The sequence below is a fragment of the Rhamphochromis longiceps genome, linkage group LG22, assembly GCF_057381845.1.
Source record: "Rhamphochromis longiceps isolate RC_006_pf linkage group LG22, R_longiceps_female_GT1.1, whole genome shotgun sequence".
Lineage (NCBI taxonomy): Eukaryota > Metazoa > Chordata > Actinopteri > Cichliformes > Cichlidae > Rhamphochromis > Rhamphochromis longiceps.
This window is the reverse complement of record NC_140577.1, coordinates 2,513,973-2,797,265: the sequence shown is the minus strand read 5'-3', so window position 1 is coordinate 2,797,265 and position 283,293 is coordinate 2,513,973. Positions and strand designations below refer to the sequence as shown.

The window sequence follows — 283,293 nt, the reverse complement described above, 5'->3', positions numbered from 1 at the left end:
GGCAGTGGTAAAATCTAGCTTCTTTCAGCTCAGGCAGCTGCAAAAATAAAGCCAATTCCTTCACGGCAGCACTTTGAGACAGTGATCCACGCCTTTGTTAGCACTCGGCTGGATTACTGTAATGCACTTTATATAGGGGTCAGCCCATTATATATTACTCATCTACAGAGGGTGCAAAATGCCGCAGCTCGTCTTTTAACTCGCACTCGAAGGTTTGAGCACATTTCCCCTATTTTAGCTTCACTTCACTAGCTATCCATTTCTTTTAGGATTCATTTTAAAATTCTTTCATTTGCTGTTAAAGCTCTCCATGGCCTAGCTCCATCTTATCTCTCTGAACTGCTACAGCCTTATACACCCACCTGCTCTCTCAGGTCAGCTGATCAGCTGCTCCTGAATGTACCCAAGACCAGGCGTAAAATTAGAGGAGATCGTGCTTTTGCTGTAGCAGCTCCAAAACTGTGGAACAATCTGCCTTTAAAGATTAGACAGGCCATTTCACTACCTGTTTTTAAGACACTCCTGAAAACCCACCTCTTTACCCTGACCTTTGCCACCAAGTGAGATGTTGGTTTTTATTTTTAATTTTATTTTAGTTGTTTGTAGCTGATTCTATGCTGTTTCATCTTGTTTTCTTTTTTAATATAGGGCTGTTTTAATTTTTATGTATTATGTGTTTTATTTATTTATTTTTGCTGTTTTCTGTTATTCTATTGTTTTTAACTTATTTTCTGTACAGCACTTTGGTCCTGTGCCGGGTATTTTAAAGTGCTCTATAAATAAAATTGGATTGGATCTTTTAAACAAGGCTGTTATCAGAGCTGTTCATGCTGACAGCACTATCTATAAAATTTCTTTCAGTAGCTACATGATCACAGTCATTTATTTATAGAATGACAGTGGGGCAGACCAAGCATAAAAATGTTCACTAGATGCTGATGATGTATTTTTCTTTTCAATTACAAAATTACTGAATTTTTCAATATAGAATCAATAAAGTCATGTGGATGATCAAAGTAAAGTCAGTTTCTGATCCACTGCCTGTAAAACGAGCTGGAATCCCTGACGTTGAGTGTCGGCATTAAAAATGAGCATTTCAGAAGTTTCACCATTTTTCTGTTGGTGGCAGAACATATCATTATCTTAATCTACCCTATGATTGGTTTTACATCTATGGGGGATGGAGACCAAAAACGTATTTAGATGCAATAATACACACCATGTTTGGAGGTCAAAAAGCACTGCATGTCACCTGAGAAACATACCAAAAGTGACGTTTGGAGGGGATAAAATCCTGTTGTTGGCCTTTTCGGCATATGGCACATACACACTTTATTTAATTAAAGGAAGTATGAATGGAAAATGTACCGAGGTATTCCTCATAATAATCTGCTGTCATCGACCAGGATGATGAAGATGAAACAAGGGTGTGTTTTCAGCAAATCAGTGATCCCAAACACAGCCAAGGAAACTTTCAACTGGCTTTTGAGACAGAAAATGAAGCTGCCAGAGTCACCAAGCCAAACAGCTTATCTGAACCCAACTGAAAATCTATGGAGAGAACTAAAGGTCAGAGTTTATAGCAGGGGCCCAGAGAACTTTCAGGATTTGAAGACTGTGTCAAAGAATTGCCAAAATTTACATCTGAGCAATGCATGCGCTTAATTTCTCCAAACAGGAGGCATCATGAAGCCATTGGGATATTGCACATGAGATAAAGTGACAGGAGTGTGCAGCAGTACAAACTGAACAGTACAAAATTCTGAGTGGCAGTTAGTATAGTATTGCACAGAGTAAGTTTTTTTATTTGTTTTAAATCCTAATAAGAGTGAAGTGACCCGTGCATAGTGTACAATGTACTCGTGAAACTCTAGGACAGCTTCTGAGTGCATCCTGTGAAATGTGGTGTGTTTGTATTGTGGTTGAGGTGTCGTATGGCTTGATGGTAAAAACTGTTTTTAAGTCTTGTAGTCCGAGCAGACAGACTCCTGTGATGTCTTCCAGATGGTAACAAGGAGAACAGCTGATGTGCTGGGTGGCTGTGGTCCTTGATGATGCTGTGTGCTTTGCGGAGGCACCGTTGAAAATAAATGTCCTGAATGGCAGGAAGACTCAAGCCAGTGATGTGCTCTGCTGCCTTCACCACCCTCTGTAGTGATTTACGGCTGCTGGCAGAGCAGCTTCCGTACCAAACTTTAATGCAGCTCGTCAGCAAGCTCTTCATCGCACACCTGTAGAAATTTGAGGTGATCTTAGCATTCATGCCAAACTTCCTCAGCCTCCTCAGGAAGTAGAGTCGCTGGCGAGCTTTCCTGATAGCAGTGTCTGTGTGAAGGGTCCAGGAGAGATCCTCAGTGATGTTGACTCCAAGGAACTTGAAGTTGCTGACCCTTTCGACCTTGACACCGTTGATGTGGATGGGCTGGTGCTCCCTGACTGGTCGTTTCTGGTAGTCCACTATCATTTCTCTAGTTTTGCTGATGTTGAGTGTCAGGTTATTTTCCAGGCACCACTCGTACAGCACCATCACCTCCTCTCTATAGGCCGTCTCATCGTTGCTTGTGATGAGGCCTATGATGGTTGTGTCATCCACAAACTTGATCATGGTGTTGGACTTATGTTTAGCAACACAGTCGTGTGTGAACAGGGAATATAGGAGGGGGCTAAGCACACAACCCTGTGGCGTTCCTGTGTTTAGGATGAGTGATGAGGAGGTGTCTTACCAACTCTCACCACCTGGGGCCTGTTTGTGAGGAAGTTTAGAATCCATCTGCAGATCGGTGTCACCCAAGGTTGACGAGCTTCAAGGCAAGTTTGAGGGGATGATGGTGTTAAAGCTGAGCTGTAGTCGATGAAGAGCATTCTTGCATATGTATTCCCTTTTTCCAGATGAGTGAGGGCGGTGTGCATCGTCAGGGTGATGGCATCCTCTGTGACTCTGTTTCTCCAATTGGCAGACTGAAGAGGGTCCAGTGTGTCAAGGAGGGAGGAACAGATCTGACCTTTGAACAGCGGCTCAAGTCACTTCATGATGAGGGATGTCAGTGCAACAGGACGGTAGTCATTCAGACAGGAGACCAATGATTTCTTAGGAACAGCAATGATGGTGGATGTTTTGAGGGATGTGGGGACCACCGACTGCCTCAGAGAGAGGTTGAAGATGTTGGTGAACACCCCTGCCAGCTGGTCTGCACACACTCTGCTCCTGGACCTTTTTGAAAGGCCATCTCACAGCTTCTGTTTTGAGAGTTAGAGTTACAGCCTCCCTGTGCTCCTGAGGATACAGGATCTGCTCTCTGTTCTCTGCATCAAAACAAGCATAGATGTTGTTAAGCTCGTCTGCGAGAGATACGGTGGGCTGAACCCTGTCTTTGTTTTCCTTCTCGTAGTGATGCAGCGTAGTCCATTCCACAGTGGCCTGGTGTCAAAGCTGTGGTAGCTGGACTCCACTTTGTCCCTGTGGTCCTTTCTGGCCTTTTTTATGGACTTTCGCAGCCACCCCAGAGCTGATGGATATAAAGCACTGATTTCTTTGCATGTGTGGATTAGATGGGTTGTTACCAACATCTGGTGAGAATTTCATGTCACCATCACCTTTCGAAATATGTATACTCATAAAAAAAAGACATTTTCAGTACTTATTTTAACCACTGTATATTTTCTCTACTTGTTTCCTCTAAATACAGAATGTGATGTGATTATGGAGATGATTTTGTAATGTTAATGTTACTACATCTCATGTTTTTATTTAATGTCATTTGAACATTCTTCAGGTAAAAATGTGGGATGATTCTGACTGTGCTGATATGCATGACAGGTTTGTGTTTCTGTGTGTGTGTGTGTGTTTCCTTGTTGAAATGCGTCAGTTGAGTTTCAGTTCAGTCTCAGGGTTTTTGTATGACGGTTTTTCACTGTGTGAACACCCACTGACTGTTTACGCTGAAACCACCCTGACAGTAATAAACTGCTGCATCTTCAGCCTGGACTCCACTGATGGTCAGAGTGAAGTCAGAGTTTGATCCACTGCCTGTGAAACGACCCACAGTCCCAGGATCTCTTTTGCTTACATAATGAATAATACGTTTGGCCATTTCTCCATATCTCTGTTGGTACCAGGCTAAACGATGATCTGGACTGCTGTAATACACGTTTGGACTTGTCGTACAGCTGATGGTGACAGATCCTCCTACAGTAGAACTCACTGCTCCAGGCTGAGTAACAAGGACATGTCCTCTGGATTCTGAAATGAAGCCCACAAAACCATAAAGCTGCTTTATGTTTTTGTCTCTGTATCCTCAGAGGGACAGATGTTGATAGAGGAGAGCAGTTTGATTCTCTGGACTTTACCTGTGAAGCAGCAGCAGAGGAGAGTCCAGATGAGGACGCAGATCAAAGTCATGTTTTTGATGAGGAGGATTTCTGTGGCTTCTGTTGTGATGAAGGACAGCTGTCAGTCATCCAGTGTTCAACTCTCAGGACTATAAACTCTCCCAGAGCACTGGAGCATGGTGCTGCTGATGCAAAGTGCCTCTCTATGGAAATGATCTGACTGACTGATACAGGATTTCATCACAAGCAGTCATCACATTGTGAATTCACAGGTGTCATTTCGATCAGTCAACATGGTTTGAGAGTCATTTGTAAAATCATCTAAATGATATGATTCATATTTATTCAGAAAAGTATATTTTAACATCCCCTGGTCTAGTTTTGTTTTGGTTGCTGTGGCTCTAAGTCAGCACAGACTTGTATCAGTCAAATAATGCTGTTTAGTAATGGATCGATCAAATTAACATTTTACTGAAATTCAAAGTAAGTTCTCTAAATTTGGTCCTGTATTGGAGCAGATAACATGTGGACGTCTGTGCCACAAGGATACTCCTTTTTTTATTTATTTAATTTCAGAGGCTCAAAAATAACTGAGCAATTGTCTTCAAGCCATTTCATCAACAGATAAAGCCTGTCCTGTCATTTTTCTAAGACAAATTAAACAGATGAGTTGATTTCAAATTATCTGATTGCATTTATTGGTTGTTAATTAGATCCCTGCATATGAGGTCAAATGAACTATCAAAATCACCAACCCCCCCCCCCCCCTGTCCCCTTCCGGCTGCCTCTGCCTCAATTTTATCCCACAACTTAGACATTCACATTATTCACACTCTCATTACACATACATATAGGATCTTGGGGGTGGGCACAATCACGGAGTCCAAGTTACCATCAGGGTGTACACCTCACCCCTGGCGTCGTTGCCCACCTCTCAATTTTAAATACACTTAGACATTGAGGGCTATCAGGAGGGACTATGCGCTTACCTGCTTCTCTCTGGCAGGTAGCTCCATGCCCTCCTGGGTTTTAATTGCACCTTAGAACACACATGCATCAACACTACAATGAGCGGGTGGAGGGAGGTTTGGAGTCTTCTCCCACCCCCATTCTCTGCGGGCTGCTGGAGCGGGAGGGCTAGGAGGAGTTGGCCGTCCGACTGCGGTCTGGAGTGTGGGGCCTCCCTGCTGCTGCGGAGTCGGGGTGGTCTGCCTCCCCCCACCGCAGGGAAAAGGGTAACACCACCTGGGTCTGGGTGCAATTCCCCCCTCCAGGGGCAAGGGTACCTAGACCCGGTTTGTAGAGTACGTTTGGGGAGTGTGATCGTGTGTACAGCGTCTCTTTATGTCTGTCTCCACGTTGGTTGAGTGTGGAGTGAGTGCATATGAGAGCATGAGGGTGGGAATGGATGTTTGTGTCTGTGTGTGCCTGTATGTCTGTGTCTATATGTCAGGTTGGGTATCAGACACCACCTCTCTGGGGACACCTCAGGCCCTCCAAGGTTTGGAGGCCTATCTCCACCCACCACCACTTCCCCTGCCGGTGGCGGACTCCCTCAGGTGTCGGTGCGTTGGTGGTTCTTTGTGTCTGGGGGTGGGCGTCCAGGTACACACCGGCTCACTCCTTGGCGGCCGCTTATCGGGGCCTGGAGCCTGGGGCTCGCTCGGGCCACTTCGGAGGTGGGGTGCCCCCGGCCTCTCGGCCTGGGGCTCGGTCACTCAGGCACAGCTGGCTGCCGGCGGAGCTCACGGGCGCGTCACTGCAACTCCCCCTGGCTTCTGCTCCGCGGCTGCTGAGTGAACCCTCATCTGGGACTCTCCTCAGCTCTTGCTGGGACAGTGGCGCGACTGCCCCTCTGTTGGTTTTCCATGGTCTCTTGTGTTCTGGGGGCCTCTGGATGTCTGGAGTTTTGATCTCCTCCATACCTGCTTCATACCCTGGAGGACGGGGCTGTGGCCCCCCCACACTCCCTAGCAGATCGTTACATGGAGAAACCTTTGGAATACAAGCACGCTGATCCACACAGGTATGCACACGGGTGTTCACTGCTCGTAGACTTAAATTACACCTTTCTTGGCTGCTACTTCGAAGCACATCTGTCCTGCGTGCTGCACAACAACATTGAATATTTAGTATTTACTGCTGTTTACACTTAGCTAGATTAATGCGATGGTGTTGTGTTTAGTATGTTGCTTTGTTTTTTTTGTCTTCTATTCTTCTCTCAACAGGTGATCCAGGAGATTTTTATTTTTTTTCTCCCCCCCTTTCTCACTGTCCCTCTCCCCTTCTGTTTTTCCTTTCCTTCCTCTTTCTTTCTCCCTTTCCTATCCCTCACTCATGTCTGTCCCGTCTGTAACATCTGAAAATAAAATATAATAAATAATAAAAACAAAGATCGACCAAATGGACCAATACGGCAATGCCACGAAGATCCATTTGGCAAAGTAAATCCATTGGGTATCCTTGTTGGTCTTCAGACAACAATTCTGATGGCTAAAGAACCAAATGGGACAGGCAAAAAAAAAAAAAAAAAAAAACCCAAATCAACAACCTGGTTCATTTTTAAAAGGAATGATTGTATTGGCCAGCACAACAGTGTAAGGGATACAGTTAATTTAAGATTTAAGCTAGGTGTTAGAGTTCAGGATTCATTTTTAAGGTTAGGGTAAGAGGCTGGGGAAAGCATTATGTCAACTAGATGTCCTCACTAAGGTATAAAAAGCATTTATTTGTGTGTGTGTGTGTGTGTGTGTGTGTGTGTGTGTGTGTGTGTGTGTGTGTGTGTGTGTGTGTGTGTGTGTGTGTGTGTGTGTGTGTGTGTGTGTGTGTGTCCTCAGTGAACTGTATCAGTCTCTGCAGTATCTTCCAGCTGCAGCAGTCACTTCAGTTTCTGTTCAGTCTGACTGAGGGAGGTTTTTGTACGATTGTTTTTCACTGTGTGAACACATCCTGATTGTTAGGATAGTGAAAACTCTGACAGTAATAAACTGCTGCATCTTCAGCCTGGACTCCACTGATGATCAGACTGAAGTCAGAGTTTGATCCACTGCCTGTAAAACGATCTGGAATCCCTGATATTCGCTCATATGCACGCTTAATGAGCAGTTTGGGAACGTCTCCATCACCCTGTTGGTACCAGGCTAAAATATGGTTGTTGCTATGAACATAAACATCCTGACTGGTCGTACACTTGATGCTCACAGTTCCTCCCACAGCAGAGCTCACTGCTCCAGGCTGAGTCACTGTGATTTGTCCTCTAGACTCTGAGGACACAGAGACAAAAACATAAAGCAGCTTCATGGTTTTGTGGGCTTCATTTCAGAGGGACAGATGTTGATAGAGGAGAGGAGTTTGATTCTCTGGACTTTACCTGTGAAGCAGCAGCAGAGGAGAGTCCAGATGAGGACGCAGATCAAAGTCATGTTTTTGATGAGGAGGATTTCTGTGGCTTCTGTTGTGATGAAGGACAGCTGTCAGTCATCCAGTGTTCAACTCTCAGGACTATAAACTCTCCCAGAGCACTGGAGCATGGTGCTGCTGATGCAAAGTGCCTCTCTATGGAAATCATCTGACTGACTTCAACAGGATTTCATCACAAGCAGTCATCACAATGTGAATTCACAGGTGTCATTTCGATCAGTCAACATGGTTTGAGAGTCATTTGTAAAATCATCTAAATGATATGATTCATATTTATTCAGAAATGTATATTCAGAAATGTATAAATAGTGCGCATGCGCCAACCAGCGTGCAGCCTGTTACAGTCGCTCCTGCTTTTCTCTTAGTTTAGCTCTTTTTTCTTACGTATTCTTTTTTTTTCTGACTTGTATTTTCCTCCGTTTTCTATCTCTTACTCAATCATGTGGATTGAGAGAGTTTTTGTTCTTCTGGTGGCCGTGGAACTGTTACTTTTATCATGGAACGGGACCGCGGCACATCTCCTACACGCACGGACTGTTTACTCCAGAGATCAGCTGATCGCCCTGATGCCGGCCGGCTCACTGGCCAGGCCCGCAGAAGTGCCCGCAGAAGTACCAGCTGAAATTTGGAGGAAAACACATCGGGGATGCAGAGGTCAAGGACAGAAGAGAAGAAAAAAGGTGACGGTGAGACAGCGGAGGCTCGAAGCGAGGAGGAGGTTTAAACCGTGTCTGCCGTCTATCGTGATGGGAAATGTGCGATCGTTGGCAAGTAAAATCGACGAGCTCTCAGCACTGGTACGGAGTCAGAGGGAATACCGAGAGTGTAGCCTGATGTGTTTCACCGAATCATGGCTGCACCAGGTCATTCCCGATGAGAATGCTTCCGTGGAAGGCTTCCACACTGTTCGGGCGGACAGGGACAGCATCGCTAGCGGTAAGCGTAAAGGAGGTGGGCTTGCTGTTTTAGTTAACAACCGGTGGTGTAACCCTGCCAACATAACAATCAAAGAAAGGATTTGTTGCCCGGACACTGAACTGTGTGCTGTTGGACTCAGGCCGTATTATTTACCCAGGGAATTCTCTCACGTCATCTTGGTGGCTGTTTATGTTCCCCCCTCTGCTAACCCCACAGTTGCATGTGACACTATCCACTCTGCCATAGCTCGGCTACAGACTCAGCACCCGAGTGCCTTTATTGTGATCTCGGGTGACTTCAACCATGTATCACTGGACAATACACTACCAACATTCAAACAATATGTGGTGTTATGATATTTTGATACCACGGTTAGCATTTACAGAAGATTGTTTTATACAGGAAAACTGTTACTCAATAAGGTCCATCTACTAGTTGTTTTTCTCTTTCTCTGTGACCCAAGAATTAAGGTGTAAGACTCACAAGCTGGTACCTCAAGGTCGAAAACACCACAGAGATGAGACCACTTCCTTACTCCCATCCTCCCTTCCTTATCTCTTAGAAGGAGGCTCGTTAAAGGCCAGGTGGTTTGTTTCAGAATTCACTAATGAAAGAACTCTGTATTCTGTGTATTTTGCTGGGATGATCATAAATTGTAGCTGAACTGATAAACTACACACAGGATACTTCTTTGCTCACAAGGCAGGAAGACGTTTCCTTATTTGGTCTGTACCGGTTTGAACTGGGAAAGCTGACACACGAACCTTTTTTTCCTCTATATAAACTGCTGTGTATCAAATAAACCTTTGAGTCGATTGGGAAGGCAACCTAAAGCAGTTTCTGTTTTCTTGTTCTCCCAAGCTGCTCCCGAGCTCGTACTAACACGCTGAATGGCATACCTGAGTGTTACTTTAAATAATTAGGAATCTTAGAAGGAAAGGACAAAACTCTGCTTATCGCTCACGCCACGGAGGAAACCCGGGACGGCAATTTCCTTCAATTTTGGTGTCAGAAGTGGGATGACTGACAGAAGGTAAATATGCGTCTTTCATATTTATATAGAGACCTATTATACCTCTCTCAGTGATCGATCCATAAAAAAACGGGATATGCTGACGAAGTTTCACTTAGTGATCCAGAGAGATACACTGACTGACTTCCTCAGTCCCCGAATAAAGTAAATTAACCCTTGTGTGGTGTTGGTGGACACAGGAAGTTGCCTGTTGTCTTGAATATTTTAATTTTGTTTAAGTTGCTCACTCAGAAAGAGTGACACAGGAAGTTGCCTGTTGTCTTAAATACTTCTCGTTAAGTGAGAAGTTGCTCAGAAAGAGTGACACAGGAAGTTGCCTGTTGTCTTAAATACTTCTCGTTAAGTGAGAAGTTGCTCACCAAAGAGTGACACAGGGAGAAGTTGAACGGGTCTCACAGACCCGATTACCATACAAGGGTTAAAAGCAGTAAATTAAAAGCAGAAAGACACAGGAAGTTGCCTGTTGTTTTACGAGAAGTTGCTCGTTAAGCGAGAAGTTGCTCGCTAAGTGAGAGTTGCTCACACAAACAAAAAATTGCTAGCAATAAATTTAAAGTGACCTCAGCTGTGCCGCAGCGAAATACTAACATAAATCCTCCTAGCGTGTAAACCCCTCTGGAAATCACTGAACATGGGTCAGAATTATTCAAAGACCACAGACAGGTCCGATAAAAAATCTAAAGTACCTGTAAAACCAAAAAATTAATAAAATACAAAATAAAGTCTCAAATAACGGCTCAGTATAACTCCCATTTCCAGTTACGTGTAACCCACGTCCACGAATCGGCGAAGACTTCCATGATTACGTATCCAGAACATGCGGAAGTGCTTATGTGACTGACTTTGTTTACAACTTACGGACTGTGAGTACAATGCATTCTAATCTCTTTTCGGAGCCTTATCCCGAACGATTATCGCCAGAAACCAGGTCAGTAGAAATGTTGAATATCATTTGTGATAAGAAAAGTAGTCTGCTTAAAAAGTCCTGTAGAAAATATGATAGAATGCCGCGACGTGATGCATCAAATGTTACCGCTATGGACAAAAGGACCGGAACCAGGCGTAGATGCTTTAACATCAAATAAAACTAGTGCAGGCTCTAGCAAAGAACATAAACCTACCGCAGGAAAAGCTAGTCTTGCATGTTCAGCCATTCAGCCCACAGCCCCGCCGCCTTACGAAGATGAGACCGAATTAATAGTCGCTGTAGCAGCTGCACGTAAACAATGTCAGCATTCTGATCCAACCAGCTCAAAAGAAAGCGACGAAAAATCTGAATCACATGCAACGGATCTTAGCCATCTCTTTAAACAAGATCAGGAAAAACAATATATACGCCGCGAGGAAGAATTAGCAGAACATAAAAAAAAGAGAGAAAAACTTTTGAAAGAAGAATGTGAGGAACTTATGAAAAACAATTTAGACGACTATGAAGAAAAACTTTTGCATCAGGCAGTGTCCACAATAGACACCCACATGAAACGCCACGATATCGTAGCTAGAGGTTTAGAGGTAGCTAAAGAAATACCTGTTACCCGAACTTTAATAAAGACTTATCTAAAAGGAAACAAGGAAAAACAAAGCCGGAATGACAAAGGTCCTCACGCCAACACTCGCGGTAGTAAACAAACAGACCCAAAGCATGATAAAGCATCCACAACTGCAGAGTTTTTGTGGGTAAATAATGACAAAATCACCAATTTCTTTAAGAATCTAAAGAAATTCCTGCTAACAATGTCCAGAGACAAAATTGACTTAAATGCAGTAACTATGTGTAAACAGAAGCCTGATGAATCTATCCTAGTATTCATAAAACGCTTTATGCACTGTTGGACAAGCTAGAGGTGCAAATTTAGCTCAGTTTTCCAGCAGCCGCAGACACCCAAAGCAAAAATGAATTTGTGTATTTAATTTAACACAAAGGGTGAAATGTTTGCTGACACTGATAACAGCTTATGTTTTCTCTGCCCTATGTACCGACATGATGGAGAAGGAACATCCTCTGTGTCAGCTGGACCCTCAGCAGAGAATGAACTCAACATCCTTTTTGTCCGGTACTCTATGTCACACACTGTGCCAAAAAAACGTGTACAGACGCCACTAACAGGTAATCCCATGACTGGGAGCCACACTTTTGTTTCTCTCACACTTCTCAACAACATGATAACTGCTCACACAAGTGAAGGTCAAACAGTGATTTTGTCACATAACTCAGACATAGGTTATGACATAACTACACCATGTCGTCACATAGATCTAACCTAACCTATCCACTGTACTATTTCTGCAGTTACATTGCCAGCTGAATACCAGAATATGACATTGTGGTCAAAAAGTGAGAATGATATAGGATTTATTGACTGTACACTTTATCACGTACACCTATTAAAACACAACAAGCCAGTATATGTCAAGCAACATCCCATTTCTGCCGAAAAAGCCGCAGCCCTAGATGTCATGACAGGAGATTTAGAGACTACAGGAGCAATAAAGCCCACACTCCTGTCAATCCTGTGCCAAAGCCTAACAAACCTGGCGTATGGCGTTTCATACAAGACTTAAGGCAAATTAATGCAGTCAACATTCCTCTGCCACCTCTCGTTTCAGATGTTCACAGCATATTGACATGCTTTGCATACACACTTTACCGTGGTGGATTTATGCTCCGCTCCTTTTTCTCAGTAAGACACACAGCCGTTATTTGCATTCACACATAGAAATAAGCAGTACACTTGGACTCGTTTGCCCCAAGGCATGATAGACAGCTCTGCTGCTTTCTCAATGGTGCTTCACTCCTCCAGGGCTGCACCCTGATCCACATGTGGATGACCTCCTCCTCTGTGCTCCGAGTGAAAAACTATGTCAAACTGCTACACACATGCTTCTCCAGCACCTCCAAAAGACTGGCCACAAAGCATCAGCAAAGAAAATGCAGTACTGTCAGACTTCTGTTCAATATTTGGGATTCACACTGTCTCACGGAAAACGTTCCATGACTGCAGACAGGGTCAAAGCTGTGACCTCTGTCCCTCGTCCCACTACACAGAAGGAAATGTTGTCCTTCCTGGGCATGGTGAACTATTGCAGACAGTGGATACCAGACTGTTCTTTTCATGACCACATTCTGCGTGACTGTTGTAAAAAAAGACAAGCCTCCTCGAATACTGTGGTCCACAGAAATGACTGCCTCTTTCAATGCATTACAGGGAGTGCTGACCTCCGCCACTCAAAGGTGCTGCCTGAATTGTTCAGGAATGCCGGCCTGCCTGAGGGCAGTAGCAGCTTGCTCTATCATGATAAGGGACTGCGAGAAGCTCACACTCTCACATGACACTATTCTACACACCAATCACCAGGTCACGACCATTCTAGCAAACATAACTACACAACATATGCAAATCTCACTATAAAAGCGAGCAGCACACCCAATTCGCCAGCACATTTATTGATCCTATGCTGTGTTCTTCTGACCGACAGGATGGCTCAGACAGGCTTGACGATCATGACTGCATGACACGTATACAGGAATCGACAGCACCACGTCCAGATTTAGAGCAAACACCTATCCCAGACTCAGCCACGGTTTATGTGGACGGGTCCTGTTCAAGGCCGAGTGACAACTCATTTCTTTGTGGCTATTCAGTGGTGACATTGCCTGACATCATACTAGAGGCTCACTCATTACCATTTCACTCAGCACAAAAAGCAGAGCTCATGGCTTTAATACGCGCCTGTGAGCTCCATTTGGATAAGCATGTGACAATTTGCGCAGACAGCCGCTATGCATTTGGCGTTGTGCATGACTTTGGCACATTGTGGAGACAAAGAGGATTTAGATCTGCTGATGGAAAATAAATTGCTAAATTCTGATTTTGTTCAAAGACTTTTTCAGGCTATACAGCTACCATCGGCCGTTGCAGTTGTAAAAACGAAAGGACACAGTACAGCTGACACAGACGAAGCAACAGGTAATGCCTTAGCAGACGTGACAGCCAAGGCTGCAGCTGCATCACAGCTCCCACCTCCGCAGGAAGTATTATCTGTGCCCCTACAGCTGTCACTTGTTAAACTCCCAGACTATTTAGGAACAAATGTTGATTTAAAATTCATACAAGAGCAAGCCTCTGCATGTGATTACACCTATTGTGAGAATAATGACTGTACCTTAGATGACAGAGATGGCTTATACAAAATCTTAAGGGTTTGATTGCCCTCCCATATTCCCTGATGCCAGTCCTTGCCCGACATTTTCACTGTGTGAGTCATGTCGGACAAAGAGGGGTAATAGGGGCAATAAAATCAAGATTTGTAATTGAGAAAACATCACATGCAGTAAAAAGCATATTAGCAACCTGTCTAACATGTGCGCGAACTAATGTAGGAAAATCAAAAGCGAAACATCAGCATTTACCACAACCAGATTTTCCATTTCATACATTACAAATTGATTTTACACATATGCCAGCACAAGGAAGCATCAAGTACTTACTGGTAATAGTGGATCAATTTAGTAAATGAGTAGAAGCTTATCCAACCTCAAAAGAAACTGCAGAAGTAGTCTATCAAAAGTTGAGCAATGAAATAATACCCAGATTCGGAATACCTCACCAGATTAACAGTGATAGAGGATCTTCATTCACATTAGAAGTAATTCAAAAGTGTGCTAAAACTTTAATGACCTGGGTCAAATTACTTCCTCAAGTCCTCTGTGAGATTAGAATGACTCCATCTACAGTAACCAAATTATTTCCATTTGAAATAAGACTATTTCCAACACCATGGTCAGCTTCAAGAGGGGCACCGCTAGTAGAAGGTGATGTATATTGCATTGTCCACTGATGTTCACAACCTGGTAGAAAAACTGAATAATAACTATCAGAAAGTTTGTCTCTCTCAGCCTTTCCCCTCCACAGTTCCACCAGTGGAGACAAGGAGATGCATGTTGGAGAAGCCACTAAAACCAAGGACTCTCTGGGAGGCCGCGCGTGTTCCAGCCCCAGACTGTACTGGCAGTGACGAAGAACCAGCATCCTCACAGACGGACAACCTCAGTGGATTCATGCCAGCAGGGTTAAGACCAGCCCAATCGGACCATCTCAGGCGTCGGATCAAGCAGACGACATCTCCGGCGAGCCAGCGCCCGGAACTAGAGCAAATAAACACACACGGGTAGATGACATCTCAGGCGAGCCAGCGCCCGGATCCAAAAGTTACATACACACACACAATCACTGATTAACACACAACGCCTGAAAGAACAACAACAAGGTACTCAAACATCCAGCAGGAACAGAAAGCCAAAAGTACCACATGATGTCTAACCTGATAAAGCCAGACTCATTCCATCCTGATAATGGAGAAAATGAAATGCCCATTGTCATCATACGACGCTTATTCAATGTCTCTCGAACCTGGGACCAGGCCAGGAGACGACTGAAGAACTGTCTTTCTTATATATTTAGGTTATTTATCATATCTATCGCATTAACCTTAGGATTTCTCTTTGCTATTTTGTATTGTAAACTGCAACCATGTTCACATTTCTGCAGGTCATATTTTGCTGACTATACCTCATGCCCCATTTTGCAAGACACCTACTTAATGCACTCCTCACGTTCCCTAAAATCAGTAAATAGCAACATAGACGCCACTAATAAACCATTTTATGCACCCTCTAGAGCAGGAGCTAACGCCTGGTATGAAAATGCCAGAACAGCCGCTCGTGATTTAGGAAACAGTAACTGTTATGTCTGTTCAAAGGCTAATCCAGAACAGGTAATAGTAGGATACCCCATATCCGGTTTCCCCCTCACTGAGGGACTAGAGAAAATCAGCGGAAATAATGCTCTCTTTAAAGACACTTTACAGTTGACTCTGAGCCCTCTCGACTGCCTACTTAGACACACACACACACCAACTAACCCTGAGACTCCATTAGGCGAATTATTGAAGTTATCTAATGACACCGCAGGGACCTGCGCCCCAATGAAACGCCCTAAGAATAGGTTAAAACCCTCACTGCCATTAGGACAGATCCCTCTCCATTTTAATACTAGTATGATATGTCTGCGCAGACTAAAGTTAACTGGCCCAGACACACACATAGATTATACAAAGGATAACTACACATTCTTCTCTGACTCCCCAGGTGCACGCTGTAATGAGACATGGCTAGCTGTCTCTGTGGCTGAAGTTTTATCATATCTGGAGGAACACACACACAGTTCAAGTTCGAGCGGAGAATCGATCATTGTTCCCCCAGACGGTGTATTAAATGATACTGACTGGGGGGAGTTAGTTAAATCACACATGGTCACGCGCCTGACCAGACCAATCCCACATGCTTATTGGATGTGCAATAATACCCTTAGATTAGCTTTACCTGTTAATTGGACCGGTACCTGTGGTCTAGTGACCGTTGATGTATGCTGTACTTTCATTCCCAATAATACCGCCCCTAACGGTTCATTCACACAAGCTATGAATAAACTTGAAGCATTGCAGATAGAACTAATTGCCAATACAGGCCACGGTCAGTGGCTACATAAGTGGCTGCAGGACACGTTTGGGAGATGGAAGGAACTAATTGTAGCCTTTGTAACCATTGCAGCATGTTTTCGATGATTATTGTCTGTTGTGTGATACCATGTATACGCTCTCAGAATTTTTGATATTAAGCTTGCTCAAAGGACTAGTTACATTTATGATTTGTTTCACATTTATGATTTATCTTTATATTATGTTATTACATTCTGTCTTTATACTATGTTATCATTTCATGATAAAAGGGGAGAACTGTTATGATATTTTGATACCACGGTTAGCATTTACAGAAGATTGTTTTATACAGGAAAACTGTTACTCAATAAGGTCCATCTACTAGTTGTTTTTCTCTTTCTCTGTGACCCAAGAATTAAGGTGTAAGACTCACAAGCTGGTACCTCAAGGTCGAAAACACCACAGAGATGAGACCACTTCCTTACTCCCATCCTCCCTTCCTTATCTCTTAGAAGGAGGCTCGTTAAAGGCCAGGTGGTTTGTTTCAGAATTCACTAATGAAAGAACTCTGTATTCTGTGTATTTTGCTGGGATGATCATAAATTGTAGCTGAACTGATAAACTACACACAGGATACTTCTTTGCTCACAAGGCAGGAAGACGTTTCCTTATTTGGTCTGTACCGGTTTGAACTGAGAACTTGCTGACACACGAACCTTTTTTTCCTCTATATAAACTGCTGTGTATCAAATAAACCTTTGAGTCGATTGGGAAGGCAACCTAAAGCAGTTTCTGTTTTCTTGTTCTCCCAAGCTGCTCCCGAGCTCGTACTAACACGCTGAATGGCATACCTGAGTGTTACTTTAAATAATTAGGAATCTTAGAAGGAAAGGACAAAACTCTGCTTATCGCTCACGCCACGGAGGAAACCCGGGACGGCAATTTCCTTCATGTGGACTGTCCCACCAGGGGAGAGAAAACTTTAGACTTACTGTATGCTAACGTCAAGGATGCATACAGCTCCTCCTCCCTCCCCCCACTTGGTAGGTCAGATCATAACCTGATTCACCTCACCCCCCGCTATGTGCCAATTGTGAGGAGGGAACCTGTGACCACCAGGACTGTTAGGAGGTGGTCAGAGGAGGCAATAGCGGAACTACAGGGCTGTTTCGAGGTGACCGACTGGGAAGCACTCTGTGAGCCTCACGCCGAGGACATCAATGGGCTTACTGAGTGTATCACAGACTACATAACTTTCTGCACCGACTCCATTGTTCCAGCTCAGACTGTTCATTGTTACCCAAATAACAAGCCGTGGGTGACTAAGGACATCAAAGCCCTCCTCAACAACAAGAAGAGGGCTTTCAGAAGGGGCAACAAAGAGGAGGTGAGGAAGGTCCAGGTGTTACTAAAGGACAAGATCAGAGAGGCTAAGGACAATTACAGGAGGAAGCTGGAGTGGAAACTCCAGCAGAACAGCATGAGAGAGGTGTGGAGGGGCATGAAGACCATCACTGGATTCAGGCCAACCAACAGCAGGGGAGCTGAGGGAGGTGAGAATAGAGCCGACGAGTTGAATCTGTTTTTCAATAGATTCGACACCACAGTGTCTGCTCCCACCCCCACAACCTCACCTGCAGTCAGCCTGGAATCCAGAGCCACACCACTGTGCCAGCCTCTCTCTTCACATGGCGCTGTTGCCTCCTGTGAGATTCCTGACACCCCTCCCCCACCCATCACCTTCACTCAATACCAGGTTGAGATGCAAATGAGGAGACTTCACTCAGGCAAGTCTGCTGGACCAGACGGAGTGAGTCCCCTTGTCCTCAAGGCCTGTGCCCCCCAGCTGTGTGGAGTCTTTCATAAACTGTTTATGCTGAGTCTGAGTCTGCAGAGGGTCCCGGTGATGTGGAAGACATCATGCCTCGTCCCTGTACCAAAGACGCCTCGTCCCAGTGGCCCCCAGGATTACAGGCCCGTGGCACTGACCTCCCACATCATGAAGACCCTGGAAAGGCTCATCCTGGACCAGCTGCGACCCATAGTAAGACCACATCTGGATCCCCTTCAGTTCGCTTATCAGCCTCGTCTCGGAACAGAGGACGCCATCATCTACCTGCTCAATCGTGTCTACACCCATCTGGACCAGCCGGCGAGCACTGTGAGGGTCATGTTTTTTGACTTTTCCAGTGCTTTCAACACCATCAGGCCGACCCTCCTGGGTGATAAGTTAGCAGCGATGCAGGTGGATGCTTCTCTGGTGTCCTGGATTGTTGATTACCTGACAGGAAGACCACAATATGTACGTCTCCCACAGTGTGTGTCTGACAAGGTGATTAGCAACACAGGGGCACCACAGGGGACTGTCCTCTCCCCCTTCCTCTTCACCCTCTACACCACAGACTTCAGCCACTGCACAGAGACCTGCCATCTTCAGAAGTTTTCTGATGACTCTGCGGTGGTTGGATGCATCAGCAGGGATGATGAGACAGAGTACCGGGCTGTGGTCGACTCCTTTGTCACGTGGTGTGAGCAGAATCATCTGCAGCTCAACGTGGCAAAGACCAAGGAACTGATCGTGGACTTCAGGAAGACCAGGAAACACTTGACCCCTGTTTCAATCCAGGGGGTCAGTGTTGACATTGTGGAGGACTATAAATACCTTGGAGTACACATTGACAATAAACTGGACTGGGCTAAAAACACCACAGCACTTTACAGGAAGGGCCAGAGTCGTCTCTATTTTTTGAGGCGACTGAGGTCCTTCAACATCTGCCAGAAAATGCTGAGGATTTTCTATGAGTCTGTGGTGGCCAGTGCGATCCTCTATGCTGTTGCATGCTGGGGGAGCAGGCTGAGGGTCGCAGATGCCAACAGACTTAATAAACTGATCCGTAAGGCCAGCAATGTTGTGGGGATGGAGCTGGACTCCCTCAAGGTGGTGTCGGAGAGGCGGATGCTGTCCAAGATAAAGACAATGTTGGATAACACCTCCCACCCACTCCATGACATGCTGGTCAGTCACAGGAGCTCGTTCAGTGAGAGACTGAGATTACCGAAAAGCACCACTGAACGACACAGGAAATCATTCCTGCCTGTGGCCATCTCCCTGTACAACGCATCCACTTAACACACTGTTTGCTGCTACAACTACACATGTTTCTTTTCCAAATATTTATTTATAAGTGACTTATGTATGTATGTATGTATATATATGTATATATTGTACTATTCTTAGTTAGCATATTGTCTGTCTTGTCTTAATGTTGGTTTATAATGGAGCACTGTAACAAAAAATAATTTCCCCCAGGGATCAATAAAGTATTCTGATTCTGATTCTGATTCTGATTTTAATATCCCCTGGTCTAGTTTTGTTTTGGTTGCTGTGGCTCTAAGTCAGCACAGACTTGTATCAGTTAAATAATGCTGTTTAGTAATGGATCAATCAAATTAACATTTTACTGAAATTCAAAGTAAGTTCTCTAAATTTGGTCCTATATTGGAGCAGATAACATGTGGACGTCTTTGCCACAAGGATACTCCTTTTTTTACTTATTTTTTTCAGAGGCTCAAAAATAACTGAGCAATTGAGGACGAATGAGGACAGAATTCATAGTTTAAGGGGAAAAACTCTACCACAGCTTAATTTTGAGTACTTTACACGTCATATTCATTAGTCTAAAATACTCTCTAAAGGGGAAATGGACTGGTTTTTCTATAGTGCTTTTCTGCTCATTCACCCATAAAGAAATACAAGAACAATTTGTATGCTTTTCCTACTGGAATGCTTTCTATACAACATTCAAACACATTTAGACTGAGATGGATGCATTGGATGGATGCTTCTGAGCTACAGTAGCCCCAGGTGGCTGTATCATAGTCTAAGTCTACTACCAAGAGATCAAGAGTCATCTTCATGAAAGGAAACTCTTACCAGTTACAAACTGCTGGTTACACTCAAGAACTGGAAGACTGGATTAGACTTTGCCAGAAAAACACAGAAAAATCAGGAACAGTTCCAAGATGAAGTTTTATCAGCATAATTGGAAAAGAAAATGATGAAGAAGGAAAACTGATCTGAAGCATATCACATCATCTGTCAAAGATGTTGGAGCCAATGTTACTCATTGGAGTAGTTGGAAAGTCATTGGACAGCACTTCACAGTGCAAATAGATAATGACCCAAAGAACACTGACAACCCAAGACTTTCTCAGGTGAAGAAATGGTCAAGTCACCTTTTTTTGGTCTCCTATTATTAAATAGCCACAAGGCTCAAAATGTGGGTTTAGTGTCAGGGATACAGTTAATTTAAGATTTAAGCTAGGTGTTAGAGTTCAGGATTCATTTTTAAGGTTAGGGTAAGAGGCTGGGGAAAGCATTATGTCAACTAGATGTCCTCACTAAGGTATAAAAAGCATTTATTTGTGTGTGTGTGTGTGTGTGTGTGTGTGTGTGTGTGTGTGTGTGTGTGTGTGTGTGTGTGTGTGTGTGTGTGTGTGTGTGTGTGTGTGTCCTCAGTGAACTGTATCAGTCTCTGCAGTATCTTCCAGCTGCAGCAGTCACTTCAGTTTCTGTTCAGTCTGACTGAGGGAGGTTTTTGTACGACTGTTTTTCACTGTGTGAACACACGCTGACTGTTGATAAAGTGAGCACTTTGACAGTAATAAACTGCTGCATCTTCAGCCTGGACTCCACTGATGGTCAGAGTGAAGTCAGAGTTTGATCCACTGCCTGTAAAACGAGCTGGAATCCCTGATTCTCGAGTACTAGCATAGTAAATGAGACGTTTAGGAACTCCTCCATCTTTCTGTTGGTACCAGGCTAAATGGTTGTTGCCATGAACATTCTGACTGGTCGTACACTTGATGTTCACAGTTCCTCCCACAGCAGAGCTCACTGCTCCAGGCTGAGTCACTGTGATCTGTCCTCTGGACTCTGAGGACACAGAGACAAAAACATAAAGCAGCTTCATGGTTTTGTGGGCTTCATTTCAGAGGGACAGATGTTGATAGAGGAGAGGAGTTTGATTCTCTGGACTTTACCTGTGAAGCAGCAGCAGAGGAGAGTCCAGATGAGGACGCAGATCAAAGTCATGTTTTTGATGAGGAGGATTTCTGTGGCTTCTGTTGTGATGAAGGACAGCTGTCAGTCATCCAGTGTTCAACTCTCAGGACTATAAACTCTCCCAGAGCACTGGAGCATGGTGCTGCTGATGCAAAGTGCCTCTCTATGGAAATCATCTGACTGACAGAAACATGCAAGTTAGAATAGAATAGAAAGCCTTTTTTTGTCACTATAAAGTTGTACAAAGAGATACAGAGAAAATGAGACAAAGACACAAAGTTGCAGGGGGAAAAGTGCCAGAAACACATTATATTAGATTAATATTTCAAACATGACAAAATGCTGATCTTACAGCAGCAAAATGTTTGTATCTCTACAGTTTAAACATTTCTTATGCACAGAGTGGATAGTCAAAAAAATTGAATCATCACAAATACATTATTTTATATTTATTACTATTACTTACTTTTTAGTCTCATTTTATTCTCATTGTCACGGTTTCTGAGGCAAGCTGCATGGTGTTATGAATGAAGGACCCAAGATTCAGGCACAGGCTGTGATGCGAGTGAGCTTTTATTCCAACAGGTGAAAACACACAAAAAAAGTGAGGATGGCGAAGATAGAACTAAGGCTACGTTCACACTGCAGGCGAAAGCTCATCAAATCCGATTTTTTTGACCCTGTCTGCTGACAGATGGAGAGAATAGTCAGACTGTTCCCTGTTTGTGAAGGACTGCTAGGAAAGTTTAACATAACTAACTGTCTGTCCTGAATCAGTCTTATTAGGTAATGTTCAAATAATTTCATCATCCCAGTGTTTCCAGTGTGGGAGAAAGTACTCAGGCCTTCAAGTTACACACTGTGAAAGGCAGCAACAAGTTTAATGTTCAGAAACCTAAAGTATGTAAAAATAAATGTTTGTTTCAGTTCTATGAAGCTTTGAGTATTTTGGATCAGTAGCACTGCTGTGTTTGTTGCATCATATTGCTGTACTTGTTTATATGCTCTATATATTCTGAGCTAAGTTGATCTATAGTGTTACATCATATTCTATAAGGATGTTATGTGTTTGTTTACTTTCTGCCCAGTTTGACCCATTTAGCAGAAGTCAGCCTGTTTAAGGCTCTAATATCTATTCTGTGTGACTTAAAGCAGTTATGACATGGTCTGATTTTCTCACCCAATAAAGGAATATTTCATATATCAATCTACTCTTCATTCTATCAGACACAGTTATCACAGCTCGTACATTTTCTTGATGTGGAGGGTGAAGGTAACGGTGGTCCCCGTGGTAATTGGAGCACTAGGTGCGGTGACTCCCAAGCTAGGCGAGTGGCTCCAGCAGATCCCGGGAATAACATCGGAGATCTCTGTCCAGAAGAGCGCAGTCCTGGGAACAGCTAAGATACTGCGCAGGACCCTCAAGCTCCCAGGCCTCTGGTAGAGGACCCGAGCTTGAAGGATAAACCGCCCGCAGGGGCGTGCTGGGTGTTTTTTATATATATATATATATATATATATATATATATATATATATATATATTTCCAGTCCTCAGATACTCAACTAATCAAAGTGATGTCATGACAAAAATGAATGACCAACAAGACATTTTTTCTCCTTCATTTCTGTCACACAAAGCTGTATGAAATGTTTCTCGCGGTTAGTATCATGGTTGCTAGGCAACCTGAACAGCGCGACGCAGGCTAGACCGTCCCATTTCACAAGCCTCTCACTTCCGCACTTCTCGTACTCATAGTACGCACCGTAGTGCACGTACTTCAAGCGTGCAGACCCTGAATTGGGACACAGCCACGGGCTTTACACAGAGACCTGACTGAACTGGAACAGAGGGAGCATGGGAACCAAACCTAGGAACTAGAAATCATAGCAAAAGACATAACCAGAATAACCTAAAGCATAAGATAATAATAATTAACACAAAGCACTGGGTCACATGACCCAGGACCATGACACTTATAGCACTAGAATTAAATAATAAGGGAAGGATTCTGGATCAGCATCATGATGAAAACTTGTGGCCGTAGTATATACAGTATTCTGGAGAAGGTATAAAATGTCACCGTATGTGTGTGTGTGTGTTTTATGTGTATGGATTTTTTAAATTATTACGCATCATATATTACTGTCTATTAAACCTGATTTTTTCATCCCCATGATAGAACAGAGAAAACCCAACTCAGGAGTGGTCCAAACATTTATAATTCTTTATTCAATCATCTTCCAGAAGAGAGAGACCCCACACAGCCCAAAAGCCAGTTGCAAAATCTCTAGAAGCCAAAAATGTGTCTCATATAGGTGTTATTTTGGTCCTTTCCACGTCACACATAGTTTCGATAAAAACAACTCCTTCTGTGTTACTAGTTCCGCTTTTTCTGTCTGGTTTCCTGTATTTTATTAATATGCCTCTGCAGCTCTGCACTAAACTTCCTGTTTCGTAACTTCCCCTTACTGAAGCCTCGGTTGCTAAGGCGACCTGTCACCCTCTGACCTAATTCTCTCTCACAGCTGGCCTTGCTTTATAAAAGACTTTATTAAAAAGTACAAAAAACAATATAATCAGAAAATAAGCACTAATAACATATATTTATTCTGCAACATGTCCAAACATGTCTTGTAAGGACATGAGGAGGAAACAGTGACAAAGGGAGCTGTGTGAGGCTATGAAAGGCAATGGATCCCTCAGCAGCTGGATTAAAAAGAGCACAGGTGTCGCGGGGTCCTCTCCTAAACTTCTCCCGAACAAATGCAGGCGTAGTCAGGAAGCATTCAGTGTGGATAATTTATTCTGCCGGCCTCCCAGGTGCACAAAAGATTATTTACAAAGAAAATAGGAAACTAACTTAAGTCAACACAAAACAAACATCTATATACAAAACACAGTCTGCATGTTACCCTCTCTGTAACATCTCACTGAAAGAACCCAGGTAGGCCCTGACAGCCTTCTTTTATACCCCATGGCCCCTCCCACTAGGCATAATAGTCATCTCTTTATTATTTCTTTCACCAAACAATCTTTCCCCCTCAGCTTATTTCCAGCTGTATTCCTACAATACATATATGTATATACAGACATTTATGGCCAATTCCAGGCAGCCTACAGTGTTTCACAATAACAAAAAAAATAATGCAGTTCGCGTGACCTTTCAAGCGCGCGCGAACCCACTATTTGAACCCCGGAACACCATACCATCGGCTTGCATAACCCCCGTATAATCGGCGATCACAGCGAGTCTCCGCGACCGGCTTTATTAAAGGTAAGTGGGAAAATATGTTGGCCACCCTCTGCGCTGCTCAAAATATACCTCTCACCCCTTTTTGTTTATCTGCCCGGTCGACGAAAAGACGTGCAGTAATTGTAGAAACTAATGGTGGTGGTGCGTGTATTCGCCCAGATCAGCTGTCTGCGGCCCGGGATGGTGTAACTCCGTCACATCATCCCCTTCCACCCAGAGGTTGGCGTTGTGCGGCAACCTGGAGAGATAATCTGCCACTACACTGAGCTTGCCTGGTCTGTGACGGATGGTGAATCTGAAAGTCTGCAGTGAAAGGTACCAGCGTGTCAGTCGGCTGTTATGGTCCTTCATGGAATGGATCCAGGTGAGCGCTCGATGATCAGTTTCCAACTCAAACTCCCTTCCAAGTAAATAATACCTGAGTTTCTCCAGTGCCCACTTAATGGCCAAGGCCTCCTTCTCCACCGTTGAGTAGTTGGTCTCCCGTGGTAGCAGCTTGCGGCTTAGGTATAGGACCGGATGCTCTTCTCCAGGGTCCCCTTGGGCCAGCACTGCTCCCAGGCCACTTTTGGAGGCATCCACCTGGACCAGAAATCTCTTCCTGAAGTCTGGGCTCCTGAGAACTGGGGTCGTACACAGGCAGGTTTTCAGCCCTTTGAAGGCTTGTTCACATTCCGCTGTCCATGTGACAGGATTCCGTTGGTCCTTGCTGGTCAAAGCAGTAAGAGGGGCCGCAATAGTTGCAAACTGGGGCACAAATCTTCGGTACCAGCCAACCAGCCCCAGGAAAGACCGGACTTCCTTTTTGGTGCGAGGCCGAGGGCAGTTCTGGATAGCTTCCATTTTATCCATCTGCGGGCGCACCTCACCTCTGCCCACTTGGTAGCCAAGGTAGCGGGTCTCCTGCCGTGCCCACTCGAATTTAGAGGGGTTGAGGGTCAACCCTGCCTTATGGATTCTTCTCAGGACTTCGGACAGGTGCTGCAGATGCTCTTCCTAGGTGTTGCTGAAGATCATTACATCATCCAGGTAGGCGGCACTATAGGGGTCACACCCCTGTAGTAATTTGTCCATCAGCCTTTGGAAGGTGGCCGGTGCCCCATGTAGGCCAAATGGCATCACCGTGAACTGGAACAGGCCGGCAGGTGTCCTGAAGGCGGTGTACGGTCGAGAAGACTCCTCCAGTGGCACTTGCCAGTAACCTTTGCAAAGATCCAAGGTGGTGATGTACCTGGCCGCTCCGATCTTCTCCAGCAAATCCTCGGTTCGAGGCATGGGGTAGGCATCAAACTCTGAAATGGAATTAAGCTTCCGGAAATCAATGCAGATGCGTAGGGAGCCATCTTTGAAGATGATGACCACCGGGCTACACCACTCTGAGCAGGACGGCTCTATCACCCCAAGTGATAGCCAGCATCTTCTCCACCTCCTGTCGCAGTTTATCCACTAGGTGCTGTGGAACCCGGTATGGACGTTGGAGGATGGGATGTCCATCCTTTAGGCGTATCACATGTTCGACAAGGGTGGTCCTGCCGGGGTTAACTGAACACAGAGATGGAGTCTCCCAAAGGACTTGGAATAGCTCAGCAGCCTGCTGTGGGGTAAGATGAGTCAGCACCGGAGACATCGGATCGGCTCCCTGCTCGGGTTCTGTCTTCCCTTCTCTTGGCACTTCTCTTGCCATCAGAGCTTTCGCAGGGGCCTGGTGGGCACGCTCTTCCCATTCTTTCAGGAGATTCACATGGTAAGTCTGCTTCGGTTTCCTCTTTTCAGGATGATGAATCTCATAGGTCACTGGCCCCATTCTGCGAAGAACTGTGTATGGCCCTTGCCATTTCGCCAGAAGTTTACTGTTGGCTGACGGGAGAAGTAACAACACCTTTTGACCAGGTTGAAATTCACGTTGCCGGGCCTGTTGGTCATACCAGGTCTTCTGGCTTCGTTGAGCGTCTCGCAGGTTGACCTCTCCATGGTATCTCCCCAACCGATCTCTCATTTCCAGCACAAATTGCACCACTCCTTTATCATTTGGAGCAGAAGCAGGAGACTCCCAACCCTTCCGGAGGAGATCCAATGGCCCCTGCACATCCCAACCATAGAGTAGCTCGAATGGTGAGAAACCAGTGGAAGCCTGGGGAACTTCTCTGTACGCAAACAGCAGGAAGGGTAGCCACTGGTCGCAGTCTTTCCCAGTGTCTGACACAAACTTCTGCAGCATCCTCTTCAGAGTTTGGTTGAACCTCTCCACTAACCCATCTGTCTGTGTATGGTAGGGTGACGTCCTGATGGCAGAGATGCCTAGCTGGTTGTGGAAGAGCTGCATCAACCTAGAGGTAAAGTTAGTCCCTTGGTCGGTCAAAATCTCATCTGGTATCCCCACCCGGGAGAACAGCTGTACTAGTGCACGCAGAACATTGGGTGCCATGAACGCACGCAGGGGGAACGCTTCTGGGAAACGAGTCGCATAATCACACACCACCAAAATGTACTGATGACCCCGACTACTTTTTACCAGAGGACCCACAATGTCCATAGCTATCCTACGGAAGGGGGTGGAGATGACCGGAAGTGGCTGTGGCAGGGCCCTGTCTGACTTGCGAGCTGGACAAGTTTTCTGGCAGGTAGGGCATGTACGGCAATATTTTTGTATGTCTGTGTACATTGATGGCCAAAAGAAACGTGAGCTAACTCACATATAGGTTTTTTGGCGACCCAGATGACCTGCCCAGGGGAGGGTATGTGCTAATTGCATAATGAGGGGTCTACAACTAGAAGGTATCACAAGCCATTGGTGGTCACCGTCAACTGCATACAACACATTTTTGTCAACAATGAACTTCTCTTTCCCTCCCCATTTCCCAGTTCCCCCTTCAGTCACATTAGCAAAGAAAACTTTCAACGTTTCATCCTCCCTTTGCAACAAAGTGATATTTTCTGGTACATCCCATTTCATGCTCTTAGTGTCCGGCCCCTTTGACCATAGCTACTTCTCAATGCGGCGTTGGCGGCGGGATTTTCTTGTCCCATTAGTGCCACCCTCGCACAGAGTACTGTCAATGTCTGGCAAGGGTTGGAATCCAGCCTTCATTTGGGCTCTAGTGACCACTGGGCCAGACACGTTTAATTTAGTATTCCCCTTATCCCCCACATCAGTCTCTGTCCACTGTTCTTCTTTTTCTTGCAGCAAGTCCATGAGTACAGGCAAGTCCATCCCCAGAATAATAACAAAGAAAGTCCTTACCCGCTCCTCGTAAGTTTGATGCCTTGGGGTTTTCTGGTGGCTCTGGGTTGCTCTCCCTTTTCAGAAGACCCGATGATGGGAGTGGTGGTCGCTGTGGCGTCCCAGATGAGCATGCAGGTGGTGCTCCTTTACGCGCATTGAAGTACTGTGACACCAGCTTAGTAGCGGTCAGTCCATCTGCTGGCTCATGCTCCCTCACCCAGGTCCTCACCTCCCCTGGAAGTACCCGGATTAACTGCTCCAAGATGATAGCTTCTCCCATCTCTTCTTTAGTATGCTGCTCTGGTCGGATCCAGCGCCGATAGAGGCCCTTCAGGCGATAATAGGTCTCAGTGGGGCTCTCACCAGGTGGAACTGTATTGGACCGGAACGTCTGCCGATACGTCTCAGGGGAAATGTCAAATTTGGTTAGCAACGCCGCTTTTAAATCTTCATAACGATGGGCTCTTTCTTCATCCATTGCAGTGTAGGCCTCCAACACCTTCCCCGATAGCAGTGGAACCAGACGACAGGCCCATTCACTCTCTGGCCATCTCCAGGTTTTGGCAACTCGCTCAAAACGCAACAAATAGTTCTCAATGTCTTCCCCCATCTGATAGGGTGGAATTTTTGGCCCAGCAGATCGCATCCACTCTGAGACTGACTGGTCGAGGCTGTTGATCACTGCTTGTGACTGACGAGAGGGAACCTCCTCTGGGGGATCCCGGTATCCTCTTTGACGTGCAGGTGTAGGCAGTACCATTCTGGGGCTGCTTGCTGTTGCGGTGCTTGGCGTGGCCGTTGCTGCTGTGGTGCTTGCTCCGGCTGGTGCTTGGGCTGGACTTTGCTGACCAGCAAAATCTGAATGCAGCTGAGCGTTGGGAGGGGAAACAGTCCTCAGCCCCCTGAGTTCTGTCAAAAAAACCTCCTCTCTCCTTTGCTGTCCCGCCAGGAAGTCCCTCATCATCGCAATCAGCTCTCCATTTGGGTCACGTGTTGAGGTCGAAGCTGTAGGCAATTCTGGACCAATCCTGCCGGAAACCTCCTCCTCCTCCTCTGCTGAAGAAGATGACGCCGGCACTGTGTCCCATGCCAGCTCCTCTGCTGTCTTCTCCACTGGAAGCTCATGCTGCTGGGACCGCAGCCCTGTGCGCTTAACTGGGAGGCGCGTTTTCCTCTTCCGACTAGCAATCCCACTTCTGACACCATATGTCGCGGGGTCCTCTCCTAAACTTCTCCCGAACAAATGCAGGCGTAGTCAGGAAGCATTCAGTGTGGATAATTTATTCTGCCGGCCTCCCAGGTGCACAAAAGATTATTTACAAAGAAAATAGGAAACTAACTTAAGTCAACACAAAACAAATATCTATATACAAAACACAGTCTGCATGTTACCCTCTCTGTAACATCTCACTGAAAGAACCCAGGTAGGCCCTGACAGCCTTCTTTTATACCCCATGACCCCTCCCACTAGGCATAATAGTCATCTCTTTATTATTTCTTTCACCAAACAATCTTTCCCCCTCAGCTTATTTCCAGCTGTATTCCTACAATACATATATGTATATACAGACATTTATGGCCAATTCCAGGCAGCCTACAGTGTTTCACAATAACAAAAAAACAAACAAAAAAAATAATGCAGTTCGCGTGACCTTTCAAGCGCGCGCGAACCCACTATTTGAACCCGAGAACACCATACCATCAGCTTGCATAACCCCCGTATAATCGGCGATCACAGCTAGTCTCCGCGACCGGCTTTATTAAAGGTAAGTGGGAAAATATGTTGGCCACCCTCTGCACTGCTCAAAATATACCACTCAGCCCTTTTTGTTTATCTGCCCGGTCGACGAAAAGACGCGCAGCCACGGTAATTGTAGAAACTAATGGTGGTGGTGCGTGTATGCGCCCAGATCAGCTGTCTGCGGCCCGGGACGGTGTAACTCCGTCACAACAAGTAACAATAACGCCTGTACCAGTTGTTGTATAGCAGAGGTGCTCAAGTATAAAAACAATAATAAACACAATGCTTTGGTTCTATAACATTTTTCTATCATTACTTTATTTTGGATTAGGTGCATGAGCTTTTAAGTATGGATAATTAAATAATAGATTAATGAAACACCAGAGTGTGCCCTGTTCTGAGATGTACAGCAAGTGGAGAGTGACAGATGAGATGAGGAGATGGAAGAGTGACTCACAGGCAGAGCCGAGTTCATTTCCCACAGTTTTGTTGTTTAATGCTTCCGAGCGCTGTTGTAGCAGGTTGAAAAAGCTACATGTTTATTTTTGTAAGAAAACCAATTACCCCCTTATTTTTTTGTTTAATATTGTGACTTATTTTGACATTGTTATGTGTTGCCAGACCATGGTTATATTTCATTATGCCAGTAGATGGTGCTCTTGCACTGCTGTGGAACTACCAGAGAGACTCTAGCTATAGGCTCTGCGCATGCGCAGCTCAGAAATAAATGAGCTCCGGCCTGAGCAAGACGCTAACTTCGGTGTCCTCTCTATTAATCCACAGGTACTGACAAACAAACTTTTATGTTACCGAACTGGTTCTAAATGTCATGTAAGTTGAGTAACAACTGTTCGGCTATATTTTGAGATGAGAGTGATGATGTTGTTTTGTGGTATTTCGTTGAAATGAGTATTAGTGTATCATCGGCATAATGCTATAATGCTACGTAGCACTATAAGTATATGCTATGACAGTGGCAACCTGCGACTTCCGAAAATGTGTTGTAGTGGTTGTTTTAGTGTTAGCCAAGCAGTACTGAGTACATGTATTAAGGGGAAAGCTTTTTGTTGGTGAAACAACGTTTGCAGTCGTCTGCCGCCATGTTGTGTTGCGTTCAAGGGACGCCATGTTCAAAAGTAATAGCGTATATGGCGCGAATGTGGGGAAAGGTTGTGTGAATGTGAGATGGGTTATTTTGGTATGTTGTTATGCTTTAACTGTGAGTGTTTTGTTTAAGTTGTGAGTATGTAAAGTCATTTTGAATTAGTTTGTATTTATTTTGCTTTTGAGAGAATGCTTTTTGTAACTTTATTTTTGTTTATGAACTCTGTTATTTTATGGGAAGAATGCATGGTCTAGTGTGATTTGTATTGTGTATATGTGCAGAAATAAATGAGCTCCGGCCTGAGCAAGACGCTAACTTCGGTGTCCTCTCTATTAATCCACAGTTTGCTCATATTTGGCTACGCAGTGCTCTCTAGCCTGTGTGCCGCTTGCTGCCGGTCCAGATTCCCCTAGGTCTGGTGCCGGTAACAACTGGGGGCTCGTCCGGGATCGTCTAGTGGTGACGTGTGTGCCAAACGACCAGAACTGGTGTCCAAAGTCTCAGGGAAGGCTGCATTGAGTGCGTCATCCAGGGAGCCCAGGTCACAGTCAAAACGTCAAGATGGCCACTGTTACCCCACGGCGGTTGTTGATAGTAAAGATCCAGAAAAGACTTTGTGATTTGAGTGTGAGCCAGCTGCGCACTGTGGTTTCTTCAGTGGAGGATGGCAGTATGACTCGCAATCTTGATGGCTTAGATGAACCAGAACTGTATGACCTGATCGTTGAGTACATCAGAGGTGAAAAGTTGAGAGCATTGGAGGATGAAGGTATGGCCCAGCTCTTGCTCCTCGACGACATCGTGAGTGACCTGCTGTCAACGGACGTCGGAGGGGCTGGAGATCATCTGGCCGTGCCGCTTGAGATGGAAGACATTCCTAACCAGCAGCAGGAGTGCCCTACTTCACCCCACACTGACCCCACACATCCTGACAGACACCTGGCTATGCCAGCTGACCACATCCCCACTCTACCATCACACCCTAACAAAGACTCTCACACACAGCCCATTCTACCGCAGGACAGAGACATCTCTACCTTTCCCTCATCCGTGCTAAGAGACACTGATACGCCCACCAAGAACTTCAACATCCCAGCTTCAGTGTCACCGGCGCCTAGTGTCGCTGGGGTTTCCCCTGGCAGGGTGAGTCGTCCGTCCAGAGGATATGACCAAGTTTTGAGTCTCAGTGATGTGGCAGCTTTGTTTCCACGCAGAGAATTCAAGTTGCATGGTGGACAAATTTCAGATCTTGGCTCGGATATGTCCTACAGTAGTCTGTGCAAACAAATTGATGAGGGGTTACAAGAAGGGTTTACTGAGTGTGAAATAATCAGAACCGTGCTAAAGATAATGAAGCCTGGTACTCTCAAGGAAATGTTAACCAACAAAGATGATTTGACAGTTGATGGTTTGAAGAAACTTCTCCGCTCTCATATTCGAGACAAGAATAGTGCTGAACTCTTTCAAGAGCTAAGTAATGCTAAGCAGCAAGACAAAGAGAGTGCACAGCAGTTTTTGTACAGAATTATAGGGTTAAAACAGCGTGTACTATTTGAGTCACGACAGCCTGGTGCAGACTTTAGCTATGACAAAAAGCTTGTGCAGGGCACATTTCTTCATACACTTTATCAAGGGTTCAATGAAAAAAACAACTATGTGAGACAAGACCTCAAACCTTTTCTTAATGACTTGCAGGTTAGTGACGACTTTTTGCTTGAACAGATTACAAAGTCCACCAGTGAGGAAACTGAGAGACTGAGGCGACTGGGTACAGCATCTAAAATTAGACCTGTGACTATAAGTGCCGCTCAGCTTGCTAACACTGACTTGACTGAGCAAGCGAAGGTTGACACTGAGCTACAGGCTAACCGTGCAGCTATTAGAGAACTGACTGCCCAAGTGTCTTCATTGACCAGACAGCTAACTAAAGTGGTGAGCCAGACTGATAGTGTGACATCTGGAGACTCCTGCTCGCCCCTGAACCACCCTCCAACACCTCCAGCTGAGAACCGGGGCAGATGTGGTGATTGTGTACAGCAAGGCAAAGTGAGCTGCCCCCACTGTTTTGCGTGTGGCCAGCCAGGACACCGGGCTATTGGCTGCCTGCGGCGTAAGGTGTCGGGAAACGGGGTGAGGTCACTGGAGAGGGGCTGCCAGTGACCGAACAAGCCGAGGAGTCCCCAGCACACACCAGTTTTACTAAGACTTCAAGTGTGGTGAGATCAAATGCACCCAGTCCTGCACCACCAGTGAAACCCACTGCACAGCTTATTGGGAACAGATGTATGGTCTCATGTGCCATCAATGGAGTACCACTTAAGATGCTGCTTGATTCAGGGGCCCAAGTGACCATGGTATCAAGAGCATGGATAGAGAAAAACATCCCCCACATTAAGATCAAGCCACTTGAGTCCCTCCTTTCAGACCAGCCTCTGGAAATAGCGGCAGCTAATGGTACAGACGTTCCATTTGATGGTTGGGCAGACACGGAACTTCAAATTCAGAGTGTGAACTATGGGCATGTCGCCATACAAGTGCCAGTGCTTATCAGTCAGCACAACCTTAACTGTCCTATTTTAGGCAGCAACGTAATAGCTGAAATCCTAAAAACCAATAAAGAACAGAGAGGTGGGGCTGACCTGTCTGCGCTCCTCAAAGAAGCTTTAAGTGTCAGCAGCAGTGCAGTAGATGCTCTAGTTTCAGCACTTCAGATGCCCACCCCTGATGAAATAGATCCTGAGTGTAGTGTGAGAACAGGAAAAAAAGGTGTAATGATTCCTGCAGGACAGATTTGTGAAGTAAAGTGTAGAGTCAGAGAATGGCCAAGAGGTGGCCCACGACTCTTCCAACCAAATCTAGAGAACAGCTGCCCCGAGGGTTTGGAGTTGTTCCCAGCTTTGGTAGATGTCCCCAGTGGGTTGACAAAAATTGTTAAGATTCCCATTCAGAATCCTACCAAACATGACATTTTTCTCTCCAAAAGAATAGTCTTAGGTACATTGGAAGAGGTGATTGAAGTAAAACCTGTCAAGTATCTCTCCGCTGACGCAGGGTCATCAGCCCATACAAATGTAAAAGTGTGTTCAGTTCAGCTAGGTAACGAAAAGCACCAGACAGAAGTCAATGAAGGTCAGAGATGGCATCCACCTGTTGATTTGTCCTACCTGACAGAGGATGAACAAAAGGTAGTTAGAGATATGTTGTATGAACAGTCAGATGTTTTTGCCCAAAGTGACTCTGACATTGGTTGCATCCCAAGCTTGCAGTTGAAAATTAATCTGAAAGACGATACGCCTGTCCAGACATCCTACAATTCGGTCCCCAAACCTTTGTATAAAGAGGTAAAAGAATATGTTCAGAATTTGCTGGACAACGGCTGGATCAGAAAGTCCACATCACCCTACTCATCTCCGGTGGTGTGTGTCCGAAAGAAAGACAAAAGCTTACGCTTGTGTATTGACTTTCGGGGCCTTAACCGTAAAACCATTGCTGACCGCCACCCACTACCACGCATCCAAGACCTGCTGGATAATTTGGGGGGCTATTCATGGTTTTCAATACTCGACCAGGGTAGTGCGTACCACCAGGGCTTTGTTGATGAAAGCTCAAGACACCTGACAGCATTCAGCACGCCGTGGGGGTTGTACGAGTGGATCCGCCTCCCATTTGGCCTTACCAACGCCCCAGCAGCATTTCAGAGATGCATGGAGGGGGTCCTTGATGGTCTGAGGGATGAGTGCTGCTCACCATATTTAGATGATGTGCTTTGCTTTTCCAAGACTTTTCATGACCATGTTGATGATCTGAGGCATGTGCTTTGCCGCCTGCGAGAGCATGGTGTGAAGCTACGTCCCAAAAAATGTGAACTGTTTAAGCGTCAGGTCAGGTATGTTGGGCGCTTGGTGACCAGTGAAGGTGTCCAGATAGACCCAAAAGATCTCGAAGCAGTGGAACATTTGAGAGACCGAGAGCCAAAGAACGTGGGAGAGGTCAGAGCACTCCTAGGGTTTCTAGGTTATTACAGGACATTCATTCAGGACTTTTCTAGAATAGCGAGACCACTGTTTAAGCTTATTGAGAGTCCCAGTGATCCTAGCCTGCAATGTAGCTCAACTAGAGCCAAAATCAAGTTAAAGTGCACAAATGGTGGTCAGCTTCCTTCCAAAACACCAGTGCAATGGACAGCAGAACATTGTACTGTGGTGTCACGTCTGGTGGATATGTTAACCAGTCCACCTGTCCTGGCTTACCCAGATTTCAGTTTGCCCTTTGTGCTACACACAGATGCATCAAATGAAGGCCTGGGGGCTGTGCTTTATCAGCAACAGGGGGAAAAGCTCTGTGTCATTGCTTATGGTTCCAGGACACTCACGCCTGCTGAGAAAAATTACCATCTCCATTCTGGCAAGCTTGAATTCCTTGCCCTGAAGTGGGCAATTTGTGATAAATTTAGGGATTACCTCTACTATGCACCCACTTTCACAGTGTACACAGATAATAATCCCCTCACATACATCTTGAGCACAGCAAAGTTAAACGCTGTGGGACATTGGTGGGTGGGCGAATTAGCTGACTTCCATTTCACTGTAAAGTATAGACCAGGCAAGTCCAACACAGACGCTGACACGCTCTCCCGCTATCCATTGCCACTCCAGGAACACCTCATGGAGTATACTGAGACACTGTCCCCAGAAGTGGTTTCTGCAATCTGGCAAGGAGACAAAGCCATGAGAGACGGTGATGTACCATGGGTGGCTGCACTGCACTGTGTTGATGACACACCCCCTGAAGGTGCCCCTGTCATCACCCCAGAAAACATCAGGGCTGCGCAGAGGGAGGACCCCCCTATCTGTGAGGTGATAAATTTGAAAAGGAGTAGATGGAGTCCTAATAGTAAAGATAAGAGACAGCTAGGACAAGAGACACGTAGGCTAGTACATGAATGGAACAGACTTGTACTTGAGGAAGGAATACTGTACAGACAGACTGGACAAAGAAAACAGCTGATTCTACCCAGTAAGCTGAAGCAAACTGTACTGAAACACCTGCATGATGATATGGGACATGTTGGTGCTGACAAAGTCATTCAGTTAGCAAGGGAGAGGTTTTACTGGCCTTTTATGCAGCGTGACATTGAGGACTATGTCATTCGCCAGTGCCCTTGTATCAAACAGAAACGGCCAAATGTCCCAGAGAGAGCACCAATGGGCTCGATAACAACCAGTGCCCCCTTTGAACTCATTTCGGTTGACTATTTACATCTAGAACCAAGTAAAGGTGGCTTTGAGTACATTTTAGTCTTGGTAGATCACTTTACCCGTTTTGCCCAAGCTTACCCGACTAAGAATAAATCTGGCAAAACAGCAGCTGAGAAAATCTTTCTTGACTTTATCCCGCGTTTCGGGTACCCTGAAAAGCTGCATCATGACCAAGGCCGGGAGTTTGAGAACAACCTTTTCCAAAGACTCAAACAGCTGGCAGGAATAGGCCACTCTCGAACAACCCCCTACCACCCACAGGGAAATCCTGTTGAGCGTCTAAATAGAACACTTCTACAAATGCTACGGACTCTTCATGAGGAGAAAAAGGCAGAATGGAAGGATCATTTGCCCCATATAGTCCATGCATATAACTGCACAAGACATGAGGCAACGGGCTATTCACCTTTCTTCCTCCTTTATGGAAGAGCCCCACGCTTGCCTGTTGATCTGCTTTTTGATTTAAAACCTGAAAAAGAGTCACAGTCCAGACAGGAGTATGCACAAAAGTGGGCTGCACGCATGCAGGAAGCCTATAAAATTGCTTCAGAAAACAGTGCAAAGTCCTCTGCAAAGGGGAAAAAGCATTATGATCAGCACATCAAAGGCATCGCACTGCAACCAGGAGATCGAGTGCTTGTCAGAAATCTCTCCGAGCGAGGTGGTCCAGGCAAACTACGTGCCTACTGGGAAAAGAAAATTCACAGAGTTGTTGAGAAGATTGGAGATGGACCTGTATATAGGGTACAATCAGAAACAGGAGACAAAACCTTTCGTGTCCTGCATCGAAACCTCCTGCTGCTTGTGACTGATTTGCCGGTAGAGCAAGATCAGCAGGGACGTCAGAAAAGACAAACACAAAGACTGGGAGAGACAAACCCCAGTGAAACAGTGGAACATGAGTCTGATCATTCGGATGAAGAGGAAGGGTACACATACAGCCTGAGAACTATACCTGTGTATCAGTGGAGGAGAGTTAACCCCAAAAGGCCTCAGCCGAGACCACACAGTGAACTGAGAGCTGTAGCTCCTGAGTTTCAGCCAATAAGACACGAAATGGAATCAGTGGAAGTGCAGTCCCACCAGCTGTATCTACAGAACCAGCAGATTTCCCAATGCCTGTTGTTTCATCACCAACTGTGGAAACCCAGGAGGAACCTGCAACTGAGGATCTTATGGAGGACACAGGGTCGGAGAGCTGTGTGGATAACAGGGACCCTGCCCCAGAGACACCAGAATGGGATGTGCCACCAATACGGAGGTCGACCAGAGCTGTGAAACCGAGAGAGGTTTTTACATATAGCCAAATGGGACAGCCTTCATATCAGCTCTGGAGACCTGGAGCAAACATGATGCTTGCATATGTTCCCTGCCACATGCCACTTTACCCAGCTGTTCCTGACTGTTATTACCCCACACCAGTATGGACATGTTAGACTGGTGACCAAAAGACCTTTTGACATTACTCCTGGAACTGTAATAGTTTTGACTATTAGACTTTAAAGACTTTGGGCAAACGCCATGAAGTGTGTTAGTTTGGTTCCAGATGTCCGGAGCCATCTCTTAAAGCAGGGGAGAGTGTAGCAGGTTGAAAAAGCTACATGTTTATTTTTGTAAGAAAACCAATTACCCCCTTATTTTTTTGTTTAATATTGTGACTTATTTTGACATTGTTATGTGTTGCCAGACCATGGTTATATTTCATTATGCCAGTAGATGGTGCTCTTGCACTGCTGTGGAACTACCAGAGAGACTCTAGCTATAGGCTCTGCGCATGCGCAGCTCAGAAATAAATGAGCTCCGGCCTGAGCAAGACGCTAACTTCGGTGTCCTCTCTATTAATCCACAGGTACTGACAAACAAACTTTTATGTTACCGAACTGGTTCTAAATGTCATGTAAGTTGAGTAACAACTGTTCGGCTATATTTTGAGATGAGAGTGATGATGTTGTTTTGTGGTATTTCGTTGAAATGAGTATTAGTGTATCATCGGCATAATGCTATAATGCTACGTAGCACTATAAGTATATGCTATGACAGTGGCAACCTGCGACTTCCGAAAATGTGTTGTAGTGGTTGTTTTAGTGTTAGCCAAGCAGTACTGAGTACATGTATTAAGGGGAAAGCTTTTTGTTGGTGAAACAACGTTTGCAGTCGTCTGCCGCCATGTTGTGTTGCGTTCAAGGGACGCCATGTTCAAAAATAATAGCGTATATGGCGCGAATGTGGGGAAAGGTTGTGTGAATGTGAGATGGGTTATTTTGGTATGTTGTTATGCTTTAACTGTGAGTGTTTTGTTTAAGTTGTGAGTATGTAAAGTCATTTTGAATTAGTTTGTATTTATTTTGCTTTTGAGAGAATGCTTTTTGTAACTTTATTTTTGTTTATGAACTCTGTTATTTTATGGGAAGAATGCATGGTCTAGTGTGATTTGTATTGTGTATATGTGCAGAAATAAATGAGCTCCGGCCTGAGCAAGACGCTAACTTCGGTGTCCTCTCTATTAATCCACAGTTTGCTCATATTTGGCTACGCAGTGCTCTCTAGCCTGTGTGCCGCTTGCTGCCGGTCCAGATTCCCCTAGGTCTGGTGCCGGTAACACTGTCACCAATCTTTGCATTTTATTATCATCTCATAACACTTCTTTAATCAGCTACCATCTCTGCTGTGGACTTTTTACTGTCTACAGTCTCAAAGCAACACAGACCTCCATCGCTATCTGCAGCAGGAGCAGCAGCAACCCCTCAACAGCAACAGTGTTGTTGTTATTCAGCCTGGTTCCATGTGCCCCTTTTGAACTTTGAGCACCCGTCCCTTCCAGCATCTCTGCACGGCCCTGCTCAGAATCATTCATCTGTTTTAGGTTGACATTTTATATGTTTTGTAGAATAACAGGACAAACTGTGAGACTGGAAAGACCTGAGTTTCGTGCTCTGTTTTGTGACGTAGTGTGTAATGCTCAGCAGTATTATCATTTTAACTGGTTCTGTGCGCGATCTGAAGACACTAAGTGTTTGTGAGAGAACATAAAACTGTTTTGATGCATTTGTGAGGTTTTACCTGATGAGTTTTAAGTTTTGTGATTGTAGCTTGAAAATTAAATTTAATGTTTAGAGTTATGAGAAAGAAGGTGGAAGCATTAAAGTGATGTATCTTAACAGTTGTAAAATGTAAATGACCAAATTGGATTATTGGAATATAGTTTTATTGTGTTTCGTTGTTTTTTATGTAAAAATTATAATATTAATATGTTATGAAATTATGATTTAAAGAATTCATATTGTTGAGTTTGTTTGTTTCAGAGTCAGAGAGCCGTGTCTCTCTACAGTCAGAGGTTTTTGTACGGCGCCTCAATGAGTTTGTATCACTGTGGTACACGTTCGGTGGAGGAACCAGACTGCAAGTTGGAAGTAAGTCAAACTTAAACCTCATTTACTTTAGCAAATTTCTTTCTTGTGGTTATCTTAACTTTTCTGTTCAGTGTGCCAGAAAAAACCTCAGGAAAATAGTTTTTAGATAAATTTTCATGAAGAAACAAAGTTAGCTTCAGAATAAATGTTAAAATCAATATTAAACACAATATAAAACATCAGAGTGGACTTGAGGATATTTTACATATAAATATATCTGGTTAAGTCTCGAGAGCTTTTAGTTTTAATCCAGTCTGACAGAGTCAGAGAGCCGTGTCTCTCTACAGTCAGAGGTTTTTGTACAGCGCCTCAATGAGTTTGTATCACTGTGGTGGACTTTTGGTGGAGGAACCAGACTGGATGTTGGAAGTAAGTCAGCCTTAGAGCTTTTTCTTTTTTTTAATGTAATTTTCTTTTCTTTAATTTCATTTAATATGAAAGGCTTGGAAACTTTTTATGTAACTGATTAATTATTTTATTCATAAATTTTGTCCTAAGAAACAAAGTCAGCTTTGGAAATGAATATTCAGACACTCAGGACAATTTCCACTGAAAAAAGTTAAACCGCACAGAGTGAAGATAAAGATCTCTGGTGTTCTTATTGTATCATATCATTTACAACAATGTAAGCAATAAAAAAAAACACATTAGGTAAGTAGTGGTATTGAGTTTCTTATCCAGAACAAGCTGTTTATTATGAAGAACTGATGATGTTGAAGCTTAACATCTTTTAAAATTGTTGACACATCTTTGTTTTGTTTTTTGTTTTTTTATTTCCAGTGTAGTTTGAACATATTTCAGGTCAAACTGTGTGATGATTCTCTCTGTGCTGATATGCATGAGAGGTTTCTGAAAGGGAAGTGAAACAATGTGTGAGTGAATGACTGGTGGAGCAGAAAAAACACCTGACAGAAACTTCTTAACGGAGAAAATCAAATTGTGGTTCCTGTCCTCTAAGCTGATTGGTGTTTCCTAGGTGATGCCCGCCCCGCCCTGAAGGTGCTGGGTCCCTCCAGTGAGGAACTGAAACAGGGGGAGGCTACAGTCATGTGTGTGGCCAACAAGGGCTTCCCCTCAGACTGGAGTCTGTCCTGGAAGGTGGATGGCAGTGGCAGCATCAGCTGGGAGGAGAGCAGGAGCCCCGTGGTGCAGGAGAACGACGGCCTCTACAGCTGGAGCAGCACCCTGAGGCTCCCTGCAGACCACTGGATGAAGGTGGGCTCTGTGACCTGTGAGGCCACGAGGGGCTCCCACACTCTGGTCTCAGAGCCACTGATGAGAGACCAGTGTCCCCAGTCCTGACCTGACTAACTGTGACTTTCATGCTGGTCTTACTTTCAGTCTGCATTCTGTAGCTTTAAAAAAGAAAATCGAATTTCTTCTCTCATTTCTCATTGCTTTGTTTAAAGTTGGTTTTAAAAGTTTTAAAGAATAAAAAAATATCTATATTAAATAAGGACCGAGTCTTTGTCTTACTTTTGTGGTGATGTGAATTTTAAACTATAAATAATGATTTCCAGGGTTCTAATTGGAAGCCAGTGTGCTATCTGTAGTCAATATGAGTCAGTAGAATTAAGCCACTTTCAATACATGAAGTAAAGCAACGTTTATGTTAAAGAGTAAGTGCGAAGGGGAATTGAGAGACACTGCCATTACTAAGCAGGATATTAAAGACATTACATATATGCAAATTCATTGCATGCTGTGTAATGAAATGTTTCAGCATGTTGCAGTTTGTTGTATAAAACACTGCGCAGGTGGAGCAGAAAAGCGCTGTACAAGAATGAGTCTATTCTCGTGATCAGTGTTGGGGCAGGTATTTTAGAAGTAATTTAATATACAGAGTTTTTTTGTTAAAAGTATTCAGTACGTTATTTTGTTTTGTTTTTTTTTCTGTAAAATCACCTGAAACACAACATGTCATAACTGTCATTGAACAATATGAACTTGTAGGCTACAGTCTCTCACACCAACATAAATCCCTATCCTAATGACGACACACATATTTTCTTTCTCTTGGCATTTAGGTATATGAATACCTGTCAAGGGTCCTTGACATACAGGTCTCCGACTCGGAGGACAAAAATTAATGTCCTGTGTCTTAGGAGGGCAGGATTGCTTTGCTTTTTCATTATACGATGCTTCGCAGTATTAGTTTTGCCTAACAACCTGTTTTTGACTCCTAAATTGTCATTAATGCAACCGCTCTACATAACAGTCAGTGTAACTGATTATAAATCTTTTATTCATGAACCTACACATTACGCTTTATTTACTAGGTGTATGTATTTTAACAGAGCAAGAGGTGGACCACACGTTTGAAGAGCTGCTGGTCTTTATAACTGGGGCTGACTTACTTCCACCACTGGGGTCCTGCAACATAGACTTTTATGATCAGGAGTCGGGGATACGCATCGATGTGCAGCTTATCCCTGTATCTTCCGAGACGTGTTGCATACGAGGATCAATTTAAAGATCTTATGAACACTGCATTAAAAGCATTCCTGGGATTTGGAAAGCTGTAGCTGCATTTACATGAACTGATGCTGGAAAGCTGTGGTTGAAACCTGTGGCCTTTTGGGATGAAGTTGTGTTATTCTAAGTGTTCTGAAATGGGATAGCTCCTGGGCTTCTTCAAAATTGTACATTTTAAAAGTGTTTAGTATAAAAGTTGTTTGTTTTTACAAATGTGACTGTATATAGTTGTATTTATAGTCCCGTTAAGACAGGTGGGGTATGCATGCAACAAGCCATGCACCAAAAAGTGATGCTCAGAAAATGCTTCAAGTATTGGAAGGAAAATAACAATTCATCTAGAAATGTTCTTTTGAAAGGTTGTTGTGCAGTCATGTTTAAGTATTCGGTTATAATATACTGCATAGTTTCTTGTTGCTGCGTTGTGTTTGTGTTGTTGTTTTAAATGTACAATAGCTGCCTAACAAACTTTGAACTGAAAGACGCTGACTTTTGTAAAATAAAAGTATTGTAATGTCAGTTCTCATGGTGTCTCTTTACCAATTAAAGTTGAGGCTCACCTGTTACTGTCAAATACTGGTGTTGGGATCCACTGACGAGGGCTGTTCAGTACACAGGTAAGTGCTTAAGTCGAGGTAAACGGTTCAATAAATTCACCTTCATCTGTTCTCAAACTGAGAGCTCAAGATTCCATCTCAACTCAATTTGTTCAACTGCTTTCAGGAACAAAGCAGTTTTAACTCCTAAGTTTAAAGTCAGAGTTGGTTAACTCTGAGATTGGCAGCTGACCTTTGACTATAACCTGTTTAAATATTAATAACTCAATTTGAGGAATGTGAACATGTGTCAGTGCTATTATTAGAACACATACTAATATACACAGAGGGTAACGAGGGAATACACCACAGAAGGCAGACACAGCTGAACCTCATCAGACATGACGAATACACTCACACAGAACGCAGAATCCAAATAAAACAGGGAACCAGAGAATAGCTCTGAGACACGGGTTGACAGAACATAAGGAACAGAGGGACGAAGAGATGCGACTGGAAAACAGAAAATAAATGAAACGAATCATATTAATAATCAAAAACATGAATAGGAAGTCAACAGGTCTTTGGACCATGGCAGTGTTGAACAGCAAAAAAGAGAAAATCTAAAAACCTGAGAAAGTAAAGATGGAAATTTGATCATTTGACTGATTTGGACTTAAAGTTTCTATTTGAAGTATTTGCTAAATTGTGCAGATAATTATGACTCACTGACTTTTGGTGAGTTCATTTAGTGTCAGATTTTTTTTCTTACAGAAATATGATTTTTGATAATGATCGATATTTAGAAATTGAGATTTATTTGAGCTGGTATGAAGCAGAAGTCAAAGGTCACAAATGATTTGTTAAAAAAAATGATATATTTCCAACTTTCTTTTCCTTTAGCAACAATGACATTTTCACTCTGTGTGTGTGTGTGAGTGTGTGTGTGTGTGTGTGTGTGTCCTCAGTGAACTGTATCAGTCTCTGCAGTATCTTCCAGCTGCAGCAGTCACTTCAGTTTCTGTTCAGTCTGACTGAGGGAGGTTTTTGTATGACTGTTTTTCACTGTGTGAACACATACTGACTGTTAGGATAGTGAAAACTCTGACAGTAATAAACTGCTGCATCTTCAGCCTGGACTCCACTGATGGTCAGAGTGAAGTCAGAGTTTGATCCACTGCCTGTAAAACGAGCTGGAATCCCTGAATATCGACTGCTAGTGTAGTAAATGAGCAGTTTAGGAACTCCTCCATCTTTCTGTTGGTACCAGGATAAATAATTACTATAAACATCCTGACTGGTCGTACACTTGATGCTCACAGTTGCTCCCACAGCAGAGCTCACTGCTCCAGGCTGAGTCACTGTGATCTGTCCTCTGGACTCTGAGGACACAGAGACAAAAACATAAAGCAGCTTCATGGTTTTGTGGGCTTCATTTCAGAGGGACAGATGTTGATAGAGGAGAGGAGTTTGATTCTCTGGACTTTACCTGTGAAGCAGCAGCAGAGGAGAGTCCAGATGAGGACGCAGATCAAAGTCATGTTTTTGATGAGGAGGATTTCTGTGGCTTCTGTTGTGATGAAGGACAGCTGTCAGTCATCCAGTGTTCAACTCTCAGGACTATAAACTCTCCCAGAGCACTGGAGCATGGTGCTGCTGATGCAAAGTGCCTCTCTATGGAAATGAACTGACTGACTTGGATCAGTCTGACGATGCTGTTTATCAGGAATGATTCAATCCATCGTAGTATTGAGCAGATATATCAGTTTGTTCTTCAGAATATTCTTATTCCAAAATATTTTCTATTATTTAAATGTTTTGTTTTATGGTTCATTGATGGATTCACATGTTTATCATAATATTTAGTAAGAATATATCTCGATTAATTAAAAATATGAATTAACGAGGTCACAGGTTCATGCTGTAGAGTAGCTGAGCTTAGTCTCAGAGAGTGAGGAGCTCAGACATGTGGAGGTACAGTCACTGCTCTTTGCTTCAAAGGACTTCTTATAAAACACAAACAGACACAATCAGTATCTTTTAAACGAGGCTGTTATCTCTGACAGCACTACCTATAACACCTCTTTCTGTAGCTATATGATCACAACCATGTGACATGTAACAGCGGGGCAGATCAAGCATCGTTGTTCACTGCTGTTGATGTTTTTTTAATCACGAATTACAAACAATTACACAACTGAATTCCAGCTTTATTCAAATGAATAAAATTAAGTAATAAAACCCATCATGATAGAATCTCTGTTATCATCACGGACACTTTAAGTTCAAGAACATGTACCTGGATAAAAGCTGCTGTTGGAGGTAAAATCCTCAGACTGAACTTGGGACCTTCACATTTCTAATTCTTACAGAATTTAATGAGCAGAAACAAACAACTGATTGTTTAGAATTTATGATTGTTCAGCACTTTTCTGCACCTTACTGAGTGCTTACATTTGAGTCTTTCATGCTACTCTATATACAAATCTGTACATCTGTGTCCATAACAGAGAGAGCCAAAATGGATATGTTTGATTTGCCTTCTGTGGCGGAGGTGTGGTCCTTGGCTCATCTGCAGGGGAGGAGTGGTACAGTGAGCTCAAGGGGGCGGTGCCGGGAGGCAGGTGAGCCACAGGTGGTGGCGACTGACTGATGACGCTGTCTCTTTCTGTTTCTCTATATAGTGAAGACAGAGTCGAGCGGGGACGGGGAGAGCTGGACTGGAACAGACTGTGTTCCTTGAGTTCATAACTGTCAGTAAAACGCAATAATAGTGAGCACAATCATCGTGTGTGTTGTGTACTTTTACACCTTTCTAACAATCCTATTTATGTGAAGTTGGGATAAGGTTCCAAGAAACTTAAAACCTCTGTGAAGTGTGAGTGAGGTCAAAGGTCATGAAGCTCAAGTGTCAGCATTATAAGTTAGCTTTTTAGGAGTTTCACCATTTTTCTGTTGGTAACAGAACACGTCATTACCTTCATCTACCCCATGATTGGTTGTAAATCTGAGGGTGATGGAGACCAATAAACTTCTTTTGATGAAATAATACACACTATGTTTGTTGACTCCAGAAACACCAACAGGGACATCTGGAGGAGGTTCCCCACATGTTTTGTTTTTTGTTTTTTTGATTTTTTTTGTAATGTGGGTTACACGTGTGGCATGCCACTATACTGTGGAGAACAACAGTCACTTATGGGGAAAAACGCTCGTCCCAAACGAGTTTAAAGGCATTTGAGTCTCAAAAAGTGGTTTTAGTGTCAGGGTTACAGTTAGGTTATAGTTAGGCATTCACTTTTGATGGTTAAGGTTATAGTAAGCAGTTAGGAAAAGCATTATGTCAATTAGATATCCTCACTAAGATATGAAACCCAGTGTATTTCTTTGAGTGTGTGTACTCAGTCAACTGTATCAGTCTCTGCACTTGAGAGAGGTTTTTGTATGATGGTTTTTCACTGTGTGAACACATACTGGCTGTTAATGTAGTGATCACTCTGACAGTAATAAACTGCTGCATCTTCAGCCTGGACTCCACTGATGGTCAGAGTGAAGTCAGAGTTTGATCCACTGCCTGTAAAATGAGCTGGAATCCCTGATTGTCGAGTGCTAGCAAAGTAAATGAGCAGTTTAGGAACTCCTCCATCTTTCTGTTGGTACCAGGCTAAAAGATGGTAGTTGCTCCAAACACGAACATCCTGACTGGTCGTACACTTGATGCTCACAGTTCCTCCCACAGCAGAGCTCACTGCTCCAGGCTGAGTCACTGTATATTGTCCTCTGGACTCTGAGGACACAGAGACAAAAACATAAAGCAGCTTCATGGTTTTGTGGGCTTCATTTCAGAGGGACAGATGTTGATAGAGGAGAGGAGTTTGATTCTCTGGACTTTACCTGTGAAGCAGCAGCAGAGGAGAGTCCAGATGAGGACGCAGATCAAAGTCATGTTTTTGATGAGGAGGATTTCTGTGGCTTCTGTTGTGATGAAGGACAGCTGTCAGTCATCCAGTGTTCAACTCTCAGGACTATAAACTCTCCCAGAGCACTGGAGCATGGTGCTGCTGATGCAAAGTGCCTCTCTATGGAAATCATGGAAATGCCCTTGTCCATTATAAAAGGTTTACTCTGTGTTCAAGAATCAGTGATTTGGTATTCCTGTCTGCTGTAATTTCATCTTTTTTTCCTCTTTCTCTTTTTAATTAATCCATTGAGTTATTCATAAAATCAGCAATTTGTGTTTTGTTGATTATTTTTAAAAGCATTTTTTTAAAGTTTTACATTGTGCATCTTATGCTGAGCAAGCTTTGGTTGTGAGGATTGGGCAGGCTATTCTGTGACGTACTTAAAATCTGGTAATACAGTTGGTAAATATTTGCACGAAGAAAAGTCATCATTTCTTCATCTTGCTCTGTACTACACTATAAAGATTACAGCTTAAAAACATAAGCAGCACATCGTCAGAACTTATACTGAATCTTTGCACCAGACCATGTGTGTTACTCATGGCCATTGATCAGTGTCTGTTGATTAATGGTCATGAGAATTTGCATATTAATGATCAAGGAACTGACCTCCCAGCCCATTGTTCCTTCAGTGGGCTGGTTTCAGTCATTATGCAAATGTGCTGTTTCTAAGGTTGGAGAAACCTGCAGTCAGCTGAGACTGAAGAAGTCACCTGGATGAGTGACGAAACGTTTCTCCCCCTGAAAACGCTGCGTCCAGATGAACAGAATCAACCTTGTGGGTTTTACTTACCTGGATGATTGAGCGTGCATCAAGACACCATGTGCGTTAGTGCCTAATTATGAATAATATTACTCAGATATTGATCAGTGACAAACACAAAAGGCTACAGTTTCAAATATTTTAGACTCTCTGACTGGTGAGAGTAAAATGCTGAACATTTGTCTCAATGCTAGATAGAAAGCACTCAGGCATAGGATTTAGTGTTTATACGAATGTCTGCGGATGAGGCATGTTTTATGAAGAGCTTTGTCTATGTTTATATGTCTGGTTGGGTGTTAGACTCCATCTCACCGCCCCCCCACACACACCCGTCTGGGGCTCTCCCCAGCTTGTTTCTAGGAGGGAGGCGGCTGTCCCTCCAGTGGTCCTGCTTGGGCTCTTGTGCTCTGGGGGGAATCTGGATGTCTGGGTCCTGGATATCCTCCATGCTTGCTCCATGTCCTGGGGGGCAGTGCTATGGTTCCCCACAATTACTATTAGATAGTTACATGGAGAAACCTTTTGGAAACAAGCGCACTCACGCACACAGGTGTGCACAGACACTCACCGTCTTCCTTGGATGCTGCCTCTAAGCATATCGTCTGCTGTCGGTCTTTTGTGCTGCTCAGTAGCATTCAGTCTTTATTATTTACTCTTACTTATGCTTATCTAGGTTGTTGCTGTGGTCTCCCTACTGTGTTGTTCTCTTTTTGCTTGTTTTCTTCTTTTTCTTCCAGCAGGTGATCTCATGGGTTTTCATTGTCTTTTCTCACTGTCCCTCTTCCCCTCTGTTTTTCTTTCCCTCTACTTTTCTTAAACTTCTCTTATCTGTCTTTCTCTTTACGATCCCCGGGTTATATCTGTTCCAATTCTAATCATTTAAAAAAAATAAAAAATAAAAAATAATGAAGATCAATCAAGTGGACCAGTATGGCACTGATTCACTTGAGAAAATAAATCTGTTGAGAATTTTTCTTGGCCTTCAGACAATGATTCTGATTGCTTCAGTGCCGAACGGGACAGGACAAAAAAATGTGATCGTCCAAAAGCTCATGGATTGAACTGTATTTAAACTAACATTGTATGATGGTATTTGAAGAAGTCACATCAGCTGAGTCGTGGCTGCTGTGCAAACAGTGAATGATTTTGTTGAGTTTGTTTGTTTCAGAGTCAGAGAGCCGTGTCTCTCTACAGTCAGAGGTTTTTGTACGGCGCCTCAATGAGTTTGTATCACTGTGGTGGACTTTTGGTGGAGGAACCAGACTGAATGTTGGACATAAGTCGCATTTAAACCTGTTTTTTTTTACTAGCTGTTTCCTCCTAATTTTGTTTTACTTGTCTGGGTGTGAAATTTTAATTTGTTAAATATAATTGTGAAGATTTACTGTAGTCACAGTGGAATACAGTGTGCTTTATAAATGTATATGAAACTTACATTTGAATCATTTAAAACATTACAATAATCCACAGGATGATTTTTCTTAATTAACAGTTTTAATGGCTAAATTTTGAGGTTTTGTAGGTTTAGTTCAGTCTGACAGTCAGAGAGCCGTGTCTCTCTACAGTCAGAGGTTTTTGTACGACGCCTCAATGAGTTTGTATCACTGTGGTGGACTTTTGGTGGAGGAACCAGACTGGATGTTGGACGTAAGTTTATTCTGGTTTACTATCAAATACTGTCTTTTTATTAAAGTGCATTTAACAATTTCTCTTCTGATTTTAAGAGAAAAGCACGTAGCTTTACAATAAGTTTTATGCTGGAGTTTTATATCATCCTCTTGTGTCGTGGAGGATAATTCAGATCTGCTCTGTCAAAATATTATGTCTACATTTCAGTCAAATTAAACTGAAAAAAAAATCTAACAATAATATAAAGAAGAAGAACTTTCAAGTATTGTTTGAAATTACTTTGAGTTTATGTGAATTTTAAAAATTGTTTTAGATATACATGAAGAGCCTTTCATTTCGCTGAATTAATTAATTTATTCTATTTATTTGTTTCCAGTTAATATTAATGTCAGTCATGTACAATATTGATGATTTTAAACTTGTTTTGTAAATGTTTCCACATCTGCTTCTTTTATTTCCAGTGTAGTTTGAACATATTTCAGCTCAAACTGTGTGATGATTCTCTCTGTGCTGATATGCATGAGAGGTTTCTGAAAGGGAAGTGAAACAATGTGTGAGTGAATGACTGGTGGAGCAGAAAAAACACCTGACAGAAACTTCTTAACGGAGAAAATCAGCTCTTACAGTAAAGGTGTCCCACTGTCTGTGGTTTGATTGACAGCTGTGTGCTCCCTGTGCTCTAAGCTGATTGGTGTCTCCTAGGTGATACCCGTCCCGTCCTGACAGTGTTGCCCCCCTCCAGTGAGGAGCTACAGCAGGGGACTGCAACAATCACATGTCTGGCCAACAAGGGCTTCCCCTCAGACTGGAGTCTGTCCTGGAAGGTGGATGGCAGTGGCAGCATCAGCTGGGAGGAGAGCAGGAGCCCCGTGGTGCTGCAGAACGACGGCCTCTACAGCTGGAGCAGCACCCTGAGGCTCCCTGCAGACCGCTGGATGAAGGTGGGCTCTGTGACCTGTGAGGCCACCCAGGGCTGCCAGGCTCTGGTCTCAGAGCCACTGAGGAGAGACCAGTGTTCCCAGTCCTGACCTGACTCAACCTGATACTGGTTTAATGCTCTCATTCTCAACTCTGTAACTGTCTCTCCATCTTTCTTTTTGAAGAACAAATAAAGACTAAAACTGTTATTTTCTTTCTCATAATGACAACATTCATGTTTTAGGTAATAAAGATGTTTTGCAAAGTGAATTTTGGTTGAATCAGACATTTAATTTTATTCAAATCTACAAACCTGCACTTGATGAATATATGTTTCATTTAGAAGAATTCAGACCAACTCTGCACTCCAACATGATGTCTTTATTTTACACTGGTAAAATAAAACACAGGCTGAAAGAACCACTAAGGAGATCTGCATTTTGGCAAAAGCTGAAAAAGGAGTTTTAAAGTTGTTCAGGTTATTTTTATGTTTATTTAAATGTGTGTGGTAGGTTGTTGGTGGTGTTGCTCACCTGTACCAGACAGACTGGTTCATGAAGCAATGCTGGGACCTGGTTACCACGGAAACAGTCTCACCAGACTACAAAGCAAGTCTAAAGAAGAAAGAGTCTTTAGTGTCTCTAATGAGCTGTTTGTTCTGAGGAGAACTCACAGACAGGAGAGTCAACGAATGCAAGGAGTGATTAGAAAGAATCTGAAGAACAAAGTTTTAATTTCATTGACGAACACGGAGAAGATTAAATGAATGATGACATGAACAAACTATGAAAAAACACCTTCAGTTCAATAACAGCTTTTTCACTCATGTTCATGTTTGATGATATGTTTACACTTAAATTCACATGTGTGTTGTTTTTATTTTGAGCCTCACTGATCAGGAACATTTTCAGCTTTTTGGATTCAGATTATTTTATCTTGATATAGATTCAGTGTTTGCTCTAAGGTCAAAGGTCATGAACAAGACTTATCCTGGTATCTGTTAATGGCCCACGTTTGTTCTTTAGTTAAATATATATTTGAAAGTTGAACACAACATACATGCGATGTAGGACACAAATTTGTGATGAATCACTTCATTTTGTGTGTGTGTGTGTGTGTGTGTGTGTGTGTGTGTGTGTGTGTGTGTGTGTGTGTGTGTGTGTGTGTGTGTGTGTGTGTGTGTGTGTCCTCAGTGAACTGTATCAGTCTCTGCAGTATCTTCCAGCTGCAGCAGTCACTTCAGTTTCTGTTCAGTCTGACTGAGGGAGGTTTTTGTACGACTGTTTTTCACTGTGTGAACACACGCTGACTGTTAATGTAGTGATCACTCTGACAGTAATAAACTGCTGCATCTTCAGCCTGGACTCCACTGATGGTTAGAGTGAAGTCAGAGTTTGATCCACTGCCTGTAAAACGAGCTGGAATCCCTGATACTCGAGTGCTAGCGTAGTAAATGAGCAGTTTAGGAACTCCTCCATCTTTCTGTTGGTACCAGAACATATAGTTGTTGTTATAAACATCCTGACTGGTCGTGCACTTGATGCTCACAGTTGCTCCCACAGCAGAGCTCACTGCTCCAGGCTGAGTCACTGTGATCTGTCCTCTGGACTCTGAGGACACAGTGACAAAAACATAAAGCAGCTTCATGGTTTTGTGGGCTTCATTTCAGAGGGACAGATGTTGATAGAGGAGAGGAGTTTGATTCTCTGGACTTTACCTGTGAAGCAGCAGCAGAGGAGAGTCCAGATGAGGACGCAGATCAAAGTCATGTTTTTGATGAGGAGGATTTCTGTGGCTTCTGTTGTGATGAAGGACAGCTGTCAGTCATCCAGTGTTCAACTCTCAGGACTATAAACTCTCCCAGAGCACTGGAGCATGGTGCTGCTGATGCAAAGTGCCTCTCTATGGAAATCATCTGACTGACTCCAGCAGGACTGCATAATTAGTCTTTGCAATGTGAATTCACAGGTTTTCAACATGTTTTGAGATGTAATTGGGTTGGTAGCTTTTTATTATTCTATTTATTACTTTATCCAGGACCTTTAAGCCTTCTCCTGATACACAATCTGGTAATGTGGATTAAAAGCAGAATTAAACATTCATTCAGCTACTGCTATAAAAGTGATCAATGACACCATTGAGGCAATGAACCTTTTGGTGTGACTTTTTTCCTAGACTGACTCCAACACAGACTTGGACCAGTCTCATAATGCTGTTTAATAATGGATCGATCAAATTAACATACCACTGAATAAAGGTCTCAAAGTCAGTTTTCTAAAATCTGGAATGTGTTTGAACAGACTGCCACAAGGATACGTCTTTGTTTTTTAAAGCCAGTTCATGGACAGATAAGACCTGTTAATTAAACAGATGATTGATTGATTTTAAGTAAAATAATTGCATGTATTGTTAATTAATTACTATCCATATGAGGTCCAAAGAGATCATCACCACAGGAAATAACAAAATAAACATAAGAGCAGAAACTTTAGGACCGTCCGAATCAACCACCTGGTTCATTCGTAAAAGGAATAAATGCATTGGACAGCACGATACTAAAAAGGCCTGAAAAACCACTGAGCTGCACTCAGCTCCCACTGAAGGTTTGGACTAAGAGGCTGTTGGCTCTGTGGCCCGTCCGAGCTGTGGCACTGTATGTTGCATGTACCCACTCGATTCGGACAACGGACCAGCTGTTAGTTTCATTCCATCCCAGGATTCTGGGAAGCCCCCAGTCCAAGTCATCAGCTGTGTCAGCCTGACTGTACTGAGAGTAATTAATAGTAATTAATACTGTTGGATTTGAAGGTAAAATCCACAGACTGAACTTGTGGCCTTCACGTTTCTACCCCTCTTATGATCGAAAATCATGTGGGTCATATGTGTGTGTGTTTATTTGGGTGACTCTGTCATGGTCCTGGGTCATGTGACCCAGTATTCTGAGTTTCTTGATGTTTTCTTATTCCTTTCAGTCTAGTTTCATTTCAGTTTATCGAGTTACATTCTGTCATGCCTGGGTTACAGTTTTAATTCATGATTTTTCAAGCTCCCCATTTGTCTCATCCCTGTGTGAAGTTTTCTGTGTTAAGTCTTCGTGTGTTTATCTGTCATGTTTCATGTCCAAGTTTTCTTTGTTTGTCTACTTCCAGTCATGTCTGGGTCTCGTTATGTTTCCCGTTTTATTTTGAAGGATCCTTGTGTTTTGTGTTTATTGTATTTAGCTTCACGTCCCCTGTCCTGTCATTATGTTAAGTGCTGTCAGCTGTTTTCCCATGTGATTCCGCTTCCCCTGATCATTCCTTATGTGTACTTAATCCGTGTGTTTCTGCTCAGTCGGTGTCAGATCGTCTGTTAACCTCACCACAGTATTCATGGGTTTACCTCATTGTTCCGCTGTGTGTCCTAGTTTACTCAGTGTTCATAGTTTTGTTGTAATTCTTTCACTGAGTGTCACAGCCTTCTGTTAACACAGTGTTCATCGTCTCCTTAGTTTCCCTAGTTTTATGTTTTTTCTTCTGCAATAAAGGCTCGCTTTATTTTTGAAACTACATTTTGTCTCCACCGTGTCTGCATCTGGGTCTACCTCATTCTTCACACCGGCGCACCCCGCCGTGACAGACTCTTCCCATCAGAGGATGTATGTGTGGGTGTTTCTCTCTCGTCCCTCACAGGTGCCTGCTGAGTGGTTGGGTTGACTGATTCCTGTTCCCAAACTGGAAAACTGGATGGACAGAGAGCTCTTATACCAGATGACTGACAGCCACATCACCCCTCTCTCCTGGGCCTCCCCCACTGAACAAACAGATCAGGGATGTTTAGAAATCTTTTGTTTCAATATTTTGGCACAGCTCACTGCCAAAGTTAATAAGTGGGTGTACTGCATTTACACTTGTTTTTGGTTTTGGCTTATTCTTGGGTGGAGTTGGAGTCGGGAGACAAATTCTTGTTACACCGAGGACGTAATACACTTTTACATAATTTAGTGAGCATCAAAAAACAACACTTACTATTGAAAAAGTACAATTATTCAGCACTTACTGCACCTTACTGAGTGCTGGCATTTGAATCTTTCTCACTACTCTGTGTACAGAAATCTGTACATTACAGAGAGTGCAAGCATGCACATTTTTTGTTTTCGTCAGCCAAAAAGTTTATTGATCCTTGAGAAAATTATTTAACTTTAATAACTATATGTTATAACTAGGGACCGAAAGTGCTTAAAATCTCAGAGAAGCGGTGTAGGTGAGGTAGAAAGTCATTAGGATTACATGTTACATATCACACATTGACTCACTTTGTCTTAGATAAGTGTGTGTGTGTGTGTGTGTGTGTGTGGGGGGGGGGGGGGGGGGGGGGGTCAAGATGTGACCCCATAAAGACTTCCCTAATCCTGCTGGTCTGGAAGTCCAGCAGTTCATCTAAACAAAAGGCACTTGAACTAAAACGGATATTGGTGTGTTTGATATACCATAAAACAATAAAGGAAGGTACGACCTCTCTCGTGCCCCCAGAATGTGAGTGTGCATGCCAGAACACTCTGGAAGGCACACAGAGTCTTTACAGACTGCTCAGCATCAAACCTCTATCAATATGCAATTGATTATAAAACTCTAAGCATATATGAGCAAATATTTCTACGCATAAATGACAATCCAATAATATAAACCTGACAGAACCATTTTGAAATTTTCTACAAAGTTTGAATAAAGTTAACTGTGTGTGTGTGTGTGTGTGTGTGTGTGTGTGTGTGTGTGTGTGTGTGTGTGTGTGTGTGTGTGTGTGTGTGTGTGTGTGTCCTCAGTGAACTGTATCAGTCTCTGCAGTATCTTCCAGCTGCAGCAGTCACTTCAGTTTCTGTTCAGTCTGACTGAGGGAGGTTTTTGTACGACTGTTTTTCACTGTGTGAACACATGCTGACTGTTGATAACATGATAACTCTGACAGTAATAAACTGCTGCATCTTCAGTCTGGACTCCACTGATGGTCAGAGTGAAGTCAGACTTTGATCCACTGCCTGTAAAACGAGCTGGAATCCCTGAATCACGATTGCTAGTGTAGTAAATGATACGTCTGGGAGGTTTTCCATCTTTCTGTTGGTACCAGGCTAAAGCTTGAGAGTTTTGAACATTCTGACTGGTCGTACACTTGATGCTCACAGTTGCTCCCACAGCAGAGCTCACTGCTCCAGGCTGAGTCACTGTGATCTGTCCTCTGGACTCTGAGGACACAGAGACAAAAACATAAAGCAGCTTCATGGTTTTGTGGGCTTCATTTCAGAGGGACAGATGTTGATAGAGGAGAGGAGTTTGATTCTCTGGACTTTACCTGTGAAGCAGCAGCAGAGGAGAGTCCAGATGAGGACGCAGATCAAAGTCATGTTTTTGATGAGGAGGATTTCTGTGGCTTCTGTTGTGATGAAGGACAGCTGTCAGTCATCCAGTGTTCAACTCTCAGGACTATAAACTCTCCCAGAGCACTGGAGCATGGTGCTGCTGATGCAAAGTGCCTCTCTATGGAAATGCCTTTTTTTGCACAGTAATCCATCCATATACAAAAATTTGCATGAAAAACGCAAAAATGTTAATACTTCACCAAGTGTAAATTTTTCAGATAGCAAGAAAATATCATTACTTATTAATTTTTCATTTCTGTAATTTAATAATTATAATTTGTGCACATTTGTCTATTTAAGAAAAAATTCTGCTATAATTGCTGATTATGCGTGGGGTAGAATAACACAATCTTTATATGTAAATATACTAATAGATTTGCTGCAGACTAAAAGTAAGTGAAGGTACAACCCACTGGACCATATTCAACAGAGACACACTTCACATAGGATTCATTACGTCTGGCTAAAATTAATGTAAAGGATCACACTTAATGACCGTGGACTTATACTTTAGTATTCATAAATCAATGTAAAATGTGTTATTAGTTATTTATCTTAGGAGTCTGGAAATAAAGCGACTGGACCTCTAAGTTCTTGAGGATGTTTCATCCGAGAAGTTTCTTTGGTTCTAAAAGGCAAATGGTGGAAAGTCCCAGATTTTCCCTTAAGAGGGACATTGATCCACCATTGATTATGTGCCCCATCACACGAGCCAACCAAAATATGTTGAAGATCACAATGAGTTAAATTTCCAGTTTTTCCTGTAATCCTAATTTCTCTAAATGTCTAAATGTCTAAACGTCTTTCTGTAAAGACTGTTAACATAGGACTGAGTAAGGAGGGACTCTGTGACTCATCTGCTGCTCTAGTTTCTAGTCAGACGTTGCCAGGACAGGACCCTTCATCCCTTAAAATGATGAAGCAAATCTGTCAGTTAAAACTCATTTTAAACTGAGCTAAGTCATAAATACAGTTATAGCATTTGTATAAAACTAAAATGCTTGAAAATCAGAAGAAAACTCAGCAACCTTTGATGATTTTAATTCAAATTAAGATAAATACCTCTGGCTGCGTAGACAATGCTCATGTTGCAGGAGTAATGTCCTTGGTTTGACTCTATGCTTTTTTCTTGAAGCTTCTTTATTGAGCTCGACTTCTGTGAAATGTGTCACATGTAAAGCACTTAATTTATTAATAAACTACAATAAACCTTTCAATTGATCAGCCGTGGACGTGTCTGTAAAGCTGTATAACAGTGCTGCTCTCTGGTGGCCTGTGTGTGGTATTACACACACGTGCTGATCAGCTGTTACTGAAGCACTCACTATAATCAGTTATTCATCATATGGCTATAATGTAAATGCGTGAGGAATAATCTTTATTATATAGTTTTTATAAATTGTATTTTTCTTTGAATCAGATAGAAAAACAACATGCATTGTATTTTTTGCTTGCAAATATCTTTATGTTTTTATGCGATTTACAGGGTTTTTTGCATTATATGAAACATTTCTTCTCACCCACTCTCTCTCGCTCATCTTCTTTCTGTGTTTCTTTCTCATTTCTGGCACAAAGATGACAAAGATTTAAAAAAAATAATACTAATAATAATCCTTTTTATTACTTGCATCTCACTGAGCGAGCTGTTAGCTTCCATTGGACGTTATCTGTCACAATAAAACTAAATCTGTACTTTTGTTCTGGGGGATTATAATGACAGCAGTGTAATGACCTCAATGAAAGTTCTGACTCTTCTGAAGCATCGAGAACTCTGTGTTAGGTCCAGTATATCAGTCTGGGAGGCAGGGACTTACAGACATAAAGATACTGTTCCTTGTTTACCCCTGAATAAGACAGCATTATTAACCTGAGTGACATGAGACCACTCTCTTTCCCTTTGTTCTTTTCTCTCCTCGTTGGTTATTCAGCTCAAACAAATGGAAAGCAGCCCCAACGTTGTTTTGTACAGAAAGGCTGATTGGATCTGGTAATATTTGGTGGTTACCGTGTTTTGAATCAAAATATCCAAAAACTTGGAAAACTGGGGTATTCAAATAATTTCATATTTCCTGCTCATGGACGTATTACATCATGCGGCACTCATGGATTAATAACCCTGTCATAATGTGGCAATGACAAAAACACATCTTGTATTTAGTCACAGGACTTGTTTGCAGTTGTGAATAAAACTTTTCTGTCTGCTCGTCTTCTCGCCATCCCTCCCTCTGTTCTCCCTCCTCACTGCTCCCTCTTCTCCTCCTGGGCTTCTTTGTTGATGACGTTTTTGAAGAGCGTGATCAGCGGCCTCTGGCTGCGCTCGTCCCAGCTCTTCATGAACCCGCCGTAACGCTTGCTTGCCGGCAGGCCGCCCCAGCGAAAGTGCTTCATCTTGTACATTTCATCTTTTTTCTCATGGCTGTCATCTGGCACCTCCTCCTGGCCCCCCTCTGCTAACTTCCCCTCGTTATCGTCCATCGTCATCATCTCACCAGCGAGCTCCCGCTTTTTCATCTCACCGGGGAAAAGCTCCGCCGACTCCTCCTCCAGACCATTGGTGGTATAGATTTTAATCGGGCGGCGTTTTCGCCCAACAGGCTTCCCCCAGCGGAAATGCTCCATGGAGTAGGAGCGTTTGGCCTGAGGAGAGGAGAAGAAGGGCGGAGGGAAAGGTAAAAGAGAAAGAGGGCCCGATGGGGGAGGAGGCTGCAGGTGGGCATCACCAGGGATGATGGGCTTCTCGTTGTTTTCATAGTGGCAAAGCTGAATACACTCCTGCAGGACAAAACGTGCAAACCATCAAAGGCTATCATCTGACCAAATTTTAGATGATAACGTTTTCCCATAATTCCCTTTGCTCCAATCTCAAATGATGGGAGTTCAGGCGTCCCAGGCTGAAAACCCACCCATGCTGAGTCTACCAGTGAAACCCAGTAAATGACTTCACAGTGACTCATCTCATATATACAGTCCATCATGATGCTGCATCAAATTAATGATTTGTTTGTGGCCTTGAATTTATGGTCTTCTGTCCCTCGTTTTCTGTCATTTCTATAACATTTTACATCAAGACGTCAGTTATCGATCAGAAACGCTGAATGGTGGAATCACCTCTGTAATTCTACTTCAGCAGCACTGACAAATCTGTCTGTATGCAACCTTGGGCCCTTAAAATCATCTGTGCACGGTAAACTTCTCACTTCTCACTATTTATCCTCAGCTCTTCTTGGCCTGCAGTTTCACAGCTTTGGTTCAGCCTCAGTGTGTGTGCGTTTACCATCATGCTCCTCTCTGAGTTGACCTCCTGACAGACGGGATGGTCCCAGCATTGACTTTCAGCTCCTCTGGCCACGTCCACTACTATTACAGACACCAATAGCAACACAGGACACATTCTCTGTGCATCTGCTGTTGAAATACACAGTACAAGACAACCACAGTTACAGTCAGGTTAAGTTCATCCTGGCTTTAAATCAGTGTCTTCTTCCAAAATGCACTCTGATAAGATAAGATAAGATAAGATAAGATAAGATAAGATAAGATAAGATAAGATAAGATAAGATAAGATAAGATAAGATAAGATCATTCTAATTAAACAATAGGTTAGGTTAAGAGGTCAAAAGGTAAGACATTTATAGTGCAAAAATCAAATCATTCTCAAATTTCTTTTGATACATTCACCAATCTTCTAGTTTCTAAACTCTACAGAGTTATATATATATATATATATATATATAGTCCCATATTTCCACAGGGAGACAGAATGAAAACACACATGAACAAAATTTCACATGACAGAAGTAAGAAGTAAATGTCAAACAATGGAATGAAAATGTGAATCAGGCATAAAATAATTTTTTAAATGACACATTTTGTTCATGTTGTCTTCTATCAAAAGCTTGCGACATGTCTCATTGCACTGCTGTATTTATGCATTCCTAAACATTACATTTATACCAATCAAACAGCAGAGAAACCACTTTTTCACTTTTTTATGTTAAGTTAATGCATTTTTTAAAATAAAATAAAAAATTAAGAAATTATGCAACAGAGTAACAAAGTACAATTCTCTCAAACATTCACATCACTGTAAAATGCTGAAATTTTTAATATAAAATTATCTTCATTACATATAAACAATCTGTTCTGTTGCTTTTGCTTTAGCTGTTATATCTTAGAATATTAAAATAAATAAAAGACTATAAAGTAAATAAATAACAACACATAATGAAGACACTCACCACCTGCCCTCTGACTCTCTGTCTGATGCAGTTTGTTGTTTAGCAGTGAAACAGATTTCTGCTGTTCTGTTCCTCTGATGCACTGACTGATTTTATAGTCTGTCACCAAAGCACAAACATACCAATGATGACGTTCTTACTTCCTCCCATCGCTCGACCCCTCCAAACAGGGACACTCATCGTTCTTTCGCTCAAGCTCGCAGGGCTAAACTTTCTTGGAAAAGCAGTCGGATATTATTTATATATTTTTTAAATGTCTGACAGGTCACATCTGTATGCTGTTAAAATCCCACAGAAATATCTCTGAATCTCTCACAACTAACAGGTTTGTCTGTGATTGCTGAAAAAAATATATGTTTATTTAAAAGCCTGATTTATGGACTTTTAAAAGACTTGGGGACTTTTGTGGACATTTTTGTTTTCTTCTTTAATGAAGCTGTAAAACGTCCTTTTGTTGGGTTGTGTGCATATTAAAATAACTAGTTTTTAATATTTTAATTGTAACATCTTGCATCCTCTGTAAGAACTTCATAGTCAGCGTTTGGCTTTGTGGGTCAGTCATGTTTGACAAAAACAACCATCAGATGTACTGAAGTCCTGTGTTGACACTCGTGATGTTCAGACCACGAAGCCTGTCCTGACTCTGCTTCAAAGTTACTTCCCCACAGTAAACACGTTGCCTTATTCACGCTTCATCCGCCTTCCACAATCTTTATATCCGTTCCTGCATGATGCAATATTGATCAGCATAGAGGTTAACTTAGTGGCGCACAGAACTGCACAGCAAAAACAGTCTACACCTCTCTCCCTCTGTGAAGCTGTGCACGAGGTGTCTCCAGTGTGATTGTGTGTTCATTTGCAAGTGTAGCTGCAGCTTGTGATGGATTGACCCAGAGCAGAGGATTCAGTCACACTGCTATTCCAACCAATCACACCGCCACCCCCCTGTAGGATTTGCAGTGAACTTGTTCGTTCTGAAGGAGTCTGAAGAGTGTGTCATGTTCCTGGTCTTTTGACCCAGCGTTTTGAGTTTTCGTTCATTTGGATGTTATGTTTTAGTTCTTTAGGGTAGCTAAGTTCATTTGTTTATTAGTTTCTCTTTGTGTTTTCTACCCCTGTATTTAAGTTTCCCTCTCCCTGTTTCATGCTGCTTATGTTGTCAAGTTTATATTGTCTTATCTGCGTCTCATGTTTCCTGTTTTATTCTGAAGGTCTGTGTTCTATGTCAGTGTAGTCAGCTTTGCTTCCTTTGTCTCGTTATGTCAGAATAGTGTCAGCTGTTTCCCCATGTGTTTCCACTTCCCCTAATCACCCTTGTGTGTATTTAGTCTGTGTGTTTCTGTTCATTCTTTGTCAGGTCGTCTGTTGTTCCACGTCATGTCTCCAGGATTTTCCATGTTTAGGTTTTTTGCACCGTTCAAGGTTTTGTTCTTTGCCTTTTGTGTTTATCATTTTGTTTTCCCAGTTTAGTTCTAGCTAAGTTGTTTCTTGTGTGCATCTGCCTTTTGTTTTTGTACTTTATCAGCCGTATTAAACGGCTCGCTTATTGTTAATACTCAAGCTTTGGTCCAAGTTCCTTCATGTCTGCACTTTGGGTCCACTCTTCACAATACATGCAGTCTGCCTCTGCCAGACTGTGACAGAGTGAGAAATGGTCTGATTGGCTAACGTTAGATGGAGGGACTCTTTCTTTTTTTTTTTCTCCTTGTTTTGTTTTGTTTTGTTTACTTGTTTCTTGGAGTAATGTGGTTATTATTTTTGACACTGATGTTTGTTTGTGGGTTTCCTCTTACTGCTGTATTATTATTTATTTGTTACATTTATTTATTATTAAGCTCATATATATTTTTATCTGGGATACTTGTTTTGCAAGCTAGTCATAAGTCATATGCAGTTAAGCAGATGTGCTGTTGGACGGTTATTGTTTAGGTATTGTTGTATAAATCTCTTTATCATCACACCAGCTGGTTATTTTAATTACTTACTATATAATGTTGATATTAATATTTGCATCCAAAGTAGAAAGTAACATAGTTAAATTTAGTACAAATACATTGGACCTGTGAGCATACTCATCGTAGTATTAAAATGTGTTTATAATGTGTTCATGTTATGACATCAGACCAGCAGAAAACTGATAATGAGCTGTTTCCATCTGTGCCTGTTTGTACGTTTTCAATGGCACTTCTCTAATTATCAGTTTGTAAGACTACACAAAAATTACCAGGAAAATTTTAATGAAATTTGCTGCAGGAATGGAGCATCTGCAAAAGAAGAATCCATTAAATGTCTTTCTTTATTTTAAAAAGCAACGAGCAATGGCCTCGGTAGACGATTCGCTCCCGAGTGGCCGTCTCCTTTTAGACTGTTATCGACAGATTTGTGTGCAGTGCCCATCAGACAAACAGACTTGATGTTCTCAGACTATAAAGTCAGAAAAATCAGTGAAGATAAATACACCGTGGCAAATCCCCACACTGCTGACGCTGATGTTGTTGTGTTGTAAATATCTGCAGCATATTAGCCGATTAGCACCGGACTGACATGTTCAAACAAAGAGGAAGAGGAGGGTCAAATGTGTGAGTAAGAGTTTGGACTTCTACACAAACATTCACATCTTTTTGTTGTCTGAGTCCACAATGTATGACTACAAAGGTAAAGTTTTGATTAAGTCTCAGGTGATTTAACTAATTCTATTGTAATGATGACCCTGATGGAGACGGGTGCTGGTAATACCATGGGAAAGGTGAAGGAACCATGGCTTTAACCTCCTTACCTTCCTCCGCTTCTCCCAAAAACTCTTTATGAATACTGAGCTCTGACATTTATCACCTTTACATTTTAACATCCTTCAAGTCACCAGAGACTCATTTAAAGTTAGGGTTTGGCTTGCACCCACACCTTACTTTAAGTATTTAGATACATAAAACATTTCACTACAACTCTAAATAAATATGAGGGAGTTCATTTGAAAGATAACATCTATTTTCTGAAAACTAGACTAGTTAACTTGCAGCTAAGAATTCAGTTAGACAACACTTTGTCTTTATCTTTGATTTGAGTTGGACTCACGTGGTCTTAAGTCCTGAGAGCAAGCTACCTGCAGGGGGAACCGTAGGGGTTCTGGTTTTGGATCCAGATGTTTCATTTTGTGCCTGTTTAACATCCCGGTCTTCTATTTGGTTCTTAGTTTTGTTATTGTTGAAACTTATTTAGTTACGTTTCTGCTGTTAGTATCCTGTTTAAGGCTTAATCTGTTTACCATCTGAGTCTTCTCCTTGTGTCACATTGTGTCAAATCTGTATGTTAGTCTGTCATATCAGTTTACTCACTTCCTGCTTTATTTTGATAGTCATCTGTCTTTGCTTTCATGTTTTACTTTTCTTCTGTTGCTTGTTATTCTGATTTAGTTCAGTTCTGTCCCCGAGGTGTCTCCTTTCTGCTCCAATCACCCTTCTGTATATATTAGCTGAGTGTCCCCTTGTGCTTTGTGCCTCTTATTTCCCAGGAGGGTCCTTGAACTTGCATTTATTGTCCTGCCCTGTTTGATTTTGATTTTTAATTTTCATTTGTTTGTTTGTTTTTTGTTTTATCAAGTGAGTTCAACATTAGTCCACATCCTGCATTCCACACAAACACCATTTGACCACAGACCGTGGCAGTCTGATTCCTGGCTTCAAAAGCAGGTTTGTAGTCTAAACGACAGAAACTGAAATCATTAATAAATGTTTGTGTAAACAGCCTCTAGCATTGTGAGTGATGGTATCACTAATTCCAGGAAATGTTGCATGTTTCATTACAGTTTTTCTGAATTGCTAAAACACATTTCCTAAAATCTCATCTCTTTGTCCCAAAACACTAAACACAAACTGTAAAATTCAAGCTACACACACAAAACCTTCAACTTGTCTTGCAAAACCAAACATTTGACCCAAAACTACTTTAACTTTTATCAAAATCAACCACTACTGTCAAAAGCCACACAAAACCAGCCAATGTGCAAACAGAAATAAATACAAAACGCTGTGGGATAGCTGGAAAATAATCATCATCTATTCATTCATTTATTCTTGCACTCACATTTTAACAAAAAAAACTGCAATAAAAAAGTTACATATACATAAAAATATATATATTTTTACAGCATATTCAGATAATTTAATCTGCCTCAGCATCTCTGTGCTGGGTCAGGCCACACGACTTCATCCACATCATATGTTATGGTCTCCCTTGCGATGCAACAAGGAAAGCATCCTTTAGCATGCCCAATCCAGCCCTGGCAAGATTCCCATCTCACCATGCTCCATTCATTGCTTGAAGTAGATTTTCCTTTGTGTGAGGGTTTCGTCGTATACAGTGGGGCAAAAAAGTATTTAGTCAGCCACCGACTGTGCAAGTTCCCCCACCTAAAATGATGACAGAGGTCAGTAATTTGCACCAGAGGTACACTTCAACTGTGAGAGACAGAATGTGAAAAAAAATCCATGAATCCACATGGTAGGATTTGTAAAGAATTTATTGGTAAATCAGGGTGGAAAATAAGTATTTGGTCAATAACAAAAATACAACTCAATACTTTGTAACATAACCTTTGTTGGCAATAACAGAGGTCAAACGTTTACTATAGGTCTTTACCAGGTTTGCACACACAGTAGCTGGTATTTTGGCCCATTCCTCCATGCAGATCTTCTCGAGAGCAGTGATGTTTTGGGGCTGTCGCCGAGCAACACGGACTTTCAACTCCCGCCACAGATTTTCTATGGGGTTGAGGTCTGGAGACTGGCTAGGCCACTCCAGGACTTTCAAATGCTTCTTACGGAGCCACTCCTTTATTGCCCGGGCGGTGTGTTTTGGATCATTGTCATGTTGGAAGACCCAGCCTCGTTTCATCTTCAAAGTTCTCACTGATGGAAGGAGGTTTTGGCTCAAAATCTCACGATACATGGCCCCATTCATTCTGTCCTTAACACGGATCAGTCGTCCTGTCCCCTTGGCAGAAAAACAGCCCCATAGCATGATGTTTCCACCCCCATGCTTCACAGTAGGTATGGTGTTCTTGGGATGCAACTCAGTATTCTTCTTCCTCCAAACACGACGAGTTGAGTTTATACCAAAAAGTTCTACTTTGGTTTCATCTGACCACATGACATTCTCCCAATCCTCTGCTGTATCATCCATGTGCTCTCTGGCAAACTTCAGACGGGCCTGGACATGCACTGGCTTCAGCAGCGGAACACGTCTGGCACTGCGGGATTTGATTCCCTGTCGTTTTAGTGTGTTACTGATGGTGACCTTTGTTACTTTGGTCCCAGCTCTCTGCAGGTCATTCACCAGGTCCCCCCGTGTGGTTCTGGGATCTTTGCTCACCGTTCTCATGATCATTTTGACCCCACGGGATGAGATCTTGCGTGGAGCCCCAGATCGAGGGAGATTATCAGTGGTCTTGTATGTCTTCCATTTTCTGATGATTGCTCCCACAGTTGATTTTTTCACACCAAGCTGCTTGCCTATTGTAGATTCACTCTTCCCAGTCTGGTGCAGGTCTACAATGCTTTTCCTGGTGTCCTTCAAAAGCTCTTTGGTCTTGGCCATGGCGGAGTTTGGAGTCTGACTGTTTGAGGCTGTGGACAGGTGTCTTTTATACAGATGATGAGTTCAAACAGGTGCCATTCATACAGGTAACGAGTGGGGGACAGAAAAGCTTCTTACAGAAGACGTTACAGGTCTGTGAGAGCCAGAGATTTTCCTTGTTCGAGGTGACCAAATACTTATTTTCCACCCTGATTTACGAATAAATTCTTTACAAATCCTACCATGTGAATTCATGGATTTTTTTTTCACATTCTGTCTCTCACAGTTGAAGTGTACCTCTGGTGCAAATTACTGACCTCTGTCATCATTTTAAGTGGGGGAACTTGCACAATCGGTGGCTGACTAAATACTGTTTTGCCCCACTGTACTTTCCATCTCCATGCTGAGAAAAACTCCTTGATAGGGTTCAAAAGGGAGAGTATGGTGGAAGAAACAGATTGATAAAAATGCTCATTGTGAAACCAGTTGCATATTCTTGGACCTCGGTGAAAGCTCACGTTGTCTCAAATGATATGGGAAGCTCTGCCTGCTCGCGATCTCTACTCGAGCAAAGCATCCCGTAGACCCTCCGGGGATGTTGCTATAAGTTCGGTGTTGTACGGCCCAACAGTAACAGACTGTGGAGAACCCCATAGCTGCTGATGGCACCACAGATAGGTACGTTTCCACCACGCTGACCAGGCAGTTCAATAATGGCACGCTGACCTATGACATTGCAACCTTTTCTTCTCCTTTTTGCTAGATTCAACATGTATGTTGTCTTCTGTAATCCACTGCTGTATTTCATGCAGTCGAACTGCATTATTCTGACGGACCATATCCACAATAAGTGTCTCCTGGTGTTGTGAGCGCGTGCGTGTTCTTCCACCCTCATGTGGCCGTCTTTCAGTTCTAAACAAAATACTATTTAGTTACAAGTATATTTGTATGCATAGCACATGTATACATCATATTATTCATTTACAGAACTAAAGTTAGTTTGTTGTGTACAGAGAATCTTTGAGCTTGACTCAATGGTTAGGCCTCATGAATACATCTCCGTGGATGAAGCTGTATTCAATCGAGCAAAAAGCAGAAGAGGTTGCAACATGTGTTTTCAATTTTGAGTGGTAGTGTGTTAATGATGAAAACAGTGTTAATTGTGTTTAACTTCTGTTGCCTGTGTGCACCATTCTGGGTACAAGTGCACCACACCGCTGAATGTGTTTTGTGTTTGAGAATGTGTTTAGAGTTTTGGTAAACGGGAGATTCAGATTTGCAAATGGTGTCCTCACCAGATGAATAGTGTTTAAGATTTTGGCAACTGTGAGGTTGATTTGACGAAAGAGTTTTCATAGTTGACAGATTAGTTTTTACAATGGGATTTAGTGTTTTAGCAATTCAGAAAAACTGTAAATCACACCACCCTCTAGTGGTTGCATGAATCATCCCAGAGGGAACGCCAGTCGTTTAGTGTGGGGAGGATGTCCAGGTGGATGAAGGGTAGAAAAAACCTCAACAAAAAAAAGAAAAAGAAAAGAAAAAACCTCAACACTAAACATCCAAAAGCAACTGTTGGTACTAATTAAATGTATACATTTTTTGTGTTTTTACTCACCATACTGCACTCTAACTCAGCACTTCAGCTGCTGTCATGACAGACGGAATAGCGTCACATTTATCAAAAATCATACAATATTTTGCTCATCTCTTCCTGTGCTAACCAAGTAGTTTCTGTATCTCTATGCAGCAATTAACAGTTAGTGAAAGCAAAGGAAGCACCACCCACACACCAACACCACCTGTTCTGAAGTGTTTGCTTATGGTTTGCTTAAGGCATCAACATCAAAGGAGCTTTTGTTCTCCCGTGATAACCCCTTACTCACAGTATTATCATAATACAACAGAGTTTTTAATCTTATCACTTGCAGCATGTCACATTATTTCAAATAACTTTTGTGTTGAAAGCAATTTAAGCATAAATCAAAGCTCTGAAAGTCAAACATAAATCTAAAGTCCGTTTTGAGAGCACCGTGACACCGGTGCTTTTTTCCAGTTCTTTCAGTTTCTCTAATGGAACAAACGGAGCAGCTTGTGGAGGTAAACGGTAAACAGAAACCCATTAAAGGCGGAAACAGCCTTGAACATTCAGTCCATTAAAAACTCTCAAGTATTCTTGGGGATAAAACGAAGAGCTAATGGTCTGATGGAAAAAGTAGTCAGTTGGACTCAAATTGAAGATAGTGACAGTATTAAAAAAGCCGGAAACTTCCAGTTGTTATATTCTGCGTGTGTGTGTGTGTGTGTGTGTGTGTGTGTGTGTGTGTGTGTGTGTGTGTGTGTGAGAGAGAGACGACACTCAACAAAGACAATAAATATACTGAAATTGGACAGTTTTAGAGATCTGGAATTAATATTCACAGTAACAGCATTAGCAGAAAGACAGTCTTATAAATTATCAGGTAGTTTTATCATAATGTTAACATTTAAAAATGAAGCACAGCTGAATCTGACAGCTGAGTGAGTTTTAGAGGTATTTCAGATTGCTGTTACAATTACATCCATCTGTAGCCTGTAGCAGCAACTCATTTGTGTCTCCATAGTGTGGTGATGTTTGCTTAACAACTGAAAGATCCCTTGTCCTGTCGCAGGAGGAAACACGAATCACTTTGAGGTGCCCAGAGTACAAAAAAATTCCAGTTGGTCAAAATCCCACAAGGTTTCAGATTTGTTTGATATTTAAACACATCAGTTCTTTAAATTATAAATTTTCTCAATAATATTTGTCACGTTTGCGTTATCGGTGGCTGAAAAAGCTTCACCTAAAATCAAAGATTTATACTGAATAGGGGACAAAATAAGTTCTGATCGGTAAAAGCACAAAAAAATTAATACACTTAAAGCAAAGAGTTAAAACACACAAAGTCCTCTTTAGTTTACTGTAATGCAATTACTGTAACTTGTTGTCACATTACTCTAATCCCATTATATGTAATCTATTACTTTCCAGGCCACTGGCTGCCAATCTCATTAGAGGATTATAAGGATACGATGTCATACCCGGTGCTGAACAAACAGACACACATGCTGCTTCCTGGCTGTCCTGACACTTTTCCATTCAGCTGAATTCAGCACTGCGACATGGCAGCAGGTAGGAGAGTAGTTTTCATCTTAAATATAAAATGATCTGTAGTCAGCTCAGCAGGTTTAATCGTTTGGTGTACTGCTGTTACACTTTTATTACACATTATCTCAAACTTATCAGGTTTTCTTAGGAGGATTAGTTTTACCTGATTTAAATCTAAGAAAATCACTGCAAAAACCTGTTGAGGACAGACACTCAGAGTCGGCACTCATTCAGTTTTATTGTCAAAGCTACAAGATTCATTGTTCAGCGCAGTATGTTAATGAGTTTTCATCAACTTTTACTCCTCCTTTACAGTTTGACCATCTTCGGCACTGCAGCACTAATACAAGTTTTTTGTCTCTGATCTTTATATTTCCTACTTTATAAATAAAGCTAAACTTGTTTCTTATGCTACATAATTCAGTTTAGTATTTCTCTCATCTAGCTGACAACAGCTAACAGAAGTACCTGGTTTAGGTAAAGGGTGGAGCCTGGGTGAAGCATACAGACTGCATACATGAGGCCCACTTGACCACTTGTGCATTATCTGCACTATTCCTATAGGAGGTCATTATATAGGTTATATTAAAAAAGTTTGCAGATTGAGGCTATTTAACGTCTGCTCTGTTTGTGTTGGGGAATAACAACAAAAGGTCAGATTGTAGTTGTTGTGTGGAAAAGGCAACACTCTCAACTTGCCCCAAGACGTGTGCTTACATATACCTGGTACATTAAATGATATATGAGAATGTTTTTAGGCCAAAGTCCACCCATGTTTTAGGTGTAAAGGCTGCAGGAAGAGGCCTGCTGAAGGTAAAACATTCAAAATTAAACAAGCATCGTCATCTAGATGGAAAAAGCCTTTTTAAATTCTGAATATCCACCAAGCCTTCTCTCCGTTGTCCCACACACCATCAAACCATTTAACTCCTCGCTGGAGGGGAGAGGGAGGGGACACGGGGGGGAAAGAGGGCGGGAACAACTGAGCTGTAGTGCCTTTTTCACTGTGCAATATTTATGAGATTTTAAAATATCCAACAGTGCAATAGACACACAATAGTTGAAATGTGTAATTCCCTTGTATTCTTATTCCTGTTTTCGTTTCAACTTTGTTTTATTAATTTCAACAATGACATACAAAGTTAGCAACAGCTAAGTCCATCTTGATTTCAGAACAGTGGTATGTCCATTATACCCTCCAACCCCCCAACCCAAATTCTCCCCCTACCAGGTCTACAATAGACAAAGCACTGCAGAAAACCAGTTTCTGCCCACACACACACACACACACACACACACACACACACACACACACACACACACACACACAAACCCCCCCCCCAAAAAAACAAAAAAAACAAAAAAAAAAACCAACACCTCAGGACCCATACACATAACAAGCATAACCCCCAAAAAACAACAACAACCACAACTCCCCCCCCCCTCCCCCCGCCCCGTAACCAAACAGACAAACAAAAACAAACAAAACAAAAACAGAGAAAACAAATAACAGAGAAAGGACCAAGCAAAACAAAAGGAAAAACAAATAGATAAGGTATAAATAAGATTAAAAAACAAAAACAAAAAAAAACATTATAATGTAGCTTCGCTCAGTTCACTGCAGACTCAGGAAGTAAAGTAATAGTGTCGACCAGCAAGAGAAATGATTTCCAGATTTTATTAAATTCCCTAATAGAACCTTTTAGAGAGAATCTAAGTTTTTCCAGCTTTAAGTTAAAGAGTACATCTCTCACCCAATGGTCATGAGTTGGGGGGTGGGGAAGCTTCCACTTCAACAGAATAAGCCTCCGGGCCAGTAAAGTGGTAAAGGCTAGGGCCTGTTTGAGGGGACCAGATAAGTTCAAGTCAGGAGGAATGCCAAAAATTGCAGAGAGTGGGTTAGGAAGGACAGTCTGGCCATATGCTTGGCTAAGTGTGTCGAATATATTCCTCCAAAATGCACTCAGTTTCGAACATGACCAAAACATGTGGACATGGTTGGCAGGCGATAGTCCACATCTGCTACAGGCATCACTGATGGTTGGATAGATTTTAGATAATTTTGCGTTTGTATAGTGTACTTTATAGACCACCTTACACTGAATCAAAGCATGACGAGCACAAATTGAAGACGAGTGAATCAATTTCAAAGCACGATCCCACTGCTGTTCTGGCAGGGTTGTCTGAAGCTCTTCCTCCCATCTCAACTTAATATGAGAAATGGATTTGGGGACCAAAACATCTAGTATTTTATACAAGGTTGATATCAGTCTGTTTTGATGAGGGTTCGTCTGCAGGATGATATCCAGATTTGTTTCTGGAGGCCGATTGGGAAAGTGAGGGAACTGCGTTTTTACAAAATTTCTAGCCTGAAGATAGCGAAAAAAGTTGGAGTTAGGCAGGTCGTATTTGGACGATAGGTCAGCAAAAGATAGAAAGGTGTCCTGACTATACAAGTCCTTAACAGTCCTAAGTCCGTTATCTTTCCAACTACTAAAGGCCGCATCAGTGTTTGAAGGTGCAAAATTAAAATTTTTTGATAAAGGTGTTAGCAAAGACGGTCCAAGTAGCCCGAAGTATTTTCTGAACTGTCGCCAAATAGTTACTGTTTCCTTAGCTATTAGATTATCCCCAACAAGGGTTGGAGAAAAAGGGAGTGATGAGCTGAGTATTGATGATAATGAGTAACAGCTAGATGCAGTTTCCATTTGTACCCAGGCTGTTACAGGGGGGTCGTTATGAACCCATTGTAAAAGTTTTTGTATGTTAGCTGCCCAATAGTAGTGTCTAAAATTGGGCAAACCAAGACCACCATCACTTTTAGAGGACTGAAGAATAGACTTGCAAATTCTAGCTTGTTTCCCTCCCCATATGAAATGTAACAGAATCTTTTCTAACTTGTCAAAAAATGCCTTGGTAAGAAAAATCGGGACATGTTGAAAAAGATACAAGAATTTTGGGAGGACACTCATCTTTATCAGGTTAACTCTCCCTGCCACTGACAATGGTAGAGAAGTCCAACGGTCACAATCTTTCCCAACATTTTCTAGTAGGGATAGAAAATTCTCCCTCATCATTTTATGTATAGAAGAGGAAATAAAAACCCCCAAATATCTAAATCCGGTTTCTGTCCACTTAAAAGGCACTATTGAGTGGGGAAGAGCTCTGGCCAGGGAATTAAGGGGTTGCAACTCACTTTTTTGATAATTGACCTTATATCCTGACAGTGTACCATATTGGTCCAGTATGTCAAAAAGCACCGGGAATGAGTTTAGAGGGTCAGAAATGTACAGGAGCAAGTCATCTGCATAAAGGGAGAGTTTGTGAGTCACACCGAACCTTGTAATGCCTTTAAATCTATCCTCTGAACGCAGCCATATTGCAAGAGGCTCGATAGCAATGGCGAATAGGAGGGGTGAGAGAGGGCACCCTTGCCTAGTGCCCCTCTCAAGTGGAAAAGGCAAAGACAAGTTGTTGTTAGTACGAATACAGGTGGATGGCGAGGAATATAGTAGCTTAACCCAGAGAATAAAATCAGCCCCCAAGCCAAACCTATCCATCACCTCATAGAGGAAGCTCCACTCGACGCGGTCGAAAGCTTTCTCCGCGTCAAGAGATACCACAACCTCTGGAATTGAGTTGCACGATGTATGGATAATATTCAAGAGGCGTCTTGAATTGTCATATGAGTGCCTGCCGGCCATAAACCCCGTCTGGTCAAAGGCGATAATTTGTGACAGAACACGTTGTAGCCTAAGTGCGAGGATTTTAGATAGTATTTTAAAATCAATATTTAAAAGAGAAATTGGTCTGTAACTACTGCACAACAAGGGATCCTTATCCTTTTTCAAGATTAAACAAATAGTAGCTTCGGACAAAGTCTTGGGTAATTGACATTTTGAAAAGGCTTCATTATACATATCTTTCAACAACGGTGCCATAAGATCAGAATTGACTTTATAGTATTCTGCAGAGTAACCGTCAGGGCCCGGCGATTTACCTGTGTTTAAGAATTTAATGGCTTCTTGTACCTCTACTACAGTGATAGGTCCCCCTAATCCTTTCGTCAGATCTCTATCTATTCTTGGAAAATGTATATTTTGGAGAGTTTCTTCTGATAGAGGGGGAGAACTTGAAGTGTACAGATTGGAATAGAAACTTACAAATACTTCATTAATTCCCTCTGGGTCCGATATTATGTCACCAGCAGCAGACTTGACCTTTGGGATTAGCTTAGAGGTTGCTTCGGCACGGGCTTGATAAGCCAGAAGTTTCCCTGCCTTGTCGCCAGATTCAAAAAAGCGTTGCTTAGTCTTAATTAATTGAACCATAGCTGTTGCGGTGGTGGTTAAATTAAGACTGGCTTGAACTTTCACACGTTCTGTATAGAGGTTGGGATCTGGGTTTGATGCATATCTGCCATCTAGATCTTTGATCTTATTCAATAAACTGGACGTGTAAGTTAACTCTTTCTTCTTTAAATTTGACACAAATCCTATAAGCTGGCCTCTCATGTAGGCTTTCGACGTTTCCCATAATACACCTCTTGACACTTCAGTAGAATCGTTCAACTCAAGGAAAAGTGAGAACTGTGATCTCAAAAAATGTGTGTAGTCATCCCTTATCAACAGGCTAGAGTTAAATCTCCAATGTTTAATGGGTCGAGACGGGGTCGCTAATACCACATCAAAAGAAACTGGTGAATGATCTGAAATGGCGATAGCATGATACTGACAATGGCTAATTTTACAGAGAAACCTAATATCAACAAGAAAAAAGTCTATACGTGTATATGTACGGTGGGGATGAGAGAAAAAGGAAAATGCCTTAGTAGTGGGATTCGCATGTCGCCATGGATCCACAATCCCCAGCTGAGTTTTGAAAAATTCTAGGGTTTTAGCAGATTTATTCAGGGAACAGGCCTTAGTTGACGATCTATCCAACAGAGTGTCCTGAACCAAGTTAAAATCACCTCCAATAATAAGATGATAGTTTTCCAGATTTGGAAGTGAAGAGAAAAGTTTAGCTATAAAAGAGTCGTCATCCCAGTTCGGCCCGTACACGCTAGCCAGTATCACAAGTGAGCCCTGCAAGTTTCCTGACACAAATGTGAAACGGCCATCTGGATCAGCAATAACTTTATGTTGCTCAAACAGAATATTATTACGAATAAGTATAGCTGTCCCTCTGGCCTTGGCGTTAAATTTGGAATGATATATATTGCCGATCCAGTTTCTCTTGAGTCGCCTCACTTCTCTGTTGCAGAGATGTGTCTCTTGAAGAAAAAACACATCTCCTTTAAGCTGCTGTAAATGCGCCATAACTTTGTTAACTTTGGTTGCATTCCCCACCCCTCTCACATTCCAGGAGACAATTCTAAGACCATTGATTGTGCTCGACATACCTTACTATATTCAGACAGGTCTTTGGTTTGACAAGTTGACCGTGGCCAGGGGAAAGCTGGTGTCTGTATTTGAGGTAGTAGACTGAACAGAACAGGGGGAAAAAAGAGAAAAAAAAAAAAAAAAACAGAAAAAAAAAAAGTAAATAAAATAAAATAAATAAGACACAACAACAACAACAACAACAGAAAAAACATAAAACAAGGCAATACATACATGCAGATCGAACAACATAAATTGGACCTGGATACCCCCGAAAACAAAACTTGCAACTGTCCATTGCACAGCAGGGTGTAAACATTCCCATGTGAAGACTTCGCCATCACAACTCTTATCAAATGGCTTGCTTCCCTGTGGCGGCAAGGTCTCACTATGAAAATATGCCTTGTCAATATTCTGCTAGAAAAAATTGAGGAACTAGGATGTATCTTACTATACAAAAACGGACAGAAGAAAAGCACAAAAAAGGCAGGCTGGGGTATTGTTGTCCCCCATTTGTACATGGCAGGAATCAAACTGTAGGAGAGGCAATAATAATGAAAAAATGTGTGTTTATATAAAGTAAAACAGTATATACATATATGTATACGTAGCAGACTAGCATGCCAACAGTGATATTAGAACAAAATATAAACAGGGGTATTATAAAGGAAAATGAGAGAAAAACAGAAAAAACAATGAGGTTAGAATTACTCAAACCATGCTGTCCTCTAGGTACCAAACATCAAACTAAAATGTCATGAGCCCTTCTATGGAAGTGGCAGGATCCAACCATGACCCTCAGATCAGGTTTCCAGAATGTTAGAACTCAGGGGACGGTGTAAGGCGATATAGCTCCGAGCGTCGCCTGGTGACGCCAGTCGCTTCCGATTCCCTTCGTCAGTCATAACGAACAGTTTAGCCGGGTAGCGAAGCTGAGGCTTGAGTCCAAGATCGTACAACTCCTTCATAACTCCGCGGTAAGCGGACCGTTGTTCCAGCACCTCAGGGCAATAGTCCTCGACAATATGGATGGGGGTGTCCTTATATTTCAGTTTACCCCGCATTTCCCGAGCTTTGCGCACAACGAGCTCACGGGTCTGGTAGCTATGGAAACAGACAACAACCGCTCGGGGTTTCGCGTTGGGGCCTGGTCTTGCCACCAGTGCCCGGTGGGCTCGATCCAACTCCGGGGCCGTTTTCAAAACGTCCACTCCAAATATGTCCACAAGCACCTGAGAAAAGAACACAGTCGGCCTGGGCCATTCAATATTTTCAGGAACCCCCAAGAGGCGAATATTGTTGCGGCGGCTCCTGCTTTCAACGTCGATTAGCCTAGCTCTCAGCTTCTCGTTATCCTCCGCCACCACCGCTAACTTAGCCACCACGTTCTGGAGCTCCGCGCTCGTAGTTGTGGCCATAGTTTCCAAGGCTGTAATCCGTTGGTCATGGTTGTTGAGAGTCGTTTGGATGCTGTCCAGCTTGTTTTCAAGTCGCTGAACGGATGTCTTGAATTCTGCCGAAAGCGAGGCTTTGTGCTCGTCCAGCGTGGTCTTTAGCATAGCCATGATGGCTTCATTAGCCGCAGCGAGCTCATCTCTTTTTTGCTCCTGGTTCCTGGTGTTTCTACTGGTCATCTTGGCAGATTATGACACCAGACACACAATACCACCAATACAACTCCACACTTTGTTGCGGGTAGTGAGAAATTATCAAGTAGTTGTGATAAAAGTAGAAGCCCTGCGAAGAGCGACTATTTCGACATGCCGTCTACCGGAAGTCCGGACATCTATCCGCTTCTGTGCATTCTCGACCTTCTTATTCCTGTTTATTCTATTTATCCCTATTATATACTCTGTATTTATATATATGTGTATATATGATTATTCCTGCTCACATTCTGCAACTTCTGTTGGTGCTGTGCTATTGGAAACTGAATTTCCTGGAGGAACCCACCCGAGGAATAAATAAAGTTTCATCTAATCTAAGATGCCTGTGAAATGTTATTTTGGCACAACAAAACAGAAATCTTAACAGACGAGCTGTAAGACTGATGTGAAGAAGTTCATTTGTTCCTGGATGGCTTTTGATTATGCACTGATTCAGTTCAAAACAGTGGCTCCACTCTAAACCACATTCATTGTTTTGGATCGGGTTCGCACATTCACAGAGACCTGGCTGGTGTGGCTCTGAGTTTAAAGGTCACAATACACCTTATTTTACTTTTTCTTTCAGATCTCCCACAGTTTTGGACCTAATGCCTACGTTTGGGTGAAATCTGGACCGCATCTTTCTGCGATGATGTCAGAGTCTGATCCTGACTCAGTAACTGAAACTGATTTTACCAGTAAACTGAATTTGTTTCGGATACAAGTGAACAGCCAGGAAGGAGGAGTCATTTGTTCAGAATGAAGCGGGTTGAAGTGTTAATATTTTATTTCTTACTGATTGTTTGGTGCGTCCGGCCTGTCGACAGTGACTTTCTGGTCTCAGATGTTACCCATGATGATGATGCCCACCCCAACACCCTCACAGAAACCGACGCCGATGCACCGGGCAGGAATATCCAAACAAACAGGGACATACGGGACACGAGCATGGAGACAAACTGGGACGAGCCAGATATGAGAAAGGACCACTATGAGGACGCTGACTGGCATCCTTTTACCTCCTTTACGGAAACGCTTACCGACCTGACCCCTGACGCCCCACTGGTGATACGCAATGACAACACTGGCGCTGAAGATAGCACCAACCAAACCTTCAACCAGACTATCAGCAATTCATCAGCGTCAGAGTGCGGTGAGTTCAGCAGTCAGCTGATGTCTAACGGACAATGCCGACTGACTGCAACACTTCCTCCTGTAGGAAATTCTCAAAAACGCTGCCCAGACATGTTCCGGTGTACAGACGACGTCTCCTATTGGCTCCATGAGAACGAAAACAGAAAGGAGCAGCTGGAAGAGCTGAAAGAGACGATGTCAGGGCTCCAGGAGGAGCTGAGGAACCACCGGCATCGAGTCAAGGCCCTGGAGATGCAGGTAGACTTCCTGCTGTCTACTCCACGTTCATGAGATGTCGTGTTGAACTTTGTAAAGAACAGATTTGTATTTTGAGACACGTGGGCTTAAAAAAAGAGTGTGATGTCATATCTCCAAAGCAAAGAAATAAATTCTGATTCAAGAAATTAGTTTGAGTGAAAAAAGTACAGTTAGTCTCTAGTAGTGTGATTACTTATAATTAGTGCTGAAGAAAAGAGAAAAATAAATCCTCCAAACACAGAGAAGAACAACATATGCACGATTAAAGTGAACAAAGTGAAACAGGAAACACATGTTTTAAACTTTGGAGTTTCAAAAATAAAATAAATTAAATAAAGTGAAATAAAAAAGATTTTTATCTAAATGGGTGGAGAACATTACTCATGCAGGGAAATACAACGCTCTCCTTTATCTCGCTATATCTCTCTGTCTTGACACTCACTAAGTCCTCATTAACCCTGAACGCTAACAGGATTAGCTGCAGGCCGGGGTCCTACATTATTCTCAGTCTGCCCAACCCACAATGGATCCTTACAGGCTTCTAAAACTAATAAATAATTAATTAGAACAAATAATATTATGTACCTATAAAACCAAGTTTCAACATTAAGTTCGGTCACAGAGGCATTTGGACATTACGTTTCTGCCAAACCTTCCTCCTCAGTCTAGAGCTCAGTAGCAGCTGAAGTGGTTAACTTTTTGTCTAAGGAAACATGTAGATATTAAACAGCAGTGGTCTGAGCACCGAGCCCTGTGGAACACCTGGTAGAATGAATTACTCTTTAAATTGTGTTACTGTTCATCTTAGAGATCAGCTGACCCCACTTTTATTAAGCAGAGGGCTATATTTAGTTACTGTTGTTCCCATTATAAAAACATTCACAATAAAATGATGGTACGTTGGCTTTTTATAACACACAAATGAAGCAAGCTGAAGTTGACTAAAAGGTAACTAGCTTCCTCCATCTCAGCTTCTTTTTACTTTCTATTTGCTTTTTTCAGGGATTTATTTGACTAACCTCACTATGACCACACAATAAGGTGAATCTTCTCTCATTGCACTGCTCAGGGTGAAGAAAGTGTTAACTTAAACTCAACCTTTCACCAGCGGTTGCGTTCTCTGGAGCGCCGTCACGCCGAGGCCGACACGCTGCTCCACGTGCACGCGGCGCTGCTGTACGAGCTGCAGGTGCAGCTCCGAAACCTGTCGGCAACCGCGCGCCACATGAGTCACAACACGGGCTGCAAGGTCAACGTGATCAGGACTGCGCCACCACTCGGCATGCGAGACACACTGCCGCCAGGTGCACCAGCAGCAAACACAGTGATGAATTGTGGGATATTTGATGTTTCACAGTACATTTTAACTTTGTCCGTCTCCCTTCAGATGTACAGCCCCTGTCTTTCTGTCCATCAGACTGTGCGTCTCTGTATCACAACGGTGTCCGTCGTTCTGGTGTTTACACCATTGTCCTGTCACCAGGCACCGCCCGGCCGGTCTACTGCGACATGGAGACCGAGGGTGAGACAGCTGGTGTGTTAGTTCCTGCAATACTAGTGCCAGTAATGGAAACACTCAGATACTACACACACTTTACACAATTCTATGTGTGTGTGTGCACTAGGTGGAGGCTGGACAGTGTTGCAGCGGCGCCGTGATGGGTCAGTGAGCTTCAACCGTGGATGGTCTGAGTACCGTGATGGCTTTGGCGAGCCGCGAGGTGAACACTGGCTGGGGAACCAGCACCTGCACCGGCTGTCTAACCAGGGCCACTACAGCCTCCGCATTGACCTGCAGGACTGGAGCCACGCCCACAAACATGCTCTGTACCACACTTTCAGGTAAACAGACACAATAGAAGAATGAAAGGTGGTAAATGCACAGGAACTGGACAGTTACTTACTCAGTAAGAGAGATGCTCTTAACGATGGTTAATGAAGACCTGTGGTGAAGTCTGTCTGATTTTCACTGTCTTGTTGTTTTTAAACAGGAAGTGATGAAAACTGAAGAACTGAGGGATGCTCCATGCTCAAATAATAGGGACTTGCTGATGTCACTGCAGGCTCGCCCTAAAGCAAACCTGCCTTATACTCCTTTTCGGCACTAACGAGGAGCATCACTTACAAAAAAAAGATCCTACTGTATTCAATAAGAGCGGTTTATGATTTATGGTTTGGAGTCAGCGGCACTAACAAATAGGCAGGAGGCCGAGCTGGACGTAGGAGATATGAAGATCTTAAGATTTTCACTGGGAGTGACTTGGATGGACGGGATTAGAAATAAGTTCATCAGAAGGACAGGTCATGCTGAAGGGTTGGAGAAAAAGGTTGGAGTGGTGAGACTGAGATGGTTTGAGCCTGTGCAGAGGAGGAATAGAGAATATACTGGATGTTGAATATGGAGCTGCCAGGCAGGAGGAAAGGGGAAGCGCACAGAGGAGATGCACGAGTGTAGTGTTGGAGGATACTGGGGACAGGGTGAGATGGAGGCAGGTAGTCCGCTGTGGTTACCCCTAAAGAGCAGCTGAAAGAAGATTAAACAATACATAAAACCTCAAACTGAAAGTGCATGGTAGATCTGTTCTGTTATAGATTTCTACACACCCAGACACCTTTGTGCTGCCAGAAGAGACTGCCCCCTGCTGGTTAAAGAATGAAGGTGTACGTCCGCACTGGCTTCTCTTTGCAGACCCAGAACTATATTCAGATTTACAGACTATATTCAGAGCTGCATTTAACGAAAACTGTCACATGCAATAAAAACTGAAAAGGCACTAACGTTTCCACCTTGTGGTTTTCATCTACCTTATTATAAACAGTAGTAGCTGTTTGGCACAGTACAACAGGAGTAAATCATCAGCCAACCTTGAATAGTTTTGATTTGATCATTTTCCTCTCGCTGCAGAATCGAGGATGAGGACAACCAGTACCGCCTGCATGTGTCCGGTTTCAGCGGGACAGCGGAGGATTCGTTCGGCTGGTATCATGACCTGCAGGGTTTCAGCACACCAGACACGGGCAACATCTGTGCTGAGATCAGCCACGCTGGCTGGTGGTTCCACCAGTGTTTCTATGCTAACCTCAACGGTGTCTACTACAAGGTAAGTTCTAGTCTTACAAAGTTGTTTTTCTGCCAGAAATTGTGAGAATAACAGTAAATTTGTATGAAATAAAAGAAACAATGGTTTGATGGTAAAATTAGACTGATGCTTCCACGTGTCTCCATCAGGGGGGGCACTACTCTCTGAAAGCTCAGAACTTGCTGGGGCCAGATGGCATTGTTTGGTTCTCCTGGAAGGATTCAGACTTCTACTCTCTGAAGGCGGTCACCATGATGGCACGACCACATAACTTCAGGCCACGCCTGTCACCATAGAAACACTCTCAATGACACTCAAGAATTCTGCAGCAGCAGATTTTTGAAAACATTTTTCTAGAAAGTGACTGGTGATTCTGCACAGGCTGTTTTAAAAGTCATTGGCCACTGAAATGTAAGCTAATTCAGATATTTCTTCCAAACTAACTTCACAAATAATTGCCCAATGAGCAGCACTTGAGCTGAGCAACTAAGAGCTTCCAGAAGTAACTGTACCAGAATCAATTACGTACTGGAAATATTCCCCCAAAAAATGCATCATTTCCTTCTGTATAACTTTTTGCTTTTTTTTTTTTTTAAACATAAATGATGAATAAAACTGATTATTTTTGAGCTGTTTGCAGGGATTTCTATTAATCATAAAATGCTTGCTTAAAGATTTTCTTAACCACACCAAGTGCCCTGAAATCACTTTAAATTCAAACTGACACACCACTGGACTTGAACCTGAGACGCACAGTCAACTCAGAAAGTAGTGAAAGTTCCACGTTGTTGGTTTGGGGGAATTTAAAGGATGAAGATTTCCTGAAACACGAGCAGCAGCTGGTACAGAAACCAACTGGTAACACTTGATTTCACAGCTAACATCAGTAACCCACAGGTCCACATGTTAATGAGCGTGTTCACAGGGTTCCTACAGCTTCGGGAATTTTTTCTCAAGGCCAGTTTAACAAGATCCAAGGACACGTGTGTGTGGCCATCAACGGTAACACCACAGATTTGTGGTCAGTGCGGTCACTCTCAGAGTTTGAGAACAGCTTAGGATTCAGTTTGGTTTTTTAAACATTAATGACATTTAAGGTCATACTCTCCCGATAATGACTAGAATGCCTTTCAACGCTTTAATGATCTACAAAAACTCTGCTTGTCTCAACATGTAAAAGCGAACTGTGAGCCTTTTCTATTTCGTTAAATTAAATGTTAAGCAACATTTATTTTAAGGCACTGCTCTGACTGTCACTTTGTTTACTCCTGAAACATGTAAAATGATCTGGTCGATCAGACCTTCAGGTACACCTAATAAACGTCTGACAAACAAACGTTTCAGCTGCAGTAAAACACACAGTCAGTTTTAATACACATTTATTAGAACAGGAATTAACTGGTACATCTACAGGACTTCTGAGTCACTCTGAATTCACAAAGGCTGTTTTTCTTAATTAATGCAACCTGCACCGGTGAACTCCTTTAGAAACGACTCTGTACAGACAGATGGTAATGACGGGTCAGCCTGTCTTCATGCTGTTGTTGTGAGATTTTCTTCAGGTTGCAGGAACGAGCAGGCCCACGTGAAAAAGATCCTTTATGTGGGGCGCTCCCTGGGACGGGTGACGAACTGCCACCACAGAGGGGGGAGGTCGCCCTCTTTGCGGGCAGGAGGGAGAGCTTCGGACTTCGGTCCAACAGCAGGGGTCTCAGCCTCTAGCTGGGCAACCTGGAAGTAAAAGGAAGGAAATGGTGACCTGAACTTTCCAGTCCAACAAAAGCACTCTGGTGCCACCTACTGGAGTTGGTCATCAACAGGGACCCTTACATTCAGTTCTAGCTCCATGTTCTCAGCATTGGGCTCTGCTTGTATAGCTTTGCATGACTTACAGTTCAAAATAATTCCTATTTATCTTATACAGGCCTTAGATCATCCTGTCTAAAACAAGCCATTTATCTCCAGCCATCAAGTTTCTTAACCATTTATCCAATCAGGTTTGCAGAGGGGCTGGAACTTATCCCAGATGTCATAGGGTGACAGACAAGCCTATCACAGGGCTAACACCGAGAGACAGACTCATATTCACACCTACAGCCAATTTAAAATCACCAATTAACCTAGTTAACCAATCAACTCAGCTCTCGTTAAGCTGTGACCAAGTCTAGGATTATCTGCTCTCAATGACGTCATACGAATCCAAGAGTAGAAAACCAAGAAGAGTCTAAAAGCTGAGCTATATGGAACAGTAAACAAGAAGTAGCACCTTTCTTGTCATTGGCAAAGGAGACCAGGTTAAACAAGGAGGTCAAAAGTAATGCTGGCATGTAAATGTTTGCTGCCCACCTCTTTCTCCCAGCTCTGATTCCTCAGTTTCTTCCACTGCTCTCTCTTGGAGAAATAATCAGGATACATGGCCTTCTCCGAGGGGTGCCAGTGGTCCAGCACCCACTCTGGGACCTACAGAGACAAAGCAGAGCTCACAGACACGTCTCTATCCAACATTAGGACAGCCAGCGTTTTCACTTCAAGTTTCTAACATCAAATGTTTTCCTGTACTTGTTCCCAGTTAGTTCAAACAGACCAGAAGTTAGGTCCAGAAAAAAGAAAGTTAGATACAGAACGAAATAATTTCATGGTTGCTCTGTTTTACCTTGTAGCACTCGTATCTCTCATATGAGGTCCCCCCAGGAGAGTCGGGGAAGATGTAGGGCTGAGGATGTTGGTTGGTCCAGAATTCCTCCTCTCCTGCCTTTAGCATCATGGTGGCCTTCACCATGTCCTTCTCAGTCTTGTTTTCATCAAAGCGAGCCCGCAGTAAGCAGGCATAGAAACGGTACTTGTCTCTATAATGACAAAACAACAGTCAGACCTCAAGAGAGACCACCAACATGTTTGAAGCAACTACATGACATCAAGAGAAAAAAAGTGTTAAAATATAAGCATGTGTATATTTTATACTAACAGAAACATTACATATGAATTTTATCTATAAAAATAGACAAGACTTTGCTTAAAACTTAATATCATCAGTGCAAAACATTTTAAAAACAAACTCTAAAGAAGGAAAATGAACAATTTTCTCTTTACTTTTTCTAAAATGAAAATATATATTATTGTTCTTGCAATCAACATAAATAACATCTCAACTTAAAGGAGCAGCCTTCAATCCTCATTAGAAAGACTATGCTGACGTGGGTAACATGGTGATTCACATTAAAACCCTGATACTGATTCTTCTGTCCATCTCTTTTCATAATGTGAAGCTCCTGCAGGCAGGTTATATTTCTAAACAAGCACAAAACTCTAATAATAATTTAAATACTGGCTGACTACTAGTGTAAAATTAGATCTGTAATGTGGAGCACGAGTTTGACCAATGGATTGGTGTGGCGTCAGCAGTAATGTGTGTGTTGTATGAGGCTGGGATGGTAAAGAGAGCGGAAAGGCCAACTTTTCAATTTACCAGTCTGAGCCCAGACCTCACCGATGGTAATGAAATCTGACAGACAAGGTATGCTCTCAAATGCATGAGGCTGAAACTAGTTTCCTCCATACGATGTCTGAGCTCAGCATAACAGATTTTGGAGCAGAGACGCTGCTCCCGTGTGGTAAAAGGAGATGGTCAAAGTCGCTCGGGCATCATGTTAGGATGCTTCCTGATAAACCAGAAAGAAACCCTGGGGTGGACTCAGAACTCGTTGGAGATCTCATGTGATCTAGGAACACCTCAGGAGGTACTGGAAAGTATGGGTGTGGGGAAGGATATCTGGAATACTTAGCCTGCTGACACCACAACCTAACTCCATATAAATAGAAGATGACGGATGGATGGATAAATGTCCAAAATCTTACTGACCTAACTGTATGTATTGATCTTTCACCAATGAAAGCCTTTCATTTATTCACATAGACCAGAACTGACACAAATAACGCTACATCCGAGTGACTGAATGAATACTAGTTATCCTAAATATTAAACATCATGGCAACCAACTTTGGAGTATTTTCCACATAAAGTTTAGACTAGTGCCTCTGATGATTAAGTAGAGTAATGTGTTTAATAACCTGTCTGCAGCTGAGCCAAGTGGGAGCTCAGCTAGAACTTTATTATTAGCTGCTTTTGACGCTAGCTGGCGCCATGTAAATACAAGTAACATATACTGACTCCTGCTCAAAAAGATTAAAATGAAACTATTGCAACTTCGCGATCTCTTACGCACATTCCCATCTGAATGACAAGTGGAGAAACAAAGATAACACTTTGGAGGTGTAACTGTCAGACTTGAGGAATGAGTGACCTGGTTTAGCAGCTGTTAGCTTAGCAGGACAGTGAACTTACTGCATGTAAAACACCGATAATCTATATTTTTCCACAGTCCCACACTAACTAAGAAGCCCTTCTTACCTAAATATGCACCACGACTCGAGGTGTCTCAAGGACTTCTTGTAAAGCCGCAGCACTTTCTGCTGGTGAGTGAGATAGGCAGAGGCCATGTTAGCCGTCCCCTGTCACCTTCTCGCCGAGCAGCGCGAAGGATTCTGGGATTTTGTGGCATCTGGAAGCTAAACCCGTAAATATTAAAAAAAGCAGCGCGAATATATTACATTTCTTTTTGGTCACGCATTAAGTGTAAGTTATACAAGTGTAAATTATCTTCACGCGTCGAAATGTTTTCGATATTGTCTAAAATGTTTGGATAAGATGAGAAGAGTAGCCGAAAATCTTTTTCAGTAACAGTGATCCGGTCTGTTACAGTTATTACGGTATTGCGGCATTATGGGATTGGTGAGAGCTGCATGTGTAGTTCTTTCTGGGAGAATTTCAACCATGGCACAAAACAAATTCATTGGTAAGTCGCCTCTGCTTTATCGCCTGTTAAACCCTACCAGAAAAGGTAGAAGAGAGCGAGTGTCACTGGCTGCTGCTGACGGTTATTAAACGGAGCAGCCTGCATGTTTTGTTAGCATCAGTGCTAATAAGTTAGCTTCTTGAAAATGACAACACAGCAGGAACAGACTGAGTGACAGGCTCACAGCTGTGCAGGAATACAGTATACCGGGCACTTTATTTCAGGTTTACAGTAGTTCAGCTGCCACGATGGCAGCTCACAGTAGACTGATCAGCTGATCAGCAGTTGGTGCTGTTGTGCTGGCAATGAAGAAGCTATAGCACAGCATGAGCTCTGTGCTGGTCCATATATTAGATTTAACCAAGTCAAACCCTTTACCTGTCCGTGAAGCTCCTCTGCATACAGCCTGTGGTTGCTCTTCATTAAGGACAGCTGTAAGCTGTGTAGGGTTGTAGTCCTAACTACACAAAGTTAAAATCAACTGAGATAAAATGATGCAAATCAGTACACCCAGCAGCTCATCTCTCATTTAAATATTAACGACTACAAAATGGAAATGTCTAAAAAGCAGAGCAGTTCTCAGTGTACTTAGATGTGTCCAAGCAATTTAGTAACTTAGCTGACAGAAAATTGTTAATTGGTAATATTTCTGAAAGAATCATCTAGTAATTTCTTAATGAAAACCTACCTGTGCTTCAAAGTATGTCAAAGAAGTATTTAAAGTATGCGGCACCTCGCAGTGAGTCACTATAAAGATTACCAATGGAGTGAAATAAACTCTTTAAAACTAATAATTGTTATTAAACTCAGTTCATGACTGTTGTAGAATTTAGGTGTTGATTATAGTTTTTTATGTTGTAGGCTAAAGACAGATAATCTGTAATCTGTAATTACTCGTTTTGTTATATGACTGTATTTCCAGTGTGTTTCTATTGTCTGTAAGTAAAGTATCCATTACTGCTAAATGTGTTCAGTGTTATTGTATAACGTGACCTCAGAGCGTCTCTCGCATGATGCTGGTACCAATACTGTGATGCTTTAATTCCAAAGATACAATCAGTAACACTCTGTGAGTCAGTACATGTAGATAAATCCTGACCTCTTGCTGTTCAGACATCGGGGTGAATCTGACAGATCCCATGTTCAGAGGACTCTACAGAGGGAAGCAGAAACATGACGGTGAGCTACTGCTTCACTCTTATTTTCACTGTGGAGCTGTTCACATGATGTCTTTCTGAGTCTCACGTTTTCCTGACAGATGACTTCAATGAGATCATTGACCGAGCTCTCAAAGTAGGAGTTGAAAAGGTATGCTGTGTCCATCACTTTGATGAAGCCTCATGTATTTTAATCATAGCCATGACTTCAGGGATCGCTGCAGTGTTGATTTGTTTTAAAAAGATCATCGTGAAATTCTGGGATGATAGAGATTTTTACAGCAACAGTTTGGCTAATAGCTGTTGGAGATGTTTATGAGTGTTAATATCCCGGACAAAACCCTCATTTATTTCACTCCCTGATATGGACTGGGCGATGAGGGAAAGAAGAGAAGAACAAGAACAAAAAAAAGCCTCACCTACATTTTAAGTACACTCAACATATAAGCTGGTATACTCTATCATGCTGAGCCTTATTATATATGCTAAAGAATTGTGGTGCAAGTAGTCAGGATGCCGATGCAGATATAAAACATAATATAAACTCATAGTTACTCTTTTTTGTGTTTGTTGGAAATGTGTAATTTGAAAGTTATTTGTTCTCAGTTTTAATGATTGCGTGTTTTATCTGTTGCTTCACTGCAGTTTATGATCACAGGGGGGAGCCTTGACGACAGCAGGGAAGCTCTTAAACTAGCTGAGACCAGAGGTAATAATGACAGCCAAACCTACCTAATGTTTCCCTCCGTGCTGGAGCGTCTCACCTTTAACAAGCCCCCTCCTTCATCACAGATGAGTTCTACTGCACGGTCGGCTGCCATCCCACCCGGTGCGGCGAGTTTGAGCAGAATGGAGAATCCCAGTATTTAACTGGGCTGAGGGAGCTGGCAGCAGCACACAGAGGAAAGGTGGTGGCCATCGGAGAGTGTGGACTGGGTGTGTGTACACGAGCACGTGTATGAATGTACATGACAGAAATAAGTCTTCATTTACACCTTATTTATTTTTCACTCTGTGGGTTACCCACTCTTAGCGTTCAACTATGAATATGTTTCTTTTCTCCTCGTTTCAGATTTTGACAGGCTGGAATTTTGCTCAAAAGAAACTCAGCTCAAGTAAGTTTGTGTGATTTTCACGAGTTTTGAAAAACGGCCTTCTAGAAGCAAAACTTGCCACTCGGCGGCCATTTTTTAAGGGCACATTGGGAATTTTAATAGTGACTGCATCCTTAAAGTTACCAGTGAAACCTGATAGATGTGCCAAAAAGTCTAAAAGCTTTTTTTCCCCTGAAGATTTCCTTCTAATTTCCTTCTAATAAACATTATGGTTCATCTATGACTCCACAGACTTGCAGATTGTTTCCGAGTCTGAAAAGTGAAAGTACCTTTAACCTGCTTTCTTTAGAAGTCTATAAGAAAATGGCCTTTAGCTTAAATGGCCCTCGTGGACTTTTGTTTCCTGTGCCTCAATTTGCTCCTGGTGTGTTGCAGATACTTTGAGAGGCAGTTTGACCTGGCGGAGGAGACCAAGCTGCCCATGTTCCTCCACTGCAGAAACTCCCATCAGGAGTTCATTGGTAGGTTTGTGAAGCAGACACCTGATCTGGTTCAGGAATTTGATTTTTATGCGAAACATTCAACTGTTTTTGTTTCCACAGACATCATGAAGAGAAATCGAGACCGATGTGTTGGAGGAGTGGTAAGGATGATATGATATCTAAATATCATAGACAGAGGAGGATATGCTTTCCAAATTCTGGGGATGCAAAAACAACCTGTGTAAAAGTGAATTATTTCTGTGACAGGTTACAATACTCGATGTAAACTGAACAGATTAAGGACCTAAAATGTAAAATTCTGTGAAGTTAATACTTTTGTTGGGATAAATTCACAAACAAACCTGATTTCATTCAATAAAACTAGTTTGCATATTTAAAAAGCCACTGAGTCACTTTATGAATGAATCTGATCAAAATTCTTCTGCGTCATTGCTCATTTGAATTTCAGGTCCACTCGTTTGATGGAACTGCAGAAGATGCTGCTGCTCTCATTGACCTGGACCTCTATATTGGAATAAATGGATGGTGGGATAATCTGAGAAATGTTGTTCGGTTTCCTTGAACGTGACCTGAATCACACTGAGTCTCACTTCCATATCTTTCAGTTCCTTGAAAACAGAGGCCAATATTGAAGCTATGAAGTCGATCCCCACAGAGAGGCTCATGATAGAAACAGGTGAGTCACACCGTCTGTTTATTTTAAAGCTTTTGGCAGAATGTGGCCTGAGTTTGATCACACAGGGAACCTTTAATATAAAGTTTTCTTAAAGCTCTGGAGTCATTGGTTTTATATTCTTGTTGAAGCTGTATCACCAATAAGAGGGAATATATTAGATTAAATAGGTTTGTGCTCACTTTATAGAAATGTTTTGCTGATGTTACAGTTCTTTAAATGCTACATTCATGTTATTTATGGATTTCCACCTTCCTGCTCATTTCCAGACGCCCCGTGGTGTGGTGTGAAGAACACTCATGCCGGGTCCAAATGTGTTAAAACGACATTTCCCACAAAGAAGAAGTGGGAGGCAGGACACTGCCTGAAGGACCGGAATGAGCCCTGTCATATCATGTGAGTCACTAAAGGGAAACGCTTTATAAATCAATGGATACAATCAGACGTCGCACTGAAGCATGAATATTGTTAAACACAATAGACCTTTAATTTTAAGATTTCACTATTTGTCTCTTGCAGACAAGTCCTGGAGGTGATGGCAGCAGCGAGGGAGGAGGATCCACTGGAGCTGGGCAACACAATCTACAACAACACTGTCAAAGTCTTCTTCAGCTCAAGCTGATAATAAATGACATCATCAGACTCACCGATGTGTCATTAATATTCTTTTATGAATCTGTTTGTGCGCCTCAGGACAAACCACTTATACTGTTATATTATTTGTGTTTACAGTCCTCTGTTAATGCACAATAAACATATTTTTTTCATAAGGAACACATCAGTTGTTGTGTTTAGAAAAACATAAATGTTAATGAGTTTATTCAAACCACACAAAAAGCTTTGATGTTTGTGATTGTTCAAGTACCCCTACAGTGCTTTTGCTTCAGATCATCAAACAAGTTTTAATATTATACAAAAGTAACCTAAGCAAATGCAGAGTTTTCAAATGTTAATTTATTAATATAAAAAGTTATACAAAACCTAATAAACTGGCTGTGCCAACATTTGCAACAAGAGCTAAAATCAGCCGTTTTCAGTACCTGGCGATGAGTCTTTGGCCAAATGTTCTTTGCAAAATGATTTTAATTCAGTCAGTTTGTTTTAGAGTCATGCTGAAGTCCATCAAAAGCATTCTCAGAGGTTTGTGTTTTTAAGCCATGCAGGGGTGGACTTGCTGGTGTGTCACTATCATTGTGCTGCTGCATAACTTGAGCGCTCTTGAGCTTGAAAGACTTTCTGGAAGACAACAGAATTTATGATTCTATCAGTTACGGGAGTCATCCAGGTCCAGAAGCAGCAAAGCAGCCCCCGACCATCACATTACCGCCACCGTGTTTGACTGTTTATATGAATTTTTATGAAAAGCTGCCTTAGTTTAATGCCAGATGTAACAGTATTTGTATTTGTACCTTTCAAAAAGTTCAAGTTTTTAACTTTTGTCTTCAGTTTTCTCCGTCCATAGAATATTTTCCCACAACTTTTGTCGAGATGTTCGGAAATCCCAAAGTCTTTGAAATGTGTTTGTTTTTAGCTCAATAAATCAAATACGATAAGACACAACAAATATCTCAATAAGGTATAAAAACTAATCTGAAATCTAAATATAGTAAACTGAAATATATTTAATATACTTCTATAATGGTCTATTATATTAAGTCTGTGTTATATTTTATTTATGGATGTCTGTACTAGCAAACCATCCTCTGAAAGCAAAATAACGTCTACATTAAAACATGTAGCAAACAGGACACAGAAAAAAATGACGCTGTGTAATTTTATAGTTTGTAGAAATGTTACGTCAGCTGCCACGCCCACTGACGCGATACGTCGTAACAGCCTAGCAACTTCTTTGGTTTTTTTTTTTTTTTAAAAAGAAGTCAAGTGGCACTTTCACAGCACTGACAAACTGACATTTAGAGATGCCTTCACTGGTTTTGTGACAGCGGACAGCGCCGGGTCTGATGGGGGCGTGAAGTTTACCGGCTGCCGGCTGTAACCCGGAGAAGCAACAGGAGGTTGAGGTGGACGAACATGGCGGACAGATGCAGGCTTCCAGCTGCCAAGTAAACGTTGGGCAAAGCGAAACTGAAGACGAAGGACTGCTGCCGGGTGACTCGTCACGTATTTCAGCGTTACATGGATAGCTGGGTCCCAACAGGACTGTAAAAAGCCCTCCGCTAAAGCCGTATGGCGTCCACCCAAGCCCGGATAGGCCAGCAGGCCTTGGTGGTGCTGGATGTGGCTCTGCGAGTTCCATGTATTTTTATTATCGACGCCATTTTTAACTCTTACTACGACCCTGGCTCGGGCTGGGCCGGGGCGATGGGGAAGGTGTTTGTCAGAGTCATGGGTAAGTATTTTTAACATGAAGGAGCGCTTAAGTTTCCCTCAACAGCAACGAGCTAGCAGCTTTAGTATGGCGTTATTTTTGTGCCACTATTCTGAGCGCACGTAAAGAAAAGTTTGCAGGTGCAAGTGTTGTATTTTGAGGAGAAATTTATTTTGAGCGAATTAAAGCTGAATTTGAGTGAACAAAATTCATTCCTGCGTGCAAAAAATGTATTTCGGTGTTTGCTATTATCCATACACACAACAGCAGCCCCTCTCGCTCAGTTTTTGCATTTGCGCTCGCTCTCAATGTGTTGCTCGCGCGCTTAACATTTCTGCCCGTGCGCGCTCAACTTCACCGTTATATTTGTGCCACAAAACCAGCCAATCACAGACTTGGATGCAAAAAAATCTGATTCGCTGTTCTGGTCTCCAATCAGCTCGAAATGACGAAATGCAATATCCCAGAATCCATTTCGTCCAAAACTCAAACGAGGCAGTGACGGAGGAACACAGAGTGGCGGAGTTTGAAATATTACTCTTTCTGAGTTACAAAATAAACTTTACACAGCACTAGTGATGGGCAGATGAAGCTTCATGAAGCACTGAAGCTTTTCATCCAATAGTTGGGTTGCGGTCACGTGGTTCTGATGACGTGCGGAGGCAGCGCGATTTTTGAGTGGAGGGCGGAAGTAAACATGGAGGACACTGTGGAGAGTCAGGAGAGCAGCTATTGTGCAACTTTAGACCCCGTTTCTCGGGAGAGATATAAACAGATAGTTAAAAAATATATCGGACGTGATCCGTATTCTTTGAAAATGTCCGAATACACCACAGAAGTAAAGGATTTGCCTACTATCGAGGCTGTGGATATCACCAACTACTTGGTCCTCCAGACTTCTTACTACACTAGGCAGCAAATGAAAGCTTTCAAGAGTCTGGAGGCGTACAATTTTTTTGTCAGCGGGTGGGTCCACAACCTTGGAACAAAACGTCTCCGTGATGGATACAGTTTGGTGTTTGCAAGGGTGAGTGTTTGTTCTTATATTGCTTTATCTTAAACACGCTAACAGTTAGCGGTAGCGGCTTTAACGTCAACAAACATGCCACATCCTTAGGACTTCGTTAGAGTGACAGTTGTTTGTTTCAAGGTAAACCATTCTCAGAGGTCTAACGAGACACCTCTGAAGACTTGGGTAATTGCAAAGGAGGATGGAGAAGTGATTGCAGCTCATTGCAATTGTATGGCAGGGTTAGTAGCCTAATTAAGTAGGATGTTATTGCAATGAGAACACACACACACACACACACACACACACACACACACATATACGCATAGGGCACTGCTAGCATTTTGCAGGTGTACTTCAGTAGTAGTGGGGAGAGAGTGTTTTCTTTTAGCTAAGAATTCATCAGCTAAGAATTTGTGTGATTGCCTTAGATCCCTCATGACACTCAGATGCATTTTTCAGATAGAGGGTAGAACTATTCAGTCATGTCATCACCTAGATAATGATTTCTCTATAGGCACTTGGGCAGCCTATAGTCCCAATCAAGTCAATATTAGACTACTAACTTAAAAGCACTAAGTAAACGAGAATTTAACGACAACCTAATGCTAATAAGTTCGTTTGCAAACATAACATTACCTCTGACGAAGTGGTCGCTGCAGACACGGGCATTGGCAGACTCTGCTCCTCCCGACTGTAAACGTAAATTTAAAATCCATTTTTTCCTACGTTTTTCGGTTAGAATTTTCCATTTTTCTCCTCTTCGTTGGGCTATTTTTGGTACCCTAAAATACCGTTTATCAGTTTCTCGGGTCGACCTACTGGAGCATCCGTAAACACAACAGGACATAGGCATTTTGCGTACTGTCTGTCTGTGATTTTGCGCTTATCTTTTTCACTTCCGACCGCCAGTCAAATTTCGCGCTTTACGTCGACGTCACGTCTACGTCAAATGAAACCTAGCTATTGGTTCACCCCAGCGCAAAGCTTCTTGAAGCTTCATTTGCTCTAGTAGGACACCTACTGGACGGAAAAATATTAGTTGGCATGAATTTGAAGAGTGTGGCCTTTTGCACACAGCCTGTAAATGTCAACAACAAAAGGAGTGTTTAAAACATCTATATTGTAGTGATGGCAGTATACTGTGTATATTTATACTGGCAGTATGGAAAATGATCATTTGGAAATGTTTAAAATGGAAATGATCATTTACTGTGAGGTGAGGTGTGGTTGGGGTGTGGACAGTAGTTGTGCTTTTGTAACGTTGAGGTATGGACAGCTACACACTGAGGCGTCAGTCCTGCCCATATTTTATTCAGTAAAAACTAAATTTTCACTGCTTTTATAACCTTTAGTGGGGAGAACATAGCTAGGATTTAATGATTTAACAAATCTTTTGAATCCTTTGTCCTCCACAATGCTAAATGGCTGGGAGTCCTCAATCACCATGCTAACCAGGTCTTCATCTATTGGAGATTGTTCTCCTGAGGAAAGACAATAAAGACAAAGCACAAATATAAATATCACACACGTAACTTATTACAGCTGTATAATATTGTTATATCATTTAGTAACATTACAGCATGCTATATTATCATGACATTTGATGGCTCACCTGGTCTTGCTCCACAATCGGTGTTCCCCTTATTCTCATGCAAAGCTCTGTAGTGCCTAAGCATGGATGAGGTGTTGTTGTTATATCCCAGCTCCCTGGCACATAGCAAACACTTCACCTTGTACAAAAGTCAAGACAGCTTAACATAAGTTTTATTGCACCATCAGTATTATGAAAATACATCTTCTGTAGAAATTTACATACCTTGTTGGGAGGAATAAAATCAAAATGTTCCCACACAGGCGAGGACATCCTCCTCTTCCTAGCTGGCTCCATTCTCTCCTGACTTTCTCTCCTCACTCTCATAAACCTCCAAACTCTCACTAACCGCAACTCTCCATCAAACACCTAGATTTTGAATGGAGTCTGAGGGGTTTATATCGCTGTCATATCTCGCGGCAAAGTTCGAACCGCTTCATGAACCAGTCACGTGGTACAGCCGGGCAGCGAGGCTTCGGACGTCATCATTTTCAGCTCCTCCCATAAATGAAGCAAGCCTTGATACGCGCATCGCGGAAACGCCCCCTCCATTACTCGACACAAGCTTCGAAGCCTCGATACAGAACGTCACATCACTACACAGCACCATTCTCGCATGAAAATATCTTTAAACTTCAAATACCTGCTCGATTCATCAAGACATCACATATTTGCATAAGTACTCTAACGTTTTCGGAGATACCTGTTACCCACCATAAGAAGATCATTTGTAACCTTCACTAAAGCTGTTTCTGTGCTGTGCTGAGCTCTGAAACCTGACTGAAACTCTTCAAATAAACCATTCCTCTGCAGATGATCTGTTAGCTGTTTGACAACTACTCTTTCAAGAATGTTTGATATAAAGGAAGGTTGGAGATTGGCCTATAATTAGCTAAGACTGCTGGGTCTAGAGAGGCTTTTTGAGTAAAGGTTTAACTACTGCCATTTGAAGGCCTGTGGTACATAGCTGGTTATTAGAGACAGGTTGATCATATTTAAGATTGAAGCATTAATTATTGGCAGGACTTCTTTGAGCAGTTTTGTAGGAATGGGGTCTAAAAGACATGTTGATGGTTTGGAGGAAGTAATTATTGAAGTTAACTCAGAAAGATCAATTAGAGAAAAAGAGTCTAACTTAACATCAATGGTACTAAGAGTAGCTGTAGATAATATTACATCTGTGGGATGATTATTGGTAATTTTTTTTTTCTCTAATGATTAAAATTTTAGTTGTGAAGAAGTTCATGGAGTCATTACTAGTTAACGTTAAAGGGATGGTTGGCTCAACAGAGCTCTGACTGTTTGTCAGCCTGGCTACAGTGCTGAAGAGAAACCTGGGGTTGTTCTTATTTTCTTCAATCAGTGATGAATAGTAAGATGTTCTGGCTTTGCGGAGAGCTTTCTTATAAAGTAACAAACTATTTCTCCAGGCTAAATGATGATCCTCTAAATTTGTGACACGTCATTTCCTCTCCAGATTACAAGTCATCTGCTTTAGGGTACGTGTTTGAGAATTATACCACGGAGTCAGGTACTTCTGATTAGAGACCTTAGTTTTCACAGGAGCTACAGTATCCAGAGTCGTACGTAGTGAGGAGGTAAAATTATTAACAAGATAATCGACCTCTGTTGGGGTAGCGTTCAGATAGCTGCTCTGCTCTGTGTTGGTACAGGGCATTGAAGATGATAACAGTGGGTGGATTATATTCTTAAACTTAGTTACAGCACTTTCAGAAAGACATCTACTGTGATAAAGTCTACTCTCCACCGCTGTGTAATCAATTATTGTAAATGTAAATGTTATCAGGAAATGATCAGACAGCAGAGGGTTTTCAGGAAACACTGTTAAATGTTCAGTTTCTATGCCATATGTTAAAACAAGATCTAGAGTGTGATTAAAGTGGTGGGTGGGTTCTTTTACATTTTGAGAGAAACCAATTGAGTCTAATAACAGATTAAATGCCATGTTGAGGCTGTCATTTTTAGCATCTACATGGATGTTAAAATCACCCACAATAATTATTTTATCTGAGCTCAGAACTAAATTAGATATAAAGTCTGAGAAATCAGACAGAAACTCTGTGTAAGGCCCAGGTGGACGATAGATGATAACAAGTACGACTGGTTTCTGAGTTTTACAGCTGGGGTGGACGAGGCTAAGCATCAGACTTTCAAATGAATTAAAAGTCTGTCTGGGTCTTTGGTTGATTAATAGGCTGGTGTGAAAAATTGCTGCCACACCGCCCCCTCGGCCTGTGCTTCCATGTTTCTGGTAGTTAGAATGACTCGGGGGTGTTGATTCATTTAAATTAACATAATCATCCTGCTGCAACCAGGTTTCTGTGAGGCAGAGTAAATCGATTTGTTGATCAATTATTAAGTCATGTACTAACAGAGACTTGGAGGAGAGAGACCTAATATTTAATAATCCACATTTCACTGTTTTACTCTTTGCATCAGATGTGGATACTGTATTGTTTTTTCTTTGTGATTTTTTTTGTGATGTTTAAGTTGTTTATCACTGGTTTTTAGTTTGTTTTTGTCTATTTGGGAACTGACACGGTCTAGCCTTCAGAATTACATGACAAGCTCTCTCGGTGGAGTGAAACTCTGGCATCTGCTCCTTCCTATCTAAAATATAACCGAACGCTGGCATAAATTTTCGACCATCTCACACTTCTATTTAATCAGTTTTCTTTTTGATGTTTATTCAGCTGTGTGAAAACCCCGCAGGAACCCTCCCGAGGGATTATTACGTTTTATTTAATCGAATCTAATAACTTTAATGTCAGCCAAACCGATTAACTCACGAAAAAAATAAAACACTGAAAAAGGCCAAACAAAAAGATGTTTAAGTTATTTAAGTGACTTATATATCATGTTTAACCTGAGAGGCAAAAGACTGCGGCGGTTTGAAAACGATGTGCCGGGAGTTCTCCCCGGCACAGATATTTGAAGTTTACACAGCTACATTCTCGCCTGAAAATATGTTAAAAGTTAATTTTGCGACCACGAAAGACTAATAAGAGTAATATTTAAACTAAGTAGCTCCAGTGGTAGTAGCCATTGTTGGAAATTGGAATTGGCTGGGCCAATCTGGGATATGGTTTTTCAATTTTGTTGTCCGGAAGGAAAATTGGGAGAAATTCGGGAGAATGGTGGCTCCGGGAGATTTTTGGGAGGGGCACTGAAATTCGGGATTCTCGCAGAAAAATCGGGAGGGTTGGCATGTATGCCTGTCAGACAGGCTAAAGCTGATTAAGTGACCAGCAATTACATTTACACAGGGCAGATCCGTCTGACACGCTGCTTAACTGCTTCACCTCAACCCTAATTTACGCTGCTTTGGCGCCATCAGCTCGCAAGCTAACTAGCTGGCTAACGTCAAGGTGTGTTGTCACAAGTGTGATTTGTGGTGTCACGGATGGCCTCAGAGGCACCTTGGACCCAGATGGATCATATTCAGGTCCTTCTTCCTGACAAAGCTCGCTTCTTCTCCTCTAACTGTACCCAGAGAGCTGCTCTCTGGTCTGAACTCTGTACCTGTGACTTTATATCAACGTGTGTTGACCTGGTGTCCCACTTTATGCACATCATTTGTATGTCTTGGCACGTGTCATATTTTCGGACAGGGGAATTGCATTCTGGACTAGTGTTGTGTAATAACCAGAGCTGCTACTAACAAAAATCTGTTTCACTTTTTATTTATTGATAGAATAAGTCTGTAGCCTGACTAAATTTGAGTTTCCTCTACACACCGTAATTCATAACAGCTCCTCGTTTTCATCACTGTGACAGAGTAAAGCTTCTCTGTGTTGAGTCAACAAACAGGTTATGTACCTCAGTTTTCCAGTTTGCAGACCTTTGAGCAGCTCGGGCCATCTGAAAGTGTTAGCCAAGAGCTCTGGGTTTGGATGGACAGGGAGTGAGAGTAGCTGTTGGGTTTGCTTCTGTAGCCGTGTTTCTTTATGTTTAGTACAGGAACAGAGACTCCATAGTGCCAGATGTTTGAACAACTTTATATTAAAGCAGTAAGGCTCAGGTTGGTTGAGGTCCTCTACAGTATGTACGATCAGTTTATCATAGTGTTATCAAATGCACACGTAGCATTACATGGACTGTGAAAGGCATTTCTTTGTTTGTTTTTGTTCTTATTTGTTTTTCTATTTTTGTTATATTATGTATGTTGCTTGTTCAGCCTTTTACTTATCAGGATTACTCAACTCTATGCTGATTATTTTGCTCCAAAATTCTTTAATGTGCTGCATCTGTTGTTTTCTCACAAAGATTGATCTAAATACTCACTATAATCAGACAAACTTGGAAGCTACAGTTAGCTGACATTTGACATTTGTTCAGTTTGCAGTGAGAAATATTTGCCTTTCCTGTCTTTCTGACTGCTTCTCCGGTGTGTTCCAGGTGTCCTCATCTCCACTGTGGTGCTGCTGCTTTCTCAGAAAGCCTTGTTTAAGTTCTACACTCTATTCTTTGCTGTCCTCCTTGGCATGGCAGCAGTCCTCATAAACTACTACGCCACCTCCCACATGGACTTCTACAACGCCTACTACAAAGCAGCGTTGGGCTTCAGGTTGCTGCCTAGAAACGGGCCGACGCTGTGGCTGGGCATGGCCGCGGTCCAGCTCGTCTTTGGGATTGGCTATGTGTTCTTGCTTAACCTCCAGTCGGTGTTTGCTGCGCTGGTGGTCCTGGACATCATGATTCCTCTGTGGGGGCTGATGATTGAACTTCCTGCAGATGTCAGGCATCTGGTGGCAATGTTCTCGGGCCTGGTGCTGGCTCTCAGCACAGCCGTTTGCCTCGCCACGAGGCTCAAATGGTTCTACTATTCATGCCGGTACGTCTACCTGCTCGTACGGCACATGTACAGGATCTACGGACTCCAGCTGCTGCTGGAAGACACGTGGAAGAGGATCAGGTTCCCTGATGTGCTTCGAGTGTTCTGGCTGACCCGGGTAACAGCCCAGGCACTGATACTGGTTTACGTGGTGCAGGCGGTGGGGAGAGAGAGCGGAGATGCCACAGGTGGACCTGCAGATGGGAGATCTGATGCACAGGTAAATGCTTTTTAGTAGAGCAGGGCGATATGGCCAAAAATATTTATCACGATATATATTTGAAAATTTGCGATAACGATATAACTGACGATATAATTGATGCAAGACAAAATACAACTCCACAACATTACTAGCACAAAAAGACAACCTTCCATTTATTTTCACTTCAACAAGAAACTGGTTTTTATGTACATTAAAGCTTTATAAAAATGTAACAGTGCAAATGCAAATTCCTTGCTGAAAGTTTAACCAAAAGGCATTTCCAGTAGAAATGGGCTGACATATCCTGAGCATAACCATGTATAATATCCACTGAAGTTAAAAAGAGGTGCTTTGCAACATTAAACTGCAGTGTGCAGTACGTATTTTTCGGACCATAAGGTGCACGGGATTATAAGGCACATTAAGCGAAACAAAGCAGTCAGATAAATCAAACTTTATTAAACTCATTCTTCTTGCTTCCTCCACTTCTGTACCATTGATTCATTAATGCTGAATTCTCTGGCAGCTGCTCTATTCCCATGTTGTTGCAGTATATGAATGACTAACCTCGTATTGTGGATGGATTATCTCAGTTGTTCTCCTGACTGAAGTTTGGTCCGTTTACAGCATCCTGCCATGCGATTGCATTTGTCTCTAACCATGAGGAACCTTCACATTAACTTTTATAAGTGGAAAAGTGTTAGTGTTCATCCTCCAGCTTCACTGTTTATGTTATGCTAACATAGCTGTGTCGCTAGCGATCACGTAGCACATCATTATATACCAGCTAGCCCAACTTCAGTAACCCTACAAACGTCACTGCTGTTTAGTTTCCTGTCTTCATTTATGTTGGAAGTGATAGCAGAGCTGTACGTTTGAATTTTTTCAGAAATCTCTCAGTCAGAACATGCTATATCATGCTTAGGTAACTAGCAAAACTAGCGAGCTAACTTCCGCTAGCTTCCTGCTAACTTCTAACTCCGTTAAATGTAATAAATTTTGTTTTCATGGATGCCTGGAGACTGGAAGTTAAACTTCATAGTTACACCTGGTAAAGCAGCAATGCTGATCGTTTTATTAAAGATGAAAGAATTTAGACAGTTTTTAACTCTCAGTGATGCTGCAGTGTTCGTTTGACCTGAAGTTACGGAGTTTAGGACCCAGATTATTCCCAGATTTAAGAGCATCTTAGTCCGACAAATACGACAATAACGACGGCCGTTTGCATGTTCTGCAAAAAAATGTGCTTTGTCGTGTATCTGACGGACAAACACAAAACCAGTTCCACATCACTGAAGTCGCACCATTTTTACAAACCAATTCTGGTTCATTTGTTTCACTCAACAACCGGCCACGTGCGTATGAAAACAAAGGCACTGCGCATGCGCGTTTTACTCATATTCTATCGCGATATTTCATTTTCCTATCGTTGCCTAACATTATACCGGTATTACCGTGAACGGTATAATATGGCCCAGCCCTACTTTTTAGATAAAAAAACTTCACTTCCAGGACATGTTTGCTATATGATGGTCACTTCATAAGCAAGGTAAGCTAACAACATGTTAGCCACAGTGAATTGATATTTGGTTAATGACCTTATTCAGAGTCTTTGACATATCATAATGTTTACAAAAGTCATATATTTGTTTGGGGAAAGAAGTTTTCCTTTTGCAGCCCCAGGCGCCCCTGTTGGATTTCTGTAATTATATCTAAAAATGAGCTCCTGTGTTTTTAAAAATATCTCTGAAAGCCTAAAATGTATGTAGGTGACCTCTACAGGTTTCCTGTGTACTGTAGCCAAGTAAAGTCCAGCTGGCACATTAGCTCTTTGCAGTGTTTTACAGATATATTAATGCACAAATCTCAATGTGAAATATTCTTTTAATAATTTATAAACAGTGTCTGATGTCTGAAGAGGAGTTAAAAATGATGCACACTACATAACAAGGTCATAATTCTTTAACAACCTCATTTCTACTGAAGCTGCTTCTTCGTGTTCTGTGTTGCTGTTAATAATAAAGTCTCACCTAAAAAGACTGCAGAGTCTGAACTGAAGCTAAAAGGGATTATGAGTAAAGGTGACGCGCGTACCTGTGTGACTGCACCGTTTTCAGGGTTACCTGCTGAGCTGGGATGTGTTCTGGGATCTCACGAGTAACCTGATCATCTCCGGCTGCGACTCCACGCTCACTGTGCTGGGGATGAGTGCTGTTATCTCCTCTGTTGCACATTACCTGGGTCTCAGCATCCTGGCTTTCATAGGTATGACTGAGATTGTTAGTTGGAGTGCTAGCAGGTGTAAAAGCCTTCCTGATTTGCCCTTCATGTAATTGTTTGGATGCTTCTGGAGTTGAGCGCTTTCTTAATTTGAACCTTCAGGTTCGACTGAGGAGGAGGACAAGCGGTTGGGCTTCAAGGCTTCTGTCCTGTTTTTCATCCTGGCTCTTCAGACTGGCCTCAGCACCCTGGATCCTGAGGAACGTCTGGTACGTTTCGGATTTGAGCTTCCAGTTTACACCATCAAAGCAGCCGGCAAACTGTTTTTCTCTCATTTTTCTGTTGTTTTAACCTCTGTGTGAATTGTTATGTTGCCCTCTAAACTAACAAAACATGTTTAATGATTTATACTGTAAATGACATTTGCACACAGTAGCAGAGTTCACTGTTCCTTTTGTAATCCTGTATTCCCGTGGTTATAACGTAATAACTTCGTACACGTAACTTAGTCTTCGTTTTGATCCACAGGTCCGCCTAAGCCGGTACATGTGCCTTCTGCTGACCGCCATCCTGCACTTCATTCACGGCATGACTGACCCCGTCCTCATGTCTCTCAGCGCTTCCCATGTCTCCTCTTTTCGGCGGCATTTCCCCGTCCTGCTGGTGTCCCTGGTGCTCTTTGTACTCCCCGTGGTGCTCAGCTACGCCCTCTGGCATCACTACGTCCTCAACACCTGGCTCTTTGCCGTCACCGCCTTCTGTGTTGAGCTCTGCCTCAAGGTGAGCGCAAACAATTTATCTTTGACTGGAATTGATGACGTCCAATGTCTCCCAAAGTTTTCACAGTCTGTGAGATTTTTGTGCGTTATATTAGTCATTCAGTTTCACGTATGTGAGGTTTTTTGGACTCAGCATGACTCAAACTAATGAAAAAAATTAATGAATTAACATCCTTGCGGCCCGGCCGGGCACAGCCCGAAAACGGGACATGGGCCTATCTTCCTGTAGGCCCACCACCCGCAGGAGGCACCTTAGGGGCCGGGTGCAGTGCGAGTCGGGCGGCGGCCAGGAGCGGAGGCCCTGGCGGACCCAATCCCCGGCTACCAAGACTGGCAATTGGGACATGGAATGTCACCTCTCTGGTGGGGAAGGAGCCTGAGCCAGTGCGTGAGGTTGAGAGGTACTGGCTAGATATAGTCAGGCTCACCTCAACTTATGGCCGGGGCTCTGGAACCAGTCTCCTCAGTCTGCTGGTGAGAGGCGTCAGGCTAGGGTGGGTATCTTTGTATCCCCTTGGCTTGCTGCTGGTATGTTGGGGTGTTTCCCATTGGACAAGAGGGTTTGTTCCCTTCGCCTTCGGGTCAGGGAACAGGTCCTGACTGTCGTCTGTGCTTATGCACCGAGCGGCAGTTCAGAGTACCCAGCTTTCTTGGAGTCCCTGAGTGGGGCACTGGAGGGTGCCCCTCCTGGGGACTCTGTTGTCCTACTGGGAGACTTCAATGCTCACATGGGCAACGGCAGTGAGACCTGGAAGGGCGTGATTGGGAGGAACAGCCTCCTGGATCTGAACCCGAGCGGTGTTTTGTTATTGGACTTCTGTGCAAACCACAGTTTGGCCATAACGAACACCATGTTCGAACATAAGAGTGTCCATAAGTGCACATGGCATCAGGACGCTCTAGGCCAAAGGTCGATGATCAATTTTGTAATCGTATCACCAGACCTGAGGCCATATGTTTTGGACACTCGGATAAAGAGAGGGGCTGAGCTGTCAACTGATCACCACCTGGTAGTGAGTTGAATCATGTGGCGAGGGAGGACGCTGGACAGACCTGGCGGACCCAAACGTGCAGTGAGGGTGTGCTGGGATGGTGGTCCCCATCTTTAAGAATGGGAACCGGAGGGTGTGTTCCAACTACAGGGGAATCACACTCCTCAGCCTCCCTGGGAAAGTATATGCCAGGGTGCTGGAGAGGAGAGTTCGTCTGTTAGTCGAACCTCGGATACAGGAGGAACAATGCGGTTTTCGTCCTGGTTGTGGAACACTGGACCAGCTGTTTATCCTCTCGAGGATACTTGAGGGTGCATGGGAGTTTGCCCAACCAGTCTATATGTGTTTTGCGGACTTGGAGAAGGCATTTGCCCGTGTCCCTCGGGGGGTTCTGTGGGGGGTGCTCCGGGAGTATGTGGTGTCTGGCCCATTGCTATGGGCCATTCAGTCCTTATACGACCGTTGCAAGAGCTTGGTCCGCATAGCCGGCAAGAAGTCAGACTCGTTCCTGGTAGGTGATGGGCTCCACCAGGGCTGCCCTTTGTCACAGATTCTGTTCATAATTTTTATGGACAGAATTTCTAGGCGTAGCCAAGTGGCGGAAGGCTTTCAATTCGGTGGTCTCAGAATCTCATCTCTGCTTTTCGCAGATGATGTGGTTCTGTTGGCTTCATCAGGTGAGGGCCTCCAGCTTGCCTTGAAACGGTTCGCAGCCGAGTGTGAAGCGGTGGGAATGAGTATCAGCACCTCCAAATCTGAGGCCATGGTCCTCAGCCGGAAAAGGGTGGAGTGCCCACTCCGGGTCAGGGATGAGACCCTGCCCCAAGTGGAGGAGTTTAAGTATCTCGGGGTCTTGTTCACGAGTGATGGGAGAAGGGAGCGGGAAATCGACAGACGGATTGGTGCAGCGGCTGGAGTGATGCGGACGCTGTACCGGTCCGTTATGGTGAAGAGAGAGCTGAGTGTAAAAGCAAAGCTCTCAATTTACCGGTCGATCTACGCCCCTACCCTCACCTGTGGCCACGAGCTGTGAGTAGTGACCGAAGGAACGAGATCACGAATAAAAGCGCCGGAAATGGGCTTACTCCGAAGGGTGGCTGGCCTCTCCCTTAGAGATAGGGTGAGAAGTTCGGCCATTCGAGAAGGGATCAGAGTAGAGCCGCTGCTCCTCCACATCGAAAGGAGCCAGCTGAGGTGGTTCAGGCATCTGACAAGGATGCCCCATGGGCGCCTCCTGGGTGAGGTTATCCGGGCATGTCCCACCGGGAGGAGGCCCCGGGGCAGACCCAGGACACGCTGTAGAGATTATATCTCTCAGCTGGCCTGGGAACGCCTTGGTGTTCCCCCAGATAAGCTGGAGGAGGTGGCTGGGGAGAGGGAGGTCTAGGCTTCTCTGCTTGGGCTGCTTGCCCCGCGACCCGGCCCTGGATAAGCGGAAGAAAATGGATGGATGGATGGATGGATGAAATTAACATCCTAAGGTCAAGAAGAGATCAAGAGATCCGGAATAGTAAAACTTGTTACTTAAATAATCAAATGTGTAACAATAATGACCGGATTGATGTGCATATAAGAGCATGATTTAGCCCTACAAAAACAAGAAATAATCAGGATTAAATGATTACTTGTCTGGATTCCTTTTCACAGTTATGCTCTCGCTTTATGTTTTGTGCTAAATCCAACGCACCACTTTTCCTTTGCAGCACGTCTCTAAAAACCCAAACTCACTCCTCGACAGGTGAGGGGAGAGCTGAGGTGAGGGCCAGGCTTTGTCAGCAACAACAGTAAAACTGAGTCAGAGAGGTGGACAAGGAACCACAGATACTGTTTGTAAATTCTTAAGTGTTGTGAGTTTGCATATAAAGTACTTGTAAGTTAGTGTTTCTACTGCTTAGAGACAAATGTAACTATAAGAACATGGAACCAGGCTCCTACATTCGATATTCTGGGCATGCTCACTTGACTAAAATTAGCCTGGGGACCCGCTGAGGAATGGCGAGTTTGTGGGTGTCGAATCCAAACTGTTCTGAAGGAGAGCGGCGACACATTTTTAGACTGTTTACTTCAAGCTTAGGGTCCAAAAACATTCCAGCTGTCACCAGAGGTCAGCTTCAGCTCCGTGTCACATATACAGAGGATGTATGGCTGTTGCATTTTTACGTTTGTGAATGTTCATTATTCAGGGAGTAAACTTTAAAGAACAACAATTTAAGTAGAGATGTACAAACTTCAACTAAAACATGAATTGTGAGTTCAGGCGATCAACAGCATGCAGGATGTTTCTTTCTCAAATTAACTTGGAGCATGCAGTGAAGCATGAACACACACACACACACACACACACACACACACACACACACACACACACACACACACAGAGCAGAATTTAAAGGAGAGTGTGGGTCAGAGTACCACTTGTCCATATTCTTAGTTAACATTCTTGTTTTGATTTAACCATATTTCATATGTATTCTGTAGTAGGCAAACATCTACTATCCCGGGTTTGTTTGTGTTTTGCACTTTTACAGATTATATAATATGACATCTTGGTTTAAATCAATTCCTACAAGTTTGTTAAGTTAACATGTTATTTATTTCAACTGTTAATTGGTTTAGTTAGAACTCACCTTACCTACCTGTCTTCCAGAAACAAAAGGAGGAAATGTAGTTTTACTTCTTGCTTTATAGCTTCTGGGTTCATCTGAGGTCACAGGAAGAGACCAAGTGCGGAAGGGGAAGAATTCTTGTAATTTAAGAAAGTTGATTTTAGAGTGTTTATAGAGAAATAGATTTATTGTTGTAATGTATGGATTACACCAGAGTTTATGTTGCTAGTAAAGAATTGCAGTAGAGGTCGATAATATTCATCTTACCTACTGAATGCAATAGTCCAGAGGAGAAATTGTTTGGTTAAGTGGACGATTTAAGCAGAAGAACTCAGGTGTTTGGGGAAAAAGGTCAGTGTAGCTGTGTGCAGTTATGTTTATTTGAACGGAGTTAACTATGGAGTTGAGTTTCTTATTTATTTTTTGTAAATATTGTTTGGGTCACAAATGGTGAATAAACCACTTGCTACACTGGACAGCATCAGCCTCCTGCACTTCTTTGGCCGCTTAAGTCAAGTCCTACCACAGAGAGTTTGTCAAACTTCCCGTTGGCGTGCTCGCTCCCTGTCAGGAGCTGAAACCGTTCACTCGTCTGCTTTGATCTCTGCTGATTAAATTCAGCTCTCGTTTCTGCTTCCTGCTCTCCAGGTGGTTGTGTCTTTGACCGTCTACGGCCTCTTCATGGCTGACGGATTCTCCAATGTCCTGTGGGAGAAGCTGGATGACTACGTCTACTACGTGCGCTCCACGGGCAACATCATCGAGTTCCTGTTCGGCGTCATCATGTTCGGAAATGGCGTCTACACCATGATGTTCGAGTCAGGCAGCAAGATCCGCGCCTGCACGATGTGCCTGCACGCTTACTTTAACATCTACCTGCAGGCCAAGAACGGCTGGAAAACGTTCATCAACCGCCGCACTGCCGTCAAGAAGATCAACTCCCTGCCGGAGGTGCGCGGTGACCAGCTGAGGAACATTGAGGACTTTGATTTCAACCATGGCACAAAACAAATTCATTGGTAAGTCGCCTCTGCTTTATCGCCTGTTAAACCCTACCAGAAAAGGTAGAAGAGAGCGAGTGTCACTGGCTGCTGCTGACGGTTATTAAACGGAGCAGCCTGCATGTTTTGTTAGCATCAGTGCTAATAAGTTAGCTTCTTGAAAATGACAACACAGCAGGAACAGACTGAGTGACAGGCTCACAGCTGTGCAGGAATACAGTATACCGGGCACTTTATTTCAGGTTTACAGTAGTTCAGCTGCCACGATGGCAGCTCACAGTAGACTGATCAGCTGATCAGCAGTTGGTGCTGTTGTGCTGGCAATGAAGAAGCTATAGCACAGCATGAGCTCTGTGCTGGTCCATATATTAGATTTAACCAAGTCAAACCCTTTACCTGTCCGTGAAGCTCCTCTGCATACAGCCTGTGGTTGCTCTTCATTAAGGACAGCTGTAAGCTGTGTAGGGTTGTAGTCCTAACTACACAAAGTTAAAATCAACTGAGATAAAATGATGCAAATCAGTACACCCAGCAGCTCATCTCTCATTTAAATATTAACGACTACAAAATGGAAATGTCTAAAAAGCAGAGCAGTTCTCAGTGTACTTAGATGTGTCCAAGCAATTTAGTAACTTAGCTGACAGAAAATTGTTAATTGGTAATATTTCTGAAAGAATCATCTAGTAATTTCTTAATGAAAACCTACCTGTGCTTCAAAGTATGTCAAAGAAGTATTTAAAGTATGCGGCACCTCGCAGTGAGTCACTATAAAGATTACCAATGGAGTGAAATAAACTCTTTAAAACTAATAATTGTTATTAAACTCAGTACATGATTGTTGTAGAATTTAGGTGTTTATTATAGTTTTTTATGTTGTAGGCTAAAGACAAATAATCTGTTTTGAAAATAATCAGCACGATAATGAAGCTGTTGTAATTACTCGTTTTGTTATATGACTGTATTTCCAGTGTGTTTCTATTGTCTGTAAGTAAAGTATCCATTACTGCTAAATGTGTTCAGTGTTATTGTATAACGTGACCTCAGAGCGTCTCTCGCATGATGCTGGTACCAATACTGTGATGCTTTAATTCCAAAGATACAATCAGTAACACTCTGTGAGTCAGTACATGTAGATAAATCCTGACCTCTTGCTGTTCAGACATCGGGGTGAATCTGACAGATCCCATGTTCAGAGGACTCTACAGAGGGAAGCAGAAACATGACGTCGAGCTACTGCTTCACTCTTATTTTCGATCCCCACAGAGAGGCTCATGATAGAAACAGGTGAGTCACACCGTCTGTTTATTTTAAAGCTTTTGGCAGAATGTGGCCTGAGTTTGATCACACAGGGAACCTTTAATATAAAGTTTTCTTAAAGCTCTGGAGTCATTGGTTTTATATTCTTGTTGAAGCTGTATCACCAATAAGAGGGAATATATTAGATTAAATAGGTTTGTGCTCACTTTATAGAAATGTTTTGCTGATGTTACAGTTCTTTAAATGCTACATTCATGTTATTTATGGATTTCCACCTTCCTGCTCATTTCCAGACGCCCCGTGGTGTGGTGTGAAGAACACTCATGCCGGGTCCAAATGTGTTAAAACGACATTTCCCACAAAGAAGAAGTGGGAGGCAGGACACTGCCTGAAGGACCGGAATGAGCCCTGTCATATCATGTGAGTCACTAAAGGGAAACGCTTTATAAATCAATGGATACAATCAGACGTCGCACTGAAGCATGAATATTGTTAAACACAATAGACCTTTAATTTTAAGATTTCACTATTTGTCTCTTGCAGACAAGTCCTGGAGGTGATGGCACCAGAGAGGGAGGAGGATCCACTGGAGCTGGGCAACACAATCTACAACAACACTGTCAAAGTCTTCTTCAGCTCAAGCTGATAATAAATGACATCATCAGACTCACCGATGTGTCATTAATATTCTTTTATGAATCTGTTTGTGCGCCTCAGGACAAACCACTTATACTGTTATATTATTTGTGTTTACAGTCCTCTGTTAATGCACAATAAACATATTTTTTTCATAAGGAACACATCAGTTGTTGTGTTTAGAAAAACATAAATGTTAATGAGTTTATTCAAACCACACAAAAAGCTTTGATGTTTGTGATTGTTCAAGTACCCCTACAGTGCTTTTGCTTCAGATCATCAAACAAGTTTTAATATTATACAAAAGTAACCCAAGCAAATGCAGAGTTTTCAAATGTTAATTTATTAATATAAAAAGTTATACAAAACCTAATAAACTGGCTGTGCCAACATTTGCAGCAAGAGCTAAAATCAGCCGTTTTCAGTACCTGGCGATGAGTCTTTGGCCAAATGTTCTTTGCAAAATGATTTTAATTCAGTCAGCTTGTTTTAGAGTCATGCTGAAGTCCATCAAAAGCATTCTCAGAGGTTTGTGTTTTTAAGCCATGCAGGGGTGGACTTGCTGGTGTGTCACTATCATTGTGCTGCTGCATAACTTGAGCGCTCTTGAGCTTGAAAAACTTTCTGGAAGACAACAGAATTTATGATTCTATCAGTTACGGGAGTCATCCAGGTCCAGAAGCAGCAAAGCAGCCCCCGACCATCACATTACCGCCACCGTGTTTGACTGTTTATATGAATTTTTATGAAAAGCTGCCTTAGTTTAATGCCAGATTTTTATGTAACCGGATTCGTACCTTTCAAGAAGTTCAACTTTTCTCGGTCCATAGAATATTTTCGACAATTTTTGGGGATCCTCGAGATGTTCGGAAATCCCAAAGTCTTTGAAATGTGTTTGTCTAAATCAAATACGATATGGCACAACAAATAATTTAATAAGGAATACAACGAATCTGAAATCGAAAATACATTAAACTGAAATATATTTAATATAATGGTCTTATTATTATATTAAGTCTGTGTTATATTTTATTTATGGATGTCTGTACTAGCAAACCATCCTCTGAAAGCAAAATAACGTCTACATTAAAACATGTAGCAAACAGGACACAGAAAAAAATGACGCTGTGTAATTTTATAGTTTGTAGAAATGTTACGTCAGCTGCCACGCCCACTGACGCGATACGTCGTAACAGCCTAGCAACTTCTTTGGTTTTTTTTTTTTTTTTAAAAAAGAAGTCAAGTGGCACTTTCACAGCACTGACAAACTGACATTTAGAGATGCCTTCACTGGTTTTGTGACAGCGGACAGCGCCGGGTCTGATGGGGGCGTGAAGTTTACCGGCTGCCGGCTGTAACCCGGAGAAGCAACAGGAGGTTGAGGTGGACGAACATGGCGGACAGATGCAGGCTTCCAGCTGCCAAGTAAACGTTGGGCAAAGCGAAACTGAAGACGAAGGACGGCTGCCGGGTGACTCGTCACGTATTTCAGCGTTACATGGATAGCTGGGTCCCAACAGGACTGTAAAAAGCCCTCCGCTAAAGCCGTATGGCGTCCACCCAAGCCCGGATAGGCCAGCAGGCCTTGGTGGTGCTGGATGTGGCTCTGCGAGTTCCATGTATTTTTATTATCGACGCCATTTTTAACTCTTACTACGACCCTGGCTCGGGCTGGGCCGGGGCGACGGGGAAGGTGTTTGTCAGAGTCATGGGTAAGTATTTTTAACATGAAGGAGCGCTTAAGTTTCCCTCAACAACAACGAGCTAGCCGCGTTAGCCGTGACATTAGTCGGCTGTGTGGAGCTGTGTCACCTGTCAGACAGGCTAAAGCCGATTAAGCGACCAGCAATAACATTTACACAGGGCAGATCCATCTGACACGCTGCTTAACTGCTTCACCTCGACCCTAATTTACTCTGCTTTGGCGCCATCAGCTCGCAAGCTAACTAGCTGGCTAACGTCAAGGTGTGTTGTCACAAGTGTGATTTGTGGTGTCACGGATGGCCTCAGAGGCACCTTGGACCCAGATGGATCATATTCAGGTCCTTCTTCCTGACAAAGCTCGCTTCTTCTCCTCTAACTGTACCCAGAGAGCTGCTCTCTGGTCTGAACTCTGTACCTGTGACTTTATATCAACGTGTGTTGACCTGGTGTCCCACTTTATGCACATCATTTGTATGTCTTGGCACGTGTCATATTTTCGGACAGGGGAATTACATTCTGGACTAGTGTTGTGTAATAACCAGAGCTGCTACTAACAAAAATCTGTTTCACTTTTTATTTATTGATAGAATAAGTCTGTAGCCTGACTAAATTTGAGTTTCCTCTACACACCGTAATTCATAACAGCTCCTCGTTTTCATCACTGTGACAGAGTAAAGCTTCTCTGTGTTGAGTCAACAAACAGGTTATGTACCTCAGTTTTCCAGTTTGCAGACCTTTGAGCAGCTCGGGCCATCTGAAAGTGTTAGCCAAGAGCTCTGGGTTTGGATGGACAGGGAGTGAGAGTAGCTGTTGGGTTTGCTTCTGTAGCCGTGTTTCTTTATGTTTAGTACAGGAACAGAGACTCCATAGTGCCAGATGTTTGAACAACTTTATATTAAAGCAGTAAGGCTCAGGTTGGTTGAGGTCCTCTACAGTATGTACGATCAGTTTATCATAGTGTTATCAAATGCGCACGTAGCATTACATGGACTGTGAAAGGCATTTCTTTGTTTGTTTTTGTTCTTATTTGTTTTTCTATTTTTGTTATATTATGTATGTTGCTTGTTCAGCCTTTTACTTATCAGGATTACTCAACTCTATGCTGATTATTTTGCTCCAAAATTCTTTAATGTGCTGCATCTGTTGTTTTCTCACAAAGATTGATCTAAATACTCACTATAATCAGACAAACTTGGAAGCTACAGTTAGCTGACATTTGACATTTGTTCAGTTTGCAGTGAGAAATATTTGCCTTTCCTGTCTTTCTGACTGCTTCTCCGGTGTGTTCCAGGTGTCCTCATCTCCACTGTGGTGCTGCTGCTTTCTCAGAAAGCCTTGTTTAAGTTCTACACTCTATTCTTTGCTGTCCTCCTTGGCATGGCAGCAGTCCTCATAAACTACTATGCCACCTCCCACATGGACTTCTACAACGCCTACTACAAAGCAGCGTTGGGCTTCAGGTTGCTGCCTAGAAACGGGCCGACGCTGTGGCTGGGCATGGCCGCCGTCCAGCTCGTCTTTGGGATTGGCTATGTGTTCTTGCTTAACCTCCAGTCGGTGTTTGCTGCGCTGGTGGTCCTGGACATCATGATTCCTCTGTGGGGGCTGATGATTGAACTTCCTGCAGATGTCAGGCATCTGGTGGCAATGTTCTCGGGCCTGGTGCTGGCTCTCAGCACAGCCGTTTGCCTCGCCACGAGGCTCAAATGGTTCTACTATTCATGCCGGTACGTCTACCTGCTCGTACGGCACATGTACAGGATCTATGGACTCCAGCTGCTGCTGGAAGACACGTGGAAGAGGATCAGGTTCCCTGATGTGCTTCGAGTGTTCTGGCTGACCCGGGTAACAGTCCAGGCACTGATACTGGTTTACGTGGTGCAGGTGGTGGGGAGAGAGAGCGGAGATGCCACAGGTGGAGCTGCAGATGGGAGCTCTGATGCACAGGTAATTGCTTTTTAGATAAAAAAAACTTCACTTCCAGGACATGTTTGCTATATGATGGTCACTTCATAAGCAAGGTAAGCTAACAAGCTGTTAGCCACAATGAATTGATATTTGGTTAATGACCTTATTCAGAGTCTTTGACATATCATAATGTTTACAAAAGTCATATATTTGTTTGGGGAAAGAAGTTTTCCTTTTGCAGCCCCAGGCGCCCCTGTTGGATTTCTGTAATTATATCTAAAAATGAGCTCCTGTGTTTTTAAAAATATCTCTGAAAGCCTAAAATGTATGTAGGTGACCTCTACAGGTTTCCTGTGTTCTGTAGCCAAGTAAAGTCCAGCCGGCTCATTAGCTCTTTGCAGTGTTTTACAGATATATTAATGCACAAATTTCAATGTGAAATATTCTTTTAATAATTTATAAACAGTGTCTGATGTCTGAGGAGCAGTTAAAAATGATGCACACTACATAACAAGTAGGGCTGCAACGATACACAAAAGTCACGGTTCGATATTTTTTCGATACAAAAATGTTCATGCTTTTTTAATTTGTCATTTATTAAAATTATAAATATATATTTTAACTCAAAAGTACAGTTTTTAAATTTAATGTTGCTGAAACAACAAAGTAATAAAAAAATTAATCTATCTGATGGAGAAATCACTCATCTTTGGAAAAGAGTTTATTACAGAGAAATGGCTCTTTCCAAAATAAAAGCTATACTAGACGCTTCTTCTGGGCTATATTCTCAGCAGCATATTAAACATATCAGGTCCCCATAAGGAGAATCCTGTGCTAACGGCTGTCTAAATGACTCGGGTAAAGTTTGTAGCATGCGTGCTTGTTGTTTTTGTCTGCTTCCACTTGTCTTTGCACGAGGATGATGTCGGCGTAAATGTGCAGTCATATTCGTTGTGTTCCCACTAGTGCTGTCAGCGTTAATCTGAAATGACGTTAACGCCACAACACGGCAAATCTCCGTTAACGAGCTACCGCGGATCGCCCCGTGCATGGGGCTGGACGACGTCAACACGTTCACGAGCAAACTGCGCTAACGCAGTAGTTCCCACCAATGTAATTGAGCATTGCGTGGGACATCCAACATACTGTTTTACTTTAGTCCATGACGCGCTTACCTTCAGAGTCATACTTCATATGAAGACCAAAATGGTTCCAAAGGCCAGATCTGAATGAGGGTGGGGGAGGTTCAATTTGCCATGTTGCAACGAGAGCTTAACTTCCGTCTTGCTAGCTTGTAGGGGTGGGCGATATAAACGATATACAATAGAAACAATATAAATTTGGCCAACGATAGAGATTTTGACTATATCCCTCTATTGCGATAGCGCATGTTGATGATGTCATCAAGCTGCTCCTGTTTTGGTCGAAAGCATCGCAGCGGCTAAAACCATTATCATCTGCAAATTATGACGGGCGACAGTCACAGCAAAGAGATGAAGCACTTTTCAAATAAGGGGAAAGCCAAAAACTGCGCTTCCTCCACTTCCGTAACATTGATTCATTAATGTTGAATTCTCCCGCAGCTGTTCTATTCCCATGTTGTTGCAGTATATTAATAACTAACCTTGTATTGTGGATGAATAATCTCAGTTGTTCCCCTGACTGATGTTTGGCCCGTGTATAGCATCCTGCTATGCAATTGCATTTGTCCCTGACCACCAGAATCCCTGAAGTTAACTTTTAATGAGTGGAAAACAGTTGGCGTTCATCCTCCAGCTTCACTGTGCTAATGTTATGCTAACATAGCTGTTTCGCTAGCAATCACGTAGCACAACATGTTTAGGTGGAATCTAGCGAGCTAACGAGCTAACTTCCTGTTAACTTCTAACTCCGTTAAATGTAATAAATTCTGTTTTCATGGATGTTAAACTTAATTGTTACACCTGGTAAAGCAACAACGCTGATGATTTAATTAAAGACGAAAGAATTTAGACAGTTTTTAACTCTCAGTATTCGTTTGACTTTGGGAGCTGAAGAGGCGGAGTTTTGGACCCAGATTACTCCGCGAAGCTCCTCACTACGGCAGCCGTAATGCTCTGAGAATCCATCAAGCAGTGCGGCTTACCAAAGTTGTACTAAAACATTTTTTAACAGATTTCTGCCCAAATCGGTTCGAGGTCAGTAAGCACAACCAGAATTCATACATAAGGCACACTCGATTTTTGAGAAAATTAAAGGATTTTAAGTGTGCCTTATAGTGTGGAAAATACGTTATACAGAAGAAAAGAATATATCGTGATATATATCGTTACCGCACATGCATCAAATTATATCGCGATATGAATTTTAGGCCATATCGCCCAGCCCTACTAGCTTGCCCTGCGCTCAGTGAATCTGCGTTCGACTATTCTGCCTAGGCTGCACTGTCGAGCGCAGATCCACTGAGCGCTCAACACAGACAGCATCGTCAGAAGAAAAGTTGATAAAATAAATTGAAAATTTTGTATTGTTCGATACATATGCGTACCGAACCAAAAGCACTGTATCGAACGGTTCAATATCGATACGAGTATCGTTGCACCCCTAATAACAAGGTCATAATTCTTTAACAACCTCATTTCTACTGAAGCTGCTTCTTCGTGTTCTGTGTTGCTGTTAATAATAAAGTCTCACCTAAAAAGACTGCAGAGTCTGAACTGAAGCTAAAAGGGATTATGAGTAAAGGTGACGCGCGTACCTGTGTGACTGCACCGTTTTCAGGGTTACCTGCTGAGCTGGGATGTGTTCTGGGATCTCACGAGTAACCTGATCATCTCCGGCTGCGACTCCACGCTCACTGTGCTGGGGATGAGTGCTGTTATCTCCTCTGTTGCACATTACCTGGGTCTCAGCATCCTGGCTTTCATAGGTATGACTGAGATTGTTAGTTGGAGTGCTAGCAGGTGTAAAAGCCTTCCTGATTTGCCCTTCATGTAATTGTTTGGATGCTTCTGGAGTTGAGCGCTTTCTTAATTTGAACCTTCAGGTTCGACTGAGGAGGAGGACAAGCGGTTGGGCTTTGTGGCTCCTGTCCTGTTTTTCATCCTGGCTCTTCAGACTGGCCTCAGCAGCCTGGAACCTGAGGAACGTCTGGTACGTTTCGGATTCGTGCTTCCAATTTACACCGTCAAAGCAGCCGGCAAACTGTTTTTCTCTCATTTTTTTTGGTGTTTTAGCCCGGGGGTGGGCAACTCCAGGCCTCGAGGGCCGGTGTCCTGCAGGTTTTAGATCTCACCCTGGGTCAACATACCTGAATCACATGATTTGTTCGTTACCAAGCCTCTGGAGAACTTCAGGACATGTTGAGGTCATTTAACCATTTGAATCAGCTGTGTCGGATCAAGGACGCATCTAAAACCTGCAGGATACCGGCCCCTGAGGCCTGGAGTTGCCCACCCCTGTTTTAGTCTCTTTGTGAATTGTTATGTTGCCCTCTAAACTACCAAAACATGTTTAATCATTTATACTATAAATGACATTTGCACACAGTAGCAGAGTTCACTGTTCTTCTTGTAATCCTGTATTCCCGTGGTTATAACAGAACAACTTCGTACACGTAACTTAGTCTTGGTTTTGATCCACAGGTCCGCCTAAGCCGGAACATGTGCCTTCTGCTGACCGCCATCCTGCACTTCATTCACGGCATGACTGACCCCGTCCTCATGTCTCTCAGCGCTTCCCATGTCTCCTCTTTTCGGCGGCATTTCCCCGTCCTGCTGGTGTCCCTGGCGCTCTTTGTACTCCCCGTGGTGCTCAGCTACGCCCTCTGGCATCACTACGTCCTCAACACCTGGCTCTTTGCCGTCACGGCCTTCTGTGTTGAGCTCTGCCTCAAGGTGAGCGCAAACAATTTATCTTTGACTGGAATTGATGACGTCCAATGTCTCCCACCGTTTTCAGTCTGAGATTTTTGTGTGTTGTGTTAGTCAAGAGATCAAGAGTAATCAAACTTGTGACTTAAATAATCAAATGTGTAACAATAATGACCTGATTGATGTGCATATAAGAGCATGATTTAGCCCTACAAAGGAGTCAGTAAGGATTCTGTTGTCTGTTTGTCAACGTGGGATTGAGTGGAGACTGATAGTATTCTGCTTATTGAGTTTATAGTCTGTGCCTACAGTTAATTAGTATTTATGTTCAATTACACTTATGGCTTCCAGCATTTATGAAAACAAGAAATAATCAGGATTAAATGATTACTTGTCTGGATTCCTTTTCACAGTTATGCTCTCGCTTTGTGTTTTGTGCTAAATCCAACGCACCACTTTTCCTTTGCAGCACGTCTCTAAAAACCCAAACTCACTCCTCGACAGGTGAGGGGAGAGCTGAGGTGAGGGCCAGGCTTTGTCAGCAACAACAGTAAAACTGAGTCAGAGAGGTGGACAAGGAACCACAGATACTGTTTGTAAATTCTTAAGTGTTGTGAGTTTGCATATAAAGTACTTGTAAGTTAGTGTTTCTACTGCTTAGAGACAAATGTAACTATAAGAACATGGAACCAGGCTCCTACATTCGATATTCTGGGCATGCTCACTTGACTAAAATTAGCCTGGGGACCCGCTGAGGAATGGCGAGTTTGTGGGTGTCGAATCCAAACTGTTCTGAAGGAGAGCGGCGACACATTTTTAGACTGTTTACTTCAAGCTTAGGGTCCAAAAACATTCCAGCTGTCACCAGAGGTCAGCTTCAGCTCCGTGTCACAGAGGATGTATGGCTGTTGCATTTTTACGTTTGTGAATGTTCATTATTCAGGGAGTAAACTTTAAAGAACAACAATTTAAGTAAAGATGTACAAACTTCAACTAAAACATGAATTGTGAGTTCAGGCGATCAACAGCATGCAGGATATTTTTGTTCTTTCTCAAATTAACTTGGAGCATGCAGTGAAGCATGAACACACACACACACAGAGAAGAATTTAAAGGAGAGTTTGTCAAACTTCCCGTTGGCGTGCTCACTCCCTGTCAGGAGCTGAAACCGTTCACTCGTCTGCTTTGATCTCTGCTGATTAAATTCAGCTCTCGTTTCTGCTTCCTGCTCTCCAGGTGGTTGTGTCTTTGACCGTCTACGGCCTCTTCATGGTTGACGGATTCTCCAATGTCCTGTGGGAGAAGCTGGATGACTACGTCTACTACGTGCGCTCCACGGGCAACATCATCGAGTTCCTGTTCGGCGTCATCATGTTCGGAAATGGCGCCTACACCATGATGTTCGAGACGGGCAGCAAGATCCGCGCCTGCATGATGTGCCTGCACGCTTACTTTAACATCTACCTGCAGGCCAAGAACGGCTGGAAAACGTTCATCAACCGCCGCACTGCCGTCAAGAAGATCAACTCCCTGCCGGAGGTGCGCGGTGACCAGCTGAGGAACATCGAGGACGTGTGCGCAATCTGTTATCAGGAGTTCGCCACCTCAGCCCGCCTCACGCCCTGCCACCACTACTTCCATGCACTGTGCCTGAGGAAGTGGCTCTACATCCAGGACACGTGCCCCATGTGCCACCAGAAAGTTTACGTTGAGGAGGAGAGTAGAGACAGAGCCGCCTTTTCCAATAACAACGGGGGCTACGCTCCGCAGCAGGATGCCGCCGCTGCGGGCCCACCGGCACCGGGGGATAATCAGCGAGGACAGCCGGCTGCAGAACTGCAGGCCAACGGAGTGGCAGTTGGCGCGCAGGCCGCAGGAGGAGCGGCGGCGCTGGACCACGATCTGCTGGAGGACAATGACAGCATAGAGTATGATGAAGACGAGTGGGGGACTCAGAACGGCAGCGCGCTGGTAGAAGAAGACTATATCAATGATGACACAGACTCCACAGAGGACTGACGACAGAAGAGCTATAGATAAATAAACATCTATCTTTATTATATTTAAGTTAAGAAATGATAAAAGACATCTTAAGCATCTTAATTTGCTCTTGAAAAATGTCAGGGATGTCTTTCTCTTGTTAGTTTCTTTACGTTTTTGAGTTTTACTCTACAAGGGCTCGTGGAAAGAGTAACTGCTGCTCTCGTTCTGTGTGTGTGTGTGTGTGTGTGTGTGTGTGTGTGTGTGTGTGTGTGTGTGTGTGTGTGTGTGTGTGTGTGTGTGTGTGTGTGTGTGTGTGTGTGTGTGTGTGTGTGTGTGTGTGTGTTGAAGCTGTATGACAGACCAAAAAACTCCCAACTACTCTTTTTATTCGACAGTATCTCCGGAGTATCGAGATCCTGATAGAAATCTTGCTATGTGGGCACAGCTGACTTTGCACAGTTTATTCCCTGATGCCAATCAGAACGTTTATAATACAAATAAACCTGAGACTATCTGCAGCAGCAGATTCTGCCTTGTTGGAGATGGTGGTAGAAGTGTTTTGTTCCAAATGGAGAAAAGAAACAAAGCTGCACGTTATTTTCTTTCTTTAGACTTTGTCACTTATGAGCATAAAAACTTATCTGGTTTGAAATTTAGCTGAGCTCCTCCTTCGGGATCCTTGTTTTGTGCACCTCTAGAAAGCTTTCAGATTGTCTGTTTTTTGTTTTTTTTTCATTGCTATCTGGTCTCTCCTGTTCTGACCACTCTGGGTTGCCTGTTGCATTTCCTCCAGTTTGTCAAAACCATGACTTAAATTTCATTTTAAGGAAGGGAGGGGAGAGCTGAGCTGGAGGCTTTTAGATTTACCAGTCCATGATGCTACAACCCTCACCCTGTGGCCATGACCAAAACAGGAAGGTCAAGAATACACGTGCCTCTCTTACATTTGTAGTGGGTAGGCTGGCTGGGCTTAGCCTTATGTGTGATTCATGTATTCTGTTGGCAGCAGAAGCCGTCACAGATAGGAGGAAATGGCAGTGCTGAGCAGCCAGTCCCTGTCATTGTGAGCTGCGTTGATGTATTTCTAGGGAGGTGCATGTCAGGTTATGGCACAGGGTCTCAAAACCTTTTGAGTTTCTTATCTTAAGTGAAGCGCATGCATCTGTATTTAATCTAAGTTGTAACTGCAGAGTAAAGCCGCTGCTCGTTCATCTCAGGCTGAGGCAGCTGAGGTGGTTCAGGCGTCTGGTCAGAATGCCTCCTGGACTCCTCCCTTCAGAGGTTTTTCAGACACGCCCAGGTACGAGGACCCATTACAGCAGACCTATAAACAGAATTGTAAAGTGTTTCTGGTGAGGAGGATGTCTGCTTAGCCGGCTCCTACCACAACCCTCCTTCAGATAACGGTTGGACTGATGTCATGGAAAAAGTTACAGGGAGGCTAATCTGGCTAGTAGGGTGGGCGGTGGATGATGACGTTTTAGTGAAGGTGGTTTGTGCCACGGACTCTCACGGCATTACAGGAGAGCTTTGCATAGACAGGCGGTTTGACCTTGGTGGACAAATCCACCACCAGCACCGATCAGTAGTCCAAAACAATGAGGCTACTGGATCTGATGTGCTGCTTCAGAGACCTCATCCACACTGATGGTTCATAGTGTGAAAGTTGTCCGTTTGAAAATGGAGTTTTCTCTCTGCACTAGTTAAAGGTTCGTGGTTAAAATAGAGAAACTGTAAAAGGTCTGAAAGTACAAACCATGCCGAGTGGATCAGAGGTGCACGGGGGGGCGTAAGTGGGGAGCCTGCTGAAATTTAAGTTATGGTGGGAGTCTCTGAACATAAATGCACTTAATATGCAGCCCTGATGTGTGTGTGTGTGTGTGTGTGTGTGTGTGTGTGTGTGTGTGTGTAAAGGTGAGCGTGGTCGTTTGTGTGCCTGCCGACTTGTAATGTGATAAGATGGTGTCTTAATAATTTGGTTCGTGTTCCCTCGTGGTGTGCTGCAGGGAAAGATGCTGGAGTGTTTATTAACGACACAACTGAGGAGCGATTTCAACAGATTTTGAGCTCTAGTCATTCTGCTGGATTTGAGTTTTTAGAAAAGCTGTGAGCACAAACGGTCACGACTGATTCAGCTGTTTTTATTTGAATAGACGATGGATCCCCATCAAAGTTGGCATCTTTCACCTCGGTGACGTTAAATGTGTTTGATTAGTTTCCTGTGTGTTAAAATCTCCGACTTGCAGACTGATCACAGCTCAGGTTTGTGGTGAACTCGCTCAGCTTTTGTTTTTGTCCTTAAATGCAAACCGAGGATTTGTGAATGAAGCAGGAGAGCGAAGCAGTTCCCCATCAGCTCTGCACCGACCAGAGAAAACTGAGAGGTGTCTCTTTTTTTTTTTCTTTTTTTTTTTGTAAAGGTGACATCCTACTGTAATCACTGATATACCTCTGTCATTACTTACTACTGGTCTCTTGTGTGACCTTGCTTAGATTTGTGTACGTTATTGTACATTTAATGAAACAAACATGTGCACACGTTTCCCCTTGACGCTACTTTCTACATCATTCTTTTAAGAAATCAGTGTTGACGTTGGCTAAAAGCTTGTTTCAGACCTGGGAGCGGTTAATAAGAGTGTGAAGGTGTGGTGGAAAGCACATCTGAAGAGCTAGAGTCCAAAAATGTATTTGGTGAAATGATTGCTATGTTCAGTAACGGTCATAAAAATATAGGTGGTGCCAGTTGTTTTGCATTTCTTAAGGGAAAAATTTAAACGAGTTGGATGGAATTTCTGTTCCCACACTGGTGGTTTTATCATTCACTAAATGCACATTTTCTTTCTAATCACTGGTACAGATCCTTGTTGTGTCCGAGCTACAAGGACGGCACTTTTTTAAAGGCTAAAACTGTGTTAGCAGCCACAGGCTGCAAGGCTGGAAGAAAGAAACTGGAAACGATCCAGACGTGCAACCTCTGAAGGCAGTGTGCGATCATGTTGTTAAAAATTTGTTTAAAATAAGAAAATGTTTTTATTTTCCTGAGGTTTATACCTGCTGATCTAAAAATTTAAACTACTGGTCCAAAACGAAGCCCCGGCTGACTCGGCTCCCTCAGCGACTACAGAGATCTTTAATGTGAAACTGTATTAAAACTGGCTTTCAAGCACAACTCCACGAGTATTATGATGTGTAGACTTCCACAGCCCAAACGTTTTGAAGGCTTTGACTACAAACTTGTGCTCTGTGCTGTTTTAAAAAAAAAAAAAAAAGCTGCAAGGAATCCATTGAATTCTTGCTCGATAAGAGGATATGACATATGAGGAAGTGTTGGGTCTAATTTGATTAGAAAGCTGTGCTTTTTGTTTCAGTAATGAAGGACTTTGATTATCAGTTTGATTGTTCTGAAAGCTTTTTAAAAGGTGGAAGCTGTTCATTTTGCCTTTCGTTTTAAAAAAGAGATTTATGTAAATAAAATCATCTTTGATATTGCATCTGGACTGATGATGCCTTTAAGTGACTTCTTCATAAACACAGTAGAGCATAATCTAATTTTTTTATTATTATTATATTTTTATTGAAAAAAAAATGACCTGTTACAATAAAGTGCACTGATATTATTTAGTCGGGAAAAAAAAAAGACTTTTTCTTAGTCCTTTTGTTTTACATTCAGGTAACAAAAAGTGATCTCGGTGCTTGACAGTGTTTACATAATCCAGCATGTTTAACTTATTTACATAAAGTATATTAGGTACAAATTATGAAGTTGAGGGTCAACCTGACATTGTACAGTACATGGGAGATACACCAATTCAGAGCTGGTCTTACCTAAATTCAGGGCGGATGGGGGAAACAAAGCTAATCCATTTATTCCATATTTTGTAGAATTTGTCTTTTGGAATTTTTAAAAAGAATGTCGACTTTTCCATTTTAAATATTTCAAAAACTACCTTAAACCAATCAAGTGTTGGTGGAGTTGGATTTGACACTTTCTGGTTATTAATTTTTTGCTGGCTGCTAATAGCTCTTGTAAGAGCTTTGTGTCCCCTCCCCGGACCGAGCCAGCAACCAGGCCCAAGTACAAATTTACAAATTTAATATCAAATTTTATCTTAAAAACCTCACACAGAGTCTCATGAATTCCCAGCCAGTAATTATTTAAGTTAGGGCAGTCCCAAAAGATATGGGAATGATGTGCCTCTTCTGATCCACATCTTCTCCAGCATTCTGCTGTCCCATTTTTATATTTAGTTTGATGAGGGCTTTAGAAAAATCTAATAATGATTTCAGATCTTGCTGCAGATTCTCGATTGGATTTAGACACCAGACAGAACCCGGAGTCTTGCCTACGTTGCCTAATAGAGCATAACTTCATTAAATGAAGGACTGTAGAAGTTTAGGTGCAGAGAAGTGTGCCCACATGCAGTTGAGTCATTGGACCACAAGGTGGTGCTGTTATACTATTTGTCCTGAAAACGTTTTTCTTGCACAAAACACGTGTGAGACCACGCAGGTTGGTGGGGTCACAATATGAACCACGAACGTTCCCACCAGTGGATAACGTTTTTGTTTCCACTCACTGAGCAGCCAACCCAAAAATTATTCTTGGCAGCGGTGGGATTCGAACCCACGCCCCCGAAGAGACTGGAGCCTTAATCCAGCGCCTTGGACCGCTCGGCCACGCTACCGATGTGCACACACAAACACGAGCCCCATCTGAACTGACAGGCCGATGAACCGAAGTATTTATAGATGACTTGGAGGTGAGAAGGTGAGGAACTGGTTTCGTTTTATTATTGTTTTATATGCAATATACTAAGAAATCTATTATATGACGCTGTATTATTTCTGATAAAGCTACGCGTCGTCATATAACTAAGTAAGATTCCCTCCAGCAGCAACATGGAAGTTATTCATGGATCAATAATTCTTCTACTTTCAGCTGCTTTAGGACATCATCTAGGTGGCCCTCCTCTTGTGGCCACCACCTCCAAACCCTGCATCATACACGTCTTACTGTCATCCTGTAAACATCCTCTCCAGGTCGTTTCCAAAGTCGTCTGCAAACATCTCAGACCGCAGAGACTCCTGCCTGAATAGTTTACATTGTTCGTCCGTAAAGACTACCTTCACCTGTCCGCTTCCTCGATATTTTCGCTGATAACCAACTTAGAAACACTCCTGGCTGCTGCACAAGTTTTAATATTACGACAGGGAAAAAAAGTTTTGACCGGATGCCATTATTTTATTTTGAAAGCCACCAGCGGAAGTGTAACTGCGGCTGTCTTGTTCGCCTTTTAGCTTGAACTTCATGTGCCAAACTCCTGACCACCGAGTCATAAAAGATCATGAGACGGCTGCCTCGGCAGACAGCGGGGAAAGAGGACATGTACGGCCGTTTGAAATTTGACCAAAGTTTTACAGAAACTGCTCTTAAAAGCACATTTTATCACCATTAAACACGAGCGAGCGAGAAGGACCGACGGACGGCCAACTTCTCCCCGAGAGACGTGAAAGCGAAGCGAAGAAGGACCCTTCAGAGAAGTACTTTGTGTCTTAAAGACTGGAGGAGTCGCTCTTTTCGGCACCATGTTAAGGATTTGCCTGCAGAGAGCTTTCCGCCCGGCTCTCCGTAAGTTACCGAAGGCGGCGGGGACTGCGCGACACGCTCCGAGCTGCTGGATGGGAACACACGGGAGAAACGAGCCCCTGGAGCCTCTGAACTCCCCCACCAGGGCCAAAGAGTTTATTTACCGCCTTCACCCCAAGGAGAGGACGTGTTTACTACAGGAGCTGCAGATCTTCGAGTCCAAAGCACTCGCACAAGGTAAAGCAACGAGCAGCGTGGGTTAAACGTGGCACATTGAATGAGAGGTCACAGGTTGTCGGTGCAGGCGAGCCCACATTTCCCTCCTGCAGTGTAGACCAGCAATGATATACTTCTGTACCTCCCCAGGGTCAAACCCAGGTGTAGAACACTGTTGGGTGTTCGGTCAGGGGCCGATTGAGTTCACGATGGGCGGGCTCTTCTATGTTTGAACGCTCCTGGTCATTGGGTGGAGTCTTTGACAGCTTACCCTTAAAGGCACACGCGGACTCACTGTTTCAATACAGTTGAATACACCAGGTGTTGCTAATTAGACGCCTAATTGACGTTTAAAGGCGTCATTAGGGAAAGAAAACAGCAGTAGTGACACCAGTTGGTCACTGTGGGAAGGGCAGCAGTGTGCCAGCATCCATAGCTACTGAACCCTGCTGGGATTTGATGGTTTAAAGGTGGTTAAGACTTGAAACCGTTACATGTACACGTTGCATGTCATTGTGGCAGTTTGAATCTGTGACTGACATCATCAGGGTGTGACGAGACCTGCCAGCTCTGTCCCAGTCTGGGTCAACTGTTTGAGGCAGATAAAAACTGTCATTTCAGGTCTTCAGCTCCAGCCACTCAGTCATTTCTGACTGAAATACTGTAAACAGCCTCATTACCAGCCCCCTCTGTGAGCTCTGCAGTCAGCCTCGCTCATACTCAGGATCTCAGCCAGGCTTTCTGCCTCTTCAGTACAAATGGCTTTACATATAAACAGTGCGAGCTGCTGGTTGTCTTCCCTGTTTGTTTTGGTACAAAGACATGTTCTGTCTTTCAGTGTGTTGTCTGGTGCATTGGCTCAGTCACACAGCATATTTTCTTTGTCGCCTGCCAGACTGCAGGTTGCTGGAAATCTCCTCACTGGCTGGTCTGTCCAGGCTTTGTAGCCACCTTAAGCTTGAAGACGAGCTGGTTTGGGTGCTCGAGCCAGATGTTGACTGTGTTGAGCCAGCACAGAAAGTGGGATTATATTCAAGTCTGAATTATAAGGAATAAAATCTTTTAAAGACTTTGTAGCCCTGATATTTAAATTTTACCAAAGCCCAATAACAGAGGTTTTTTGTGTGGTTTTATTTCTGTTTTCCGATGATATGAAAGTGTTTTCTATTTTCTATTCTCCAGATTAAAAAAAACGAACCACTGTAAAGCAATTTAAAGGCCCACATAAATGCTTAAATAATACCAATATTGATAATAATCCAGGGAAACTGGCAGAATCTTTAAAAGAAAAAAAGCTGAACATTTTTTATGATGTCGCTCTTCAGCTGTCGTGTGTTTTGGATGTTTTCCCACCAATGCTGTGTGCAGAAAATGACTCGCATCTTTACAAGGACTCAGAAACGTGAAGCGCAGAGAATCAGACTTACATTCGATGGAGGATGTTACTGATCTCATTACCACACTTGGAGTAATAAGTTTAAAGGAAACTATAACATGAATATAATGTCTGTCACATCCTGTCCGCCTGTATTTTCTCTTCCTGCTGGAGAGTTGATCCCCTGCAGCTCCCGACTGTATTAAGACTTAATGTACCTGAAGTCAAATTATTCCTCAGCAAACTGAGGACCGAAATAATAAAGTGAATTATGCTAACCTAAAACTCACTTTGATCCTTTGTATATAGCTCACACTCTTAACTTAAGCTCAAATTCCAAGCCAACTGCCTCAGAAGATCACAGCGGTGTTCAGAGTTCTCCTGTGGGTTTAACGAGACCTGTGATTGAAGGTTTGAGACATATGGGCAGGTTGTGCCATTAAATGCAAAATGCTTGCTAACTTTTACACAGTGTGTGCTGCAGTCATTGTGATGGTTTGTTTACATGAATGGTGGGATGACGTGTCGTATGGTTCTGTGTAAGAAGGAAGCAGCAAAGTGCCTTTGCTTTAGTGCAGCCATGCAGATGCTTTCTGTTGCTTCACTCAGTCGGAAACTTTCCGACTGATCCCAAATGCTGTTCCCTCAGCATTTGGGATTTTTGTGTACATTTGGTTTGTATTGAGGTGCTTGGTTTATGTGTCTGCACTTCACTGGTTTTTACTTTTGTGGGCGTGTCCTCCAGGGTTAAAGGCAGTTGCATTCACCTGGAGATGAGCGTGCAGGTGGGGTGAGGGTTAAACGCTGTCTCTTTCAGAGTTTTTGTTTGTGTGGTAGCCCAGAAGTGCATGTGATAGCGTTGTGCGTGTCATCAGTGTCTCCACGCTTCGCCCACTGTGCTTCCCCACTCATGAGTGAGGAGTGAGGACACGTTCAGGATTTGTCAGGTGATGCTGGGTAGTAGGGCTGGGCCATATTATACCGTTCACGGTAATACCGGTATAATGTTAGGAAACGATAGGAAAATGAAATATCGCGATAGAATATGAGTAAAACGCGCATGCGCAGTGCCTTTGTTTTCATACGCACATGATTGTTGAGTGAAACAGATGAACCAGAATTGGTTTGTAAAAATGGTGCAACTTCAGTGATGTGGAACTGGTTTGGTGTTTGTCCGTCAGATACACAACAAAGCACATTTTTTTGCAGAACATGCAAGCGGCCGTCGTTATTTGTCGGACTAAGATGCTCTTAAATCTGGGAGTAATCTGGGTCCTAAACTCCGTAACTTCAGGTCAAACAACACTGCAGCATCACTTAGAGTTAAAAACTGTCTAAATTCTTTCATCTTTAATAAAACGATCAGCATTGCTGCTTTACCAGGTGTAACTATAAAGTTTAACTTCCAGGCATCCATGAAAACAAAAGTTATTACATTTAACGGAGTTAGAAGTTAGCAGGAAGCTAGCGGAAGTTAGCTCGCTAGTTTCGCTAGTTACCTAAGCATGATATAGCATGTTCTGACGGAGAGATTTCTGAAAAAAATCAAACGTACAGCTCTGCTATCAATTCCAACATAAATGAAGACAGGAAACTAAACAGTAGTGACGTTTGTAGGGTTACTGAAGTTGGGCTAGCTGGTATATAATTATGTGCTACGTGATCGCTAGCGACACAGCTATGTTAGCATAACATAAACAGTGAAGCTGGAGGACGAACACTAACACTTTTCCACTTATAAAAGTTAACGTGAAGGTTCTTCATGGTTAGAGACAAATGCAATCGCATGGCAGGATGCTGTAAACGGACCAAACTTCAGTCAGGAGAACAACTGAGATAATCCATCCACAATACGAGGTTAGTCATTAATATACTGCAACAACATGGGAATAGAGCAGCTGCCAGAGAATTCAACATTAATGAATCAATGGTACAGAAGTGGAGGAAGCAAGAAGAATGAGTTTAATAAAGTTTGATTTATCTGACTGCTTTGTTTCGCTTAATGTGCCTTATAATCCCGTGCACCTTATGGTCCGAAAAATACGTACTGCACACTGCAGTTTAATGTTGCAAAGCACCTCTTTTTAACTTCAGTGGATATTATACATGGTTATGCTCAGGATATGTCAGCCCATTTCTACTGGAAATGCCTTTTGGTTAAACTTTCAGCAAGGAATTTGCATTTGCACTGTTACATTTTTATAAAGCTTTAATGTACATAAAAACCAGCTTCTTGTTTAAGTGAAAATAAATGGAAGGTTGTCTTTTTGCGCTAGTAATGTTGTGGAGTTGTATTTTGTTTCGCATCAATTATATCGTCGGTTATATCGTTATCGCAAATTTTCAAATATATATCGTGATAAATATTTTTGGCCATATCGCCCTGCTCTACTGGGTAGGACTGTTCATATAACGATAAATATCGGATGACGATATAAAAACGTCTATCGTTTCATTTTACGCTATCGTTTGTTTCGTGGTGTCGCAAAATAAACTGTTTACGGCAATATGTTTGTATCGTTTTGATGGTGACTGTAGTGGCTATATTAATTTCTTAAACTTCTCTCTTTCTCTTATATTTAATATAACCACACTACGGACGGACAAGCGCCTGTTTCTATGGGTTGTCTTAGCAACAACAACGGTAAAACCATCGCGTGTTTCTGTTCCACATACACCTTTCACAATAAAGCTCAAGATCCTGTTGAGACTTTTCAAAATAAACTGAATCACATGAAAGAGCAGATTATTTACGGATGAGAAGTAAAAAAGAGCCGCCAGGTGCTAAAAAATAAAGCTTAGACTCAAACGTTAGAACAGGCTTTTCCCCGCAGCACGCCGTGTGATAAATACTCACAAAGAAAACGGCGGCCGTTACAACTTATGTCTAAAAATGTATAGCTTCATGCATCGGTTAAAACACTCGACTCCAGCTACATGACTCGCAGCTGGAAACACTTCCTGCAAGTCGAGCTGCCCGAGATTCACAGAATTTACAGAAAATGTTAAATTTTTGTGATTTATATCGCTATCGGACGATAGATGTTTTATATCGGGATATGAGATTTTGGTCATATCGCACAGCCCTAACGCTGGGTTGTTCTATGAGGAACCATTTACACAATCAGCCTTTTACTGAATAGTTACTGGCAAGTGAACGCCTCACTCATAAGCTTAGTGTGTGTGTGTGTGTGTGTGTGTGTGTGTGTGTGTTGACGTGTCTTCCAGTGTCAGGTTGTACATTTGTTGGGTGTGGACAGCTGGGCGTGCGTGCACATGTGTGTTGTTCTGTGTTTGACTCGCAGGGTATTTACTGTTTGCTTGAAAGCAAATAAAGCGTCTCCACGTGAATGAAACCAAAACCACGGTGACTCATCGGAGCACCAAAATAGTCAAATCAGCTGCCCAGTCAGGAAATGTGAGTAATCCCCTCGAGTGTCTGGAAGCACTCTGTAGAAGCCACGGGAGATACAAATATGGCATCCACTGACCAATACGGCGGACCTGCAGCACCCAGGGTGTGCTCAGTGTGTGGTTAGTGCCTCAAATACCTCGTGGTGCGTTTACGGCCTTCCTCCATTCAACAGTACCTGTTCTCCCTCATTCTTATTCGTACAGTCAGATGGTGCTGAAATGGTGAAATCCCCACTGAGAAGTAAGGCTGGGTCATATCATACGGTTCACGGTAATACCAGCATAATGTTGGGAAACAATAAGAAAATGAAATATCGCGATCGAATATGGGTAAAACGCGCATGTGCAGTGCCTTTGTTTACATACGCACATGGCGGCGACAGAGAATGAGAAGGGCGAAAGCGGATCGTTGAATGAAACGATGAACCAGAACTGGTTTGTAAAAATGCTGCAACTTCAGTGGTGTGGAACTGGTTTAGCTTTCGTCCGTCAGATACACAACAAAGCACTATTTTTGGTAGCGCATGCTAGCGGGCCGTCGTTATGTAATAACGGTAAGACACTTAAAATCAATCCTTTGATTTTTCTGAAAGTCGACAGAGCCCCTTATAATCCCGTGTGCCTTATGTATGAACTCTGGTTGTGTTTACTGACCTCGAAACGATTTTATGTACACGGCGCTCGAAAATCTGTCAAATGTTTCAGTACGACTTTGCTACGAAGCCGCACCGCTTGATGGATTGTCGGAGCGTTACGGCTATCGTAGGCGGAGCCTCGCGGAGTGATACGTACTGTGCTTCAACATAATATTACCGTATTGTGTGTGTATAAGCTCTTTTTAAGTTTTGTGGATGTTATACATGGTTATGCTGAGGATGTGTCGGCCAGTTTCCACTGGAAATGCTTTTTGGTTAAACTGTCAGCAAGGAATTTGCATTTGCACTGTTACATTTTTATATAACTTTAATGCACATAAACAGCTGCTTGTTTAAGTGAAAATACATTGATGTTTTGTTTTTGCACTAATAAAGTTGAGGAGTTGTAAAGTATTTTGTCTAGTGTCAATTATATCGTCAGTTATATGTATATCGTGATAAATATTTTTGGTCATATCGCCCTGCTCTACTGAGAAGACATTAAAGGAAACGGCGACGGCTTCAGACCAGCTCCCCGTCACTTTGTTGTGCAGCACGTTGCTCGTTAGTCGTGTGCACCGAGGCTGCTGTGTGGGATGATGCGCTGATTTCCTTTTTCAGGAAACTGATTTCTTTTTCTGACTGTTAGTTTTTATTTGCCCACCACTGAACATGATTTTTTTCGATTTAGGAGAGAGAGACTGCTGTATCAGGTGTTTTATGCAGGCGTGTGTCTTCTTCCCGCGTTGCACGGGTGTGGAGAGCTTCGAAAAATTGCCAGACAATATTTGTTAGCTAAAAATCTCTCACTGATGTCAACAGGTTTCCTATTACAGAAACGCTGAACAGCAGCATGAGAAGTTAACAAATGTGTGGGCATTAATTTGAGGGTTTCTGCTGAGCAATTTTAAACTCCTCTTGCTCTTTGGGCTGCACCAGTCTGGATGTGATCTGGTCTGACTGCCAGTATCTAAAGCAGGGGCGGGGAACTCCAGGTCCAAGAGCCGGGGTCCTGCAGGTTTTAGATCTCACCCTGGGTCAACATACATGAATCAAATGATTAGTTCGTTACCAGGCCTCATGTTGAGGAGGTAAGTTAGCCATTTAAATCAGCTGTGTTGGATTAGGACACATCTAAGACCTGCAGGGCACCGGGCCTCGAGGCCTGGAGTTCCCCCACCCCTGATTTAAAGGTGGATGGGTGGATGGAGGTAACGCACACTGCACAGCTTCTCTCTTTCAGCAATGCTTTGGCTCCTCTCTCACTCTGACTCGTTCACTTTCACTCATCATCTTCAGTCAGAGAAACTTTAAACGGGGTAGAAGCTGCAAGGACGATGGTTCAGTTCAGGGAGGATTTTATTAAATTTAGAGGAACCTTACCTGTTACCATCAGCTTGGTTGATATTATTTATCTTAAGCTGTCTGCTCTCAGCTTCACTCCATGTTTGAGGGCATGTATCACAAAGGAGGAACTAGTGGGACTATAAATAACCACAGGATGCAGCAACCCAGTGACTCAGTAATGAAATGACAGGCTTAATAAATTAGGACCAATGAGGCCGTGACACAGTCTGTCTACAGCTGATGAGAATGATTCCTCCTCCAGTGTTGGTTCGATTTTAGTCAAACTTGCACACAGTGGACTTTAACCCTCTGCAGCCGACCAATGAGAAGAAAACTTCACACATTACAGTTTTATAACCTGTGAACTGTAATGGACTGTGAGGAGGGGTGGGTGATTTCAGCCTCAGAATTATATCAGTGTTTTAGGAACTTTACGATGAAGATTATTTATGATGATATAGGAAAAAAAATACAAAACTTGCTTACAGGCAGCAGCATTTTGAAGTGTTAGTGAATGAATGATGTGTTCCTGTTTTTAAAAATCAGCTGTTGTCACTGATGACACACTACCGAACTCCAAATGTGAATCTATTGAAACACAGTGCCAGCAGCAGCGTTGTAGTGCAGTATATCCAGTACATGCAAGTACAGCAGCAGCTGGGTGGGAAATGTAAGCAACAGTCTAAAATAACAGTCTAACAATAGGTAACTTAACCTTAAATATCTTTTAGATCAGTACAATATTCTCACGTGCTGTTTTTCCCACCACACGTCACTGATTTCCACCCTCTGTTTGCTTTTTCTGTCACACGGAGCCCAAATAGTGCAGTTTGGTTTTGTCACCAGCTGCTTGCACCTCCTCCTTCGTAGCCTCGTTGTGTTCACAGATGTGTTTTTGCCACTTTGTTGCTTCCACCTTCACAGTCTTCTGTGTTTGTTGAAGTAACATCAGAGGCTGATGCGCAGCTCTCGCTCTCAGACATGGTTGGCTTTGTTTCGTTGTTGTGCACCAGGAAACGTAAACAAGTGGAGTTACTATAGCAATGGCAGTGCGATATGACACTTTTATATTACGTAAAGATGCGCCACAGCCAGGACTGTGGGCTGGATGAGCTACTGCATTACTGATGTTTGGGTGTATTTAACCAGGAAGTTATTCCTCAGAATTACTGAAGTTTTCTTTTATGAGGATTTTTTTAACAGAATAGAAACAATCATAGGAGCCAACATTTCAGACAGGGTACACTAATATACTGACTGAACACTGATAAGTGGTCGCTTGCTTTAGGTTGAATAACAGGATCTGATTGGAGTCCATTTCTGTCCACTAACTGCAGATTATTGTAGGTTAGCTCATTCTAGCTCGAAATGTTTATTAAAAAACATAGAAAAAGAAGAAGAGAACAGCACCATGAACTCTGGTGAACAGGGTTGTGTGGTGAGTTCTCACTGAAATAGGCTGTAAAGGTGAAGCGAACGCTCTGGTGTGTCTCTGTCTTCCTGTCTCGCCATCTCGTCACCAACAGCTCAGCATTAATAGTAAATTACATTTAATCACCCCCCCTCGTGTTAGTTGTGAGTGATACATGCAGTTTATACAGAGCTGCTTGTTATGGGTAGTATATTAATATTAATGTTTATGAATTTATTTCAAAACCTGGTTTGCTGTGAAAGCAATGCCTGACTCCCCCGTCGTCTGTTCAGCTGCTGCTTAGGTTTTCATATCATTTCATGTTCAATAACGTATAAACCGGTACCATTATTTCTATACTGGACTGGTATTTACACACAAGTACTGGTCGGATTCGTGTAGGGGGAGTGGACGTGAGTTCTAATTCTTTAACTATTTTTTTTCTTTTTTTAAGCACCCAGAAAGTTTTAAAGGTCACTATTTAAATGTCTTTTTGTCCCATTAGATGAGTGAATGTCAGCCTCGCAGCAGAGCGCTTTGAGCGCCTCTTGGGAGAGTTTGACCCAAACAGTTAATCTCCTTTCAGAATTAGAAGGATCACCACAGTTCAGCTTCGTAGAAGCTCCTTTCTTCATAGACTTACTTGATGCTTAAACTGCTATTGAACTTCTTTTTAAGTGCGGTGCTTTCTTTTCAGTTGTAACATTAGAAGCAGGTAATCCTGTTATTGTTGCTCTTCCCACTGTTTCTACCAGAAAAGCCTTAAATATGAAAGTGTTCTGAGTTTCTTACAACAAATGGAAAAAGTTGCAGTAAAAGTAAGTTAGTAAAAGTATGTCAGGTTTCAGATGACTGGCTAATGTGTTTTTTCAGTGTGATGGTGTAGTCGGGCACCGAAGCAGCACCTCTTTCTTCTGCACCATCTTCCATATTAATTAGACGGCCGGTTTGGCCCCGAACGTCTTCTAATAAGCAACTGTCTGCAGCTCAGACCCCCACCCGTCCCCCCGCGCCCATTACTTTTCCAGCTAATGAGCTAAATGCCATCGAGGAACAGCGAGAAACTCTGAAAGATTTTCTCTGAGCTCGTCTCCAGGCTTGTTAACACATTACATCTTCTTGTAGGGAACCCTGTTAATGCAGGAGGCGCGCTGTGAGTGTAATCTGATGGTTTGCAGATTGTTGGCTTGTCACAAAGGTTTTGAGTTGTCATAAACCAGGGTAGATTCACATCTGTATTTCATGTTGTGCTGTTGGCATCATGGGCTCCTGCTGTTATCGTAAATCCTTGCACTTCATATCCATCAGTTAGTGCTAGTGTGTTTTCCCACATTGGGTGAAGTCCTTGTTTTTCCAAGCCAACAAAGACTCATATTCAGGTGCAACCAACCTGTGGTGTACACTGCAGCCCAACGACATAAGTCCCAGAGGCACGGACCACCATCCGAACTGGACGAGACCTGGTGCACTAACCCTCCGTCTGCAGGGCTACAAACCACGAGCTCGCTCTGCTGTTTCAGGAAGCTACAACACAGACAGGCCTCAAAGATGCAAAGTTGAAGCCATGTAAACACCGACTGCAGTTTAAACTGTAACAACTAGTGATGAGGAACCCACTCGAGAGGGGGGAAAAGGAACATTGAGTACCTAAACCTAAAATGATGATCTCAGTTATGTAAATGCCAAACTTGAATCTTCAGGATCCTTGGGTGCGTAAAGGTAACGTTACTGCTACATTACTACGGGTGTTTCCACACTGTCGGCCTGTTTAGTTTGTTTAGTGTTGACCTCTGGTTCATTAGGTGTGGTTGTAATGACTGACTGTGTAATCACAGTCTGCTTCGGACCAAAACAACCGCACGGAGACCGTCTCCTCCAAATCCATCGAAAAAGCAGACCAGCTGAACCAGAGGTCATTTTTCGACAGCCTTGGGTCCTGAAGCCTCGAGCTGAAAGCAGTGAGTTGTTGTGAGTTGTGGAATTGCATACATCCCACTGGGACTATTATTGTGTAGCAGACTCTCTGACCACTCGGTCGCTCCAAAACAAACAGTGACACGTGCAATAACGTCGGACTGGCAGCCAGTGGCAGTTCCCATCCAGGAGCCAAAGAAATAAATTGAAGTTATGCTGCAAACTCAATTTGCACCATTAAATATGTCGTCACACTTAATAAGGACATTTAGAGATTTTCAAGCAGCAACAGATTGTGACTAATGATGCTCTTGTAACTCAGTTTGTTTTTGGTGAACTAAATTAGATACTGATGCTTTCTGAGGACATCATGTGGTACCAGTCTGATAGAAATGTGGGCTTAGAGTGCTGTTATGTGACACAAGTCACATATAATGTGATACATGCAAAGACGTGTTTTCACACTTTTCATTACTTTAGTTTAACATAAAAACGAAGCTGTTAGGAAACCATGAATAATGAGGCATAAATTAGCAATGTGGATGTGCTGCTGCTGCTAAGCTGTAATTAAACTCTCCGTTACTGATGGAAATTATCACTCGCAGCAAGATTTCTTTTAAAGCCACATTTAAAAAGCCCACTTTGAACCCGACTGACTCGTGGTATTTTAAAATGAGGAAAATATTGAGCTGTTTTGTGCAGTACCGAGGATGAGACTAAGTCATTACATTTCACCTGCTCTTCAAAGCGTGGGAAGCAGCGTCACTCATAGATTTGTTTTCCCGTAATGGTGAGCGGCTGCTCAAAAGGAGGCATGCTGATCCAGACGGTATATGCTGTTCTTCTGCAAAGGGCCGTTAAATAACAGAGTGCTATGATCAGCTGCGTGGCCGATCATTCTCTGCTGCTGCTGGTTATTGTTCTGCTCTGCAGGACATGAAGCAGAACCTGCATCTGCTACAGGTGATGGTTGGAGAGCAACCCCAGCTCACGGCAGAGGAGGACAGCAGCGGTCCATCACAGTGGAGCAGCAGTGAGGCAAGAGACGCAACTAGACTGTGACTTCGACTTTGACAATGAAAGTCAGGTGTCCACTTGTATATTGACTGTGAATGACATCATGCTCTTCAAAATATGGGGGAAAAAGCTAAAATAACTTGCTTTGTATAATTCATTTCCTGGATGGATGCACTGATATTTCAGCTCTAATATGGTTATTGGTGGATTTTGGGCTTTGCATATGAGGAGCATTTGGCGTCCCGTGTATCACGTCCAGGGTTTTCCCTGGCTCAGTGTTGCCTCACAGTTACTGTCCAGGGTTCAAACCCTTCTGTCTGGAGGCTGAATCCTTTTCTGTTACTGGACAGTTTTTCTCCAGTTTGTCCCGACAGCTGAGAACCAAGTTCACCGTTTCTGTTTTGAGCCAAGCGACTGTAACGAGAGATTCTTAATCTGAGCAGTTTCACTTTCTGGTTAAATAAAGGTTTAAAAACAGGCCACATGTGTAACCATGATTGGTTTACATGTTAACACCAAACATAATTAAGCTCCACGTAAAGAAAACCGTTAAATATTTTATCACAGCGCTTGTGATTTTCATTTGAGTACAGAAAATTTTAATGTGCAGGAAAACTGTGACGTTAAAGTTTTGTGCTTGCTCATTGTTCAGATAGTTCAGCTGTTACTTTATTTTTCATAAAGATGATTCTTGGCTTACTGCCCATGAAAGGGCTTATCGACAACCACAACACCACAACAAAGTGCATAAACTGGTGTCTTATAGTTGGTATTGGTGTAGTTCTTTGGTTACATTGTTGCTACAGTGGACTAACACGAAGCACCACAATGATTCTATTTGAAGTGTTTCACAGTTCTAACATTAAAGGAACATCTGTATCTGCAGTATCTGTGTATAACTGTGTGCCACAGCTGGACTGGATGATCCACTGAGTCCAATTAAAATGCATTACAGTGTGACTCTGCTGCTCATGTGGGTTTGAAGTAGATGATGGTGGTTTTCACAGTGTGGCTGCTGTCCATTGAAACGATCCTCCCGTGTAGATGAAAACAGCAGTACGGATGTGGCTTCTTATCCTGCTGGCAGGAGCTTTTTTTTTTTTTTTTTTTAACTCCTCAGACTTTCCCTTGAGAACGATGCTGAGAGCAACTCTCTGTAAAGAAATGAGATGAAACCAATAAGGACGATTGACCGCATTACTTCTGGATGATGTCACGTTTCTTAAAGGATTTGCTGGGCGACAGAGGCAGCTGAAGTTTTTTTTAATATATTTTCTAAACTGTTTTGATGAGCAAAGACACAAAAACAAAGCTTTATTCACATGTTGGATTTCTGCTCGTACATTTTTGGCCGCAGAGATGGCGTGGGATTGTGGAACTTCCACTCACTCACACACTGTGAACATTAACTTCATTGCTGATTATTAATCTAAAAGACTGATCCATAACTGCATTTTAAAGGTGATAGTAGTCTAACAGTAGAGTTTTGTAGACAGTGATACTGGATGTTACTAAAATATTTATTTGTGTTATTAATGAGGTGATTGAACATCTTACCAGCTTCTTCAACATCACCATCCTCTTTAATGGCGGCTCACTGCTGTAGCTGTTTAAAATACTGGTGCAACTTTACTGGCAGTGACCGCAGATAAGTTCTCTGTTAGGAGCTCATTTTAGCACTGCGAGTCCTAAAGGTAGAGACGATGCATTCTTTTATTTTCTTCTAACTCACTCTGCTAGAAGCTACCGTTAGCTTTAAGCTTTTTTGTGAACTTTATAAAACAAGGTGAGGTAGCAGTCTGAGAGATCAGTGACTTATAACAGGCCATTTGTCATGATACCTGAAACCACCAGGAGTAAACATGAGGATTTAAAGGAGTAAAACGTGTCCTAAGGTCAGCACTCTGCGGCTCAGATGATGCAGATGTTTGTGCATCGGCAGTGGGAGGACAGATCAGTGTTGGACTGTTGTTGTGCATTGGCAGCAAGTGTCACTGTGATGTGCTTCTTCCCGAACAACACATTCTGCTGTTTGGGGATATTGATTTAAAGCCACAGCTTTGTGTGTGTGTACTGCACAGAGCCTGGAGGCTAGGGTGTTTAAAAGAATCCAAACCCAGGTTTAGCTTTAGGAATTAGCAAATATCCAAAGTTGCAAATCCTTTGAAGAGGAAACAAAGGTGTTGGCACGCTTAATTAAACTAATTGAATGCAAACAGAGGGGCTTCTCTGCCACCAGCAGCAGAGTTTTGAGCATTTATTGGAGAAGCTTTTGTATTGCATATAACAGTACTGTTACACATTATAGTACATAATAATACCATAGTCTATGTGCATCACAGAAATGTAAGTACATGCCACTGCTGCTGCTTTTCCTCACTTTCATAGCGCTGACAATGTTTAGACTTTTTGCAAAATGATAAAAATAAACACTGGGTGAGAGGCGAGAACAGTTATCTGCTGTACTCCTCGTGCTGGCTGTCAGAGCAAATAAATAAACTTGAGGCGAAGGATGCTTCACTGTGGCGTGAACGAACCACAAGTTAGTTCTGGAGACTTCTCTCTGTCCTGTGTTTCAGTCCAGAGTGAAAATCTCACTTTATATTGTGTTGTTCTCTACACCGGGAAACAACAAATGGCACTTATGTAGTCATCTTCAGTAACATTACTCATGACCTCGCACTTAACTAGGCGTTGTGGATAACCATCATCTCACAAAGAAAAACCACACCGTTGTTTCGTTCTGGTATTTTATTTCACATTGGATGCATGGCATGGATTTTATGAAAGAATGAATGAAAAACAAGACACAAAATCTCATGTGTAAGCTGACATATGTAAACATTTTTTTTACAATTAGAAAATTCTATGACCTATAAACATCAGGCTGTATTTCCTTATCATACAAAGTAAAGCAAAACTAAACATGCTAACGTTAGCTAACGTATAAACAGTCGCAAGTAACTCACGACAGTTGGCACCAAACACACGCTTGTAAAGATACAACATTACTGCCAACTTACAGACGGTTTTGGCTTAGGACACAGCATAGGCAGGCACAGGAGTAGATAATTATCCTTCTAACGTTAGACAGGAAGTAGTGAGATGCCCCGCTTCTGGTAGGATGTCAAAATAAAACAGTGTAAAAATGCCCCCCAAAACAAATACTGTATGAACCTATTTATCACCACATAATAGCTCGGGCGACCCTTGAGGAGCCAGAACATTACTTTTACTTCACCTGTTGGTCCTCTGCCCGCACACGAGCACGATCGGTCTGCATAAAGATTTTCTATTTAGCAAAAGTCAGAATTTTCCTGTTATTTTTCCCATTTCATAAACAAAAATATATTTAAAGTTTGACTAATTGAAACTTCGTTAGTAAAAAAAAAAAGAAGCCACCATCAGGTTTGTCTGAACAAAGACTGAAAGAATTCTGAGGGGAATGTTTCAGTATTTTGCATTTTCCTCATTCAGAGCGCACTCGGGGGTCAGACTGAAAAGTGTGACGGACGTTTCCTTGACATGAATGCAGAGCGCTCTGTTTATGGTGCTGCTCAGTGAACCTGCCTGATGGATTGACGTGACCTCCATACGCTTCAGTTTATAATTTGTCTCTGTGCACTGAGTTTGCGACACATACAGCGAACCAGCACGTAGACCAGGCAATGAATGGGTCACACTCGGGGTCTGCTGTGCATTTCGGTCTTTTTTATCAAATAATTTGGCCAGATGAACAAAATCATACAACACCAAACTGCTTTTAAGTAGCCGTGTGGTTTCTTCCTTAAGCAACCAGACAAACCCAGACGTGCATGAGAGCGAGAGCTACTTCAGGAACCTCTGTCTTAAATTTGCTCAACATATCATGACATAATTTTGAGCCTATATTGCCCACCCGTGTTGCTGATACAGATTTTGATGCAGCTTTTATATAAACATATATATTACCATACCAGCTGTGCTAAACTGCTAGTAAAATATCCCCTGATCTCAGAGAAGTCTTTTTAGAGGCTAATGCGTCTAAGGCTTTCTTTTCTCCAGGTTTGAGCACATTTCCCACCGGTGACACCTGCAGTGAATTCAAGAAGTGCAAATCTTCAGGGAGTTAATTAGTGGGATTAGGACACGTGGGGTGTCGCTGCAGCGAACATGGGGGGGGGGATTCTTGTTTGTTTGCCTACAAATTCTGCTTATTAATGCACAATATCAATGCTCCCTCACTTCAGACATCAGCTTAGTGCTGGATGGAGGCAGCTCTGATTACATATTGGCTTAAAAAAATGAAACTAGAAGAAGCTGTAGTCATAGACTGTATATGAAGGATGGACTGTGTGTAACCAAAAAGCAAACAGTTCTAAAAATGTTGCAAGTTTTTTACATATTTATGTATGTATCTGTATGTATCTGTTTATTACTATAAACAGACTATAAATAGTCTGTTTATAGGAGTTTATAGGAGGACTATAAATACCTTGGAGTACACATTGACAATAAACTGGACTGGGCTAAAAACACCACAGCACTTTACAGGAAGGGCCAGAGTCGTCTCTATTTTTTGAGGCGACTGAGGTCCTTCAACATCTGCCAGAAAATGCTGAGGATTTTCTATGAGTCTGTGGTGGCCAGTGCGATCCTCTATGCTGTTGCATGCTGGGGGAGCAGGCTGAGGGTCGTAGATGCCAACAGACTTAATAAACTGATCTGTAAGGCCAGCAATGTTGTGGGGATGGAGCTGGACTCCCTCAAGGTGGTGTCGGAGAGGCGGATGCTGTCCAAGATAAAGACAATGTTGGATAACACCTCCCACCCACTCCATGACATGTTGGTCAGTCACAGGAGCTCGTTCAGTGAGAGACTGAGATTACCGAAAAGCACCACTGAACGACACAGATAATCATTCCTGCCTGTGGCCATCTCCCTGTACAACTCATCCACTTAACACACTGTTTGCTGCTACAACTACACATGTTTCTTTTCCAACTATTTATTTATAAGTGACTTATGTATGTATGTATGTATATATATGTATATATTGTACTATTCTTAGTTAGCATATTGTCTGTCTTGTCTTAATGTTGGTTTAAAATGGAGCACTGTAACAAAAAATAATTTCCCCCAGGGATCAATAAAGTATTCTGATTCTGATTCTGATTATTATAGGGATGACATCAGTTCTAAATAGAAAAATGACAAATTTGTAACAATATCCTCAGAGTACAAGGTCACATTTAATTTGTAAAGGATCCGTTGTATGTAATAACTTTTATTAATCATTTAACTCAGCGGTCTCCAACCCCCAGGCCACGGAGCGGCACCGGGCCGCGAGAGTTGAGACTCAGGTGTGAAATCCATGGTTTTCAGGGTTTTTATCATTAACTCTGTTTCCCTGGGTCTTCTCCTGTGTGTTATGAATAAATCTTCTTTTTTTTGGTACCGATACTGGTTTTATTTTGTTGTATTTATCCGCGACACCTTAAAGGCTGGTCTGTGAAAATATTGTCGGACATAAACCGGTCCGTGGCGCAAAAAAGATTCAGGAGCGCTGATTTAACTAGACACTACATGTGTAGTATAGTCGACCTAAGGCCTCCTTTTCATAGTTTTTCATCTTTCTTTCTTCTCATATCTGTTCTCCATCATTTACAGTCTTTGAAAAATAGACAAACAAATCATCCAGACTAATACTGGATTACAGATTACATGGATGTAAGTGTATTTGTCAAATGGTTCATGGCAGAGAATGAGGCAGAGCTCATAGTAGTGCAGCCATCCCAGTCACAGCCACCAGGTCTAACAGATTTTAAGATTTTCTTCTTCTACTTATATTTATATATTATTCTCCATTCAACATACATAATGTATGATAACACCAAATCCTTACTGCTGGCAAAGGCCATCAACAAACATCCAGAATTTTATTATAGAACTTATAAACAAAGACATTTGATAGTGAAAATGAATAATTGATGATATTCTGATGGTTCATTTCTGTGTTGATGGTTTCTTTTGAGGAAATAAATGTTTTGACAGCACTAGTATGACAGACAGCGCTGTGTGCACATGTCCACGTGCTCATCCACTCGATCGCGCTCTGCAGGGTGCCAGCCCTCCTCGGGAACTTGTCAGCCTCTCTGTGGACGTGAGTGTGTAGCGTGTCATTTCCTCTGAGATTTGAGGCCGATGAACACTCTGTTGAAGAAGTGGTTTGAGGTGCTGTTGAGTGGCACATAAATTAGGCCCTCGCTTAAAAACTCGAGCTGCCTCCTTATATCAGCGCCCCCGCCTGCCAGGCCCACATCATATCGCTTTCAGCTGAGCCCAAAGTAGCCCGTCACGCAGGGAGATTGAGATGAATCGTCTCCTCTGACAAAGCTGACAATTACACAAACAGAGCGCGAGAGAAGAAGAACAGCAGGGTGGAGAAATGCAGAACGAAGGAAGGCTGAGAGCTGTGAAGAGACCCAGTCAGCTGCAAACAGAAAGCAGTAAATAAAGTAAAATAAAGATAAATTAAAAATCCTCAAGGACGGGCAGAGCTCCAGATTATGTGATTATTCTGTTTTATTATTAGAAAAACTGTGTGGCATCTTTGAAATGGAACAAAGAAAGAAAACTGATGACTCGTCACATAAATGAGATTAATGATAACAGTCTGCAGGAGAATCGCTGAGCTGAGTGAAATCATTAAACCACACGCACATCAGACTTCATTATCACTGGTCATTAAGCGTCTGGATACACATCAGCTTTTCATGTCACTTAATCAATGCTTATTTTGCTCTTTCATATTCTGTGATTGTAGTAATTATAGTGGACGGGGTGTTTGCAGGAGCCTAAAATACTAGTGGTGCAACGATACTCGTATCGATATTGAACCTGTCGATACAGTGCTTTCGGTTCGGTATGCATGTGTATCGAACAATACAACATTTTTAATTTATTTTATCAACTTTCCTTCTGACGATGCTGTCTGTGTTGAGCGCTCAGTGGATCTGCACTCGACAGTGCAGCCTAGGTGGAGTAGTCGAACGCAGATCCACTGAGCGCAGGGCAAGCTAGCGAGACGGAAGTTAAGCTGTTGTTGCAACATGGCAAATTGGACCTCCCCCACCCTCATTCAGATCTGGCGTTTGGAACTATTTTGGTTTTCATGTGACGTATGACCCTGAAGGTAAGCGCGTCATGGACTAAAGTAAAACAGTATGTTGGATGTGCCACGCAATGCTCAATTACATGGGTGGGAACTAGTGTGTTAGCGCAGTTAGCTCGTTAACATGTTGGCGCCGTCCAGCCCCACGCACGGGGCGATCCGCGGTAGCTCGTTAACCGTGTTGTGGCGTTAACGTCATTTTAACGAGATTAACGCTGACAGCACTAGTGGGAACACAACGAATATGACTGCACATTTACGCCGACATCATCCTAGTGCAAAGACAAGTGGAAGCAGACAAAAACAACAAGCACGCATGCTGCAAACTTTACCCGAGTCATTTAGACAGCCGTTAGCACATGATTCTCCTTATGGGGACCTGATATGTTTAATATGCTGCTGAGAATATAGAAGCGTCTAGTATAGCTTTTATTTTGAAAGAGCCATTTCTCTGTAATAAACTCTCTTTTCCAAAGATGAGTGATTCCTCAATCAGATTAATTTATTTTTATTACTTTGTTGTTTCAGCAACATTACATTTAAAAACTGTACTTTTGAGTTAAAATATATTTATAATTTTAATAAATGACAACTATTTAGACCCCAGGCTGAAAATGGGGATGAGGTTGCTTTAAAACGACTGATGCCAAACTGACACCACCAATTATTTTTCCTCTGCGTGAGCAGCAAAGTTTCTAATATAAAGAAACCTCTGAGTGATGGTTGATGAGCCGCCAGGTTGGCTGATGGAGGAGAAGCAGTTGGCCGGAGGTTGGTGTTAATCTCCCTTTCTGCTCCGTGTGTGTGTGAGAGAGAGACATAACAGCCCGCATCCTTGATAGGACGGTCTCTCTTCTCTCTTCAATTAAAAAGTTTTTGTGTGTGTGCGCTTCTTTTTGCTACATGCGCGCACACGGACTATGGTAAATGGTAAATGGCCTGTATTTGTATAGCGCTTTTCTAGTCCCTAAGGACCCCAAAGTGCTTTACACATCCACCCATTCACACACACATTCACACACTGGTGATGGCAGCTACATTGTAGCCACAGCCACCCTGGGGCGCACTGACAGAGGCGAGGCTGCCGGACACTGGCGCCACCGGGCCCTCTGACCACCACCAGTAGGCAACGGGTGTCTTGCCCAAGGACACTGTCCGAGCCGGGGCTCGAACCGGCAACCTTCCAATTACAAGACGAACTCCCAACTCTTGAGCCACAATCGCCCCGTATTTGACAAATAACGTGGAACAGATGAGAAAACCGAGCAGCAGATTTCTGTTTGCTGCTCCTCTTCAGCGTGTTGCACAGAGCTCCTGGTGGCTGTCCTTGTCCTGCACCCTCGGTGAGATCGGCGTAGCCTGACGTGAGCAGCTTCTCCACCTGCTGCACAAATGCGTGGTCCTGCAGCTTACAGCAGGTCACCAGAGCAGGAAAAAGACTCGGGGCCATCGGCTCTTTGCGTTTGTCCTTTTCCTTTCAGCATGACTGTGCTCTTGCACAAAGTCAAGGTTTTAGTTTTTTGTTGGCTTGTGCAGCGCTCTGACCTCCTGTGGGTGAACTCCAATGCTGCCAGTGTTCCCAGTATAAAAGTTTCTGGGAGAAAGAAAATGTTAGAAGAACAATCTGTTTGATTTTGGAGCCAATCCTGAGGATTTCATCTCACAGAGAATATGAGAGTAAGCATTTGTCTTATTTTCACTGAGCCAGTGGAAACATTTCACTGAAAGTGTTCAAGGTTGAAGTTTTCAAGGAGCACAAAAGATGCTCAAAAATGCAAATGCATGAGTAAATATCCTGATTTCCACTTTTGGGTGGATTTCGCTCTGTACCTTCAGAGCTGCACACTGTTGATATTATGCATGCACAAGTGTTAATAATGGAGCGTATTATCTGCCACAGGAATAGATTAATGTGGGTAAATGCACTTTGGTACATAAATCCCTCTCTGAGTCCAGCTGTGGCTGTGAAACGATGTCATCTGTGGTGATTATTTATATTTACTTGTGTCTGCGGCGTCGGCTGTGTGTTCGTCAGGCGTGTCGCAGGAAGCATTTCCACGCTGTTAATCAGCAGTGTGACAGCAGACAGATGATGCTGCATCTGCTGAAGTCTAATTATGTATACGCAGACAAACACACACAGTCAGCTTATGTTTGATTTAATCACACACTGACACATGAACTGTGTTCCACTCACACTGCTGTCAGTAGCAGCTTTATGAGATACCCTGCAGCAGAAACACTCGAGAGCTGAACTCTTCAGCGTTTACTCATCTGACTCCAAATCTGCAGCTATTGGCAGATTGTACAGTGATATTAATTTTTCGCTTGCATCAGGCAGACCTATTTCTGGACGTTTTCCCAGGAGTCGCAGTGTTTGTACTCACACTGCAGGCGCAAGGAAGTCAAAATGAAAAAGAGTGAAAATGAGTTGTTCGCTCTTTGTGGCCTAAAAAAGAAAGACACAAAGTCACCAGTACAGCGGCTGCACGAGGCTGCGGTCCTCCCCACACGCCAGGAGGCAAAATGATTTGAAGGCTGGGAAAATAGAGGTTAGTTCTTAGATGCTTGCTGCTGGGAGGTAAAGTTTGGTTCAAGAGGAGAACAGCAAAGGTTCCGTCAGCTCTAATGTAAAAGACCCTGAAGCTGTTTTCACACAGAGTATTTCAGGTCAGAGGAAACGTTTCATCTTTGGTTTGTTTCTGTTGTTTTAATCTTTAATATTTCTGCATTCAGAAACATTAATGATGAGTTCAGAGTCGTGCTGTTTTTTAGTTCCACAAATTCAAACCTGTGAGTTTCCAAGTGTCAGAGCAAACGCTTTGTTCCTGTATTGTTACTTTTATTGTGAAAAACGGTGCTTAATGTAAGTAACAGTCCATTTTATCTCTAACTTGGATTTTCCTTTGACACGTACACTCTGCATGAATGCAAAATCCCAACTAGTCTGCAGACTTACCTGCAGATTTATCGGCCACCTCAGCAATGCTCTGTCACGCTCTGCTTCTGATGTGGGGCTCTGGATCTAATCTCACCCGCTCGAGACTCGGCTCGAGTCGCTTTGGCTTACAATACCATCAACTTGCACTCAGAAGCTGCTCTCTGCTCCACGTCGTTTGAAATGGCTCCAGAGCAAAGCTGCACTCAGCTGAGGAAGAGGGCAGGAAGTCAGCAGCATTCTCAAACACTTCTGCTGATTTTTAGTCGAGTCGTCACAGACGTGTTCCCAGTGTGTTGCTGTGGTTAGCCTCTGTGGGCAGCTCAGCTGCCAGCTTTCAGTGTAGCCAGGGCATCTCCACACAGCAGATGGTGTTCTGTGTGCCCTCCATTGTTTATGAATGTAAACACATTACTGATGGTTTTCAGATTGCGTTTTAATAAATGCAGTATTTATTCTGTCCTTCTCGTGGTCTGTTTCTCTGCATCCAGTCCAAGCCTGCACAAACTCAGCAGTATTACCTGAACTGCAAACGGGAACCAAAGATGTTGTGATCCTACATATTTATGTCGCACATCTGTTGACAGAGATTAAACACAGTACACACATGTGTGGCCTTCACCCTCCCAGTTTGATGAAACTGGAGGTATCGCCACACTAAAACTGAACGCTGGCCTCTCTGATTAAAGAAGTGTTGAAAGCTGCTGAGATCAAAGTGTGTTTAATGAAGGCCCAGCCTTTCACAGCAGACTGTACCGCCGTGCTCCTCAGATTAATGTGTTATAGGTTCATTGATCAGCTCTAAGATTAAAGGTCTCACTGGCTGGACCTGCTCAAAGCTTTTATTTAGTTTTGGTTAACTTTACAGATCAATTAGTGCTTTATAATAATTAGGCTTAAGGTCAGGTTTGATCTTTTTTTTTAAAGTGTATCATCTGTCAGGGGAAATTATTGCTGCCAGAGCACAACATCTGCAATTCATAATGCTGCTGAAGTACACAGAGTTTATTATCATTTCTTTCTCTTTTCTCTTTGCATGGACTTCTTTAAAAGTAAAAGTGTAAATACTCACTCTATGAATTACTAATGAAGTGTGACACTCTCGATGAACACAATAAATTGTGAGACACAAGCTCCTGAGATGTTTGCATAATGAAAACTCCAGTGATTGTGTGAAGAGCGAGGCGGCCCTGCGTGCGAGTATAATCAGAACATCATCTGAATAAATCACATCGGATTGAACCTGCAGCTCCACCAGATCCTCTCATTGACATTCAGTGGATATCCCACGCACACAGACACGTCAGGTATTCATATCTTGTGGGGACAGCCCCTAACCCTAACCATGAAAAATGAATACCTAACATAACCATAGCTCTCAAAAATGCCTTCAGACTCGTGGGAACCAGGATTTTGGTCCCCATAAGTATAGTAAACTTCCAATTTGTGGTCCCCACAAATACATAAATACGCGCTCGCACTCTTCGCCTGACGTGCTGCCTTCAGGCCTGAAAGCTGTGAACTGAAAACGTCTCCGCTGCAGCCAGACGGGCCTCTCCAGAGATGTTCCTCCACAGGAAACTTGGGTCCAATTAAACCAGAAGTCGATGTTTGCTGTCTGCACCAGTTTGAGGTCTGAAGTGCACAGTGTAACTGGTCAGAATGGGACCCCGAATGAGTGATTCCAGCGATCCCAGTCTGTCTGCACGCGCAGAGAACATGCTCTCGATCGTGAGGTTGACTGAATTTAATCGGGTGAAGTTTGGGATTTTTGCAGACTTGTTCCCAGAACTACTCAACCTCAGTTATTTGTCACAAAGTACAAATGTAAATATTTCCAGAGGAAAAACCTGTAAGTGGAATAATTAATTTCTTTTCTGCACACCACAACAGAGTATAACAGAACTATACGGTTGCAGACCTCATGATCAAACATTCATTCTTGTTTTCTTTGAAGTCTGCCTAAAAGGCCAGTGTGTAGCTGGTGTATTGTAACTCATTTGTTTTTGTTTCAACGTCTAACACACAAAAAAGTCTATTTGACTAAAACTGAGCACTGACCTGAGCGGCAGTACTTCTTCCATGCTCGCGTCCACTCCTCTGTGCAGAAGGTGGTCACACGTCACCTCGACCGATTTGGCGATATTCCAGTTTATTCTGACCGAGCTGACATCAGTCTTTATATCAAAGTACTGCAGACCGGTGCTGGTGGTCGTAGCATTGTTGCATCTTTTTACGATGTTTTAGTGTTTCTAGCAAAGGCTGCAACATTAAAACATGTAGTTGTCCGGTCATGCACACCCTTAATCATAATGCCCTGCTGATGAGTCCATATGGTCAGACGAAACTTGGCAGGTACTCTGGCATCTACGCAGCGCCTCGAGCTCACCATCTGATGATATTCATGCCACTTGGACACAAGTACGTCCCAGCAAACTCACATATGCTGACAGCACAAAAAGCCGTTCAGTTGGTGGGAAACACTGCAGAATCCTCAAATATCTCAGAGTTCAGTTGGTTTTCTGGTCATTTGCTTGAATTTTAATGAGCATCAGTCAGTTTGCTTGACTGGCAGGATCACACATTCACGTCTCAGCCTCTCACCTGTCGTTCCTTTTTAATATTACGCCTCCAAAATAAAGCCAGCAGTGCTTTCCATGCCTGCGAGGGATCGACTGCTGCTGTTGTAGTGGAAGCTGTCAGTGCTGATGTGTGAGAGGCTCTCCTTACACTTCAGAGGCATCCTGTTGTGTTAAAGATGAGTGAAGAGTGACATTTTGTACCTGTTACATTCCTTCACACCCTTCAGCCGAGTTACTTCCTGGATGAATGTTGTTGCTAAGGCCTGGCCTCGCTGACTGGAACGGGATTTTGTTGCTTGGCAACTTTGGCTTATTGAGCTTTCAGTGAGGAAGCAGAAGGAAGCGTCGGATCCTTCGGAGAAGCTTTAATTTGTAGACGCTGGTTTCCTCAGCTGAAGGATTTCTTTTTCTTACAGTATGAATGTTTTTTCTTTTTCCTCATGAGAAGTTGTTCAGAGTCAAATACAAAGGCTGGAGGTTTGTGGTAATTGGATGTTAGGTTGAATGAGGAGGGCACAGGCTTTCTTTTATTCTATTTTCTCCTCTTCAGCTAAACCAAGCAGCTACAGGATGTTTCTAAGATCAGGGATGTGGATCCCATCAGCCCAGTTGCTGGCACTGGTTTCCTGCATATCCAAATCAAATATTGATCATCGGTCTTGAACATTTCACTGCCCTCCCAGTTAAAACTGAACATGGAGCAACATTTAAGTTTCCATCCAGTTTACTAAATCAAACTAAAGAAGGTTATCCACAGCTCATGTTCGTGTCCATGATCTTTTATTGTTTGTGCTTTCTGATCATGTTCTGTGTGTGGCTTTAAAACGAGAAACAGAAAATGAAGGAAATAATCTTCATTTTCTTTCCCTCAGCTGATTGTTTCGGGCTGACAGAAATAAAATATTGTTCTTATTACTCTTACTTCTCTTCATCTGCTTGTCTTAAGACAGCGGCAGAGAAAACCTGTATCTGTGATACCAGCGATACATTAATGCTGCCTCAGTCTGAGGAGGCTGCGAATCATTGTTTGTGTGAGGCTGCACACATTTAAGGATATAAACTTATTAAACAATTATTTTTGGGGAAACGAGTCTAACCTGAGGCTTCTTGCCTCACAGTCCCTCAGAGCCGAGGGTGCACAGAGAAAACTGTCTGCTCTAAGAACAGGAGGAAAACTTGGTGAAGCTAGTGTGTGAGGAGCATACAGACGCACAGGCAGAGGTCGGGAAATCGATGCGTCGCAGTAATCGACCCGCTCCCGTAATTGGACTCTGGCCGAGAGTGCGGTCTGCTCCAGTGGCACACTTCTGTCGAGTTATCTCAGCGTCTCTCGAGGGCGCTCCACACACCAGCCAGTCTGCTGCTCCTCGCACCAATTAAGGTGAGAGGACCAAACCAACACGTGAGATTAGCCAGTCTGTGGATGGACGTCAGAAAGCCGCTCTCGCAGAGTTTCAGTGAATCTGCTGGTAGTTAACTGTGGTTTTTATGCATTATTTTCATATTTGAAGCCCTTTGATACCTGAGTTTGTGGCTGTTAGAGAGCAGCAGAAACAATATCAAGTTTGGGGGGAAAAGAACGTTATTTGGAAACAGGAGTTCCTTCCCGATGGCTCGGTGGTGCAGCGGTTAGTGTTGTTGCCTCACAGTAAGAAGCTTCTGTTGTGTGGAGTTCTCCCTGTGCCTCCGTTGGTTTTCTCCGAGGACTCCAGCTTTCCTCTCACCGTCCACAGGCATCAGCGTTAGCTTAGTCATTGTGAACGTGCTGTGAGTGGACACCTGTCCCTGTGTTAGTCCTGCAATGCAAGTAAATGACCAGCTGCTGTGGCTGGTGACAGACCCACCCAACTCAGAGTGGGAATCCACTGCGCAGCATACACAGCATGAGCCATAAACACAAAAGTGGCCTCGTCTTGGTGTTTTAACTCGATTTAAATTCCTTTTGGTTTATATTTGCATAAATGAAACGTGGGGTGGTGGTGTGAGCGTTTAATCATTGCACCTCACACTGATGAGCTCCATGATTAAAGTTGAAGTTCTAAAGAAGTGAATCCGTGTCTCTGGCTGCGTCTCCATGCTGCTGCAGACACTTGAAGTCAAACCTCAGCAGTTAATGAGTGAAACTCTGATTTTCTCTTTGCTTTTTTTTTGTTCTCAGATGAAGTGGAGCCCTCGCCGCCGACGGCAGCCCAGATCAGATACGGTGAGAGATTAAAACAAACACACATACGTGTGCGCGCACACACACGTGTGTATTTATATGCTGCTTACCCTAACCATAACCGAACTGTGACCCTGACACTAAAACCACATTTTGAGTCTCAAAAATGCTTCAAATTTGTGAGGACCGGCTTGTGTGTCCTCACAAGTGACTGTCATTGGTCACCGGGACATTAAAAATGCATGCACAGAATCACCAATCAGACAGATTTTAATGATACTGTATAAAAAAGATGGACGTAACCGATTAAGTCTGCCTGTCCTGTGAGGGGAGGAGTGAAGAGTGGCTGCTTTCCCGACTGAGCCGAAGGACACGGCTAACGACATGTCTTTAGCTGATAAGCAGACCTTCTTTATCGTCTGTCCAACTCAAACTGGGACTGAAATTCACAAAATGAAGATAATTTTGAGCCCATGATCATGTTTACCGAGGTCACGAATCAAGCGAGCCAGAGGAGTCGCCTCCTGCTGGTGATTAGAAGGAGTGCAGGTTTAAGACACTTTGTCCTGGACTGTCTTTGTCTCAAATAGAAATATGAAGGTAAAATCAATAATTAGCTTTATTAACTATTCTGCTGTTACAGTGGATGCTGCTCTTATCAAAGATGATCAGTTAGTCTTCTTTAAAAGAAGCAGCCTTAAAAAGCAGATATTCGCAAAGCCTTGAACTGAAGGGCGTCACCGAGGCCAGGTTTAAGATGCATAAGGACTTTTTTATCTGAGTGATGCAAAGATAATCTTACAGAGCCAGTTAATATAAATATGCAGGTGGAAATGAGCAGAACGGGTCTGTAAACAAGCCGTTATCACAGATACAGGGAAGCTGTTCACTGTGCAAATTACTCCAAGTTACATTCAAATAAATCTGTTCTGTGCTTTCCACGTTTCTCATTTTCCTTCTGTTAATTTGCAGTTTTACTCCACAACGCCATCCCCTTTGTTGGATTTGGCTTTCTGGATAATGCCATCATGATTGCAGCAGTAAGTATTTGAATCTCATTTTGCAGGAATTAGTCGCCTGTAAAGAAAAAAGAGTCTTATCTCTGCATTAAGGCTGTAATTTCCTTCTGCCTGCTCTTCCTGATGTGCTAACTCTGAGTCGGGATGAGCGTTTCACCTCTTTCTCTTTCATTCTCCAGGGAACTCAAATCGAACTTTCCATCGGAGTCACTCTGGGGATCTCCACCATGGCTGGTAAGAGCCGAGCGGCGAGTCGTGTAAACTTAAAATGACTTCATTATCTTGTTGGCCTTCTTGAGCTCATTTCTAATGAATATTTTAATTGATTAATGTAGAAAGTTTTGATTGGATAACCAAGCAAAGCAACTTTCTGCTCCCATTTCTCCTGCGTGACATGATTCATTTCTCCGCTTTACAGCAAATATGTGTTAATATATGTACATATGAATCCTCAAATCCCTGATTTATGAAACTCCACTGAGGAGCGTTCCCACTCGAATAACCGGTAGAAGCTGCGAAGCTTTGATGGATGAGGAGGAGAGGAGGGTGTGGCCACATCAAAACCTTCCCGATCAGAGTTGAGTTTTCTCTGTTTTCAGCCTCATGCAGTAAAAATCTGTCGATCTCAGCAACTCATTTTATATCGTTCAGGGTCGTTCAGTGTGCACCTCAGCCTGGCCGTAGGGTCTCGCAGTACAGGTTGATACTTTAAAACTACAAATATCTAACTCCAGTAATTATCTTTATAGTAGTCTGAAACAGTAGATCGTAATCTTAATGTTCGCAGCGCCATAAAAAGAGGAAAAAGGAGGAGAGGAAGAAGCTCGTTAGCTGCTCCCAGCGTGGCTGTAAAAACGCCGCTGAAGCAGACGACAGATAAGACTGAGAAACTGTTTCTGCTGGGAACGTCTCTCAGCACATGATGCTGGTGCTTATCTCAGGTTATGGGAAATGAACTTTTAGCATTCGTAATAAAAAACAACCAAAGCCAAAGATGCTGAGAAACGTTTTTTTGTTTACCAGATAAAGTGAGATTTGAGATTGAATGTCAGGACAACATGTGGACTACAGAGTGGATCTTAAGTCAAAATATCACCACGAATTTAAGGCTGGTGTCCTGAAACTTTTCCATGTGCCTGCCTGCTGACATGAGTCAAATGGCTGCATTGCCACCTCAGCATGCAGTCAAGTCTTGCTAGTGACCTACTAATTGCAGCACGGACACTTGAAAGTTTCAGGACACCGGCCCTGGAGGACTGGAGTTTGAGAGGCCTGGTGCAGAGTTTACAGAACTCCTTCCATTTCCTAAGTGAACACCTAAGTGAAAGTTACAGGATGCGCAGCTTCTTCCCGGTGATATCTAGCAAAGTTCAGGGCTTCAGTGAAGGAAAACAACTTGTATTTAGTCTGAAATGGGCAGCAGTCCACCCCCCTGTGCCACTGGCATTAAAGCAATAACAACAGAGCAGCCCAGCAGGAAAGTCATAAGTTGATGTAGTTCTAAACGAGGAGATAAAGGAAGCACAATCCTTCCAGAAAATCATCCTGTCACCAGGTTAGAGTCCCACATAAAATCCTCCCAGGTGTGATTGCTTTCACAGCACCTGCAGTGTTGGCTTCTCCATCAGGCTTCACCTGGAAGACGTTTTTATTGCTTGCGCAGCTCCCGCGCCGCCACCAGCGCTTACACTCGATTCTACAGAATTGTTGCCGCTTATTGCGACAGATCCCGCCGTCACCCCGTCTCCTGTTGCGGTTCTCAGTTTGGGTTTTTATTGCTCTGCGAAACCATAAAGGCACCCGAGCTCGCCTTCTCCCCCCTCTTCCCCGCGCGATTATTCAGTTTCCATGGATACCTGGCTCCATTTTCCTCTGCAAAGTGCAAATCGGAGGCTGAAGACGGGCTGTAGATCAATAGCTCTGCTGTGACGTCTCCATCCATCCAGGCTCTGACGCGTCCGCGTCATCGCTGTCCACCCTGCAGGGTTTATGTTAGATTTTGGGGGCTGGCACCTTTGACTCCCGTGTCTTCTCCCAGCTCTGGGTGAAACAAGGCCAGCTAGTTTCACCGTCTCACCTCCTCTTGGCCATCAAGGAGCTTCTCTTTGAGGGGAAGGTGTCCATCTGGACTTTCAGCTCCTGCAGGAACGTTCGTGCACGTTCAGCTTCAAGCTTCGTCTCTTTTTAATCCTCCAGATTCCCTGAAGGCAAAACAAACACGCTTTATAGTTTCAATGAACAAATGCATTTTCCTCCACGCTGCAGTCCACAGCGTTAATTATTCAGAGCTGTGGTGTACTGTCAGTGAGCTGGAGTTGTTGCAAAGCCGATTTTGCTGACAGTGAAACCATGAAAGCAGAAGACAAAGAAGCTGACGGGAGTCTTTTCCAAAGGTGCTCTTTGATCCTCGAAAACTTTCACTCCTTCTCGCTCCTGCTGATTCCCCTGTTTCTGCTTTGATGTGTTGTTTGGACACTCGCTCTGCTTTTTCATCATTAGTGAGTCTGCAGAGGTGTATGTGGGCCACTTGGCACTGCACACTTGTAGGTATATGCACTTATCTGTTCAGGGCGTGATGTGTGGGTGGGTTTCTAAAGGCTTCCTTAAAAAGGAGCTTGTTGTCGAGGGAAGCGTGCGTCCTCAGCATCAGGTAAATGTTTGTGCTGTTAGATTTGAACTTTAATCAGCTGTCAGTTTCCTGCAGGAGAAACAGATACAACAACAACAACAACAATCTTTATTTATAGAGCACATTAAAAGCCAGGGGCATGCCAAAGTGCTTTACATGAAACAATAAAACAATAAAATGATTTACACTAAAACATCAGAATCATATAGGTGTGGGATTATGTTGCCTGAATATTTCCTGCAGCTCCTCTTGGGGGATGCTGTAGCACTCCCGGACCAGATGGGATGTAAAATCCCTGCATCGAGACTTTTCCCCGGAGTCTTTCTCAGGTGGAAGCGTCTGTAAAAGAGTTAAAAGGACACATCCGGGAAGATCTTCTTCACACTCCATCTCCCCCACACGCCGTGGGTGTAATTAGGATGTTTGGAGAAGCAAGCAGTGCGTTAGGATTTATGTAACATGCATTAAATACAGAAAAAGGAGGACGATGTCACAGATGGTGATCACGGTACTTTTTAATCTGTTATTTGGATGCTTTAGCTGTATTCAAATGTGGCTCAGATTCATCTTTACAATTAAATAAGTATGGGAGCTTACTTTAAATTAAATGATTAATGGGGAAATTAGGACATTTTATCATGATAAAAGTTTAATCAAAAAAAGTCCGGATAAAAGTCCGAGCATTAATCGAGAGTTTCATTATTGTGCAAAAATGCACTTTGTTCCAAAACTGCTGAGTGTGGGAAACATCAGGCTGTTTACAGAAGATAAACAATCTCCTGCGTACTCACCGCGCTGCTTCCAAGCACCGGGCATCCGGTGTGAAATGTTGGTCAGATCAAACATGTGGATCAAAGTAATGAAGTTGATGAGCCGTGCGATGAAGATATGGGAAAAAGCTGTTGAAGAGAGGCGGCTGTCAGCGAGCAGCGGTGTGGCTTCATGCTGAGATGTGAAGTTTGAGGGTGAGGCTGGAGGAGTACAGAGAAGGAGCTTCACTGTGACGATGGTACTGCGTGAGGAGGTCAGAGTGGCGGAGACGTATGTGAGGGTGGTGCAGGACAGGTATGAGGACAAAGAGACGGTGGTGAGGTTTAACGTAGTGATGGATGAGGTCAGGCAGGAGTCTCTGTGGACTGTGTGCAGGTAACACTGATCTGTAGTGGTGAGGGATGCTGATGCTGGAGCTGCCAGGCAGGAGGAGAGGAAGACCTCACAGGAGCGTTTAGGCATTAGGAGAGAGAGCAGCCAATAGGAAAAGGAGAAACAGTCTCAGCAGACGTCCAGTTAATGCACTGCTGCTAAATCAGACCCAGTGTTTTATCAGCAGCACTGACATCATCAGTGAGAACGCCACTGCACTGGAACACATGAGTGATGGTTTCAGATGTACATGATTCATGACTCCTTATTCCATTCATCGTTTTCCATTTCCTGCATTTCTGATCGTCTTTGATATAAGAAATTACCCTTTGCTTATTTCTCTGGTTTTTGAGCTGAATAAAGAATTTCAAAGTGTTTTAACGCCGTGAAAAGCAGAAGCAGAGTCTCAGCCTGACTTCTTGTCACACTTCCTGATGCGACTAAGACGAGTGCGACCTCGACTCACTTCCCTGTCGATGCACTTTTGGGTCCAGAAAAGATCAGATGAAGCTTTCACTGAATTGGGAAGTTTGTGTGTGTGTGTGTGTGTGTGCGTGCGTGCATGTACAGTGGGGCAAAAAAGTATTTAGTCAGCCACCGATTGTGCAAGTTCCCCCACTTAAAATGATGACAGAGGTCAGTAATTTGCACCAGAGGTACACTTCAACTGTGAGAGACAGAATGTGAAAAAAAAATTCCATGAATCCACATGGTAGGATTTGTAAAGAATTTATTCGTAAATTAGGGTGGAAAATAAGTATTTGGTCACCTCAAACGAGGAAAATCTCTGGCTCTCACAGACCTGTAACGTCTTCTGTAAGAAGCTTTTCTGTCCCCCACTCGTTACCTGTATGAATGGCACCTGTTTGAACTCATCATCTGTATAAAAGACACCTGTCCACAGCCTCAAACAGTCAGACTCCAAACTCCGCCATGGCCAAGACCAAAGAGCTTTCGAAGGACACCAGGAAAAGTATTGTAGACCTGCACCAGACTGGGAAGAGTGAATCTACAATAGGCAAGCAGCTTGGTGTGAAAAAATCAACTGTGGGAGCAATCATCAGAAAATGGAAGACATACAAGACCACTGATAATCTCCCTCGATCTGGGGCTCCACGCAAGATCTCATCCCGTGGGGTCAAAATGATCATGAGAACGGTGAGCAAAGATCCCAGAACCACACGGGGGGACCTGGTGAATGACCTGCAGAGAGCTGGGACCAAAGTAACAAAGGTCACCATCAGTAACACACTACAACGGCAGGGAATCAAATCCCGCAGTGCCAGACGTGTTCCGCTGCTGAAGCCAGTGCATGTCCAGGCCCGTCTGAAGTTTGCCAGAGAGCACATGGATGATACAGCAGAGGATTGGGAGAATGTCATGTGGTCAGATGAAACCAAAGTAGAACTTTTTGGTATAAACTCAACTCGTCGTGTTTGGAGGAAGAAGAATACTGAGTTGCATCCCAAGAACACCATACCTACTGTGAAGCATGGGGGTGGAAACATCATGCTATGGGGCTGTTTTTCTGCCAAGGGGACAGGACGACTGATCCGTGTTAAGGACAGAATGAATGGGGCCATGTATCGTGAGATTTTGAGCCAAAACCTCCTTCCATCAGTGAGAACTTTGAAGATGAAACGAGGCTGGGTCTTCCAACATGACAATGATCCAAAACACACCGCCCGGGCAACAAAGGAGTGGCTCCGTAAGAAGCATTTGAAAGTCCTGGAGTGGCCTAGCCAGTCTCCAGACCTCAACCCCATAGAAAATCTGTGGCGGGAGTTGAAAGTCCGTGTTGCTCGGCGACAGCCCCAAAACATCACTGCTCTCGAGAAGATCTGCATGGAGGAATGGGCCAAAATACCAGCTACTGTGTGTGCAAACCTGGTAAAGACCTATAGTAAACGTTTGACCTCTGTTATTGCCAACAAAGGTTATGTTACAAAGTATTGAGTTGTATTTTTGTTATTGACCAAATACTTATTTTCCACCCTGATTTACGAATAAATTCTTTACAAATCCTACCATGTGGATTCATGGATTTTTTTTCCACATTCTGTCTCTCACAGTTGAAGTGTACCTCTGGTGCAAATTACTGACCTCTGTCATCATTTTAGGTGGGGGAACTTGCACAATCGGTGGCTGACTAAATACTTTTTTGCCCCACTGTATGTGTGCGAGTGTGTGTGTGTGTGCATGTGCGTGCATGTATGTGTGTGTGCGTCCGTGTGTGTGTGTGTGTGTGTGTGTGTGTGTGTGTGTGTGTGTGTGTGTGTGTGCATGTGCGTGCATGTATGTGTGAATGAGTGCTTGTGTGTGTGTGTGTGAGTGCACTGCACAGCCACTATCAACTCCAACATCATTGTGAAGTTTGCGGACGACACTACAGTGGTGGGTCTTATCACCAACGGTGATGAGATGGCTTACAGGGAGGAGGTCAGCGCCCTGACCCACTGGTGTCAAGACAACCATCTCACCCTCAACGTCGCAAAGACAAAGGAGTTGATAGTGGACTTCCGGAGGTGCAGAGAAGTACACACCCCCATCACCATCAACGGCGCTGCTGTGGAGAGAGTGAGCAGCTTCCGGTTCCTTGGAGTACATCTGGCTGAGGATCTTACGTGGTCAGTACACATAAACAAAACAGTGAAGAAGGCGCAGCAGCGCCTCTTCTTTCTCAGGAGACTGAAAAGATTCGGCATGAGCCCCCGCATCCTCAGGACCTTCTATCACTGTGCCATTGAGAGCATCCTCACTGGATGCATCACCACCTGGTACGGCAACAGCACCGCCTACAACTGCAAAGCTCTCCAGAGAGTAGTGCGGTGCTCTGAACGGATAATTGGAGGTGAGCTTCCCTCCCTCCAAGACATCTACAGGAAGCGGTGCCTGAGGAAAGCGGGGAGGATCATCAAGGACTCCAGTCACCCCAGCCATAAACTGTTCAGACTGCTTCCATCAGGAAGGAGGTTCTGCAGCATCCGGTCCCGTACCAGCAGACTGAGAGACAGCTTTTTCCATCAGGCCATCAGACTGCTGAACACGTCATAGATACCTCAGCTTCACTACTGGAACTTTAACATTATGCACTACACACTGTATATAAATGCCACTTGTTTTGCACATATTCAACTCTGTATATTTTATATATTTTATTTATTGTTGACTCTATTTAATTTGTAAAATATGTGTATGCACACACACACATAGAAAAACATTTAGTATACACATCCAGAAATTATTTTATTTATTTTATTTTTTTTGCATATACTATTATATATTGTACATATATTTATTAGTTTCAGATGTAGCCATTCGTATATTTTGCCTGTTTACATTCTTGTATTTTGCACAACTCTGTTGCTTGTGAAGCTCGCACACAAGAATTTCACTCACATGTGCTGTACCAATGTACCTGCACATGTGATGTGACTATAAAAGTGATTTGATTTGAGTGCGTGTGTGCATGTGCGTGTGTGCATGTGCGTGCATGTGCGTGTGCATGTGCGTGCATGTAAGTGTGCATGTGCGAGTGCGTGTGTGCATGTGTGCATGTGCGTGTGTGCATGTGTGCATGTGCGTGTGTGCATGTGCGAGTGTGCGTGCGTGTGTGTGTGCGCGTGTGCGTGCGTGCGTGTGTGTGTGTGTGTGCATGTGCATGTGCGTGTGTGCATGTGTGCATGTGTGCATGTGCGTGTGTGCATGTGTGCATGTGCGTGCATGTAAGTGTGCATGTGCGAGTGCATGCATGTATGTGTGCGAGTGTGCGTGCGTGTGTGTGTGTGTGTGTGTGTGTGTGCATGTGCGAGTGCATGCATGTATGTGTGCACGCACGCGTGCGTGTGCACGTGCATGTATGTGTGTGTGTGCATGTGAGTGCATTTATGTGTGCGAGTGTGCATACGTGTGTGTGTGTGCGTGCGTGCATGTATGTGTGTGTGTGCATGTGCGTGCATGTATGTGTGCGAGTGTGTGTGTGTGTGTGTGTGTGTGTGTGTGTGTGTGTGTGTGCATGTACGTGCATGTGTGTGTGTGTGTGCGTGTACGTGCATGTGTGTGTGTGTGCGTGTACGTGCATGTGTGTGTGTGTGTGTAATGTGTCAGGCTTAAGTTGTGTTTGATGGACGTCAGCACAGCAGTGAGCAGATTTCCTTCAGAGATTTTGGCGCCTGGCCTCCCAGAGGAACTTGATGGTTATCAGATTTCTGATTCAGTCTGAATAAACCTCGTGTTTCTGTGAGAGTCTCAGGAGGAGTTTGGTTTTTCTGAAACTATAAAGCTTCTTAAAGTCTGTTAAAGTTCTGGGAATGAGAAGATGACTTAGGAGCGTCTGAAAGAGATCGATACTGTTCACAGAAATCACAAATGATGCCGTTATTTTCATAATTAGATATTAAGATCTGCATAAATCAAATCATTGAGTTTCACAAATCCTCAGCATTTCTTTTCTGTGTGTCTGATGCATTTGTGTCTGTCACTGTGCTCGCTGTTGTTCTTTGTGAGAGCAGCAGAAACCAAAGTGTGTGCCTCTTTGTGTTTGCAGCGGCGGCTCTGGGGAACCTGGTTTCAGATCTGGCGGGGCTCGGGTAAGCAGCATCTTTATAAACGGCCTCTGAGGCTTTTCGGTTTATTCTGGGCGAACTGTGTGAAGTCTGTTTAAAGCAAGTTAGAACTGCTCAAAGATTTCAATCAATGACGTGAAGTTTGTCCTGTTGTGTTTCTGTTTTTGTAGTTTGGTGATTTTTCTGTGTTAAATACCTTTTATTTTCTTATTTATCTGTAGTAAAAGGTTTACACTGTAACTAAAGTCTGACATCATCTTTGAAAGGACGGTTTTGTGTTGAAGAAGGTGTGCAGTCAGCAGATGTCTTCACACAGGAGATGTGAAGCTTCTCTGTGTTTCAGTTTTAATCAGTCTGAATGAAAAACAGATTTTTAGCTGTTGATCTGATCTGGTTTAGTTTTAATCGTTACTCCGGCACTAAAACATCCAAAAATACACACATGTTATGAGCTCTTCCTGTTTTCCGGGTTTGAAAATGAAACTGTTGAGTGTGTGTGTGTATATATAGTGTTTATGTTAACAGGATCTTCACTTCAGAGGCTCAAACTTTGCTGTTCGGCCTTTTTAATTGCGCTAACAGTTGTGCAGAAGAAGGCTAGCCTTATCCCGAGTGTGTAGTTCAGCACAAATGTCGAGGCAGAATCACCTGGATGAGTGATGAAACATTTCTCCCACTGAAAACGCTGAAGCCACATGAACAGAACAAACTGTCTGGGATTTCCTATTCCTATTACTGTGACCTCTGACCCCTGTAAGCCTCAGCTGAGCTGGGATGTGAGCTGGCTGCACGCTCCCTTTGGTTGGTTGAGCAGTTATGGAAGTTTTTACTTGGTTTGAATAACGTCTGGAAGAAGACAAAGCTGCTAAACCAGCATCCAAAGCATGCAAAGCGTTGGCACTGAATGCTGGCAAACTTGATCTGCATCGGCCCGTTTCGCAGATTTCAGTTTCTGCAGGAATTATCGCAGACGTCTCCACAGCTGATGTCCCCAAAACTGGGCAACTCGCACATGAAGGACATGGATGGAAAACCACGAGCACGTGTTTTATTTTTGGGTGAAGTGATGTCACTAAATGCCTGTGCAGCGATTAACACACATTTGTTGTCTGTGTGAAGTCTTGCAGGTTATGTGGAGGTTCTGGCCTCCAAACTGGGGATGCAGGTTCCAGATCTGACGCCCAAGCAGGTGGACATGTGGCAGACCAGGCTCAGCTCTCACATGGTGAGGTTTTTCCTTTGGGTCTTATTTTTAAATCCTCTTCATGTTCTTATTCGTAGTGGCAACAAAAGAGGGATGATGGGAAGGAAGAGGAAGCAGGAGTTCATGCTTCTTTATCTCAGAGCAAGCAGGGCGCTCCACTTTTCCAGGTTATTAAATAAAGTGTTGATTATAATCAGCTGCACTTATCACAACAGATAATGTTCAAAGGGGCGAAAATGCAGGAAGTTTGTGGTGGAGCCACATGAGTGTTTAAAATTATTCGTATCAAACAGATCCTGTCAGAGGTGTGTAAGAGCATGAAAGGGAAGCTAAAACTACCGCCTCATGAATAATCCATGTATCCTGAGATAAGAGCATCGCTGCCCAGACTTTCCGAAGCTAGTTTCACCTCTGCACACCCGACTGTTTGAGGATAACAGATTCTGATGATTTCTCCTTCGCCTCCTGCTGCAGGGTAAGGCCATCGGCGTGTCCATCGGCTGTATTTTGGGGATGTTCCCGCTGTTTTTCCTAGGCGACGACGACGAGAAGGAGGACGGCGACGCGCCATCAGGCTCCTCCTAACACGCCACTACATCTTCATAACACTGCTGATGTCACAGCTCTAAGAAAAGAAAAAAAAAAAGTATTTACAGTCGGACGTTTCTCTGTCATCCTGCTCGGGCGGCGTACAGTTTGAGGGAACGTAATTGGCCGCTGACCGCGACCAGAGTTATTTTTACACCGTCGGCTCCAAGAAAGCGGCGTCTGTTGGTTCAGCGGGAGGTTCAAGCTGCGATTCTCATCGATTCTTCATATCAGTCCCATTCCCAGTGTTCTGGGCGCAAAAGCAGAGAGGAAACGGCCGCATAGTTGTTATAATCTTTATGGCTGCAGAGTCCCTGCACCCACATTTTCAGAGTAATTTATTTGCCAAAAAAGAGGAAAAGCACACAATAAATGCCAATAACGTCCACTCGTGACCCCCTGAAAGCCTGCTAGGAGTAACTAGGAGACATAATCCAGGTGATGGGTCACAGTGACGGGTTTCTGCCTGTGCAGAAAGTGTTCTAATAGTCACTGAACCACATCTGTATGGATGTATTGGGACTCATCACTAAAGGAGAAAGCATTAAATATGATTTACTGAAAGCAAAAAGATCCTTATTGATAATTCAGGCTGATTTAAAATCACGATAATGTGAAAAATCTGATGTTGTTGCAGCCCCAGTGTGGATGTGGCTCAGACTGTAAAAGCACGTCTTTGTGACACATCATCTGAAATGAGAATCTGCTCCGCCTCTGTTGAGCAGCACAAATAGAAAACTGGGTTTAATTTAGCAGCTATTCCGCTTTAATCCCACATATCAGTTTATGAATATCCAAAAATCTCTTGCTGATGTTAGCGGTTGGTCATACCTGACCAGGTGAGGCTGCAGATCTCAGTGCACTGCTCGTTGCCAGCATGACTTTATCAGTGTTTGTAGTAAAAACTTGTTTAGCTGATCTAGGTCACTGCAGGTGGGCAGCAGGTAGCCGATCGGTGCAGTGCGTGAATTTGCACCGTTAATCAAAACGTTTTAAACATTCAGTTTCATGGCTTATCGAAGGTTTGTCGCTTTGTGCTCCAACCGCATGTTTTCCAACTATTCCAGCACCACAAACGTCCACAATAATGGATTCACTCCTGGACTCTGTTCCCGCTGTCACATCACCAGCTCAGCTCTCCGTGCAGTGTGAAGCTAAAGCGCCCAAATCTGCGAGGAGACCACACGGAAGCTGGGAACAAGTGGAAATTCACAAAGGGATACGAAGTAAAGCTGCTGGAGCAGTTTCAATGGTTTTGCTGCACGCGGTGTTTTGACGCCACATTTCCTTTCACAGTTTCAGCAGTCAGAGGTTGCTTAGCATAAAAAAGGGATCCTGGAGTCTGACGCTGTGATGTGTCCTAATTTTAACCTGATAAAAAGGGAGATGCGGTGCTGGCGGAGACCCTGGAGAGAGAGGCCTGTGCAAAACGAACATACGCGTAACCTTGGTGCTGATTTCGCTGCTTGGCATTTAATCCAGTAGTTTTTTTCCCCCCGTATCAGTATGTTAGTCGAGTTCCCAGAAATTCACATGTTCGGCTTTCCTCTCTGCGACTCGGTCCCAGGGGCTGATGGGAAGAATCGATGCTTCTCTGGTGGAACAAAACTTTGATTTCCCTCCCACAGACGGCTCGTGTAAATCCGCCCGGGCAGCTCGGAGGATGGGAAACCCTCTGCAGTCTCAGCACCGCCGGTGTGGTTTATTCTTCCCAGACATCGGCGCTGTAGCAGCGACGAGTGTTTCCCATCCCGACAGCAGAAACACGGACGCGACTGTTTCAGACACTAGCTCACGTTTCGTTTTGATCTCTGATTAATTGGAGGAACAAAAAAAAGAAAAAAGCACAAATTTTTAAATTTTCTCTTCAGCAGACACTTTATACATTTACAGACTTCATCTCCAAAAACACTATTTATTCATGAGTCAAAGCAACAAGTGTTTTGTCACGACTTGCTCTGGAAGCGAGCGGACTTCCCCGTCGAGTCGCCGCCATCCTGCAAATCTGAAAACGTGTCATCTGCTACCTCGAGGAATGATTTCTGTGTTTGCATGAACTTGTGTAGCTCTGTAATCTCGTCAGATGGTTTTTATGAGTGCTTAGAGATGTAGGAGGCGTTCAGTGGCAGCGCACACTCGGGAAACTGAAGTTTCTATTTTCAGCTCTGGGCTCCGTTCTGAGCTTTCCAAGGTCGCTCTGTATCTGTTTGTTTTACTTTCTCCACCATCTTTTCCTTCGTTCTCTCACACGGTCGCTTCACTCGCATCCAGGTTTTCCTTCTTTTTGTTAGCTTTTGTTTGATGACTTGAAGCTGCAGATGGTGCCTGAGAAGGTGCGATTCAAAGTCAGAGAAGTGGCTCAGACTTTGTCACCATTAAACACTCCAGCTGTCGACAGACCTCTAAGGTGCTTCTTATAACGACGCTGAACCCACGTCAGGCGTTTCCTCCTCTTCATCCTCAGACGCCCGCGCCCCCAGCTTCCTGTCTCAGTGTTTTGTTTGCTGCTTGATTTGGGCTTCCACAGTGACTCTTTTCTTATTGATCAGCAGCTTCATCATTTTTAGATTTAACAAACTGTCAGAAATCATCTTATTATTCCAGGAGCTGCTGAGACTTACTTGGATAATTCAGATTCTCACATTTTAGAGGCAAAAATCAGATTGTTTTTGTTTCTAATAGGTGAAAATGTCTTTGCCAGCTGCTTAAAACACACAGTGAGTATTTTCAGGCTGTTAGATGTTTAGAAGGACTTCTCTTCCTCCTGCAGTCTTCTATCAGCTCATTCTACATCAGACATCTTTCCCTACGAGGTGCTCGACCTGTCACCCTGTGACAGCTGGGATAGGCTCCACCCCTCTGTTCTCTGCTGGGCTTTGATGTCTGATCAGTGCAATAATGTGCAGTTTTTGTTCAATATGTTTTGTGCAATCCAAAGCAAACTGATGGATAATTAGAGAACGTTGGCTGCGGTGTGGTTCAGCAGTTGCGAGATGAAGGTTGATCCAGGTCGATCATCACAGCATCATTATCTTGTTTTTATCAGCCTTACATTCTTCAGACGTCCTCCCGCCATCACAAGTTTCCTGATAAAAACTGTGATGTGTGGTTTTGAGTCCTGCTGTTTTTCTAGCAGATTATGAAATGTTTGTCTTCAGAGGGACGGAGACGCTTTAAGCACAAATCCCAACGCATCCTCTGAATTAAAGGAATTAAGAGCTGTGAGCTCAGACAGAAATGTTTGCACGGTGTTTTAATGAGGGTTTGGACTCGACTGCAGGAGACATTCAAGTTTGTCGTTGGATTAACTGTAAAAGCCTCGAGGGAAGTGAGCTCTTTGTCTGCCCGTCTCATTAGGACAGATTAGTTAAGTCTGAGTCTGTGTGAACCTGGTAAAACTGAGGATGCTTCAGAGAACTCGTTTGCTTTCTCATGTTTGTGTTTATTTTACACGAGGAAAAGATTTTAATCAAACTTTTTGTTTGTTTTGCTTTTTTAAGATGATATTTTCCTTCATTTAATTGTGTGAAGTCATCCTTTGAAGCCTATAAACAAGAAGTTTGTCATGTAAGGCTGTCGGGTAAAGGAATGCCGTGCTGTGCTGCCATCTGGTGGACAGTCTGGAACAGCCGCTGCGCACTGATGCATGTACAGTATGTACCGAACAACCTGGACTGTTGAAGGATGATGTGTGGATGTATTTTGCAACATTATGTGCAATTAAAACAAAAGTAAATGAATACGAGTGTTTGCTTGTGGCTCTGCAGGTGATGCTTCACTGACCTCTCGTTCATTCATTCATTGGGGACTCCAGGCTGAGCACGCTGCTGCGAGCAGGACTGAGCTCACGTTCAGTGTTTAAAGGTCCTGAAAACAGCACGTTCATTTGAATCATGAGCTCAGACTGTAAAGCAAAGATGGATGTAGCCACTGTGAGGTCACTTTTAGCCCTTTTCCCACTCGTACCTGCTTACACAGCTCGACTGCGTTTCGCTCCCCATTACAATCGAGGACCACCTAATGTGCGTGGGGTCGTTACAGCATCGCTCTAGTCCAATCGCGTCATTTGTATGCGTGTCTCAAAACCTGCCGAGCGACATCACTGACTGGTCATGAGGTCTGCTGAGGTCGAACACTCAGCTTGGTGTTTTGAAGCAGACATGAGTATGACTGAGGATCTCTGCACACTCGCTGGATAAAGACTCATCACATCACTGATTACCATCTTGGTTTATCCTTATTCTTCCGCGCTCTGGACTGCAGGTTTCTCATGAGCAGGTTCCTGGTTCAAACCCCGCCTGGAGTTTGCATGTTCACCCAGAGGAGAGATGCAGGTAAAGTGTACAGACCGAAGCATTTGCTTGAATCTATGGTTAAATATGTAGTGTGAAGCACTTTGAGTGTATATTTGTTTTATTCCTTTAAAACATTTCTGGTTTAATCCTAAGAAAATCTTGTAAACTCTCACCTGAACCCAAAACTCACTTTGTAAACTGTGCTGTGATTGCAGCCATTCCCCAGCTCTCTGTGAATGGTTCTCATGGCCATTGATCAGTGGTTGTTGATCAATGGTCATGAGAAGGAACTGAGGAACTGACCTCCCGGCCCATTGTTCCCTCACTGGGCTGGTTTCAGTCATTATGCAAATGTGCTGTTTATAAGAAAACCTGCAGTCAGCTGAGACTGAAGGAGGCAGTTGGATGATGACGAAACGTTTCTACGTCCAGATGAACAGAATCAACTTTTTGGAGATTTACTTTGTAAACATATCTTTAAATAATCATAATGGTGAAATGTTGTCATTTTATGTCTTTATTTATAAGAACAAAAGAGTAAAACCCTAAAATAACTTCCTTATATTTCAAAGAACTTGATTTAAATCTCACCAGAACAAATAAAATCTGTCGATCGACTCGTAGACGGAAGCCTGCACGTCTTTAATTCATATCAGACGTTTCCCAGCGCGTCCTCGTCCTCCTGCTTCCTCTGGTTAAATCATTTTATCAGAATAAGAAACCTGATTTTCGTAATATCGGATGCTGATTCATTTACAAAATAAACGATGAAAATCGTGATTTGGAGCATCAACAACCTCGAATGAATAAATAGACTCAATTATTTGTCAGTACTTGATAAGTTTATTAAGGGACAATCAAAACGTCTTGCATGAAAAAGTAGGACCAAAGATAACCAATCGTTTATCTTAAGCCCAAGCTCACAGTCAAACTAAAGGTTTCCTACTTTAGCCTCATGAAGTTAAATAGAAACAAAAAACGATAAAAGCAAAGCGCAGGTTTCCCTCGTCATCAGGTGCACATCGAACGTACGATTTTATTTTACAGCCAAGATCCAACAAAAAACCGGTTTACATAGAAAAAGATGATTAATATTCAGGAACATGAAGCAGAATTTACAGAATTACAAAAGTAGTAAAAAAAATTAAATAAAAAAGGTTTTTTACTTCTAGCACCACAGGCAGGAGTGAGTTCGTCACAGCGCTGGAAAGGTCTGTAGCTGCTGCAGATTTAGGATTTTAATAAAACCTGTTTGTTTCCTCACGGTTTTAAAAAACAGCTGAAATGAGATGGAGAAAAGCTGCTGTTCTTACAGGAGCCATGCTGAGTTCAAGGCTAGTGGGAAATTTGTCAGTAAAAAGTTACATTCATGTGCAGTTACTTTTATTAAAATCAATAAAAATTAAACCTCACTTGTACATCGGCTTAAAGTGATTATTATAGTGAGTGAGTGATGTTAGCGAAGCTGTTGATCTCAACCTCGTTGCTGAATTTTTAACGGATTTAGTTTTTGACATTTCACTACGAAGGCGTAGCTGATAATAACTTTTATAAATCAGAACTGGAGCAGACTTTTTACCTGACACACTGTACGCGGTTGTTTTTGTAAGTCTAATTTAAAGTCTTTTTATTAATAAGAGCTGCAGTTTGCCTTAAAATCCGCCTTTTATTTACCATCGTAAGAGCAAACTGGGGAAGTAAAGGACTGCTGTCCCAAAGTTTAGGCCTCAATCTGTGATTTATAAAATGCATTTTTCACTCTGGCTCCTCCCTCTTTAAGATACCTTTAAGCCAGCTTTCTGCTGATTGGATGGGTCCGGCAAACAGAAGGCTCAACGGCAGGTGGGTGGGGCTTAAACGTGCCGAGGGGTCTCTCTCAGTGCCTGAAAGATCTGAGAGCATAAAAAGCCGACATGAACAAACACTGACTTCATATCTGAATCTGTGGCCACGTTTACAATGAGAATCCACCACAGTACGTGTACATCTGACAGAATAAATCATAATGCTTCAAACTTACAAGAAAGATATTTGAAATATTTTTAAATAGGCTTTTTGTTGTTGTGCAATAAATGATAACTGACTAAAAATGCATTTTTTGTAAAACGTGCACCCGAGACTATGGTGATAATTAATCTAAGGGCCAAAATTCTAATTCTGATACTTTCCATAAAATAAAGTGGCTGTATCAAAATCTGTTGAGGAAATGCACGAGGGAAACCTCATAGTTATAGGAGAGCACCTGAAGGAGGAGTATCATACAAAGAAATCAAACCCAGAGCTTCTTTAAGCGTATACGGTAAGACATTAGGCAACTCATCTGAAAATGAAAGGCTGAAGTTTAAAGGGTTAAACGGACACACTGACAGCTGCTGTGTTTACAGCTCGGGGACAAGAGTGGCGTCTCAACACACTGAGGACCGGGTCGCTGGCTTTTCATCTAACTTGGTTTTTCTAACCCGGTGCGCTCTGAATGTGTGACACATTTAAACGAATCATTTTCCAGCTTTGACGGGAATTCTAACGCTCCTCTGATCCTCAGTGTGTGTCGGCCTCACTCGGATCATCGATGACAAACATCTACAGAGTCTTCAAACACTCAGCTTCATACGCTTGTTATCGCGTCAGCCACACACGACTGGATTTGTAAACCTGCACAGGAGAATGAGCCTGGATTTTTTTTAAAAACGAAGCCGGCTTCGGTCGTCGTACAGGGCGTCAAACAACCGTCACACACAGCAGGAAACGTTTCTGCATCCTGCAGGAATCTAAACTGCATCCTGGTCCAGAAGAGTTGGATCAACAGAGGAGAGAAGCAGGCTAATAAATCATTATGCTCAGCTAAACAAAGCAAACGAAAGACGACATGCATATTAAATATAGTCTCGTTAATAGGTTTTATATGCTCAACAGGTCAAACGAAAAAGATGGGAATATTTAAATTAATAAATGCTTAAAGCACGTAATAATTATGTGGTGACTACATATTAGCAGTGCTATTTGGTAGAAATGGGAGTTTTAGTGTATTTCAGCTTGCTGACAGCTAAAATCTGACATGTATTAACAAGCTAGTACAGTTAAAGTATACATACGTACTGGACTTATATTCATATTAGTATGCAGCAGGGTCTGATTGTGTGCAGCTAAGAGGATCTCCTGGTGGGTCACGTCGGCCTCGTGTGGTGTCACTGGAGGTCCACAGGCAGCTGAGGCTCAGTGTTTTTAAAAACATCAATTAGAGCTTTGTTCTCACCAATCATTGACAGCTGTTGGTTATTTTTAATGGCATCTCTAAATTTGATGGGATGAGCTCGTGCAGTCGTGCACTAGCATCAGATCTTAATTTTTGTAAAATACGATGAGGCACGACAGGACTACTCGTAGAATCACTTTTCTAAGTGATGATATATCAAAGCTCAAATAGAAGTGGGCGTTAATAATAATTTGACTTTACTTTTGTTCATTTTTTTTCGAGCAGTCTCTGAACTGGAAACAATTTCAGGACCAAGATGAATAAGACGTGAACGGCACTCTGTGGATCAGCGTGTGAAGGATTTGACTTCATAGCTGTATAAAGTGTTGGACCTCCAACATGGTTACCACAGCGTGTCCCGCACCACCTGAAACACCTCCACACACTGAACAGTTGGTGTTTTTAGGCTAGTAAGTAACAGTTTGGGACTAAAAACAAGCTAAACTCCAAACCAGCGTGTTGTGCATCTCCTCTCTTTAGAGATTTTTATACATGACACCGTTTATACTTGTAGGCAGAATACTGGGGGGGTCGACCGACCACGTTCAGCCTTCCAAAGTGACTGTGTTCAACCGTCTTGCTCTTTCAGGGCAGTCATTTGGCATTTTTGGGAAGTCGGCTATCCTTAGACTTGTACACATTTCTGGCTTACACACAATTTAATATGTGCACACTGCACATTTCAGTATTTAGTAAAAAGTGCTAACTACGACTGAGTTATACAACATAGACCAGATTTTCTGCGTTTTAGATATTAAGCATTAAACATCAGGTCACAGGCCAATAATTTAAGCACTGACCGAGCAGTAACTTCACTAAAATAACATCCACAACTGTTTAAATCTGTGCCTCCTAAATCAGCACACTTCTATTACACCAGACCAATACACAAATCCACATGATTGTATTTACTACAGATACGCAGTAGCACAGGAGGAAACTGTGGTAGCCTCTGTTACTGCACTGCTATGGACTTGGAGTGTTGGCTGACGCACGCTGTGGCCATGCTGCGTTGCTAATGGTGTTTCTGTATTTTTGTGCATTTTTAAATTGCTCAAATTTCACAAAGTGCTTTTGACAAGCACAGAATCGCAGTGAGAGGAAATGAACCTCCAACGGCACCTTGCAGTATTGTTTTCAGCTTAGAAATTCAGAGCCGGGACGTTGTTTGGACAGCAGCCTTAACCTCGAGTTGTTCCATCCAGAGTTCCTGATCCTCTCCTGCTGCCGGGGTTTTCTTATTCGGTTTAAGAGGCAAAAGGATCATTTATACTGAGGCAAACTGAATACATGCAGGTCAGTCTACTGTAACAACAGAAAATCCTTAGTTGCGAATGGTTACACGCCACTCTTCAATACGCTGCCCTACATATACAAATCCTCTTTCAGGTGGTGTCCAAGTACAACTCTCTGTCAAACACCATACTCATGTTTGTACATAAAGAAAATCCAGCATTAAATATGTAAGTCGTATTCAGCACACAGGCTTTTGGCACCTTTAGTGGAAATGGGAGACTACGAGGGTGTAAAACATACAAACACATCAAAATAGAAATATGTACATACAAATAATGATTTGATCTTTCGAAAATATTCCATCACTCCTCCCAGCTCAGCGTCGTCTGTCTGAGAAGTGTTCTCTTCTTCTACCTTCACTTCTCCCCAACATTAGGATTTCATTTCATTTAAGCCTCTTTTTTCCTGCTACAAGGTCGACCTTGTCCAGGCGTCTCTCGGTCGTCAGGATGATCCCGTCTCCCTCGCTCTGTTATCGAAGTTGCCCTGAGGAAACGATCTCGGATCAGAGTTCCTGGCTCGGCCTCGCGCAGGAACTAGAACTGATTTTAAAGGGAGATGTGCTTAACAAGTCCAGTCAACACTTTGTGGAAAGTTTACTTAAAATTTCTCCTTGTGCACCTGTGCAGGTGAGGCTGGAGGCGATCCCAGCTGACAATGGACTCGGTCTTTGTTTGATTTAAATGCAAATATTATTACTCTTTGGCCAAACTGTGAAAATGCACATTTTTTTGTAATCACTGCTAAAAGACAAGATTTCTAAAATGATCCTCAATCAGAGTCTCTGGGCAACTTCCTCCTGTTACTGGCATCCATTTGATGTCATAGCGATTTGCTTTTACTTAGCATTAACCATTTTGTGTCCCTTCCAACAGTATTTTCAGCCAGGGACACAAAATGGCTCATGTCAAACCAACCTTTGCAGTCTCAGTGAATCATTGGTGCTGATCGGTCGTTGGTTGTCGTCTTCTTGAGCTTGACGCCTCGTCGGATGGCCACCAGAAAGTCCTCCACCTCAGCGTATTCTGTTTCCTCCAAGAGCTCTGGGAGGGGTCGACGCTCCCACTCTGATGACCGACCGCTGGGCTGTGGAGGTGGGGTTGGAGGATCCGATCCCTTGCCCATGTGCTGGATCTCCCAAGGGACAGACTTTGGTGACAATGACCCGTTGCTGCCTGGTGACAGAGGAGTGGTGGCCGGGCTTAGCGGGGTCCGCGGGGTGTTGCCGTCTTCTGACGCTGCTTTGCTGGGGAATCCAGGGTGTTCAGGCACAGTGGGAGTCTTAACTGGGATCATGGGGGGCTTGATGGGGATGGGGCCCAGGTTGAGGCCCCCGGATGGTCGTCGCAAGTTGGGTTTGGAGGACGGTGTCCGTCTGATAGTAGCAACCCCCGGGGTGATTACAGCAGAGGGGTTGGAAGGCAGGCCAGCAGTGGAAGCAGGGCGTTTAGACTGAAACATGCGGCGGTAGGACTGGGTGATGTCGCTGTTCCTCGGGATGGTGGAGGATTTATCAAAGTCTGAGGACTGCTGCTCCACCTCCTGATCTGCTCCCACAGAGTAGTAGTCACAGTCCGATACTACAGAGACCAGGAGGGGGGAGAATTTAGCACGATAACAGAATTTGTTTGAATAGAGCAGAGTCAGCTGATGATCTCAAGCATTCCCCAGATATTATATAATTAAAGTCTTTTTAATTCACGTTAACTTTAATTAGATTTTTTCTGTTTAGAGTTTAGATCAGAGCGAGATTTGAGACGTTCAGAAGAGACACAACAGAAGTTTGTTTTTCAGTGATTCAATTCAGGCTTGTTTCTGGGTCCAGTGAACATTTGAATAAAGTTAGTGCTGAGCTTAGCAGCAACGCATCCTTTGCTGGAGTTAAACTGTGAAGTAGTTTGTATTTAATTAATCTGGTGGGAGTAAGTTAAGTACGTTTACCCTGTGAGGAGATGGTGTCCTCTGAGCAGCAGGGTGTGTTGGTCTGGCTGCTGTAGCCGCTGGAGCCTTGCAGGGAATCTCTGCTGGAGCCGTGGATGTCCAGCTGGAGGCCGCGGGCCAGAGCTCTGGCCAGCTCCTCACGGGTCTCCCTGTCCACCTGTCAGTCAGACACACACACACACACACACACACACACACACACACACACACACACACACACACACACACACACACACAGGGGAATATGTGAATTATTGGGATTCGTCTGTCCAATCAGAATGCTCCCAGTTAGTCATGTGACTTTCTATTCAAGGACTTGTTTGGCATTTTGCTGGTCATTGTGTCCGACCTTGGGGGATGATGAAGTGTTGTTTCCTTTGCCCCTGTTTGGCTCCTCTCCTGGTGTGGTTACATCAGCACCCTGGTGGCTGCTGGGATCTGTAGTCTCTCTCCTGTCCTTGCTCCTCTTCAGGGTATTAACCATGGGCTGATCGTACGGGCCTGGTTTGGCCCAATCCTACACAGGAAGATATCATCAATAACAGTAAAATAGTTTTTTAATATTGTTGTTAATTTTGTCCATTAGTCAAACGTCCAAATAGAAGCATGAACAGAGGGATGTTTCTTTTATAGAAATGACAAAAATGCTCATGTTTGCTGCTGTGAGCAAACATTTGGAAACTGTTGCAAGAACACCAGAGGTCTATGCAAGCAAACCAAACCATTTTATAGGCCGCACCTCAAAACACGCCTTTAAAAGTAGAAGCTATTATATAAACTGTAAAAATGTAAACCACAGCCTTGCAGTTGGATGCCTCCACCTCCCAGTGAAGTTGGAGTTTACAACTCAGCCACAACATTAAAACCACACACAGGTGAAATGAATCGACGCTGATCGTTTACTTGCGTCCTGGTGTCCATAAGGATTGGACTTTATCGCATACCGCCCACCTAAACAAAAACCTCCAATGACACTCCCCAACGGCAGCTGCCTCCCCCATCAGGAGAGGATACGCCACAAGAACAAGTCATTGAGGAAAAGTCCTTATATCCCAAATCCAATCAGAACACCAGAGCAGACACCCTGTCCCACAGCCCAGCGGGCCGAAAGGACCAGACTGTCACCATCCCAGAGCCAGTCACCCCACAGAACACTCGCTGTGGTCCTTATAGGTCAGAGTTGTTTTAACAGCATAACAGGGACCTACACAAAATTAGTCAGATGTTTAATGTTGTGGTTGATTCGTACATATGTACAGAAGACTTTAAATGCATTTAGCATGTGGGCAACAATTCAATTTGACATCTGAATGAACCCGTCGACAGAATGTGAGGAAACAGCTATGGCATCATGTTAAAGGCGTCTCTGTCCGGTGGGTGTTGCAGGACCGGGCTGCATTCTCAGCTTTATGAATGAAGAATCCGATTTGCCCCAAACACAACATGAAAAATCTCAGAATTATTCGAGCTTGCATTATCACAACAAGGCTACAGGCTATGAAACACTGGATTAGAAGTTATGTACATTTGAAAGTAGAAGTTGTAGTTCTCGGCTGAACAGCTAGGCTAACGCTTTTAGGTAAAATGCTGCCACCTGGTGGTGAGAGGAGTTTTGTAAAAAAGTACCTGAAAAATGGACAACCTGAAAACTCACGCCTGTCACCAGCACAGGTAAGCAAGGCTCTCTGTATAGTGATAATCAATGTTGTTTTAAAGTTTACGTTTCAATTTTTAATCTTAAAGATAAGCAGGAATAAAATTAACAAAAATATCAGGTGAAATTGATCCTAAATTGAATTGACTGGAAAATGAGAAACTTTTGAGAGAATGAACTGACATCAAGAAAGAAGAGAAAATAACACACAGATCAACTCAAAGAAAAGAGGAGGACATCGGGGAGAATGAGGATCAAACCTTCCAGGACGGGACTCTGGATGATGGGATCACTCCAAGCCCCGAGGGGCTGAGAGGCAGGAACTCTCCTGATTGGCCGCAGCCTGAGCGAGACCACGGCCACGTGGGTGAAACGGACGAACAGGAGGGCGAGGAGATGGGAGAGGTGGTGGTAGTGGTGGTGGGAGAGGAGTAGGAGAAGTATGAAGGGTGGAGGTGGGGGTCCTGGGCTCCGTGATGGTCAAAACCATTTGTCAACTGAATGTGAATGAATGAAGAAGCAGAAACAATTCAAAAATTAAAGATGACGCTCACGACCGAGGAGTGAAAACACGAGACATGAGCGCAAAAACAGGTGCTTCATGCGGCAGAAAAAGCTAATGTTTGGGCGGCAGTGAGGTCCCAGCATTCATACACATCCAAACATCAAACATCCTGATTTATAGCACTGACGATTTCATCTGGAGTTTCTTTGAAGCAGATGATTTTTTCACTTTTTAATCAGTATTTTATTTCACTGGCCTTTCCCAGTTTCTGAGATTTTGCAAAACAATTATGAAAAGAATTTGTAGTCTTACAAAAATTCGCTTCAACTAATGCCACCCAAATACTCCCTACACATTTGTATTTCACATTTATGCATCTTTAATTGCAACAGAGTAATTTTATTCTACGCTAAAGATACTTTTACTTAAGCCAATAACATCTCAGCAAATATAATGAAAGTCGATCTTTGTTGTGTTTTTTGTTTTGGCAATTTATCCATGTGAAGCCCCGCCGGAGGAGGAGGACGAGAGCCCTGCATAAGTTCTGATAACCAACTAAATTATGAACCATCACTGGGGACCATATGGTGATGTTCATTAGGTTTCACTGCACGTTTCCTGTTTTAGTGACGTAGCTGAGATGTGCATCAAAGTCACTCAGTCCCAACTGTGCATTCACGAGTAAATCAAACATGTCGACTCAATATTGATTTTAAAAAGTTTAGAATAACTGTTTGCCTGAGAGCCTCATCATATAAATATCTCATATATTCTGAACAGTTACCTGGTAAAATGACCAGGTAACCTGACCTCTTCACCCTGACACACTCTGACCATAAACAGACCAGACTGGGATTTCTTTGGCTTTTGTAAATGTTTCTGTTTGACAAACCTGAGGGGAAATCTGTTTGTTTTTGGTCCCTTTATTGCTCACAGAGCTGGGTTCCCTTTACATGCGAGTAATCTTTTAATCCATTTCACGGTGGAGTGAACATCGTGTGCTGTTCTTAGTTTTCAGGATGTTGATGATTATCAGGCTGCCAATCAAACCTGGAATATTTCTTCCTCCTCAGCCAACACTAGATTATATTTTAATTGTTCATTTATTCATTGCCAGTGTTGAGCACTGAATGTAATTGGATTTGTTAAGCAGCTGGAAACGTTTCTGTGCAGTCGGCTTTTTGTGCTTCATGAAGGCTCCCGTTCATATCACTCAAAAATAAAAGCTGACACACGACTCACCTGGAAAAACAAGAACAACAAAACACTAACACAATTGTGTGTCTACGTGTTCACCTGCTGCTGCCCAGAGCGTGGCTCGGGGTGTGAGGGTGAGGAAGAAGAGGAGTACGAGGAAGGCCCCACAGTGACAGACTGAGAGGGTGAAGCAGAGACGCACGACTGCAGCAGCGCCATGCAGAGCGCACACAGAGACAGCAGTTTGCAGGAAGCACAGAGGGAAGCCAAGAAAACAGATCAAAACACAGACACAAGAGAAAAGCAGAGGAAGCAGCAACAAACAGGTTAGAACAGCAGGACAACCAGTGCTGGGGAGCATTAATGCACATGCAGTTTTCAGATTTCTGCACGTCTAAAATGATTAAGACGGGTTTAAGCGCAGTGAAATTGGGTTAGGATGTGTTAGGAGGAGTGAATCTATGAAACATTTAATGAGAAGCTGTAATCTCCCAAACACTGATCCCAGGTCAGAGGTCAAACAGAGCAAAGACGAAGCAGAAGCCGGTTCAGCAGGTGGAAAGAGAAACTATCAACTTTATGATTTTTTTTTTTTTTAAAGCACTACTGCTAGTATTTTCTCATTATATTTAACAGTGAGTCATGTTGGAGTGAAAATCAGAAACAGAGCTAACGCAGGCTGAAGCTTCAGGTCTGTGTCTTCTTCTATTATGTGATTCATGACTGGTTAAAGTTTTATAATAGCAGCATGGCTGATCAGTGTCACAGCGCGCTGGGTTACTGAGGTGAGGTGAAGATGAAAGCACACAGCAGGCTGTCGCACTCTGAACGTCTCCTTCCTCTCACACACAAACATCCTGTCATTTTGTTCATGTGCTAAATTATCAGCACAAACAAACTGACTACATATAATCTTTACGTCCTAATTATCTTTGCTGAAAAAACATCAGCACCAACAGACCGTGGACACCTTCACGCTCTGTCTTTGGATATTTAATTAATGTAAATTATCTTGGCACAGCACTAAAACTAAAATGATCGTATTTAAAATAGCTTAACTCGAGTAGTGCCTATGATGTGTTTTATATATAAATGTATATACATGTATGTATATGCAGCTGGGTAGCGTAGTGGTAAGCAGGTGCTGCAGTTCCAATTCCCGCCTGAGGCGTCTCACAGCTAGAGCCAGGGGCGATATCATCACCTCCACCTGATTGGGCACCAGGATCGTTGAGTGCGAGAGGAACTGATCTATTTAAAATAAAGCCTGTGTAGGCTCGACAACGTAAACACTGACCAGTGTCTGTACCCTGAAGGCGCTTAACAAGACTGGATGCAGATGACGTCTGAATGAATGTCGTTGCTGTATATCCTGGTCTCGTTCAGGATTTTGTCATTTCTCCAACATGACGACGAGATTGACTTTTTTGTTTTTAAACAAGTAACAGCAAAAGATGATGTTGTTGTTATGAGTGTTAGACATGGCTCTAAATTTGACGATACCTCGAGTTTATAGATAGATAGATGGTTTCTATCTCTCTGAGGTTACTGAGACACGCACACGCGACATGTGGCTTCCAGCTAACAAACACACCACATCGTAGGAACTGGGGAACATCCGCAGACATCATAAACAGAACTCACTGGTTTATTTTTGGCGTCTGTTCTCAGTGAGTCGATGACTAAAAGCACTGAGCCGCGACTTTTGTTACCTGCAGGATTTCTGGGGGCATCGGTGAAGGGGATTTGGACTGGTAGGCGTCCTGAGAGATGAAGCCAGAGTCGTGTGAGGAGATTGAAGAGAGGCGGGCAGGGGTCTGCTGGGGCAGCACTGAGGAGGAAGAGGAGGAGGCGCGATAACGGAAGTGGGAGGTCGGGGAGTGACAGTGTGAGCCGCTGGAGCGAGAGTCGCTGCTGTTCACGCTGTTCAGGCTGCTGTGGGCCGGACGGGAGGAGACAAATAAATGTCAGAAAGAAGGAAACCTGAGAAGCTCTGAAGTCATTCGCTGATTTTCTGTTTTAAAATCTCAGCTCATCACATGAAAGAATAAACAATCAACCCGAAAAATGAGTCAGGCAGATGAAATATTCTGAGTAATAAGACATGATGGTAAAATAACATTTACTGGAGTTATTTCTCTTTGATAAATCAAAACTTTCAAAAAAATCGATGATTTAAAAAAAAGCTGTAGTTCCACTTGTTAACCACAGAGAGGCAGCAGAGGACAGGCTCTCAGCAGACCACCTTATCTCCCTCTATTGTTGAGATAATAAGCAGCTGGCAGCAGCCACATAACTAACCTGCACATGCTGGACTTCCTGGATACGGTGGTGCTTGGTGACGAGGGAGGAGTTTGGTAGGACCAGGTGCACTCGGAGCCCTTCAGGTCTACGATTACCTGGAGAGAAAAAAATGCTGTGAATCGTCTATGATGTTTCTGTGAAGGTGTCTGTGTGCAGTCAGGTCAAAGGAAGGCGTGTTTACTCCGTGTCGAGGTTACCACTGATCAGCGGGTAGAGTGAGTGAAGGTGTACTGAACGTGCTTAAATCAAAAACCCTTCTGAAATATTTTAATCGGTACAGAACGGGGCTGAAACTGAGACATTTATAACAGAGGACAAATCGTTCGATTGTGTGGTCACACGACCCCTCACAGCACCACGAGTACCTGCTCACTGGAAGCGGGCAGCTTGTGTGGGTCCATGGTTAGCATCTTCAGGTCGTCTGTCAGCGTCTGGAGGTGTGTAATCTCCCCCAGCATGGACATCTCCTCCTCCTGAGACACACAAACATTCATCAGCTGCAAATTCTACACAAAAAACAGCTTTGAGACTGACGTCATCACAGCAGCTGCTCCACAGGAGGTTTAAAGAGAGAGCTGCAGCACAGAAGGTGTAGGAGTTGATGTTCGTCAGAGATTTACATTTGGATTGCAGCTGCTGACGTCCAGCAAAGCATAAACATACAAATCTAAGGGGGCCAGGTGTTTCTTCAAAGGCTTGCAGAGTTTCTGCGTAACTGTAGTTAGAGCTCCAAACATCTTTCTGTGTTGTGCATAAACAGTTTGAATGCATCACTGACCACGACAGGCCGCAGCATGGACACGAAGCAGCAAAAGCGACTCCTCTCCTCCACCAGCGCCCTCCTCACCGCCTGCTTCTCCGTCTCCTCCAGCAGCAGGTACTTATCGCTGACGTCCTGCATGGCGCTGTCCAGCTGGGGCTGCAGGTCTCCACGGCCTGAACACAAACACGTGCACATACCTCGTTGCATCCAATTTCAACTAGAAACAGCAAGCAGACCCTCACAACCACTTGCCAACCAGTTGGAGAATAGTCATTTTTCCCTAGTGACCAGTTGCCAACCGGTCTCTAGACCTGTGAATGGGTGCAAAAGCTACAGAACAAAAAGTTTGAATTGGGCCTGCTTTGTTCCAAAGTTTGTGCCCGTCACTAAAACACATTCTCTTTTACAGTGGGGGATGGGCACAAGGTAAAACCTCCTGTGGAAATCAAGCAATGAAGAAAAGAAGAAATAACAAACATTCTGGAAAAATGCTGCCCTCTGCTGATGAAAGTTTTAGTCACAGGAAGTATCTTTAAGGCATAAAATAGCCTAAAAAGAAAGGAAATGGGGACTATTTGCAATAAAAAGTAACTAAAAATCAAAACGATACACAAAAAAAGAAAAAGTTGTCTTTCAAAATGCTGATTTAAACTTTTAAACTTAAGCAGCCACCCAAAGGTAACACCAGAGTTTTCTAAATCTCTCTCTCTTGCAGACCTACACATGAGCAGAGGAACCGTTTCTGTGGCGTTAACAAAATGCAATCACTTCAGTCCATCTTGGCTCAGATCAACAAACTCACACAGAACTAAAGAGGAGGCAGCCTCACAGCTGCAGCCAGATTATCAGCCATCTGTGAAATCCAATTCTCACTGAACAGAACTTTAGCTACAAAGAGCAGAGCCTGCTCTGAAACTACGATCACTCAGTGGCTTCAAAAACAACAGTCAGAGCCTCCCACCAACCATTAACCACATTAAAGTCTCAAACAAGTCTTTTCTCTCTGGCGATCAGTCAGCTGGAAACAAACAACCACTGGAATCCCACTGAAAACACACCACACATTAATAATGTTTGCCATTTTGAAATTACATTGCTGCTTTTATGAAATGCTTCTGGTTTATTTTTTAACTCTGTCCAAATGTCTCAACTCTCCCTTACTCCAAGTCTTTACTAAAGCGGTTTCATACACAGAAGATTAAACTGATTTCACGTGTCGACACGGCCGTTGCGACATGAGTCTGATGAGCTGGAGTCTGTATCTGCTTTAATATCATCTCCCACAGCGACTGTAATTGGATTAGTTAATTTACTTTGTGACACAGAGCAAAGCTGAACTATTTTTACATTGTTTCATTGACTGATCGAGAGCAGCTATTGTGGGTGTGGGTTTCCCGGAGCGCTGAATATGTCGGGTGTTTGGGGATCTTAGCACGCTACACGTTAATTCTGGTAAATTCATATGTTCCAATTGGAAATGTGGAAATGTTGAACAGGAGTATAAGGCGACTTAGATCATCCCTGGTGAGTCATTACTACATCCAGGCGTATTTTACTCTTTTCTTCCATTTGCCCGCGTACTACGAAACAGGATTCAGGGCTTAGCGAAGGAACTTCAGGTTTCACCCTGTGATTTCCATCTTATGAAGAAAGTTCACAACTTATGCTGCAGACCTGACCACCTCCAGATCTACTGACCAAACGATTCTCTGAAAAACAGCATCAGGTCTTTACTTTCACTGATAGGAATAATTCAGAAAAGAATTCCAGAGTCTTAAATGCAGCTTTATTCCTTCTTTATTTGGCTGTTGGCTGAAAGCAAGTTTAGAACCATTTTTGACAATGAGTATAGCGGCACAGATTGGAAACAGGCCACCCGGGTCTCCCGAGGCTGTTAAGTTAATATTTCTGCACTGCTGTATTATAACATGTAATGAATGCATTGTGCAATACTGAATTCTTTCCTTGCTGGTTTCATCAGCCCACAGCTACACTTTAGAGGATGTTAGCTTGTCAACAGCTGCTTTGGTGTCTTCTGTTAGTGATGGATCTGAAATGTTTCAGCTTCTTGCTGAAATATGCAAGAAGTTACCCAAGCACGCTGCTTTAAGACAACTTCCTGTCATGTCCAGAGAACAGCTTTTAAACCGTTATGTGGCATGACATGAATCATTACCATGGATGCAAGTTTATTTTGATTCCTCAGACTGTCCTGCTTCCTTAAACACTCACTGGAGAACAAAATCTGAGTTAATCCATCAACAACGAGGCCCCCTCCAAAATGCACCCTGCACCCCCAATTCGTTAAAACCACGGACAGTGCCATGAACCGCTTGCAGCCGAGGCCCACAGCGGCAGAGAGCAGGCAGACCAACATGTGATTACTCAGTCTTTTCTTGACTTTGCTGTCATGAAAATACGACATGACAGAGCAGACTGAAAAATGCCTGCAGCAATTTTCTAAACCTCAAAGCGACGTTCACTTTTGTGTGACGAGATCACATTTAATCAGCTAATTTCACTCCTAACAACTGCTGTCTTTCCCCCTCCACATGGTGCTCTGGGGTTCAGTTTCTCCTCTTTAAAGCGATCGTTTGGTAATCTCATCTTCTGGATTTGAGGACAGACATAAACATGCAATTAAAGTTCCTCATTCCTCCAGCGAGATCCGAGGCCGGCTTCTGTGGTCGGGCTGATAGACGGGAGAACGCGCGCCGTCTCTCTGTAAGAATTTTCCAAGCACAGGCTTCAGTGATAAAGAGGAAAGAAATGGTGAAGACTTGCTTCCAGAAATGTGAACGTAATTCCAGGTTTCCCACAGAATTCAAACAAACAGGATGTCTCGGGCAGAACATCGCTCTTATGTTCTTGTTTATCTCACGATCGCCTCCTTTTTTGTCTAAATCGAGACATTTCTGAATGCTTTCTTTTCTCCTCATCCTCGTGTCCTCTGTTGACCTTTGCGTAGCCTTTTCGATACAGGTCAAACTGAGAAGACCCACAATCCCAAGACAACAGATTTTTTTGCAAGCTTGTGCACTCCAAAGGATTGGACAACATGGAGTTCCACTGTAATGCAATCAGGGGTCTGCGTGAGAACGTTGCATTTACCAAACCCAATAACCTAACCGGTTCATGGTCTTTCTGTCCTCTCGCCCCTCGTTGGTCGCTGCAGATGGCTGTCCCTCCCTGAACCTGGATCTGAGGTCTCTTCCTGTTAAAAGGGAGTTTTTGCCATCGCCAAGACATCGCCTGGTCATTCGGGTTCTCTCTCTCGCTCTCTCATTGTAGGATCTTACTTTCTCTGATTTTTAAGATTCCTTCGGATAATTGTTATTGGGAACTGATGCAATAATAATTCAAATCTTAATGGGATGAGTTTAAATACCTGGAGTCAAACACCCAAAGCAAAAGGTCAATGCACAAGAGTGCAGGCAAGGTGGAGTGGGTGGAGACAATTGCCCAGGTGTCTCTTGGAAATTAGATTTAAATCTCATCACAAATCACTTTTCACCTGGATAAATAAAGAATGAGAGTAAAAGGGAAGATTTACAAGATGCTAGTGGAATATGATCTGCGGTGGTGACCCTTCAACGAAGCAGCACATTATTTCTGTTGTACCCTGGATACCTGCAGTTGCTAGGTTTTTAATTTTTTTAGCCACACACACACACACACACACACACACACACACACACACACACACACACACACACACACACACACACACACACACACACACACACACACACACACACAAAACACATCCACATATTTGAATTTAAAAGAGACATGAAGACAAACTGGTGCAAACTGTCAGCTACAAAACTGGATTTTCAAACTCCAGCAACTCCAGGATCCCATGTGATACTATAATAAAATCTATAGAGGACCATAACACCCAATTAAATTCAGCACTACATGGTGGTGTCTATGATGGGGTACTGGAGCTCACCTCACACATGACCCACCGCTTTAGACCAGCTGTGCTGTTTCCAGCTTCGCATCAACAGTTTCTTTCACCTTTTCCTGTTTAAACTCGATCCATTCCGAGTTCCCGTGCTCAAAGCCAGCGCTATAAATAAAAAACCTTTCTTAAGGTGGTTTCCCTCAATCTGTTTCTCATAATATTAACTCTTACTCAGCGCTTTCCCTTCATTTTCCAGTCTCCTGTCATTACATTCATTTCATTCCAGCTCAAGTTCCTCCACCTCTTTTTTTCCTTCCTTGAAACTTCTCCATGTCCTCTTCCCTCGTGACATCCACTCCAGTGCAGAGTTTCCTCTCGTGCAGTAATAACAGGCTGGGAGGACCTGAGGACTGAAGCAGTCTGACCACATCTGAGGTTCCTCTGGGGTCAACCCTGGTTCCTGTTTGTTTTGTCTTAGAAGCTCAATTCAAAGCTGGAAACCATCGAGTCCTTTGTTGGCAGCAACAACGAGCTTTTGTTTCCAGTCATAATAAGGCTCGTTTCAGTGCGATTGCTCAGACTGGGACTACTTGTTCTAAAAGCAGAGCCTGTTTTGGTGTTTACTCGTAGTCCTTTGGAGTTCAGCGGGCAGAGTGAAGAAGTAATATTGCCACATCACATTCCTGTAATTCCACTGGACTTCATGCTATCCTAAAAGTTATTTTAGAACAATTTAGTCAAGTCAGCGGTCATGCTATCAGCTCTAAGAGCCTGCAAATAAGAGGTTTACTCTGCATTAACAGCCTGACCCTGGAGGAGCATCATCTACAACTGTGAATGATCAAAAAATATCCTGATATCACTGCATTTAGACAGACCACTGATATCGGCTGTGTTATAGCTCTCATCATCTACAATGATCCTCATCGATCTCTGCTCTCTCAAGTTTGAGGTCCTCGGTTGAAATCGCAGTCTGCACAGGTAACGGTGCTTTACACAGGATTCAGCACGTACTGTGTTCACTGCTGTTAGATGGAGCTGTTGAGGGCGTCGCTAACGTGGACCTCCAGGTTGTTATCTGAAAATAGCATCAGCGTGGAAGCATGCCCGAGAAAACGATGCTGAACAGGAGCTCAGTTCATTTTACATTAATAAGGGCTTTTGGTCTTTATGGAGCTGTTTTCCAAACTTTTTCATCACACCTCAAACATGCTGGATAACCTCAGCAGCTCTGTCAGCGTCCGTTCATCCGCCCGCCCTCTTCTACTTATCTGAAGTCAAGTCATGGTGGCGGCACCCTAAGCAAACTTTCCAGTTCCCTCTGGGGGTTCCCAAAGCATTCCTATTCCAGATGAGATAAGTAATCTATTCAGCCCGAGCCACCTTAACTGGCTCATTTTGACGCTGCAGGAGCGACAGCTCTACTCCTCCGGATTCCTCCAGATGTCCGAGCTCATCGCCCTATCGCTAAGCCCGAGCCCACCCACCCTTCAGATGAAACTAAGGACGTTTTCACACCTGTAGTCTGTTTACTCTGAATCCGAATCAGCTGAGGCGTCACAACATGACTCTTTCAGTCATTACCCAGACTTTATGACCAGAGGTGAAGAGTCGATGGACGGGTAAATCGAACGGTGCACCTTTGAGCAACGCTCTCTTCACAGTGGCTTCACCAATCCAATGCTCTCCGACTTCCCATCGCATGTGAAGAAGATTCCAAGATGTTTGAACTCCCTTGCTTGACTGAGCCTCTCCACAACCCCAAACATTTGGTGCTGACCCTGTCGTGTGCTGCGTTCAGGACTGAGTCACACTGGTTGACACGGTTTTACTGAACGAGCCATGAAAATATTTCCTTTGAAGACTCTCGTTCGGTGTGCCTCTAGTCTTTGTTGTGTGAGTCACACAAACGTCTAAACAGCGTGGGAACATGTTTCAGCCGACCGAAGTGGGCTGGATGTCAAACTCAAACTGAGCTGGAGGTGTCAGAGTGCGACTGTCTCATATTCACCATGTTGATATATTCACAACCCTCTAAGCTCGCCCTCTGGATTATCGTGGAAAACTTTAACACACTTTTTTTATTATTGAAATATTAAAACCACTCAGACTAAACATTGGAGAAGTAAAAATGGAAAACACCAGTCTCCTGAGCCTTTTGCATTATTGAGAAGAGCTAGAAAGGTGGATAGATGGGTGTGTACTTACCGAAAACATCAGCTGGACGAGCAAAGCATGATGGGACGCCAAAGGAAACACATAAAAACATGATATTAGCTTTTACATCTGCACATTGCTCCATGCCAGTTACACCCTATAAAACAACTACTGATTGAATTTTCCCACAAATACCACAAAGTGTTTAATTTAAACAGTTTCAAGTTGCAGCAAAATATCGCAGCCCCTCAGCCGCAGTTTTTTATGCAGTGAACCCACACGTGACAAACCTTTCTTAGCTTTCTTCTGCAGCTTTAGAGTGTCTGATGATCTCTTCTTGATCTCCTGACGGGCTTTCTTGTACTCTGGAAAACGCACACAAACACGGTGTGAATGCAAACAGCGTGTGAAGTTTGAGATGCATGTAGAGGTTGTGTGTGTGTGTGTGTGTGTGTGTGTGTGTGTGTGTGTGTGTGTGTGTGTGTGTGTGTGTGTGTGTGTGTGTGTGTGTGTGTGTATGAAACCTTTGGCATGGTCTTTATCCAGAGTGTTGGCGACTCTTTTCCACTCCTCCATCTGCTCCTGTAGAGGGTTGATCAGACAGTCCAGAAACACCCTGAAAGCGCGCACACACACACACACGCGCACACACACACACACGCACGCACACACACACACACACACACCACGTATGGTTAAATCTGTTCCTTTTGCAGACAATAACAAAGACCACACAACACAAATCAAATTAAAGATGAAGGCCGGATTAAATCTGTGGGGAATTAATGCAGATGTGTGTGTGGGCATCATTAGCAGAGTGATTAGCTGCAGCGGTTTCTTCCTAACAGAACTGACGCACGTGCAGAAATCAAAGGACTTGATATTTTTAAGCATACAGATCAGATTTAAGTGTGCATACAGCATCCGGAGCATGCATGAGCCTCTCTGCCTCCGTTGGGGCTCGATCACCAGTAAACTGGTGCATGGAGATCATTCCCAGGATGCCACTTCTAAGAAGTTTGGATTTACCAATAATTTGACACAAGCATATGTATTCAGTTTCTTGAATGAAGAAGAGAGCTGATTCATAAAGCAGTTTGTAAGAGGATTTATTCTGAGGTCATTTTTCCATTTAGTAATTAAAGGCTGACAGAGATCAGGAGCCATTAGATATTATGAGGTCATATTTACTGGGATTTACATGAGCTGCTGTGCATATGTCCAGCATTAAAAGGAAGTCCAACACTAGTTTCACTCCTGTGTTTCCCCCTGGTCATCTGCACACCAGCAGCAGCCTCACAGTCTCAGAAACGTTGGTCTAGAATAAATACTGTGATTACAAGTAGAGAATAAAAACCCTGAAAAGGGACCAATTAGCTTTCATTCCCAAGTTAAATGACTGCTGAGGTCACGGCCACTTATTTAAGATTTATCAGCCTGATACTGTATAATGTGACAATAAGAGGATTTTACATCCCATGTGGCCAGGAAACACCTCCCCACCGAGGAGCTGGAGGGGGGAGGTGGTTGGGTGAAGGGCATCTGGGACGCTTTGCTTAGCCATATAGAAAATAACTGGATGTCTGCCGTGACACATCATACTTTATTAACAGAGGTGAACCCTGCATCCTCCTGCTACTGCATCCCTATTCACAGAGTCAGCTGGAGGTCCCATCTTACAGCTTCAATCTCTCAGACTCTCTGCTTTCATACGGGTGGAGTTAATGGACTCATGCAGCGAAGGCAAAATGAAAAAGAGGAAGGCTGATTTTGATCAGGAGGAGCGGTAGGTGAGGTTTACAGGCTCTTGGAAAGAAAGCTGGTGAAAGGATGTGGTCACAGCAGGACTGACTGGGGCTGATACTGCACTCTGCGGTCACGTGGATGTAAAACATGAGTGATGAAGAGTGTAAGGAGGATTCGTAAAAGCAGAAAGAAGGCGGCACAAAGATGGACGAGGGTGTATTTATAAAAACGATCTGGATAATTATTTTCAGCCACGATGATGTCATTAGATTGAGTCAGAGACTGATGGACCAGGATGGAGGATCTAAAAGCTGAGGCAGGCAGAGGAGCAGGTTGCCATGGAGAACTGGGAGGACAGGCCACTCCTGTTCATCTGACACACACACACACACACACACACACACACACACACACACACAGATCTACCCACATGGAGAACTGGCGTAGTTTGGCCTCGATGCTGCGATGCCTCATGCACATCCTGGTGAGGGCTGAACCGATGTCCCGGGTCCCCCCTGAAAGCAAACACACAGACACAGAGGACAATCTGTCAGTCAGACCGGGAGCTGCAGATCACTGGAAGACTTTCAACATGACGCAAACTCACAACTAAAATCACCCTTGCAGCTCTTGCACTTGTAAATCCTGTGTTTCTGCCTATCATCTATTTATTTAACCTCTAAATAAGCTGAAACAGGTTTTCCTCCAAATAAGAAACCTTATCAATACCATAGATGCTCACATGCAACTTTATTAGCTACAAGCCTTCACCTGCTCGAAAAGCAGTCACAGCGACTCGATGAATTTAGGCGTAATCAAGACAAGCGGCTAAAGTTCAGACTGAGCATCAGAATGTTAAAGGAAGGTGATTTAAAGGACTGAACGTTGTTGTTGGTGTCGGACAGGTTGGTCTGAGTATTTCAGAAAGTGATGACTTTCCCCTCATAACCATCTCTAAGGTTTAAAAAACAGAAAATATCCTGTGAGCTGCAGTTTCCCTGGGAGCAAATGCCTTGTTGATACCAGAAGACAGAAGTGAAAGGTCAGGCTGCTTTGAGTTGATAAGAAGCAACAGCGAGTCAAATACTGACCAGTGAAAACTGAGGTGTGCAGAAGAGCGTCTGAAAACGCACAACACGTCGCACCTTAGAGCAGACTGGCTATAGCACAGAGACCTTATCGAGCCCGCTGCACTCAGCTAACAACAGGAAACTGAGGATACAATTCTCACAGACTCAACAGACGACTGAAGAATCACCGCCTGGTCTCATGAGTCTTGATCCTGCTGCAACATTTTGATGGTAAATCCATCCTGCCTTTTATTGGTGGTTCTGGCTCCTGCTGGTGGTGTGATGTGAACACTTCTTTTGGCACAGGTTCTGTCCTTCAGTACCAACACAGTATCATTTAAATGCCCCAGGCTGTCTGAGTACTCAGTGTACCCAGTGCCTGCTTCCAGCAGGATAACGCGCTGTGTCACAAAGTTCATCTCATAATGGTTTCTTGAACATGACCTTCACAGTCACCAGATCTCAATCCAATCGAGCACCTTCGAGGCAGGAACAGGAGATTCACATGATGGATGCAACTGACAGATCTGCAGCAGCTGTGTGATTCTGTCACGTGGTTTTAGACCAGAATATCTTACATGTTTCCAGCACCTTGTTGAATCTATGCCATGAAGAATTCAGGTCATTCTGATGGCCAACACAGGTCCAATCCAGCACCAGACCCTAAGGAAGCACCCACTGAGTGTAGCAAGTAATAAACCCTTAATGGATTATAGTAAAAACATGCAACCACCATCCTCAACATAACAGGTAAACACAAACCACAAGCTTTGACAAGCTATAACTTATCCTGTTTATAATCAGCAGGGATGCTAAATGTGTACAAACAGAATTATTCCCCTTACCTAAGATAGCAAAAACAACTGATGAATACAACACTTGTATGTCATCAGCTTGTGTTATATGGAGCAAATCTCTAGGAGAATGTAAACACACACACACACACACACACACACACACACACACACACACACACACACACACACACCTTGTCGAAATGACTGAACTGCAGAGCACTCGTACTTCTGTGTGGGTCTGACATCTTTCGCTCGTGCATTAGATCTGCACAGCATCAAAAATACATCCAAATGTGAGCCCTTCCACTCATGTACAGCTGTGATTTTCTTACCACTGGAGTCTGCTAGAGTAGCTTTGCATGATCCAGAATTCAGAATAATCCATTGTCCTCAAAGTCACCCAGATCTCAGCTCAGGTGAACATTCATGAGAGATTCTAGAGACGTGCCGAGCTGCAATCTACACCACCATCACAGCCACGCTGCATTAGCTGCTACAAGCTAAGGGAAACTCCTGCATTTGACTCTTTGCACTTCTACAAATGATGACTTGGATAATATTTAGTGTGAGCGCACAACAACACCGGATTTCTTCATCAGCTTACTTGGTAGAAAGCTTGTTCCAAGTATCTTGGACTGGCTGACATTCTTCTGTGAATTTAAGCCGAGTCAGAGTTCGCTGTTACTTTGTGTAATCTGAGATGTTATTAAAGGACAAAGAAGGTAGCTGCACCTTCTCCCACACAGCCACTCGATAAACAAACCCATGAAAACATGAGCTAAATAAATATCCTTCTGTATTCAAGACTGAAAACAAGGCAAACACATTTGATAACTTAACCAAGTTAATAAAGCAATTTCAGCAACTCCAGAAATGGACGGGATTCAACCCCCAGTGTCTTGCTCAGGGACACTCTGGCAGGGTGTCGGGGAGCTGACTGTCAGCGCAGCAGAAGCTCCACAGGCGCCAGATGGTCATCTTCTCTTTCCCCCAGACAGAACACTCCCTCCTGGGGAAAAGTTCACCACAACTCAGCCTGGCAGCCTGGAGATCCAGCAGCTCCTCCAACACACGCCAGCGCTCGCCTTCCTGTACATGTGAAGACCATCAACAACCACATTCCTCTCCAGCTTTGACTTCAACCTCTCCTGAATTCTTCACTTCTTAATATCCTGACTAGCAAATTCTTGTCTTTTAATATCGTGTATTGTGGACTTGCTTACTCTTTAACTTCTGGAAGGAATATCATCAGGAAGAGCCCTCACAAGTATACTGAGCAAACACACGAGTTGGCTGGGTGGGTGAACACTGCAATGCACCACTCCTCTCCCTTCCCGATGCCTTCCTCCTTTCCTCTTCGTCTTCTCTCCGACATGTTTCTGTCACACCCTTATGTCTCTTTTCTGCCTTCTCTTTAAGCTCCTCAGAGCCATCGAAGGCACAGTGAGGACGAGCCGTCCTGCTCCCAGCACACATATAAGATGAAATAACATTACCCTACATGTGTGTCTATGATGGATTGCTGATGATTAAATCTTCCATGCCGAATTCTCAGCAAGTGAAAACGAAACAAAGTCCCAAATGGGAAGCTGAACCACATCAACGTGTAGAAGAAAGCTGCGTGAAAAGAGGCTCATAGCAGAGACACTGCAACAAGCATGACAATGTTAGTGCCGCTCCCGTCAGCTGAGCTTAACGGGTCAATCAACTTGTGTGAGTGAAGTGGAAGAAATGTACGGCAACCAAGTGCAAATAAAGATCAGGCTGTGGTTGATAAAAGGACCAAATTGTGTCAGTTCCAAGTTTGATAAGGTTTCAGCACTAAAACTATTTTTATGTTTACAGATAGTTTCAATTGCAAAGATGTATTAAAAACACTTTAAAGACTGGCTTTCTGACCCTAAACCTCTGTCGTGTGGTGTTTCTGGGAGCACACAGTGAGCTGTTTGCTTCTTTTGGTTGTAGACAGTAAAAAAAAAGAAAAAAGAAAAGTTGTCCCATAAACTGTTCACAACAAAGTTTGTAGAGGTTTTAAATAACCGTGTCATGATTCCTGGAAAGACACGTAAGCGCAAAGTTTTCCTGGCTCCCAAAATTACTCCAGCACCAAAGTAAGTGGAGAGCTGAACCCTAACTTGACCTGATTTATTTTATTTTGGAAGAAATTCTTAGGGCTCTGTTGATGTTATTGACGGTTTCTTGAACCCTGAAGCCTCGGGGCTGTACGGTCCATCAGCCATTCATCCATGTTTGATTTAGCCATTTCTTTAAGAAGCTCTGTTCACTCCAAATACCACCTCCTCTTCCACTTTCCTCTTGCCCTCCTTCACACCGTCTCTCCATCACTCCCATCCTCTCTCTCGTCTGTTCTCACATTCAGAGGAGGTGCTGCCTCCTCTCTTCTCACCTCATCTCCTCGTCTCTGCTGCCCTCCTCTGAGAAACAAGATGTCACACTTCAGAATCGGTCCAGGCCAAATTTCTCACCCGCCATCTCTGGTGGTGGTGCAAAATATAATTTGTCAGAATTGTTGCAGGGCTTCTCCGGCAAAGATTTTACGACAACAATAGAGTCAAAGTCAGAAAGCAGACCTCCAAATGAGCTCACTTTTGAAGGTCTATGTGAGCCAGACGTGCTGATAAAGCTGACATGGCAGGTTTTCTTACAGGACAAAAGGCCCGAGATGGCTTCTCACTGGCGATCTGAATCGTGCAGATCTGTGAAAATGATTTCATCTACAAACATTTGGCCTGAGTGCTGGCTGGGCAGCTTTCCACACACGCTGTAACTCCCCGTCTTTCAACCTTTTTTGACCTCATATCCTCAATTTCTCAGGACCACCACAGTCTGAGATAGCGTGACTAACAGTGCACTCTCTTTATTTTAGGAGGCAGCATCAATGATCTGAAGCGTTACAATTCACATTCAAGCCAAGAGGCGAGAGTCCTTTAAGTCAGATCATCATTCACTTTGTGTACACAAACTGTTCTTCTGATTTGTAAAGAGCCTGGTACGAATCTAAACAAATCAAATCTAAAACTACTAATGCGAGGACACCTGTTTATGTGGATGTGGTGATCCTGGCAGGATCTCCAAGTCGCTGTCTCTCTTGACAAAAGGCTTTACCACTTGCTCTTAGTGCTGTTTATCAACCCAAACCGTTGCCTAGTTTTAGAGAAATCAGCTGCAGAGATGTCTGATTATAAGATGTGTTTAAAGTGCAAATAAATACACTCAAAATAAATTAAAAGAACACTTTGAAAACAATGGGGAAAAACATGCATATATATCTATAATGATATGGACTAGGTAACGTTTTAGGAAGGAAACAATGCCACATATTTTGATGAAAATGATCAACCTACACAAGCTGAATACAAAAACAACTCAAAAATCTAAGTAAAAAAAGATGCAGCAGGTTAGTTCACTTTGCCAAAGTTTCCATGAGCAACTCAAAATGCTGCTCAGTAGTTTCTGCAGCCGCCACAAGCTGCTGTGGACGCCTGACAATATTGGGACATGCTCCTAATGAGACGATGGATGGTCTGCTGGGAATCTCCTCCCAGATCTGGACCAGGGCATCACTGAGCTGATGGGGCCAGTCAGTGGTATCAGTCCCTTCCTCCTCTAGGAAATGAACCCTAACCCACTGCACCAGCGCAGGGTCTAAAAATTGCTCCAAGGATTTCCTTTGGCTAAGTAAGGGCAGTCAGAGTGCTGTTGTTGAGCCTGCAGATATCTGTATGTCCCTCCATGGATATGCCTCCTCGGACAATCGCCACCAAACCAGTCATGCTTAATGTTACAGGCAGACCCTTTCAGGTCTGTCACATGAGCTCAGGGTGGAAAGTGGTGGACCTGGTATTCTGTGGCAAATGCCAGTCTGGCTCCACGGTGCCAGACAGTGAGCACAGGGCCCACCAGAGGACGTCCGGCCCTCATAAAGTCTGTTTCTGATTACTCAGTGGCCTGTGGAGGTCATTTGTAGCTCTGGCAGTGCTCATCCTGTTCCTCCTTACACAGTGATGCAGATACAGATGTTGATGGGTTAAAGACCTTTTGCAGCCTGTTCGGCTCTCTTAGAGTAACTGCCCGTTTCCTGAAATCTCCTCCAGGCTCTTGAGACCGTGCTGGGAGACAGCAAACCTTCACACACTGATGAGCCATCCTGGAGGAGTTAGAGTGTGTGTCTGAGCTCCGTAGTAGTGACACTACTCTAGAACTCTGTATGTTAGTAATCCATTATTGCCATATTACACATAAAAGCAGCTTGGGAAAACTACTAAGACATAAAACACATGTAGCAGCTCAATACTCTTTGATCTATCCGCACACATCAGATGCACTGATGCAGTGGTATAATTACAGTAGATTAGGTCACTTTGCTGTATTTTATGGCTGTAAACTGTGATCTGTTGCGTTCACACTGCTCCAGGCTATAAAGTGGAAAATTAACTTCCTGGTGTCTTTTTCTCACGTCTGTGTGCACAGAGACGCATCGATGTCAACACAGCTCTGCTCTCCCATCTGTACCCCACAATTTACATTTTAGTGGATTGGTGGAGCCACAAAACATAAAAACATAAAATTGCCTTCCATCCACACCCCGAACGTGCTGGCCGAAGCCGCCAAGCTTAACAGCTCTTCTGGCAGAAACGCTGGGATCACGCTCAGTGTGACATGATGTAAACGTCCGTGGCGTCCCCTCAGCTGGGCTGTGATGTTAGTTGGCTGCACAGTTCTTTGGGTTGGCAGGTTGTAATTTGCCAGAAACCAAATGGTTCCTACATGAAACTACTCAGAACAAGGTTTGTGTGTTTTCTGAGTAACTGGGTCGGGATTGCAAATGTATATTTTTTTCATTTGTCCTTTTCTTGAAGAGATTTGAGCACCACAAGGCGAGTGGTGTGTATGAAAACAAGGCAGACCTCGCTATAGCAGTTCTCTGTAAAACTGGGTAACTCACACAAACACTGTAGATCAATAATCAGCACTGCAACACACACATTTGACTTTAGTAACCTTTTAACTGAGTGCAAATGCTGAGCAGAACAAACGAAAGGAGATCATTTTAGAAAAATAGCTGAGTAAGGAAACTAATCTCTCAACTTTCATCACAAACAGTACAAAGGTTTGATTTTTAGTCACAGTTCAGATGAACTTCATGTCCGGTGTTAGCAGGCTAGAGCTCTTCCTGCAGGGTCACAATCAGTCAATCAGTTATTGGTCAAATGCAGCTGATTGACCCGACTTCTCACTCGGGCCCTGTGTGTGTGTGTGTGTGTGTGTGTGTGTGTGTGTGTGTGTGTGTGTGTGTGTGTGTTATTGAGACCCAGCTGACCCAATTCAGTGGGACAGAGCAGCGTCTCTGTCTGAGCTTCAGAGCGAACCGGCTGCAGGTCAGACAGAGACGCTGCTCTGCAGACAGAACGGCCCGAGGCTCCACAACAGCTCATCTGCATGGAAGACCAAACTCGGCCCGTTTAAACCCTCAGACAGAAGAAGCCCTGGCCGTGACACCACACAGGAAATTAGTTGTTAGTCAGAGACCAGCAAGAAGGGAAAGAGATCAAAACTGAGGCCGGACCGGAGCGAAATGAAGGAAACATGCTAATCAACAAGGAGGTTCAGACATCTCAACCTATGAGGAAAAAAAACCTCTCAGGTAACGTTAGTTAGAAACCAAAAACTACTTCTGGAAACGTGTTAAACAGCACAGATGATACAAAACAAAGTTTCTGTACCTAACATAAGATTCTGCTTTGGGATTACATAGGATGCGGTCTAAATTTGGCACAATTCTGACGGAAATCGGGAATTATCTGAATAAATAATGAGCAAATGAGACTGATTCAACTTTTTGTGCCAGCGTTCATTACTCTGGACCACAAAAAGACTTCAGCCAGCGCCAAACACAGAGCAGAATCATCCCTTTGCATTGGAACAATCTCTCATCTCATCCGTTTTCTTCCAACAACCAGCAACTCCAACAGTGAAGCTGTTCGATGATAACTACGTAGTGTAGTTTAAAATGTTATGCACATATGAGAAGAATATAAATAAGTGTATATTGTTCTTTTTGTCTGTGTTCATATAGCTTTGATTTTAGACTCATAACTTTCATAAGAGCTCATCAGGTAAAAAGAGATAACCCAATAATGTCTGTTTATAGAGATAATATTGTTGTTGTGAATGTTTTCATATGACATCACTTCTACTTGAGTCGGTAAAAGCAGATTTTACTTTAAAAAGCTCAGTGACGTCAAAAATTAGAGGAAAATAAAACCACTACAAAACGGTACAGTAGCCACGCCCCTTTTCTCTCTCATTTCTCATCTCAGAACAGCTGAGATTTATCTGGTGACCCTTCGGCAGAGCCGAGAGCCTCAACAGTAAAACGCTGCTTACATGTTGATGAATCAGTGCTATTAGTACGTCACATAAACTCAGACGACAGCTAGTATGGACATTCTCACTTTGATTTATTGAGTGTTATTAGTAGCTTGAGCTCAGGAAAGGGTCTTTCCTCCTGTACGTCCCTGTCATCTCATAATCTATAGCAAAAACTATGAATTATTTTATTAACTGTAAAACTTCATTTGTAATCCACAGCCTAGAGCGTCACAGCTGCAGTTTCTTTAGCATTAGTAAAGCAAAAAGCTGCAGGATAGGTGAGCAGAACATAACTGCACCAAACACACAGGCGACATTAGCGACCCGATGGCTAAGCACTTACTCTTCTACACTGCGAGCTGCTGCAGTTGACCATATTCCTCTTTCAAAGAGGTCATAGACAATGAAGACTTTCTGGAATTATAAATACAGGCCACTAAATATCCTGGTTTATGAGGACTTTGATTTTACTCATGACCTTTATTTGCCTTTAAAGAGGAGCTTTTGTTACCTGTGGTTGATGTGGCGGTGTGATCTTTTTCCTGTGTGATGTGGGTTGAATTTAGTGAATGATTGTTGATATCTGTCCAGGTAACTGAAGACTCGTCCTGTTGGAGTTTAACTTGAGATTTTTCAGCCCTAAGTGGAAGCTGATTGACCCGACTTCTCACTCGGGCCCTGTGTTGTGTGTGTGTGTTATTGAGACCCAGCTGACCCAATTCAGTGGGACAGAGCAGCGTCTCTGTCTGAGCTTCAGAGCGAACCGGCTGCAGGTCAGACAGAGACGCTGCTCTGCAGACAGAATGGCCCCGAAGTTTTCTACTCTGGGAACACAACGAGGAAGGATTTGGTGCATTCGTGGACTCTGGACTCAAACAGAGTTCTTTGATATTTGAGTTTATGCTAATGTTTATTTGGCTCCGTTTGAATTAGGTTATTTGCATCTTTAGTACTGAATAAAACAGCGAAAGACTTGATTTTACTCAACGAACTCCTGGATGATGTTTGACCTTCATGTTGGACGTCATTGAAATACTTTTTAAACAACTTCAGCTTTCAGCGCCACAAACGACAATCACAAGCATCGGCAGCTTTCTGGGTAAAAGACAGAAAAACTTTTTGGGAAGTGTCCTGGGGCACGACTCTAATCCAGCACGCACACTTTCAACCCCAATTTAAAAATCGAGATTCCTGACCGACTTTTCCGAGACGAGAACCTCGCTGTCGAGCGCTCTCGACACTTTAACCAGCGGATGTTGAGCCGCGTCAGCGCGGTGTTGAAGTGAACAGTGGGTGACCTGGAATCTAAGACTGGAATTTAAATCCATCCGACTGGGACGTGAGCTCAGCCATCGCATTCCCACAGGAGCAGCTCCACACGAACACTGGTGGAACTGGGCTGAGGAACTGGAGCAGCTGAAGCATCTCACACTCTCTCACACACACACACACACACACACACACACACACACACACACACACACACACGCCCAGCAGGACAGGCAGTAAATCAGTGTCCTGTAGAACGAGACTATATTTCTTGTCTTGTTGCTACAGGGACGTTACTACTAGGGAGCTATTTTTGAGAACTGGAGCATGAAGGAGGAGGAAAAAGAATAAAACAACGACAACTGGAGCTGCAGAGGACAGAAGATGGGATACAAGAAGAAAAAGAAAGGAAAACTGGAAGATTGAAGTGAAAATTAAAAGGAAACAAAGACTTCAACGACCCTGCTCGTCTTCTTTAATCCCAAACCCAAGTGTTACGGTGCAAACAACAAAAAACACAGATAAAGAAAAAGAAATACTAAAAGCTAAACCACGTTGTAGCCTCAGTTCTAACAGGCCAAGAAGTCACATCCAACCCACAGACCCTAAACATCAGCTCATACCCTTGCACACATTCACAGAGAAGACCCTATATAGAATTTACACCCTTTGGACTGCCTTAGGCCCCAATTCCAGTGTATCTGCAACCCGCTTTGCAACCCACATCCCCTTAGTGTCTTCATTTCATGCCAAGTGTAATTATAATTGGTGTCATATCTAATATCATATTGATGTCCGCTCTGTTCTTGAGTTTACTAGATTAGTTTTTGATGCATTGCCGCACTGTCAATGACAGTAAAGTGTTTCTGACTGAATCGCAGTAAAACGGTTTCAGTACTTTGTTCCTTTCAGTTGCTGTAGTGACAGCAGTGCATTCAGTTGTCTGTGGGTTGGTCTCTCTGTGGGTTTACCTGTAGCTACAGCAGGATCATCTGGGCAATGCTGTCAGCTGCTCTTACTCGTGTTTTCTGACCAACTCAGATCAGTTTTTAGTTACATCAAAAAAGAGAAAAGTACCCAAACTCTGACCTTTGAGAGCAACAAACAGGAAACTTACTCTTTAAAAAAGGCAGCAAATGTGCAAATCTGTTAAAAAGTGCCTCCACCTTTACCGCGACTGCAAAATCTGGATCTTCTTGTGTGCATAACAAAATAATTACAAATTATTATTTTAGGATGGGATGTTTGTAAGGAAATTTCACATAAAAATAACTCTCAAAAATGTGGTTTAAGTACACAATAATTTAAAGTTGTAAGTTCAGAGAGTGGCTTCATCGGGTGAGGGCCTCCAGCTCGCACTGGAACGGTTCACAGCAACGGGAATGAGGATCAGCACCTCCAAATCTGAGGCCATGGTTCTCAGCCGGAAAAGGGTGGAGTGCCCACTCCGGGTCAGGGATGAGTTCCTTCCCCAAGTGGAGGAGTTCAAGTATCTTGGAGTCTTGTTCATGAGTGATGGGAGAAGGGAGCCGGAGATCGACAGACGGATTGGGGCTGCAGCTGCAGTAATGCAGACGCTGCACCGGTCCATCGTGGTGAAGTGGGAGCCGAGTGTAAAAGCGACGCTCTCAGTTTACCGGTCGATCTACGTCCCTACCCTCACCTATGGCCACGAGCTGTGGGTAGTGACCGAAAGAACGAGATCGCGGATACAAGAGGCAGAAATGAGCTTCCTCCGAAGGGTGGCTGGCCTCTCCCTTAGAGATAGGGTGAGAAGTTCAGCCATCCGGGAGGGGCTCAGAGTAGAGCAGCTGCTGCTCCACATCGAAAGGAGCCAGCTGAGGTGGTTCGGGCATCTGACAAGGATGCCCCCTGGGCGAGGTTTTCTGGGTGTGTCCCACTAGGAGGAGGCCCCGGGGCAGACCCAGGACACGCTGGAGAGATTATATCTGTTGGCTGGCCTGGGAACGCCTTGGTGTTCCCCCGGATAAGCTGGAGGAGGTGGCTGGGGAGAGGGAGGTCTGGGCCTCTTTGCTTAGGCTGCTGCCCCCGCGACCCGGCCCCGGATAAAGCAGAAGAAGATGGATGGATGGATGGAAGTTCAGAGAGCAGGCTGCTATGACTAAACTGTCAATATGTGATGAAGGTGCAATCCCAGCAGCTTCTTTAATCCGCAAAACCCCAGAGTTTGGCATCACCGTACATTAGCACTTTGATTTCACTCTTTTTTCCCTTGCTGCCTGTCAGTAACACACACATGACCACAGCTGTGATGCCATTAAGTTCACACTCGGCACAAAAGCCGTAAAGAAGTCAAAAATCATTTAAAAGGTCCCACAAAACTTCAGCTTCTCCTGTCAGTCTGCTGCTGCGTGACAGAAGTAAGTAATCAGGTGATGGGCAGCGTTAAATCAGGCGCATGGTGTTGCCTGGTGGTTGCATCAGTCAGCATCGCTCTCTGCATATAGCCAAGGTCACTTTACAACTTCAATACGTCTCACGTGTCAACGTGTCGCTCGCTGTCAATCTCTTTAATGCAGAGGCACGAAATACCAACTTCCTGCCAATTAGCCACACGTCACAAAGGTCACATTGAGCTCAAATGGAAACAAAGAACTCATATTTCCCATTAAGTACTCCACAGCACACAAACATCTTGATGTCTTTGATCTCTTTTTATGTGAGAGCTTCTGTTTGTACGGAGCGCTGCAGTAGAAATATCATGAGTGCAGCTTTGAGTTCAGCCCATTTGATTTTTTAAACGTGCAAAAATTTCACAATTTTCTTGAGGTCCGGCTTCCTGAACCATGGAGACAGAAACAAGATGATGCATTACCTGAACTTCTATATTTAGCCTAAAGGCTGTGGGGCATTTGGATGAGAAGCTATGAAGTCGCTGACAATAAGAAAACGTGCAGCAAAAGTCTGAATATCTGTTATCGATGAATGTGGCAGCACCAGATCTGATCACATTCAAGCGTCGTTGCTCCATCTTTAAGCTTTCAAAATCGCCTCTCCTAACTGGGATAGAGGACACACGCAGTGGGAGTGTTTTTAGGGAGTAAACAGAATTCCTCACATCTCACGGAGGGGCGACCGGGGTCGTACAGTCCTGGAATACCACACACAGAAGTGGGGAGGGGAGCGATCCAAGGATGCCTGCCAACATAGGGCTGCAGTCTTAGGATGCTTTCTGCAGTGTGTGTGTGTGTGTGTGTGTGTGTGTGTGTGTGTGTGTGTGTGTGTGTGTGTGTGAGTGAGAGATACAGTAAAGGCTTAAGATTCTTTAAATAACACCTCCCCTCTCTCGTCACGTCCTGAGGTTGGAAAGCTGTTTGCTGCTGTTGGGATTCATAGAACGCAACAAGACGAGCAGCAACAATTTAACGATGTTTTTAAGAGTTCATGTTGGTTTGCATCATCTGCTGTTTTATTTTTATTTTTTATTTTCAGTCATCTAATTCCAGCAGGCAGTCGTACGGTTTGCGCCTTTTGCGGTCGTATCTGCTGACCCGACACGGTTGTAACGGGGGCGGGGCGGGGTTGTCACGGACACTGATAACTGTCAGTCATCAGCGGTGAGACAGCTGCCGTCCTGTCAGCTGCTCCGACCGCGGCTCAGTGAGCCGCTGCAGGAACGCTGAGCAGGAAGGAAAACGGAGCGCGTGGCACGTGTTCGCTCCAAGTGTTCCACTATTAAGAAAAAAGGTCGAGTTCATCAGAATAACATTGCTTATAAAAACGTGTGTATCATAACAAAGAAAGACTTATTGTTTTTATAAAGTGGCTTCAAAAAAATGCTGAAGAGTTTGACATTTTAAAAAAAGATTCTCAAAATCTCCTTTAACCTCCCCGAACGCTTTCATGGCATTTTTAATTCTCTGATGGGACCTGATGAATGTAAAAATTACCAGATTTTTGTTTCTGAGAAAAATGAGGTCTACATATGAGGACATTCGTTTTAAATTTCGATAGAACAGTGGCAGTATAGTGTCCTTGTACGAGGATATCAGGCCCTTGTAGAGCAAATTTTAGTATTTTGGTCTAGACAACCCAAAATGTGACGTCCACATATGTGGACACCAGGTCCTAGGAGGTTAACCTAGGACCTGGTGTCCCTTGAATTCATGTGTGGTTATTCATTCGTGCCTATAATCACAGCTGTGACTATCAGACAGAAGTCAGGAATATTGCATCTCACCTTAACATGCCTCCACCAACACCTTCAGTGTAATTCTACCTCTGCCATGTGAGTAAAGCAGCTCTGACCCATCGAGACGTAGACACTACGAGGCCTCTGAAGCTGCGCTGTGGCATCAGGCAGTGACGTGTTGGCTGCAGGTGCTTTCAAATGTGAGGTGGGACATCCGTGGATCAAACTTGCAGTCAGGAGATGACTGATTACACCGAGATGTTGGAGGTCTTGTACTCAATTTGTATAGCGCTTTACTAGTCCCTAAGGACCCCAAAGCACTTTACACATCCAGTCATCCACCCATTCACACACACAATCACACACTGGTGATGGCAAGCTCCATACCACCCGGTTATCAGGGTTTCGTTTGTTACAGCGACCTGGACATTATGACCACGGAGCAGTCACGCCTTCCAAAAAACCCATGAAAGATTAGAAGTATAATCAAAGCTGTTTAAAATGACAAACCAGAGTTTCCCAGCTACAAATGTTTAACAATTCAATGACAGCAAGAGAAATCTTGGTTTGTTATCCTGGTAAAAATCCTAGAAAGACATTTTAGCTCGAGTGGAAAATGTTCTGTGAGCCATCCTAAACTTTGACAGCTCTCCAAATGCTGCACATTTAAAGCACAGCATCATTCGGTCTCGTTACAACTCCCATGTGTCGGTGAACTATTGCACAACCAAAGCGGCCAATTTATCTGCCTCTGAGGAGCTCGCTCAATGAGGTGAATATCTGTGGAGATATTTATGGACGAGATGGACAGTTTCGTTGTTCCTCTGACAGCTGCAAAAACAGAATGAATGAAACAACTCAGAGGACAGAGGGACCAACCGACCTCACAGCCATTAGGCCTCACACACACACACACACACACACACACACACACACACACACACACACACACACACTGACCACACACACACACGTGAGACAGGTGGAAACCTGCTTCGATGTACAGAGAAACAGGAATGCAGAAACCAGATCGGCTGATATCAGACGCTCTTTAATCCAACGTTTTAAAACAGTGTCCAACGCTGTCGTCCCCATCTTTGAAAGATTTCAGCCAACACACACACACACACACGCACGCACGCACGCACGCACGCACGCGCACACACACACACACACACACACTCTTTGAACTGAGACTAAAACAAAGGAAAGTGAGCGTTTGATTTGTTTGACCCGAGCTGCTGCCAGCCCCTCAAGCGAAACCACAGCTCCTATTTCACCGCTAATCTGTAGTCTGAAAGAGTTGGCAGGCTCACGGTGTACACCCACTGCCCTCTGAGTGTGTGTGTGTGTGTGTGCGTGCGTGCTTGCGTGCAACAGAGAGGGAGTCTGAATGCTAAAAGCTTGTGTCACTTCAGAGTTCGACCTCTCTGGTAAAGACGCTGTTGCCTCTTGTGTTGCTGCAGCAGCTTCTGTGCAATTTCACAGATTTGCAGCCCGAGTAAGAAAACACAGCCTGTGGTGCAATTGCTGCGACATAAAAACACATCTGTGGTCAAAAGTCACATCGAGATCATTTTTCTTTTCCACTGCAGGTGTCGCAGTCACTATTACAAATGTTTGATGGTTTGAAATCTGCCTCCACTGATGGATGGAGTTAGGGATGGGTATCGTTTAGGCTTTATCCGATACCGGTGCCAAATCGGTACTTTTGAAACGGTGCCGGTGCTTAAACGGTGCTCAAACTGGTGCTTAAAGAATGGAGAACACAAAATTGGTCCAAAAACCTCTCATGTTCAGCTGTTTTTTGTAAAAAGATAACAATGTTAGCCTTTTCTGCAGCTATGGGGCATATATGGTATCACTCTTGGCTGGAAGCAGTGCTTAAACAATGGAAAAAACACAAACTTTGTCCAAAAACCTCTCATGTTTAACTGTTTTCCTCTTTTTCCTTTGGTCATTTTAGCCTTTTTGGCCAGGGTGAAGGGAGTATCTGCCATCAAACAAGAAGACAGCTGCATGTAGCTATGATGATGTTTGCTAGTTCACCTTACATGCATTAATGTAATAACGTGGTTAGCCTACTCAACGTAAATTACACTCGAACAACATTAAGCTCCTCACGCAGAGAAGAACGGCTGCTGCTGCATCATCATCCTCATCATTTCTGCTACACTGGCAGGGCTAGGGGCCAGGACTCTATTCTTTGGGTTTCTGGGGGATGTTGCTAACTCTGGGTCCGATAACAGGCACCACAGTAGATGTGCTCGGTGTGAGGTCTCGCAGCAAGCTATAAAATACGGCGCATTTCTCTGCTTTTAAAAAAACGCTATGCGTCGCCAGGTGTTTCATCGGATTTGAGGTGTTACCTCCTTTGACAGTATCACAGTATCAGCTTAAAGCACTTGTTGCTGCTGAGTTTGCATCTTTTGCTGTGAAGTACAGCCAGACTTTTGACCGCTTCGCCTTGGGCATTTTAATCTGTAGCTCTGCTCTAAAAGATCGTACGTACCTGGACCCGCCTACTATCCTCGGAAACGTAAAATGATTGGCTAGAATCTAAAGTGTATCACAGCTCAGGAAAAAAAAGCACCGAAATAAAGCACTGAAATGTGCGCTGCTTTTCGGTCTGGTTACTACCGTTTATGTCTGAACCGGTGCCATGATACCGGTACCCATCCCTAGATGGAATTTAATGACGAGGTTGCAAACACCGCCATCATCATTGGTTTGTTCTATTATATTTTTTGTAGTTTAGTTTAAGCTGCACTTTGAGCACTAACAACATGCTCGGAGTTGATGTGCAGAGCTTTAAGGTCGGCGGTTCAGGGTTGGTGCAGTGTTCCTTCACCTATTCAGGCCATGAATGAATATTTGTTTTTATTACTTATCTGATATTCAATATCTTGGATGCATATTCTGCGTTTTATAGTTCCTTAAATATTGTTTGCATATGTGAAATTTTCCATCATTGTTGTTGTGCATTGTGTCCAGCAGTGTCTGCAATCGAACAGCTGAGTCAGATTGGAATTTTTGCCACAGCACATCTTTTATTACTCTCATCAGGTTCTTCTCCTATAAGAACAACATTCGTTTATCATTTTATGTTGGTGGAACTCAAATAAATGCACTCACCATGTTTGGGGGCATTTTTGATTTCATGACTTAATTCTCTCTGCGAGACAAACCCAGCGTGTGGAAATGGACTACCAGTGGTTTTCTAGTCTCATCCCCCACTCGATCACTTTACACTCAAACTGCATGTAAAACCAGGCACAGCCATCATGTTGTCATCCCCCTGGTTTGGGACTCCACATTTTGATGTCTCAACTTTGGTATTTTGGGCATCGCTAGGTTCAGTTTTTGTTGCCTGATGTGACCATATTTTGACAAGAAGTAGGATTGTCAGCTATTTCAACAAGCTTGAAGAGAGAGCTGCATCAACAAGCTTCAACCCACAACAGATACTCGCTAATCAGTAAACACTAGCATTTCACTCGACAACACTGGAGCACGGTTGTATCTTAAAGTTTGTACGACACAGTAAGCCATTAAAGACACTCCAGAAGGCACCAACACCACAAACATGTTTCAGAGGTCTAGTTCGGTGGTTCAGATTAACATAGGTGAGGGCTAGCACTAAACTATGGGTTGATTATCAGTCTGTACAGATACCAATAATCTGAAATCTTAACAGTACTGAAACGGGTGACGAAACTGTGTCTGCCTACAGATGGTGTGGAGGGAAAGCCTTTCACAGAGACCAACTGTTAGCTGTAAACATGCTATTTACACAGCTGAAGCTGAGCTTTTAAAAAGCAAAAAACAAACAAAAAACCAACATGGGACTGTGAGCGTACTGACTCGCTTTTGGGGCCAGCCTCAATCAAGGACGTGCAGAGTGAACCTAGTGGTGAAAGTCAGAACTGCAGGTCACATATGAGAGCCTAATACTTCTTTTAATGGAAGAAAATGCTACAAATTCCTCTTCCAGCACATGGAGTAGTCATTAAAGCCAAAAAGTGTGATTAATGTTCATTATTCAGACATGAAACCTTATTGCTCAATTGCAGGCAGTATGAGCTGGCACCTTTGCTTCAAATCTAAGAAACTGTTAGTTCTTTCTCTTCTTTAAATCGTACAATAATTCATGCAAAAGAAAATGTGCCGGCGTCTTAACGGGTCTGACTGTAATTATCAGCAGCGGCAGAGTCGCAGCAGTGAAACTGGGATGTGTTGACAGTAAACAGCAGTTACTAGAGTGCAGACAGAAAAGCTTTCAGCGAGGAAAGAAAAAGGAAGAGATTCAAACAGGCAGAGATAATAACAGTGTGCGGAGAGAGTGTGTCTTTGTAGCTCCACCTTATCTCCGTATACAGAAAGCACTTAACACTAATTACACACGCAGACAGTCTGAGGCAGCGGCCAGCGCTGCTCGTCTGCTGTTTAACAAACTGTAATCTTTCCAAAAGACTGAGACTGATGGAGAACCACTGCTGTGCACACCAGTATGACCAGAACTTACTAAAAGGGCCGTATGCACATTTCCACCTCCATATTTTTTTAGTTCTTGGACTCTGCTGGAGCAGCTTTGTATGGTTCCCAGTTCAAGATAACCTTTATTTATCTCACTCTGGGATTCGGTGCAGCCCCTCGGAGCATCATCTCTGTCGTGAAAACAGTGTTTTAGCTCTGTTCCCTTTGTGCTGGCTTTTTGTTTTCTGATTGGCTGCCCCTCTTAACCAGAATGTGGGCGGGGCTTCTGATACAGGTCCAAAGAAAAGGGAAAACAGAGGAAAGAATTGCAAACTAAGTGAAACTGAGCTTTCAGCCCACAGGGATCACTCGTACAAACACTGACCTCACTATTTAAAACTCTGGCCATGCTTAATAAGATCATCGACCACTGGAACAGGATAAATATGACAACGAATAAGAAAAAACCCACAAAAAGCACAAAAGTTCCACTTTAAAGGAGGCTTTGTGTGTGAGTGTTGTGTCAGTACAAACTGTGTGGGGGGTCTATGACAACAGGGGTAATTTTGCCAGTTCACAACGCACAACACACCTGTGTGTATGAACACACTGACTGTTTTAACTACCCAGAGCATGTTTGGGCAGCTCTCTCTCAGCTCTGATTGGCTGGTGTCTGTTAAGCCAGACACACTTTGATCCTCCCATTGCTCCCTGGAGATGACTGACACACACACACACACACACACACACACACACACACACACACACACAGATTTAACAGTGGGCACATTAGGTTACCTTTGTGTAAGCCTTCTCACCGCTCCCCCACAGTCATCTATACAAACTACCTGGTGGTCAGGTGTGGGCGGGATGAAGCTGGGTGTTTTCTGCTGATAACACTCTAGTTTTACAAAACCTAAAGCCAGAAACTTCAAAGAAACATTCAACATCTATGACGAGCAGCAACATGATAATGAGTTTACTGTAAATCACTATGATGGGGGTGAAGAGTGTGTCATACCCTCAATAACACAGTAACACAACTGTGCTCCAAGACTCGGGATGCAACAGTGCATCAGCGCTCATTTCATAGTTATACAAGATTTAAATAACTAGTTATTTGATTCAGCTTTAAAAGTGACATATGCTTTTCCTCTATTTCCTGTCATATATCCACCGTTACCTGCTGTTATAATGTTCTGTTTGAGAGGGGCAGCCAATCATAAGAAAGCTACAGAGAGGCAAAACAGATATAGAGATAGAGGATTGGCTGCATCAAGGAACAGTATAAGATGAATAAGTTGTTCTAGAAAGTCCAAGAATAAAAACATGGAGGTGGAAATGAGCAGAGCAGGTCTCCCGTTTAGAGTGACAGCTGAAGAGTGTCTATGGGTAAATGCAAAGGAATAACATGACTAATTCAGTGAAGGAGGATGAAGTGAAGCTGCCTGAGAGTGACAGAGTGTACACAGAGTTCATCTCTGCAGTGTGACAGAGTAGCTGTGAATTATTTAACAGCTGCTCAACCTTTACAAATGGCTCCGACCTCCTGCTGGTAACCTCCACCGCTACAACCGCCGCTCTCGGGAGGGACGAACACTCCAGCGAATGGGTCTTTGCTTTTCAGCGATCGGACCAGGTCGACGTTTTCTTCCCTTCTTGTTTCAGTTTGTGAAAATGCAACTCTTTTCCCTAAACTTTTTTAAATGAATTCTTCCAAAGTCATGCAGAAATACACAAATAAGGAAATCACGATGCGCTTAATGCAATAAAATATCATTATTATTACAGCCAGAAAAGAGTGCTTAGTTATTCTTTTTGATGCCATATCAGATGGGGGTGGACAGCAGGGTGGGTGTGGGGTGGTGGGGAGTGGGGGTATTCATGACTAATTAGAAGCAGTTTGTTTAGGAGATGAAAAGAACACAGAGCTTCACTTGCTGGGTGCCCCTGCTTAATAATTCAAACGCACCCTCTGAGTGACTCACACAGCAGGTATATTCGTGTCTGCCTGCACAGACAGAAACAGACATGCATGATTACCAATAACATGAAAATATCCCTGTTTTTACCTGGTGACTCAAATTTATTCCTTTTCAGTTTCAAGGTCAGCATCCTGTACACTTTTAAAAGCTTTGTTTTCAAGCCTTAAAGTGACGTGCACAATTTCACTCACTTTCTCGATTTCTGAGCCAAAAGTGACGAGAGGGTGGAGTCATCAACCAGCTTTGTTAGCAAGCAAACTATGAGTGCTAGCGCTAATTAACATACCAATAAAATCCCAAGAGAACCTAAATCCTAAAAGAACTGAAGCACTAGACTTCTTGATCAAAAGAGGCCACACCCCAGACTATCTTTAGGCTCCTTCACACCTTATACAGGTGAGTCAAAAACATTCTGCTCTGTTCAGTTGAAAAGAAAGGAACAATTCAAAGAACAAAACCATTTTTTGTAGTAGTCTTAATTTTTGCGTTGGATATTTTAAACACAGGAGTCAGTGGCCACCGACTCACTTTTAGAGACAGCCTCAAGTGGCCATTAGAGGAACTGCAGTTTTTGGCACTTTAGTATTGGCTCCTTGTGTTCTCATTGTTTCAGAACTTGTAATTAAACTCTGTAAAAATCTGATGACTGTGTTTTCAAATGGTTTGATAGTATTTGACAGTCTTGTCAACATGCACAAAACAGGCATTTCAATAACCTCTGTATTATCCAAAAACTGTGCTTTAGTTAAACATACATTAAGGGTACTCACACATCTGCAGTGGAATGATTCATATATATATATTATATGAGGTACAATCTATTAATAATAATGTGCACAAATTATTAAAACAAACGACATTTGGACTGCTTCTACTCCCCAGTAAAAATCGTTTATGGATGCCAGATTATTTTAGGCATAGAAATCCAAACTTCCCTTTCAGCTTTTCCACTTTCACTACAAAAACCTGTAATTACATTCATTAGTGGGAAGAAATGAGATGTGCTCTGTGCCAGTGTGCAGAGTGTTGGCCCAGTTCAAGCAGCACTCCAAACGAGATGCACGGTTTTCACCAGGCACCGATGAAAAATGGCTTCTCCATCTGTGCACGAGCAGCTTATCGTCCCTAAAACGGTCTAACTAGAAGGCGCTGTTATCAAACGCTTGTTCCAGCTGCTAAACATCACCACTCATTTATATCACCAGGACGTACAGGTAACACATCCCTGCACGGGTCTGTTTGCGGTCTCTCTGTGCACATGTTTCTTATAGAGGTTCACATTCTGCGTGACGTCAAAGCAGGCAGCTGCTGCTGTTGCCGTGGTGATGCCATACCATAATGAAGCCCTTAAGACCACACGCTGCTGCTCCTGCTGCTGGCAGTCACTGCAGCTCTGCTCTCACATTAAAGCAGGAACACCTGGGGCCTCGCTTTGTGATCAGATTTCTAATTCAGTCATTATTGCAATTGAAGCACAAATTTAACCCATTTAGTCGACTTTTATCCCCAAAACCAGTTTCCTACCATCTCGGAAAGATGTCATTTGAGTCCTTTAATACTGAAAAGAATGCAGGAATATCCAAGTGGGCATCTTGTGCAATGCTTTGGCACACGAGCCTCATTTCCAGTGCTGATTATTACTGGTTTTAATTTACCGCCATTAGTCCAAACGGATGGCTTTTATTTTGCCAGATAAAAACCATCCGTGCTTTCAGAGTTTTAGCTCAGCACAAGAATATCTACTTGCTCAGAGTTCCAAAGTCTTTGTGTAAAGCTGTGTTATTAAGAAGAGAAAACAAAACTACTAAAGGAGTATTGTTCCGCTTTCTGTCTGCTAGACTTTGACTAAAACAAGTCGAGGCTAAGTGTCAACCTGCAGGCTGAAAAATGAAGCCGACTCGTGCTAAAAACTGAACTTTCTCCAGTAGAGATGATTTAATGATGGATAAGTAAGAACAAAGAACTCAGGCATTTGAAGCAAATGTAGGAGCTCATATAAAAGCTCTTCTTCCTCCATCTGCCTGCAAGTGTTCGAGCAGTAAAAGCGTCCGACTCCGAGAGTGATCGTATCCTCAGAGCTTTAGGCTGCTCACAGTTATTAGAGGTGCCGTTATAACCACTATTCATTGTCTACTAAATTACTATGGCAAAAATATTTACCAGTTTCTTACATGTCCTGTAGTTCTGATTTTAGCCACTAGGTTTTTCACTGCTGAGAGTTCCTCTAATGCACTGTTTCACAATCTTTTGGAGCCACGGCACATATTTCACATTAGCTCACACAGCACACCACCAAACAAAAATGTCACAAAAAGCATATTGATATGCGCAGCAGGTATAGCAGAATTGGCTGGTTTGCCCCCAGTATACTCATGCTGGGCCTTTCTCCAGGACCAGGTCAGACCCACTACTTTTTCTTTTCATATATTTATCTCTTGTTATTTCGCGCTGCATCGTCTTAAAGCAAGACTATTATGTAATTTCTTCTTTGTCTTCTGTTTTATTGTCAGTTGGCAACCCGTTTAATTAGAGCAGGTAGTTGCACTGCCCTCTAGTGGAAGAGGATGTCATCGTTCTGCCCGTTACTTGCTTAGAGTACTAATCAGGTGGAACCAGATAATCTTCCACATCACACCTGATCATTTCTGATGTGCCGCGGCACAGTGGTTGGGAAACGCTGCTCTAATGGATACTTGAAGCTCGCTCCAATAGTGAATCAATGCCCAAAGGTTCCCATGTTTAAATCGCCTACAGCAGAAATTCAACATGTTTATAACCAGGTACAATGAGAGTTTTGGTGTTTCCTCGTTTGTGACAGCTGTACTGTGGATTCTTTTTAATTTAACTTACATTTTTCAAAGATTTAAATGGTAAATGGTCTGTATTTATATAGCGCTTTTACTAGTCCCTAAGGACCCCAAAGCACTTCACACATCCAGCCATCCAGTCATCCACACACTGGTGATGGCAGCTACATTGTAGCCACAGCCACCCTGGGGCGCACTGACAGAGGCGAGGCTGACGGACACTGGCAACGGTGTCTTGCCCAAGGACACAACGACCGAGACTGTCCAAGCCGGGGCTCGAACCAGCAACCTTCCGATTACAAGGCGAACTCCCAACTCTTGAGCCACGATCGCCCTGTAAATTTAACCTCATGTCTGATGATTAAACGTCACTGAACTGGGCTAAATGCTATGATTGTTGTGCTGGAGCCATCTGAAAGTCCATGCTGTCTCCTAAATATGGTCACTTCTGGTAATCAAAAGTCAACCTAAAGCCTAAGGCTTCAAAATGCACATAAAAAAAAAAAACAATGAGTTTAAAAAAATAATCGAGACCGAGCTCTCGTTTCGTCTGTCGTTCTTGTTGGGTTATGACTTTGGCCCAGTACTCTGGCTTCACTGGCTTTTTGGATCTCGTTGAAACTGTTCAGTCCAGGACTAAAAATAACAGGACAGGGTCTTGACTACTGTGACATGACTGGACTGGGATGATTTACAAAGTGGCTTTGGCCAGAACATTTCCGAGACTCTCTCTAGTCATTTATCTACTCCCTTTAGCAGTGTTTGAAATACCACACGGTATTTTTAATTCCCCGAACCTCTCTCCAATGACCCTCCATCTCTTCTTTTGTCAACACCTGACAAGTTTGGGCATTTCACACAAGAAGATGATGTCAGCTTTGAGTTCCAGCTACTTTTCCAGTTGGCTGGGAGGATTACCACTTAACAGCCCAACCTGTCCAGATTTCTGTTCCCTTTCTGAGAAAAAGCACCATCGAAGCTTCTGTGGTTATCACATTACATGTTATACTGTGATCAAGAGGGAAGAAAAAGGCAGTTAAAAAGACAAGAAGTAGCACGAAGTTCAGAGATTTCAATTTGTTCCCTTTAAATATCCTCACAGTCAGCAGGCAGGCTCATACCAAGAGCCAAAACAGTATTAGGCTCATAAGCAGCAACATGTCACGGCCTACACTTCTGAACGTTTGACCTCTGCGGTGCAGAAACCTCAGAGCACAGGATATACGACACTGCTGTAACTTGGCTGCTGGGATGGTGAGTTTGGAGCAGGAACAGAGGAACAGGCAGTTTGGTTTTACAGTAACGCGAACACTCCAACTCCAGCTCACTTCAACCTGCTGACATCATCCCACTCCGTATAATATTTCTTGTGATGTCTGTTTATGAAACACGACCTTGATGCTTTTACTGTTTTCCAGAGAACATTTCTGGAGTCTTTGTTCTCACTGTAAAGGACACTTTGGTGCTTTTAGTAGTAGTGCAAGTCAGCAGTGGGATAATTCACTCAAATCCCACGTGAGCGTCCCGTCACGTGGAAATGTTTGAGTTTGCGATGGTGCTTTTAATCCAACTTAAGATGAAATATCAGTGCTAAAAATACAATCCTACTGGAAACACTTCTGTCTGTGAATGATTCAAGATATTTTTCAAAATTTAGCCGCAATTAATTAAAAACAGAAAGATTACAAAAAAGGTTTCGCAGAAAATAATGATTAAAAGAATCGATCCTGAGTCCCACAGTGTGAGTGCTGCCTTTACCCGTACTTGTTATGTGAAATGATGCAGATAATCATGCTGCGAGTTTAGTGAGTTCATTTCATTTCATTTTTATTTATTTCACACTTGGTACTACAAATCAAACAAAACAACCACATCTTCTATCAACAAAACACAACAACCATGTGTGAAAAGGAGCAGGAAGAAGAAAATATTCTTATTAAACCCTGCCCCCTATCTACCATCGAACTTATATCACCGATGGGCACCAAAAATCAGGAACAAACTAATATTGACATTTCTCTCCGGTCGAATCCCAAACCAACATCACATTCATTCGCATTCTTCATACTGAGTTATCGTTTTAAACATATAACACTTTTTAAAACATTGTAGATTTATACAATTCTTTAAATTATAATGAAGTGAATTCCACAGTCTTATACCCCTAACCGTTGTGCTCATTAATCTTTGTGTAGTCCTGGCTAACTGATGTTTAAAATAAAATTTCCTTCTATTCTCTTCTCCCCTTGAACACATCAAAAATACTCTTTGTAACTTAAAAGGCAAAATATTATTTTTAGCCTTAAACATAATTAATAATGTCCGTAATTTCACTAAATCTCCTAATTTTAATAATTTTGATTCTATAAATAATTTGTTTGTATGTTCTCTATATTTAACATTATGAATTATTCGTATAACTTTCTTCTGTAATAGGTTTAAAGGTTTTATGGTATTCTCATATGTATTCCCCCAAACTTCAACACAATAGTTGATATATGAAAAAAACAAAGAAAAATATAAAATACGCATTGTTTTATAATTTAATAAATCTCTTATACTACCCAAAATATAAATACTTTTGACCATTTTCTTTCTAATATGTTCAATATGAGATTTCCATGTCAAATTCTCATCCACTATTACACCCAAAAAACGAAATTCAGTAACTCTTTCAATCAATTCTTCCTCTATAAACATAATGACTTTATCCTCCTTTACACGATTGCCAAATATCATATATTTCGTTTTTGTCAGATTCAAAGATAATTTATTTACATCAAACCATTTTTTTATTCTTAACATCTCAGAAGTCATAATTTCAACCAAGTCTTTCAAATTCTCTCCAGAGCAATAAAAATTTGTGTCATCTGCAAATAAAATCGAATTTAACCTTTTAGATACGTCACAAATATCATTAATATATAAATTAAAGAGTTTAGGTCCCAAAATAGAACCTTGAGGAACACCACATACAATCTTCAGTCTTTCAGAAGTATTGCCAAAATAATAAACATATTGCAACCTATTCTCTAAATAACTCATTAACCAATTCAATGCTACTCCTCTCACTCCATGGTTATACAATTTAGAAATCAAAATAGAATGTTGTATCGTATCAAAAGCTTTTTTTAAATCAACAAATACTCCCACTGTGTATTTATTATTATGTGTTGCAGATGAAATATCTTCAATAAAAGTCAACAACGCTAATGCCGTTGACCTATTTTTACGAAATCCAAATTGGTTTTCATGTATTAGTTGATATTTTTCAATAAAACTATCAAGTCTTTGTGCAAAGAGTTTTTCTAGCAATTTTGAAAACTGTGATAAAAGAGACACTGGCCTATAATTGTTAAAACTATGCTTATCTCCTGATTTATATAATGGTATTACTTTTGCCACTTTCATTCTGTCAGGGAATACTCCTGACTGTAGCGAAAGATTAAAAATATAACAAAGAGGAGTACTTATACAATCTATTGTCTTTTTAATTATGACCATGTCTATACCTTCACAATCAGTAGATTTTTTATTTTTACAATTTTTTACGATTGCTACTATTTCTTTTATGGTAGTATCGGCTAAGAATATGGAATTAACCATTCTATTATCACCTATCCAGGCTTCCTCATCTCCTGGATCATCATTTTTCCTGATTAGATTTGCTAAGGTAGGTCCAACATTTACAAAAAAAGAATTGAATTCGTTTGCTACTTCGGTCTTATCTTTAACAACTTGATTATTATTAATAAAATAATTAGGCCGAACTATGGGTGTGTTCTTATTACCCAATACCTCTTTAAAAATATTCCAAATGCCCTTAATATTATTTTTGTTTTCCTGAAAAACTTTATTATAGTAATCTTTCTTAGCTTTCCTCAATATTAATACCAACTTATTTTTATATAGTTTATATTTCATTTCCGCATTTTTAGTTCTATATATTATATACTCCCTATATAAATTGTTTTTCTTTTTACACGCATTTGCAAGACCCTTAGTTATCCAAGGTTTCATATTTATATTCTTTTTCTTATGCTTAAATGTGATGCAAGTTAAAGATTTGTGTCATATTTAAATTTCTACCATACCGTGGCTCCATTTATTTGTATTGCAGTGTGACTGTAGCACAGTAGTCTGCAGAGATTCACACGTGAAAGAGCGATAACACAACAAATAAAACATGAGCTCGGTGAGAGTGCGACTCTGATGCACGAATTCATTTTTAATTTTACAGACATTTGGATGTCTTGAAGTATTAATTATTGATCACAGAGGGATTTGTGTTCTCTGATTAGCTTCATAAAAAATTTAAACAGCGATCTCTAATTTTAACCATTTTGATTCCTTTTTCTTTATTTATTTTTTAAAGCACAGTGCTTGCTGTGCGGTGCAGCTCTGATTTCCTGCAGGATCCTGATGTATTGAGCTTTTGCCACGTGGCATTAATTTGTCGGCCATTTGGATGGATAACAATCCTGGCATGCCAAGTGAGTGAAAAACCCATGAGATGAGATCAAGTGTGGCAACTACGAGCAAATAAGTGTATTTACTCTCTCAACATTTTCAGGGTAAGCTTCTTACTCGTTACGCTGACGATGGATATTTACTTACTCCCCAAGTGTCTCTACTGATGCTATGAAGTGCAACCCTGCAGCAAGAGAAGCACATCGAACAGTTTTTATCATTTCACATCAGTTCGGTTACTCTTGTCTACCACAGCTAGCTGAAGGACAGCGGCACAAGCAAAAGTAGCCCACAGAGCACTTTTTCCACACGTTTTTAAGACTGAACCTTGGTGTCAGTAACAGCTGCAAAATGTAGAAGACCACCAGCAAAGTTATGTGGAGGCTCTTGTCCCAGAGGAACCTACCCGAGGGATTAATAATGTGCTACCACTGTACCTTTTGCAGGCAATTATTCACATGGACACTAGAGGGCGCTGTAAGTTGTAACTTGCAAATTACCCAAGATTTCTTTTTTTTCGTCTGCTATCACCAACCAATGTAGCCTTCAGCAGCGATGAGGACTGGAAAGGTCACTTCTTTCTAAATGCACAGGCTCAGGTTTGAGTTTGCATGAAGGGGACTGCGTGCAAAGGTTTTTGTTTTTATAAACCTTTTTTTTTTAAATGCATATAAACCCAGCTATAGTCCCTAACATTCACTGATTTCTTAAACTCAGTTGAGATTTCCTGTAAATGTGGGGAAAAAAAAATGCTGAGCAAGGACTTTAATTTTGGTTAAACGAAAGTTTGAGTCCGAGTTCTGGACCTCTATGTGACCTTGAAGAAAACCCTAAAAATGCTGGCATGTGGACACTGCAGATATGACATCATTCACCTGCGCCTCAGATGATATCATTAAACAACGAGCTGCCAAAGAAGGCCATCTGCTGAGGACTCAACCCCACCAACACACACACACACACACACACACACTGCAGATACTGACTGCAGCGACCACAGGGATTCACTTCATTACGTTCTCTCTAGAGCACGACGTTTTCAACTTGCACAGACAAGTGCTGAACAATTACACAAGCAGCCCAACAGGTAAGATCATTTTCCTTTTATCTGGTCAAATCTACGACAGAAATCATGTTTGTACAATAAAACAGACTAAAAACAAGAAGAATCACGAGACTACAGGCCAGCAGTTCACCGTTTTTCAAGCATACCATCACCAACACAACTGGATCACGTTCAGATTCAGCTCCGTATGTGACAGTTTCTCTAAAGCATCCTTTGGCAGCAGCAGCTGAAGCTCGTGGTTATGCTGGTGACATTCAAGGAAACTAATTTATGGAAATAATGTGATTTGTGAAGAACAAAAGGTCAAACCCTGAACCTGCAGAATAATGTCATTATGCAGGTGCCTCCGGTGCTGCTGGAACATGTTACATTACTATGGTTGCCCAATAATATTGCTCAGTTTTTTAAATGACTTATAATAATAGCTCACTGAATAGTTCCCAGCAGCAGCACTTGATAGACGTTTAGTTGTGCACTTCCTACCATCATAAACATCATGTGACTGCTTATGTTTTGCTTTTATAAACATGTTTGTTTGATTTGGTAAAACTGCCAGAACTTCACTGAAAAAAAAAATATGGTGACAATTTGAACCCAGTCAGTAAAAAATGACAATAATTCACTTTAAAAATAGCAAAACGAGCACCTACACTATAAACCTGTCTACAGTAAACAACGTTAAAACAAAAATACAGACATTACAGTCCTGCTTAGTGAAAACAAATACAACTATACAATATATTACAGCATATTCATGCAAAATTAAACTTTATGGTAAAATTATCTGTATAAAATTTTGATAGTCGACTAATCAGATCATGCATCCATTGGACGTAAAACGTACAGCTGCTCGTATATAACTATCATTAGCTTACAGCTTGAAGTGTTTAAGGTCTGTGCTAACTAAAAATAAAGACAAGATGATAGTTTATTAAATTTTAATGAAATTTGCAGATTGTTTCAGTGAAGTTTAATAATCTCCTTGCTATCTAAAATATAACAGGACACCGGAGTAAATTCTTGAGCATTTCACACTTCTGATAATCAGCTGTCTGCTTGACGTTTATTCAGCTGTGTAAAAACTATAACTTTAATCTCAGCCAAACCGATTTACTCAGGAACAAATAAAATACTGAATAAAGCCAAACAACAATATTTTTAAGTTATCTAAATGACTTATATTACATGTTTAACCTGAGTAGCGAAAGACGGCGGTGGGTTTGAAAACGATTTGCCGGGAGTCCGGTGTTCTCACGGCTCTAATGAGCCTCGCCCCGGGCTCGCTATCGACCTGGTGGGTAACAGACGTCTCGGAGCGCTTTTGAAAATATGTGGTGTCTTGATAAACTGAGCAGATATTTGAGGTTTACACAGCTGAAAATATGTTAAACGTTTATTTTATGACCCAGAAAGATTAATAAGAGTAACATTAAAACTAACTAGCTGCCGCCATTGTTGACAACTGCGCTGGGCTGCGCTATGAATTCTGGGACACAGCTTCTTCTTCTTCGGGGTTTAACGGCAGCTGGCATCCTTGTACATGCAGTGCTGCCATCTTCTGTTTCAGTCCGTTATTACACTCTTAAATCCTGCTACTTATTCCTGTGTCCTTTGTGATCTTACAAAGCTTCAAACGACGCGTCGACTATTAAATCAGCCGTCGACGATTTAAATAGTCGACGTAATCGTGGCAGCCCTAGTTAGAACTGTCCAAATACTTCTGCAACCTTAGAACTGAGACTGTTCTTCAAAGGGAACTCCAACATCTCGAGGCTGTTTGGTAAAAAAAAAAAAAGTCTTCTGCTGCACCTAGTTAGTAAATGCTGAACTAAATTTTACTTTAGTAACAGTACGGTTACGATCTAAACCTGCATTTTTCTGGAGTACCCTGGGTCTTTACACCCACACAAGCAAAAAGCAAAGCTACAGTTAACACACTAAACAGAGATCTATGCATTTTCTGACGTATATGTTTGAGTAACTGAAAGCCTGCTTGGAAAATAATCAAATACATTTCGTTTCATTACAATCCTGGAGACTTTCCTCTGAGGGAAGGCCAAAACCTCTTTTTTTTTTTTTTTTTTTTTTTTTTTTAAATATGGGGGAAACGCTGTAATCAAATGTTTCAGACAATATTCAGGCTAAGGCCCTTCATTATTTAACATGACAAACATATTAAAGTCAAAGAAATGCTCTTACCAGTTTCTGCAGGAGTGTTTTTATTTCACCCAGAAAGTGAAACACTTGAAACTACAAATCTCGTCTTTGAGGGTTTCTGGCATGTTTTTGCAGAGCTCCCTGTTTGAACCCTGAGGTACCACGGCACTGATAACCACGAGCCGCTGTGCTGCCCTTCAGTTGTTTACCCAGTCTGAACTGCAACCACATCTAACGCCAGCGGGATGACCCGAAAACACTTGGTGAGCTAGACCTCATCACCGAGCATCAATTCAGGACCTCACCAATGCTCCTGCGGCTGCACGTCTCCAGGTACAACATCTGGAGGAGTGACAGCTGTTGCAACAGCTGATCTGGAGTGAGATCAGAGGTGGTTCAAAGAAGCTGCGGTTGACTGATTTGTTCTCATGTTGTTGTAATTGTAAAGCCAGACGATGCTGGGATTTGTGTCCTTTGGAAACTCAACATTGGGAATTTTTACCCTTCGGCTTAACCAAAACCAGCCAAACACACTGGGAATGTTCTAACCCAAACAACATCTGGCCTTCACTGCCTTTGGTGGCTCATAAGCTCCTGTAGTTTTTATAGCCGACAATTAGGTTGCCGACTGGATACGGATGCTCTGACAGCGTGTCAGCAACGGATTTAATGCAGTCAGCAGACAATCGGTCTGTGAGCAGACTTCAATCTGGAAGTAGTCCCGAGCTTTGCTGATATCGTTTTTCACATAACCAAGTAACCTTTCTAAGCAGGGAGCATTTCCATAGGCTACATGTTCCTATGTTAAACCTGAAGTCTTTTTAACATCTTTCCATTTCTCCTCATTTTCCTTCAATTCGTTGTCTATTTTGTCTCAAATTTCATCTCCTCTCCTTTCTTCTCCCTCTCATCACAGTCCTTCCTGCCCTCTTCTCCTGCTCTGTCCGATCCAGTTACCAGGTGTTTACATACTGACACGGCCCTGGAAAAAAGAAAAAGCGACACAGCTAACCGAACCTTTAAGGACATCATTGTCCCTGGCAGCAGGTTGTTATGGCAACCACACCAACACACTATGAAGTAGGGAGATGGAGGTCGACACCAGCTGCACCTCATCTCCACGGCGATGTTAGTGTTAGAAACAATAAAGGAAACTGTTCAAATAAAGTATTATTAGTAAAGCGCTATACAAATACAGGCCATTTATTATTATCACAAAAAAAGTTCTGTTTTTACTGTAACAGCTTTTATCTTAACGTCCCTCATGTCACAAAAAGAAGTAACTCCTTATTTTCACATATGTGGTATACTGTACATGGTACAGGCTGAAGCTCATTGTGCACCTGCTTTTTAGAAATGAATAAATTCATAACAATAATAATTAAAAAAACGATAATAACTCAATTTTGCTTTAGTGAGTGACTGATCTGTTGGCAAATCCAGTAACCTGAGGATATCACCCTCAATATTACCACCAGAATGCAACAACACCATCAAAGCACATAAAGGGAACAAAACAAAAGGTCACACTTCATTATGGTTTTTTAATAATGGAAACATTAAAGAATATAATGACTCAGCTTAAACAGCACAAATGTTGCCTACACATGTGATACTATAGGACAAAACAACCAACCTGCAGGGACAGTTTGGTTGTGTCCCCACAGACTGCAGAAACACCTGTGGATCAATTCACAGGTGTACATAAAAGATGGACAAAGCTTCTGGACAGAGCATTAAACCTGCAGTCTTTTTAATGGCCAGCAGGGGGCGATTAATGCCGTTTTAATCAGAAGTCCGACTGTGGCCCATAGCTATCTATGAGAAAATGACACTTTAGTTCACTGATTTACGAGTAAAGCAAATGTTTTCCTGGTGAGATTATGGTCTCAATCACTCGTGTCGAGTCTTCATTAACGCAGCACAAAGCTCATTTTGTACAATACAATCCCATTTTGCCATCAGTACAAGAAGCAAAGCTTCAGGGCGAGAATTTGACTTCTGATTAAAACAAAAATTAGACAGCAACAGACAAAAACTGAGCCCAGGTCTTTGAACCTGTGTGTACACAGCCTCTGCACACTCTGTCATTTCCATGATTCCCAGTCAGTCTGTGCAACGAGCCGTGCAATGATTACAGATAGCAGAGAACCTGTCTAGATTTCCCTCCAGGGTGTAAAAAGGATGAAGGAAAACCTTCATGCCCACTGTGGGCTCACTAAGAGGAAACAGTGGAGCAGTTCCATTTCTCCTGAGGGACTAATCAACTGATCTACAACAGCACATCCAAATAAATGTAAATACATGGGAATACATGAAAATCCAAATGATAGCGGAGACGACTTCTGATAAGACGACTGAAGGACGGATAAGATAAGAAGAGATAAGCAGAGACAGACGGGGGCAGTTAGAGATGCTGCATCTGCTGCTCAGCCTGAATTCTGCAGTGATTTCCATCTTGTTGCCATGAGCAATAGCAGCAGCAGCCGGCTGGACACGACAGCCAACGGCCTCCCGCTCCTCTCCACCCCTCCACCTTTCTCCCAATCACCATCTGCCCTCTACCTCCTTCTCTCCGATTTTCCTCTACTCCCCATCATCAGAGTATTTGAACTTGCTGTAATTTTCCCCAAATTACAATCCGTACTCGCCTTGGTTGAACACAGCTTCCATCTATTCCTCTAATTTCACCCCTCTTCTATCCATGTGTCTCCATTAATCTAGAAATGCAGGGGATAAGGGTGAAGCTGGGAATATCGATAGGACCAAGAGTTCATTTCAATAAATCACAGCTATCAGAGCAGGATCACTGCAGCTTCCATTAAAGATTAAAACCAACATGAAAGCTGTTCTTCCTGATTCTTTATAATGCTCCTCATCACACATCATTTCATTTAGTAAGATTTACAATGATAACAATAAAATAACGCATTAACACACTAGGCCCTAATGACTATTAGGCTTATACGTTTGGCATTAGTTCAACCACAAAACAATTTCCTTTTTTCCATGCTCGTTCTATTTTTGGACATGTTACAGAGGTTTGGAGAAAACCTGTATATCCCATGTTAAATGCATTTGTCTTTATCAGTGAGTCACATGACGCACAGAAACATGACCTCAACAATAAAAACGAGTCTTAAACCTCAAACAGAGCCATTGTGTGGGTGTGGGGAAAAAATAGAACAACCCGAAGATGTGCTAAGCTAGTTCTACCAACAAATGCTTTTATTTCATTCAATTTAAGTTTAGAGATATATTTCAAAAACAAAAATAACTTAATGTGATGTATTTGATGCTACAGCCACATTGGGGAAAGCAGCGGCTGCAGACCAGGCGCTGCCTGACGGGGCCACAGAGCCTAGCTGTGATAATTATCATCACCTGTCAGAAAGACACTGTGTTAATATATGTTCAGTATAAAATATATGAAACCAGCTGTGGATGCTGAAGTCTGAGGTTGCGAGGCGGGGCTCTACAAACCTAACTGCCCCAACAGTTACCAATAATTCAACATGTAGCTCCAGGTGTACACGCATGCGCGCGCACACACACACACACACACACACACACACACACACACACACACAGGTACAGAGTGCCTGAATCATCAAGACAGTGACTGATCGTTTCCTCTGCTACTGTTGTCATTATGACAGCGAGTCGCCTCAACAGGAAGCTGGCCGGCATCCAGCCCTAAGGATGCATAAATACACACAGACACACACAGAACTGTGCAAAAGTCTTGAACCAACTTTCAAATGGGAAGTGGATTATTAAGTGCAAACATGAAGGCAAGAACCGAGTTTGTAGAATTCTAACAACCTTACGTGCGGTACTTTAGCATTCATAATTTCATCCCGATTTGAAAATCTCCAACACCACTAGATTAAACGCAGCCCCATCATGACACAGCCTCCACCGCATTTTACACACGCTGTAGACCATCATGGCCACGCCTCTCTCCTGACCTAAAGTAGTCTGGCTCACTGGAAGCAAAATATAAATAAATCGCTGGACTCGAGACTTTTGAACAGAGATGGATCTCCTCAGAACGACAACAATAAAGAGTCGTGCTGAACAAGAAAACTAGAAAGCATGGTATACACACACAATCTCACAAACATGCCCATAAAGGCCGCCTCCTTCACTTAATCAATCCAGGAAGCAACCACCATTGATGTTACAGTCCAGTGATCATGAAGACAGCAGCCTCTGATCATTTGTCAATAGCAGAAAAGTAAAAATCAATAGAAAGCGTGCAGCCAGCTTCAAAAACAGCAGCACAGAATACTGGGACCTCCTGCAGTTTGTTGACTGAGGAAGAATAAATCTGAAGCTTCAGGATGCTTTTATTTCTCCGGCTCTTTTCCTAAGTTTGCAGTCAGACTTGTTGCTGTTTAAGCTGCTGAGGACTTTACATTCTGCTGACACTTCAGAGATACTTCAGTGGTTGATGAGTAAAACAAGAACAACCAAAGTGTTGACGAACTTAATCACCAATCAGACTTTAACAAACATCTCTAGGAGTTCTCACACAGACACCTTGATGGTCGCCCTCTGGAGCAGCTGTGTGTCAGCTGAATGCTTCCTGAGAGCAGTAATGAAGGCTGTGTGCGAGGGAGTGTTTCCACTTTCAGCTCAGCTCTTTCTGTGATTCCTCTCCATCTTCTCTCCCTTTTTTCCTCTCATCTCTGTGCAAGCATAAGCAGATTCATAAAGCCCCGGGAAATGTTTCGCTTCCTCTCTTTCGCTCTTCTTTAAAGCACTTTAGTGGTCTCGCAGCGGCCCACTCGTCTGCTGTGAACCTGGACTCTCGCTCTCGGCTCCTCTTTTAGTTGTTGCTGGACAAAAACTTTTGGCTAAGCAGTTTTTAGCTTTCATGCTCCGAGCTGCTGAGAAAGTGTGAGTCTTTAACTATGTTTAAAGAAAACCTACGACCTCTCAGGGCCCTGTCCTGGTCCCAGCTCCCCGCCTTTCATCCATTTTTATTTGATTTATTTAAAAACAATGCAGCTCTTCTTTATATTCCAAGTGTTGCTGCGGCTTTTACATCACTAGCCTTTTGCTCTTCTCTGTGGACTCTGTGCCGGACACCTCTGCGTCTAAAATAATAACCCACTAAGCACGGATGCATTTCATATATAACAACAACATTTTGACTGAAAAACCAGGCTTCTCCTGTTTGATTCCTATTGGCTGACAAACAGCCAATAAATAAAGTAAGATTTTATTGTCCTCTTGGAAATTTCATTTGTGTTCTTGTGGTAACTGTCAGGTAAACGCAACCGAGAAGGCATCACAACACACTAACAACAGAATGCTCCATAACAACAGCAGCAACAACAATAAGAATCAAAGCTCATGCAGCATTACAAGCAACACACACACACGTCATATCGCCTGGATTTCTTGGACCAACATATGCTCGAAGGTGAAAGATCTCCAGGTAGGAAAGTTCACAAAGGCGGCTTTAAACCTTCGTCCTGATGAGAGAAACTCATGTCACCATGAAAAGGTTGCAATACGTCACTCTCCACTCCATAAATAAAGCTGAGGATACAACACGCCACTGTGGGGCCTCAGTAATAATGAAAGTAGATGAGAACACGGCGTTTAATCCAACCCAAAGGATTCATCTGATGCTCATGCTGTGCACCTTCAGCTGTATAACCACTGCATAAGGATGCGTCTTCTTGTAGCTAAATGCAAATGAAAAGTCCGGAAACAGCACGTGCACATTTAAGATTGAAATCTCTTTTTCAGGACAGACCTGACCAAGAGGCACAGCAGAAATTACAAACACAACACATAATATGATAGTAAGCATCACTTGGTCCAGATGACCGTACATATAAAACAGCATCCACTGCACTCGTCTCTCTTTTATATGCAACAAGCCAAAGCTGCTGCTGTCAGTCCTTCTACAAGCACACCCTGTTCCCTGCAGGTTATATCTGCACTGTGCTCTCTAACAACATTATGGTTTGATTAAAGGCCCCAAAGAGCCACAATGATGAATGTCAGAGAACTGAACAAATAGCTAATGGATACGGTAAGAAATACGACCAGTACTCTTACCGACATCTTTACTACGATAACCAGCAGCTGCACCTGACTCTGTTCACTCGATTCTTTAAGTACTATCCTCCTGACAGTGTGCCTGCTACCAGGACCAGGACTTTGGTCCCCATAAGGGCTGCACCTCGTCCCCATCTTACCTCGGCTGTTAGTTGCCAGGTCGGCCACCTTCTGAAAGGCATCCAGGAAGGCTGCTACAGCGACAACCGTCGTCCTGGAAGACACAAAACAGGAAGTAGAAACACAGAAAAAAGACGTTTCTATTCATTAATTCTTTCTTGATGGCTTTTTAATTTTTTATTGGAAAAAAATTATGTTAAACTCATTTGATTTGTTCTTTGTGTTTTTAATATCATGTCATCACTCAGCTGATCTGTAGCAACAAAGCTCCCCGTCTTTCTAAATTCAAATCAGGCGCAGCACTTTGAACTCAAGTAATCAGTCTTAAAATGCGACATATGCTCTGACTCATCATCAGGGAGAGAAACTATTTCAAATGTGCAAATTCATAATTCTGCACCTTTGAAACACTGAGACAATCCCCCCACAGAATAGATGCAGGGTGAGGAAGAGGACGAAGGATCGAGTCATTAGCAATCAGCTTTGACCTCTGATGACCTCTGTCCCAGGACAGAATCTCTGGAGGCTCAGTGCTGATCCATCTCGCTGATAATGACTTTATGGTGGCATCATTAATCTCTGTCAGCCACAGAAGGTTAATTGAGTTGTTTGTGTGTGTGTGTGTGTGTGTGTGTGTGTGTGTGTGTGTGTGTACACAGTGTATGTGAAGGCAGTCATTGCTGGTTGGTTAATGGCTGAAAAGTGTAAGTGAGTAAACATGTACGTGTGGAGACTTTGTCAAGGCTCAAGTGTGTGGTTTTTGTGGTCTGTGTGTGTACATGTTTCTATTGATGGTGGCAACCTTCAGCCGTGCGTGCGTGTCAGGACGTCAGGGATGAGGTGACAGGAGAGGTGAGCCTGACATTTAGACACCTAATGAAGCAGACTGATTGGATGTTCAGGAGCTCAGGTTATGCACACTCTCAGGATGTGGGTACGCTTCCTTTTATCTTAAGGTTAAAACAGCAATGAATATGATTCTCTATGTATAAATAATCAATATAAAACAGCTCAATAAGGATACAGAGACCCAAAAGTTTTGCATTTCTGAAACTAAATAACCTTCTTCATAAACCAATGAGAAGCCACAGTTTGGTGCTACTGGACCGATTCTGAGAAAGTTCGTGTAAATGCTCTCAGAGCAACACAACAAGAGCAACTTCTGCACTGAACACAATCGCTGTTTTCAGGAAGCTGATCAAACACGTTGAACAGATAAGATAGTGACACATTCATCAGTACTCTGCACTTTATTGCATGATTGCATGAATTGAGACTTGCATGTTTTGCAGGATTTCCTGCTTTATTTTTTACTTTTTGTCTCTGGTGCATTTTTTGTATATTTGTGTTTTCTTCACTTGTTCGCTTGCGTGTTATTTTCAGTTCTTTGATGCTGTCGTTACAGGAGCCAGGCTGGAGAAAACCCTTCAATCTCCTGCTGTGTGTCACCCCGTCTCCTGTCATTGCTCGGCTCCTGTGTGATCTGCGTCTCTGAGTTCTAGGTGCCGTCTCTGATGACAGACTCGGGGCGTCTGAAGATGTGGGCCGGGCCTATGCCAGTGGCTCAACCTCTCGCTCTTCTTTTCCCCTCAAGTAAGTCATTTTTAAACCCTTTATTTGGTCTTTTGTAAATAAACATGTTACGACATGTAATAAGCATTTTTACCTTAGCTGTGACTGTAGTTTGCTGGCCTTGCTGATGAAGTCATCCCAGACGGGGTAACTGCCCTGAAGGAAAAAGAAAGAAAATTATGAGGAAAATATCAAATAATCCACAGTTTTATATCAGTGAAAGCAAAAAATGTGGGGAAGATTTTTTGTCTTACATTTTGCAGCTTTAATTTAAAAAAAAATGAAGCTTTGACAAAAGAAACGCATTCAATTAAGACCAATCAGCACTTAAAGCCAGAGACAGCAGTGCTATAAACCCAACGTATCAGGTCAGTGTGTCAATAGAAATGATGGGGATGAGATTAATGAGATCTCTATTGCAGACATACTCATTATCATACAGTTGTTCTTCACCCAAAGGTCCCACAGTCTGGGTTATCTGTTAAATATAAATATACAGATAACTCAACCAAACTCAAAACCCACGCACGCCTCTTCAGGCTCCAAACACATAAATCCTGAGAATCAGACACAGCAGTTAACAAACAGACAACAAGGAGACAGATCAATACGACCGATCCATATCTCCCTCCAACCACCCACCCATCTAGGAGGAGGCCAAACAAGCGCCCCCAGGCATGCAAATACAGTAGGTCTGCTGCCTGGGTGTAGCAGGACTGAGCAGCCAGTCGCTGCGACGGATGCGTGTTCAGAAAGTAGGCCGCATGGAGGGAAACACCGAGCCACTGCAGCCAACCACAGCGAGACAAACCAGGCTACGCTTCTAATGTCAGGAGGAGTCTCCTGATGCCTTCAGGACGGGTGGAGCTTCTTTCTTTTTAAACTGCAGCGACAGATCTGAGCCGTCTTCCCTCACAGGGTTTGGTTGTCTAGACAGAATACTGTCACCAAATTTCAAAATCCTACTAATATATTATGTTGTGATGCTTTATCATTGCATAGTGCATTATTAGTATCACAATGTAGTAAAATATACAAGAAAGGTATGCACACACCTTCAGCCACTAAGCTTTTATCCCAGACTTCATTAAAGTGTCGGGCGACCTGAACCCATACAAAACGTATTTGGTTCTTTCACTATTTTTGATTGCACTAACCCGAAGGATCTCCACAGGGGAACACTGCAGTCCAAAATACAGCAAAACTACCAACAATGTAAACTCTATTCTCATTTTTTGAATTTCATTTTATAGATTTGGTACATTTGACTCAATGGTTCATGTGTCTTGTGTTTTTACAGACTGCTTCTATCTGACCTCCATCATTAGGAAGGCAACACAAGGCTTTAAGACGGTGTTGCTTACTTCTGCACAGGAAGTGGTCCGAATGAGCCAGAACATCCAATAACTCACTAAACGAATGCACGGCACAGGAGCCATACATAAAGACCGTGAACGTTTCCACCCTGTGATCCTGTGGAGAGCCGGCACGCCTCCACCTCTCGGCTGCACTTTGTGGGTGCTGCCCCCCCCCCCCCTCCTTTTTTTGCTCCCACTGCTCTTCTCACGGTGCAGCTGAGCTGGGTGTGTTCAGCCTTCCTCTGATTGTGAGAGAGATGCCGAGCGTCATTGCCTGGATTACATTACCATGGCAACCCTGCTGCCGGAGCACCGGTGGCTGCAGAGGGGCTTCACACAGAGAAGGATGTGTGTGAGGAGGGGAGGATCACATGTGCGTGCATCCTCACCCAATCTCACACACAGTTTCTGTGTCACATGTTTGTTTTCTTTGTTTCCTTTCATCCATATTCAACACCTGCATATTTCCTCCCTTTCTCCCCCTCTTCCTCACCCCCCCCCCCTCCTCACACACACATTTATCATATGCACTGTCATGTCCTCTTCCAGCTCTTTCCTACTCATTCATCCTTTCCTCTCTCTAACGCTGTGCACGCACACACGCCCACACCTCATTGCATTCTCTCTATCTCCTCTTGGACACACAGGCGAGGCCAGGGTCGCTGCATCCATCAGTCACTGACGACATAAATTGTCACCGTGGCAACAACCAAAGGTGGCAGCAGCATGCTGGTCCTTCAGGAATCCATCCCTCTGTTTTTTGTATGGCTCTGTGAACACCTGCAAGAGCTTCAAACCATACAATCCTTGCTTGAGTCTTTCTGCTTCTTTAATGTTTCTGTGTAAGGACTGCTACCTCGTCCACAGAGATCACTCACAATTTAAACTGGGGACATCATACAGGCGAAATATCAGGCAGGTAGATGACAGAAAACACAAGGTTGCTTCACCTAATAGATATTTCTTTATGCTGAAAGCTAGATAAACATCGATCCGCCCAACAGACCTATCAAACTGTGAACCTGAGGGACGTTGCGCGCTTATTGGCTAAAGACTTAAATTTCAAGCTATTAGCTACTGAGAATAAGCTGGTTTTTCCCCAGTTCTGAATCTATGTTTCTTCAAAAACAGGTGGAATTAATGCTCATCAGCCTGATTGCTGAGGTCATAAATCAAGTGAGAGCTCAGTTAATTTATCCATAGATGTCTACACAACAACTCCCAGATATCTTTCTGTATCTGGGAGTTGTCCTAAACCGGCTATTACAAAAAATAAATAAAAAAAAAAAATGTAAAAAAAAAATAAAAAAATAAAAAATGGAGGTTTAAGGTGTTTATGTCAAATTGGAAGTTATGCCCATCCTTCACATACAGACTGCACAAAATGTTAATCGCAACTTTAATTCAGTCTCTGCAACACACGCTGCAGGTGACTGAGTTCTTTCTGATGACACTACTGCAAAATTACCTCAGACATGTTTCTCTGCATTTATATCATTTTATACAGGCACAAACTGGACAACCAACCAATCTTCCACAACATGTCTTTGGCTGCATCCCAATTCAGGGTCTGCAGCCTTAAAGGCCGCATTTCAAGGCCGATTACGTCACAGCGGTGCGCCGAACGCTGTCCCAATTCGAAGGCTGCTCGAAATGCGGCCCTCAAATGCGTCCTTCATTTCCCTGAATTTTAAGGCTGTGGCAGTGTAGACTTCGTTGCCCAACATATCCCAGAATGCATAGCGCGGCGGTGGGTGTGGATAATTTTGCCTGAAAAAAAAAAAAAAAAAAAAACGGCGGATGAGGGGCGGCCGAAGAGTAAACTTTAAGTAAGTACTGAATATTATGTCACTTATTTATGTGCAAATGTTTAATAACGAAGAACATTAAAACATTACTGTTGGCCACATGTCGGCAAAGTCATGTGACATTAGTGACGTTTGTACTAACTTGGTTTTAAAGCCTTTACTTTAAAATATACGCCGTTCAATAGCTGAGCTTCATCTCACAGAGAATGATCAAAGCTCATGTAGAAACAAACAAATGAACAAAAGATTTTCTCCTTCATTTCTGTCAAACACAGCTGTATGACACGTTTCCAGCTGTTAGTATCATGGTTGCTAGGCAACCTGGGCAGCGCAACAGAGGCTAGACCGTCCCATTTCACAAGCCTCGCACTTCCGGCCTTAGCGGTCTTTGAGTACGCGGCCCTGGTGGACCGTTAAGGCTGCGTACTTTAAGGCTGCAGACCCTGAATTGGGATACAGCCTTTATCCTGTCTTCCTTCTCTCTCCCCAACCAATCACAGCAGATGGCCCCGCCCCTCCCTGAGCCTGGTTCTGCTGGAGGTTTCTTCCTGTTAAAAGGGAGTTTTTCCTTCCCACTGTTGCCAAAGTGCTTGCTCATAGGGGGTCATATGATTGTTGGGTTTTTCTCTGAATGTATTATTGTAGGACCTACCTTACAATATAAAGCGCCTTGAGGAGACTCTTGTTATGATTTGGTGCTGTATGAATAAAACTGAATTGAATACTGTATGGTGGATATGTCAGCCCTAATTTCCTTTGTTAACGTTATGCTGGCAGGTGGTAGCAGATTTGCATCTGCACACAATATATGTGCCACACTGATTCGATCTTCTTCAAGTCTCCGAAAAATACAAAAGCAAATGAGTGTCTTTCATTTCTGTGTTACAGGATAAGCACAAAGGGTGCTGCTACTGCTGTTTATATGTTTTTATTATGCTGATTTTCAGTAGTAGTACCTACATTTAATTAAATCAGATGCCAGCCAAGAGTTCACTCCCCACGAGTCAATGTCAGCACCACTACAATAAAACAAAGTGACCCATTTGGCCAAAGAACCAAAGTCAATGCTGCAGCTTTGTCCGTGATGTTTCCATGACAATCCTGACTCACAGACCAGTCTAACCAGCAGCCCGCTGCAGAAAGAGACCAGGCTTATTATAGGTCTGAGGTGATTAAGGCTTCAGTTCAAGACAAATGGCAATTAGCATCAAGCGAATGTGCTCATGTCCATTACTTACACTCCCTCTCTCACACATGAAAGCCTTGTTGTTTAGTAGCAAAAAACACTTTACACACTGATGTCATCACAACATTAATGTTCAGTCTTAGTTTATCTGAGGTTGTTGGGTGGAGAGAGTTGTGTCTACTTGCTAATCAGTGCGTGTGTGCGTTTGTGTATGCGAACGACTGTCTTAAAGGTTTTACTTCTTAAAGTTTATATAACTGAGTAATCAGCCCAATGAATTCCAACTCCATCGCCCTGGACTGCAGCGGGTCCAACCTCCGTGATCACGGGATAGAAGCACACTCCTCACCTGCTGCTGGTTCTGGTGTAATCGTTCACGGGACATCTTTCGAACAGGAGTACTACCTCATATATCTTTGGTGAACAAATATACACACATGCACACCAAACTTGGGGTGACTCTAGCTCAGGAATGGGTCGTCTACCAACTGGAAAGTCAATGGATTAATCCCAGATTCCTCAAGTCCGCATGCTGAAATACCCTCAGGAAAGATACTGAAGCTCAAGTTGCTCCTAATGAATTGCTTGCAGTGTGAATGTTAGAAATCATGTTAGATCAAAGCACTGAATGAATGTGTGTGTGACTGGGTGAGCGCTCGGCTGAGTAGAAAAGTGCCACGCAGGTACCAAACCAAACGACCAACCACCTCTGTTTCAACCCGATTAAAGGTCACTGAGTCAGGACTGATTTGGGAACCACAGGGGGTGGGCAGCATGCACAGGTCACCAGGTCGCTGACTTCTTCTATAACATACAATGCCAAAATGAATCGACCATTTTCCACCTGATAAAACCGACTCCCTCCTCGAGGTCTGTTTTTTTGTCCCGCTCTGGATCGGCTCCGTCTGATTAAGTCTGGGAGTGATTAATCATGACATTATGCATATATATAATATTCCTGAATATTTACATTTATAGATGTAGGTGTGGGTACGGATGTAAGCATGCATGTTTATATCTACAGTATATAGGAGGATAAGGATTATTTTATAGCATTTATTTTTTGTCCGATCTTTCATTTGATGTCTGACTTAACAAATATATATAAATGCACTCATATACTTTATGCGTCACACACACCCACATATCCCTAATATGTCCCCACCCAGTGGTCTAATGGCTCCAGTTTGTTTCTTTATGTGCCCGTCTTGTTTAATTGCTGCCCTGAGGTAAATGCTGTAAAACACGTTAGCAGCAACTTCAAAATGAGATGGAGGGGAAACTAATGAGTTGATAATGGCCTTGCACTCTCATTAATGTCTGACGTCCTTTTTAAAGAATGTCCCGGATTGACTCACATCCATTTATTAAAAAGACACGCAGGAGGAAACTCCTGGAGGCTCGGTCAAAGTCTTCTTCTGCCCTATGAGCTGCTCCTGTGGGCTTGGATCTGCATTATCCTGTTTGGGAAGCTCACTGCTGTCAGGGATTTAAAACCATCAGCTAACCTAACAGGAGTTTTAACATGAAATACTTCGATCTAGTAGCTTAATCAGTAAAAACCACTTTGATTACTTGTGTTTTATACAACTGTGCTCTTATTTAAGATTCTTCAGACAAAACAAGATTTAACCATCTTCATTTTATTAGTATTGCTTTGGTTTATGTGAACATAGAGTTGATCAGTTTTGTTTAGAAAGGATGATATTCATCTGACATCCAATGTAAATAAATTGTTTGGCATTAAAAAGTGGAAAACGGTCACATTACTCTGGAGCTCCGCGTACTTTCTGACTTCCTTTACTTTTCATTCAGGCTGCATGACTGAGTCTCTCCTCTACCCACATATTAAAAACAACCCATCATTTCCAGCAAACAACCACAGACGGGCTCAGCGAGTGTATACAAAGCAAATAATGGAGCATATTCATTAGACAGACAAAGAACCTGCTGCATTTTAAATCACATACTTCCTCAATACTCGCTGCTTTGAGCATATAAGCACGTTCATGCGTTCATGCTTACCCTCAATAGCTGCCTCATTGGAAGCAAAATGTAGGAAAAGGATTACAAGCTTATTTCCAACCAGCAGAAGTTATGTTACCACAGCTGATGGAAACACTACTGCTAGCTAGTTACATTGTTTGTCTATTGTGTTGGTTTGGTGTCATTAGGTCTGTGATGTATCACAATATGCATGAAAATACTGGTAAAAATTTTTACATGATATAAAAATGTCATAAGGTAAGATCAATGCTATACAATGAGGCAATCCTGGGCATGTCTGAGAGTAAGAGCAGTTTAGTATCTACAAAGGAGCTACGTCAACAACCTCCAAAAGGCACAGTGCACATCCCACAACGCTTGATTCACACACTACAGAAGTACAACAACAAAGCATTCAAACAGAAGTTTGGGACATTTATGTCTGCTAGATGCTAACACACATCTTTGTCTCTGTTATACAATCCATCCACTTCAGGGTGGCGGGGTAAATGTCCCACGCTGGACAGCTCGCTAATCTATAACAGGGCTAACACATAAAGACAGACAACCATTCACATTAACATTTACACCTATGGACAACTTAGAAGCATCAATTAACCCAACCCCACTAACTGCATGTACTTGGACTGTGGGAGGAAGCTGGAGTACCCAGAGAAAAATCAGACAAATCAGGCTTAATCCATCTTTAACACCATAAATATGCTGCACGAAGCACGTCAAAGAAACTATCTAAACCCACAGTTCACTGTCCGTTCATAATGCGAACGCACAATGAAAGTTTAAAGGCACACGCAGCTCAGAGTCAAGCAGCTCACAGTATGAGAGGATGAAGCCGTTTCTCCTCCAGGGAAAAACATCCAGATCGGTTCGACTTAAACGGATCAACAGTTATGTGTCTGCTTCCATTTAAACAGCACAGTGATGTGGAGATGATGGACTGCACGCTGCCAAACACCCTCACATTCATACAGCACGATGCAGGAAACCTTTTGCATGTACACAACATGCTAAGCACATCATAACAAACTGAGCGTGAAATATTTTGAAGGGAAGATATGAGTGAAGTGAAAAGAGGCCACAATGCTTGTTTTATGCCCTCATCTTAATAAAATGAGGGTAGGAGGTCAATCTCATGAGCGCAGTTACATGACACCTAAAGCCAAACAGTGCCATGAACAACTGAAAAAGTAAAACCACACTAAAAGTTCTCGACATGTGCTTTTCCCAGCAGTCCGTAAACAGTCAGTCTTTCATGGTGTGTATCAAAATCATTCTTACAAGAGGAAGAACTTACAACATGAAACCTTCAAAGCTTCCAAATGTTTGAGGACCAGGTGACAGGAATCCAGCATCACTTTAAAAGCAATACAAAAGCGATCACTTTACATGTTAACACAAAGTATGACAGAGGGAGTCGGGAGGCTTTCATCAGGCCGGGCACACCACAAACACAAACACGCAGACAAAACGTCTGCATGTAAAAGACAATGAAACGCAGGAGACTGGAGTCTCCCCACTGACAGAGTGGAAGCCATTTCCACCCACACACATTTACACTAACAAAAGGAAACCTTTGACCATCTGTGACTCACATGTCTGATCCAAACGGCGGTGGATGATGACGATAATTCAGCAATTAAGATAAAAATGAGAATAAAGTATCTTTAACTTTCGTGTGTATTATTAGGTGCTCATGATGTCAGAACCTTTGCAGGAAAACAGTGCATTACAAATCTTAATTGAAAAAAATAAATAAATCAACCAATTGCATTGATTCATTGGCTTGGGTCAGGTCCCAGCTACATGATATCAGCAGGAAAACAGCCTGAAGATGTCAGGAGTCGGGTCTGTAAACGACTGATGACCGTTTTATCTAATCTAGCATATGGCTGACAACAATCAGTGCTGCACCTTGGACTGTTCACCATGACCTAAGAATACATTTGGCTTCAGACTTTTAAAACATATCCACACTACGGGCATCCAAAGCGCTTTTCCATGCCAACACAGCACGTTTGCCACCATCTTTGTGGTGCTTCGCCGGCACCACTTTCTGGTGATATCACTCAGGTTGTGAAAAATGTGCAAGCTACGACTTGTCAGGGGACCAACGCATAGTCTGTCATTTGTCTCCCACTCTAATTACCTGATCTGGCATCTTCTTAAACAACAGCATTGTGTAGTGTGAACCCCGCATTAAAGAGCTTTGTGAACCAGAGACTAATTTACAAAGGGGCCAGGACCTCACTGTTACAGTAGGGGAAGGTAAGACGTACATGTTGTACCAGAAAACCTTGTAAATGTTAACAAACAGAAACTTCAACTTGTTACAAACCATTTAAAAGCCATATTAAACTGAAAACATTACAAATATAAAAACTATGGAATGGACTCATTTTTAATTTAATATGAGATTTGAAAAATCTGGTGAAATATCTCACAATTAATTCCTTTTATTTATTTACTTTCCAAGGAGCCTCCCTAAGAAGCTAAGAGTCGATCGTTAACATGTTTTAATGTAACATAAAGTAAATAATTTGTGAGTTATATCAGAGAATCTGCAGAAATCTCTGATCTTCACCACAGCACTGCATTATGACCTGTGACAAAGGTCATTTATTTCTGTTTTATTTTTATAGCACTCAATTAATATCAGATCATGAGTACAATAAACTCAGGTTTATCTCAATTTAGAAATGAGAAATTAGAAGTCAGGTCCTTAAAACATTCCAGCAGTTCAACTAATTGATCTGGCTTCATGGATAGATAGAGTCGGGTATCATCTGCATAACAATGCAACTAAAGGAAGCGTGGTCCTAGCACAGAACCCTGCGGGACTCCAGAAGAAGACTGCCTACTTACATGAACAAACTGGAGGTAATTCCTTGTAACTTGCACATCAGTGAAGGCCCCACTAATGCTGAATAATATGCACAGGTATTGGCACAACAACAAGGAAAGAATACACAACGAGTGTTGTTAATCAACAGCATCCTAATACTGTCAGCGGCTTGAGGCGACTGCTGTGGTGATTTGGCGCTTTATAAATAAAACTGAACTGAATCCTGAAGTCCAGACTTGCCTCACAGTGAAAACATCTGAACCAAAAATACAAAAAAGAAGGACTCCAAGCAGCTGAAATCCTAAGCTTTGGCTTTCTAAATAACAGCAGGAGGTCTTCTAAGTTGCCAAATATTTACTGAGTGTTGTCAAAGGTTACAAAAAAAATGCCTCAGTTCTTAAATAAACTGTTCCTTTAAATGTAGAAAAGACTGAGATCTGTGGCTTTGTTTGTTTACTCTACCTCTGACTGTCCTGTTGTTACTTTACCCAAAGACAGTGATGCTGACTTTTACAAAATAATACACAGTTTGACTCATCAGGAGCTCAACATCCAATTCAGATAAGCATCAAACTATAGAATGAAAACAGACTGAAGATATTAGCTGGACTCATAACTGGCTTTGTTAATAAAACTCATTTTGTTAATATCTGGTCTTAGCTGTGCCGTGTCCTCACGCTCACCGTGTGTTTATCAGAAAAGACAAAGGAGCTGATAGTGGACTTCAGCACTAAGCAGGAGAGGAACTACCAGACCCCCGTCATCAACGAGTGCCCAGTGGAGAGAGTGGACAGCTTCAAATACCTCGGAGTTCACATCACGCAGGACCTGTCATGGTCCTGTCACATCAACACCGTGGTGAAAAAGGCCCGACAGCGTCTCTACCACCTCAGACGCTTGAGAGACTTCCAACTGCCCTCCAAGGTGCTCAGGAACTTTTACTCGTGCACCATAGAGAGCATCCTGGCGGGAAACATCTTAACCTGGTTCGGGAACAGCACCATGCAGGACAGACGAGCTCTACAGAGGGTTGTGCGGTCAGCTGAGCGCACCATCCGCTCCGAGCTCCCTGACCTGCACTCAATCTACAGCAGGCGGTGCTGGACCAAGGCCAGGAAGATCGTGAAGGACCTCAGCCATCCCAACAACAGACTGTTCTCTCTGTTGAGGTCAGGAAAGCGATTCCGCTCCCTGAAGACCAACACAGAGAGACTGAGGAGGAGCTTCTTCCCGCAGGCGATACGGTCTCTCAATCACACCACCACACAGTACTGACCCATACATACAGTTCTTACACACACACTGGACTTTCTGGACATTGTTTTTGCACAACACTGGTCACTATATTCTTCATTTCCAGTTAATACTTGTACAGCTGCTGTTATTGTGTATATATTTATTTATATCTAGATTTCTTCATACATTCTTATATAGTTCTATATTGTGTATTTTGTTGTACAGTTATTTTATTTTCAACTTTAATTTATATATTTTATCTTATTCTTCCCAGTTAAATTTACCCTTCATTCTAATTTGTGTTGTACAGTTATTTCATTTTTAACCTTAATTTATATTTTATTCCTTCCTAGTTAAATTTACCCTTTTTAATTTTTCATATTTATTTCCTTTCTTATTCATAGCCTTTTCCTTTTTTGTTTTCTTTAGGTCACGAGCAGTTGTCCAAGCATTTCACTACATGTATGACTGTGTACGTGACAAATAAAAATTTGAATTTGAATTTGAATGCTTCATGTCTTCAGGTCTATTTTGGAAAACAGATCTTTTTCTCAAAGAGATAATCTGACTCAATAAAACTCATAAATCCTGAACCACAGCCAGCCTGGCGCAGCAGGACCCAGGATGGAGGGGCTGATGGGAAGTCAGTTCTCTGTAACGTACTTCTGCTATTTTACTGGTTTGTCACCAGAGTTCATCTACAATTAACCACTTCTCATCTGCATATACTGATTATTACACAAAGTGCTGCTATTAATTTACTTCTGTCCTCTGGCTAACATATGGCAGCTCATATTAGTGTCGGTCATTATGGCTTGTTGCTGTCTGATTGCGTTGCCATTTGCTCATGAGTAGCTTGCGTCTTTCCTACAGTGTATGTGCTACATGTGTATGGCAATTGATGGGTGTCTGCCAGTTACAACCTGCCATTCAAATTAAATATGGGTCAGTTTGGTGGACATGCAAACACTAAAGCCCCACGACCGTTACAACAGAACACCCCAGTTACAGCCATCGGGTCTCCATAACTGATTGTGTTCTTGCTCAGGGAAATGCAGCTAATGACTCAGTTCACTGTCATTAAGCTGCCATTTATTTCCTCAATTAATCAATGACGTGTTTGACACAGAAAGGTGGAAAATTCAGCCATAAATACCCAGTTAAAAGCAACAATTAGAACAAAGACAAGCAGAAATGTTCACATTTTAAAAGCTGGAACAAATGAAAGCAGCCATTTTTAAAAGGTTTGAGCAAAGCTGTTGAATTTCCAACAAATCGAGCTCTGTCACTATTTCATGCCTGAGACTGAAATGTTTTATCTGGCACAACAATTCTGGCAGCTCTTACAGACGAGATTGATTTAGAAATATATCTGAAATGTTTTTTGTTTGTTTGTTTGTTTGTTTTGTTAAAGCAGCCCATCCCAGCAGTCGCACCCCTGTGGCAATCAAAACCCCGGGAGTGTGATTTTTTCTGTGAAGCTCGGGGAGGACACCGAGCATTTTGCACTTCATTGTGTGTTTATCTCCTGCAGTGTCACTGCAACAGTGTCATTCATCCCTCCGATGCATTAGTAGCCTGCAGCTGTGTTTGGTTACCGGGATGAAGCTTGGTTTACATGCTACAGTCATTTGCTGGAGAAAGCTGCAGGCGATCAGATGCTGAACATTAAGAACCAGCAGACTGCGCTCACCTCCCACTTCGGGCTAATTAGAAAATTAATGATGTCGCTAAAATCTCCAGCACAGGCGGAACGCTTTTCTCTGGTTTTGTGCAACAGGGTCTGCAGATCAGAAGCCTCTGCAGCAGCCGCCCTGCCTTAAACATCAGATGTGTGTAACACAGATGTTAACCACCAGGATCAGGTGGAACAATCGCGTCTTTTTCGCGTTACCTTCATGTCTCCAATGACAGTCTGGAAAAGCCCCCCCAGCGCGCTGCACTCCCTCTCCATCATCGTCTCCATCTTCAGCTGTGTGAACGGAAATTACAAACACGCTCACTCGGAGCTTCTTTAGTCCATAAATGAAGCGTCGGGAAACAAACGGGCTTCACAGGGAGGGAGAGAGACGCTGTTCGGTGCGGATGTAAGCGCTCACACTTGCGCTGCAGGGTTTCCCCGGCTGAAGGAGACTAGAAGGCGGACAGAAGCAGGAGCGCAGGAGCCGGTCGGTGTCCACTCGGAACGCACAAATCCCATTTCAGCCGGAGGAGCAGAGACGCGCCAGAGCGGGGAAGCTCAACCTCACACACCAACCTGCTCCTCTGACACAGCTGAAGGAGACACGGCCCGGGAGCGCGCTTGGAAGGTCGTGGACGCGCGTTCCCGTGGCCCCGCCTTCAGCACAGGAAGGTTTTTTCTTAATGGAAAGATGAGGGTGTTGTCTTTGTGATAGCGCTGGGAAATGACTGCACAATATAAAGCTAGTGACACAGAAACACAAAGGACCCAAATAACTGCTCAAGTATGACAACCAAAGCCATTCTAAACAAAAGACACGCCGAGGCCTGCGATATTAATATTTTATTAGATAAAATGTGCAAAAGAAATGTCACAGAAAGGCATGGCTCTCTGACAAAGAACAAACAGTCTAAATTATTTCATATTGATACTTAGTCTTTTTTTTTTTTACAGATTACAAAAGAGTTAAATTATTGTTAAGTGGAATAATATATGAAAAATGACCGTATTTAACATTACAGAAAAATCTGTTCTGTTCAAACATGTAAAAGAAAAATAATATCAGTAAAACAAATGTTTTGTTTCCAGCATTTAAATCTAAAGAAGGTAAATTGTGGTTTGTTTGCTAGAACTAGACGAGTAAAAACAGGATGTTTAAAAGAATTAGTCATTAAAATATTTATTTGGGTTATTGTCAGTCTGCAAGTGAAGTTGTCATTCATGCAAAACTTCTAAATGCAGCCACACAAAATAATAACCTACTGAGCTGAGTTCTTGAACAATAAAAGTCTCAGTAAAGTTTCATTTCATTACGAGCTCGTGATTTAAAGAAATAGAAACCTGAGTAGGACAGATATTTAAAATTATACCGCCCCCTAGTGAGTGTTTCGTGGATCTACAGGAAACAAAATCACAAAGATGAATCTTCATCTTTTCTTTTCTCATGAACCAGTCTGACGCTCAGTCTGTGAGGTGAGGTGTGTTTCAGTGTTTTCATCTGTGAACCTGGTTTGCATATTGTTCCACACACTCATATATACACGTCATACATTCATTTACATGTGCATTAATATAAGTGCATGTGTATGTTCACAGTAACGAGAGCAGCCAAAAAGGAGATTAAAGAAAATGCAATAATGAAAATTCACAGTGAACCCACATTTTTCATAAAAGATATTAATGTTGAAGCATGAGCATAATTTATTAAACAGAATCATTTATTTACCAGATTTCAGTCCTGGATAGAGAGTGGACTAACAACACTCCATCCCTTCACACATAAAGGGACACTACAGAGTTTTCAATCTTTACAAACAAGAACTGGCCTAAGACAAGTAGGTTCCTTCAAACGCGGGATTATTTTAACAAACATTGCAATATCCCAAACCCAAACTCGGTTGAGTCAGAAATGTTTAAGATAGTTAAATGAGCATGTGTTGGTTCTCTGAGAAAGGCAATCTCCAAACTATATGATGTGCTTCTTCAGCCCAGGAAGGATACTACTCAAAATATTAAGATTAAATGGGAATTGGAATCAAGGATGGGTAAACAAACGAGAACTGGGAGAGGATTTGTAATTTTCATTGGTACTCAACAAGTTCATTAATTGGAGAGACCACTGCTGGAAGAACATTATTAGATTTTTCTAAAGCCCTCATCAAACTAAATATAAAAATGGGACAGCAGAATGCTGGAGAAGATGTGGATCAGAAGAGGCACATCATTCCCATATCTTTTGGGACTGCCCTAACTTAAATAATTACTGGCTGGGAATTCATGAGACTCTGTGTGAGGTTTTTAAGATAAAATTTGATATTAATTTTGTAAATTTGTACTTGGGCCTGGTTGCTGGCTCGGTCCGGGGAGGGGACACAAAGCTCTTACAAGAGCTATTAGCAGCCAGCAAAAAATTAATAACCAGAAAGTGTCAAATCCAACTCCACCAACACTTGATTGGTTTAAGGTGGTTTTTGAAATATAAGACCAGCTCTGAATTGGCGTATCTCCCATGTACTGTACAATGTCAGGTCGACCATCTACTTCATAATTTATACCTAATTTACTTTATGTAAATAAGTTAAACGTGCTGGATTATGTAAACACTGTCAAGCACCGAGATCACTTTTTGTTACCTGAATGTAAAACAAAAGGACTAAGAAAAAGTCTTTTTTTTTCGACTAAATAATATCAATGCACTTTATTGTAACAAGTCCTTTTTTTTCAATAAAAATATAATAAAAAAAGTATAAATTACTGTCAAAGTGAAGTTCATAAATGAGTTTATTTTTAAAGTTTGCTACAATTTAAATGAGCCGGACACCAAAGAAAGTTTGGTCAGTTGAAGTCTTGTGCAGTGATTTATTTTGTCTGTGTCACCGTAAACGTCACCCTGACGTCTGACTTCTGGTGTTCATGGAGGTTGGAGGACATCTAATGGTCAAATGTAGTCAGTGAAGCTTTGGCAGAAAACAGTATGAGAAAAAGCAACAACACACAGTGGATTACATTATCCACTTACATGTAACCACATAACAAACATTACAATCACCTCTTGGTAGAGATGATTGTAAGAGCATTCTGTTTTCTGTAGTTTGAACTATCAAGACAAGATACTGAAGCAGAAAGAACAGAGCATTCACCTCCACCCACCCATAACGGGTCATGTTTAGTCATGTTTGGTCTTTACATCTTACTGTGAGCTGTTTTATATTCTTTGACCTCTGAGGACTCTATGAGAGAACACACTACACAACTAGAGAAGTAGAGAATTGTTACAATCTTGTGTCTTTGTCTCTCTGGAGCCGTTAATTTGAAAAATCCTGTCAGTCACTAGAATTTTAACGCGATAGCATTTTCCAAGATGGCCGCCTCTTCCAACAGAGGAAACAGCTATTCTGCTGCAAACTTCAAGAAACTTCAAGAAAAAAGTAAGAAATAGTAAGAAACTAACAGATGTTAAAAAATACTATTGGATTAGATATTCAGGTGGTGCAGTAGCACTGTTGCCTCACAGTGTGCAGTGCTCTTAATGGTATTTGAACATTAGTGTGGTGGTTAGAATTTCATCCAGGCCAGGGCCTTTCTGCACGGAGTTGGTATGTTGGTGTGGGTTCTCTCAGGATACTCCGGCTTCCTCCCACAGTCGAAAAACGTGAAGTGAGTGGGGTCAGGTTAGTTGGTGATTCTAAGCTGCTCATAGGGGTGAATGTGAGTGTGAGTGGTTCTCTCTCTCTCTGTGTTTGCCCTGCAACAGACTGTTGTAGTTCCTACCGTCATTTAGACAATTCCAGTAATATAGTTACTGTTCTTGTTAATGATAAACTACAAATTTACCTCAAATTACTAAAATATCTATACTTAAGTACGAGAACTGATTCTAGAACATGTGGAGCAGGGAAATTATTTTACTGCTATTGTTAAATAATTATCAACAGTACCATTGCATTAAGAATATAATCTGTAGTTTATATTGCATTCAGAGGTTTAAACAGTGTGTGTCTTTCAGAAAGACTAAGTTGCAGGCTGACAGGAAGTTGCAGAGAGTTTGCAGAAGTGAAAGCAATGTCTAGGTTATTCAAAAGATTCTGTTATACGTTTATATTCTTTTATTAAGCTTTTAGTAGAGGTTCTTGATTAAAACATTTATTTTAAGTAGATGATATATCCATAGTTTCAGTTCGATTATTACATATACGAGAGTGGTTTCTGTCTCTCTGTCTGGTTAGAGGTCAGGAGCTAGTCAGCGAGGTGAAACAGGGTGCAATTGTGGTTAGCACACAGACACAGACACACACACTCAGTTAGAGAGAATCATTTATAGATGAAAGTTTAATTATGTTTTGCTGGGATTGCAAAAAGCAGTTTGTCGCCGAACTGCTGCTGAGGTGTCAAGATGACAAGCGAGCATCCGGCAGTGACAGGAAGCACCTGTTATGAAGATAGAAGACAATTGTTCTTTTAAATTGTGTCAAAAGTCGTTGTGGTTTTGATATTGACGTATGTGTATATATCCTGTCTGTGACGCATGAAGGGGGCGTCAGTAAATCAAACCCTGATGCTATAAAAATCTGTGTATGCTTTGAGGAAGTCGAAGATCAATTGCTGTCTGTAGCGATCTTCCCACGTGTGTATTAAAATCATTGTTTGACCAAGAGCTTCTGGACCATGGTGGTTTGTACTCTCCTTCCTCAATTTTTGAACCTTAACAAACATAAATATCTGCTATCGAAAGAATCGATCATTATAGAAATTCTGTTTGGACTAATATTCAAACTTATTTCCAGTTTATTTTGTTTTCTTTAAACCACAGGGATGGCTGTTTTCTAGTCTTTACCATTGGATTATGTTATTTTATTCACTGATCAGGACTCATACACACTTTGTACATGGTGTACTCCTTTTAATCTATTTTATCTAAAGTTATCTTTCTTTATAGCTTATTTTATTTTCTAACTGTTATCAATTAATTTTTTGTAATGTTTTACTCATTCAAATTTGTAATTAATTTATTTGATTTGTGTTGTTAATTATATGTCAGTTATTGAAGTATGTCATTTCTTTTATTAGCTTTTTAATCATCTTTGAAACACTTTGTTCAATAGAGTTTGATTTAAGCAGCTGCATCTGCCTTGGTTGCTTTACATCTGCTGCCTTGCAAACCGTAGCCTTTCATGCAGTTTCTGACTGGAGGTTTCTTCCTGTTAAAAGGGAGTTTTTCCTTCCCACTGTCATCAAAGTGCTTGTTCATAGGGGCTCATAATTGTTGGGTTTTTCTCTGTATGTATTATAGGGTCTACCTTACTATATAAAGCGCCTTGAAGTGGTTGTTGTTACAATTTGACACTGTTTAAATAAATGAGGGAGTAAAAGATCCATAAAACAAATATATGTTACTGCAGATGAACTGCAATGCACTTTTGACTAAAGTGCATTTTGATTGAATGTAAAGCAAAGCCCACAACACTGTACTGTAAACGGTGTGCTACAAAATATCTATAAAAAGTTTTACAATAAATGATATCTCTATCTATGAGTAAAGGAAAGGATGGTAAAACCCCCAAACAAGCAACAGACACTACGAAAGCTGAAAATGGAAAACCAACAGTGAGTTCATTGGAGCTGGGATCGGATGGTGAAGCGTCTCCTGCAGTCAAAGCTGTGTCATTTTGACCACACAGACTTGCTGCTTAATGACAGGGAGAAACACCACACACACAGGAAGTCAGTGTCCAAAAAAACAGCACTGTCATTATCTCCCCAAACTGGAGATGACTAAGCTAATAACAGCTATCAGAGGAGGAGGGGTGGGACTCTGTTTGAGCAAGAAGCAGCAGAAAAGTGAAAAGACAAGAAAGTAGCATTTGATGATACATCTATGAGATATGTATATTAATACTCAAGACTTTTTGTCCAAAGACAAAGCAATAGTGAATATTCTCTACAGAATAAAAACACTTTAATCCGAGTCTGTTAATACAGTTTACTTTTAAGGCACAAAAAGACAACACCTGATACTGACGGTGAAGGAATGATCACAACTGGGCCCCAAAAACAAGACACCCACACCTTTCAAAGCTATAATCGCTGCTTGTGCTTTGAATTGCCTTAGTTTATGCTAATCCCTAATAGTGACCACCTGCTTGGCAGACTACCACCATTTTCCGTTTAGCATCTGGTTGGACTGTAATTTTTGCCATTGATAGAAGGCATTAAACTGCCATGTTTCCACCCCTTGTTCTTGAAGTGAAAATTGCGGTTGTGAACCCTGAACACTTGGTGAAACATTAAAGCTAAGCAGGTTTGCTTTGCTAAGCTACACAACTGTAAGATAATTACAATCTTTGGGGCTTAAGGCCTGAGAGGAATTTTATGTTTAACTATTTCAGGGGGGAAATAAAAGTGCCTTTTGTGCATCAGTTTGTATACTGCAACATTATGGTAGCAACAGTACAAACCTAGATCTACTGAGCAGCTCAGTTTATCATGAGAGCATGCATAAAACTGAACAAACAGGAGGTTTTAACAATAGCCAGGGACTGCAGCTCTGTGCACTTTATTAATTTCAGAAAATCTGATGCCATGCCAGAACGAACTGCAGGTGAGGCCAGAACCTGAGGAGAGAAAAATAAATGGAGTTTTTATAGCTTCTTAGAAACAAAACAAATACAAATAAAAGACAACCATTCAGAAATACCTATTGCTAACATCTGTTGTAGATGGGTGCCTGTTGCTGTGGCCACCTGTAGAGATTTCTTAATGAAACTGGAATGGGTCTGAAACTTCTTGGGTCAGCCAAGTCCCACATGCCAGATTTGGTTTGCAGCACACCTCCACTTGGAGAGTTGGCTTCACTGCCCTGGAGCTTGCTGACTTCGTAGTGTGGCTGCTGGGGGAAAGGCCGAGGCTGGGCCTGGGGCTTGCTGGCCTCGTAGCGTGGCTGCTGGGGCGTTGGCCGAGGCTGGGCCTGGGGCTTGCTGGCCTCGTAGCGTGGCTGCTGGGGGAAAGGCCGAGGCTGAAACTTACTGGACTCGTCGCCCAACTGTTCACGCTCGGGTTGTACCTGGACATGGAGCTTGCTGGCCTCGTAGCGTGGCTGCTGGGGGAAAGGCCGAGGCTGGGCCTGGGGCTTGCTGGCCTCGTAGCGTGGCTGCTGGGGGAAAGGCCGAGGCTGGGCCTGGGGCTTGCTGGCCTCGTAGCGTGGCTGCTGGGGGAAAGGCCGAGGCTGGGCCTGGGGCTTGCTGGCCTCGTAGCGTGGCTGCTGGGGGAAAGGCCGAGGCTGGGCCTGGGGCTTGCTGGCCTCGTAGCGTGGCTGCTGGGGGAAAGGCCGAGGCTGGGCCTGGGGCTTGCTGGCCTCGTAGCGTGGCTGCTGGGGGAAAGGCCGAGGCTGGGCCTGGGGCTTGCTGGCCTCGTAGCGTGGCTGCTGGGGGAAAGGCCGAGGCTGGGCCTGGGGCTTGCTGGCCTCGTAGCGTGGCTGCTGGGGGAAAGGCCGAGGCTGGGCCTGGGGCTTGCTGGCCTCGTAGCGTGGCTGCTGGGGGAAAGGCCGGGCCTGGGGCTTGCTGGCCTCGTAGCGTGGCTGCTGGGGGAAAGGCCGGGCCTGGGGCTTGCTGGCCTCGTAGCGTGGCTGCTGGGGGAAAGGCCGGGCCTGGGGCTTGCTGGCCTCGTAGCGTGGCTGCTGGGGCAGCGGGCGAGGCTGGGGCCGAGACTGAAACATACTGGACTCATCGCTAAACTGTTCTTGCTTGTCGTGTGGCTGGGTCTGGTGCTCATTACTTGGCCGCTGGGGCACAGAACGCATCTCAATTGGATAACTTGAGACGATTCCTGCGTCAATCCAGTTTCTTTTCTGGGATGGTGCCAAACCCCACATGGCATCCTTGGACTGGAGGGCACCATCAGTATCACCCTGGTAATATGATGGTTTGTGGGGTTGTGATGAGCCAGATCTGTAGCTAGACATGCTTTCTTGTTGAAGGTAACCATTTAATGGCCTACCAGAGGAAGCACCAGCACCACCAGGCAGACCTGCAGCAGTGGGGTAAGAACTCTCAGGTGACCCATTTTCAGGCCCATAAACACCCAGAGAGCTTCGGGGTTGTGCATAGCTCTTATGTCTGGAGACAAGATACTGATTGTGTGGAAAATCCTCAGGCTTCCCAAAATAAGGCTTAATGACACTGGAGTAGCTCCTCCTGTAAGTAAGAGCTGCAAAGAGAAAATTAAATCGACAGTGCTCTAACAGGTTAGTGATTGCATAATGTAGTTTGCACACATCAATACTCACCCTCAGCATGCTTGCTGAAGGCCAACAGTGAGAGCAACAACACCCTGGAAATACAATGTGTGTTAAACAAAGTCAGCATATCAACAGATTTGCTAAAATGGAACAAAACAAGTTTACCTCACACAAGGTCCAGAGGCCATCTTTCAGAAAGCACAACCCAGCAGCCTGCAGATCACGCACTGTTGCTTGCAAACAAACAACAGGTTGAGAACCAATCATATAGCACTAATTTGAATCAGGCGGGAGAGATTAGCAGAGGCCCTTCCATCCACCTCAGCAGCTGTTTGGAATTAAACTAATTAGCCAGCGTAGTTTGTAGACTACTTACAGGATCAGCTGACCAAAGTGATGACAGAACTTTAGCCCCTGTGTCTAATTGTTGAGACACCCAACCACGAGTTTTTGGATGCCACCTAAATCCAATAGAGTTTACATTCAAATTTGTGGTGCATAATGACTTTAAACTGACATGTCTTCACACCAAGGTACCCCATTCCTTATTGGTCTATTATCTTAAAATGGGTGTTAAATTATGAAATATACTAAAATAAACCTAGTGATGAAAATTCAAGACTTTGGTTTCTAGAGGCTTTATGATATTTTATCATAAAAAACCACATGCTGTCCCTTTTTCCCACTACATGGTTGTAGAAATGTTGTTAGCATTATATTTTTGTTTAGTCTTACCAATAAAATGTAGATAGGAAGGAGTTTTCTGCAGGTTCACATTTGAAAGGAGACTCCACTCAGGCAAGTCTGCTGGACCAGACGGAGTGAGTCCCCACGTCCTCAAGGCCTGTGCCCCCCAGCTTTGTGGAGTCTTCCATCAAGTGTTCATGCTGAGTCTGAGTCTGAGGGTCCCGGTGCTGTGGAAGACATCATGCCTCATCCCTGCACCAAAGACGCCACGTCCCAGTGACCTCAGGATTACAGACCTGTCGCACTGACCTCCCACATCATGAAGACCCTGGAAAGGCTCATCCTGGACCAGCCGGCGAGCACTGCGAGCGTCATGTTTTTTGACTTTTCCAGTGCTTTCAACACCATCAGGCCGACCCTCCTGGGTGATAAGTTAGCAGCGATGCAGGTGGATGCTTCTCTGGTGTCCTGGATTGTTGCTTACCTGACAGGAAGACCACAATATGTACGTCTCCCACAGTGTGTGTCTGACAAGGTGATCAGCAACACAGGGGCACCACAGGGGACTGTCCTCTCCCCCTTCCTCTTCACCCTCTACACCACAGACTTCAGCCACTGCACAGAGACCTGCCATCTTCAGAAGTTTTCTGATGACTCTGCGGTGGTTGGATGCATCAGCAGGGATGATGAGACAGAGTACCGGGCTGTGGTCGACTCCTTTGTCACGTGGTGTGAGCAGAATCATCTGCAGCTCAACGTGGCAAAAACCAAGGAACTGATCGTGGACTTCAGGAAGACCAGGAAACACTTGACCCCTGTTTCAATCCAGGGGGTCAGTGTTGACATTGTGGAGGACTATAAATACCTTGGAGTACACATTGACAATAAACTGGACTGGGCTAAAAACACCACAGCACTTTACAGGAAGGGCCAGAGTCGTCTCTATTTTTTGAGGCGACTGAGGTCCTTCAACATCTGCTGGACAATGCTCAGGATTTTGTATGAGTCTGTTGTGGTCAGTGCGATCCTTTATGCTGCTGCATGCTGGGGGACTCAAAAAACTGATCCGCAAGGCCAGTAATGTTGTAGGAATGGAGCAGGACTCTCCTAAGGTGGTGTCGGAGAGGTGGATGCTGTCCAAGATAAAGACAATGTTGGATAATTCTTCCCACCCACTCCATGACATGTTGGTCAGTCACAGGAGCTCGTTCAGTGAGAGACTGAGATTACCGAAAAGCACCACTGAACGACACAGGAAGTCATTCCTGCCTGTGGCTCCCTGTACAACTCATCCACTTAACACACTGTTTACTGCAACAACTACAGCCTTCTTGCACATGTTCTTCTTTCTTATTCAGTTTCTGATGGGTGCAGAGGGATTTATTATAAACAAATAAACCTTAAACCTGTCTGGGGTAAAGCAGACACAACACGGCATCATGGTTCACTGAGCTCATTTTATGTGAACAAGTTCTGGTAGATGTGGAGATTTGTTAGGGTAAATGAAGCCAAATATAATAGGAGAAAAGATGTCCTGGGTATGTAGAAGTTTTTAAAATTGTTTCACAGTACAGGCCTCTAAGACTTTATACTAACTCAGCGTAAGAGGCACATCCTCTGATTAGTTTCAGGATAGAAGGCTTTAATATAAACTTAAATCTAGAGCATCAGTTTGGAGGGACAGCATATGAAAGGTATATTTTCAAAGTAATAAACAGGACTGTTTCCTGTTATGTGATATTTAATAATCTAAGGTGGTCCTTGTTGCCAGATTGATGTTTTTCAGTAAAAAGACTTCAGGAGTCCTGCCGGTCGTCTGTGACTCCTGTGGTTTATGTTCAGAAAGACACTACTGACAAAACGTAAATCATTTTTATTAAATCTCTTCTATCTTTGCTACTTTCACAGTAATGTCATGCAAACAGTGATTTAGTCACATTACGCAGAATCAGCATGCGTTGGAAAAAGCAACATTATAATAATTCAAAGCAGATAGATATGTTTTACTTATCTACAGTAGAGTAATGTCATTATGGCAAGATCCACATTTAATGCAAAATATTTTCAAATAAAGAAAGATATTTACAGTTATGGAAATATGACCCAGTTAATAAAAACACAACACCATTTATCAACATGCCTGCAAAAACTGGGATCAGACGAGAAACCACAGGTGAAGAAAGAAAAGGGACGAGTTAAGACAATCAGCAGGATACAAAGAAGACGGCAAGTAAAAGAGATCAGCAGAGGAAGGAAGGATATACACTTCTTTGAATGTTTCCAGGGTCAGTTAGCTGAGCTTAAGGCCGAGGCAGAGAGCCAGCTCATTCTTTTGGATCTTTCCGTCTCCATTGATGTCACAGTGACCCATCAGGGCTTTCCTGAACTTATCCAGGTCTGTCCCACTGATGCTGGGCTGCAGAAAGAATTTATAGCTGTGAAAGTCTTAGTGGATTTAAATGCTTCAAATAAAAGTCTCTACAGGTTATTAAAACAAAGAAAGGTTTATTTAAAGAAAGTACCAACCCTACTCTGTAAGGGTTTTTTTAATGTTACAGAATAACTGCATTTTTGTGAGTGATATCAAAAATCATACAACAACAGAAACATTTAAACAGCACTAAACAAAAACACTGCTGTCGGGATCGTAAGAGTAAGAGTTATACCTTCACCAGCTCCATCATATCTTTGACAAATCCATCCACCTCAGGGCCCTCCAGTGCACCCGTCTTACTCTACACACACGTGGCATAATATTATTTTATCATCAAGAATAACTGCGTGTCAGAACTTCAAAGGTTTTCTTTCTCTATTCACATTTTTAAAGCTACATGAAAAATGTGCTTTGCGTGAACCAGTCCTGCTCTCTGGTTGTACTATTTACAAAACAACAAAAGAATTCAAGCCCAATGAGAAAGAGATGATTATTAAAGTGGGCAAAATTCCACTTACAACATCATAGTGAGCGAATATCTTCTCAAAGTCCCTCTTTCTGTCTTCCTGACTGCAAGCCTGAGAGCAGAATGTTGCACTGAATATGAATAAATGAACATCCAAACTGAGTATGGAAGGTTAAATATGATTCAGTCACAGTGGCTTTGTTGTTAGGTGCAGTTTATCCACTTTACACTACAAGTCAGCATCTTCACACTTACATCCATCTTAAACTTCAGCAGGAAATTTTCTTTTAAGGCCAAAATTCTGGAGAAAAGAAACAGATTTTTGTCAAATAGAAATATGATAGAATCCAATAAATATTTTCAATCCCTCAAAGGCTTTTGTGAGTGATTCTATCGGGATGCAAGGACAAAAAAAGAAAATATTTTAAAGCAGAACAATAGAAAATGAAAACAAAATAGAAAAACATGTAAAAACATCATAAAGAGACTCAAAACCGTGACAAGCAAGGTCACAAAAACAAAAGAACACAGAGAGGCCGATCGATCAAAACAAAGAAAATGACCGATAAAGTGACAGGGGTGCCACCAAGGGGGGGCAGGGGCCATCCCCCCCAAAATGTGCTGGCCCCCTCAGTGCTGCTTATACAGTTTTTGTCATCTGTAGTGTGTCATGTAGTATGTCCCTCACGATTTCCCATCCTCACCCCCTCCCCTGTGTCACCCCCATGAAAAAGTACTGCAGGCGTTGCTGCAAAAAGGGTGTAAAAACACTCGTTGGTGCCAGAAAGTGAAACAATTCGAACAGTACCTGGCCAGGTCATTGAGATCCAGTCTGCCATCTTTGTTTTTGTCAAACATTTTCATCTAGAGGGGGAAAAAAAACCCCGTCAGAGTGAAGATGAGCCAAACTTGTTGCCCCCCAAATCCCAACCTCACTGCCCGTTACCATGGTGTCAGTGTACTCCTCCAATTTTTTGGGGGTGATGGTCTTCCCATGTTGGAGGAACAAGTCTTGAAGAAACCCCTGAAGAAAGACACAAGAAAGACGTGTCTGCCACAGAGAAACTCCACCAAATGTGCTTTTTCATTTTAATTAAGCCCCAATAACGATCTAATCTGGGTTCACACAATAAGCAAATCGCTGATTTTTGGGGATCTGAAATCATTTCACCACCTCCGAAAGCTGTGTCTGCTTTTAAGATATTTCCTCAGATTTGAACAGTCACCTTGAGTTCAACAGCTGAGATGTAGCCACTGCTGTCTGTGTCATAGTTTCTCCAAATCTGCAAAAAGAAAAAAAGGAATAATCCTAAAAATAAACCATTAACATGAAATTACAGTTCGTCTTTGTGCCGAAGGTTGAGCCACACCGACAACAGTCTAACCTACAGGTCTCCCCTTCAAGGTCCTTTCCTTGTTCAGCTTTGGACCTCTTCCAGCACGTTGCACTTTTTAGATCATTCAGTGGATGCACAGTGGATCTCTACAAGTGTGTGAAACTTCACGTAAATGTTGTGGAAGATGGCAAAGTCACAGGAAGCCAAATGTGAACAGTAGGGCAGATGGTGAGCAAACATCATGCTGGTGGGCCCAGAACTTTCCATCGATGGTTTCCAACTCTCTTGGTGAGGAATTTTCCTCATTTTCCTATTTAAGGAAAGATGGTTAGCTGGAGGTGAAGCAGAGAACGGGAGGAGGATGGTGTCAGCGAGAAGCCTGCTGAAACTAAGTTTAAAGTAACTGAAGCAATGTCCAAGGAGGAAACCAGAGAAGGTGGAGCTTCCCGACGTGTTTTTACCAAAGTGTCCATGGTTAAAAATAAAGAAAGAAATCCAGGTTCTCCTCTGTTACGACTCAAAAGCTGCAACATAAATATGGAGACTAATACCAGAATTTCACAAAGAAGAGGTTTTAATTTAAATTACATAATAAGCCTCCCTCAGGTGTGCCTTTATCCACACCTCACCAACTGCTGCCAACAGCTGAACACTCTCGCCCTACAAAGAGATTAGGGGCTGCAGAGCGGTGTCATTCGTAATGATTGATAAGACAGGGAATATTGATTGTCTATTAAATTAAAAGGTTAACGCCTTTACAGTTTCATTTAGTATTTTGTTTTATTTGCATGCATTATCTATGTAATTATAATTCTGAGCATTTTGTGACTCATGGTGTTTCAGAAATGTGCACATAAATACCAAAAGGAAACAAAACTGTTGATATTGATTAATCTCTGATTTGTGAAATGCTCTTCCACACTGTTACTCATTAAATACCCATCCTCCTCCTCCTCCTCCATTCCTCATCGCTCCATTATTTGTTGACCTTTGACCCTCACCCTCATAAACTCCACACTGTTGTCCAGCGGCGTCTCTCTGCGGAACAGAAGCAGGAAGTTCTCCTCCTCTGGCAGCATCAGTGTGGCCAGCTGAAAAGGTGACAGAAGAATCTGTTGTTGAGTCTAATTTCTTCTTCTTTTTTGTAATGTATGTCTTTTTTGTACAGGAGTGAATATGCTTGTTGGTTGCTGACAGAACACATCGAAGGCTGACCTCGTACCTCTTGGATCTGCAGACGTCCGTCAGCCCTGATGTCACACGCAGGCATGAACTTCTCTTTCAGCCTTCTGATTTTGTCCTCAGTTATCTCCTCCTTCTGAAAACAGCATGGACGTCAGTCTGCAGCTAATGAGTTTTGGGCATTTCTGGGTCCTGTTTACTTATTATTATTTAACCTCTGGGAGTTACAGTGAAGTTTTCGAGGCCTTTAAATGTGACAGCTGACCCAGAAAAATCCAAATGCTACCAAAAAGTTACCATAGTTGTTTTAATCGTGTCTGACTTTTACAGTGCAAATGTTAAAAAAAATACAAACTGTAGTTCAGAACCTCGTTTGGCCAACAGGAAACGATTCGCTCATCGTTAACCGTTCTCACACGTGGATCTCTTACCTTCATCCCGAGTTTGTGCAACGTGTGTTTAAAGAAGGCCTCCAGCTCACTGGCTTCGATGTAGCCGTCGTCTAAGACAGAAACAAAATGATGGTTTTTCTGTCACTTACTCTCGAGTAGAACTGCTTATGTGACACTGATACAGTTTCACTTCTTTCTTCCAGCTAAACTGGTTCAGTTCTTCTGCACGAGCCGTTTTCAGAGAGCGGAATCATAACAGGATTTACTGCGACGGTTACAATCTTTCCAAACAATGTAGTTTGTTTAAAATTAATTGTTATAATTCAGATAAAAACTGAGTTTCCTCTTAAAGTCACAAAGTTGAAGCTGGAACTGAAGAAAGTCTCAACAGCTTGATTAAACCCTGCACTGTTCACACGTATCATCATCATCTCACACATTCACTTCCATCAGCTACAAATCACAATCACAACAATTTATTAGTTTATTTTTGTATTTGATTGTAGTTTAGTTTTACTTTTATTTGAATTCCATCATTATTTTCTGCTTAAGGACTTTTGCATTTCTTCGTGTCCTGTTCCATTTTATTGATTACTGTACATTATTAAGCTATTATTTTATTTAATTATTGGTCTGTTTGTTAAGCTGCTGTAACATGATCGTCCCAACTCACTGGTTTCATATCACGTCAAGTTTTGCACTTTGTATTTAGAAGCAGTAGCAAACTCAAATCAATTATACAGTTTGTATGCCAGATATCTTTTTAATACGTTCATATATCTATATATATTAGTAATTTAAGGTCCATTAAAAAGCTCGCCTTCTTACCATTTATGTCAAAATGTTGCCAGATCTGTAAGAATCCTGCAGCGTCCAGTCTGTCCAGTGTGCTGTCCATGGTGCTTTAGACCAGTCTACAGGCAGGAAACAAACGTGCCCGACGTCCTCACAGAGAGACAAAGACGCTCTGTCCCCCTGAAATAAAATCTGCTCAGGCGTCGCCTGAAATCAGCCAAATGAGCATAAAGACTTGGTGGTCTGTATATATGAAGGGAGGGGTGAGCGAGAGTGCCCAACAGACATGCGTGTAAAGAGAGCGAGAGAGAGACACAAGTAAAATAATATTTATTGGTATAAACATTCAAATACAGAAATATCTGACCGTGCGCTGTCACATTTACAGCAAATCTATAAAAACAGATAAAAAAGAAAAGAAACCCATCACCAAGGATTTTAAATCACATGACACAAACCCCTCTTAGTCTGTAATCAGTGTCGGCTCATATTTACAGGATACATCGGTGAGGGCAGCAGTACATGATGAACAGAAATCACTTTGTTTGTTTAAACACTGAACTTTATGGACTCGTGATAGCAGAAGAGTAACAGATGGTGACATTTACCAAAGGCAGTTTGATGTTTCGGATACACGCACTGCTTATTTTCATTTAGATAGAACCAATTAAATATTACAGGACAGTTCACCTCCAAATCAAATGTGCTATTCTTTCCGAGAGATCAGCTGCAGAGATGTGAACTCACCTCGGGGTGCTCTAAGGGCCAAACAGTACCTTTGAATAGCTCAGCAGTGATGCGTCTTTCCAGACATCATGACCGGCTCGTTATAAAAACCCTCCACGAGCCGTGGAAAGAGCAGCTTCACATGGGAACGGTTACCATAGCTCTACCAGCCCAGAGAAGCACGCAGACAGCCAACATTACAGCTCTGCTCAAGAGGACTCGTCAGCGTTTACATCCCGTAACAGGAATCACGTCCCAACATGGGTACGTGCTCGTTTCCCCGAGCAGACTGTTGGATGGTTGTAGTTTGGTAGAAAGAAAATAGTTCCCACATGAAACTGCTCACAGCAAAGTTTGTGGACTTCATGAGAAACAGGGGCGTGACTTCAGCAAAGAGGTTTTCAGGTGTATTTTCAGGTGCTTCAAGAACTACTGTGCACTTCATGATCAAGAAAAACTAAATAAGAAAAAGCGGGGAACCCACGCCGACACAATCCAGAAATACAGGGTGGGGGAAAACATGCAAACGTGAGTTTGGGGTGAACTGTTGCTTTAAATTTTGCATCTCAAATCTTAATATTACCATCCTCCTTGTTGGCTTACTTTTGCCTGACTTTGAGCAAATAAATAAAAGGAGCACGAGCTGTTCTGTCTCCACCTGCTGAGGTTTATTTGCTGTGTTCACATCACGTAAAATGAGCGTAGCAGCTGTTTTTCTGGGTTCAAACCCACTGTTCAACTGGGCTGAAGGCCAAGCTGTGGATGAAATGAGGCGTCTGTATCATTTCCCTCCGCGGTGACTGGAAGGCTCTAATTGGAGGTTTGCAGTCGGAAGTGGACGTGGACGAAAGCAGCATTTACAGTCCACTCGACATAAACGCAGCATCGTCTCACTGCTCCTCTGACGCTCCGTTTATGTCGCTAAAATGTTACATCTCGATCTTGATTAAAAAATAAAAATAAATAATAATAATGATAATCTGATGGTGCTCTAATTAAATACACCGCATCGTTTCTGGCTTAACAATCGTTCCTACTCTGTGTTTTATCCTGGGAACATCTGGAATCATCTCAGCCTGCTGGCTGGTCGTGGACATTAACCTTATATTTAATGCTGCTTTATGACATTAGAGCTGGAGTCTAGGACTTTTACACATAAATCAACATCTGTTACATTTGGCACAAGCTAATACGTTGCTTATATAAAGCATCCCCAACCTTCAGTCACTGCTTTTAATGTTCCAGGCCGGAGTTCAGTTTGTTCCTTTTCTGCTGCAAGTCCATGGAGTGGACTCGCTCTCAAACACGCGTGTCTTTGAGGAAACATCACTGTCACAATGTGCAGATTGATTTATGATTTATCTCGCTATCAGAACGGAGCGACAGAGAATTCAGAACAGAATTTTTTGACTAGTTTGTTGCTCTTCTAATGAGTTTGAGAATTTTCCAGCTGCTTTGAATTTGCTGATTTAAAGATAATAAAGAAAGATTTTTAGACTTTGACCGTCTTACAGTCGCACAAAAACAACAAGTCAGACTCATTTTCCTCAGTGCTTTGGACTAAGTGAGCTTTTTATTGCTGAGTATGTTCATCTAAGCAGCCACAGATAAAACCCATCCTCCTGCTCTTCATGGTCCTATTAGAGCTTTGGACAGAAACAGTGGTGGGGTTGTTTTGATGTGCACGTTGTTTTGACAGCTGGGACTAATCCAAGGTCGGGAAAGTCCCACTGATAACAGCATGACAAAGTGCAGCATCCACTGCACGTACAAAGAAAAATATTTACACGTGTGTCTTTGTCCGTATGAACGGGATCGGCCTCCTTAAAGGTGGCCGAGCAGGATTTAGGTGACTGCAAACACCTTACAGGTGTCAGACTGATGTCGTGTCATCACTGGACTCGTCCTCTGATTTGCTGTTAGACTTGAGATCGGCCTCTTCATCAGCTGGACTCGGAGGTGCGTCAGACAGAGATGGAGGCCTCACTGCAGAGAGTGATAAAGATAATCATACTGATGCACTCTAACACCACCTCAAGCCTGTGGAATACAGTCTGTATACTTTACTATGAGGTTTGCTTGTTTTTATAAAAAGAGGATGTGATTATTATTCATACAGTACTAGACCCAATCAGCAGGGAGGATGCTGCGAGCTGCTGTGGCCTGAGGTTTTGCAGATTACTCGTGATGCTCTGGGCATTCAAAACATCTTTGCAGAGACAGAATACAGCAGATCATCCTCCTGACTGATCCATCGAGCACCAACATGCAGTGATTGTAAGTGTGACTGGTTGTACCGTAGGCAGGGAGGGATTTGGTGCGCTCTCGGTTGTCCTCGCTTGCAGCTGAAAGGTTGACTGTCCTCTTCAGAGATGACGACCGCTGGCTGCCCGCGCCAGACGCTGCGCCTTCGACGGATCCATCAAACACATCGCCGTCTGTGGAACTCTCACCTTCTGGAAGAGAAGGACACACTGTCCGTAAAGACCGACACGAATTTGAAGCTGAAAACTCTCAGCGGCTTCATTTGATTTCCCAGCGTGGACTTGGACAGCAGATATGAACTACCGATGACTGATTAGGAACCGGTTTGAATGCAAAGGTAAGTGTTGGAAGTCAGAAAGGTACTATCCTACAGGATGAAGACGGTATCAAAGAAACTAATGAAAATTAAGGAAATAAATAAAGTGCAGTTCCTCTAATGGCCACTTGAAGGTGCGGCTCCATCCCCAAAGCCTCTTCTGTTAAAATGCAAAGTTTGTTTACAGCTTGATGCAAAAAGTGTCTCAATAATCTTTCCAATATAACTTCATAGTGGATGATTTTAAAAAAGCTTTTTTATTATTGAGTAAATTTTAAAGCAGTTTAGCATAACTGCCGCAGGCCGTTTGATTGACAGGCGTCCCGACCTCCACTGGACCTCTGCTCTGTGTTTGCTGGTGTCGGTGCCTTTTAAGACATCTTCTGAGAATAATATTGGACAAATTACACATCTTATTGTACGAACAGATCAGTCTTTCCTTAAGTTTTCGTGAATATATAATTGGTATAATATTTGTGTGCTAATGTGCAGGGTTGCATGTATCTGCACCCATTAAACACGTGGATGCAAACTGATGATTAAACTTTTTAGCATTAGCTGATGAGCTCTGATAGTTTAGATTCCAAAGAAGAGGATTGTGGTGATCCTAAAGCTAGTGGGTGTAAGTTTGCTTTAAAAATAAAATATTGAACGAGGTTAAAACAACAACTCTGCGGTTCACACTGAGATATTCTGCAACGCTTCATCAGCTGAAACACACTCACTCTGAAGAGTGCAATAAACTGTCCTGGAAACGTACAAATGACCTTTTCTTCTCGTCTCTTTGACTTTAAAGTCAAAGAGATGTGATTTTAAAATCACATCTTTTTACACAACAATTAAAAAAAGAAGAGAAGTCGTCTTTTTTTCTTATCGCGCAGCTGAGTCGCTGTTTTAAGGAAAAACACTGAGTCCCTGTGAGCGTTAATTACACAACTAAAGCATTAAACTACCAAATCCCCCGCACAGTGACATTTGGACGTATCAAGTACAGGCTGGGATTGAACGCATCTGCTTTAAGTGTGACAGACCATCGCTTCAGACGTAACATGTGTGGCGTGTGGAGGCGTCAAACACGGCCCTGGAAGCCTCCATTAAACATGCAGGAACCTGGTAAATTAAGTGTTTTGCTTTGCCAGAGCGGCGAGTCGTGCAGCCTTCATCGCAGGGAAGCGTCTCAGCAGCCGTGGCTGTCTGACATCGTCTGAGTGACCATCTGTGCCGAATTTAAACCACCTTATCAATAAAAAAATAAGTAATAAATAAATAATACCTGAACTATAATGTTTATAGACTGAGATTGATGCCTTTTAATAAAGATTGATTATCTTAAATTGTTTATTGAAAGGTTTTACATATATGAGTCTTGTGTGACGCCTCATTTCTTTACATTTTACCAGGATAATGAAAAATAAGTGCTGCGATTTATTGAAACATCTGATCCATGCAAAGGAAACCAAGATGTGCTGCTTCAATCATGCTCTGGGGAGGCCGATCCATGACCCATAGTGGTTTTACTGCACTGGTATCGTATGTGGGATCATTGTTCTGCTGAAAAATGTGCAGACGGTACTGCACGGTGGACCAAAGTATGACGGCACTTTTCTGTCCATCGGTCTCATCAGCTGTGACGAGATCATCCAGGACTGGACCGAAAATGACGGTGTCCAATGAAAAACAATGAAAACAAGTATAAGGAGGTCCGGTGGCTTGAAAGAAAAATATAAAGAAATCAGAGTGACTCAAGACTTTTGCACAGTGCTGTAGGTACTAACCCTTCTGAGGAGAGAGAGCTTCTGCAGGGTTGCTGCTGGTACTCGCTCGCTCCTGTTCTGATGGTGCCCTCTTCAGGCGAGGAGCAGGAAGTGGTGCTTTGGGAGACAAGCTGCCCGTTGGAGCACTGCCACATTCATCTGACACACAGAGGAATCAACCAGTCAGACACTTGGTCTGGTTTTAAATGGGAACTGCATATATTTTTCAGCTTCAAAGTGGTGGCTTCGCACTCTCCCTGCTTACCAGAGACGTAGGTGCTGCTTGGTCGGCGGCTAGCTGGGCTGAGGGGTCCAGAGGTGCAGGCTACCAGGGGTGCTTTGGTAGCCTGGGGTGGTTTGGGGGTGACACCAGATGGCTTAGCCCTGGGTGATGGCTCTGGTTTAGATTCATCAGTGTCTGCTGGCACGGCGGGATGGACTTCTGACTTGGCTGCAGGAAGACGATTGACAGCACCGTCAGCACAGAGCCAGCACGCTTGAAACATCACATTTTTCATGGCATTTCAAATTTCATGTGGAGCCCCGCCTTTCATGTTCAGCCTCATCTGAAGGTAAGATGATAAAGACACAAACCTTTGTCACCGTCCACCTTGTCCTGTGCGTGAGCTGCCTCCGTCTGAAACCAGAGAAAGACGTTTTTATATTCAGTCACTGAGTGCGCTCCTACTGGCCTTTTCATTAGGAACATCTGCAGCTCGGCTTACGTCGCTGCATCGTTCTGACGAGTTCTGACGATAAATCTACTTTACTACTGTAGCTGCACTCAGCAGTAATGTGGTACTGGTCTGTTCCTATTATTTTGTCCACCCCATGAACATTCATGTCTTATATTTTGGATAATGATGCATCCAAACTTTAAACTCCACCTACTTTCTTCCCAGCCATTCTCTCCTGCCTGGCCTTCATCTCAGCCATCAGGTCCATTCTCATCATAGGAACTCCGATGTGACGGGGTTTATGGGGGTTTCCCTTCTTCTCCACTTTCTCCAGATGCTCTGTCTTCTCCAGGTTCTCCTTACTCTCCACGTTCTTCTTTTCTTTCTCCTCCTCTGCAGGTTCGGTGGCAGCTGGAGACGCCTCAATCTCAGAATCTGTGTGGTTCGAAGAGTGAGACCTGTGGGGTTCCTGCTCGGGCTCCGGCACAATGGGACAGATTTTCACAGGTGATGTGGGAGATGCCGGTGTCGTCTCCCAAGTCACTGGACACGGGGAAAGGGGTGCAGCTGTGGCAGAAGAGGCAGCTTGAGGTGGGGTGATGGCGGCAGATCCATGGCTCTTCTCTGAACGGGATGTTCGTTTGATGAGATTAAAGAAACCACTCTTCCTGGATTCACGTTTTTTATCCGATCCTTCCTGAGTGCTGGTGGACGAACCTTTCCCAGAGGGAATTCTGGAGATGATCAAAATGAGAAAATCTAAATTTATTCAGTCTCAAAAGTGAATTTGATGCCAAACATGTTCAAATTATAAGAAAACCTTAACCAACATGACCAACTGAATTTGGGAAATGATCACTTTAATCTCACAAAAAAAAGGGAAAACAATGTTTACGTCTCTTTGACTTCTCGACATGGAGCTGAACAGCTGTAGGACTGGAAAATATCCAATCCTACAGCTGTTTAGCACCAGATGAGGACGAGGTGGAGGAAATCCAACCAATACATGCATCTGCCACTATCCAAAACTCAAGAGGACAAATCCCAGCTGGTCACATGCAGGTCTCTAACATCCGCAAAACGTCCTCCAGCCTGTATTTAGCCTACAGTCAAAGGTAAATGCACGGTAGGCTTTACACCATCTGGCTAACAATAATAATAATAATGGATTGGATTTATATAGCGCTTTTCGAGGCCCTCAAAGCGCTTTACAATTCCACTGTTCATTCACTCTCACATTCACACACTGGTGGAGGCAGCTACAGTTGTAGCCACAGCTGCCCTGGGGCAGACTGACAGAAGCCAGGCTGCTAAATCACGCCCCTCTGGCCATCACCAGTAGGCGGTAGGTGAAGTGTCTTGCTCAAGGACACAACGACCATGGCAGACAGAGCTGGGGATCGAACCGGCAACCTTCCGGTTACAAGATGAGCTTCCCAACCCCCTGAGCCTCGGTCGCCAAGCTAAATACAAAGATGTGCATATTTGTACTTTAGCAAACTGCTGTTTTCAGGTAACGTAATGAACTGTTACTATTGTAATAAGTTACTTTTAAAAGTAAGATTACTTAAAGAGTGAAAATATGTAAAACAGTTTTGGCACGATGCTCACTTGAAGCCGAGTTTAATGACTTTCTTGGAGAAGAAGTCATCCAAGCCCTCGTCCAGCTTTCCCATGATGCTGTTCGGCTCTGCTTCCTGTGGCGCCGAGCCGCCCGTGGCCTCCCGCTGAAAGAGACAAACAGAGCTCAATTATTTGATGATGAGTTTACACTAAAAGGACTCACAAAACAAATCCCAAACATCCATCCCAGGGTCGATTTGGGGATGTTAGAGACCTACGTGTGGCCGAGCGGGTTTCGTCCTCTTGGGTTTTGGCCGGAATTTGGTGTGATGTTCCAGAGTTTTGTGCTCCATGGGCGGCAGCTCGGCCAGCGGGGCAGATTTTGCGTCCTGTGGAGTCGGGGGAGGGGGGAGGTCTTCGTAGTACGCTGATGTTCTGTCCAGCTGTGAAGGAGAAGGAAGAGGAGGGTCCTCGACGTGGATAGGTATCTCTTCCAGAGCTTTGTCGAGGTCAAACTCCAACTCTGACAGGCAAAGACAGAAGGAAGCAAAGCCTCATGGGAATTTCAAAAAGACAAGTCAAGATCGAACAAGTCAAATACCACCGCAGCAGGTCCTCACGCTAAGATGTTGTGTTATATTTTGTCCCATGATACTGGATACACAAGACATGAAACAACTAGAAGACAGATTGTAAACTTATGAAAATACAGTTCAAATCTGTGTCCTTCTTCACTTCTGCCAGGCTGATTCTGGTCCGCGAGCCTGATGTTTGACACCCCTGGTCTAAAGCCTTATAAGGAGCTGTATTATATTTTATTTTGAAGAGTTTCTACATGCTTAGACGTCAGTCTCATCAGTGACTAACAGTAATGAGTAGATTTGTTTATCTAGTTCACTTTTCCCCGTCTGGATGAAATGCTTGCCGACTGTCTCCATACTGTTTATTTCCCACCTCCTCCAGGTTCAAAGGGTCACCGGCGCCTGACTCAACATGTTACTTACCAAACGCCACAGACACGGGCCTCAGCATCCTGACCAGAATGCTCTTCCTCTTGGACTTGGGTATCATCTAAACAGCAAAGTATTTTTGTTAATCATTATTTTTTTTATTGTCACACAAATACGTGAAACTCTCACGAGTACAGCCATAAAAACAAACACAGCAGATTTGGGCTTAGCTGTTAACCCATCAAGGTGACCTCCTAGCGCAGCGCTAACACCGCTCCCAGGTCTCTGCTGTACTCACACACATCTGTGGAAGTCTCACTCTTCGAGGTGAATTCTCCTCCTCCATGTTGTAGATGTAAGAAGTTTAGACCCAGAGCAGAAAATGATCTCCTGCCTCTGTCTTCAAGTTTGTATGTTTGAAATTCAATTCAGTTTTATTTATAAAGCTCCAAATCACAACAACAGTCGCTTCAAGGTGCTTTATATTGTAAGGTAGACCCTAAAATAATGGATACAGAGAAAAGACCCCCTGTGAATAAGCACTTTGGTGACAGTGGGAAGGAAAAACTCCCTTTTAACAGGAAGAAACCTCCAGCAGAACCAGGCTCAGGGAGGGGCGGGGGGAGGGGCTCAGGGAGGGGCGGGGCCCAAGGAGATCACTTTGAACGGATTAACAGACCTGTTTTCTTTAAATCCTGCTTCATGTGGCAAGCTTGTGCTCTGTTACTGATGACTTTGAAACATTCGTAGCACATCATTCATACTAGTGTTTTCCTACCATGGAGTCCATATCGTCCAGGTCATTTCCCCGATCTTGGTTCTGATCCTGGTCGTAGCTCTCTGGCTGCAGAACTGTCTCATCTAAGACTTCCATCTCCAAATGGGGCTTGTGATGCACCAGAGGTTGGTCCTTTCTGATCAGATGGTCAGCCTGAAAACAGCCAGAGAAAGATAACGAGGGATAACCAGGAAGACCTCGACGAGGAGAAAAAGAAAGGTGGTGGAGGTGAAGGTGAAGAGGACACCAACCAGAGTGTGCTGTGATCTGGACAGAGACTCCAGGATCTCATCCACGATACGATCAGAGAGAAACGAGGCAACGGCGAGTTTCACTTCACTGTCACACACGGGCGACATAAGACACGTGTTACACATGTGCCCAGGATATTAAGATCAAAAGGTATTAAAAGATTTTACAATTTTAAAAAAGTGTGTGTGCTGAGGATCAGAAGCTCTTTAAGTGTTTTTAAGGAACCTCGTTTGCATTTCAGACCTGATCTTATTGATGATGTCGACCCCGGACTGCTCCAGCAGCGTGGTGGTGGCAAAGCTGCGAGGAATGGTCATCCTCCCCGCACCGGCCTTCAGCAGCTCCTGGCGAAGGCTGCTCTTCTTCATCACATTAGGACACAGGGCCTCTGCAGCCTCCACCATGGACCTCAGCATCGTCTGAGGTGAGCGAGTTAGAGTTTAAGGCTCGACTTGCTTTCCCGTCACACAGCCGAGATTAGAGCCACGTTTCAGGGGTAAAAATGGCCGTTCTTACCTGCAGCTGGTCGTCCATCACTGCAGCTATCTCTCCAGCCATCGACTCCAGTTTATCCTGAATAGCTCCGACACACGTACCTGTGGAGCCTGCACTCTTCAGGTGGTACAGGTTGGGAAGCAGCTGCGATAAAAAGTAAAGGATATGAGTGAGGAGCATCTGGGTCGGTCTCCATGCCGCACACAGGCTGTGCTGTTAGTGTTGGTGGATCTGAGGTGAGCTGCACGTTCTTACGGTTTTGGAGTTTCTGGCATCCCTCATGAGGTTCTCGGCCACCTTCATGTCCTCCTGAACGGCGCTGGTCTCTGTGAACCTCAGAGAGTTCAGATGATCCTGCACCCTCACACACATCATGTCCATCATCTGCATCACAGAGGTCAAAGGTCAGACAACACTGCACGCGATATTTTGAATACTTTAATTATTTAAAGTCCCTTTGATCTGTACAATTAAATAAAAGTCAGTACAGAGTAGAGATGGCACGATACCGATTCTGATATCATAAATTTGGATATCTGCCGATACCGATATGAATCCGATATGGCGTATTTTGTAATCAATAAAACTGTTAAGTCAAATTGTTGAATGTGTCATTGTGTTTCTTAAACTTGTAAAGTCTGAGTTCAAGCAGTAGGATCAAAGCCATTCCTTTGATCCTGACCACCTCTGCAGCCGCTCTGTGCTGGGGGAGGTTTTATTGTAGATACATCCTCTCTGACAGATCTGTTTCTTAAACACACAACAGTTGTTGCAAAAGACCAAGAGAGAAATCTGTGCTGCGCCTGCCTGCTGTGTGGTGGTGGTGACGATTCCCTGCTGCAGTCTGTACGCCTGCTCCTGCAGGTATTTACGCGTCTCGTGGTTCCTCAGCAGGTACTGCTCCATCTGCACGAGGAAACACACGGTGAGATCACACAGAAATGATCTTTACACGACCAAAACAGAGAAAACCAAAACCTTGAACAAGGCGTCCTCCGTCTTCTCTGGATTTGCCTTCAGCGCCTGAGCAGCATCCATGATGGGAACAGGCATGAAACGGATGGTGTAGTTCCTGATGGGGAAAAACCACATTTGATTCACTCACACAACACCAAAGCCGGGGCTGGGCTTTAAAGCTGGCAGCTGTGCCTTCCTGGACACTCACTTCTCCAAAGCGGCAGCGACATCCTGCAGCCCCTGCGGGCTCAGGTTGTTCCTGTCCCACACTAACGTCCTGCAGATACAAAACAAATATAAAAACTAATCAGCCAAAAAAGGAAAATAACTCTTTTAGTATCCTCTATGAGAAACTTTTAGAAATGAAAAGATTGTCAGGATGTTTTTGAGATTCCCACGCTCATCGCTGTAGGACATTAAAATCCTCTTCAACTTCTTGATGTTCACCACAACACGAGTTAAAGATGAAACACCTGAGCTCACCTGAGCTTAGTGTTGATCTGCAGGGCTTTGGCCAGAATCTTAGCCCCCATGTCTCCCATGGAGTTTCCACTGATGTCCAGTTTGGTCAGAGAGGTGTTGCTGCCCAGAGCGTTGAGGACGATGGAGAGGTCGGCCTTGAGTTTGGAATCAGCCAGGGACAGCGAGGTCAGCGGCTGCAAACGGGGACGCAACGGACACATTTTGAGTGTTTAAAATCAAAACAGGATGAATTTAAAGCCTTAAACACGAATTTAGTGTTTAAAGTTTCTTACGGATTCCTCTTCTTGAATCATATGAACCAGATTGTCCAGGACCTGAGCCACATTCCTGTAGGAAACGTTACCAGGTGAGTAATTGTGCCGCAGTGAAACAAAGAGTGCAAACCCATGTTTGTGGCTTGTCTGTCACCCACTTGGTCTTGATGTTGTTAAAGTTTTTGCCCAGTGAAAGATGCCTGATGGAGCGGTTCTTGGCCAGCCACACGAGCAGGGTGGTCAGATCCATATCCAGGCCTGCGTGAGGCAGCACGGAAACATGAATGAACCAAGATCACAGTCAAAGCAAGTACAGGAGCAGCTTTAATACTAAAAGTAAAATTTCCACACCATTGTCAGAAATATCCAGACTGGTAATGTTGGGAATCTCAGCAATACAACCCTCCAGGATCTGGGAGCCTCCAGAACGCAGCTGGAGCAGAAGACAGTCGCTGTAAACACTTTTCCAATACTTCCAGTTTACTTTATCTGTGTAGAACAAATCACAACAACATGTAGTCTCCACACTCACGCAGCGTGCTGCAGTCTTACCTCACAGCAGCTGAGGTCCAGAGACACGTCGCTGAGGTTCGGGTTGCAGCCGAGTCCCAACAGCAAAGATCTGCAGAGACACAAATGAATCAGCGAGTGTGACTTACAGACATCAGTGTCACTTTTTCCAGGTTATCCTTCCTTTTATTAACATCTGTCTCTGTGTGAACAGCAACACATCCCTGAGGTTTCCAGAAATCAGCTAAACGTTATACTGAAAACACTAACAGGAGACCTGTTACGCTCAAACATGACCAAAGCGACTGAAGCACTTACTTCAGCGTCAAACCGCTTCAGAGACGAATTTGCTTTCATGTGAAACGTGTACAGAATATGTGTCGTTTAAATCACAGTCTTACTTCAGAGCCTCCAGAGGCAGCTTGGTTCCTGACAGACTGACGGACGTCAGAGCCTGAGCAGAGCTGAAGAACTGCTTAAAGGACGGAGGGATATCTTTACACTTCCTGTGAGGACACGTGCATCAACACATCGATAAATGTCAAGTGACAAAACAACTGTTGGATAAGATTTGCTGAAGGAGAAATCAAAAGAGAAATGAATGCATCATTTGTGATCAGATTGGATATCTGCAGAGACATCACACTAAGGTGCATCATGACCGTCTTCTACCACTGCTCCATTGAAAGTGTGCTGACATATTGCATCGGTGTGTGGTTCTCCAGCTGCACCACAGCACACAGAAAGGCACTCCAGAGGGTCATCAACATGGCCCAAAAAATCATTGGACATCCTCTTCCCTCCCTGAAGGACCTGTACAGCACTCGCTGTCTCAAGAGGGCACGCAGCATCCTACGGGACTGCACACACCCAGGACACCGGGTGTTTAAGCTGCTGCCGTCTGGCAGGAGGTTCAGGCTGCTGAGGTCCCGAACAAATAGACTCAAGGACAGCTTTTACAACAGGGCAATAGCCCTGATCAATGTAAATAGCTGACCTGACTGGATACCTCCCTGGACTTTTAGGGGGAGGTAACAATGTTTAAAACGATAACAATAATATTTATATTTATAACAAGGTGCAATAATAATTAATGTGCAATAATAACAGTGTGCAATACACATACACTTATTCTTCTTTTTTATACTAAGTTAATATACTGTGTTGTGTTGTTTGTTACGTTGTGATGTGTCATATCGTGTCGTGTTGTGTTATATGTAGTGCCGACGTAGGACAGTTTTTCCAATTTCATTGTACTACTGTACTATGTATGACTGTGCAATGACAATAAAGAGTTATCTTATTAACATCTGACCTGTGAGAAAAGACTGTTTTTGACATGTTGAGGACAGAAAGGTGCTTCAAAGATCCTCTGAGCAGGGACGAACACACCTAAGCACAATAACAAACGATGAAGAAAAACATAATCAGAACGCGATGGAACCACAGAGCCCGACTTTTTAGTTTTAAAGTTGTTCCGACCTGCTCCAGACAGCAGTCGCTATTGGACAGATCGAGGGTTTCCAGGACGTTTGAGTGACTCAGGAAGCTGTGAAGGTTCTGTGAAGACAAAAAACACAAACTGTGACTGTAGCTCGAGTGTTGCCCAGCCTGGCGTTTGATACGAGATGCGGTGGCGAGGATGACTGCATACCGGGAGGTCGTCCCCTCGGAGGGAGTTTCCCGACAGATCGAGGTGTGTGAGGGTGGAGGCCACAATCGGGTTGGCGCAGAGAGCCTGACAGAGGCTGTTTACGCCTGAAAATGATGACAACAACGCACACTTAAAAAAAAAAAAAAGGTAAGAATTCACAAAATAGGACGTCTTCTCAGTGTCCCTGTGTTTGTTCACCTTTAGGAGACATGGAAGTCCTGGAGAGGTTCACGTGCTTTAGACCCATGGGCAGTTTGGCAAACTGAGCGCTCAGAGCTGCAACACCTGCAGGAAACAAACATCAGTATTTGAAGTCGTTAGACCAGGGATGTCCAACTCCAGGCCTCGAGGGCCGGTGCCCTGCAGGTTTTAGATCTCACCCTGGGTCAACACACCTGAATCAAATGATCAGTTCATTACCAGGCCTCTGGAGAACGTCAAGACATGTTGAGGAGGTAATTTAGTCATTTGAATCAGCTGTGTTGCATCAAGGACACATCTAAAACCTGCAGGACACCGGCCCTCGAGGCCTGGAGTTCGACACCTGTGCGTTAGACTTTAAAGTGCTAAAGAAATGACCACCAGAGGGCGCCTGACTGCAGCTGGAAGCCCCGTAGGGAGACTGCTAACAGAACTCTGAACAAATGTTTAACAGATGAAAAAAAATTAAACATAATGAGAAGTGAAATTAATGCCAGTTCTCATCCGGGACAATAACAAATGAAGTAATGCTCTACGAGAACATCGCCTCTTTTGTATTCCTGGGATGTTTAAGGGCATGCTGATACGTCACGGCCTGTAGTGTGTGTGTGTCTGTGTGTGTACACATTTTTTAACCTTTGTCCTCCAGCGAGTTGTTGCTCAGATTGAGTGTTTGAAGTGTGGAGGCGGGGTTGTGTGCCAAAGCGCCGGCCAGTTTCTGAGCAAAATCACTGCAGGAGAAGAAGAGCGAGCAGGCTTAGCAAGATTTTGTTAACAGAGTCTCAACACGAGCAACAACAATGCAGATCGGTCAGTCGGGGTCTCTTTTTATTCTTTACTGACAAATGTGGAGAATATGGAAGAACGGAAAATGAGCACAAATCACATGTGCCTGGCTCTCTTATTTGACCTCTGACCTTTTGAGCCCAGCATTGTCCAGCACCAGCTCCTCCAGCCGGCTCGATCGAGCCACCACTCTCAAAATCTGGTCGCACACATCTGTCGGCTGAAACAGACAAAACAGACTCGGGTCTTAAACTGAATCCCAGTCACATAAAAATAAATAAAGAATTTTTATTATATAGCGAAGGATTTTTAACATTATGATAAAAACACAGGAGGCCATGTGTGGATGTTTTATGTCACAGGTAAAGCGGGATTTGTGCAGGATGTTACCAGTTTGTAGTCTTTGGTGGAGAGCTTAGTGAACCACTGGTTGTACTCCAGAACTGTAATGATTGGAATCAAATCCCTGAAAGGACAAAAATGTGCCTTCATTACCTTCACTTATTCCACACAGTGACACAGAAAAAAGGACATCAAACACTGCTGCTGACGTTGACCTGAAAGTTTACACCTCATTCACCCAGCACAATGAAAAATGTGATGCCAAGAGTCCTTTTGAAGCGTCAACAACAAAACAGCTGAATCTGTAACTAAATGCGTTGATACTGCACATAAAAAATGAAGATCAAACTGGTCCCCCCATATTCAAAGTCACTCTCGATACATAATGAGGTGTTGAGTGGTTTCAGTACTTGTTGTCCAGATGAACAAAGTCCTGCAGGTTGAGCTCTTTGGTGTCCTGAGTGAGATAGATGGTGTCCACATCCTGGTGACAACAAGAAAAGACGTGAGGCTGAGAGGAAAGAAACCACAAACTTAAAAAAAGAGCAGAAACACGCAGCTCCAGCAGATGTGACAAGAATCTGAGTTATTGCTTCAACATGGCTGTGACATCACAGTAAAAACATCTGGAGAGAAGCAGGCGAAGAAAAAAAGATGGAAAAGGTATCAGTGAAAAACAGAAAGCGGCAGATAAGAAAAGAAGCTGATGACTACAGACGAAAGAGAGGAAACAAAGTTCATCAGATTAAAAAGAGTAATGATTCCAGCGAGCAGCACCGACCCACTGGACTTCCTCTCTGTACGGCTGGCGGAGGTAATCACACACACACCAGTACTGATGGGAGAAGCCGCCTGCAAAGAATCACATGACAGCAGCGAATAAGCACAGACACTTTAAACATGTGAATTGGTGTAACTGGGAAGTGAGTGATGATGATGTACCGCACGGTCCCAGGTCAGCTGACGCCTGCTCGTCCCAGATGGCCTGCAGGGCTGCCAGCCTGTCCGGGGGATTCAAGTTTAACTTCCTCATCATCTTCCTTCCTTACAGAGAGAGGAAGGGACAAAAGAGGAGAAAGCAGGACAACAAAACAGGATCATTTCATATTCATTTCCACACTTCTTAAAAATCATTTCAAAAGCTTCACAAAACTCCCAAAGCAACAACTGAAACTAAAGACAGGAAACAAGAAAAAAGACAAGCTCGACTTTATTAGCTAATAAAAAGAAACGAGGACTAAACTCACATTTTCATAACTAATGACGAGATTTGTTTAGCAGTCAACTAGACTGAAAACATACATTTGGTTTCATCTGGGTGCAAAGGCCACAAACGTCTGATTTCTATGAACTGAATTACTGTGAACATGAAGTGGTCACCATGGATGCGACCATCATCACAGAGACTTTCTGTAACATCCTGAAAATGAAACCACGTTGAAGGATTGCTGTAGAGGATTTGCACACACTGCAAAGATCCACTGTGGGATCTAAAACTAACAGCCGTGCTAAAAATGCTTCAGAGGTGCATAAGAAGATGACCTTAAACTTAAGATCTGCACAATTTGGACCTGCTCAGGCTCTTGATTCTCACACACGTTCAGATTAAACATGGTCAAAGAGACGAATAATGAGGCCGACACGTGTATCAGTCATGACAGTGATCTGAAAGCGTCAGACTGCTTCAAACGTGCACCGTGCAGCCGATTACAGGAACGACACTCTAGCAGAGTCCAGAAAAGTCTCCTGAAGATTTGTTTCATACTTATATTTTAATTCCTCTGCATCCACAAATGCGTCCCTCCAGCAAACACAATGACCTCCAACAGATGTCAAACCCTTAAAGGTGCCGTGCTGTTAAAGATGCTTCTCCTGTTAAATGAGCTTTTTCCTGTTTTAAGTATCACATGGAAACTAATTGTTCATCATCATTCTAAACTTTACTGAATAAACTGAACACTGAAAACTTTATTTCACACTTAAAGGGTCTTTCCAACCCTCTGTCAGGTTCTGGTTCTGTCTAACAGTGCCAGCGGCTGCTGGCTGTGTGGTACCTACACCGGTACGCCTGCCGGGCAGATCCGGTGCAGACAGCTGCCAATGTGAGCGATCACCTTGTCCACTTCCTCTGCAGAGCCCAGCCGGAGGCTCCACGAGCCGTGCTCATGCTCCAACACCAGCTGCAGGGGGCGACACACACAAAGGAATCGGACATGAAGGAAACACGGATGTGAAGAAACGCAGACACCCCGTGATGATGATGATTGGTTTTCCCCTGAAAGCCTGAGGAGGCTGATTCAGGTGAGTGAGTTAATGCAGAGCTGGAGGCCTTTTTCACTTCTCCAGTTTAAAAGACCAACATGATGCAGAAGGACACACAGTGGACAAGAGGACAGCGTCAGAGTTCTCGACACGAGTCAAGCCTGCTTTAGCTTCATGAGGAAAAGCTGTCAATGTTTTACATGAGACACATGTGCATGTAGTCCAGATGTTGTCATGTGTGCTGCGATGTAATGAATAAAAAGCTCAATAATGTTGTTTGTACCTGTGTGGGCTTGTTGCTTTGGATTCCCTGGATTTCCAGATAGCTGAAGGACTGTTCAACCTGAAAGGGTTCAGAAGAGACGCCGTCAACGTAATCTTGTATTTCCACATCTGATCAAAGAGCCACTGAAAGGGCAGCAGGCTGAGAAAAAACAGCCAGAAGTGTTTTTCTACTTTTCATCAATCACAAAGGAGCTTTTTCTTCCCACAATGTGAACATTTACAACGGAAAACAAAGCGAAGTGATTACAGTCCCTCCTCCTTCAGCATGAGAAACTCGGGCTCTTCCCAGGAAACGTTTACCCCTCACACACAGTCAAAACACAAGCTGCCATTAGCTGGATGAAGGGATTTCAGGTGCTGCACACACGGACACACACAATACAATACAACTTTATTTGTATAGCACGTTTAAAAGACCAGCGGTAACCCAAAGCGCTTTACAATAAAAACAGGAAAATTAAGACATGATTAAATAAAAGACTATTAACAAAGTACCACATATGTCATCAGGTTAAGGGCACTAATTATACAGCAATAAAAGGGGATATAAGAACAAAGTTACTAAGAACAGATATAGCTAAAAGATAAAGTACATAGATAAAAAATTGAACCAAATATAAAACAGGGATGCTAACGAGATGGAAAAGCTATGTTGAATAAATGAGTTTTTAAACGGGATTTAAAAGATAAAACGGAGTCTGACGCACGGATAGCGAAAGGAAGGTTGTTCCACAGATTCGGTGCAACCAGGGCAAAAGCACGGTCACCCCTAGATTTAAGTCTAGATCTAGGCTGGAGGAGTAATTGGGCTGAAGACCCGAGGGCTCGTCCAGGGACATCTAGACTAAGAAGATCGACAAGATAACGAGGGGCTAAATTATTTATAATTTTAAAGGTGAGCAACAATATTTTAAATTCAATACAATATTTTATGGGTAACCAATGCAACTCAATAAGAACTGGGGTGATAGAGGCGTGCTTTCTAGTGCCAGTCAGGAGGCGAGCCGCAGCATCCTGGACAAGCTGAAGTCTGTGAAGGAGAGCACACACACACACGCACACGCACACGCACACGCACGCACGCACACACGCACACACACACACACGCACACACACACACGCACACACAACATTTGATCTACATTTTTGAGCCAACAGCTGTATGTCTGAACAACTGAACTGGGCAGATGTGAAGGTAACAGGATGTACAGGGAGAGGTTTGGTTTGAGCTGCCCAGTTTTTTCCTTTGCATATTTGTTGCAGGGATCCTTGCACTCGCCTCAAAGCATCGAAACATACTGAAAAACTCAGCAGCAAAGTTTCTTTCCAGAAATCGTGACTTATATACTTTTATGCTTGTGTTTTGTTTTTTTACCTTATGTCTAAATCTTATTTTGCCATGTTTATCATATTTTATTGCTGCTATTGTTCTCGTGTTATTGTAAGGTGACCTCGAGGGTCTGAAAGGCGCCTATAAATAAAACGTATTATTATTACCTAAAAAATTCAGACAGAAAACTAATTTCTTTCTCCTGAACTGCACCAGGAAACAGGAGGCGTGCAACGACTGGTGATGAGAGGCTCACTCTCGTGGATGTGGACATGACGGCAGCCAGAGGTGCACATCTCTACCGCTCTAAGAACACCACTTGTGCTCATTGTTTGAACCTGACCTTCACATTTAGGACCGAAGGCCGACTGCGAGGCAGATCTTATCAGCCAACTTCACTGTTAGCAATGCTGATGTGAGCCAAGCGAGGCAACATCTGGTGGAAAGAATGAAACATCATCGTTAAACTATCACACGTGGCTGAAATGTTGAGGGTCCACATACTTTCAGTCATGGAGCAGAACAAGTGTTACCTTGATGAGTGCGTATTTGTTTTTAGATGGACTGAGAATAACTTCTCAAGCGCCGACTTGTTTCGTGGTTGAGCAACAGAGACAGTTCGCTGTGCCGCAAGAACGTTCAAGGAGGCTTTCCCAATCATCTGGACTATATTTCATTTACACTATCAACAATTCTCCAGGGAGGAATTTCTTAAATGCTTTTCCATGATGGACAGAGTGTGCAGTGCCGATACGAGGCGGGTTATTATTGCTACTGAACAAACCCTGAAGAGAGGAGCAAGAAGTAAAATCAGCGAGACTACAGGAATGTAAAAAACACAGGCTACAAATAGTCTGCAGAACAAATGTCTGGAGCAGAGCCTCACACTCGCTTCCCTTTGAATCCAGAGAGAGAGTAAAAATAATGTGCGGTCGCTGCCAAAAAGAACAAGTGTGACTGAGGAAAAGAGGGAGAAGCACAACAACGATGGCGGGGGCAAAGGGGGGAGGCGGAAAAAGAAAGCGAAAGAGATGGAGTGACCGGAGAGCTGACAGACGATGAAGAGGCGCGATGCAGAGCGAGAGGGGGAGGAGGGTGGAAGAGAGGACGGTTTGGACTTTGCCCGAGTAGAAGAAATCAATAAGAAACGAAGCGAAAAGCAGAGCGAGAGGGCGAGCCGTGCCCCCTCCCTGCCCTCCTCACCAGCTGTTAAATTCCTCCATTGTCTCCCCCCCCTCCCCGCTGCCTCTCTGGGCTGGGACAGTACACACCGAGGAACAAACCGCCCTCTGTTCCACTCTCTTCCTACACAGTTAGAAAAACCGCTGGCCCACTGTGGAACAACAGATCAGGGGTCAGCTGGCGGAGCTGAAACACGTTGCAGCCTGTAAGGTTCACTCGTGTTTCTGAACATCGCAACTCATCATCATAACGTGTTTTTAAAACAAGGAAGGTTTTAAATGTCTCACGAAAAGACCGACAACTTTGATCTGAGGAGCTCTGTTCAGTCGGGTAACTGGATTAACCCGGACAAACAAAAGCACAGTCGGTCCTCCACAGGTCCAAACTTTGATTACAGAAACTTCAAATAAGTTAAACTCTGCTCTGATTTTTACAGGCGTGATACGTAACTTCAGTCATAATTTACTCATTTTAAACACGGGGCCTCTACTGTGGCTTCCAATAAAGTCGCTCGGCTAACAAAGTGCCTGCTTTAAACTCATTGAACTACAAAGTCTTATTTCAGTCATTTGATAATCAAAGACAACATTTGCTTAGACAAAACAATTATCCCGTCATAAGGGAATCCCCGACAGCAACGATTGCACAACGTAAAACAACCTTAAATAAAACAATAGTGATGACGCAACTATTAACGTCAACTGGCAACACAGATCCAAAATCACAGAGCCAGAACACTTCCTCTGACGCCCCCTTAAAGCTGGCTCCAGAGGCGAGTCCATCCTCGCAGACTGTCCGACTTCACAGCAGCTCATCAGCTGGGATACAGCTGAGGCTCAAAGCTCCACCGAGGCACTAAAGTGGACCTCTCCACTGTGTTTGTACTGTGGTAGCAATGAAATCCTCTTAAACAAAAATACAGAGACAAACTTAATCAGTCTATTCAGTTATTTTGTTCTGATTTCTTATAAAAAACACATGTAAACAAAAGTGCTGATGAATTAATGCTTCTCGTTAACGGTGCTGGTGTTTGCATTAATGAAATTATCTGACAAATAATATGGTGACATTACCGAGACGCGAGGAAAATGTGATTACTTTATTACTTTGTCAGTTTGCACTGATTAGCAGGGATCTGTTCATCTGTGTTCGTCTTAGATCTTCCTCTATACACCGTATATGACTGAGATTTCCATGATTATGTGCCATATTTCCAACATATACATCGTTTCTGGGGTCACGATTCTGTGTTTGACATTCTGGAGCCAAACAGCCATTTAGTTTTAGTTTGAGCAAAGTCCCAGGACTCAGTTTCACTTTGAATCAGACTTTATGTCTCTGTCTGGCCTGGTTCACACACTCATTGCTGTGAAGCCCCCAAAAAAGAAAAAAAAACCCTCGAGAGTCACCAGGGAGCAATGAAAATAGATGCTACCAAAAAGGAAGCATCGTGGAAACTGTGTTTAACCACAGAGCTACTTCTCTTTTTTAATTATACAGAACTGTGATGAGCCGGAAGTTCTAAAAACAGTTTATTAAACTTAAAACGAGGAAACACAAAGATTCAGGATTCAGCTGAAAATGGGTTTTGGGATAGAGTACGGGGGGTTTTCCTTAGTTTTACGTCACGTTTGCTCTTCCGTATCGTGCCCAGGCAGCCTAAAAATAAAGCAGCGTAAACATTTCACGATCCTTCGTATCTTTCTCAGTCTGAAGAGTTCAAGAAAATAGTTAAATCTTTACTTTTCTGCTCTTTCCAGAATGTTTTTCCTCTCCGTCCCTGCCTCTCGCCCTCTAGGTTGAACTTTTCTTCCTGTCACTGTTTTTCTTTCCCACAGGCTGATTTCTCACAGCTGCATTGTGGGTAAAACTATCAAATGTCTCCATATGGTGCTGAGATCTGCTCAACTGTGTAGAGAGGCACATGCAGGAAACAGCGAGCGAACGGGGAGAAGAGACGCGACAATTCAGACATACGGAGAAATCAAGAAAAAATGTGGGTTTGTAACGTTCAATATGACCAATAAAAACCATGAGCACATGCATGAAAGGTAATGTGTTTTATCAGGGAACCATAGTGTTTATGCAGGGGACTTTTCTGAATGTTAACCTGTGCTGGAGCTGTCCGGGATGAAAAGGAGGATAATTAGCAAACATGGAAGCCCGGCAAATCATGTGATCAAAACACCCCAGAGTATAATAGTTAAACACATCCTGTTAACACACAGCCAAGTGCCCAAAAACAAAGGTGTGTTTGGAGGTAATGTCTGACTAATAACAAACATAGCTGTACTTTGTGATGAAATACAGATTAATACAGTCTGTAGTCACGCTCGGGGCGAGGCTGCCCTCCAGTCAAAACGCTCTCTGTGACAGTGGCCGATCCAACGGGCTGACATTCAGCCGGTACAAGCGTGTTAAAGACTGCGACTTAGCACAAAACACAAAGACAAAGATTGAAATAAAAAGTGTGAGATGAACGGGGTCACTAACCTTAGAGGGGACTCGTGCTGTGAGCAGAAAGGCTCGATGTGAAGCCAAAGCCTGAGGACAAAGACAGACAACGGTCAACAGATGAGGATGAAGAAACTGAGTTTTTGCTTTCTGACATGAATGAAAACATGTGGAAGACTTTTCTTTTTAAATGAATGAACGCTCAGTGCTTTGGACTACACATTTAACCACACATCCATACGGTTATTCTACACGCTCTACAGTCATCTACCACACAGCCAGCAACTGTTCAACCTAAATCCTGGGGTCTGACTGTGGACAGCGAGGACATCTGTGTGCCCGCCTGCTTTAGCGACCACGTGGACTCATCTACACTACAGTGTACGCATCCACCCAAAGAACAGCTTGGCCACTGAGTTTCCAGCTGTCTGTCATGGAGTACAATCAGCGCCCAACAAGAAATCACCCTTAAATAAAACAGGCAAAAAAGGGTTTTCATGCATCAATAATAATAATAATAACAATGATAATAACGACAAGAAGAAAAAATGAAAAAGAATTCAAATGGACTCCCTGCGGTTGGAAGAGCAATTTAGAAACTGTAATTGTGGCGTTGATGATGTTACACATGAAAAACTAAATAAATAGAATAAAGGAAATTTAGTCATTTTCAGTCTAAACATGAGCAGCAGTCCCTCTGGGCCTTTGGTCCCAACAGCTTTGTGTATTCTCCCTCGCAGAGAAGCTGGCAGCAGCGCCGGCTTCTGGAGAGGTTTTTAGCCCAGTGGGATAATAATACACATTATCTTTCACCACGTGTTGAACCTCAATCCTGGCGGGGAGCAAGTGCGCATTATGGCTGCTCGCTCGGCCTTAGCCAGACTCCTACAGACAAAATTAGTGACTTATTTTTGAGATGTTTGATGAATTATGGTGTGAAATGGTGGGGATGTAAATGGTCCTTGTAATCACACTTTCACTGCAACGATTTTATAGGAAACAAAGTGGGGCAGTGAAAGCGAGCTGTACGCCACAGGAGGCCGAGCCAGCTGTGGCGCCTACAGTTTAGTGAGGTCACTCCAGGTTACATCTGCTAATGCCAGAGGCGAGCCAAGAAGATACGACTGTCTCAGACGATGGACCGAGGGGCGGGCCTGTTTCAGGTCGTTCTGCAGACGAGCTGCAGTGAGCAGGTGAGTAAGTCCACGTAAGCAGACTAGGGAAGAGAAATCAGATGCAAAGCGTCTGAACCAGAGTGCATCAAAGTGCTGTCGAAGCCTGCAGGTTCATCCTGAGCTTTTATCTTTAACAGTCTTTAAGATATTCATGTTCAAACGCTGCCTTTTGTGCGAAAGGCACAAAAAATATTTTAAAAAATCTATTAATTGAGATGAAATGATCAATTTTTAGTTGTAACAAATAAAATAATCTGCACACAAACTGGTGTCGTGTGGATATGGAGGGCACATTTAGATGGTCACCAGCACTCAGTCCTGAGACCCAAATATTACAAATAGATAAAATTATAATCTGTAGCTTTTGTGTGTCAGCTCAGACACATTTCCTTCATAGTTTGGAGTCAGTGACGATTGAAGTGGGTGCAAAAGACATCGACAGTGTGAACGCTCAGCTGTAGTGGTTTCACAAAGGTAAACTACAGACCCACATCTTCACAAACAAACTCATTCCTGGTGTTGACATGCAGGACGCAGACACACATTCATGTTCACTGGGTTGGAGTTCAGGAGAAAAATGTGTTTTTTACTTTAATTTCCACAAATGAAAAGAAACCCAGCAGGACGCTTTATCGCGAAACACTGAGCACGCTGGCTCATTTCAAGAAGTTATAGCTATAGGGTAGAACTGCTGATATACAGCTGTGGAATGTGTGTGTCCCAACACCCTGTGGCTGTGAGTGGGTTGCTTCAGTCAAGTCCTGACAGGAGCTGCAGAGCCGTGGTATGTGGCCAAAGGAAAACACAAGTGTGTTAAAGACGTAAAAAAATGAACTGAGCTTGAAGGCACTTCCTGAGCTGAGCGGACGAGCTTTAAGCAGAAGTGGTGATACTCATTTGTCTGTTCTTATTCCCACACTCACACAAACCTGCAGTTAGGTGAAACCAGATAGCCCGGTAACACCCACCTATCCCTGCGCTGCGTCTTCCAACAGTTCATAAGAGTTTTACTTTTGCTGCATCATATTTGCAGCAACATCACCAAACAAAAAGTTCCAACAATCAGTCCTCATTTCTGCACCACTTCCTCATTTCAGGACTTCCCCAGTATGTGTGGAAATTCTTCCATGATTCCTACACAAAAGAACACAAAGAAAAGGAAAACGGCGCTCGTACAAATGAGGCTTGCAGGTAAAAACCCCCTGAGTGGTTAAACTGTAAATATCAGCCCGTCATCTTAGCACAGCTTGTTCAATCAAAACAAAGTTCATCATAACGATATTTTGCTTTCAACTTGGTGCCAAACGTTTGAGGTATTTCCTTTCCTGTTTCTGCACGACAATGTCGCCACTCACGAAGCCGTGTCCATAAGGAGGTGCTTTCCAGCCTGGCATGAAACAGCAGCACCACAGAGCTCTGATATCAAGCTCTACCAGCCCCTCTTCAACTTCGACCATGAGGCCCATTTCACAACGTCCACCCTGCAATTAAGCAACTTAAGCAACATTCCTTCTTTTGTTTGCTCCGACATCGCCAATCAAAACAAAAGTTTCAGAATGGCTGCTCATTTTGAAAACAGGGGAAAAGCTGTGCATCAGTTTTTACACTTTTTAAAGATTGTAGAGCTGCAGAGAAACTGAACCCAAACAAGGAAGCACTCCCAACGTGACTCAGAGCAGCAGCAGCTCCCGGCGGACGAGCTGCTGCTGCTGCAAACAAAATATTTAACAACCGCACACGAGCTGACGAGAAAACCTCACAATATCAGAACCAAGACTGCTGATAGAAGTTTCATTTTAAAGGTGCGGGTTGTTCTGTTGTGATATATAAACACTCAAACATTCAAAAAAATGGCACCGATCCTTCCTCGCTGGTCTTCATCAGTCACCGGCTGCTGCTAATCTACAGTCGCGTCGAGGCAACTAAAAAACACTGCCTGTGCAGCGCTCCTCGCACGACATCTGGAGTATTTGAGAGCACCCTTTTGTATTTTGCCTATTCAAATAAATACTGAGTAAGCATTGAGACGAGAAGAAGATGAATTCCTACAGACATACAAACTGCTGCGTGTGGCGATAAACCGTCAGCCTGCACTTCCTGCTTCATCACCTTCCCGCTCCAGCAACATGCCCACACACACACACTCAGCTTACTGTGTTTTCCAGGGTTAAGAGCAGTGACACTTCCTGCTTCCCACCCATCACATATAACATTCCTGATGCCAAAAAGGGCACAAAAACAAAAGTTTAACAACAACTGTGAGTACACATGGTTACAGTAAAAAGCACTAAACAGCTGTCACTTACCAGCACTCTGTTTTCCACCTTGTCACCTTTGACCTCCAGCTGGACTTTCTGCCTCAGGGTCAGCTTCACCCTGCGCCCCACTGCCTCCCGCACACTCTCTACAAACACACAAAAACTCACGACAATTGACACCAGAACAGCTGGAGGGATCACAGGTTACACAACAATAGGAGGATGGGAGATTTGGTGGCCTGCAGATGCTTTCAAGTCAGATTAACACGTCTCGTTTACTAATGAAGAATTGTGTTCTGAGATGGTCTTAAAACATAAAGAAATAATTAAAAGAAAAAAAACGTATAAAGTAAAAATAAATAAATAAAAACAAAACCACAACAACAACAGAAACAACATAACAATAGAAACAAAAACAAAGCAAACCATAACAAAAGGGAAGGACAGATACACAAATCAAGTTAGAGTTTCAGGCTGTTAAGTCCACATGGATCACATCACCAATAATTTGACTCAACAGATTTATTACCTTTTCCCAAAAGATTTTCACATGTGGACACTCCCATATACAGTGAAATATATTGTCTTGTTAACCATTTATATTGAAGTAGTCGAGATTGCACATTAATTGTCTGACTCTGGGCCAAGGAGCGTGATTTATACCACTCATCATCAGATATGTTCATTTGCAAATCCTTCCTCCAAGCCTCTAAAACAGACTGTGTTGATTCTTTGGAATTTTCCATAAATAATTTGTACAATGCAGAAACTCGGCCTCGCCCATTTAGATGCTTTATAACTGTGCTCTCTAGAGAGGAGGAGGTGGAGATTTCTAAGCTGTCACCTTGTGTGGTTAAGATAAAATTTCTTAATTGAAGAAATTTAAAAAAATGTTTGACAGGAATAGAAAAAGTACTTCCAAGTTGTTCAAAAGACATAAGAGTATTATTCCTAAATATATCAGACACTTTTCTTATACCTTGATCGAACCAAAATTTAAAACCTGCATCCGCCCTACCAGGAGGAAAGCTGTTATTTCCAAATGTCAGAGTAAACCGAGACAGTTGTAACATTTCTCCCAAGTAGTTATGTGTTTCTAACCAGATCATTATAGTGTTTTTAAAAAGGGGTTCTTAGTTTGCTTATTTAGTGTTTTTTTATTTTTTTCTTTAGCTCACGGTGCACCATGTAAAACTGTTTAAAACCAATAAATAAATGTTTTTTTAAAAAAAAAACGTCTTTATGCTGCAAACTGAGTTGTGGTTTGCAATCACTAAAACACAAATTATGTGTCAACCTGCATCTTGTTGTCTCTCTACAGGAGAGAGCAGACAAAAGTTAATGAGCTGCAGAGGGAAACATGAGTGATGGAAGGCTGCACCGCGAACACAACACCAAACATTTCACAGCCTGTAGCTATCATTTTTTTATGCACGCAGAAAAAAGAATCAATCACTTAGAACGTGTTTTTATTTACGAGGGTTTAGTGTCGACAGGCTGAGTGTAAATGCAGAGTGTCCGTTTCTTTACGAGAAACTCATCCTTCACTGAACTGGAATCACTTCCAGATTATCATGCAAATGATTTCATTTGTTTAAGAAGCTGCATGATGTTCATGATGAACATCGAGTTTCTCCACAGTACAAAGAGCGAGAATAGAAACGTTAGAAATGAAGCTCTCTGTTAAACAACTATGTCTACATAAAGGAATCACATAGAAAGCTTTCACCTTTGCTTCCTATTATGAATACTGAACGACGAGGTCGCCAACGCAGCTGTGCTGGAGCAGGACGGTTCCCTGAGCATCAATCTCTTGCTTTGTCAGCATCGAAGGAGACGGGCGGGCCATGCGCACCAAAAGAAGGACAAATCACACCAAATGATATTTTGTATGGCCGGCTCAAAGAGGTCACTAATACGTACGTAAGACCGATGAATGCCTTCTAGAATTTAGACTAGCATTACAAGATGGATTCTAGAGGTTTGTGCTGAGAAAGGATGGATTTAAGCCAGTCAGCAGTTCCTGTCTGCATACACATGAGGCCGGGCACTGTCGAGGACCAGGAGGAACCCAGGACCCAGTGTGCCAGTGTAGGGTCTGACATCCCAGTACCTGAAGGCAATCAGGCTGCTGTTGGCTAGCCTGAAAAGGGCTATGTGTCCCTGTGAGAAGCACAGGGCACCACTGGTGGACCTGCCAATTCTGGTCTTGTATTCTAAATGCCAACTGCGCTCTATGGTGCCAGATAGTGAGCATAGGGTCCCCAATAGGCCCTCAGGCCACCCTGGTGAAGCCTGTTTCTGATTGTTTGGTGAGAAACATTCACACCAGTAGCCTGATGGAGGTCATTTTGTAGCTCTGGCAGCGCTCAGACTGTTCCTGCAAGCTCACTCATAAGTCCTCCTGATGGACTAAGGGTCTTCTACAGCCTTGTTCAGCTCTCTGGAGTAACTGCATGTCTCCTGGAATTTCCTCCAGGCTCTTGAGACTGTGCTGAGACAAACCTTCAGGACAGTGCATCAGGACTACCCGTGCAACATTGTAGGGTCCAGGTATCGGCTCATGCTACCTGTAGTGACACTGACTCTAACCAAATGCAACACTACAGGAAAAACAGTCTGAAAAAATAAGTAGGGAAAAACGTCAGTGGCATCCAGCTGTGATAATATGAACGTGTTTGGGGATGTCTCATCGTTGCCCCTCTAGTGCACCAGTTGTTCATTTCATTAACAACCTCCTCTGCTATTTAACTGAGCAGATCGCTCTCCGAGAAGTTTGACTGACCTAATGCTGATCAAAAACGGTTCCTTTCATTTATGTGCAGTGCACGTTGGTTGGTGGCACTTCTGTGGAGAAAAATCCAGTCAAAGCTTTTCCACATCCATTATAACTTGGAGCTTCCTGTAATCAGAACATACAAGAACTCGAAGGACTTGCTTTTCACCAGAAATATTTATTTTACTCCTTAGTTATTCCCTCTCAGTGCTGTTTTACCGAGTGTGACTGCCTTACATCTTATTTGCTCACAGCATGTACCACATCTGATCTCCCTGATGGAACCAGTAGTGGTTTGTTAATGGTTTACCCGTAAAGTCTGTATGTTGTTTTAGTATTGGTGTGGAAGTCCAGGGACACGAAGAAAGAACGAGGGTGAAGAAGCTGGAACGCAGAGAGGGAAGCATCGGGTAAAAGACAAGGGTGAGACGAGGAGAAACGAGCGGCGCTGTGCTGTGTGCAGGAGTCTTAATAAGTCAAAAAGCACGGGTCCGCCTTCATGCTGTCCTCCACCCAGACACACAATGAGGTCATGAGGAGGATCAAAACATTAGAGCATGAAGCAGCGTGGAGGCTGATCAGAAACACATGTCCAACCCGCTCCTATAAAAAACACGTTCCACTTCCCAGCAGACTAATTAGTGTAGAGTAACAACCTGCGACATGCCGAATCTAAACAAACGTCTGCTCTCACTCTCCAGTTACACTTCACACTGGCAGAAATTCAGTCTTTACTATTTTCTGAAAGTCCATTAAATGCTGTGCAGACGGCTTCATCCTTTATACAATTAATTCTTCCAGATTCTCATTTATGATTTGAGAGGCTCGAGACTTGTTTTGTCTTTGACTTAAATCACAGTTCCTGCTTTGAACCTGAACTGTTGGTTGTGACTTCTTTACACAGCCAGAAGTTATAAGACAGCACAAGCTCACATTTAGAGACATCGAAGCTATGGACACAGGTGCTGGCTCTGCACGTCACGCCTACAGGAGGCTGGGCTGTAGAAGCTCATGCCACGAAGCTCCCGGTGCACAGTTTTTGTGCTGATGTTAATGCTGATGAGTCAGCAGAGTCCTGGTGACGTTTATGCTCTATGCACCTCAGCGACCTCGCTCTGTAACTTTACATGACCTTTGTGGCTCCTAAACCCTTCTGGTTTGCAATAATGCCAGCTGATTATAGAATATCTAGCAGTGAAGAGATTCCACAAGCTGACTTGTTGCCACTTTAACAGGACTTGTACTGTAACATGTCCTAGTACAGCTCTTTAAAATAACCTGTGGGAATGGGAGTATAACAACACCTGAATATAAAGACAAAGCTGCCTAACCTGATACTTTTTGGTGTATTTTTGGCCACTTCTTAAATAAAAGTTGGCAGTCTCTCTTTGACAGCAATGCTTTTAATCTCTACCAACTTTTGAGGGATAAATGTGGCTCTGAAATGCTGAGCTACTGGCATTTTGGGGTATTAGATGGACTCTGTCTACTTTCATATGGGTTCTAGTTATTTATTTGTAAAATTGACTGCTTAAAAATTAGACAAGAAATGAATGGGTGTCCGTATACTTGCTGAACTTTCTCACACAGCTTTTGGCATGTAATCACCCAGCATCTGATCCTCCTCACTTTTCATTAGTTCAGTCTCTGTGCACACAAAGGTCAGGCCTAACGAGCGCTGCCGATAAGCTTTTTTCCCCTCCTAGTTTTAAATTACTGACGATGAGCAGCATCAGGTCAGCCCGTCCTGTTAAAACCAACAGCAGGGCTGCCTACAAAAAGCCCCATTCATCGGTCAGCGCAGATATACAGTGTGAGACTGGTCTGCAGACACCGTAACAGAGAGCACGGGGTAGTGAGTCAGCTTCATCACGCAGTATCTGAGTCTGCTAATGGTGAGCTAATAAATAGAAAGACCTCATGGTTTTTCAAGCTTTTCCTTAATCGGCCTCTCCACCCTCACGGCCCACCGCTGTCTCTAAAACTGTCAGTAAGTAAGACACTGGTTCTAAAATAGGTTGCAGGTGGCTTCAGTCCAACATCAGCCTGCAGAAGTCAATGTAGGTCAAACACATGGACCTGCAGCTGTCTGGCTGTATCAGCAAGGTGTTTTATTTCAGTTCAGGCTACTCTCTCCAGCTAAATGCAGTGATTTACACTTCTTTTTTGACACTCAGTCATCCAGGCAGTCTGTGTTGATAATATCCCACAATCCAAAGGAATTTCACAGACACACCCCTCTCCCCCACTTCAGATAAGGAAGTGGCAGCAGAGGAGGGACTCTCAGGTAGCCAGCCAAAGCCCCAGGGCATGAAAATGACTTTTTTATTTTTACAGAAATGGACAAATGAAAACCAGAGATTATTTCACCTGTTAATAAAAGGCCCAATCAGTGTGATCCAGTACTAGCAGGACAGTGTAGCTGTTGTTTACTGAAGTTAGTGTGTTTTAATATGAGCTTGTTGCCTTCAGTTGAATCACGTTATTCTTTCCAAAACACTGGCCCAGAATTGTAGTAAACACTCGTATATTTAGAAAACTTCAACTTCTATGTAACTTCTGAGAGTCTCAAAGTGACTCGCAGTGATTTCAAAAGCGAGTAAAAACACAACGTCACCGCTATCAGATCAATGCGTTAAGTTTTACATGGCGCTGTTCCCTTTAAACCATTGCAGCTAAAAGACGTCTGAGCCAGCTGAGCCACGTCAAAACAGTTCGACGAACTCCGAACTTTTTATTTTATTTTGAGGGCAATAACAGCGCAGCGCACGCGTCGGTCAGCTGGCGTAAACACGAATCCCCGCTATCGTAACCTTACCGAACAGTTCGTTAGGGAAATCCGTTGTTTCCTCAGACATGATTGTGCCGGAGTAAACACCTAAGAGGAATCCGCTGGAGAGTTCAGGAGAAGCGGGCAGACCCGAGAAGAAAGGCGGCTGCTGTGCGGAACTTCCACCGATGGAAGCGGCGAGTAATGCGGTAAAGGTGTAGTCGGGTTTTCTTCCCTTATCTTTGGCTACCTGTCGCCACCCTGCTTTCCTAATTGCAACTGTCTTCATCCATTCCTACATGCCTACACACACTCTGACTTTACGTCTGCATTACTGCGGCTGAAGGAAACCCGGAGGAGTTTAAAAATGGATTAAAAGTAGTTTCAGTTTGAAAAGTACCCGAAAGTGGCGTGTGTGTGTGAAAACAACTCATGCGGACGCACTTCTTCACACACTCCAGTCAGCCCTTCTTTCCAGCAGGATTCCCCTTGCTGCGAAAAATGGGAGACTGGGGACACCTGGCGTCCAGTTGCTGCTGCACAGTCGCTTTCTTTAACTTCACCAGTCTAAACGAAATAATAATAATAAAAAGACAGACGATACCTGCAAGTCCCTCAGGCTGCACAGGTAGTACAGCTGCTCTAGGATGGCACATATTAGTAACATTGTTAGTTTTATTTTCATGAACAGTGGAGCTGTACACAGCCGCGTACCAGTATATGCACTGACTGGTACACCAGTTACAGTCTGAGCAGTGAAGAGGCGACACCAGTCCATACATAAGATGTTAAATGGACTGATGTTATACAACACTTGCCTCATTCACCTGTGCACACAAATAGTTTTTCAGAGCTTTTTCGACACAGGTGCTTTCTACCTTCACAGTCATTCATACGCCGATGATACCGAGCAGCTCTGCAGGGTTAGTATCAGGCTGGACACCTGCTCTGCCTCCTGAGATACAGCCACCCTAAGAGAAGATTGTGTTGAAGGCCTTCAATCCTTCAAGACAACACGCACACACACACAAAACAAATTTTCTGCAAAAAATAGCAGGGCTTCAAAATCCTAAGAGCAGCAGTCGGATCATTTTAGACGGTTTTAATTCAGACAGAGATTTTGCAAATGCCTTGAATATGTTCTTCTGATTTTAGCAAGAATATTTTGGAACAGAAACAGAAAGATACTCAGCACTTTATCATTAAACTCAGAGATATCCAAAAGGCCTTTCATGCATTTAACGTGAAGACGAGCCAGGGTCCTGATAACACTAGTGGCTGGCTGATTAAATCTTGTTCTAAAGAACTCAGTCGAATATTTCAG

General features: G+C 43.1%; 12 protein-coding genes, 1 long non-coding RNA gene, 1 other non-coding gene and 1 pseudogene across 23 annotated transcripts; 7 read left to right on the top strand and 8 right to left on the bottom strand.

Moving 5' to 3' along the window:
• The first annotated feature begins 30,027 nt into the window (after positions 1-30,027).
• On the top strand, positions 30,028-40,685 carry LOC146643091 (uncharacterized). The gene is made up of 4 exons (XM_085396929.1): positions 30,028-31,730; positions 35,243-37,106; positions 39,148-39,255; positions 40,232-40,685. The coding sequence occupies exons 1-4, from the start codon at positions 31,149-31,151 to the stop codon at positions 40,555-40,557; spliced, it is 2,880 nt and encodes a 959-aa protein (XP_085253055.1). The 5' UTR covers positions 30,028-31,148; the 3' UTR covers positions 40,558-40,685.
• A 4,102-nt stretch (positions 40,686-44,787) lies between these two features.
• LOC146643090 (Ig kappa-b4 chain C region pseudogene) lies at positions 44,788-49,858 on the top strand (annotated as a pseudogene). Its single transcript, XR_014909417.1, has 3 exons — positions 44,788-44,859; positions 48,557-48,638; positions 49,323-49,858. The product of XR_014909417.1 is annotated as an Ig kappa-b4 chain C region pseudogene (transcript).
• Positions 49,859-57,168: 7,310 nt separating this feature from the next.
• On the bottom strand, positions 57,169-58,321 carry LOC146643089 (pro-opiomelanocortin-like). The gene is made up of 2 exons (XM_085395651.1): positions 58,205-58,321; positions 57,169-57,702 (listed from the first exon to the last, which is right to left on the bottom strand). The coding sequence occupies exons 1-2, from the start codon at positions 58,319-58,321 to the stop codon at positions 57,169-57,171; spliced, it is 651 nt and encodes a 216-aa protein (XP_085251777.1).
• Positions 58,322-75,652: 17,331 nt separating this feature from the next.
• LOC146643088 (angiopoietin-4-like) lies at positions 75,653-79,992 on the top strand. Its single transcript, XM_085396534.1, has 6 exons — positions 75,653-76,288; positions 77,358-77,592; positions 77,676-77,810; positions 77,914-78,130; positions 79,194-79,389; positions 79,518-79,992. Exons 1-6 carry the CDS (start codon positions 75,656-75,658, stop codon positions 79,662-79,664), a joined length of 1,563 nt encoding a protein of 520 aa, XP_085252660.1. The 5' UTR covers positions 75,653-75,655; the 3' UTR covers positions 79,665-79,992.
• A 738-nt stretch (positions 79,993-80,730) lies between these two features.
• ndufb9 (NADH:ubiquinone oxidoreductase subunit B9) lies at positions 80,731-83,930 on the bottom strand. The gene is made up of 4 exons (XM_085396519.1): positions 83,777-83,930; positions 82,022-82,214; positions 81,715-81,828; positions 80,731-81,099 (listed from the first exon to the last, which is right to left on the bottom strand). Exons 1-4 carry the CDS (start codon positions 83,863-83,865, stop codon positions 80,968-80,970), a joined length of 528 nt encoding a protein of 175 aa, XP_085252645.1. The 5' UTR covers positions 83,866-83,930; the 3' UTR covers positions 80,731-80,967.
• On the top strand, positions 83,907-88,385 carry tatdn1 (TatD DNase domain containing 1). Of its 2 annotated transcripts, XM_085396518.1 has the most exons (13): positions 83,907-84,001; positions 84,128-84,221; positions 85,335-85,400; positions 85,480-85,529; positions 86,024-86,087; positions 86,171-86,314; positions 86,451-86,493; positions 86,869-86,954; positions 87,036-87,076; positions 87,385-87,461; positions 87,542-87,612; positions 87,879-88,005; positions 88,129-88,385. In XM_085396518.1, exons 2-13 carry the CDS (start codon positions 84,149-84,151, stop codon positions 88,229-88,231), a joined length of 945 nt encoding a protein of 314 aa, XP_085252644.1. In that variant the 5' UTR covers positions 83,907-84,001; positions 84,128-84,148; the 3' UTR covers positions 88,232-88,385. The 2 variants fall into 2 exon arrangements, with proteins under 2 accessions (XP_085252644.1, XP_085252643.1); XM_085396517.1 differs by lacking the exon at positions 83,907-84,001 and having other exon boundaries at positions 84,008-84,221.
• Positions 88,386-89,413: 1,028 nt separating this feature from the next.
• On the top strand, positions 89,414-108,309 carry LOC146643084 (E3 ubiquitin-protein ligase RNF139-like). Of its 2 annotated transcripts, none has more exons than XM_085396516.1 (9): positions 89,414-89,959; positions 96,961-97,616; positions 99,716-99,863; positions 99,981-100,087; positions 100,347-100,598; positions 104,844-105,214; positions 106,356-106,421; positions 106,747-106,873; positions 106,997-108,309. In XM_085396516.1, coding segments are annotated over exons 1-7 (1,698 nt in total). In that variant the 5' UTR covers positions 89,414-89,796; the 3' UTR covers positions 106,357-106,421; positions 106,747-106,873; positions 106,997-108,309. The 2 variants fall into 2 exon arrangements, with proteins under 2 accessions (XP_085252642.1, XP_085252641.1); XM_085396515.1 differs by having other exon boundaries at positions 106,356-106,480.
• LOC146643085 (uncharacterized) lies at positions 92,298-92,797 on the bottom strand. The gene is made up of 3 exons (XR_014909352.1): positions 92,767-92,797; positions 92,563-92,680; positions 92,298-92,431 (listed from the first exon to the last, which is right to left on the bottom strand). It is a non-coding gene; the product is annotated as an uncharacterized LOC146643085 (long non-coding RNA).
• Positions 108,310-108,450: 141 nt separating the features above from the next.
• LOC146643083 (E3 ubiquitin-protein ligase RNF139-like) lies at positions 108,451-120,029 on the top strand. 3 transcript variants are annotated; one of them, XR_014909351.1, is made up of 7 exons: positions 108,451-108,801; positions 110,085-110,740; positions 113,462-113,609; positions 113,727-113,833; positions 114,325-114,576; positions 115,789-116,806; positions 116,884-120,029. XR_014909351.1 is itself a non-coding variant. In XM_085396513.1 (6 exons), the coding sequence occupies exons 1-6, from the start codon at positions 108,639-108,641 to the stop codon at positions 116,569-116,571; spliced, it is 2,109 nt and encodes a 702-aa protein (XP_085252639.1). In that variant the 5' UTR covers positions 108,451-108,638; the 3' UTR covers positions 116,572-120,029. The 3 variants fall into 3 exon arrangements, 1 of the variants encoding a protein (XP_085252639.1); XR_014909350.1 differs by having other exon boundaries at positions 115,789-116,810; XM_085396513.1 differs by having other exon boundaries at positions 115,789-120,029.
• Positions 120,030-121,138: 1,109 nt separating this feature from the next.
• trnal-aag (transfer RNA leucine (anticodon AAG)) lies at positions 121,139-121,220 on the bottom strand. Its single transcript has one exon. It is a non-coding gene; the product is annotated as a tRNA-Leu (tRNA).
• Positions 121,221-121,794: 574 nt separating this feature from the next.
• tmem65 (transmembrane protein 65) lies at positions 121,795-163,173 on the top strand. The gene is made up of 7 exons (XM_085396318.1): positions 121,795-122,359; positions 148,283-148,327; positions 149,258-149,325; positions 149,484-149,538; positions 157,623-157,665; positions 158,761-158,866; positions 159,320-163,173. Exons 1-7 carry the CDS (start codon positions 122,122-122,124, stop codon positions 159,428-159,430), a joined length of 666 nt encoding a protein of 221 aa, XP_085252444.1. The 5' UTR covers positions 121,795-122,121; the 3' UTR covers positions 159,431-163,173.
• A 5,648-nt stretch (positions 163,174-168,821) lies between these two features.
• LOC146643080 (protein MTSS 1-like) lies at positions 168,822-235,596 on the bottom strand. 4 transcript variants are annotated; one of them, XM_085396315.1, is made up of 16 exons: positions 235,202-235,596; positions 224,839-225,998; positions 222,965-223,026; positions 221,319-221,392; positions 184,885-184,969; positions 183,233-183,324; positions 182,999-183,073; positions 182,760-182,771; positions 176,657-176,814; positions 176,244-176,351; positions 175,876-175,973; positions 175,287-175,509; positions 172,133-172,369; positions 170,568-170,735; positions 170,219-170,375; positions 168,822-169,857 (listed from the first exon to the last, which is right to left on the bottom strand). In XM_085396315.1, exons 5-16 carry the CDS (start codon positions 184,932-184,934, stop codon positions 169,205-169,207), a joined length of 2,031 nt encoding a protein of 676 aa, XP_085252441.1. In that variant the 5' UTR covers positions 184,935-184,969; positions 221,319-221,392; positions 222,965-223,026; positions 224,839-225,998; positions 235,202-235,596; the 3' UTR covers positions 168,822-169,204. The 4 variants fall into 4 exon arrangements, with proteins under 4 accessions (XP_085252441.1, XP_085252442.1, XP_085252439.1 ...); XM_085396316.1 differs by lacking the exon at positions 224,839-225,998 and adding an exon at positions 173,674-173,751; XM_085396313.1 differs by lacking the exon at positions 224,839-225,998.
• A 5,753-nt stretch (positions 235,597-241,349) lies between these two features.
• LOC146643079 (uncharacterized) lies at positions 241,350-243,454 on the bottom strand. Its single transcript, XM_085396370.1, has 4 exons — positions 243,387-243,454; positions 243,270-243,313; positions 241,683-243,190; positions 241,350-241,599 (listed from the first exon to the last, which is right to left on the bottom strand). The coding sequence occupies exons 1-3, from the start codon at positions 243,407-243,409 to the stop codon at positions 241,689-241,691; spliced, it is 1,569 nt and encodes a 522-aa protein (XP_085252496.1). The 5' UTR covers positions 243,410-243,454; the 3' UTR covers positions 241,350-241,599; positions 241,683-241,688.
• A 2,351-nt stretch (positions 243,455-245,805) lies between these two features.
• On the bottom strand, positions 245,806-250,699 carry LOC146643078 (secretagogin-like). The gene is made up of 11 exons (XM_085396457.1): positions 250,548-250,699; positions 249,759-249,829; positions 249,368-249,463; positions 249,147-249,236; positions 248,035-248,091; positions 247,755-247,832; positions 247,617-247,672; positions 247,064-247,109; positions 246,861-246,920; positions 246,575-246,643; positions 245,806-246,324 (listed from the first exon to the last, which is right to left on the bottom strand). Exons 1-11 carry the CDS (start codon positions 250,615-250,617, stop codon positions 246,199-246,201), a joined length of 819 nt encoding a protein of 272 aa, XP_085252583.1. The 5' UTR covers positions 250,618-250,699; the 3' UTR covers positions 245,806-246,198.
• Positions 250,700-250,869: 170 nt separating this feature from the next.
• Positions 250,870-282,439, bottom strand: carmil1 (capping protein regulator and myosin 1 linker 1). 2 transcript variants are annotated; one of them, XM_085396456.1, is made up of 38 exons: positions 282,018-282,439; positions 276,472-276,569; positions 273,030-273,080; positions 268,023-268,082; positions 267,536-267,657; positions 266,420-266,517; positions 266,259-266,329; positions 265,888-265,961; positions 265,526-265,601; positions 265,267-265,355; positions 264,986-265,080; positions 264,347-264,433; positions 264,149-264,252; positions 263,977-264,054; positions 263,810-263,886; positions 262,896-263,000; positions 262,537-262,606; positions 262,336-262,417; positions 262,143-262,242; positions 262,003-262,057; positions 261,731-261,903; positions 261,456-261,524; positions 261,269-261,362; positions 261,098-261,196; positions 260,546-260,674; positions 260,312-260,434; positions 260,039-260,214; positions 259,795-259,882; positions 259,544-259,696; positions 258,820-258,886; positions 258,094-258,338; positions 257,864-257,979; positions 256,467-256,986; positions 256,170-256,212; positions 255,841-256,026; positions 255,597-255,734; positions 253,538-253,693; positions 250,870-253,226 (listed from the first exon to the last, which is right to left on the bottom strand). In XM_085396456.1, the coding sequence occupies exons 1-38, from the start codon at positions 282,256-282,258 to the stop codon at positions 253,114-253,116; spliced, it is 4,521 nt and encodes a 1,506-aa protein (XP_085252582.1). In that variant the 5' UTR covers positions 282,259-282,439; the 3' UTR covers positions 250,870-253,113. The 2 variants fall into 2 exon arrangements, with proteins under 2 accessions (XP_085252582.1, XP_085252581.1); XM_085396455.1 differs by having other exon boundaries at positions 250,871-253,226; positions 253,538-253,696; positions 282,018-282,438.
• Between the last annotated feature and the right edge of the window lie 854 nt (positions 282,440-283,293).

What these genes read in the sequence shown, in the direction of transcription:
- tatdn1 (XM_085396518.1), top strand. Translation starts at nt 84,149, where the DNA reads ATGGGATTGGTGAGAGCTGCATGTGTAGTTCTTTCTGGGAGAATTTCA. An exon ending in AGGGAAGCAGAAACATGACG is followed by an intron (nt 85,401 to 85,479) that starts GTGAGCTACTGC and finishes TTTTCCTGACAG; the next exon opens with ATGACTTCAATGAGATCATT. An exon ending in TCAAAAGAAACTCAGCTCAA is followed by an intron (nt 86,494 to 86,868) that starts GTAAGTTTGTGT and finishes GGTGTGTTGCAG; the next exon opens with ATACTTTGAGAGGCAGTTTG.
- LOC146643089 (XM_085395651.1), bottom strand. Translation starts at nt 58,321, where the DNA reads ATGTGTCCTGTGTTGCTATTGGTGTCTGTAATAGTAGTGGACGTGGCC. An exon ending in ACTCAGAGAGGAGCATGATG is followed by an intron (nt 57,703 to 58,204) that starts GTAAACGCACAC and finishes TTTGTCCTGCAG; the next exon opens with GAGTGTATTCAGCTTTGCCA.
- LOC146643080 (XM_085396316.1), bottom strand. Translation starts at nt 235,273, where the DNA reads ATGGAGACGATGATGGAGAGGGAGTGCAGCGCGCTGGGGGGGCTTTTC. An exon ending in GGATAAAGACCATGCCAAAG is followed by an intron (nt 183,074 to 183,232) that starts GTTTCATACACA and finishes TGCGTTTTCCAG; the next exon opens with AGTACAAGAAAGCCCGTCAG. An exon ending in CCATGCTGCGGCCTGTCGTG is followed by an intron (nt 176,352 to 176,656) that starts GTCAGTGATGCA and finishes TGTGTGTCTCAG; the next exon opens with GAGGAGGAGATGTCCATGCT.
- LOC146643084 (XM_085396516.1), top strand. Translation starts at nt 89,797, where the DNA reads ATGGCGTCCACCCAAGCCCGGATAGGCCAGCAGGCCTTGGTGGTGCTG. An exon ending in CAGCATCCTGGCTTTCATAG is followed by an intron (nt 99,864 to 99,980) that starts GTATGACTGAGA and finishes TTGAACCTTCAG; the next exon opens with GTTCGACTGAGGAGGAGGAC. An exon ending in TGGATCCTGAGGAACGTCTG is followed by an intron (nt 100,088 to 100,346) that starts GTACGTTTCGGA and finishes TTTGATCCACAG; the next exon opens with GTCCGCCTAAGCCGGTACAT.
- tmem65 (XM_085396318.1), top strand. Translation starts at nt 122,122, where the DNA reads ATGTTAAGGATTTGCCTGCAGAGAGCTTTCCGCCCGGCTCTCCGTAAG. An exon ending in GTCCAAAGCACTCGCACAAG is followed by an intron (nt 122,360 to 148,282) that starts GTAAAGCAACGA and finishes TTTTGTTCTCAG; the next exon opens with ATGAAGTGGAGCCCTCGCCG. An exon ending in TCAGATCTGGCGGGGCTCGG is followed by an intron (nt 157,666 to 158,760) that starts GTAAGCAGCATC and finishes GTCTGTGTGAAG; the next exon opens with TCTTGCAGGTTATGTGGAGG.
- LOC146643088 (XM_085396534.1), top strand. Translation starts at nt 75,656, where the DNA reads ATGAAGCGGGTTGAAGTGTTAATATTTTATTTCTTACTGATTGTTTGG. An exon ending in TCAAGGCCCTGGAGATGCAG is followed by an intron (nt 76,289 to 77,357) that starts GTAGACTTCCTG and finishes TGCACTGCTCAG; the next exon opens with GGTGAAGAAAGTGTTAACTT. An exon ending in GCTCTGTACCACACTTTCAG is followed by an intron (nt 78,131 to 79,193) that starts GTAAACAGACAC and finishes CTCTCGCTGCAG; the next exon opens with AATCGAGGATGAGGACAACC.
- LOC146643083 (XM_085396513.1), top strand. Translation starts at nt 108,639, where the DNA reads ATGGCGTCCACCCAAGCCCGGATAGGCCAGCAGGCCTTGGTGGTGCTG. An exon ending in GGTGTTTGTCAGAGTCATGG is followed by an intron (nt 108,802 to 110,084) that starts GTAAGTATTTTT and finishes GGTGTGTTCCAG; the next exon opens with GTGTCCTCATCTCCACTGTG. An exon ending in CAGCATCCTGGCTTTCATAG is followed by an intron (nt 113,610 to 113,726) that starts GTATGACTGAGA and finishes TTGAACCTTCAG; the next exon opens with GTTCGACTGAGGAGGAGGAC.
- LOC146643078 (XM_085396457.1), bottom strand. Translation starts at nt 250,617, where the DNA reads ATGGACAGCACACTGGACAGACTGGACGCTGCAGGATTCTTACAGATC. An exon ending in TCTCAGCTGTTGAACTCAAG is followed by an intron (nt 247,833 to 248,034) that starts GTGACTGTTCAA and finishes GTCTTTCTTCAG; the next exon opens with GGGTTTCTTCAAGACTTGTT. An exon ending in TATTCGCTCACTATGATGTT is followed by an intron (nt 246,644 to 246,860) that starts GTAAGTGGAATT and finishes ACGTGTGTGTAG; the next exon opens with AGTAAGACGGGTGCACTGGA.
- LOC146643079 (XM_085396370.1), bottom strand. Translation starts at nt 243,409, where the DNA reads ATGGCCTCTGGACCTTGTGTGAG. An exon ending in GCCTCTGGACCTTGTGTGAG is followed by an intron (nt 243,314 to 243,386) that starts GTAAACTTGTTT and finishes TTGTATTTCCAG; the next exon opens with GGTGTTGTTGCTCTCACTGT. An exon ending in CTTCAGCAAGCATGCTGAGG is followed by an intron (nt 243,191 to 243,269) that starts GTGAGTATTGAT and finishes TTCTCTTTGCAG; the next exon opens with CTCTTACTTACAGGAGGAGC.
- LOC146643091 (XM_085396929.1), top strand. Translation starts at nt 31,149, where the DNA reads ATGGCCACTGTTACCCCACGGCGGTTGTTGATAGTAAAGATCCAGAAA. An exon ending in GATGTGCCACCAATACGGAG is followed by an intron (nt 37,107 to 39,147) that starts GTCGACCAGAGC and finishes TGTTTGTTTCAG; the next exon opens with AGTCAGAGAGCCGTGTCTCT. An exon ending in AACCAGACTGCAAGTTGGAA is followed by an intron (nt 39,256 to 40,231) that starts GTAAGTCAAACT and finishes GGTGTTTCCTAG; the next exon opens with GTGATGCCCGCCCCGCCCTG.
- carmil1 (XM_085396455.1), bottom strand. Translation starts at nt 282,258, where the DNA reads ATGAAGACAGTTGCAATTAGGAAAGCAGGGTGGCGACAGGTAGCCAAA. An exon ending in AGGTGGAAAACAGAGTGCTG is followed by an intron (nt 273,081 to 276,471) that starts GTAAGTGACAGC and finishes CTTTGTCCTCAG; the next exon opens with GCTTTGGCTTCACATCGAGC. An exon ending in CAAATCCCTCCCTGCCTACG is followed by an intron (nt 253,227 to 253,537) that starts GTACAACCAGTC and finishes CACTCTCTGCAG; the next exon opens with TGAGGCCTCCATCTCTGTCT.
- ndufb9 (XM_085396519.1), bottom strand. Translation starts at nt 83,865, where the DNA reads ATGGCCTCTGCCTATCTCACTCACCAGCAGAAAGTGCTGCGGCTTTAC. An exon ending in AGAGATACGAGTGCTACAAG is followed by an intron (nt 81,829 to 82,021) that starts GTAAAACAGAGC and finishes TTGTCTCTGTAG; the next exon opens with GTCCCAGAGTGGGTGCTGGA. An exon ending in ATCAGAGCTGGGAGAAAGAG is followed by an intron (nt 81,100 to 81,714) that starts GTGGGCAGCAAA and finishes TTTTACTTCCAG; the next exon opens with GTTGCCCAGCTAGAGGCTGA.